The 288,358-nt window shown below is 36.2% G+C and overlaps 1 protein-coding gene and 1 long non-coding RNA gene across 14 annotated transcripts; one reads left to right on the top strand and one right to left on the bottom strand.

Moving 5' to 3' along the window:
* Positions 1-103,610: 103,610 nt before the first annotated feature.
* Positions 103,611-222,745, bottom strand: EMCN (endomucin). 13 transcript variants are annotated; one of them, XM_078367885.1, is made up of 13 exons: positions 222,571-222,745; positions 179,911-180,036; positions 175,339-175,410; positions 168,496-168,612; positions 148,423-148,461; positions 126,539-126,631; positions 126,272-126,325; positions 124,447-124,542; positions 120,306-120,330; positions 119,064-119,125; positions 115,249-115,310; positions 113,463-113,536; positions 105,067-109,633 (listed from the first exon to the last, which is right to left on the bottom strand). In XM_078367885.1, exons 1-12 carry the CDS (start codon positions 222,635-222,637, stop codon positions 113,474-113,476), a joined length of 876 nt encoding a protein of 291 aa, XP_078224011.1. In that variant the 5' UTR covers positions 222,638-222,745; the 3' UTR covers positions 105,067-109,633; positions 113,463-113,473. The 13 variants fall into 13 exon arrangements, with proteins under 13 accessions (XP_078224019.1, XP_078224011.1, XP_078224010.1 ...); XM_078367884.1 differs by having other exon boundaries at positions 105,067-106,486; XM_078367886.1 differs by having other exon boundaries at positions 108,231-110,307.
* On the top strand, positions 180,814-257,053 carry LOC128931586 (uncharacterized). The gene is made up of 4 exons (XR_008480132.2): positions 180,814-180,923; positions 251,758-251,860; positions 254,016-254,108; positions 256,915-257,053. It is a non-coding gene; the product is annotated as an uncharacterized LOC128931586 (long non-coding RNA).
* Positions 257,054-288,358: the final 31,305 nt, after the last annotated feature.

Raw genomic sequence — 288,358 nt, 5'->3', positions numbered from 1 at the left:
TGTAAGCTCAGAGGTTTCCACAATACAAAATGAAAACCAGAATAACATTAACAATTATTTGGAGGTTAAAAAACTTTAACTTATACTTCAAAGTTTATGGTTTTGAACTGTGTTTTTTATGTCTTTGCTATGCCTATTAGTTTGAAATGAGTTTCCTATATTCTTTGCTTATCTATTAGTTATACTTTTAAATAAAAATATGTTCTTGGTTAGATCATGACCTATTAATCTTTCTTTCTCACTTCCATACCTCGGGGACGTTTCCCCAGAAGATGTTTACAATCATAGCTGAAGGGTTGAGTTTCCTGTCTGTTTCCTCCCCTACTCTTCCAGCTTCACAGACAACATGCCCATGACTTTGAAGTTTTGCCAAGGACTGTTCCATAGCTGAAACTGATTGGTGATTTGCTGTATTCCCTAAGAATAAGTTAGAATACCACCCACTTTTCTTCCTCTGGTTTCATACTTTAGTATGCTAGGTGGGACATGATGGTAGAGAAATGGTCACTTAGCAGTTCACCATCAACCTGCTAGTGGCTGCAGTAATTACAGAGGCAATGCTTGAGAGAAGTCACAGGGATACATGAGATTGCCCACGGAGAGACAGCATCAGACAGGCTAGTGTAAAATGTCACGCATCTATGTGAGTATAATTTGCCCCTCTTCTAAAAGCAGTACTAACCTGAGTGATTTCTTCTGGAATATTAATTTTCTTCCATTTCCTTGCCTAATCAATCTGTCAGTTTGCATTTACCTTAAGATCCTATGGGTTTCCTCAAACGTAAGAATTTAGAACACAGTCTTCTTCTAGGCATTTATTAAATGATTAAATAAGGCCAATCATTTGAAGAGCCACCTGTTTACACCAAAGAAGGCTGATTCTTTAATCTTTTATTTCCCCTATCTAAGCTGCCTTATTACTGTCAGTAAAGCATCTTCTGATTGCATGGTGAATTGGAATGTTGGAGTTTGATTGTGGAGACTCATGTTTCCAGGTCCTGGATAACAACATTCTACATCATCTCCTTTGTTAGAGGAGTACAACATCCTCATGTGCCTCAGGCTCCTTCCCTAGAGTGGCATCCCACATTTTGCTTTATGTTCCTGATCTTTCCTTTTCGTTTCTTTGAAAGTTTTATACTCATTGTCACATATTCACATGGCAATTCGTTAACATTGGTGGCACACTGCTAATTTGATTAGCTAATCACTGGAATATATTACTGAGAGTGGCCATCTTAATGAGCTACTTTCTTGGTTGTGTCTTTTCTGTTAATGGAGGCCATTTGGAGACGTAAAAACTTAACCCAAATAACTGTCATTAATAGTACTATGTTCAGGAAAGTGGAGGAGATATTCTTGAGAAGCCCGTAGGCCTTCTTTTAATTACATCACATTAGTGATCAGCTCCTTTCCTGCTCCACTATGTGTGTGTGAACAATGAAAACTAAATTTTGTTTTGATGTGAGTTGAGCAGAGATAAGTCCATGACCCATCATTAATATTGTGGCATTTTAATTAATGACTAAGGCTAATCAGATGATTTAGTTTTAGGCAGTTTTCTAGATTCAAACTCTTATATCATAATTGATATTACAAAAACTTTCCGAAGAAACAGCATTATTCACAAGAATCAGTTAAGACAGCCAAGGAGTCTCCTCAGAGTAGGCCCTGTGAAGAGGGTGGAGTCTCTAATCTTGTTTTCTTCCTAGCGATCATCGTTGCTTCTCTACACTGGCAGCATAGTAACAGTGATATGGCAAGTCATCTTACGAGTGGTGGTGGAGTAATGCCGCTCTTATGCTTACGAAACTAGAGAAAGTGAGAGTAGGGAGATGCGGATGAGGAAAATGAAGGGGCTATGAGTTCAGACATCAGGTGAATGTGTTTTTTCTGAAACTACTTAAGAATTGGTTTTGGGCTGAGAAATAGTTGGAGCAAGGACTTGGGAAATGGCTTTCCTGAAGGTAAACAAAAGTTCCAGGAGCAGAGGCCAGACCAGAGGAGCCTTGGGTGACTTTAAGCGTGGCTGCTTTGCTATGGGAGGAGATCTGCTCTTTGCCAGTGCTTTGAGACCTCATTGTGTCCCCACGATGATCTCTGCAATACCCAGGACATAGGTATCTTTGGACATCTAGTGGGTTAGGAAGGAGATCAAATCTCCATATTTTGAAGGCCAGAAGAGATATAATAAAATGTATACAGTCGTCCCTCGGTATCTGTCAGGGATCGGTTCCATGACTCTTCATGGATACCAGAATCTGTGGATGCTCAAATCCCTTACATAAAATGGCATTGCATTTGCATATGACCCACATATGTCCTCCTATATACTTTAAATCATATTAAGATTATTTATAATACCTAATACAATGTAAATGCTATGTAAATAAATGCTATGTAAATAGTTCTTATGCCAAATTTTAAAAATTTGTATTTTTCTTACTATCATATTGTTTTTTATTTTAATTTTTAATGTTTCCATCTGTAGTTCATTAAATGCAAGGGTGCAGAACCCACAGGTACAGAGAGCTACCTGAACTTCTGTTATCTACAGATCATGAAATGAGATTAGACAGGTCAATCTATTTGCCCAAGTTCTCACAGACAGAAGGGTTAATATTTGAACGATGTGGTTTTTTTTTTTTAAACATTTACTCTACTTGTTAAAATTATACAAAATGCTAATGCTGCAAATACTAAAGTAGATAAGTGGTATTCCTTAGGTATCTTCTCTTTTCTAGGATGTACACACATTTTGGGTTACTCCTGTGATGGCTGGTATAGACCAGACAAGAATTCTGTGCCAAAGGCTTTGCATGGGGTTTTAGATCCTCCAGTTAGCTGGATAAGGGAGTCATTTTCCTGTGATGCAAGCAACATTTCAATTGAGAGAATTCACATCATGGTTTAAAGAATGAATCAGAGCTGAGTGCCACATCTAAGAATCATCAAAGCAACCAGAAAAGAACTGAGAAAGTTCTTTCTCAGACCCTCACCAACCCGTCTCACCACTGACAGGATCTCTTCTGTCATCCCCTGCATTCTCACCTGCTTCCATGGATGAACTTCTGTGTCCTTATTACAACCAATCTCTCCACTTTTTCACTAGATCACATTAACTCTTATCTACCCAAAACATCACTCCAGCAATTTTTTTCTTGTCTTTCCTGCATTATCAGGTTTTACTCTCTACTGATTTTTAGTTGTAATCATACATTCTGTTATTGCTTCCATCTTAAAAAAATCTCCCCTTGATTCCACTTATTCTAGCAATTGTGGATTTGTAGCAACATTTTACAATTCCTTTCTCAATCCACTCTAATTTGATTCTGTCTCTGACCATTTCCCTCATCAAACACAATAATGACTTTCACAGTTCTAAAGCTGATGGTCAATTCTCAGTGCTCATCTGATCTGAGCTACCAGCAGCAGTCGACACAGTTCATCACACCCTTCTCTATGAAATGATTTTTTCACTTGGCCTCTATGGTACTACAGTGTCTTAGTGTTTTTTTTTTTTTTTAAACATGTTAGACTCTCCTTTTCTGCTTTATTGCATCGTTCTCTTTTCCCTGACTTTCTATTGTCAGAGCCCCAGAGTTAACTTTGATCTTCTTCACTTTCCTGCCTACACTCACTTTTTGATGCTATAATTCAGTCTCATGGCTTAAAATGGCACCTACATTCAAGCACTTCCACATTTACATCTGTAGTCTAGATATCATATAATAAACTCTCTCCTTGACATTTCCATGTGGAGGTCTAATAGACATTTCCAACTTGGTATGTCCCAAACTGAACCTCTGATCTTCTTCCCCAAAGCTGTTCTATTTGCACACTCACTCATTTCATTTGATGGCAGCTTCATCCTTCAAGCTGCACAGGCTGAAAAAACTCAATTGGTCTCTTTTGTTTATGTCTCACATCTAAAAATTCAGGAAGTCTTGTTTGCTTTACTTTTCTACCTCCTACACTGCTACTGTGTTGATGTGAGTGGCCTTGCTGCACACCTGGATCACTGCCATTGCCTTCTAACTGTTATTTTGGGTCCTGTCTTACCCCTCTAGAATCTGTCCTTCACAATGAAGCTAGATTGATTTTTTTTTTAAATGCAAGTCAGATCACGTTGCTCCTCTGCTCAAAACCCTCCAGTGGATTCCCACCTTAATTAGAGTAAAAGCTGAAGTTCCTACGTGGCACCATTATCTCTCTGAGCTGATTTCCTGCTAACGTTTCTTCTCTTACTCCCTCCTAGGCACACAGTACTTAGGGCTTTTACACTGGAATGCTTTGCTCCCATGTAGCCATGCGATTAACTCCTTCACCTTCAAGACTTTAACTCAAATGTCACTTTCTCAATGAGGCCTGCCCTGAAAAAAACACTTAAAATTGCAAATGCTTCCACCTTATTCCTAGTACCTTTGAACCCCTTTGCAATATTCTATTCTTTCCTTTCTTCTACAGCATTTGTCAACTTTTAACATACCATGAAATTATACATTTATAATGTCTGTTTGTTGTCTGTGACCTTATTCTAAAATGTGAGCCTCATGATGCCAGATATTTTTGTTTGTTTTGTTCACTGATTCTCAAATGCCTAGAAAATTTGTTTAGAATGCAGGTGATTCATAAATATGTGTAAATTGAATCAATGCGTAAACAATGTCCTTTACCAGGGAGAAAAGTTTCATAAGGTCAGAAGCTGTGAAGATTGGGAGGCGGAGAAGGGGAAAGGCAGCGTATGATTCAGAATGGGGACCATGAACAAGCTTAAAAATGTCAGAACTTTGTATTAAGTAGTGGTGGAGAACAGACAGCTGCAGCTTACCAGATAGCACTGAAACTCTAGTTTCTTCACTATTCTGCATATGATGTTGCTACCTTCATCTCCACTACCTGATTTTCCCCTTTGCTCAAAATTAAACATGATATTCCAGATGCAGTTAAACCAGTGGCCCATTCTTCTCCTTTTTTCTGAACCTACATGTCCAGGAATGTAGCAAAAGTAATTATTAACTTCCTGGGGTTAAATGACACATGACTTACAGTGAGCCTTCTGTCAGCCAAACTACAAGAAACTTTTGTTTATTTTTTTCAAACAAACCATACTTAAATAAAATTTGCTCAATGCTCTTATTTTAACCTGTGTGTGACTTTTATATTTTTTCCTATTAAATTATAGCTTTTCAGTGAAAATCCATTCTCCTAACCTGTTAAGATCTCAGTCCAATATTTTAGTAAGACTTCACAATTTTTCATTGTCTGGAAATATGAGAATTTAAAAAAATCCTTTAAGATATTCACAAAATATTTTTCTGAACAGGACCCAGGACAACACCTGTGCCAAACTACTACAAATCCTCCTTCCCACAATAACAGGATCTATTTAAGCCAGCTATTTCTCAATCTTGCCCACAAAATTGTTACTGAATAATATTCCAAATGCTTTGCTGAAATCAAAATATACTATTTCTATGGGATAAAGAGAAACTAAAGCCAGTTTGGCATGGCTCTATTAGACAAGTCCATGGGCCCTTTGTATGAACTCACAACCTATCTTTTATTCATTCTGTCTTGAGACCGGGCTTACTATCTGCAATTTGAAGATTTGATCTTTTTTATCACAGGGACATCTTATCTCTGTTTATTTTGTAACTTACATTTGGAAGAAACCATTCATATACTCTTTCTGGATTGGTGGTTCCTGTCATTTAAAAATATGAAAAAAATTACATATTATTTTCCATAAATGCATATATAGAATCTTACTATGTAGTTTTTGGTGTCACCTTTCTTTTCCTATTTGATTTGGCTCTCTTTCCTCTCTATCATTCTTCCTCCACTCACATCTCCATCCACTCCTCCCCAGGTATTCCATGTTAATGCCTGCGTATGTATTTCCAAATACTACTCATATATAACCGTAGGTGATCATCTTTAAGAATTCTCAGCTAGCTTATTTCAGAGAATCAGTTTATTCTTCCCTGAAACATGGTATTATCCATAAAACTGTCCTTGAAAACACCTTTATACTTTGAGGCTCCACCTTAAAGTTATTAAAGAATTCATTTTTCTGTTTGTTCAATAAGATTTGTTGAGCTCATCCTATGTGGTAGGTGCTGTGCTGGGATGTGTAGTGATTCTAAGCCTTGACAAGGTTTTGAGTTTAAGCCACCTCTCTACCTTTGGCTCTTGCCTCTAGAAAAAAAAAAGTCTCTTTTACTTAGAAGATTTCTATTATAAGCTTAATGTTTGCATCCTCCCAGGTTAATAGATTGAAGCCTTGACCTCCAGTGTGGCCGTGTTTGGAGATGAAGCCTCTGAGGAAGTAACTGAGTTAAATGAGGTCGTAAGGGTAGGGTCATGATCTGATAGGTTTAGTGATGATCTGATAGGTTTAGTGTCCTCATAAGAAGAGATACCAGAGCTTTCTCTCTCTCTTTCTCTCTGTCTCTGGTGCTCATGGAGAAAAGGTCATGTGAAGGCACAAAGAGAATGTATCATCTACAAACTAGGAAGAGAGCCCCCCCCCACCAGAATTCAACAATGTTGGAACCTTGATCTTAACTTTTCAGCCTTCAGAACTATGAGAAAATACCTGTCTATTGTTTAGGCCATACAGTCCGTGGTATTTTATTATGACAGCTCAAACAGATGAATACAGATTTTCAATGGGCTTAACACCACGTTTCATTATCTATGGCTGTGTACGAAACTACTTCAAAACATAATGGCTTAAAACAACAATGGTTTATTATTTCTCAGTTGTTTTCAGTGAGTGAGAATCAGCAAGGCAGTTCTTCTGTTCATTCCATCTAGAGTCTTCACTCAGCTGAGAAGAACCTCCGAGATGATCTCCTCTTTCTGAGTTTCTCTCCTTTGTATTCTAATCATTCAGTAACCTGGACAGTACTTCCTTCCCTCATGACAGCTGGGTTCCAAGAGGAGCTGTCTTCTCTTAAGAACTGTGCTAAGAAGTCTAGAATGTCACATCAGACACAATCTGATGTTCCAAAGTAAGTCTCAAGGCCAGCCCACATTCAAGTGGAGGGGAAATATGCCACAGCTCTTGGGGTGAGTATTAACACACTGGTACCAGGAGAACAGAGACTGCCTGGGGCCATTGATATGTTTTGAATATAAGTCCTCACCAAATCTCATGTTGAATTGTAATCCCCAATGTTAGAATGGGGCCTGGTGGGAGGTATTTAGGTCATGGGCACAGATCCCTCATGGCTTGGTCCTGTCCTCGTGGAAGTCAGTGAGTTCTCCCTGGTCCTTTAAAATTCTGTGGCACTTCCCCACCTCCCTTGCTCTTGTTTTTGCCATGTGACATGCCTGCTCCTATTTCACCTTCCACCATGAGTAAAAGCTACTTGAGCAAATGCTGGTGCCATGTTTCCTGTATAGCCTGCAGAATAGTGAGCCAATCAAATCTCTTTTCTTTATAAATTACCCAGTCTCAGGTATTTCTTTATAGCAATGCAAGAATGGCCTCACACAGCCATCTTTGAAGACTGTCTGCCACACTTTTTTGTCATCTCTTCCTTCTACAAAATTCTCTATTCCATTTGTCATATAGGAAGTCCTTTTTCTCAACTCTACCACCCTATCCCAATTTGTGTTTAATGCCAAGTGTCTGAAAGATTCTCTCAAATAGACTTCCATTTCCCCATTTTCACTGTGGCCAATAATTTGGCCTAATATTAATCCTTCCTAGAATACTTCAATCACTTCTAATCCAGTATCCCTTTTTCCAGATTGCCCTTCCAATCCATTATATATATTGCTGTTAGATTAATCTCTGTAAAACAAAACAAAGACAGTCCGACGACGTTCCTTAAAACCTCAATAGCTCAATAGTTAATTTAATAGTCTACTAAATTAACACTAACTGATATTCAAATCGGGTATAATATGACTCCCATCCATATTTCCTGGTTGTACTACTTCCAACATGTTTTCCTGTTTCATGAAATGTTCTTTCATTCTGTATTTCCCAACTTCTCTATCGCAGTCATACACCTTTATCAAAGCCTGTCTTCCAGCTTTTCTGTGGAGTTTTTCCTACAGCCCCAGCTGGAGATGATCTCTTCCTCTTATATATTCCCGCCAGTGTTTCTTTCTTGTTTTTCATTGAAATACTACTACACAAAGTATTTGTTTCTAACTCTTCCTACATTTATTCTGCTCTGCCTTACATTATAGTTGGTTATGTTTACTGGAATCTTTCCTCTTTATAAGACATAGAGATCTTTGAGGTCAAGTCCTCATTTAAACCCAGTTCTTTGTCACCTTCAGTTCTTGGCATAGTATCTAGTTCAAAATATTTGCTTAATACAATCTTGATCTATTGAATTGGATGGAATGTGTACGAATTATAGCACCATCTGTTTCTAGAAGTCAAACTTAGAAATCTCCACTTTTTGGAAGTGGAGAGAATTAGGAAGAAGAGACCTGTGGAGGAGAAAGAGGGGCTATAGGGATTTTGAGTCCTTCTCACCCTCCTTTCACTGCACCCTTGCCACTTGTGTCAGGCATCCTTACTTCCAGTTCTTAGACCAAAGGAAGACAGAGCTTGCTGGCTGAGAGCCACAGAGCTTATCGTACCATAGGGATTTTTTGGGGCAAGGGGTAGGTGACAAGAGCATATTCTGTAATATAGGGGGAAAATATCTTAATTTAATAGCATGATTACAAATTTTGATTATTCATTATCTGAATATTGTTGGCCCACTTTCTTTTAATACCCCAAATGCGGATTGTGCCTATAACACTTAGCAGAATTAAATATTAGAGGACATTGTTATGGACTGAGTTGTGCCACCTCCTAACGTCCTGTTACCTCAGGATGTGACTGTATTTGGAGATAGCGAGTAAGTTAAAATGATCATTATCTAATATTGCTGGTGTCCTTATAAGAAGAGGACATTTAGACACACATGGAGACACGAAGGATGTGTGCTTACACAAGAATGACCACAGGAGAACAGAGTGAGAAGGTGGCCATCTGCAAACTAAGGAGAGAGACCTCAGGAGAAATCAAACCAGCCAACACCTTGATCTTGGGCTCTTAGCCTCCATATTTGTGGGAAAGTAAATTTCTGTTGTTTAAGTCATTCAGTCTGTTGCATTTTGTTATAGCAGTCCTAGAAAACTCATACAGCTAAGATATAAGCATTGTCCTCGTGTGGTTTATTTAACTCTCTCTTTTCTAATGTTCTGCAGGTACTACAATGACCTTTTGGTCCCTTTGCTATTTAGAGAAATTCCTCTGGTCTGATCTCAGGTATCCTGAGCACAGTATCATTTCTGTGAATATGAAGTTTTGGCAAAATGACATGAAAAACACAATTCTCCCAAGCTAACTGGGAAAAGCTGGTAACAATAGGGCTACCAGTGTAAAAAGCATGTAGAGGGCAACATTTTGTTTATTAAAGTTCAGCTCTTTTCAAAACAATGCATAACCTTGCCTGGGACACACTCTAAAAGTACTTTCTATTTATGAAGTTTATTGTTTCATTTACTTAAACTTTTCTTCCAAGTTCTGCCTGTGATGTTTTTATCTTCTTTTTATAAGGGCAAAATAGTGGTATACCAGGAGGTTGGTAGAAACAGATGCTAGAATGATTTTTCAACTCTTAACCATGCTCAGATTTCAAGGCCAAGTGACTCAATGTAGCATGAAGAAAGATTGAATTAGGGCTGTAGAATCAGGCCATGCAGAATTTTTTTTAAAAAAAGGAAAAAATGACAGAGAAAGATGGGAAATGGCTGGAGTGACTCAGAACTTATTCCCTGGAGCCCAGACCTCCTTGAGTTTCCTTAGCTAAATTCCCATTGTGTGTGTGTGTGTGTGCGTGCGCACATGTTTAAGCCAGCTTCTAATCTGTTCCCTGCTTTGCCATGGAAGCCTTTGTCCCACATCTGGGGCTCATTTGGTTTGGATTTTCATCTATAAATTACTGTCAGCAAGGATCTTTGGGAGCTAATTGGTGAAAGTGACCTAAAAAGGAACTCCAGAGGGAACCAGAAAGACCCAGAATTTTCATCCTTTTTCTCTTCCCCCGAGAATTTGTATTACCCTGTGCCAAGGAACAACTAGCTTTGAAGCTTGAGTAATCTTTTTTTATTTAAAAGCTAAAAAACACCTTAGATGACATGCTATCAAACAAAAGCATATTTTCAGGTCTTGTAGTAGAGAGCAAGGAGTGGCTAGTGTTTGGCATTCAGAGTCCCATTTGGACACACTTCAAAGAAAGACTTCAGGCAGAACTGCTAAAAGCTTTGCCAACACTAGGATATACAGATTTCTAGTTGCTGGGGCCTGAGCTCAGTTCCTGCATCTGTGGAGGATCATAATTGCTGTCCTTTTCATCTTTTTTTTTCTTTGCAGCCTATTAGATGGAGGCCACTTCACAGCAGGATACATAGGTTCACAATAATAATAGCAAAATCTGTAATGATTTGATTTCCCTTTGGAAATCATCTTTGCTGTAATCAAAGATGTTAAGCCCCAAAGGTTACCTTTGTTAAACCTTAACAAAGATGTAAGCCCCAGAAATTTAAGTTGGAATAAAGGAGTCTGGGAACAGCTCAGGTGAGGGAAAAGCAAACCTGGCATCTAAGAACTGGTTGTGAAATAGGTGTAGTAGGTGTGAATTTCAGTTCACAAACTTAGGTATGCAGACATATGACTTTTCATTTTTATGTAACAACTAATTTGTATCTCTAATCCTCTGTTTCATGAAAGAAGTGTCATTTCATTTCAGTCAATTCAGTGTCTTCAACACCCTAATGATTTCTAAATATCCTCTACACAATTCTCTGAAATAGGAAGTTTTGAGGTCTCTATTATCCTGTTGGGGCTTGGTCATTTGACTCTGTGGCTTGCTGTATTGATGTGCCTTGTGCCTATGTCTTGTCCTATTGGCTCAGGCTCTGTTGACTCTTTGCATGTAGAGTCTGCGAGCACAAGAACTATCAGATCATTTCACAGGGCTTGTGAGACTCACCATGGTGTCTTGACCAGCTGCTTAGCCAGTACCTCTCCTAAGGTTTTGTCAGTTCTTTGAGGTTCTATAAAGAAGGAATGGTTCTTTAGTTTTGGAGTTTTCAACCTCTCTTGGGCTTGGCCACATTTTGGGGGCAGAATGAGTATCCTCTCTAGACTTACTCTCATTGTTTGTCACCAACTCTCTTCCCTTCCCCCAGCCAGGAAGATATTTTGTCTATTTGAGTTGAGACAGAGGCACTGTGGGGAACGCTACCTTCCTCAATCTCCCTGCTTTGGGAAGCTCAGCATTCCTTTATATCCCTTGGTCTCAAATACTTGCTTATGTCTGGAGTGCTTTCTGCACCTAAAGACTCTGTCTTTGGAAACATGATCTAGGAGAATTTCTTCTGTGCTTTACTTTCTGTTCTGATATATTCTTCTCCTATGTCTAGGAGTATAGGCTTCCCAGGGATTGGGATGAAAATGAGGGAGGTAAGAACCAGGAGAGGGACAACTGAGGAGCTTTTAAGGAAAAAAATCTTATTTATTAACATTTCAAATATATGATGGCACCTTAATACCTGCTTGTTTTTGTCCCAGGACTGTGCTGGGACAATGGAGACCAGAAGCCATATCTTATCTTTCACTTGTAATTTAGAGACTTTCCTTATCTGTTCTCATGCCCATCCCAGTTGCCACCTCTGCCCCACCCTTAAACTCTATTATCTTAAGCAGTTCTTTAGCTGTACAAGCATAACCCAGGAAGCATCATGTTCCACAATTTCTTCTTCCCTCCTGTATGGATTCCCATTGCTGAAGTCTTTTCTAACCAACCACGCAAATGATTAAAGAAGGCTCTCCCTGTTATTCATGCTTTTGGTGCTCTGTAGTTCTTTCTTCATATGTCACAGCAGCAATTATTTAATTTTGCTATATGATTTGCTAAATATTCATCTTCCCCATCATGAAAATAGGAACTATTATTTTTTGTTTACTATGGTACCCATATAGTAGGTATGTGATAAATAGGTATTAGGTAATGAATTAATGAATGATAAACCAGCTATCCACGTTGCAGGGAGTTTCTACAACATGAATAGTGGGAACCTACCACATGAGCTCCTACTGCTTCATGCACTTTCACATAAACCTTATCCATCTTCTCACTCCAGTTCACTGAAAGAAAGCTTTGTTATCCCTGTTTTGGAGCAAATATTCTGGGGGTCTAGGAGCTGGGAGAGATTGTTTCTATGGTTATTTAGCTAATAAAGGGCAAATGTTTCATTGATTTCCTATTTAACATGTGTTTCCCTTAGCATCTGTTTGTCTTTAAACATAACTTTTTACCTTCTATGAGTGACTGATACCTCATTAGGTGATATTCACTTTTCCAAAAAGAGTGGTGATTTAACCAAATGAGTCTCCAGTCAGGCTAGTGTGCAGTGGAAAGAACTTTAGGCAGATTATGGTGCCAGAGTTGGTTGGAAATTACTTAAATTACAATATAGAGATGTATTTGTGTTCTGATCCCTTTTTCCCTTTGTCTTAAACACCAGACCTGTTCCATTTCAAGTACTGTATTCATTCAATTTTTCAGGGCCACTGTTTCAGGGTATGAGTCTGTGATTGTGGCTCAAGTGTCTATGCGAAACATTAAAATCAAAGCAGAAAACTCCCCTTTTCCCCCCAAAAGAACACATTCCTATTTTTTCTATTACAGTGGTGTGTGTTATCAAATGTAAGAAACATACGAAAAGATAAATAATTATACCAGAAAAATATGATGAATGGATTTTGTGATTTTAAAAGAATACATCAAGGGCAGGGTATGGTTAGTTGGGAAAGATTGACATAGACAGGGGACTGGAAAGCAATTTGAGGGAGAGGAGGTTTAGACTAGACCTCGAAAAGTATAAAATTTCTTTATACTTTGAAGCAGGCAGCAGATAAGAGGTGATTGCAGCAGTAATGGGCATTCCAAGAAAACCTAGTGGTTTATCCTGGCTCTAGGTCTTTAATTTAGAGGACTTCCGAGAAGCTCAGGCAGCCCTAGGGTCAGCTTACAAGTTGGAAAATAGCACATTCGGTTTGAGTTTCATTGAGGTTTGAATGTCTTGGGGCCAGCTTAGGTGTACCTAAAACAGCGCCAAAACTCTAGATCAGTTTCAGAGCTCTCCTGCTCTCCTGGATGTGTTCCTGACCACAAGACCAGTCTCTGGGTCACAGCAGCTGGGATGGAGAAGCCTTCCCCAATAGACTCCACACCCACTTCAGATGGAGTTAATAAGGGTCTGGGACCCAGCAGCCTTGGGAACTCTTGCTTGTCTCCTGGTTGCCATCATGACAGTGTTCACGTGGATTACAGGGCCGCCTTCCCTCAGTGCTCTGGATTCTTTGAAATCAGGGTTCTGTTTTATTCTCAGTGTTGCAAGCATCCACAGTCAGCATGTGATACTTTCCTAGCACAGAGCCTAAAAGGGACCCAAGCAAATTGAGAGAGAATAAAGAGACCACGCTGCCAACCTCAACTTCCTGTGTTTATATAGGCAATGTCTTTCACTCTTCATATAGGCAATGAACTTTTATGTAGGCTGTATACCTGTCATGTAATGCTCTGACTTAGATATTCTTATATAGCTTTTTTATTATTTTTTTTTTTTAGACGGAATCTCTTTCTGTCCCCAGGCTGGAGTGCAATGGCTGATCTCAGCTCACTGCAGCCTCCACCTCCCGGGTTCAAGCAATTCTCTGCCTCAGCCTCCCAATAGCTGGAATTACAGGCACCTGCCTCCACACCTGGCTAATTTTTGTATTTTTAGTAGAGCTGGGTTTCACTATCTTGGCCAGGCTGGTCTCGAACTCCTGACCTTGTGATTCACCTGCCTCAGCCTCTCAAAGTGCTGGGATTACACGTGAGCTACCACGCCTGGCCATTTGGCTATTTTTAATATACTGTAATTATAATACAGTATATATCATCTTACTATTACATAGATGAAAAAAGACTGAGTGATTAAATGACCACAGTTGCAGGCAAATATTGTACTGTGCTCCTCCTTATAGAGTTAGTTTCAGCCTTATGCTTAGAAAGAGGAGTAAGTCCTGAAGAAGGATTTGATGGAAACCACAAAACTCACCCACCATTTACGATAAATTCAGATATGTGCTTTTTTTTTTTAGAATTTCTCTTGGTTGAAGTGTCATCTTCAGAGGACTTTTTTAAAATTTCATTTGTTTCCTGATTGTGATTACTTGGTAATAAAGCTCACATGATGTGGCTCATTTATTTTATCAATAACAATAATAAATACTTAATTAATTCTCTTTTGAGTGATTTACATATTTTATTTCATTCTCTGTATTTATTTATTTATTTGAGACAGGGTCTCACTCTGTTCCCCAGGCTGGGGTGTGGTGGTACAGTCATAGCTCAATGCAGCCTCAAATTCCTGGGCTCAAGGGATCCTCCCACCTCAGCCTATCAAGTAGCCGGGACTATAGTCCCTTGATACTATTCCCAGCTAATTTTCTGTATTTTTCATAGAAATGGGGTCTTGCTCTGTTTCTCAGGCTGGTCCTGAATTCCGATCCTCAAATGTTCCTCCCATCTTGGCCTCCCAAAACACTGGGATTATGGGCAGGAGTCACTATGCTCAGCCAACATATGTTATTTCAGCCTTCACAACAACCTCATGAGATAGATTCTGCTTTGTTCTAGTTTTTATGGATGAGAAAACTGAGGCAAATGGAAATTAAGTAATGTTACAAAGGTGACACAGTAAAAGTGACACAGACAGTATTCCCAACCAATAGTCATTCAATGCCATCAAATGTTCATTAGGAACTGCTCTGTGCCTGGTATTGCCATGTGCTGGGAGCAATGCACAAAGCAGATGAGCTTCTGTCTTCATGGAGCTTTCATTCTAGAAGTGGATGCCAGACTGTACACCAAAATAAGTATCAATCAGACAAAGCAAAAGCCATAAACGGAATAGCTAGGGTACTTACCCATCAAGTCTGACTAGGTCAAGGGAGGAGTGTGGCTACAAATGGCAGGGAAGCAGATGACATTTGAGTTGACAATCATAAAATGAGAAGGGGTCACCTCTCAAATGTGATATGAAAAGAGAATGGAAAAGATCTCATTGCTTGCCCTTGGAGCTTGGGAAAGAGAAAGGAGCAAGAGCATATATGTTTTTACAGGTAATGATAAGAGTTGGAATTTATTCTAAGTGCAGTGGGAAGAGTTTTATGCAGGGTAGTGAAGTGATCCACGTTGTATTAATTCCACTCTGTTGATAAAAATAATCTGTAGCTTGTGCAGATATGGTAGCAGGAGAGTGGTCAGGAGGCCATAGCATACTTAGCCCACTCTGATCAGAGGTGATGGTGGCTGTGGATACGTGGAGGAGAAAGTAAGGGGGGGATATTTTGGAGGTGGAGCCTATAACTTTTATTGATGGATTAGATGGGGAAAGTGAGAAAGGAAACTGGGATGTCTTATACATTTTTTACTTTAGTTACTGGCTGAATGTGCAATTTTGATGAAGTGGGAAAGGACTGGGAGGAAACAGTATTGAAAAATGAGATGGAATTTAAGCTTTTTGTGTGAAATATTTTGAGTGCCTTTAAAACATCCAAGTGGCATATTAAGGAAGCAACTGTATATGGTATCAGAAATTATCCATGTTACACAGAAGCTTACTGAGATTTGATAACATCACAATAGAACCTTTATGGTTTCAACATTTCTGCTCCAGAGGAGAATTCTTTTAGAAAAATATCCCTTGACACTGAAAATTCCTACTCTTATGAAAACAAATGGACTATAATTTTCACTAGCATCTCAATGCAGCACTGTTGTTAATCGGGCAGCACATACAGGAAGCAAGCTAAGTGCAGCTGGGAGATTGCAGATGGGTGTGAGCCATAAACACACACCATTCCTGAAAAAAGTAGGGAAACAAGGACTGCATGTTGGAGGTAAACACAGCCTCTTAGCAATAATACTGCTTTAAATATTGCTATTAAAATTTGAACTTTGAGCAAATACAGAGACTATGTTCAGCAACAGGGATATAAGAATGTACCCCTTCCCACAGCAGTCTGGTGTAGAACGGGAATAGATAATATGTGAAAGATTAGCAAGATGTGACAATACAGAAATCATTCTCTCGGCCACAACTGACAAAGGTTTTTCACTGACTCTTGCAGACAAGGAACTGGAAATATATGTCAGAACCCCTATTGTGCATCCTTTATGGTCTGCTGATGGCGTTTTTGTCTAAATCAATTCTATAATAAAATAAATATGTATGTAATTCTAGTTTAGGTTCAATCCTTTAAGACTCATCCACATTTCCTTTTTTTCCTAAGTTCAAAATAAAGAAGACTTCCAGATTTTATTAGAGCCCTGGCAATTATTGCAGTTAAAATTCTCGTCTTCAGGGTAGACAGAACTAGTTGGCAGAACCTCTCACATGATGCCAGGCAAATACTTTCCTGGATGGGTTACAAGTTTTGCTAACACCTTAAATCATGAACGTAGATGAGCTGGCCACATTCCTGTCTGAAACCTAACAGAGAACAGTCCTAAGCAGTGGGATGTAGCTCAGGTAGACTTTGTGCTGGAAAAAGGGAGATGTGCAAAGGTGTAGAGCAATGAGCACTTCTACAAAATAAATAAATAAAATAAAAGGCCTGGATGGGCAGTCTCAGCTGCTAGGAGAGGGTCTTAGAGCTGGTCAGAGGCACAGAGGTACTGAATGCTGGGGAGCAGGGCTGTGAGGAGTTAAGGGTGATGTTGGGGGAAAATTCCAAAATTCATGTTTAGATTTTCAATTTTGAATATGGCTTACTCTTGCACAAAATAGATCTTTACCTCTCTTACTTGACTGGACTCAATCTATCCTCTGGAATTTGGGAACCCAACAATTCATGTCAGGCCTAAGCCTGGCCTTAGAGTTAACTCTCCTTTAGACCTTGCCCAAGTAACTTGCTCAGGAAGTCAAGAAGCATCATGCATCCTTGTTAGTTAATGTTTACATATCATTGTATGCTGGCCATTTTACTGACTAGGCAACTTCCTACGAACTACATTTTCTGAGTCTCTGAGGGATTTTTGGAGCAAGACAGGAGATTTGGCAAATTTGACATCCAGCAATGTGGAAAATCTCCTGCATTTTCCAGGACACAAAGAACTGCTGGGACAATGACTTAGTCAAAAACTCATTTTCCATAGAAAGTTTTACTTGGTTTCTATTATTTTATACTACAAATCATGCTCTGCATTTACAGAGTGTTCATTTGCCTACCTATATGTCCATTAGCAATTGTGAGAAAACATATCCAATAGCCTCTTAGATGAAGAAACAAAACTGGAACTCATGTTATGCCTTACCAAATGCATTCACAAGAGCACATGAACCTACATATGGTGCATATTTGGATGTTAATGAGAAATGCACCTTCAAGTTATATGAACAAAAGAAATAGCATGGATTTATAGCATGTAAAAGCTAAGACTGTTAGAGGTGATACAGTCAGGTGTTTCTCAAACGGTTTGTAAAGTTTAGAACATTTCCTTCAAGTGAAAGATTTTGTAGAAGCCTAAATATACTAAGTGGGTGGAGGGAGGGTTGTGCTTTTTCTTAACTTCCCTGAGGCAATTCCATAGGAGTGGTGGGATTCAGCAGGCCCCCTCTGCAAATCCAGCTACCTGGCATTATTGCTAAGAAAACTGTGACCCAGCTTGGCCCAGGGTTATGAGAACTCTGTTTTCATTTTCCCTCTCTTACTCCCTCCCGAACACATGTGTTTTGGTACATTCTAGAGCACCAGTTATGTGGCTAAGATGAACATGAGTGCACATAGGCATGTACGCAACACAACAGGGTTATGTTGTGAAAAATTTAAGTTACCACAGCTAGACCTCGATTCTACTGACTCTTGGTTCATTGCCTCACTTACTAGGAATCAGTGTTTCCGCACTTAAAATATGTGCGGAATCAGTGAAGAAAGGTCTATATGGTTCTTGTTATTGTTATTGCTTTTGTTTAGATATTTCACTTTCAGGAATGAGTTAGATGATTAGAAGGATTCACATGCTTTTATGTTTCATTCTTTACTGTCTGGTATTGAGAAAAATACAGCTTCATTAGCTAAGGACCTGAGCTTCTCCAGTCTATTCCTAGGTTATCTCTGACTGTGTTGACAATGCCACAGTTCACGCTGCAGCTTCTCAGATTCTAGCTGACCTCTTCCTTCTCCCTAGGCCACACATATCACTCATCTACTTCTCCGCTGGATGCCCTCTTCTCATATTTCTAGCCATGACATCCTAAATTACATATCTGAACTGTCCTGCAAGGCTTTTCAGATGCCCTAATTGGCTTTCACTGTTCTTCTGCTATTTCTGTAGATTAGCACTTATCAGAGTGCACCTGTTTTTGGTGTTATTTGGTATCTGTGTTTCTTCTTCCTTCTCATTTGTGAACTCCTAAAAGAGAGCAGAAACATGTCAGATTGATAGCATAGATAAAGTTCTCATACCAGAGGCCCCCAAACTGTTACCTGAATTGAACTGCACATAATATATAGAAATAGTCCTACTGCCAAGTTTTGATGACATGTGACAATGAAGGTACAAGAGGGGCAGCAGAGATGGGTGGTAGGTACTTTAAAAAATAATTTTTATTTTTTAAAATAAAAAACCTGAGGTTTAGAGTACGTAGGACTTAAGAGTTATTCAGCCTGATTTTGCAGTTTTCTATAAAATTCTTCCTAGTGCTTTGCTCTCTTTGGGGTATTTCATTACAATTAACATATAATATCATGATTTAAAAAATTTTAATTTTCTGTTTTAAAGAATTAATTTCTCAAATATATTGTTTTTCTGACCCAGTTTCCTCAAAATTATAAAAGTACTTTCAGTTAATTTACTTTATGTATACAAATATATGCATTATATATGCCTTCTATTCATCTATCATCTCTTCTATGAATAAGACAGTGAGAAACAGGTTTTAAAATTTTTTATTTTGGTTTCTTCTTGATTATAGACTTCAGCCATCTGTGTTGTTATCCTTCTGGGATAATCTTTTAAAAGATTATTATTTTTAATAAGAGAACACATGACATTGTAATTAAGGGCATGCCTGGGTTTGAATCACAGTTCCATTACTCATTTGAGTATATTAGGGCAAGTTACTTTATCTCTCTGTTTCTGTTTTCTAACTGTAAAATCAGGATGATATTAACAGTGCTTACCTCCTGGGGATGCTGTACATACTAAACAAAGTCACACTTAAAGTGTTTAGACCAGAACCTAGGATATAGGAAATGCTCTATTAGTTTTAGGGGTTATTCTAGAACTCTGTTTTCATTTTCCCTCTCTTACTCCCTCCCGAACACATGTGTTTTGGTACATTCTAGAGCACCAGTTATGTGGCTAAGATGAACATGAGTGCACATAGGCATGTACACCTCTGAGATGTATTTCTGTGGGTAGGTGTTAAGGTCAATGTAAATGCTCTTGTAGCAAGGCTGTTATTAAAGAGTAAATAGTCCTGCTCATAACTGAGAGTAGAATATGTGGAGGGATAATTGGAAATATAGTCATTGCCTTAAAACAATTCAGATAATATAGCATGGGCTTTTACCATAGGCAACTTTGGTAAATTATTAAAGTCTGAACAGAGCTTCATATTTTGAAAAGGAATTTTAGACTGAGAAGTTTGCTGATGTTAAAGAAGTACAAATATATTCAACCAATGGGTGAAGAGTGGGGAGAAGTGTTTGCTGTCTCAGCCTAATATTGAATTCCCTCAGATTATTATTATTTACAGGTGTTTAGGAAACAGGTCTTCCTGCATGCACTAAGCTGCTTTTAATGATCCCCTTGCTTGCCATCAGTCTGCATAATAAGACTAGCCTTTGTGGGCATTTTTCCTGAGTTTGAAACTCTGCAGGTTTTGTCTTTACCCTCTTTACATTTCTAAAGCATATGTGTTTAGTAGAGAAAGACTCCAAATTGTGCTTACTATGCTTGATTGGACACGTAGATTTTCTGCTTTGGGTTTTAAACAGATTTGCAGATTTACGAATCTGCAGAGGTAAAGCTGCCCAAGCCTTCCTGAATGTACTACCTGCTCCAGTAGCCAGATAATTCAGCACCCACCAACACTTTCCATGCTTATTCAGACGCAAATCCCAAACCATATGTTTACCTTTATGTTTAACATCATTATTTAGAGATAAAATTATAAATCCTTCATTCATATGAACTCTAGTAGGCAAGAAAACAGTAATAGAAAATGGGATTTATATATATGATTATTTTTGAGCTACAAAAGTTATGGGATGACTAAGGAACTTGGCCAAGTAGTTGTATGGAAAAGTACAGGCTAATGCCAACTACTTAAATAAAAGCTAAAGAACTCATGAAAAGGTTCAGACAGTCTGTCTCCATAATATCAGACAGCCAGATATATGAAAATATCTACATAATGAACTTTTTTCTAAATTTTTTTCTGATGTGTGATATCATTCAAAGGTACACTGGACTCTAAATGATTAACTTAGTTCTTGGAGTCTCTAGTGCTGCCTTCTGTGTATGTGACCCGAGAGACTGACCTACTACCATTATGCCCTAGGTGGTCTCTACTCATCTAGGCATGATACCACCTTGAGGAAAGAATTCCTTAGTCATCTATGAAGCTAATTCATCTCTATGGGAAACAATTGCTCCAAAGATGAATTTAATAACAATGGCTCTGGGAATGTTGTAAAACCATCTAGGGGAATTTGGTTTTGTTTCTAGAAGAAATGAAGACAAATTTTATGTTGTGCTGTCTAGAGTTACTATTAAGCATGGCCACCTACGTATTTCTGAATCGATCTAAACTTTAGTTACTTTGTTACGAACGTGGGCATGACAATATCATTTTGGACTTGATATGAGGTTAATAACCAAAATCTGTGTTAAAATGCTTACTCCAGGATCTGACACATATTAAGTGTTCAAAAGTGGTAATTGTAGGGTAGTACCAAATACTTAGGCTTATTGACAAAACGCTGGAGTTGTGTGGAGTAGCTGTACTCGAGCATGCAATAGCTGTAGCATATGTTAGATGCTTTTCTCTCCCATTACTGAGTAAAATTTTATTTGTAATAACTGAGACTTGAGGATACTTCATTCTGCAGAATCTTCAGCTGAGAATGCTTATCTAAAGGGCTCTCTCCGTAAGGGAGCTCAAGTTCACAGTTGATAGCCCTTCGGCTTGTCTCTGTTGTCTAAAGAAATTTCCTTCTCTGCTCTCTTTTTCTTCCCTAAATGAAGTGAAGAAAAATGATGCAACAGAATGGGAAATCATCATTGATGAGTATGCTTACTACGAGATCAGATTTCAAACTTGCTTAGGACTTTGAGGAATTTAAAAAATTCTAAGTAGTTTTCATCTGTTAATTTTTTTCTGTTTACATTAATTACCAGGGGAGTAAACACCCATATATAGATCAGTTACTTGCACCTGTATTAATTCAGCACCATGTACTGCCATATTCAGAACACCATGGATATATTGCTAGGAAACATATACAACTGTGGGAGGAAATGAGTTAGGAATGACTTAAATTACAGTTCTAAGCATGGTTCCTATGAATACTGATAAGAGGTTGAAACCTGGTTTCTGAGTTCTCTTTTCTATTAGAAGAGAGTGCAGAAAAAGACACATACCCTCAACACTCCTTTACCATGAGGCATGGAAGAGCATCTTGACTAGGGTCCAGACTTGAGATAGAAACCATACCTTCTTTTTTAACAGAATAATTCAATGTTATAAATTGTTAATTTTGTGTTGAAGAACGGAAAATGCAAAAAAGGTACATTGCCATATTTTGGAGGTAGTCTAGGTCAGCAGGGATGGTTTCAAGGGTTTGCAGCCCCTACATTTTATACAGGTTCCTTATTGAGAAGAGCCATATTCTTGGTTTAATGCTCTGTTGCTGCCATCTTAAATTTCTTAATACTTTTTGAATAAAGAGCACACATTTTTATTTTTCATTGTGCTCTGCAAATGATGTGGTTGGTGACACCTGTAGGAGTCAGCTAGCGCATTAAGGGTGGGAGAACAAAGGGAAAAAATTGAGATAATTAGTCAGAGAGTCTTGGAGAAAGGGCCTCCAAAGTGTAGATGCCACCTGGTGCTGGTGTCAACAAGTTCTGAGGAGGGGGCCTTGTGCTGCTGGGAGACAGATCTCTGAGAATGGGTACTGGTCGGCTGGTGCTGGAGTCTTGGGAGGGGCATGACCATACTTGTTCTAGAATCTTTGAAGTGACACCATGAGGCTGGTTCTGTGAATGCCAGAACTTCAGACTTGTGCCATTGGAGGGAACTACTGTAGCTGGGCTGAAGAAGTATTGCTAGATGAGCCAAAGGCAAAGAGGAACAGCAACAAATGAAATTCAGGAAACAGAGAAGTAGGAGCAGATGCTCTCTCTCTCCCGCTCCAGCCTTCACCTTTCCCCCGTTGCCTACTGGTAAAGTCTTTTGGACCCCGCTGTCAAAGCAGAACTGTGGGCTATAGGGCCCCAGCCCCAGAATCACAAGATTTAGAAAGGTGGGTTGGAAGCAAGAGCTTAAGAACCCCATAAGCAGTGAAATAAGAGAGTAAGATTTGTAAGATGCCTTGGATCGCTGTCTCCCAGCTGTCTCTATAGCAGCTTCACCAGCACCTATCTAAGCAAATCCTCTGCTGGTCAGTAGAGCACCCAGAAGAAAACTACATCTTTTCAAATGGACCTTACAATCATTGTAGCTCCAATTTTCTTTAATAACTTTATGATGATTTATGTAATAAATAATTCTGGTTCAGACTAATAAAATCTTTAGATACACACGTGTTAGGAAAGGGGAGGGAATACTTTATTATGCAGAATATTTACTTTCTCTCTGAGTGCTTCCTGGGAGAAAAAATTCAGACTTTTTTCATTATGTTCCCTCCAGATTTGGAATTGTGTTTATGCCAACATTTAGATAAAATTTGTTGGACATCAAGTTTACATCTGGTATAGTCTCCTCACCTCTCTTTCTCCCCTTTTTTTCCCTTTTCTTTAGTTATGTTCATTGTACTCAGCTAAACTAAGATTATTCTCTTTTAAATGAAACCAGTTTTGCATTGAAGGATTTGAAGTTCCTATAAAGAAGGCCATTCTCCAGATCAATGGATGTGTAATTTTCATCTTGCCCCGTTTCATTGGGCTGTTCCTTGGCTACCATCTTGTTCTGGTAGTCAAAGCTGTAGCAATGATGAGTTTGGCTGTTAAAGTTTGGTGGTTTAAAGAAAGTTAGGTTCTCAGAGAGTAGTTTATAAGAGTGTTATCTTCATCAACATTCTTTCCCTTACAGTTTTGTTTTATTTTTTTAGCTATTTCTTTTATGAAAATTGAGTATCACAATTTTCCAACACATATATGTGCTAAGGGGAAAGGGCTTTATCAGAATGATGATGTCAAACAAGATAATAATATGAATTTAATATTAATATATCCTTCATGTGGCTAATTCATTTACCTTTAGGGCTACGTTTCTAATAATGCCTTAAAAAAATAAAATAGTCTGTGCTTGCTAAAAAACTATATAGGTGAAAGAGAATGAAAACTATATAGATGAAAGGGAAAAAGCCTGAAACAGAATTTGTTTTAGAGTTGTTTTCAGATGAAGAACAAGTATAGTAGTAGTTTATATACTTGTCATCCATGGTCAATCCTAATTTTCCTCAAAGAGGAGTGGATGGCACATTACACTAGAATGTCAAACCTCTACCTTGAGCAATTTATCCAGGCCCCGCTGACATGCTCAGTTCACCGCTGACGTTAAGGGTACATGCAAGCAGGCTGACAGGTTAATTTGATATACTCGATTTCAGCATCATGCTGGATCATTCAGAGTACTGAATTCGGAGAAGTTATTGCTTAAGAAATGCGAAAGGTGAGTTCTTCACAAAAGTACCTCTAAGAGAAATCCATCTGTGAAATGTATTTGCTTCACAAGGTGCACAATTTGTGACAAAGAACTCAAGAATCCAGGACCCTTCCTGCTGCTTTGGTTGTCTCTCTTTTTCATCTAACAGCAAGAATTCCCAAATTATGTAAACATGGAGAGGCTTTGGCACACTTTTGGAGAAGGAGAAAAAGAGACCCAGCTGAATCGCTTCCTAAACTACAGCATTATTTTACTCTGATGGTTTTAATTAGAGAAAAAAAATAACTGCATTGAGACCATCTGCATATTCATAATGTAGAACATATGGCTGGTTTTCAGGATTTCAAAAAAGAAAATGCATTAATAAGCATGCTTCTTTCCATTCATTTCTCACATTCTAGGTTATTTCTTTGAGAAATGATATATTTGAAAAATCTGTTTACCCTTTACATGAGCCAAATGTTCTCATTTCTTTAGGGTTGCTTTTCTTGTGTGTGTGTTGTGCGTGCTACTATTGTACATTTTAGCAACAAATGTTGAAAGAGAATATGGTTGTTTATGATTGAGAATGCCTCATAAGTGAGTTTATAACACTTTGTAGATGCATATTTACATTAACACACTGTCTTTTGTTAGCATAACTTACTGGAGTTAGATTTATGGGAAAGTCTTGTTAGAATTTCCCAAGAGCATGATAAAGATCCAAACCCAAGGTAGATGTGTAGTATGTGTGTTCACATGCACTTGTGAGTGTATGCCTGTGTACGTGAAGGTCTGTGTATCTCAAGTAGGATATAATGTGCATCACATTTGACCAAAGGAAATAATAGCTATTGTGAAAACGAAAACATATAAGTATACCTATAGCAGATGTAAGTATATTGTAAGTTTATTTGCAATATGTATTTAATAAGTATACAAAAAGTATTTCATATTTAAGATGAGATAATTTTTGAATTTTAAATTCTTAAAAGAAGAAAAACATCTCTAGTTACATTAGAAGAAAAGAGAAAATCAATAGAACTTTTACTTTTTTTCTGGCTTTGCTGGTAGTCACTGGATCAATAAATCCAATTCCCAATGTGAAATAACAAACAAGAAACCACCAAAGAGCTGGAATTGACATCGCTACCTTAACACCAAAGCAGAAAAAAGTGTAAACGCTGGGGAAAAAAGACTAGAAAAGAAATGAGATGTCATTCCTTTGAGACCAAGCTACCATGTTCGTTGAGCAAAGGTAAAAGGAAACAAGGGAAGCAGCATTTAGATGGCAGAGATGTGTGTGCTGGGAAGAATTGGAAGAAATCCCCCTGCTCCCTGGGAGGCTGCCTCCCAAGCTCTCCTCTGGCAAGCCTTGATGCAGCTTAGTTTTTGCTAGTGCTCGACCATACTGTAAGAGGTCCAAGAGCTCAGAGAAAAATCTTCTTTCAGAATTTAGCAAAGGGCTTAAATGAGACAATCTGCACCTTGTTGCCCAGTTTGGAGATTTAAAAACGGAGCTACTTGAGCGGGCCTTGTTTATTACAAAGGAAGACTTCAAGGAACTTACTGGCACTGAAATAAACAATTTGCTTATATTGAAATCACACTTTTATTAAATAAGTCATCATTTGGAGAAGAAAACAATCTGGCTTTTCTACCTATTTAGAAAGGGCACTGGATATTTCCAGTATTTCACAACATCTACTATGACGACTGTAAGATTGGGAATGAGTTTGCTTTTAGAGACATAGTTGAAATAACTCCTTTTCAAGGAATTGAGTTAATCTGAATTAGTTTCCTTTGTCATCTTTCTTTCTCTTCAGCTAAGACATCACACCTATAATTTCACCAGATCTTGTTTAGATCCTGTTTTGAAATAGTGGATACTAATTCAGCTCCATTGTCATAGCTTTTTTTTTAAATTTCCGAGATGGAGTTTCACTCTTGCTGCTCAGGCTGGAGTGCAATGGTGGGATCTTGGCTCACTGCAATCTCTGCTTCCCGGATTCAAGTGATTCTCCTGCCTTAATCTCCCATGTAGCTGAGATTACAGGCATGGTCGCACATGTCTCGCAAATTTGTATTTTTGGTAGAGATGGGGTTTCACCATGTTGGTCAAGTTGGTCTTGAACTCCTGACCTCAGGTGATCCATCTGCCTTAGCCTACCAAATTGTTGGGATTAGAGGAGTGAGTCACTGCACTTGGCCTTCCGTAGCTTTTTGAAAGCAGACAGGATATATTTCATTGCTTTTTGGCCTTTTGGCTAAGATCAAATACAGGATATCTTCCATGTTTTATCAGTCTTCTAGTTTCTAGTGATGAAGTTACAAAGTTAATCATTTTCTCTGTATGATTTTGAAATTTGCTTCATATTTACTACCTTTTATATGCCAAAAATTTCCTTGGCTTTTTCTTTGTTGTTAATATCAAACTTTCTCTTTGGATTCATTATAGTTTTTCTTATACATGTATTTACCTTGGATATAAGGTGTGTGATAGAAATATTCTTTTTGCACTGAGCCCCATGTTGCTTTATGTACCCTACTAATGACATTTTTTTTTCTCTATGAGTTTATAGTATTTAGGACTCAGTTATAGCTGATGAAATTGTCTCTACTCCCTTCAAGGAGACACAGTATACTTAGATACAATAAAGCTACATTTTAGTAAAATGTAAACAATGTGGTCTTTTAAAAATTTGCTTATGGCTGCATGCCAATCCAGAAGAAATCATATAATAAAAGATTTTCATTAATAACTGTTTTCTTTTTCTTACTGACATGTGATAGAATTTGATGTAGATCATTGAGTACAGTGCATTTAACAAATCTATAAAAACCTTAATCAAATCAGTTATTTAATATGAAGTGGCCAAAACATCTGAAATAAAATTTTCTTTAAAAAATTTAGTAAAATATGCTTCAAATGAAATTTACCATTCTCAATATTTTTAAGCATACAGTTCATTGGCGTTAAGTTTGTTTACATTGTTGTGCAACCATCACCACTGTTCATCTCTAGAACTTTTAATTATCCCAAACTGAAACTCTGCAACCATCAAGCAACAACTCCCCCACCCCATCTTCAGGTAATCGCTATTCCACTTTCTGTCTCTAAGTTTAACTACTTTGTGTACCTCATGTACACAATACATATTTGTCATTCTATATAAATTTCTCCTTTCTAAGTGGATATTACAGCATTTAGGAGATGATGTAGACCCCCAAATTGCTCTTTCACCTACCTTCAGTTTCCAACTCTGTTAACAGTCAAGGGAATACTGCGTGTGGAATCGTGATGGCTTCTCTGTTGGTCCCAGTAAAAATATGCCTCAACTTCATCATCTTACCATTTTGCATCTTATCAGACTGATAGGATACATGACAGTAATATAAGAGCACTTTAACTTACATGAAGTAGAAAAGTGAAAATTTACTAAAATAATGAAGTAACTGAAGTTCCCCCCACCCCTGCATCTTGTGTGTGTGTGTGTCTGTGTGTACTAATAAAGGACACAAATTAGCTTGGTAACATTCATAGCTAATCTCCATATATCACATTGTGCTTTGCAAAGGACTTTTTCTTAGACATTTCCCTATCAAATAACAGTTGAGAATGTTAATGTTTAGTCTCACATTTAAATGCTACAGTTAAGGCTCAGTGAGAGTAATTCATGCTCACCAGCCAGGTGACTAGTGTGCTAGGGTCTAGTGTGTTTGCACTTCACTCCTCTTGCTAATTACTCCCCCGCCCCCCAGTGGTACAGGAAGCTAAGGTCCAATGTCTAGCTGTGTACAGAGTCCCAGTGCTGATGCACTAATCAGCAGATACAGTGCTTTCCTTTTAACTTTATCTTCCAAGAGATCTTTCCCTGTTTCCAACACTCTGCTACTCACTCTAAGGACCAGATACTTGACCTACCCATTATGAGGTTCCATAAAGTTTAGAAACTTTCCACGTCTGGCAAAGCACTTTCCTTAAGCTACTGCAATAAAGGATCATAAACTCTTTTCTCTCACCAAAACTGGATCACATCATGAAGACAGGGGGAAAATTGTGTGGAGCTAGTTCAGAGTGGCAGCTGACCAAGTTCTGTTGCTGGTTAAAAAAAAAAAGGAAAATAGTTTATGTGTTTTATGTCAAAGTTCAACATGAAATTGCGAACAATTATATAATAATAAAAATGATGCCGATGTATATGAAAAAGAAACTCTTCCAAAATTTGATGAACATGGTGTAGAATATGTCAATTTATTCTGTGATCCTTCTGCTGTAACTGTGTCCAGTCTGTGCAGGAAACACAGCAAAAGGAAGAAGGTATGAAGTAGAAACCTCAGCCCCATGCTTTCTCGACTCTTGGAAACTCACATCCCAAAGGGCATTGTCACAGTGGTTTAAAATTTTTTTTTAAATGTAGGTTGGCAGGGCTGTAGAAGTGTTTTATTTTTTAAACCCTTGCTGGACATGTCCACTGACAGACCATGTTATGCTGGTCCTGAAAACCTGCCAACATAGGGAAATGAGTTATGCTGCATGGATTCATCTCAGCTCTTTCACATTCACTCCTATTTTCCATGGCACTTTGATCCTTTCTCGTTTTCCACTCCAAATTGGTCCCTGTGTATCCCGTGCCAACTGGCACGCTTCTGTTAAATAAGTATTTTGCTAATAATATCCTAGCTGTTTCTGAATTCTCCTCCACAGTCTCTTTTGTTCTATCTGGGTATAAAGTTGATTGCTCTAAATCCCACTGCTGTATCTTGCTAATACAAGCATGACTACTTAGCTTTAAGTTCAATTTGTTTACTTATAGATTCACCAAGCATCTTTATTCTAGATTTAAATTTCTTCAAAAAGAGTTTTTTATTAGATAACATTTTATTTCAACAACTTGATGAAAGGTTATTATTTATAATGGTTTGCTAATTTGCAAACATAGCATACTTGCTTAGGCCATTTGAAATACAGTTTTTATTAAATAGTTTGTAAAAGTAAATCTTATAAAGAGACACTAAACCTAATGGAGCAACTCAGAAGGGTCTCTTTCTAACCAGCTGCGCTGCACTGAGCAAGTGACTTAACCTTTCCAGGTTTTCAGTCTGCATCAAAAATAGGTGAAAGCTTCACTTGCCTCTGGGCATTAAAATGCAACAATTCTATGAATTTATTAAATAAAGAGCAAACTTGGCATGTTGCCTGACGACTCTTAGGAATGATATTTTAGATGCTCTTGGCTGTGTGGTTCTGAAAATCAGTTTCCTCATTAGACCTTTTTCAACTTATTTTGAATTTCTGCGTCTGGATTTTTACTGTTTCCTTCCCACTGCAGCTCAACAAAACTCATTTATTTTTAGAAGCTAGCAGCTTCTATATGTGCTTTGAAACAGAACAGTATCAACCATCAAAGCTACATACAGAATCTTGGTAAAGGGATTTCATAGAAGAGTGACTTTAAAGCAATGACCTATCTTTTGTTTTCTTTTTTAGACCATTGAACTTTTGCCAGACAATGATTTCTACGCTTTGTATGAATCATGTGACTTGCTTTACATTAATATTTTATCATTACACATCAACTTTATCTGGAATATGATTTTTAAAAGAATTCTGTTTGAGTAAGAATGTTTTTACTATGCTCTCGACCTAGTCTTTCTATGGGAATGTACTTTGAATGTTATAATAGAAGTCAGTTGAAAAACAGAATCAAAATGAAAGCATTTCATTAAAAAACTTTTCAATAATGTTATGTTTAGAGCCTTGGTAATGTTCTTACTAGTGTTTAGGCTTTTGATATTTATTAAGGTGTTTTATAGGCTTGAGTGAATGATGCTTATTTCTTAGACGTTGTATACTTCTAATTTTCATAAAGGAAGATATCCAAGCTTTCGATTAGACAGTTTTGAGTTTAAATCTCAGGCCCCACCCCACCCCAGCTACATGAACTTAGACAAGTCATTTTACCACTTTGAAGCTCAATTTTTCACCTGTAATGTGGGGGCAATAATGATCACTTCCCAGAATAAGAGCTGAATACCATCTAGCCCATAGGAGGCACCAAAGCAAATGACCTTGGGATGATTTTCTGCTAATAGATGGGAGATGGGTATACATAGTCATAGAAACAAAACAAAACAAAAACAAGAAATGGGAGAGACTTCAATTCTCCTACCTCCAGTATACCGTATATTTTTTTTCTTTTGGAATTTAAGTAAGAATTTACTGTTACAATTGTGCAAGTTAACTATTACTTATTTTAATAAATTTGCTTTTAAATTAGATCTACCAATTATTTCCTTCATACCTAAAACCACCTTTTACCACGTACTTACTCTTCTTTAAGATTAAACTGTCAGCAGAATAAGTCAGTGATTCACCAGATGCCTTTTTTTAGCCGAAAAATATTTCTAGCATATAGTTTAAGTATCCATTATATACTTCATTTCGGTTCTCTGCTGGTTTCCTGACCTGAATCAAAAGCATTTCTTTCTCTCCTCTTCTCTCTCCTGTGCCTTTCTTCAATCCTTTAATTCAGCTTGTATTTACTGAGTGTCAGTTACTGGGCAGGCACTATTCAGGGCCCTGGGGATAGAGCAATAAATAAACTAAAAGGCCTCCTTTAAGTTAGATAGCAATAGAAGGCCTCTCTGAGTGGGTAACATTTAGGCTGAGTAATATTTATAATGTGATATCTAGTCTACTCTTCTACCTTTACCCAGAGGCTGCTGAAATGCTTCTGTTTCTTTGGCCATATCTCACTCTCTGAGACTACGTCTGCTAGACACACAAGGCCACCGGGCTTTGACTTATCCTCATCATAAATTCCATTTAACTGCTTATCAGAAATGCTTGGGAGGTCACATATGCCAAAAATCACTTTAGCCAATTTTTCCTTTAAACTCCCCAGTTGAACTTTTCAACAAGAATGAGAAGCCATTGGTGGGTGGGTGTGTAGATGTTGGGGACAAAGAAGCAACATTGACTAAGCACTAACTATGTCATAGATGCTGTGCTACAACATTCCCACTGGCTCTTCACAATCTGATACAAATCCCGTGAGATTAACATTACTATTATTTCTAGATGTGGAAACAAGTTCAGAGACATTAGGCCACTTGCGTAGGTCACCAGCTATTAAAAGACAAAGCTCAATTTCAATCTCCTGGTCTTTCTACATTTCCTTGCGGCCATCCCCATTGTGGTACTTGTTTTGGTGAGTACACATATTTGCATTGAATCCTATAACCACGATGATTAACCATGCTGCTTTCTAGCTATTTGACATCCTACACATTTAGGCAGAGCTACCCTTATCTTGAGAATTAAATTCAACTAAATACTCCTGAAAAAAATAAGCATAACCAAACGTCAAACAGCATAATTTTACTAACATGAAGAAAAAAAAAGGAGATTCAAGGCAATGGCAATAGGCATCTGTTATTTTTGGTTTGCCCAACATCCCTTTGGTAAATCAGCCTTCTCCCAATTCTATGTGGTTCTGGACATATTTTCAATCAGATATTTTAAATTAACTGCCTATAAGTGATAGTAACCCTATCTCCTTTCCTGCCATACTCATGGAAATGTGACCCAGGTTTGAGCAATTCTGGTACCTTACACTCTAGGCCAAAGTGATGTTTTCAGAGGGTAGAGTGATGACTCAAGGTGGACCAAGAGCCAACCTTTGCCAGGATTGACATATGGATGTTAGGGGAGGAAAATTCATTTTGGCCAAAAGTACAAAATTGGGAGGACATAAAGTTCTCTAAAAAGTGGTCCTTTTCTGAACATAGCAAAAGTTTGTCTATAATATTTAAAAATTAATTTCCTTCCTTCCTTCCTTCCTTCCTTCCTTCCTTCCTTCCTTCCTTCCTTCCTTCCTTCCTTCTTTCCTTCCTTCCTCCCTTCCTCCCTCCCTTTTACTTCCTCACCCTTTATCTCTCTCTTTTCCTGAGAGGAAGACACCATTCCCTGGGGTGAGCAGCCAGCTACCAGGTGGCAGGTTGATTACACTAGACTGTTTCCTTCATGGAAGGGACAGTGTTTTGTTCTTAATGGAATGGACACTTAAGCTGAATACAGATTTGCCATCCCTGCACATAGTGTTTCTGCAAAAACTACCATCTGTGGATTTATAGAATGCCTTACCGACTGTCATAGTACTCCACACAGTGTTGCTTCTGATAAAAAAACTCACTTCACAGCAGAAGTATGGAAATAGGTCTATGCTTATGGATTTACTGGTATACCACATTCCCCATCATCTTGAAGCAGCTAGCTTGAAACAATGGTGGAACAGCCTTTTGAGAACTCAGGTACAGTGCCAGCTAGGTGGTGATACCTTGGAGACTCAGAGCAAGAATCTCAAGAAAGCTGTATATCCTATATGTGCTTTGAATCAGTTTCCAATATATGGTTCTATTTGTCCCATAGTCAGCATTCATGGAGTCCAAGAATCAAGGGGTGGAAATGGGAGTGGCACCACTCACTATTACCTTTAGTGACTCACTAGCAGTTTTTTTGCTTCCTGTTTCTGTGCCCTTATGCTCTGCTGGTCTAGAGGTTTTAGTTCCAAAGGTAGGAATGTTGCCACCAGGAGATGCAACAATATTGAACTAGAAGATACAACTGCCACTTGGCCACTCTGGGCTCCCCATGACTGAATCAACAGGCAAAGAAAGAAGTTACTGTGTTAGCTGGGGTGATTAACCGTGACTACCAAGGGGAAATTTAACTACTATTCCACAATGAAAGTAAGGAAGCGCATGCTTAGAATACAGGAGATTCCTCTGGACGTTTCTTAGTATTACCATGCTCTGTAATTGAGGTCAATGGAAAACTACAACAACCAAATTCAGGCCGGACTGTTAATAGCCTACAAGCTTCAAGAATGAATATTCATGCCACCCCATCAGGTCAAGATCTATGACCAATTGAGTGCACTGGAGAAAGCAAAGGGAATACAGAATGGGTGGTTGAAAGTAGTTACAAATGCCAGCTATGACTGTGTGACCTGTTGCAGAAATGAGGACTAAATTTTCATGAGTATTCTTTCGTATTTTGTTAGAAATACCATACATATATTTAAAAATCTCTGTTTTTTTTTCTCTTCTTATTTCCGTATCAGGAACCATAAGATGTGTATTAATCTGTTTTCACAGTGCTATAAAGATACTATCAGAGACTGGGTAATTTACAAACAAAAGAGGTTTGATTGAATCAGAGTTCCACATGGCTGGGGAGGCCCCGGGAAAGTTACAATTCATGGTGGAAGGTGAAGGGGAAGCAAGGCATGTCTTACATGGCAGCAGGAGAGAGAGCAAGAAGGGGAAGCACCAGACACTTACTTAACAGCCAGATCTCATGAGAACTCACTATCACCAGAACAGCAAGGGGGAAATTCACCCCCATGATCCAATCACTTCCCACTAGGATCTTCCTTCCACATGTGGGGATCACAATTCAAAATGAGATTTGGGTGGGGACACAGAGCAAAACTATATTAGATGTATTGCTTTTATATTATAATATTTAAATATTGTTAATTTTATCTCATACTATTTAAATTACATGATATGAATGAGAATAGTAAACCTCACTCAAGAACTTTATCTCTTCTTCTAGAGAGGGGATTAGTGCATTTTCAGTTGTATGCAGAATAGTTGTATAATGTTTGGTGCAATTATGGTTTTGTTATTGTCTTTATTTGAAGACACGATATGGTTTAAGGAGATGCATGAGGTTGACAGAGAGTGGATTTGTCAAGGTTAATTTTATGTGCCAATTTTAATGGGCTAGTCAATGTTTAGATATTAGGATAAGCATCATTCTGGGATAGTTGGTGTATATGTGAGGGTATTTCTGGGTGAGATTAGCATTTTACTAATCTACTAATTTACTCATTAGTAGACTGAGTAAAGCAGATTGACCTGCCCAATGAGAGTGAACCTCATCCAATCTGTTGAAGTCTTGAATAGAATAAAAAGGCAGAATCAGGGAGACTGTGCCCTCTGCAGGGCAGTCTTTGAGCTGGAAACTTGGTTGTCTCCTTCCTTTGGGCTCATACTTGAACTGGAACTTACCCCGTTACCTTTTTGGTTCCTGGGCATTTGGACCCAGGCTGGAAATATACCATTATCATTCCTGGGTCTCCAGCTTGCAGCTCTTGAGATTTTCAGCCTCCATAATTGGAGGCATTCCTGACTGACAAAACTTTTCTGTTGTTGGACTTTAGTAGTCCAGAAAAACTTGTGTGATTGTTGTGCTGTCTTCATTTCATTTCTTTCTTTCTTTCTTTTCTTTTTTTTTTTTGGTGACAGGATCTCCTTCTGTTGTCCAGGCTGGCGTGCAGTGGCACAAACTCATGCATTTCAACCTCTGACTCCTGGGCTGAAGCAATCCTTCCACCTCATTCTCTCAAATAGTTGGGACTACAAGTGAATGCCACAACATCCAGCTAATTAAAAAAAAAATTTTTTTTTTTGAGACAGAGTTTCGCTCTTGTTACCCAGGCTGGAGTGCAATGGCTCAATCTTGGCTCACCGCAACCTCCGCCTCCTGGGTTCAAGCAATTCTCCTACCTCAGCCTTCTGAGTAGCTGGGACTACAGGTGTGTGCCACCATGCCCAGCTAATTTTTGTATTTTTAGTAGAGACGGGGTTTCACCATGTTGACCAGGATGGTCTTGATCTCATGACCTCATGATCCACAGAAACAAGTTCTCACTATATTGCCAAGGCCTACCTTGAACTCCTTGCCTCAAGCCATCTTCCCACCTTGGCTTCCCAAAGTGTTGGGATTACAAGCATGAGCCACTGTGCCTGGCCCACAGTGTTGTTTTCTATTGTTATATTGATATCTACATTCGCAGTGGCAGTTCTTCATTCTTACTCTTCAAAGAAGAATTTCTGAAAACTCCAGTCAGATGATCATACTGCTGCTCTTAATGATCTTAATTTGGGTCTAAATCAATCCTTTCTCTTCTCATGACAGATCTTAGGCTGCTAAAAAGGAGCCTAAATTTTTTTAAATTTATGAACCTCACAGCCATGTAGCACATTTTTATTGAGGAATTCAATATATTTTGCATTCTAAAAATTACCTTTAATTTAAAATAACCCTGAGATTTAAGGTGGAAACGGTAGTTTTCTTGCCTACTAAATGGAGAAGGCATGAGCACAGGGTACTTTCATGCTAATGCTCTATTCTGGAAAAAATACCACCTAAGCTGGATGCCCGCAAATCAAGCAGATGACGGGTAACATACAGCTTGGAAGGTAAATAAATTTTATAGTAAAAAATAGTGATAGAATATACCATCATTCAAGTTAATTATTTTACTAAAAATTAGGATTTTTATAAGTCTAACCTAAGGAAATATGCTTTGCCTGGAATTATATCTCTTTTCTTTTCTTTTTTTAAAATTTCTGTATTTTACTTTAAGTTCTGGGATACATGTGCAGATTGTGCAGGTTTGTAACATAGGTATACACGTGCCATGGTGGTAGTTTGCTAAATCCATTCCCCCATAATCTACATTAGGTATTTCTCCTAATGTTATCCCTCTCCAATTCCCCCAAACCCCTTCTATTTCTCCCCTATCCCCCAACCCACAGGCCCCTGTGTGTGATATTTCCCTCCTGTGTTGGTGTATTTTCATTATTCAACACCCACTTATGAGTGAGAACATGCAGTGTTTGGTTTTCTGTTCTTGTGTCAGTTTGCTGAGAACGATGGTTTCCAGTTTCATCCATGTCCCTGCAAAGGACATGAACTCATCCTTTCTTATGGCTGCATAGTATTCCATAGTATATATGTGCCACAGTTTCTTTATCCATTCTATCATTGGTGTATTTGGGCTGGTTCCAAGTATTTGCTATTTTGAACAGTGCCGCAATAAACATGCGTATGCATGTGTCTTTATAATAGAATGATTTATAATCCTTCAGGTATATATCCAGTAATGGGATCCCTCGGTCAAATGGTATTTCTATTTCTAGATCCTTAAGGAATCACCACATTGTCTTCCACAATGGTTGAATTTCTTTACACTCCCATCAACTTTGTAGAAATGTTCCTGTTTCTCCACATCCTCTCCAACATCTGTTGTCTCCTGACTTTTTAATGATCGCCATTCTAACAGGCATGAGGTGGTATCTCAATGTGGTTTTGATTTGCATTTCTTTGACAAATGAGACAAAAACAAGCAATGGGGAAAGGATTCCCTACTTAACAAATGGTGTTGTGAAAACTGGCTAGCCATATGCAGAAAGCTGAAACTGGATCCTTTCCTTACACCTTATACAAAAATTAATTCTAAGTGGATTAAAGATTTAAACATGAGGCCTAACACCATAAAAACTCTTGAAGAAAACCTAGGCAATACTATTCAGGACATAGGCATGGGCAAGGACTTATTGACTAAAACACAAAAAGCAATGACAATAAAAACCAAAATAGACAAATGAGATATAATTAAACTTAAGGGTTTCTGCACAGCAAAAGAAACTATCAATAGAGTGAACTGGCAACCAGTAGGATGGGAAAACATTTTTGCAATTTATCCATCTGACAAAAGGCTAATATCCAGAATCTACAAAGAACTTAAACAAATTTACAAGAAAAACAAACAAACAAACAACCCCATCAAAAAGTGGGCAAAAGATATGAACAGACACTTTTCAAAAGAAGACATTTATGCAGCCAACAAACATATGAAAAAAACTCATTATCACTGGTCATTAGAAGAACTACGTTTCTTGTACTAGAATTGTCAGTAGAAGCTTCAGTCCAGGGCTCTTTGTGCTGGTTTTGTTGAAAGGTCAGTAACAAATGAACTTCCATTTAAAAAATCTAAACTTCTAAGCCCCCCAAGAATTTTTAGAATATGGGCATTACTTGTACTTTGATCTTGCTTTCTACTATATGAACTTCTTTCTTTTGCCAATGAAGTAAATGTATTGTTAGTTTCTGCATGTCCCAGTTAAACCAATTCGTATGCAGTACTGAATGCTATGGGCTCAGTATTACCCTTGCCCTGTATCAAGAGGCATGAAGTGTGGCGGGTATTTAAGGAAACTTGTTCTTCTGGGACAGAAATTACTTTGCTCCTTACAGCCTTAGTCCCTGAGCTAGACCTCTGGGTGCCAGCCCATTCACAAGCATTTGCCTCCTCATGCCCTGTGGGAATCTGCCACACAGTTTCCTGCTGGACTCAAGCCAATTCAGACTCACTCTTTTCTAGCCAATCTCTTCTCCCTGGTCTTTGGGTCTTCTCCTTCTTAACATAGTGTGCAAAGGTGTCCATGAGTTGCTCTGATGATCTTTACTGATTTCCTGCCTCAACATTCATCCTCTAGAAACACACAGCTTTTTATCTATGCATTTTTCTTGTTTCTAAAACTTTGTTAATATTGCACTGCTATCTGGAATGTCTGAGCTGATAAAACTTTCACATCTTTGAAGACTCAAGTTAGATGTCAGAACCTCCAGGAACAGTTCTCAGATCTTCCCCAGTCAACAGGTTAGGTGAATTTCCTTCCTTTATTCTTTTATAACAAATTGATTAGTAATTTTCTGTTTGTGTATCTCTTTCCATTAACTTCTCTGCTTAATCCCATCTATTCAAATTTGATTACAAGTTCTGTCTCCTTTGTGAAGTTTCTCTGACCACCAAATCCATATTAATTCCTTCTCTTTTGCATTCCTTTTAGTTTCTAACCCCCACATTGGCCCTTGTTTTTCTCCATTTTGCCAATTTCTAACCAATCAGACTCTAAGAAAAATTATAGTCAACTGGACTATAAGCCTTTCAAGTATGGATCTTTTAACTTAGGGGAGACCTGAGAGGGAAGACTAGGGAGAGGGGTAGGAATGGCAGAATCAGGTCAGAAATAGACTGGGAAAAGTTGATCCCAGGCTGGCCAGTGCTTTATGTGCCAGAGACAGAGAGGTAAGAAGTGATTCATGCCAATGTTGGGATCAAGGGTTCTGATCTGCTATGGGGAGTGAGGCAATGTGGGGGGAATCTGGGCAGAAGGATGAGTATTGTGAAAAAGTCCTTTCCTGATAGGAACTCAGGCAGGCTGTGGAAGCAGGGAAGATTCAGGCAAGATCTAGGTAGAGTGGGCAGAAAGGCTCCTAGTTTAGTAGGAAGTGTAGTATTGGGTTAGCAGGTTGAGGCAGAAGCCCAAATAATGTGATTGAGGTGAGGAAAGTATGAGAGGAAGAGGAGAAAGGGAGAGAAAAGAAGAGGAGGCAGGAGAGAGAAATTAGAAGAAGGAAGAGAGAGGCTCTTAATGGAAGCCTCAGATGAGTTGAAGAGGAGGGAAGAGAAAGAGAACAGGGGTAATGAAAGTGAAAGGGAGGAGAGCAAGTAAAGCAGAAAGTGATTAAAAGAAAGAAGAAACAAAGAAGGAAGAGAAATCAGAAGGCTCATTTCTGAACATCATCTGAACAAATTCCCACGAAGTAGTCACGCCAAGGGAAGAATCACATTATATCCCCCTAAAATCACTATCAGGTTTTATTTCCCAAACACACACTTTGACATGAACAATTGCCATTTTTTCTTACCTTCCACTGAGTGTGAACAAAAGCGTTTTAAGAAAATTTGACTATATATAATTTTTATTCTACATACATCATTATATATACATTTATGTATATTAAATATATTATGTATACATTATTCATTAGACACAAATGCAGTATGATTGCTATAGAAGCTCTGCCTTAAAACTAATTTCCTAACTAGCTCACAGAGCCACCTTTGTCTTTCCTTAATCACATTATGTTCTTAAGCTTGAATTCTGTGTGAAATTCTAGGACTTCCTTAGTTCTGGAAATAACTCACTTGTAAATTTGAGGCTGCCAACTGTATTAGTCTGTTTTCATGCTGCTGGTAAAGACATACTGGAGACTAGGCAACTTATAAAAAAAAAGAGGTTTATTGGACTCACAGTTCCACGTGGCTGGGGTGGCCTCACAATCACAAATGAAGGCAAAAGATACTTCTTACATGGTGGGGGTGAGAGAGAAAGAGCTTGTGCAGGGAAACTCCCATTTTAAAACCATCAGATCTCGTGAGACCCATTCACTATCATGAGAATAGCACAAGAGAGACTTGCCCTTATAATTCAGTCATCTCCTACCAGGTCTTTTCCACAACACTTGAGAATTATGGAAACTATGAGAGGAGATTTGGGAGGGGACGCAGAGCCAAACCATATCACCGACACACCTCCTAGCCTCCTTAGAATTGGTTCACCACTGGGCAGAGTACAATGGAAGGTGGTTGAGAAGGTGGTCATAATCAGTTTTAATATCCATGTAAGAACAGCACCAAGAGTCATGATGAATTCTTAGCCCTTGAATATATTAGGTATAAGACAGATTAATGAAAATAAAGCAATTCTTAGACATGCTGCAGGGCTATTAGAGCTACTTAACATCTATTATTACTTTTATTTTTATTTATTATTGTTTAGTGCTTATACTTTATCATGCAATGTCTGATGTGATTTTGACAGCCACTTGTAAGGTAGACAGAGCAGTTGTTACGGCCTAGCTTTACCAGTGAGGAAACAATGTTTTGCCTCAGGTTGTGCACAGGCTGTGGAGAGAAACACAACCCTGGGAGTTCTTCAGTGGCCAAGTTCAGTGTTGTCTGTATGCCTGTGGGCTGCCATCAACTAGGTCAGCAAAATAAAAATGTTTTTTCTTACATTATTTCAGAATGGTCACAAAATATTATATAATATGTCCTGACAACCCTCTGGTAAAGGATTTCACAACTGTATATTGCTTGATATACTTAATTTAATTTAATTTAATTTTAGTTTTAGCTAGGATTTATTTCTGTCCTCTTTCTCCATTATCTTTCAAAACTGGGAAAGTAATACTCAACATTTGAAGGCTAAAGGGCCACTGGGAACAAGTGTTCAAAATAAAACTGGCTTCAAAACTGTTCTGAATTTTATTAGTGTGTATAAAACTGACATTTGGTGATGACTGTGCACGGTTTTAAAGCTATCTTTTGCTGAAGTGAAAAGACAAGGCAGTAAATCCAGGGGTGGAACCAAGACAGCTAATTTCTGACTTGCTCTGTGACCCTTGGCAAGTAATTTAATATCTATTCCTTGTTATCTTCCAATGCAAACTGGAGCAACTACAAGATTAGAAATGACAGGGGACATTGTGATGACCAACAATCAAAACTGTGTTGAAACAGTTTGTCTGGGAGCAGTTTTTCAGTATACAAATCAGAATACCGGATTGATTTAAGGTTTCGCAGAGCAGAATTCTTAAGGGAGACACCGTCAATGACATTGCTATTAAATATTAGACGTGAATTCTTATTCAAAAGCACCAAAACTGCTTTGGGGACTTAGTGGTTGTACCAGAAGACATGCTATAAACATAACGACTGTCACTGGTGGATTTGTATTAATTCTATTCCCTATGGCCTCCAAAGGATTGCTGAGGAAAATCTTGAGATATTACTTTGGATTAGACTCAGATAAAAGGTTTACCTTCAAAAAGCCTAGTACTGACTGTGCCTCATTCATCTTCTGGAAGCCCTGATGAGGCATTTAGGAAATAAGCACTTTCTGGCATATTTTAAATGTGTGAAACCTGAGGGAATAAAGCAATATGTCTAAAGAGATTGTATCTTCTCTCATATCCATGTTCTTTTTCTTCAACTCTACCATGATGTTTAGCAATCTTCAATAAGCATTTTGTATCATTCCACTGAGAAACAGAATAGTCTCCTGACCTTGCACAATTTTACAGATCCTCAGAATAATCACGTTAGGATGAAATTTACTCAGAGACTGATTCACACTTCAAATTTATGGTACTCTTTTCTAGATAGTCACTCCTTAGGTGTCACATCTAGTATTGGCTTTAAATACCATCCATGTGCTAACACTCCTGTATTTACATATGTGACCCAGACTTCTCCCCTGAACTCCAGACTATACGCCAAGTTGCCTACTTCACAGCTCCACTTGGCTTCCTAAAGGCATCTCAAATCTAACATGTGCCAAAGAAAATTCCTGTCTCTCTCCACCAAACCTGTTCTTTTCATGATCTTCTCCAACTCTGTCAATGGCAAATTTATTCCTAAGTTAGTCTAAAAGCTTTGGGTTACCTTTTATTTATTCTTACCTCACAGCTCATATTAAACTCCTCAGCAATTCTTATCAGGTTTACTTTTCAAAAGTTATTCAGAATATGACCACTTTGTGCCGCTTCCACCACTACCACGATGGGCCAAGCCACCATTGCCTTTGACCTGAATTAATTCTAATTGGTTTCCATGTCTGTTGTTGCCAGTTTTCTGTATGATTCTGTTAGATATAAATCAGATTTTGACATTACTCTGCTCAAACCTTTTGGAATCTTCCCATCAATGTACAGTAAAAACAAAAACCCTAAACATGTTCTATAAATCATAAAATATTGACAACCTCCTTCACCTCCTTATTCTCTTTCCCAATAACTTTTCTCCTTTCCCTCAGGTTCAGATAGCAGCCTACTTGCTCTTCCTCTAACATGCAAGGTACACTCTGGTCTCAGGGCCTTTGCAGTTTTTGTTCCCATTTTCTGGAACACTCTTTCTCCAGATCTTGTCGAAGTGGCCATGTATACCTACATCTCAACTCTCACATTCTGAAAATTGCTTCCTCCCCCCATTGCCACCTTTGGACTGTGGGTGGTAACAAGCAACCTGGAATTTATGGAGTACAGGGACAATAGTCTTACCAGGGGAATGTGGGAATGGGTAATTTATGGTATGGGAAAATATTACTATCATGCCAATAGTCATTGATGGCTGAACAGGTTGATGTGCAGATGGAGGCACAGCATTGAGAGACCACTATGACAAGAGCAGAGAGGATAAAAATTATGAAGTAAATTGCTTCTTCTTTCCTTTAAGAGTATACTTAGGGAAGAAAGAGATAAGGAGATAAAATTTTATATAATACTTCATGTGATATTTATTATTAATAATATAACATTTTTGTTATATGAATATATACATAATACTTCTTGGAGAACAAGAAGACCTCTATGGTGGCTTTGAAGGAATTCTCTTACTGTTGCAGGACATAACTGCCTAAGGCTCATGGTGTGGATTTGGTTATAAGAGATGTGGTATGGCAACATCAACTACATGCTGAAATCTGCCAGATTTCTCACCTTAGGAAACTGCTAAGGAAGGAGTTGAGCCCTAAGGCAAGGGTTTAAGACATTTGAGCAGACATAGGCAGAACCGAGACCCTGAGCCTTACAAAGTTTCTGGAAATCCTCTTGTTTGAGGAAGCAGTCTCTGCCCAATCCCCTCACCAGAAATAGTCCTCTTCTGCATAACAGGTTTTCAGTGCTTGGATCTAAGGCAGTAGACTCAGCTTGGTGCTGGTTTTCTTTCAGATTCAACCTTACCAACTCTCTTTCCTTTTATGCCTATAATAAGAATACTTTTCCAATGACATAGCACAATTTGAGAAGTTCAAACCTGCCTCTGTGAGGAAAGCATATACAAAAGGAAAGACTAATTGACCAATCTGTATCACTCACCTATTTCGAGTAGGTGCCTAGAAAGAGTGTATGAATAAATTCTAAAGGTGTTAGAGAACGGGAGAAAAATACAAGGACTGGTCAGGCCAAAGTCATTGACATGGTTACACTCACCTGAAAGGCTAGATTTAATATATCATCTCCAGGACATGAGAATGCATTAATAGTGTGCTAGGTTTGTTAGTTGAATTCCGGACTCAACTGTGGAACTTGCCTGGCATATTGCAGAGGAAAATGACTTAAGGTTTATGAAGATGGGGATAGTTGAATAAATATAAACAACGCTATTTAGCAACTCCCCAGTCATACCCTTTGGGAGGGTCCAAAGAACCAACCATTCACCAAAGCATTAAGAAATGCATTGGGATGGAGCCAGGGGATCATCCCCCACCCAGGGGAGTGGGGAATGAATGAGTGACCCTGGCAAACCACGCTTCTCCCCCAGTTCTTTGTAACCCTTGGATCAGGAGATCACCTGGTGAACCCACTCCACCAGGATCTTCAGTCTTCAGTCTGAAAAACAGAGCTATGTGGAGTCATGGCAAGGCAGCCACTCAAGCATGAGTGGAGATTCTGGAGCCTCAGACACTTGGGCTTTACGGCAGCTTTGGCAAAGTAGGAGGCTAGACTCCTGTAAACCCCTAGGAATGAGGCTGAATCCAGGGGGCTGAGCAGCAATAGCCTGCAGCTCCACTTCCATGACACTTCACAAGATAAGACTCACTGGCTTGGAATTCTAGCCAGCTACCAGTAGCGGCATTGCACCTCCCTAAGAAGGCACTCCAGTGAGAAGGCGCAGGCCACCATCTTTGCTGTTCGGGTGCCTTAATGTTCTGGCCTTCAGGCTTTGGAGAGTCTGAGCTGACCCAGGGCCAAAGGAGTCCCCCAGCATGACACAGCTGTTCTACCAAAATGTGGCCAGACTGCTGCTTTAAGCAGGTGCCTGGTCCCCTTCCTCCTCACTGGGTGGGACCTCCCAACTGGGACCGGCAGCCACCCCTGCCTGAGCTCTTCAGCGAACAGGGTTCTGAATCCGCCTCTGGGACAGTGCTCCCAGACAAGGGGAGGGCTGCCATCTTTTCTCTTTTGGTGACTTAGCCATTCCAGCCTTTGGGCTTTGGAGTGTCTAGCGTGACTGGGGACCAAAGTGGACCCCAGCACAGTACACTACAGCTGCTCAAACATGCTGAGACTGCTTTTTAAACAGGTCCTGATCCCATTCCTCCTCACTGGGTGTGATCTCCCAGCTGGGGTCTCCAGACACTTCCTACAGGTGCTTTCAGGCTGCCAGCAGGTCCCTATCTACCTGAGACAAAGCTCCTGGAGGGAGAAACGGGCTGCCCTCTTTGCTATTTCATAGCCTTCACAGGTTCTGAAAAATCTGAAGTGACTAGGGACTGGAGTGGGCCCCAAGCATATTGCAGCAGCCCTGTGGAAAAGGCCAGACCTTTGTGTGGGTGCCCATTTCCATATCTCCTCACCAGACAGATCCTCCAGACACCTCCTGCCAGAGCTACTGAGCAAGTACCAACTCAGAACTTCCCTAGACAGAGCCTTCAGGGGCAACTGAAAGCCTCTCAGCCACTGCCTTTGCATGGAACTGCCCTCAACAAAATACTTGCAAACCAGACCACCTTCACATCAAAAAGTTAATTCACCATGATCAAGTAGGCTACATCCCTAGGATGCAAGGTTGGTTCAACATACAAAAATCAATAAACATGATTCATCACATAAACAGAACTAAAGACAAAAACCACATGATTATCTCAGTAGATGCAGAAAAGGCTTTTGATGAAATTCAAAATCCCTTCATGTTAAAAACTCTTAATAAACTATGTATTGAGGGAATATACCTAAAAATAATAAGAGCCATAGATGACAAACTTATAGCCAACACCACACTGAATGGGCAAAAGCTGGAAGCATTCATTCCCTTGAAAATTGGCACAAGTATTTTTTTTCACCACTTCTATTCAGTATAGAATTGGAAGTCCTAGCCAGAGCAATCAGGCAAGAGAAAGAAATAAAGGGCATCCAAATAGGAAGAGAGGAAGTCAGACTATCTCTATTTGCACAACATGATTCTATATCTAGAAAACACTATGGTGTCTCAGCCCCAAAGCTCCTTCAACTGATAAACAATTTCAGTAAGGTTGCAGGATACAAAATGAATGTACAAAAATCACTAATATTCCTATATGCCAACAATAACCAAACTGAGAGCCAAATCAAAAAGGCATTCCTATTCACAATTGCCACAGTAAAATAAAATACCTAGAAATACTGAGTATTTTACCAGGGAGGTGAAAGATATCTACAATGAGAATTACAAAACACTGCTCAAAGAAGTCAGAGAAGATACAAACAAATGAAAAAACATCCCAAGCTCATGGATAGGAAGAATCAATATCATTAAAATGGCTATATTTCCCAAGGCTATTTATAGATTTAATGCTATTCCTATCAAACTACCAGAAAACATTCTTCACAGAACTAGAAAAAAAATTTTTTAATTAACATGAAACCAAAAATGAGCCCAAATAGCCAAGGTAATCCTAAGCAAAAAGAACAAAGCTGGAGAAATCAGTTGCCTGACTTCAAACTATACTACAAGGCTACAGTGACTAAAACAGCATGGTACTGGTACAAAAACTGACACATAGACCAATGGAACAGCAGAGTGAACCCAGAAAGAAGGCCATACATCTAAAATCATCTGATTTTTTACAAAGCTGAAAAAATATGCAATGGGGAGAAGACTCTATATTCAATAAATGGTGCTGAGATAACTGGCTAACCATATTCAGAAGATTGAAGCTGGACAACTTCCTTATACTATATGCAAAAATAAACTCAAGATGTATTAAAGACTTAAATGTAAGACCCAAAACTATAAAAACTGAAAGACAACTTAGGCAATACCATACTAGTCCTAGGAATGAGAAAGATTTCATGATAACGACACCAAAAACAATCACAACAAAAGCAAAATGACAAATGGGAACTAATTAAACTAAAGAGCTTCTGCACAGCAAAAGAAGCTATCAACAGAGTACAAAGACAGTGTACAGAATGGAAGAATATATTTGCAAGCTATGCTTCTGACAAAGGTCTAATATCCAGCATTTATAAGGAACTTAAACAAATTTACAAGAGAAAAACAGCCCTATTAAAAAGTGGACAAAAGACATTAACAGACACTTCTCAAAAGAAAACATATCTCTGGCAATAGGCATTTTTTAAAAAGTTCAGTATTACTGATCATTAGAGAAATGCAAATCAAAACCACAATAAGTTACCATCTCAGACCAGTTAGAATGGCTACTATTAAAAAGTAAAAAAATAACAGATGCTGATGAGGTTGCAGAGAAAAGGTAACCCTTATACACAGTGGGAGTGTAAATTAGTTCATCCATTGTGGAAAGCAATTTGGTTATTCCTTGAAGAACTAAAAACAGAACTACCATTTGACTCAGCAGTCCTGTTACTGGGTATGTACCCAGGGGAATAGTAAGCACTCTACCATAAAGACACATGCATGTGAATGTTCACTGCATCACTGTCCAAATAGCCAAGACGTGAAATCAATCTAAATGTCCATCAATGACAGACTGGATAAAGAAAATGTAGTACAAATACATCATGGAATTTTACAGAGCCATCAGAAAGAATGGATTATGTCTTTCGGAGTAACATGGATGGAAATGGAGGCCATGAAAACATTTTTGGCCCACAGTGCAGACACCTAAGTTGAGTCCTTGAAATGGGCTTTATGCCTTCTATCCACTTTCTAAATATAATTTTTTTCAGACACTTAAAGTTTCTTGAATGAGGTGTTGTCTAGGCCCCTTTGAGGAAAGACGTTGTAATATGCACTTATGAATGGAGCTGGAGGCCATCATCCTTAGCAAACGAAGGAACAGAAAACCAAATACCATATATTCTCACTTTTAAGTAAGTGGGAGCTAAATGATAAGAACTTATAAACACAAATAAGGAAACGACAGACATTGGAGTCTACTTGAGTGCAGAGGTTGGGAGGAAGAGAGGAGCAGAAAAGATAACTATTGGGTGCTGAGCTTAATACCTGGGTGATGTAGTAATATGTACAACAACCCCATGATGTGTGTTTGAGTATATAACAAACCCTCACATGTACCCCCAAACCTAATACAAAAACAAACGTAAAACAGAAAACAAAACAAAAAGAAATGCATTGGTGTGAGGGATATCAGTATGCTTGAAAACCAGTAGTAGGATAGATCATTTCAGATCAGAGATGATGGAAGGGCTAATGCAATGTAACTAGGTTCACTAATCTTAATGTTAGTATTGGGACTCTCGGACTTGTAAAGGACATTTAGTAACAATTATTCTGCTAATACTATAATAAGCCATAGGATTAGAATGGTAATCATAGGATTTTGATCTGCAGGGATCTGTAACAGTGCTTAATTGATGATGAGGTCCCTCACAAAATGTTTTCACTTATATAAGCTAAAGGGACATTTGACATATATAAGTGAAAACATTTTTGGCCCACAGTGCAGAAACCTAAGTTGAGTCCTTGAAATGGGCCTCATGCCTTCCATCCACTTTCTAAATATAAATTTTTTCAAACACTTAAAGTTTCTTAAATGAGGTATTGTCCAGGTCCCTTTGAGGAAGGACATTGTAATATGGAGTTATTAATCCTGTAAATCTTTTCTGAAGACATTCTCACAGTTGAGCTGAAGATATTTACTATGGTAACTGTTTACTGGGGAAAGGCAAATGCCTAGACTGGGGGTTATTAGACAATTGTTATGAGAGGAAGTTATTTCCTGGAGACCCCTATTGGCTCTGTGTCCTAATGAGAAGAAGCTTGCTCAAATCTAACAGTAGCTCTAGGAAGACTGGGGATAAATATTATAATTATTTATTAACCAGAAAGTTTAGGGTAATTAATGTACTTAATAAGAAGCAAATTCCCTTATTGGTGCCCCAGCCTATGAAGTAGAAGATGTTATTGTAGAAAAGGTAAGTGAAAACCCTTGGAACTGCCTTCCAACTCTTCTCTTTCTCCAGTAATATAATGAACCAAAAGCAATGTCCCCTTCCTGGGAATATTGCATAGATTAATGTCATTATCAAAAATTTTATTCAACATGACTAATTAGCTCTTGGAAAAGCCAGAGTGTCATGGGGAATAACAGCGGACTATAGCAAACTTAAATTATTTGGTGACTATATTTACAGTTATGGTGCCATTCTATTTCATTCTGTAAGGAAAATTAGGAGCAGTTTGTAGTTACATGGGAGGGACTATACTACACCAACACTATTTTGCCCAAGGGTTATGCCAACTCTCCTGCTGTGTAAGCAGGAAGTAACAAGCACTCTTGATGTCTTCTTAAGATAAATGTAATCTGAAGAATAGAACAAAAGAGTTTTAGAATCTGAAATATAGGTGGGTCAGTGGGCATAATATGTTATCCTTTTTGAAGTGAGAGACAAATTCCTACACCTTGTACAATATCTGCCACTTAGAAAAAGGTATGCAGCTAGGACCAATTAGAATTTTGTAGGCAATGCATATATTTGGGTATAATCCTCTCACCCACTTATTGGTGATTCATAAAGTTGCCTCTTTTAATTGGGACCTATAGGAAGAATGGGCTCTGAAGCAGGTCTACATTGGCAATGCAGCCTGCATATTTACAAAGGAAGTCTCTATGACAGATACAGATACTCTTCAAGCCTCTAGCAAACCCAACAGGAAATTCAAATGAACAGATATCTAGTGTTCTGAAATAAGGCTACGTTTTTTAAAGCTAGTTTTTAGCTTGCTATAGGCTTTGATAAATACTAAATGGTTGACCATGGGATATAAAATGACCATGCAATTCCAACTTCACTTTATACATGAAGTATTATCTGATCTACAGAATTCAAAGCTGAATATGAACAACAGAATTGTACTATAAAATTGAAGCCATATTCACAAGTCCAGTCCTGAGCATGTTCACTGACTACAGGAGCAGGTGACTCAGACACATATTGTGGCTGCTTCCACTGATTTTCTATCTTTTTGTCATTCACAACAATGACTTCACAATTGTTGTGAAGGAGTTTACAATCATTAGTTAATTGTGGAGACAAAAGAACAGGCCTGATTTATGGCTAGATCACCATGCTTTGCTGGCACCAGCTAAAGAAGTACAGACATGGCATAACAATCACACTCAGTGGTGACCTTGAAAGACAGGTGACAGTATAATGGAACTGACATCACTTAATGATTGTACAAAAGCTGATGGGACTTTATATCTCTCCTGAGATGAGACCATGTGTTTTCAATTGGTTGAAGGACAAGGGAGAGGCGCAAATCCTGTAGGCTGTGCTGGATGCCTTTCACTGGAAAATACAAATCAATTTCCTCCCTCCAAAGCTCATTCTCTGTTCTGGGAGACAGGTTTGTGTGGATGACATCACAGGCTTCTCTGACTTCCAGCTGAGTATGGTCAGTAGGAATACCAGGCAGGAGATTACACCTAGAGTAAGGTTGGTATATCTACTCCCTGGTTTTTTCCCTGTGAACTCACTTTGAGTGAGCTGTGTCCCTTGACTCAACATCTTTTTTGTTTGTTTTGAGGTAACTTTTTCTACCTCAGTCTTCCCTTTTGTGTTTCTGGTTACTTCTTTCCCTCCTTGTCCTTTCAGGCCTAAGGGTGATTACAACACAACTTTAACAAAACTTGTGTTAGTGCACAGCCCTTGTGGTTCTGATCTACCCTGCCTACACTTTGTAAACAGAACCTAATTTTAAAAATTCTCTAAAATTACCCAATTTGAGAGCGCCATCTGTTTCCTATATTGCGAAATATACCTCACACAGTCATGTTTCCTCTGAACCACACACTGTTTATTATTTAGAGCTCACACAATTGCAAGTGACAAAAAGATTCCAACCATCCTTGCTTAAGCTAAGGATGCATAGAGATTTGTTGGCTTGTATCAGCAGAAAGCCCAGGGGATGGTGCTGTCTTCAGGCACGGTGGAATCCAAGAGCTCACATGATGTTGGCAGGGCTCTCTCCTCTTGGCTCTACTTGGTGTTGCCTTCCTTTTCAGGCGAGTCCTTTCCACAAAATGACAAATATGGACACTGGCAGCTCTGGCTTACAGTGGATTTACAAATTGCAGTCCCAGAGAAAAGAGCATGAGAGATACTGCAAGTTTTCTAACACACATCATGATGTGATTCCAATGGAGAACTGCTGAGTATAGTTGAGGTTATTCACTTGCTGTCACATTGACAGCCATGTAGAACAAGTTAACAAACTCTGCAGTTTGGCTGAGGAGTGGCTGTGAGTAGAAAAGAACATTGCCTGGCTCAGAAGAGTGTCATCTCCCACCCTTGGTTGGAGTTCTTTCCCTTTGAAGTATAGATTTGAAAATAAGAATACTGATAATAGAGATGGTAGGGCAAACAAAAGGCCTACTTCTGTTTTAAATGGACCACTCCTCTTTGTACATACAGTGTCACGTGCCCACCTTAGAATAAAAGCTAATTTTGCAAATTCATTAGGAATGGACTCTCAGCCTCAATCTTAATGCCAAATTAATTAATATGGTGGAGAGGGATCACCTGAGATGAATAGTGAAGCAGATCTCTTCAAAAAGATTTCATAAAAGTCAAGGAAGCCCTTTGCCAACTTTGAATTTCTTTTTTGGCAACCCATTCTGCAAATATGACTTGGAGCAGTTTACATGAACTTTTGAGATGAAGAAGAATGTAAAAAAGCCAGCTTGTGTAGGATGGAGGGGGTAGCGCACCCTCTATAACACATAATATTTAAACCAGCTGGGTTATAGTAGTAGAGGGAGCAGTCAGGTAGGGTAGGGTGAGCTCCTGAAGGGAACTTCCCACATTTCTGTAATTAGTAGAGCCGTGGGAAACCCTAGGGATTTCATATAAAAGTACAGCGTGGAAGTGGCAGGTATGGAAAATAGCTTTGGCGGTGGTATTAGGAGACTGGTGGGAAGGTTATAGCTGTCTAGGAAAGGAGTGCCTGGGGTCTAGACAAGAGAATTAACAGTTTACTGGGGAAAAGTAAGACAAAGAGGGTAAAGGAATTATGCCATAAACAGAATAATATGTGTTAAGAAAGAGTAGACAGAATTCATTTGCCCCTTACATTCTTGTTTGCATATATCAAGCCAGGAACCAAACTGCTATGGAGAGAGACATTGTCTCTTTCATAAAACATATAACATTCTGTGTTTGGAGATTTTGTCATGCTTTACTCAGTAGACTTTTGTTACCTTCTTTATTTATTACTATGCATTTAATAACTACTATGAAAACTGTCATGAAATTTAAAAACATGGGTTTTGGTGTCAGCCAGCCAGATTTTGAATAGCTGTTTTTTCACTTACTAGCTTTTTGCTTTTGGCCAGATAACTGAATGTCGCGTGTAACATGTAGAAAATTATTCCTATCTCATGAGATTGCTGTATATATTAATGTGTGCAGAGTGGCTGGCACAAAATTCACTCAACAAATACCTGCTGGTATTCTTACCAATTCCTTAATTAGAAATTGACTTGTTAAAACCAGGATGACATTATACTTATGGTTACTTGGCATGTATATTGATATTTATTTCCCCATCTCCCCACCTCATTTAAAATTGTTTGAAAATTTCAGCTCGTTAAGACTCACCACCTTTATTTTCTAGCCTAGTTGGGAAAAGAGTTTGTGTGTGGCTTTTCAGTGATTTTATTCTCCATGTTTGGGGTCAAAAGATGGTATATACTTTGTCTGTCATCCTGGTTCACAGATTGTACTAGAGTAGACATAGATTATCTTGGCTGAGATTTGGAGAACTACTTGCAGTTTGAAATTTCCAGTCTCCACACAGGCTGGTCCCTATACATTTCAATTTCCAACATTTTCAATTTTTTTTTTAACTTAACTAATTTTCCTACTTAGGTAGAAGAGAAATCATAAAGTGAGCATCAAAGCATAGAAAGGAACATAACTGTGCAAAGCAGAAGTACCTCACTAAGGTTACATTTAAAAAGTTTAAGAATGGCTTTATAAAGCTCAAATCATTTTGGTTTTAATTAGTAAGTGTATATCTGTTTCCAATCTTCATGTTAGACATAGTCACGTTTTAAGGAACAGAGGCATGCTCAGAGTATATAGGTCACATTTATTGGAAGGGTATATTGAAAAATGTGCAAAATTGATGGGGAGCCAAATCTCCCCAACAGTGGAGTACCATTAGGGAAAACAGAGTAGCCCTGACGACCTGGCTAGTGGTCAAACTTTCCGGAACTGGTGCCTATGAATGTTTCACCATTTTGGGGGCTTAAATTCTTCATCTCTGTTTCTCTTGCCTCCACTTCTGCTGTTAGGGACTGACAGTGTGATTTAAAACTTCTAGTTAAACTTCCTGAGGGTGACAGCCCACAAAGACAGAGATAACAGGACAGAAACTGCTAGAGGAAACTTGGGTAGATGACTTTGGAGAATCCTTTCATTTTTCTTGCATTGAAACACCTCATTGTTGGTCTGGTGGTTCAGGTGCCATTCTTTGGTCCAAAGGGCAGGGTCACATGTATAAAGCATATGGCCACATGCCTCAGAAGTCATCTGTTACACATTATGTGCATTTATGCCTATTACCTCTTTTCTTAACAGAGGATATGGTCATGGCAAACATTCTAAGTGAGATAAACTCCACAGTATATGTCATAAGTCAGAATACAGAATCTGGAAACTTCTAAGAACTTAAAACACATATCCCACCCTACAGTCATTAAGATGACTAGTATCATAAAAGCAGTACGTAACAGGTTTTGGCAAGGATGTGGCGAGTCATTTGAGATGCCCTATATAGATTGGGACATTAAAAAATTGGATAAACAGGAACCTCATTAAGTATGTTCAGAGATAAAAAGACCATAATATATTATATTAAACTGGGACACCAGACTGGATTAGATGACTGCTATATTCTGAGCTGCATAGTAATTTGAATGTCATTGTTATGCACAGGAAGTGCTTTGTTGGTGGGGATATAAAATGGTGCAGCTGCTATGGAAAACAGTATGGCAGTTCTCAAAAAATTAAAAACAGAATTCCTATATGATCCAGCAATTCTATTTCTGGGGATATATAAAAAATAACTCAAGGCAAGACATCAGACAGATATTTGCATACCCATATTCATAGCAGCATTATTCACAATAGTCAAAAGAAAGAGTCAACTCACGTGTCCATAGATGGATGAATGGATAAACAAAATGTGGCTTATTATACACAGTGGAATATTATTCGGCTTTAAAAAAGAAGGAAATTCTGTCATATGCTGCAATACAGATGGACCTCGAGGCCATAATGATAAATAAAATAAGCCAGTCAGTCACAAAAATGCAAGTATTGATTCCACTTATATGATGTATCTAAATTAGTCAAGTTCATAAACAAAGTAAAATGTTGGAGAAAAGGCGCGCGAGAGAGGGCAGTAATTGTTTAATGGGTATAGAGTTTCAGTTTTGCAAGATGAAGAGTCCTGGAGATAGATGGTGGTGATGGTTGTACAACGATGTGAATGTACTTAATACCACTGAACCGTACACTTAAAAATTGTTAAGATAAGGCCAAGCACCTAGGGAGGCTGAAGAGTGAGGGCAGGAGTTTGAGACCAGCCTGGCCAACATGATGGAACTCCATCTCTACTAAAAATACAAAAATTAGCCAGACGTGGTGGTGCATGCCATAGTCCCAGCTACTGGGAAGGCTGAGGCAGAAGAATTACTGGAACTAAGGGAGGCGAGGTTGCAGTGACCCAAGATCATGCCACTGCACTCTAGCTTGGGTGACAGAGCCAGACTCTGTCTCAAAAAAAAAAAAAAAAGAAAGAAACAAAAAATGGTTAAGATGATAAATGTTTTAAAAAGTTAGTTTAAAAATTATAAAAAACTCATATACCCTAACACACCACATATACGTAATGCACACACACTCAGACACAAACACATATTACTTCTGTAGTGGAGTTAGCACAGTATAGTAGTAAAATCTGCAGTCGCTCTAACCAGGATGTCTAGGCTCAAATACTGTTTGTAGTATCTGACACTGTATGACCTTGGACAACTTAACCTCTCTGGGCTTCAGTTTTCTCATTTGTAAATAAAAATGCTAATACTATTTACCTCATAGGTTGTTGTAAGGATTAAATGAGTTCATACAACACTTGCAACAATGCCTGCAAAATACTAAATTCTCAAGGAATGGTAGCTATTCTTGCTATTTGAGTATGCATAAAGTATAATATTTTATTCTTAATGAATTGAATAAATCAAAGATCAGTAACTTTGACGGGTATATTTCCTTTTAGAATCTGAAACATGGAACTTCTAATAGAGGGTCTTAACATTCTAAATGTGACAAAACAGTTACTTTGGGGCCATAATGCGTTGGTTTATTCAGGTCAGAACCATTTACATGTAAACCAATGTATTTTCTACTCTGTTAGGTTAGCAGTATCTTTTGCTTGTTGTAATTATTTTCAATTTCATCGTTCATTTAAACAAAATATATTTCCTCATTTGGATATTATGCCCCAGCCATTAGTTTTTCGCTAACTTTCCTCTATTAGTTATTCTTGCCTTGTATTTGTTGTAGAATGATTTAGTGAACTTCTTAAACATGACTGTGGATATTAAGTTTTGCAAATGGGACTAGGCTAGACAAAGAAGGATCATATTTGCATAATGGCCTCAGTACCGCTAAACTTAAAGCATTTTCCTGTGCATAACAATGACATTCAAATTACTATGCAGCTCAGAATATAGCAGTCATCTAATCCAGTCTGGTGTCCCAGTTTAATATAATATATTATGGTCTTTTTATCTCTGAACATACTTAATGAGGTTCCTGTTTATCCAATTTTTTAATGTCCCAATCTATATAGGGCATCTCAAATGACTCTGTGTGTATGTGAACTTTTTTGTGTATGTGACATTCTTATTTACAACTAAAGAATATTTTCCTGATTTGTTTTTCTCCTATTGCAATTATTTCCTCAATCTGTATTCTTATTAATACAATTTATTTCTAAAAGTATAGTAAATATGCATGCATTAATAGTAATCAACAACATTTTGCATACAGGCATACTATGATTTTAGAATACATATCATGTGATTTCAACATTTTCTTTTTAATTAGACATACTGAGAATAGAGGAGTTGTCATGACTCCCACAATGTCATGCTTTACAATGGAGGATGACAAAAATCTAAAAGTATAGATTTTATGTTCTCTTTTTCCTTAAATAATATTGGAGACATGAATATGAGATTTGTCATCATAGAGGTCCAGGTCCCTGCTTTTCCATTTACTAGTTGTATAACTATGGGTCTCTATTTAGTCTCTTCAATCGTCAGTTTTCTCATTTACAAAGTAGGGTAATATTACCTACCATATAGAATGGTAAATGGCAAAATGTCTTTTCTAATTATGAATGCATTTCCTATTCTAGTACCTTAAATTTCTTTATGTCAATTTAATTTTCCACATGGCAAAATTTTTCTTATGTCTGAAAAACTTTTATAAGATCTTGTAGTGAATTTCTTATTAAGAGTAATGATAAGTTTTTGTTTGTTTGATAAACTGTTTATTTTACTTTCCTTTTTGAAATATATTTTTGCTGGGTATATGTCATGGTCTGGACATTAGCAACCTACCAAAATTCATATGTTGGAACTTAATCCCCAGTGTGACAATATTAAGAGGTGGGGCTTTAGGACATGGTTAGGTCATAAGGACAGAGTCCTCATGAATGAAATTAGTACCCTTATAAAAAAATAAGCTTGAGAGGGCCTGCTTGACCCTTCCATCATACAAGGACACAGAAGGTGCCATCTATGAGACATAAACTCTCACCAAACCCCAAATTTCTAGTGCCTTAATCTTGTACTTCCCAGCATTTGGAACTGTTAATGATATACTTCTGTTGTTTATATAAATTACCCATTATATAAATTCTTCTTTTTTTTTAAGACGAGGGTCACTCTGTCGCCCTGACTGGAACGAAATGGCATGATCTCAGCTCACTACAACCTCTGCTGCCTGAGTTTGAGTGATTCTGCTGCCTCAGCCTCCTGTAGCTGGGATTACAGGCATTAAGCCACCATGTCTGGCTAATTTTTGTATCCCATTATATAAATCCCGTTATAGGAGGCCAAACTAAGATAATATATTTTTCTAGTGCTACAGAATTTTTCTTTTCAGTGGTTCATTGTCTTCTGGTGTACTTCACTTTTGAGGATAAATTTGCTGCTGTTCTTATGCTTGTTTCTGTGTATATAATATGTCTTATTTTTTCTGACTCCTTTTAATATTTAATCTTTTTCACCATTTTTATTAATTGGGTTGGGATATGCCTTAATGTGGGTTTCTTAATGTTTATTCTGTTTTGAGTTCATGCAACTTCTTGGATCTGTAAGATTCTATTTTACATCAAATTTAGAAAAATTTTGTTAACTATTTAGTAAAATATTTTTCTGACCTTCCTTTACTTTTAGTTCCCTGTGACTCAAATTTTTTGTATAGTTTACTTCCTGATATTGTCTCCCCACTAATGTACTGATCATTTTTGCTTCATTTGCTATGTCTTGAATCCATAAATCTTTTCTTCTTCAGTATCTCATTTGCTATTAGTTTTATCCAATGTATTTTTTATTTAAGATATATATCTTATCTCTAAAAGTTTCATTCAGACTGTTATAACTATATTCTATTTCTCAAATCATTGTTCTCATGTTTTCTTCTACTTTCTTGAACATTAGGGCAATTTGAATAGCTTCATTAACATTCTGGTCTGTTAGTTCTACCACCATTGTCATTTCTAGGTCTGTTTCTATGGACTGCTCTTTTTCTTGGTTACAGTTTACACTTTCCTGCTTCTTTGGTGCTCTGGTTATTTTGATTAGGCGCTGAATCGTGTAAAAGTTATGTTGTTGAGTACTGGATTTTGTTATATTCTCTTAAGAATTATTCTGATATTTTATCATGCAATTAATTATTGAAGGTATGTTGTTTAAAGCTTGCTTTTTAATTGCTATTAAAGTGATTCCACAACCAGCCTTTTATCTAGAGCGTATTTAGCCCTGTTACTATTGTGATGCCCTTTTAAAGAATTTGCCTAATGCCCCCTATATTATTAGGCTCTCCAGTATTGCTGATGAGAATAAAAATTATTCCCAACCAGGTCTGAATTTTGAGACTTGTTTGGTCTACTGATTTCTGGTGCTTCTTTCCCCTGCCACAGATACTTGTCTCTTACTCGGCATAAATCAGTAATCCACTAAAGACTTATAGATACTCCTCTGCACATATGTAGCAACCTCTTCTTTGGCATTTATCCTACAAAATTCTATGTTAGCTTTCCTGATCTCCAATCTATATCTTCTCAACCTGGCCAAGTTGCTGGACTGCTTGGATTCCTCCCACCTAGACTATGACCAGCAAAATGACTCAATGCAGTAAAACAGACCAATCATAGGGCTTCTACTTTTTTTTTTTTTTTTTTTTAAAGATGGAAGTCCTGCCCTGTCACCAGCCTGGAGTGCAGTCATGAGATCTCACTCACTGTAACCTCAGCCTCCTGGGTTCAAGTGAATCTCCTGCCTTAGCCTTCTGAGTAGCTGGGACTATAGGCGTCTGCCACCATGCCCAGCTTATTTTTTTTGTGTTTTTAGTAGAGATGGGGTTTCACCATGTTGGCCAGAATGGTCTCTATGCCTTGACCTCGTGATCCACCCACCTGGCCCTCCCAAAGTGCTGGAATTACGAGCGTGAGCCACCGCTCCTGGCCAAGGCTTCTACCTTTTTGATTTCCCTTCTCTCAGGGACAAAAGTCCTGCATTGCCTATTGTCTGAAGTTGGAAAAGAGTTACATCATATATTTGTCTTGAGTTATAAGTTGTTAATGATAATAGAGAAATTCCTGTGCTAGTTAATAGTTTTTTTTTAGAAGAAACATAAGCTTTTATGCTTATTAGACCTGGAGTATGGGTTGGTCCAAGCAAAAGTATTAAGAGTGGAAAAATGAATATTAAAAGAAAACAAAGTTAATAATTTTCCTTTGAGTTACCAAAAATAGGGATCATAGGTTCTGGACAGACAAAAGAACAACACTATTTATGATAATGTTATTATAGAATTAGTTCTTTCAATCCCAAGTTATGATGTCTGAAATGCCACAAAACTGAATTCATTCCTTTGGATTAATGCTTTATTATTTTTATTTAAATCAGTACTTTCCCCTGGAATAGTTAAATCTCATAAAGTATCCAGGGCAAGTAAAAATACAGTAGTCCTCCCTTATCTGCTATTGTGTTTTCCATGGTTGCAGCCACCCATGGCCAACTCTGGTCTGAAAATATTTAATGGGAGATCCCAGAAATAAACAATTCATCAGTTTTAAATTGCATACCAGTCTGAGTAGCATGATGAAATTTCTTGCTATCTCACTGAGCCCCACCCAGGACATGAATCATCCCTTTTCCCAGCATATTTATACTGTGTATGCTACCAGCCCATTAGTCACTTAGCAGCCCTTTCAGTTATGAGATGGACAATCTTAATATTGTAGTGTTTGTGTTCAAGTAAACCTTGTTTTACTTAATAAGAGCCCAGAAAAACAAAAGTAACAAAGCAAAGCCACAAAGTGCTTTTTTAAGTGAAAAGGTAAAATTTCCCAACTTAGAAAAGAAAAAATTATGTGCTGAGGTTGCTATAATTTAAGGCAAGAATGAATCTTCTATTCATGAAGGAAAAATAAATTTATGCTGGTTTTGGTGTTACACATCTAACTGCAAAAGTTACAGCTGCAGTGCTTAATAAATGTTTACTTAGTTGGAAAAGGCATTAAATTTGTGGGTGGAAGCCGTGAACAGAAGACTGACGATTGCATTTGCTACTATTTGTGGTTTCAGGCATTCACTGGGGGTCTGGGAACATACCACCCAGCCCCTGGCAAAAGTAGATTTTGATATTAGAGAAAGAGACACAAAGAGAAAGAATAGAAGTTATGGAAGTTGCATTGGTGATTCCAAGAATAAAAGGAATTTAGGAAATGGAACCTGTTTATGATAGTATTCACTATTTAGATATATTTTTTTCATCTAAAAAGAAGCTCCCTCTGTAGTTTAAAATGTATAAATCTGGCCCATATTGATGTAAGACCAGAATAGTTTATATAATTTCCAAAAGGTATTATTACTGCTAAAAAACAAATCCTGACAAGGTGTGACTTGGTTAATTCTAGTATGGCCAGAGGCCACAGGGCAAGGTTTGCTGGGTCAAGAGTGATGTTTATTCTCTAATAGAATTACTGAGGTATAGTTAATGTACAGTAAACCAAATATGTTTAAAGTATACAATTTGATACATTTTGACATATGAACATACTCATGGAGTTTTAACCACAATTAATGAACATAATCATCATACCCAAATGTTTCTTCTGTCCTACTTTACCCCATTCCAAGGCAGCCAGTGATCTGCATTGTGTCATAATAGATTATTTCAGTTTTCTAGAATGTTATATAAATACAATAATCTAGTAGATATTCTTTTTTGGTCTGGATTTGTTTTTACCCTCAGTCTATCTCAGACTCCAATTGTGGATGTATTTATTTTTCCTTGTGGATCCATCCATTTTTGCTTTATGTTTATTTAAATTCTGTAGTTAGGTGCATACATATTTAAGGTGGCTATTTTCTCTAATAGTTGACTGGTTTACATTATGAAGTAATCTTCTGTCTCTGGTAACATTATTTTCTCTGAAATCTACTGTCAGCTTTCTTTGATTAGTGTTAGCATGATATATATTACATCTATTTACTTTTAACTATTTGTAAATGGGTTTCTTGTAGGAAACATAGAGATTGCTTTGTTTGCATATACTCTGGCAATCTCTGCCTAATAATTGGTATGTTTATGTTATTTATATTTATATTTAGCCCAGTTTCTCTTCTCTTTGTGCCAGTGTGTCACCTATCATATTTTACAGGCAGTAACTATTAAAACTTCAAATTATACTTTTCTCTTTACTCTTTTTTCCAGGCTATAGAAGTAAATTTATAATAATAACTTGGCATCCAGTATTTTTTATTCAGTGCCATAATGCATTGGCAACTGATAAGAACCACTATAGTCAGCTTAAAAGTTTTATTTCTCATTGTAAAGCTATCTATTAACATTCCTTGTGTTAACCTAGACAAAATTAATATAGTTCTTTGGAACACACTTCCAAGTTTTCATGGGGAGTCCTCCTATCAGCCTTTGTTACAAGCATGGTTTTGAAGGCAGAAAAGGGGAACAAGGAGTGGGCCGATAAAGAATTGTTCATCAGGAATCTTCATTGGTTTACAGAAATAACATTGATTTGTAATTGGCTGTACATTGTTGAGCTATAGGATATGGTGTCAGGGTGAGGTTATTAGGTTAACTTACAGTTACTTGTGGCAATGGCAAGCAGTGTCAAGAGAATGTTACATAGCTCAAACAGGGAGATAAAATGTGATTGCTGTCTCATTTTAATGCCTCTCTGGGCCTGATAACTTCAAAAGTCTTCCATTCCTCAGATTAGATATATACGTATATATATATACACACACACATGTTTATATATATGTAAAACATATCTAATATAAATATAGCTATATGAATATATGTTAAGATATATTTATACTAGATACTATATTATATATGATAATTTCATATTACATATGATATATAACAAGATATTTTATATAATAATGTGATGTATATGTATATCTCACTGATTATGTAGCTGTCTTTGTAACCAGGGCTAACCCCAATAAACTAACCCTGTTGAGTGTACCAATATCCTTCGCAGCTGAGGTTTGTGCCTTTGAACATGAGTCTCTCATTGAGGTACTATCAGCCTTTGAATCCTTGAATGGGTGCTCTACCTTCCCAAATAGTTCTCTCTATTTTCTCCCTAACTACAACAGTACCTGGTTTTAAACTCATATTTCTTAAAGAGTCTCTATGGGGCATTTAAACATTGAAATATTCTGGGACATAGCTTGAAAATATAGAATTCAGGGCCCAAATTTAGGTTAACTGCATTTATTGCAGGCATGAATTCTCCATGAATCTGCATTTTTAGTAAGCTTCCCAGGTGATTTTCATGTACACTCAAGTTTTAAAACTGTCATTCTATATAATGAACTCTTATAATTAAATAGATGTTATATGCATCCTCTGAATTTATAATATTTACTTAAAATTTACCCTTGTATTTTACTTTTTACACCTGTATTAATATATCAAAGATATCAGGGGCAAAAATAAAATTTAAAATTTTGAAATTTAAAATAAATAAAAATAGAAGTTATATTTTATGCCTGCATTCAAATAGGTTTCCTTTTTATCTCCCCATTTTGTAGACTTCTGTTCAAAACTTTGGGGGATCTTGGTAGGAAGGGGTTCATTTTCAATATTTCATAAGAAAGACCCAAAACAAGTCAGGCAAGGTGCCGTATATCTGTAACCCCAGCTAGTTGGGACACTAAGACAAGAGGGTTCCTTAAGGTCAGAAGTTTGAAACCAGATTTGAAACCCTTCAGATTTCTGAAGGAACCTAAAACAGAATTACCATTTAACACAGCAATCACACTATTGGGTATATACCCAAAGGAATATAAATCACTTTATCATAAAGACACATGCATGCATATGTTCATTACATAACTGGTCACAATAGTAAAGACATGGAAACAACCTAGATGTCTATCAATGGTGGACTGGATAAATAAAAATGTGGTAGATATACATGAAGCAATACTATGCAGTCATAAAAAAGGAGATTATGTCTTTCACAGCAACATGGATGAAGGTGGAGGCTGTTATCCTAAGTGAACTAACAGGAATAGAAAATCAAATACCACATGTTCTCATCTATAAGTGGGAGTCAAATATTGAGTACATATGGATTAAAAAAAAACAAACCAATAGGCACTAAGGGCCTACTTGTGGGTGGAGAATGAGAGGAGGGTGAATGTATTAGTCCATTCTCATGCTGCTATAAAGAACTGCCCAAGACTGGGTAATTTATAAAGGAAAGAGGTTTAATTGACTCACAGTTCTGCATGGCTGGGGAAGTCTCAGGAAACTTATAATCATGGCAGAAGGGGAAGCAAACATGTCCTTCTTCACATGGTAGCAGGAGAGAGAAGAATAGAGTCAAGTGGAAGGGGCAACCCCTTATAAAACCATCATGTCAAGAGAACTCACTCACTATCACGAGAACAGTATGGGGGAACCACCCAGATGATGCAGTTATCTCCACCTGGCCCTGCTCTTGACACATGGGGATTATTAGAATTCAAGGTGAGATTTGGGTCGAGATACAGAGCCAAGCCATATCAATGAGGATTGAAAAACCACCAATTGAGCACTATGCTCATTATGTGGGTGATAAAATAATCAGTACACTGAAGTTCATGACATGCAAATTACCAATTAACCTATACCACAAACCTGCATATGCATCCCTGAACCTAAAATGAAAGTTAAAAAAAGAGAGAGAAACCAGCCTGGCCAACATGGCCAGCCAACATTTTTTAATAGATCTTATCTCTATTAAAAAGAAGAGGAAGAGGAAGAAGGAGAAGGAGGAGGAGGAGGAAGCAAAACAAATGTTCTAGATGATTTGTTGGAGAATTGATTCTCAACCATGGTTATGTCTTGGTTACATTCCAGTCCAATAAATATGAATATGGGGTGGAACTCAGGTGTTAGCATTTCAAAATGTGATCCCAGTATGCAAAAACGGTTGATAACCTCTCTATTGAACATTCATGGGAAGCACCTGGAGAGCTCATTAGACCACAGATCCTTGGCTCTACTTGCAGTTAGGCCTAAGTGAGGCTGAAATTTTGTGTTTATAACACAATTTTTGTATTTGTAACAAAATATTGCTGCACTCAGTAGCACTGCTTCACAGTGATGATATGATCTCTCAAGACTTTTAGACAGGTCTTCATCACTGAAAATATCACACAGATTTTAGTAATTAAATCTTAGATTCGGCCTATGCCTACATTACTAAGTTATTCTTTTGAGACAAAATAATTATTTAAAACAGTTTAATTATAGCTCTTTCTTGAGTATATGAGAAAGCCCAATTATCACTCATGTACACTAGGTGATGCTGACCATAAATCCTCTGATCTAAATTAACGCCACCAGGACCACATGGTCAAGAACTACTGAGATGACCAAGACCTGCCAACAAGTGTATTGACCTGCCCTTCCCTTTTTCTGTAATTGTCATTTAATATGATACATTCTTGGTGTAAGATGGGGCCTGATTCCTACAATTGAAGTTTTTTTTTTCCCCTAGATTTTCAACATCCTTGGTGCTAGTTCTCAAATTGTGTACACACAGAGAAAGCGGGAATGAGGAGACTCAGATCTAGCCTGACTTTGCCATTAGCTCTCTGTAAATCTAAGAAAGGCATTTTAAATTTTCTGGGCCTCATTTTCCCTATATATAAAATGAGTTGGACAAAATGAATGTTCTTAAGATCCTTCCAGTTCTAAAATTGTCTTCTCTATCGTTTCACAAAATACTATTCCCAGAGCAAACAAGTTGTTTATTATGTGAAAGAGTTTGTGATGGTTCAGTAATTCAGCACACTGACAAAAAAGCATTAGCTTTTCAGCTTTTGGGGCATAGTAAATACAATTGAAATGAGTCACTGTGGCTTTGCTGGATCCAGTTGTGGCCAGAAAATGTCTCCACCGAATGTATTTGAAACAATTAACACGATCAGTTTTAATCTTCCTTTGGCAAAATGAAGGGGCTGTGTTCTGCTGACGGAAATTATATTCTTCTGTATAAGAGTCCATGTGTCAAATAAAGAAATTTGAGAATATTATCGTCAGATTCAAAAAAGGTAGATCAGTGGTTTTTAATGAGACCATGATTAGGAACTTGGAATCTGTTATCCCCATACCGAGCTGCTAGGTAATGGCCAGTGATCTGCTGTGAAGAAGAATTTAAAAGGCTGGTTTTGGTTTAATCATTCATTTTAAGGGCTAACAACCTAGGAACATATAATGCTTAGAAAAAAATAAGGAATATTTTAGGTGTTTATTTTTTATTTTTTCTGTGACCTGACATTTTGGGTGTTATACAGAAAAAAAGAACACTTGTAAATGAGTGGAATTCTTGAACGATTAAGAGACAGTTTTATAACTAAACATTAAGTAAAAACTTCAAATTGGAAGGAAGTTGTAGGGAAACTCCTAATTCATTGCTTTTTATTCCTTGTATAGCTCCTCAGAGGCAAAGACTTTAATTGCTTCTGTTTCAGTTCTTATTATTACTTTCATGGCTTTAAATTTCTTGATTTATCAGTGTTTTCTAGGCTGACAAACCTGGCAAGTTAGTGCATTTATATGTACAATCATTATTGGTATGTTTGAAGTTATTTCTACAATTTTATGTTGTGTTTTTATTTTCTCCATTTGAATGCTTTTCCCTTCCCCCACCCTTTTCTGCCTTGTTGGATTTGTCAAGATTTAAAAAATATTTTATCCCCATTTTTTATCACTTATTTGCTTTTACTAGTTTAGAAGTTGTGATTTATGTCTTCTGGATATTTAACACACTTAAATTATTGATTTTCAAACGTTGAACTAAATTTATGATAGACATATAAATCCAACTTGGTTATGATGTAGTATTATTTTCCTATATTGCTGCTTCTGAGATGAAAATATTTTGTTTGAATTTTTACGCCTATATTTGTGAATGAGATTGACTCATGATTTTCTTTTCTTTTACTGCCATTGTTGGCATTTGCTCTCTAGGCAGTGTTAATTATTAAAATCAGATGAATTTCTTGAGAATTAAAACACTTTTTTAATTATCTGGAAGAATTTGTATGCATTTAAAATTATTTTTTCTTAAATGTCTGGGAGAACTCAGCAGTGAAACAATCTAGACTTGGAGTTTTTTGGTAGAAAGTTTTACATTACTGATGACTAATTAATATTAAAACGTATTCAGGTTTCAGTTCTATTTTTTTATTTTCGTTGTGTCTATTCTGATGAAATGTTTTCAGAATAGATCTATAAATTTAAAAATGTTTGCCTCTAGGGTCTGTAATTGTTTCTGTTGTTTCATGACTAAAACTGAATCTCTTTCTCCTGACTACACTCTCAATTTTGTATTTGTTTTATGTTTTGTTAATATATTTTCCTCAGTTTTTTTCTCCCAGGATTTTGGCATATCTCTTGTATATGTTTCAACGACTGTATTTTTTCAAAGTTAACAGTAGCTTGCTCATTTGCTTTTCAATGTTTTCAGAAAATGACCTCAGTATAGCCAGTTCTGTTTTCGGAAAGTTCTGAATTAGGCGTAACAAAGGCAAGACCTTATATCGTTCCTTAGGAGAATCCCCAGACAGGTCAAAACACACAGACACAGTTTCATTAGAACAAGGTTAATTTTGCTTCCTTTGATAGCAAAGGCTCATATCAGGAACACCAGATGCTTCTTAAAATAAGTCAACGAGCTGGAGTTGGGCAAGGGTAAGATAAAAGGCCGCAAAATTCTTATACTGTGTGTAAGTGCCCTTATTTTTTATAGTTGTGCATTCTCTTGATTTCTATAAACCTCTGATTTTAAAAAAAACTTTCCAAAGTTCTGAAAAATGTGATTCTGACAGCTTTTGCCCACTTGGGGGCCCATTCCTGTAATCAATTTTTAGATCACTTTTTAGGGCTATGGATTTCCTCAGCATAATGTAGTTGTATCCTATACATTTTGATCTAAAATATTTTCAGTTTATACAAAATGGTGCATCGTAGTGGAGCCAAGGGTGGACTGTAGAGAACAAATTTTTTGATTTGTTTTTTAGATTTCTCTTCTAGAAAAAGTGACTTATTTCCTCCCCTGCTGAAAGTCCTGCTGGCAGAATGCCTTAGCTCTAGGTTCCCTTCAGGTACTCCCTTGGATGATGACACCTGCCTCACTCAAGGTTATGTTTCTTCCTTCAGCACTTTGTGTCCAGTACCAGATTGATATGAAATATAAATTCCTGACCCTTTTCTCCCAGCATGGGGCAAAAGTCAGCTTCAAAATTCTTCATAGAATCATCTGAGATTTCTGTTTGAATTTCATCACAGCTGGACTTCTGTTCTCAATCTCAGTTCTTCCTTTTCCATCTATGGATACTGATCCCAAGAGTTATTTCTAAAATCCTCTAGCAGAGTGATCTTCGTGTCAGTTTTCTTTTCAAGGATTATACCATGTAGAAAGTCTCTCTGGAGAAATTGTTAGTCAACCTGGGAAATACAGTTAATGTATGCAAGAATGAATACAGAAGCAACAGTTCATATTCCTGGAGCAAAAAAGGTATGTGCATGTGTGTGCGTTAGAGTGGAGTTATTGTGAGCAAGTATGGCAGTATGAGCGATAGACCCAGAAAAGCAAACTCTGGCTAGATCACAAAGGATGTCATAATCAATTTGAAAAGTTTGGGACCTTAGATCCAAGAATATGAGGGAATTAAGAAGTCATTGAAATAGTAAAGAAATGATAATATCTTAAAACGTAATAGCACTTAGCCAACAACAAATGTTTGCAGGTAGAAATGATTACGAAGTAATTACAGAGTTTCTAACTATCCACTTCCTCATTAGAAGTCCATTTCACTGTTGACTTACCCAGCAGGATTCTGGAAAATGTTTTTACTCTGTTGGGACTATGCATCCTCCTACTCATGGCTTACAGGCAAATGGCACCCACAGGGAAAATTCTGCACATTGTTAGTTTCAGATATGCAACCAGATCACTACTGTGCTTTATTAAAGGCATAAATCTGAACTTGTGCTGAATATATACAAAGGAAATTTGATTTGTGCCTCTTTATAACATAAAAGAGTTACTCCAGTTTCCAAAGGTAGCCTGCTTAACTGTCTCTTAACTGATCAACACCACAATAATAGTTTCCAATAGGTAATACTAGTGACACCTAGAATGTAACAATTACAAATTAAATACAAGATGATATCCACTTCTTCAATTGCCAATAATTCATAAGATGTGGAAAAATGCTGATTTGATCATTATAAAAACTGCAGTTAAAAATTGAGCTATTTGGTTAGGAGTCTCTATAAGTATCAAGGGCATCAGAGTAAGTATGGGTAGAAAAAGGAGAATGAATGAGAGGAAGGGAGGAATGTGAAGGCATATATCTACCTGTGTTTGATTGAAGAGAAAAACGATGTTTTTTTTAAAGATTTGAAGAAGCACTTCAGAGCTCTGCCACCAGCAGGAAATTCAGCAGAGTCACTTTGATAATTCATTCAGCCAAATATTGCAAATTCTGTTGAATAATACAATACATCAAAAGCAGTATTGCAACTCCTGAGCGACAAATGATTACTTTTTACCACTTCATTGTATCCAGAAACAAACAAACAAAAAATGTGTGCGTATGGAGTTTCACGGAAAAAAAAAACAGCACAACAACTGGTAGGCAAAGTGGTATTTCATGGTCCATATTGGGCTCAGAGTAGCTGTTACAGTGAAAATTAGCACAATTTAGTAGCTCAACGTGAGAAGTTATTTCTCACTGATTTAGTAGTCCAATAAGGACTAGTCGTATGTGCCCACCTACCTGTAAGGGAGGCTGGAGAATGTAATCTGTCTGTGAAACCACTTCCCAATGTCATCTCTGTATTCTGGCAATTTTGGAGGGCAGTTAATTTTCTCTTCCACATAAGCCGTCACTTTCCTCAGAAAATGGTACCTTTTGAGTTACTTTTCTGATAAATTCTTCATTAGGAAGGCCACATTTGAACTGTATCAAGTCTTCTGCATGTTGGAATAAAAACTATTATATTCAGCTCAATTTGACACAAAAATATTAAGGATCCTGCATTGTTGACATACTGTGCTAGACTCTGTGAATGATGATAGTCAGATATTGTTAAGGTCTGTAGGGAATTCATAGAGAATATATTCTAATGAAACCCAATTTCAACACAATATAGCAAATGCTGGTCTCTTTTAAGAGTGCTAGAAATTTACTCTTTCTATATTTTAAGATGCCATAATTCCTTAGAAGATTGTCACAAATTCAAATACAATTGTATTGACATTAAAATTAAGTTTACTTATGTCATGTGTCAAAAATGAAACAAACTTAAGAAAATTTTAGTAATTGTCCAAAATGTAACCATACAGAGAAATTGACATTGTATCAAAATCATTTGATCTTAAAGGAAAGGTTTTCCCCATTCTGTCTTTCGGAAGAACAGCATCAAGGAATCAGGCTAGCCAATGGTCATTTTTATTCTATAACATAATAGTCATTCTTTTATTAACCTAGTAATAATTGATACTTTGTTTTAATTAGTTCAAGAAATTTTGCCCAACACTTAGGAATTTGACGTGACAAATGACAGTACAACAGAAGCCATTTAATAAACAGTTTATCTTGACTATGTTATTACTTCCTATGTTCTCTAGTGGCCTCTACAGCCCAGATGAACCACTTCTCATTCGACTCTCACACTTTTTGATAAAGAACGAAATGCATTTAGGATCTTTATATGTAACTAGATATTGTAATATAAAAAACCTAAATGCAAATGGCCTGGGACTGCCATTATATGACCTGAAATATGTATTCAACCATTCAGTGTCTTAGTTGCCTCATGTGTGAATTCATTGTCTCAGATTAAGAGTTTCAAGACCCTATGTCTTCTGTTTGCTGAGTTTATTATTCTAACACATTTTGGTAGAATGATGTTGTCTATGCAGGAAATTCTAAGGTAAAAAGATCCAGTGGATATAGGCTATTTCAACAATAGCCCTTGTGTTATTTAGATGTAAACCTATATATATGGAAATAGTATATTGACTATCTGGAAATTAGTTTTCCTTATGGTATCTTCTGTTTATTCTTTAGCCTCTTTTGTGCTGTGTCTCACTTCTTATCCCCATAAATGCAAATTATTACCTCACTAAACTTATTCCATGAGCTACATGGTTAAAAATTTGTGCAGTTCTCCATGTTTGGCAAAATGTTACTGAGGAAAATAATGTATTACAAATAAATAGGCTTGGCTTGGGGAATGCTTCCAATTTTGAATCTTTGGCAGGTTTGGACTTCTACAGGAAAATAAAATTAGCCAGCGCTCTAGCTCAAAATCTTTTGAAAGATAAAGCTATGGGGCTTACTCTAATGTATTCAAGGTGTCCATGTACTTTGAGAGCAGCTAATAATAAGCTCCCTGGAAAATATGATGAAAACGTTGGCAGATTATCAAAGTTCAACAAAATCAACTTCATGCACATCCAAGACTGCCATTTCCAAAATAGATTCTAGTATTTCAGGTTTATCATTTCATTTGGGATGTTAACTTTGGGAGTGTGGGAAGCATTTTTCATAATCACAGGGAAGGGGACAGTGAGCTTGCCTCCCACATTCAATGTGTATCCTCATACTGTTTTATTTTAGCATCCGAAATTCAGAGTAGCTTCCTGCAAAGCAGGAGGCCACCCAGGAGTTAAAATGCAAGGAGTATATGGAGAAATTTGTGGTGAAATTTTGCCACAATCCCTGAAAGCTTCCTTTCTTGTATTTTTTTTGAAATTGGTATGTTCTACTCACCAAATTCAACCTTTAGGAATTCTGGAGCAACACTGTATTTTTCTCAGAGTGACTGGGCTTCAAGAGTGACTAAAGGTATTACTTTGCTGTTCCAAAATACAGAAAACCCAACAAAAATATTTCGGATCATGAAAATCTTCCTAGTAATTCAGTGATATCTAAAGTTCATAGAAAACAGTTTAATTTTCTTAGCTGAATTAGTAAACTCTCTTTTTATTCAGGAATTATATAACCTCCAGCAGTCATTTCTAACTGAGGAGGTAAAACGAAGGTTATTTTAGAAACACTGGTGACACTTTTTCAAACCACACATTCTCTCCTCTCAACAGGCCCCACTCTCTCCCCAAAATTCTAGCACATTCCTACCCTGGGGACAGTATGGATAGAATGTGCCCATAAGAGTGGGCTGTATTTCACTGTGATCAGTAGCTACTTATAAGAGTGGTCTGTACTGGGGTTGGAAAAAGGTTGAGAAACACAGATCCTCTGTCTTCAAGCAATATTTCTCAACAGTGTCCCTAGATCTCAGGGGATACATGAAGTTAGTAACGAAGACCTACAGGCGATGTTGATTATTTTTGAAAGCAACCTTATGGAGCCTGTATATCTACTGACAATAAAGCTGCTCCAGCTGCCGGCTAAATCCTTGTCTCTTGTCTTCAAGCTAAAGTTATGTAAACTCATGGTGATATGCTAACTATTGCAAGCACTTTGGAAATTCTGATGAATAATGAATAGAAATGGAAAAATATATTTCTATTTAGGTCTGCTCATTTGATAGAACATTTCAAAAAATGAGACACACAGATAAAAAATAATTAAAAGATTACTTGGAAGCTAAGTTTTAGATACCATTGATCTAAAATAAGGTAGAACTAAGCATAGGGAAGATATCTGCTGATTTTTCTTTAATTAATAACTTATTTATTAATAGTAACTATATATATATATAAGTGCATAGATATGTACATTGTTGTAAAATAGGACTGAAGAAAGAACAACAAATCTCTTAAGAATAGAGTTCTGGTCAGCGTGGTGTCTCATGCCTATAATCCCAGCACTTTGGGAGGCTGAGGCGGGTGGATCATAAGGTCAGGAGATCAAGATCATCCTGGCCAACATGGTGAAACCCCATATGTACTAAAAATACAAAAATTAGCCAGATGTGGTGGTGTGCACCTGTAGTCCCAGATATTTGGGAGGCTGAAGCAGGAGAATTGCTTGAACCCTGGACGCAAAGGCTGCAGTGAGCCAAGATCTTGCCACTGCACTCCAGCCTGAGGGACAGAATAAGACTACATCTCAAAAAAAAAAAAAAAGAATAGAGTTCTCTCTATATATACACAGCTATAACCATTTCTTAATTTAATTCTGATCTTTTAAAATTTTTCACGTTTATTTACCTTTGGTAAGTTTGAGTTCCACACATTTGCACTTCTTGGGATGGGCGCTGTGGGTGGTGAGATTGTGGGAGGCTCAACTTCAGAATGTGTTTTTACAAAATTCATATCATCAGCAAGTTCTAGGTCTTACATAAGGTAGGAATTCTTGTCCTTAAAAGCATATCTGCAAATACAATGCTATTAATACTACTTTCTATATAATGAATTATAAATTAAAGTGTGGGCATTGGGTCTCTCTCATTTTATTATAGAATTAGCAAAAATTTCTACCAGCGAACCATCATTAGGAAGGTTGTTGCTAAGGCGTAAAAATCATAGAGCAGAGGTAAGAGGCCTTGGAAGCTACAGGTATTAACTTTTGAGAAACAGAAAGTTATTTGCCCTTTTCTCTGTCTTCTTTCTAATTTTATTTAGAATTGGAGGAAAAGACAAAAGATGACAGAGCTTTCTTAAATGGCAGCAAGGGACACAGACATGAGAAGGTGACATAAATTTAAGCTGAACAAGAATCTATATCTGCTACCTTGATCTTTAAAGATCAAGTCAGAAAGCCATAAAATGTGACCTGGTAATATTCCTGCATGGAAGAAGGGTATCTTCTAATTCTAAAGCTACAGTATATTCTATAAGAATTCTGCTTTTCAAAACAATCACCAACAAGTTCTTGAGATTCCAGGTCATCCAGTTAAGGAGCTTGAACAGAAAGTAAAAATACATTATCAACATCAATCTCAATTTATTCATTTACTTATTTAATAAAACAATACTCTGGCCTTCATGGGGTGATAGTAAATTATACTGTATTCACCATTCAGCTGGTGGCCATAGTGGCTCTTTAATCACATTTTGACAAAAGGAGTTTGGATGGAAAAAGAGAGGAAAGAAATGAAGAAAGCCAAGCATTTATATTGTGAAATAACATTATATGGACTCATCTTTTTGAAATCCCTTCCTTATCTCTGCCTGTTTCCATTGTGAAGCAGGAATAATAATTGGAAACTCAAAAGCAATTTGGCATGTGTAAAGTGTCTTTAATTTTGTTAATGCACATTCTATCTGGAAAGCAGAAGGGAAAGGAAGTCGAGGTGGCAGTGACTCGAAGACCGACATAATATAGATACTTCATTCTGTGGTCTATCTAGTCAGAGGGCACTTAGCAGTCAGAAAGGAAGTTTTTCTGGTCTATACATGCTCTGAATGTCTAACTCATAGCCAGTGGCCTAAAAAACAGCTGCATAAGAAAAAAATCAGGTATCACTGTCCCTCTGTCAGCAAATCCAAAGTTATACTCACTTGCTTTGAACTTGGTTACTTTTCTTTTTAATCTTTTATGTCCTTCCATCTCATCACAATACCTAACCTAATGCTCTGTATACCCAGTGGCCACTCACCCATTGTGGGCAGGTTGGAAACAGGATAAATCTGAAATAGCATGGCCTGTAGCTTCCAAGTCTTCTTATCTCTGTTCTACTATTTTTGTGCTTTAGAAACAACCTTACTAATACAGAATTATTTAATTCTGTAATGGAATGAGAGAGACCCAATGTCCAGACCTCAATTTATACTTCAATATAGGAGCAGGCTGCTGTGTTCACACAGAGCCCTGCTTCTGGTGCTAAGACTGGCTCGTTCCTGTGTGGGGGAGGACTCCTCAGATGGGTGATGTTGGCTTGCAAACTCTAACTATGCTGCAGTGACTCTTCCTGTCAACCAACGTTCCTTCCTTTTCCCTCCCCTTCCACAGTGGGCTTTCCCTGCCTCCTCCAGCTTCCTCTGCTTTCCCCCACAGGAGAGTTGTCTCCAATAAATCTCTTGCAAGTCTACTGTTGTCTTGGCGTTTGGTCCTCAGATGACCTGAGCTAACACAAGAAGAAAGTAGGTTTTCTCCCATGGCTTTGAGCTCTAAATCTGATGTAAATGTAAAACACACTAGGACAAACCAAGAGATAAAAGGCAGATATCCAAATGGCTTTTCAAACTGTGCTTGGCCATCCTCTCACTTTCTCAACTCCTCTTCCTCTATTTGGCTCTAGGCAGGGGTTAGCCAACTTTTTCTGTAAAGGACAAGAGAGGGAATGTTTTGCATTGTGTGGACAATGTGGTCTTTGCTGCAACCACTCAACTCTGCTATTGCAGTGAAATAGCACTATGGGCAACGCATAGATGAATGGACATGGCTGTGTTCTGATAAAACTGTGTTCTGCTACACACACACACACACAAACACACACACGTAGCAGGGTATATTTGGCCTGCAGGCTATAGTTTTACTGAGTCCTGTTCTTTCAGGTTCATATTGGAGATTGCTTTTGGCTGACTTATTCAGCCACTTATTTAGGCTCCTGGAAACTGAGCAGATCATTTAAGCTAAAAAGAAAGAACAGAGAAATCTGTGTTCTTCATTGGCATCAGCTGCTTTTGAAATACTTCGCCCTGAAGTCAGCATTGGAAGTTCCCTTCCCTGGGGATCCTGTGAGTGTTCTACGATGCCCAATCCCGAATTCTCTTTCATTTTGCTTACAAATTGCTGAATACCCCACTTTCTATTCTCACAAATGAGGCTTCATTTTTCTTGTTGCTGGAAATTTAAAAAACTGAAATATAGCAAGAGGATGGCTACATCTTACAAAACCTTCTAGCAACTGCAATAGGAGTCACCATAGCAACTCACATTTTTTTGGATTATTTTGGGGTCCAGAAGTAGTGGCTCACTCCTGTAATTTCAGCACTTTTGGGATCACCTGGGGTCAGGAGTTTGAGACCAGCCTGGGCAACATGGTGAAACCCCATCTCTATTAAAAATACAAAAATTAATTAGGCATGGTAGTCCCAGCTGCTTGAGAGGCTGAAGCAAGAGAATCACTTGAATCTGGGAGGTGGAGGTTGCAGTAGCTGAGATGGCACCACTGCACTCCACCCTGGGCAACAGAGCAAGACTCAGTCTCAAAAAGAAAAAAAATTGGAGTGGGAACTGATGAAGAAAAGAAATGCTGTAGCTAGAAAAATATCAAACACTGCATGTTCTAACTCATAAGTGGGTGTTGAACAATGAGAACACATGGACACAGGGAAGGGAACATCAGACACCAGGACCTGTCAGGGGCTGGGGGAGCTAGGGGAGGGGTAGCAGGGGGTGGGAGGATTGGGGAGGGATAGCAGTAGGAGAAATATCTAATGTAGAGGACGGGGTGATGGTTGCCCCAAACCACCGTGGCATGTGTCTACCTATGTAACAAACCTGCATGATCTGCATATGTACCCAAGAACTTAAAGTATATATAAAAATAAAAAATACAAAGTTGACCGAAAAGATACTAGACTCAAAGGAGACCAATGTATAAAATATTAAGACTTTCCTTAAGTGTCAGAGTTTGGACAGAACAATAGGACAGCAGGCTTTTAAAACTGCTAAATTAAGTCTCAGTTTCTTTGACACAGAGCACCTCTGCATGAGGGGAATTTGTGAAACATCCTGAATGACTTCCTAAAAAAGACCCAGAGGAAATTCCTACAACCTACAAATAAAGCTTCAAGCATTGGCCACAACTGCCCTCAAGCTGCTGCTATGAATACTCCAACCCACAACCATTGTAGGCTGGGAAGACCCAGGGCTCAAGCCATGATCCAGCTCCTGCCTGCCTCTCCTCCCCTTTTCTGTCCTTCACTCAAGCTGAACTTTTCTTGGTCTTCACTTTCAAGCCTTGCTATTCTTTTATGTGTGGAACTTTCTTTACCCACCTCCTGGTTAACTGTTTCTCATCCTTCTCTCTTAGCTTGGGCACCATTTCTTCAAGGAGGGCATCCATGATCTCCCTGCTGAGATTAGTGCTCCAAGTACACCCTGTATTTCCCTCTCTTATAGGATTCAACTCTCTTGTAATTATTTTTCTTATTACATTTTTAAGTAACTATATGCACTAAGATCCTCTAAACTTCTGAAGGGCAGGAGCCATGTTCATTCTGTATTCTCAGTGCTTAACACAGTACCTGGCACACAGTAGGGGCTTATTAATTATCATATGTAATTGAATATAAGATGCATTGGTTGGAAGATAACTGGTAAGACCAAGAAAAGTCCAGCTTGAGTGAAGGAGAGACAAGGGGAGGAGAGGCAGGCAGGAGCTGGATCATGGCTTGAGCCCTGGGTCTTCCCAGCTTATAATGGTTGTGGGTTGAAGTATTCATAGTAGCAGCTTGAGGGCAGTTGTGGCCAATGCTTGAAGCTTTATTTGTGTGTGTGTGTGTGTGTGTGTGTGTGTGTGTGTGTGTGTATAGTGAAATAAATTGGTTAGTAGATTCCTGAACTTCTTTTTCAGAGCCTCTTATGAATTACATTTATATTTAATTTAGGTTATTCTTTTTTCTTACCACAAAGTATTATGTCTGTGCCATCAAGAGCATGGGTAATGGCACATTTCTTGAAAAGATCATCCTCTATCATTAGGGAGAATTTCTTGTGAATTTCATACGCATTCCTCAAATATCTATATGCATAGGCAATGATAACCTCATCATGACTGCCGCAGGGCCAGAGTGGCTTCAGGATGCATCCTACTTCTAGAAATGTTCGAAGCAAAAAAGAAAAACGTGAAACAATGAGCATGGCATTTGCCAAATAAATGCTGTAATCTATATAAATCCGTGTAAAAAGTCCTACACATGTATGTATGTAGGTAAGTAGCCAGAATATTTTGTGTGTAATATGTAAGTGAAAAATGAGAAGTTCACATCAGAATGTTTATAGCAGGCCTCCTTGAGAACTTTCAAAGTCAAGGCAAGCATGCTGCATTCTGTTTTCTTCTGCTTCTACTTCTGGCCTCTGTAGGCTGGAGTGAGAAGAGGGCTAGGACTTTTGCTTACGAAAGCTCTGCTTCTAAAGGAAGCTTGGCCATCCCTTTTTGTGAGATTGGGAACTTTTTCTTCAGCCTCTTGCCCTCTCACTATAACATTTGACTGGATCCTGATTCTGTTAACTTGAAGACACTATAAATCTTATCTAGTCAAATCCCTTTATTGTGTAGGAGAGACAATTGGATGTTCCTGATGATGAGAAGAAATTCATTTGTAGTTACAGGTGGACAATTATAAAGCAGAGTAAATTGAGTAGACGGTCCAGGGAAAGGTCATAGGCTAAGCATTGGGAAGCCTAAACGCCTGCTGTGCACATCTATAATATGCATTGTTTGCAAGCATCTGTCATGGACTGTATTGTGTCCTCTCCAAATTCATTTGTTGAAGTCCTAACCCCTAGTACTTCAGAATGAAACTATGTGGAGATGGTGCCTTTACAAAGGTAATCGAGTTAAAACAATGCTGTAAGGTGGGTCCTCATCCAAACTGACTGGTGTCTCTATGAGAGATTAAGACATACATAAAGAGACACCAGAAACATTTTCACATAGAGAAAAGATAATGTGAAGAGGTAGCAAGAAGGTGATCATCTGCAAGCCAAGTAAAGAGCCTCAGATCTTGGACTACCAGCCTCCAGAACTGTGAGAAAATAAATTTCTGTTCTTTAAACCACCCAATATGTGGTACATTTTATTACAGCCACCCAAGCAGACTAACACAATGTCTTAATGAGGGGGTTCAGAAGGGTAATTGCGAAGGAAGGAGAAGGTGCATACTTGAATGTCATTAGTAACTTAACAGCAAGATTGGCTATTAGAAAGTATTATTCAAGGAGTGCTGGAGGAACAAATCCTTCTTCAAACCATAGTTCTCTTCTTCCTAAGGTGTTCAAGGAAGAAATGAACCAAAGGCAAGACTGCAACACTTGGTTGGCAAGACTTGGTGTGGAATTTCCTGAGAATCCCAGTTTGCTGGACTGAGAACATAGGGAGGGGTTCTTTCCTTGCCCTGAATTCACATCTGTCTCAGCTTCCAGTTGCTTATAGAAGAGGATGGTACACACAAGAAGAGAAAATGTCGTTCTTGGCACCTTCAGGTTATTTCTTTTTCTTTTCTTTTTAAAACCTTTTAATTTAAGGTTCAGGGGTACATGTACAGCTTTGTTATATAGGTAAATGGTATGTCATGGGGGTTTGGTGAACAGATTATTTTGTCACTCAGGTAATAAGCATAGTATACAATAGGTAGTGTTTTGATCCGCTCCTTCCTCCCACCCTCCACCCTCAAGTAGGACCCAGTGTCTTTTGTTGTTTCTTTGTGCTCACATATAGTCAATGTTTAGCTCCCACTTAAGTGAGAATATGTGGTGTTAGTGTTTATTCACTTAGCATAATGGCCTCCAGCTTCATCCAGGTTGCTTTTAATGGCTGTGCAGCATTTCATGGTGTATGTGTACCACACTTGCTTTATCCAGTTTACTGTTGATGGGCATTTAGGCTGATTCCATGTCTTTACTATTGTGAATAGTGCTTCAGTGAACCTTGGCATGCATGTGTCTTTATGGTAGAACAATTAATATTCCTTTGGGTATATACCCAATAATGGGATTGCTGGGTCAAATGGTAATTCTGTTTTAAGTTCTTTGAGAAATTGCCACATTGCTTTCCCTAATGGCTGGACTAATTTACATTCCCATCAGCATTGTATAAGCATTCCCTTTTCTCTGCAAGCTTTCCAGCATCTGTTATTTTTTAACTTTAGTAATCACCATTCTGTTTCTTTATGAGAAAATCTAGGCTATTTATATTTCCCCAAATATAATACATTTTACTTAAAATTTAACATTTATTAGTACAGAGTTATGCAGATTTTTATTTTCTAATTAAGGAAAAAACCCTACTTTATGTGTTTATTTTTGACCTTTGCTCATTTCTTGTTTGGTGTTCTCCCTCTTTTTTCTTCCCTATTGTGTTGGTTCCCTTTGAAATCTTCAAAACACTCGCTCTCACATGTCATTGCTTCTTAACTTGTGATTTTTGATTGGCTTTTTTGTGTCATAGAGGTCATACTCTTTTCTAGGCTGATCCTCTGGTTTTCATATTAAATTAGTTTTCAATCTATACTTTTTCCTGAGTCTTCATTATCTTGCTCTAGTGTATCCTGCAGCTTTTCTTCTTAGTCTCTCTCTCTCTCTCTCTCTCTCTCTCTCTCTCTTTTCCATAGGCTCTCCTTAACTAGTTGGTTTACTCTTCCTTGAAGGAAATAGATCTTCAGCCGGTGTTTGTAAACAAATAGAGTATACGGATTGACCTTGATCTCACTTACCACTCACTGGAGAGTTTGTTCCGTTTGTTCAATCTTCTGACAGGCATGGCAAGAGAGAAAATTATAACACACAGTTTCTATTTTAATTTCTGGAGTTTGACAGGCTTTTACCTAATACAACCCTATTGAGGTTCAATCATATGGTATCCTCTGCTCAAGCTCCCCCTTCTTAGCTTTCTTCTGTGACAACTTGAATAAGTGCAATAAATGAAAAAGAATAACGCTCAGAATATTCTAGTCCAAGGTCTCTTTTTGTGCATGTACTTAAGAACTGTTTCTATTTTCTGGCCAGTTGTTTTCTGAGCATTGCAGTCTCTCTCTGGACATAGAAAGACTGGTATGATGTCCTGGGGGAAGGGAGAAGGAAATATCACCCTGCTTGCCTCAAAAAACAGAGTCTGTCCAGTGCTGGAATTCATGTGCAATGTTTTAGGTGGTTCATATCCTTTTTCTGAGTGGGACAGCAGGGAGAAAATAAAAAGATGTTTCCTTTTCCATTATCTTGCTTTTGCAGAACAGGTTTGCTTCCTTTTTAGAAGCAAAGTCTGTGGGACAATGATTGTGTTTCCCAATCCTTTTTAATGATTTTAGTTCTAGTTTCAGGCAGTTGTATGAATTTTTTTTGTGAGCAGTAACTATGGTTGTCTTCCCATTTTACTTCTGACATAATCTCAGTGTCAGGAATATTCTAGGTGCTCAATAAATAATTTATTTAATGAACATATAAATGCCACAATTATTACATTAGTTGGTCATTAGAAACAAACTGAATTAAGGACAATTTGCTAAAAAGTAATCTAAACAATGCATCCCCCTTATGATTTCAGTACACCTTAGTGCCAATTTTACTTCCTTCCAACCTAGGAATATCTCTATAACTCTAACAAGGGTTAATAACTTGATTTGGAAACTTTGATATGTGAGAAACTGTGTGAAGATCAAGCATTCATTCTACAAACATATTTTGAGTACCTACTTATGGCTGGCATTATCCCATGGTAGAATTCATTCCAGCCACATGGAGGTTAGAGGTTTGGGGTGGCTATACATTAAAAAGTAATTATATGATATTGTGAGATATCAGAGACTTATATAAAATATGCAATGAGATACAGAATAAGCAACATCTGAGCTTTGTTTTGAGTCTTCAGAGAAGATAATGAATCCTAAGAGCTTTAGGGTATGGGGCTGTAAGGAGAGGAGTGTTTCTAGGAAAGGTGATAACACTCAAGAGTCTGGAGTATTTAGGAGATTGCATGTAGTTAATTGTGAATGAAAACAGAGGATGGAAGATAACTGGAAAGGCTTTAAATACATTTTCTTATAGATCACTGAGGATAGTTGTCACCTAGAATGTAGAAAATCAGGAGGGTGGCTGACCATAAGCCAGAGTGATAATAACTGGGGAAGATATGTGAGTATGTGGTAGTGAGAAGACTTTGTGGTTAAGAGTTGTATCATTGGATAAAGCTTCCTTAAAGAAAATGAATTTAAAGCTGTATTGGATACATTGGGAGAGATAGTGCTGAGAGAATTGTTTTGTTCTTATGGGAAGACGTAGGGTTGTGTGTGTGTGTGTGTGTGTGTGTGTGTGTGATTGTAGACACAGCTGAGCTACAGTTGGAGCTGTGTGGCTGCCTCAGTCAGTCAATATTTGCTTGTCATTCCTTGGAGTCATGGCTTAACACACTGGCTCAAATCCAAGTGAGAGAAAGTGTAGATAAAATTAAAGTATAAGCTAAAAATGCTCAGAGAATGGAACAAAATGAACTACCAGTAAAGTTGTTGGGAAAACTTCATCACAGATTTTCAAGGGCACTGATCTGATGTCAGAGGAGTGATGTGTTAAGGGAATGGACAACCTCAAACAGTAATTATAAAGATGGAAACCTACTATCAAGTAAATAAAGGATTTAAGTAAAGCCTTAACTACAGAAACTCTTGTATAATACCCCATCATGATTGTGCCAAACTTCTATCATTTTATTTAAAATAAAATTCCACTTCATCAACGTTAGATTCATTTCTTTCAACACGTACTGTACCCTTTGGCACAATCCAGGTTTTCTAAATTTTTATTTCTTCATGTTCTCATATATTTTATGTACATACATACTCACAATATATATATGTACATCTTCAGGTAATTTAAAAATGATAATCTTTACATTAAATTGAGAAACTATAGTATACTGAGAATGTTCTTAAGATTTTATTTATACAGTTTAGCTGTCCTATGGGTGAAGGTATACCAAATGTTACTTTTACCATATCTTTCAGTTGCCCAAATTACTGCCTAGCCCAAAGTGAGTATCTATAGTAATGAAATGGATCTCTCCATTCAAAGAGGCATCCATTGTGTGTCTTTATGTAAGAGATATAAGGTAACAGATCCTGTGATGTGATAAGAACAGATCACTATTCCAGCTAGAACATATCTGCCACTGGACATGGTGAAAAGGACCAAGGCTACAGTTAAGAGTAGGTGACTGTGATGATACTCAGATTTGTTTCCTTGACGTAATTTCATCTCTAGACTTCTTTACAGAAAGATGGGCACAGAATTTTAACAACCACAAGGGGGCTGCTGCTGAAAGGTACCCTAGCCTTTTACAGGGAGATTGAGCTGCTTTTTCTTTTCTTTTTTTTGAGACGGAGTTTCGCTCTTGTTACCCAGGCTGGAGTGCAATGGCGCGATCTCGGCTCACCGCAACCTCCGCCTCCTGGGTTCAGGCAATTCTCCTGCCTCAGTCTCCTGAGTAGCTGGGATTACAGGCACGCACCACCGTGCCCAATTAATTTTTTGTAATTTTTAGTAGAGACGGGGTTTCACCATGTTGACCAGGATGGTCTCGATCTGTTGACCTCGTGATCCACCCACCTCGGCCTCCCAAAGTGCTGGGATTACAGGCTTGAGCCACCGCGCCAGGCCCGAGCTGCTTTTTCATAAGTGTTTACGTTTGCTTTAAAAATTGAACACAATTTAAAAAGAAATTAATAAAAAAATAGCAATGAGCCAGGTGTGATGGCTCATGCCTGTAATCCCAGCATTTTGGAAGGCCGAGGAGGGTGGATTACCTGATGTCAGGAGTTTGAGACCAGCCTGGCCAACATGGTGAAACCCCATCTCTACTAAAAATACAAAAATTAGCTGGGTGTGGTGGCACATGTCTGTAATCCCAGATACTCGGCATGCTGAGACAGGAGAATTGACTGAGCCTGGGAGATGGAGGTTGCAGTGAGTGGAGACCACACCACTCCAGCCTGGCCAACAGAGTGAGACTCTGTCTCAAAAAAAAAAAAAAAAAAAAAAAAATATATATATATATATATATATATATATATATATATATATAGCAATGAGACAAACATCATGCTACCTTTTGTTTACAGGCATGTTAATTTCATTAATTAATATACTGATTTAATTCTGGGTGTTCTGATAAGTTGGGCAAAATGGGAGACATGATGACTTCATACTGCCTACTAAAAGAAATCACAGAAGCTCATCTGCAGTGACAAACTTCAGTGGCACGACTTTACAGAGGTATCAATTTTGTGAGTCTTTAAGAGACGGGTAACAGATCCTGTGATGTTTTTAGTTGAGATTTTGCACAGGCACATCCATTTTGTTCAAAATGGCGTTTTATGTATCTGTTGTTTACAAAAGTTGCAAAAGAAAACTTTACGTCACTCAGGGAAGATATTTCTTCAGGAAAATGAAATGGGTTCAGGAATATTATTTCCTAATGGTCTTTCTTAATGCAGGGACTAAGTTTAGAGAATCCAGGAGAATGGCTAATTAAAAAGCCCATTACATTATTTCTCTAATATATGAGTTGCTTAAATCTATCCACTGTTAAGTGCTGAGAGGTGACTTTTGGTAATTCTCTGATGAGAACCTGGACCCAAAATACATAGATGCCTGGAGTAGGTATTTCGTGCAGAGTTAAAAAATGAGAGCACATTCTGCTCTATTTTATTTCCATTACAAGAAAGTTAAACCTGAAATCCATGTCAATTTTCAGAGACCCTCATTCATCTATGATCTCTACCCCTTAAGGTTTTAGGTTTTTTTTTTTCTTTTCTTTTTGGTTGTAATTAATTTCTTATAGAAACTGGCTTTCCTTTCGAGAAACCACAAACCTAAAACCTAAATGCATTTATCTTTCTTGTTGAAAATCTACAAGACATCAAATATTGAGCAAAATGTTTCATCAAAGGAAAATGTTAGCACAGTAAATGCATTTCATTTCTAGCCATCCTTGAATGTTCACCGTTTCCCAAAGTTGTTGACAGTGCATCTATATACCAACATGTATTGATTTAATACAGGTCTTCTTTCTCCATGGAGCTTAAAGCAATGCACAAAGATTTTTATTTTAAATGAGTTCAAGATACAAACTATGGAAATAAAAATAATAAAATAAAAATCACATATAACTTTTTTAACCTCTGTTAAACTTTTAGAGTACATCCTTATGCACAATTCCTATGCACTAGAATGTATTAAAAATAGTTAGGATATATGACATTACTCATTTGTGAGTGTCACTCTGCTTAAAATGTATCACATTTTCCCATGTCATTAAATACTAACTACAGTATTCCATAGCATAAATGCACCATAATTCATTTAATAATTTCTTTAACATTCTATATTTGGTTATTTCTAACTTTTCTACATTGTAAACAATGCTGTGTGAACATTACTGTAGACAATATTTGCATACAATGAGAGTTATTTTTCTCCAGATAAATTTCCAAAAGCAGAATTTCAGGGTCAAAATTTTTTTTACAAGTTGTCAAGGCTAAACTGTCTTCCACAGTGGAAATATATGAGGGTGTCTATATTTATCTTTGCCAAAACTGTTATAATATCAAGTTTTTAACCGTCTCTAATTGGATATGTGAAAAAAGATTGTTCTTTTACCCTTTGTTACTTTGCTTACTTGAAAAATTTAATATAATTCATGTATTTACTTGCCATTTACTTATTGCTTTATAGCTTACTTATTCCTATACATTATTGATTTTTTCTATTGGCGTGTTTGTATTTTTAAATTTTGTATAAAAGAATTCTTTACACAAAATTAAGATAATAATATTGTGTCATACATTTTACAAGTATCTTTCTAGGTAATTTTTATCATATTTTGTTATTGGCTTTTTCATTTTTAAATTGTCAATTTCTCAAGTGTTTTCATTAAAGTTTCTACATTTGCTTGTACATTTAGAAAACCTTCCTCACAAAAGGTTACTCATTTTTATTTTCTCTCGCATATTTGATGATTTGCTTTGACTTTTCACCTTATGCATTTAATGCTTTAATAAATCTGCAACAAATTATGGCTTATCATGTGAGGAGAGGATTTGATCAGTTTTCTCTCTATTGTTAAGCGATTGTTCCTGCATGTTTATTTAATAATATACATCTTTCCTACTGACTTTAATATTTTAAAATTCTGCTGAAACTTTTATTTCTCCTGAAGATTAATTTCTGCTTCACTGATTTCTCTATTCTTTCATGTTTACCACAATATTTTAATAATACATTATCATACCTGGTATTGCAAGCCCTTCTTCAGTAGTTTTTCCCAAAATGTTCTTTGTCACTCTTGACCATTTTTTCTTATGTACACTTCAGAATTACTTTATTAAGTTGAAAACAATTCACTTAAGAACTGATATTTCACAATGGAAAAATGCTCAGGATACATTAAGCAAAGAAAGCAAATTATACACCAGTATGTATATTATCCCTCTTGCAATGAAAAAGAAGTCAGAAAAAAGACAGAAGTGTATGTATATGCACATGTGTGTGTGAGAATGTTTCTTATAGATACATACAAAAGTTCTAGAAGACTGGCCAGAAAAATTATTAACAATGGCTACCTATAGTGAGTGGAATGGACTGGGAAAGAGGAAATTTTGCTTTTTCACAATAAACGGTCTTTTTATGCAATTGGAATTTTCTACCATGAGCAAGCATTAATCTTAAAATTTTTAAATGCCTTTGAAAAAATCATCCAAAATCTATTAAAAAGCTATTTATACACAAAAGGACAAAAACTGTATAATTCCATTTATATGAGGTGCTTGGGTAGTCAGATTCATAGAGACATAAAGTAGAATGGTGGTTGCCATGGGGTGAGGGAAGAGGGGAAAGGAAGTTGCTGTTAAACATGTAGAGAGTCTCTATTTTGCAAGATGAAGAATATTTTAAAGATGGATGATGTCTCAGTGATGATTGGACAACAATATGAATGTACCTAATGCCACTGAACTGTACCCTTAAAATGGCTAAAATGGTAAGTTTTATTTTATGTATATTTTACAACAAATTTTTAAAGCTGTTTACAATGATTTGCCTCTGGGGAGTTGCACTGAGGAGTCAGGATGTAGGATGAGGACAATACTATATGCTTAACACCTTCTGAATGATCTGAATTTTTCATGAGAAGCTAGTGTTGTTTTCATAATGCAAAAAATTTAGGAGTCTTTCTAAACCTATTCCAATTTGAATGGCTGCCTAATTAAGAAAAAGTTAATGTAATAGCTAATTGTAAAATGTATTAGAAATTCTAAGTGGAATTATATTACATTTATGAATGATGGGACATCTTTATAATATTGTCATTTGGTCATATAGAAATACTTTTCAAAAAACATTTGAATTTTTTTATTTCAATAGCTTTAGGGGTATAAATGTTTTTTGGTTTTAGGGATGAATCGGAGTCTAGGATTTTAATGTACTCATCACCAAAGTAGTGTACATTGTATCCAGTAGGGAGATTTTCATCTTCCCATCCTCCCACTTCTGAGTCTCCAATGTCCATTACACCACTCTGTATGCCTTTGCATGCCCATAACTTAAGTCCAACTTATAACTGAGAACATGTGGTGTTTGGTGTTTGATTCCTAAGGAAATCACATGTTTGACTGTCAGGAATAGAATGTTCAATTGAGAAAACTCTCACCTTCATTAATTCTCTCTCTTGGTTCTTCCCTATCCTTATTATCATTCAATTTTTAAATTTTCCTTCTTCCCTTTCCTGTAAGTGTTGGTGCTTTTCACTGTTTTATTGTCACGCAGTGAACTCTTTCTGCAACAGTGCACTCATTCTCTTCAATCACCATGTACAAGGGGTCTTCAAAAAGTTTATGAAAAATACATATGATGAAAAAACTGCATGAATTTCCATTTTTCTTGCACCAAAAAAAGTCATACTAACTTGTTATAACATGTCTGAACAGGATCTAGTTTGAGGCATTAAGAGGGTTAAGATATCAGTTTGAAAAGAATCCCTCTCAGGGCAACATGAATTCTGCTAAGATTAAAGCAAGAACAAGCATCAGATTTATGGTGAAGCTTGGGTGAAAGAATGGTGAAAATCACTGATGCTTTATCAATAGTTTTCAAGGGTAGTACTCCAAAGAAATCAGCAGTTTACAAATGGATAATTCATTTTAAAAAGGGATGAGACAATGTTGAAGATGAAGCCCGCCACGACAGGTCATCTACATCAATTTGTGAGGAAAAAAGTTCATCTTGTTCGTGCCCTAATTAAAGAGGACTGACAGTTATCAGCAGAAAGATAGACAACAGCCCAGCTTACACAATTCTGACTAAAAAGTTAAAGTTGAGAAAACTTCCCACTTGATGGGTGCCAAAACCATTGGGCCCAGATCAGCTACAGACAAAAGCAGAGCTTTCAATGGAAATTGTAAACAACTGGGATCAAGATCCTTAAGTATTTCTTTGAGGAATTGTAGCAGGAGATAAAACATGGCTTATCAGTGGAATCCTGTAGACAAAGGACAGTCAAAACAATAGTACCAAGAGGTGGAAGTGGTTTAGCCAAAGCAAAGGTGAACTGGTCAAAAAGCAAAGGTCATGGTAAGAGTTTTTTTGGGGATGCTAAAGCCATTTTGCTTGTTGAGTTTCTGGAGAGCCAAAGAACAATAATATTTGCTTATTGTGAGAGTGTTTTGAGAAAGTTAGCCAAGCTTTTGCAGAAGAACATCCAGAAAATCTTTACTAGAGAGGCCTTCTCCACCATGACAATGCTCTTGCTCTTTCAAACAAAGGCAATTTTGTGAATGTCATGGAAATTCATTAGACATCCATACTTAGAGTCCTGATTTGGCTTTTTCTGACTTCTTTTTGTTTCCTAATCTTAAAAAGCTTTTTTAAATGTCACTAATTTTCCTTCAGTTATTAATGTAAAAAGGACTGCATTGACATGGATAAATTCCCTGGACCCTCAGTTCTTTAGGGATGGACTAAATGGCAGTATCCTCATTTACAAAAGTGTCTTGAATTTGATGAAGCTTATGTTGAGAAATAAGGTTTATATCTTTCTTTTTGTCTTTTAGTTCAATTTTTCCACAAACTTTTTTGACATTTTCTCATATATGCTGATGATGTCTAAATCTGTATGTCCAGTTGGGTTATCTCTCCTGAGATCCAGGCTTCTAATTCTCCCTACATGTCCACTTAACCCAAAATATGTGTATAACAAATATGTATTACAAACTCTACTTCTTCAAAATCAAATTCACTCTCAATTCTCCTATGTTTTAAAAATTGATTCAACTAGACATTTAAGTGGGTCATCGGAAAAGCATCTAAGGGATACCTCCTTTGCTCATCTTTTATATCTTAAACACCATAGAATTCTGTCAATTTTTTCATTATTCTTCCCTTACAGTAATTGTCTTAGTCCAGGTATTATTAAAATTTAAATGGAACTATTTTAGTAACAGCACACACACACACACACACACACACACACACACACACAGAACACTAGGCCAAGGCATCTTAATAATGTCAATTTTTATCTAATTTTTGCTTTTATGGCACTTATTTCTAGGTGCTAAATATTTATTGAATAGATATTTAATGGGACTAAAATGTTATTGAATTATGAATATCCTTATTTTTAAAACAAGATAGACGTTTTGGCATTTCGTTTCATTTTTATTTCCTTTTTCTTTACCATCTTATAACTTCTTTGGCAGTTTCTTGTAGGTTCTTTGGGATTTTGTAACAGAGAACTAGAATAAAAAAGAAAGAGAGACACAGGAGAGGGATCATCATGGCAGATAGGAGGCAGGACCAGATTGGATCTCTGACTCGGACAGACAGCACCAGTGGTAGGCTGGCATCGTGAACTTCGCTCCAGATTGACTGCAAGGACAAACCAGAAATCCTGAGAAGAACAACAGGCCCTATGAAGGAAGCAAACTGCTTCTGCAGGACCCAGGAGACACCACAAATACTGTTGAGTGCCTCAATTGCAGTGCAGGAAAAGGAAGAGAGCCTCCTCTCCTGAACACACATCCTCACTGAAGAAACTGAAAGTCTGTTTGCAGGAGACTTCCAAGCTTACCTGGAACTGAGTCAACTTAGAGAGCTGAGTGGAATACAGAGGTAGAGAAAGCAGCAGAATGGCTCTGGGAGCTCACTGGGTCCTGTCCCCAGGCAGGCCATTCCTGCCTGGCACCACAAGGATCCATTGGGAGGGCTGCCAGAGTAGCGAGGGGGAAAAATGCCCAGGGAGAAGGAAATCTCCAGCTGAACTTTATAACAATTTGAATGGGGCAAAAAGCCTCCTGGCCAGAACTCTGGAGAGGGTGCAAATCCTGTGAGTAGATTTCACAGGCAGGGGAAGAACCAAGTCCTTTCCTTTAGCAGTTGGGAGGCATGTAGCCTGAGGCAAGTTTTCAAGCCCAGCTCACCCACCACCTGGCAATGGACTCAGGCCTATGGGGAGAGGGGGATGCACGGTGGTAGTGAGACAGGGCCTTTGGTTTGCATGGAAGCTGGGTGAGGCCTGTGACTGCTGGCTTTCCCCCATTTCCCTGACAACTTGCATGACTCAGCAGAGGCAGCAATATTCCTCCTAGGTGTACAACTCCATTGACCTGGGAATCTCACTTCCATCCCCCACAGCAGCTGCAGTAAGACCAGCCCAAGGACAGTCTGAGCTCAGACATGCCTAGCCCTGCCCCTATCTATTGGACCTTCCCTACCCACCCTGGTAGGGAAAGACAAAGGGCATGTCTTTGGATTTCTAGGGACCCATCCACCACTACTTCCTCTTCATACTACCACAGCTGAGGCTTTCTGGAAAGTGCCACCTCCCAGGAGGAAGCCAACAGGCACAATAATAGAGCATTAAAACATGAAAACTAAGAACCCTCATGGAGTTCATTGTACCCCTCACCACCTCCACCAGAACAGGTGCTGGGATCCATGGCTGAGAGACCCATAGATGGTTCACATCACAGGACTCTGTGTAGACCACCCAGAACCAGGCAGACTTGCTGGGTGGCTAGACTCAGAAAAGAGACAACAATCACTGCAGTTCAGCTCACAGGAAGCGACATCCTTAGGAAAAGGGGCAGAGTACTGCATCACAGGAACACCCTGTGGGATGAAAGAATCTGAACAACAGCTTTCAGCCCAAGACCTTCCCTCTACCAGAGCCTACCTAAGTGAGAAGGAAGTGGAAAACCAACTCTGGTAGTATGACAAAACAAACCTCTTCAGCGACCCCCACAAAATCCCACTAGTTCACCAGCAGTGGATCCAAATCCCTGATTTACCAGAAAAGGATTCAGGAGCTTAGTCATTAAACTAATCAGGGAGGCACCAGAGAATGACAAAGCCCAATGAAAGAAATCCAAAAACAGCACAAGAAGTGAAGGGAGAAATATTCAGGAAATAGTTGGCTCAAAGGAAAAACAATCGAAAGTTCAGAAAACACTGGACATACTTTTAGAAATACAAAATGCTCTGGAAAGTCTCAGCAATTGAATTGAACAAGTAGAAGAAAGAAATTCACAGCTCAAACACAAGGTCTTTGAGTTAACCCAATCCAACAAAGACAAAGAAAAAAGAATAAAAAAAATGAACAAGACCTCCAAGAAGCCTGGGATTATGTTAAATGACCAAATGTAAGAATAACTCGATGTTCCTGAGGAAGAAGAGAATTCTAAAAGCTTAGAAAATGTATTTGGGGAAATAATCACGGAAATCTTTCTTGTGTTTGGATGTTTAGGCCTTGCTAGAGACCTAGACATCCAAAAACTGCTAAAACGAGCTCTAAGTCTTGAAACAAATCCTGGAAACACATCAAAACAGAATCTTTTTAAAGCATAAATCACACAGGATGTGTAAAACAAAAATACAAGTTAAGAAGCAGAAACAAAACCCAAAAAAACCAAAGTATACAGGCAACAAAGAGCACGAAGAATGCAATGGTACCACATGTTTCAATACTAACATGAAACATAAATGCCCTAAATGCTTCACTTAAAAGACACAGAACCGCAGAATGGAACAGAACTCACTAACCAACTATCTGCTGCCTTCAGGAGATTCACTTAACACATAAGGACTCACATAAAGTAAAGGGGCATTTCATGCAAATGGGCACAAAAGGCAGGCAGAGTTAGCTATTCTTATATCAGACAGAACAAACTTGAAAGCAGCAGCAGTTAAAGGAGACAAGGAGGGACAGTGTATAATGGTACAAGGTTGTGTCCCACAGGGAAATATCACAATGTGCACCTAACACTGGAGTGCCCAAATTTATGAAACAATCCATAATAGACCTGCAATGTGAGATAGAAAGGAACATAATAGTGGGAGACTTCAATACTCCACTGACAGCACTAGACAGGTCATCAAGCCAGAAAGTCAACAAAGAAACAATATATTTAAACTATACCTTGGAACAAATGGACTTAACTGATATATACAAAGCATTTCATTCTACAACTGGAGAATACACATTCTATTCAACAGCACATGGAACTTTCTCCAAGATAGACCATGTTAGGCCATAAAACCTCAATAAATTTAAGAAAATTGAAATTATATCAAGCATTATCTCAGATCGCAGTGCAATAAAACTAGAAATCAACTCCAAAAAGAACCTTCAAAATCATGCAAATATATGGAAATTAAAAATCTGCTCCTGAATGAGCATTGGGTCAAAAATGAAATCCAGATGGAAATTTAAAAATTCTTTGAACTGAATGACAGTAATGACACAACCTATCAAAACCTCTGGGATACAGCAGAGGCAGTGCTAAGAGGAAAATTCATAACCCTAAAAACCTGCGTCAAAAAGACTGAAAGAGCACAAACTGACATTCTAAGGTCACATCTCAAGGAACTAGAGGAAAAGAACAAACCAAATCCAAATCCAAACCCAGCAGAAGAAAGGAAATATTCAAATTCAGAGCAGAGCTAAATGAAATGGAAAAGAAAAAATACAAAAGATACATGAAACAAAAAGCTGGTTCTTTGAACAGATAAATGAAATTAATAGACCATTAGCAAGATTATCCAAGGAAAGAAGAGAGAAAATACAAATAACCTCACTGGGAAATGAAACAGGAGATATTACAACTGACACCACTGAAATACAAAAGATCATTCAAGGTTACTATGAACACCTTTATGCATATAAACTAGAAAACCTAGAAGAGATGGATAAATTCCTGGAAAAATAAAACTCTATTAGCTTAAGTCAAGAAGAATTATATAACCTGAACAAACCTATAACAAGCAGTGAGATCGAAATGGTACTTTAAAAATTACCAAAAAAAAAAACAAAGTCCAGGACCAGATGGATTCACAGCAGGATTATATCAATTCTTTTGACACTATTCCACAAGATAAAGATGGAACCCTTCCTAATTCATTCTATGAAACCGGCATCACCCTAGTACCAAAACCAGGAAAGGACTTAAACAAAAAAGAAAACTACAGACAGACATCCTTGATGAACATAGATGCTAAAAAAATCCTTAACATAATTGTATCTAACTAAATCCAAAACATATCAAAAAGATAATCCACCATCATCAAGTGGGTTTCATACCAGAGATGCAGTGATGATTTAACATATGCAAGTCAGTAAATCTGATACACCACATAAACAGAATTAAAAACAAAAATTATACGATCATCTCAATAGATACAGAAAAAGTTTTTGACAAAATCCAGCATCACTTTATGATTAAAACTCTCAGCAAAATTGGCATGCAAGGGGCATACATCAATGTAAAATTAGTCATCTATGACAAACCCACAGCTAACATAATACTAAATGGGGAAAAGTTGAAAGCATTCCCTCTGAGAACTGAAACAAGACAAGGATGCCCACTCTCACCACTCCTCTTCAACATAGTACTGGAAGTCCTAGCCAGAGCAATCAGACAAGAGACAGAAATAAAGGGCATCCAAATTGCTAAAGAGTAAGTAAAACTGTCACTGCTTGCTAACAATATAATTGTTTACCTTGAAAAACCTAAAGACTCCTCCAGAAAGCTCCTAGAACTGATAAAAAAAATTCAGTGAAGTTTCTGGATACAAGATTAATGTGCACAAAGCAGCAGCTCTTTACACATCCATAGCAACAAAGCAGAGAATCAAATTAAGAACTCAACCCCTTTTACAATAGCTGAAGAAAAAGAAAAAACTTGGAAATATACCTAACAAAGGAGTCAAAAGACCTCTGCAAGGAATACTGTAAAACACAGCTGAAAGAAATCACAGACAACACAAACAACTGGAAACAGATCCCATGCTCATGAATAGGTAGAATCAATATTATTAAAATCACCATACTACCAAAAGTAATCTGTAAATTCAATGCAATCCCCATCAATATACCACCATCATTCTTTACAAAATTAGAAAAAATAATTCTAAAATTCATATGGAAACAAAACAGAACCCATTTAACTAAAGCAAGGCTAAGCAAAAAGAACAAATCTGAAGGCATCACGCTACCTTATTTCAAACTATACTATAAGACCACAGTCACCAAAACAGCATGGTATTGATATTAAAATAGGCACATAGACCAATGGAACAAAATAGAGAACCCTGAAATAAGCCCAAATACTTAGAGCCAACTGATCTTTGACAAAGCAAACATAAAGTGGGGAAGGGACACCCTTTTCAACAAATGGTGCTGGGATAATTGACTAGTCACATGTAGGAGAATGAAACTGGATCTTAATCTCTCACCTTTTACAAAAATCATCTCAAGATGGATTAAGCATTTAAACCTAAGATCTGAATCTATAAACACTCCAGAAGATGACATTGGAAAAACCCTTCTAGACATTGGCTTAGGCAAGAATTGCATGACCAAAAACCCAAAAGCAATTGCAATAAAAACAATGATAAATAGTTGGAACCTAATTAAACCACAGAGCTTTTGCATGGCAAAAGGAATAGTCAGCAGAGTAAACAGACAACCCACACAGTGGGAGAAATCTTCACATTCGTACATCTGACAAAGGAATAATATCCAAAATCTAAATAGACAATTCTAAAAAAATCATAATAAAAAAGTAAAAAACAGTAGATGTTGGCATGAATGCAGTAATCAGAGAGTACTTCTACATTGCTGGTGGAAATGTAAACTAGTACTGCCACAGTGGAAAATAATGTGGAGATTCCTTACAACACTAACAGCAGAACTACCATTTGATCTAGCAATCCCTACTAGATATCTACACAGAGGAAAAGAATTCATTATATGAAAATAAAATTTGCACATGCATGTTTATAGCAGCACAATTCGGAACTGCAAAATTATGGAAACAACCCAAATGCCCATCAATCAACAACTGGATAAAGAAATGGTGGTTTATATATATACAATGGAATACTACTCAGTCATTAAAAGCAATGAATTAACAGTATTTGCAGTGATCTGGTTGAGACTGGAGACTATTATGCCTAGTGAAGTAATTCAGGAGTGGAAAATCAATCATCGGATGTTCTCACTGATATGTGGGAGCTAAGCTATGAGGACACAAGGCATAAGAATGATACAATGGACTTTGGGGACTTGGGAGGAAGAGTGGGAGTGGGGTGAGGGATAAAAGACTGCAAATATGGTGCAGTGTATACTGCTTGGGTGATGGATGCACCAGAATCTCACAAGTCACCACTAAAGAACTTACCCATGTAGCCTAATACCACCTGTACCCCAATAACTCATGGAAAAAAAATATAAATAAAATTTTAAAAAATAGGCTAACACATCTCCTTTTACTATCAATTTGCTTAAAAAGAGAGAGAGACATGTGAAGCCTTGAGATGGTTCTCAACAAAGAATTTCTCAGAGAATATTTGGAGGAGATATGAGACAGAAGGGGAGATTTCAGAACATGTCGCTGTGGTCTATAAACTCCTCTTATATGCTGGAAAATTCACTTAAAAGAAAAGAAATTGCAATACATAATTTGAAATGACTTTTTGGTTGCTTAACTGTGCAATCAAATTAAGCAACTGTCATGAATTTACTTCTGTTAATTACAATGTGCACCCTGACAAAAGTCACAGATTCAATGCAAATGCGGATGATTGAATACAGAATACATAAATGAAATGAGGACACAAATGACTGGATACATAATATGTAACTGAGTGAATGAATAAGTAAATGAATGAGTAAGAGTGTGACCGACATCATCGTACAGACGAAAGGTGTTCTGTATCTTTATAGAATTTAGTGCAGGTTGTTCATGGATAAGGGAGTACAACCAAAGATTTCTTTAGCATTTGATTTGGGAGAGGTGATTTTGATTTAAAAAAATTTAAGATCAGGTGATATTTCTTTAAAAAATTGTAATAGTAAAGGTATGTAAATAGAACTATATCCTAATGAACCTACTGGAGTACATTTATGTAATTGCTTGTCAAAGCACTAAAAAAACGTTTTATGAGATTATGTAACATTTTCCAATTAATTTATATTTCCAAATATAAATGATTTCCACTTTAATGTAGTTGGCATGGAGCTTTGTGTGCGCTTTTTTTTTAATTAAAGGGAAAATATTCACCTCTCTTTTATTTGCCTCCTAGTTATAATAGTAAAATAGTTATTAACCTAGTGAAGAATGATTTTTTTTTCATTTGCTCAGGAAGATTTATCCAGTCACCAAGTAACTATTTAAATATATGCTGCAAGATTGAGGATTTCAAGACATGGTCTTGATTTTCACATCATTATTAGTGGATTTGTCACTGTCACAAATTTATTTCCGTTCACTATGATGTGAGCAATTTTATCAGAAAGCCTCAAGGAAGCATTAATAGTGTAAGAACAAGAGAATGATGATGCCATTTGGTTCACAGGCAGTTCCTCTTCATGAATTTTCAACATGATGAACAGTTAATATAAATAGAAAATAACCTTACTTTAACTAAACTCTTAATAATTATTCAATAGCTTGATCACCATTGATAGCAAGCAGAAATACCTGCTAGGTCTACATACAAAATATTAGATTTATTTATTTATTTATTTCAACATTACTTTATATTCAGGAAATACATGTACAGGTCTGTTACCTGGGTATATTGTATGATGCTGAGATTTGAAGTATGAATGATTTAAATGTCTACTTCTTTTTTTTTTGAGAAGAAGCTAGAGAGTGGGAATATCTAGTAGGGAAACTGATTTATAATTTGAGGTAGTTTTTCTTTATAATGATGATGTAGATAACACTTTTAAAAAGAATTGGATCATTTGTCAAATATTGGTGTCTGTCACTAAGGACTGGTTCTGAACTATGATATTTTAAAGTATTGCTCTACTTTCTTCCCTCAGTCCTTATCCCTTTTGGATACTGAAGTTAATACATCCCAAGATTATGGTCCCTATAGTACCTAGACATGTGCTGTTTAATGTGGTAGCCATTAAACATGGTGGTTAAAAAATATTTGAAATGTGGCTAGTCTGAATTGATTGCAAGTATAAAATGCATGCCTGATTTCAGAAATAGTTTGACCAAAAAAACTTTTTTATTGTCTTAAAAATATTTTTATATTTATATACATCTTGAGATAATGGCATTTTGATGTATTTTGTTAAACATATTTTATATTCATAGTTTTTGATGTAGCTACTAGTGAATTTTAAATTTTACATGTGCTCACATTTATTTCTATTGAATAACATTGATTTAGACTATAAAGAAGTTGTCATAGGATTGTGGAGTCTAATGATATAATTTGCCTAGATGCCAGTGGACGCTTGAGACTTAACAATTTTATTAGCCCAGAAGAATTTGATAACAAATGTCTCCATATAGGTACTTACTAAATTTCCTTTTTTCTCCTCTCAAGAAGCTAAGTGATAACAGACCATAAGCTAAGAGCTATAGGTTGATAAGCTATGTTGATAAGAGAATTTACTTTTAACTCTATGGTGACTGAATGATTTCTGGTTGACTTAATGAGGAGTTTTGTGAATCCAGCAATCAAGATTACATTCCAGATGAGGATAGAAGGCTATCTGATCATTAAAGTTTAAAGAAAGCCCAAATTTCAGCCTCTTTTATGGAAATGGCTTTAAATCAGAAGTCAGAAACCTGGGTGAGAGCCCTTGCTTGGTCACTTACAACTTATCATTCTGTGAGCTAACAATGTGTTACCATAACTATAAGAAGGGGTAAATTAATAATTGCAACCCAACCTATGCACAGGGTTATTGGGACAAATAGAATCATAATTCTGTGATTTTAACTCATAGTTACTCATAGTTGCCAGATTATTCAATAAATTCTTTTATAAAGCCTTATGTATGTAAAGTCCTGCAATTTTGTTACCTTTCAATCAATATAGACAGTGAAATAGAATGTATGTTTGTTGTATTATGTTTTTTTAAAGGGAAAAACATATATGCAGTATTTTTATAATGGAGTATATAATGCCACGTGCCAAGCCTAAACTAAATTGAGATTTACTTTTACCCTCTGCTCCTGAATGCGAGCCAGAGATAACAACCTTAACTAATTCTGCTTTCAGTTCTATAGGGATTCGTCACTACAATTCTAAATAATAAGCCTGTACTTTTTCCTATAACAGCTTTACACAGTGGCCAATAACCCCCTGCTGTGAATGAGTTTAGCTCACTAACATTACTTTACACTTTCCCTCCTCTTACTTCCCAAGTTATAGAACCTATATTATTATTTAATGCTTGTATTGCTTATCTTTTACATTTTAAATAATATAATTAAATCTAACTTTCTCATTTTCATTAACTCAGGCAGTATTTTACAATTGTTCTTCCTGTAAAATAAAGACATTAATGTCTCTACTGTGCCTTGCAATTCTCCTTGTCTCCATCTCCTAACTCCTTTGGACTATACCATTATTTTATATTCTCAATGTTCATAATATTTTAGATTCAACTTTAAATTCTGTCTACAGGATGTTTCCAAAATGGAGAATCTATATATCTCCCATTTTATGGTTAGATTTTAGAGTATTAATGAAGAACTTCCTTGTAGGATTCACCTTCCCATAGTCTTTGAACAACTCTGCTGAGGCTTTCTTCTTGTGGACTTGACAAGCCATGCCTAGGTATGGTACATGTTTCATGTTATTCTACACCAACACATAATTTGTGATTAAGATGATAATTATAGTACATGATGCACTTTTGTTATCATAGCTTACACTTTAATGAGAATTTTTGCCTACATGTAACTTGGTAATGTCTTCTAGTAAAGAGTGGAAATCTGCCTCCCAATGCCCAAAGTAAGAAAGTATACAGTGTAACTGGCTTTTCTTGCTGTCAGTCATCTTGTACTAATATAAGTAGGCAGGCCACCATGATGGTTAGATGTAGTGACTGACCCTGGATGAATTCATTCTTAAAATACATCCCTCTTAAGAAAGGGTCATAGTCGGCTAAGTTAGAAAATAACTCAGGCTTTTTATGTAAAGAAGAGAGACTAAATTGACTGAAGTTTGAGAAGCCAGTGTGGATAATAGTGGATTATTAAATAATATTAAGTTCAATAGCAAATAAAAGGATTCTTCTACAAATCTTTAGAGTAATGTTTGTGTCTTAAAGTGTGAACCTTTAACTGACTTGACAAAACACCTTTTTAATTAATTGGGCTGAGCTAGAAGAATAGAGTCTTTCTTGGTCTTTGATTAAAGAGTTATCTCCTAAAATAGACCCAGAGAAGGAAATATAATCCTCTCATTAAATTGTCCACTTGAAGATGCTATTTTAAGTGTCAAAACTGCATTCACTTTTTGTGAAATACTGACTATATTTTTCTCACTTCATTCATTAAAATAACAAAATAAAAAAGATCTGTTGCATCTTTCTTTTGTTTCTTGTTTTCACAAGATACTACCAAGCTGAAATACATTTATAGTTTTTTTCAACACCTATAGGAAAATAGCACAAACTTTTCCAGGATGTGATTTCTATTTATGCTTCAAACTTATATACCTAATTACATGTCTATGTTAGCTCTCTGCCACATTTAATTTTTTAAAATATTATTATTTCATATGTTTGGCTTATATGCTATGAATGATATTAAATAATTTGCATGTATTATTTTACTCAAGCTTCTCAAAACTTTAATATTGACATTTTAGAATTAGGACGATAATTGATAGAACCTAGAAATGAGCTCATGTCTAATGACTCTGAGCTCATGATTTATTCCACTGTTATGCAGTGTACTGTATGTAGCTTGGGATATAAGCAATGCCATATAAGTTTAAGTTTTCCATTTAATCACATAATTTCACCTGCTCATATTAGCAGTAAGTCAAAAAACACTCTCCTTCTTAGGCTATATTACTTACCTTCTATACCAGAGAATAAACTTTTGGAAGGAGTTATCATATAGGATGTCTTTTTGTAACTTCTGTGCATAAAATAATACCTTGAACTAGTAGGAGGTAATAAAACTTTATTGATGATGTTGATGATGTGATGATGGTGACTATTAGCATTTGATATTAATAGATGATTTCAATTTCCATTTCCTTCCCACGCACATTTCTTAAAACTTCAAACTTTCAAAGCTTCCCACACTTCTCTATCCAGATAGTTTGACTCCAATTCCATATTTCAAACTCTGAACCTTCACAGAGTGGGAAGCTTAGCTATCAGAACTTTAGAGTTACTAGTCTTCTTTTGAAGTATAAATTTATGTCAATCCTAAGGAATGTGTCATATAACAATAACAGGATGGAGCTAAGACTTAGCACATATTTCTAAGACACCAAAGTGAAGTTCAATACATTTCTGAACCACAATTCTTAGATAATACAGGAATTAATTAAAACTTGCCTCTGTAGCATGAATATCACAAACAGTAGCAGTGAACTTGGCAGATAAGTGGGATTTACTGCAAAGCCAGAGAAAACCTCATTAGTGCCTCTTCCTAACCTGTCAGATCATCTAAGCTGTTTGACACAATTAAATGACACTGCAGTGGGAACACCAATGCAGTGGCTAACAGTTTGTTTTAAATGCTTTCATTTGCTTTCGTTTTAGTTTCAAGCAAAATGGTGTAAATTTTGCATGCTACTTACATTAATAATTTAAATGCACAGAGCATCAGCAGCAGAAGTTTTTGCTAATATATTACCAGCACACCAAAGAAGCTTTATCCTTTCTCTTAACCCACACATACACACACACAAGGATTTGGTTTATATTTGTGAACAAGTGAATGTGCAGGTATCTACAAACACCTGACATTAGAAAAGACCAATCAAGACCTAAAACTAAATTTAAATGCTTAACTAAGGTTTTATACTTAAAAATATTGCAAATGTTATCTTATATTAAGTGTGCCTAAGTTGAGATATTTCAGGTTGACATTTGGCTAACAAAATGAACATACTCTGGGAATCAAATCTATAGTTAAAATAATTGTTTTCTCGAATAACTCATCTGTGTTGTCTTCCTCTTCATTATCAAAACACATCCCTAAACACCAGTGATACTCAAAATACCTACTCATAGGTGTGGCATGGAGCATTGACCTATCAGAACATATGTTTTCACTTTTGTCAGGTGTGCACATTTTAGGTGCTGGATGCTGGAGAAATCTGAGGGTCTCAGGGTGGGGATGGAGAGAGCATCTGGGGAAGGAGTGGGCCCAGGATAGCAATTATTTGTCAATAACCGCTGGTACATTTCTGTAGCATTCTGTACTAAATCATTTCTATATTTTAACAGTCTCAGACAAATGTCAATCTTGCTAAAAGTTCATTATTAATAGGTAGTATGAGAATCATGGTGCTTAGAAATTTAGATGGTTCTAGTCTAGTGGTAGAATAGAAGGCTTTAGAAATTTTCCCAACTATTGGAAAGAAGTCTCAGACTTGCCAATTAATCTGTAACTTAAGCATGAATATTTCTAGCCCTTCTAGTCATTGGAATAAATGAGAGGAAATGATAATATTTTTATGGCCCCAGTACTTTATAATCTCATTTAATTCTCTCAGTAACCACGTAGGAAAGTATAATCTTTTGTGAGGGGCTGCCATTAATAAAGTATCACAGACTGGGTGGCTTAAACGATAAACATTTATTTCCTCAAAATCCAAAATCAAGGCGCCAGCAGGGTTGCTTTTATTCTGAGGTCATTTTCTTGGGTTGTAGGTGGCCAATGTCGCTGTCTTCATGTGGCCTTCTCTGTCTTGTGTTTGTGTGTGTGAGTGTGTATGTGCGTCTGTGTTCAAAGCTCCTCTTTTTATAATGACACCAGTGATGTTGGATTAGGACTTGCACTAATGACTGCATTTAGCCTTAGTTACTCTTCAAAGATCTTATCTATAGTCACATTCTGAGGTAATGACAGGACACAATTTGGGCCATAACAGAAAGTTAGTAATAACCTTCCCTGCTTGTAAGTTTCTAAAAATACTTTTAAGTCAATTTTAATAAAGTATATCTTATATACAAAAACATCCCTAGTTTATGTGTATAACTTGAGTTTTGGCAAATATATACACACATGTAACCAACACCATAATCAAACTACAGAACATTTTATCATACCAGATAGTTTCCTTGTGCTTCTTTCCTGGCAGTTTGATTCCTGGCTCTGGGCAGCCGGTGGTCTGATTTCTTTTCTAGCATTTCATATCATGAAACCGTGAGGCATGCACTCCACTGTGTCTAGCTACTTTTGTGTAGCACAATGCATATTGTTTTTGAGATATATCCATTTAATTGGGTATATCAGTAGTTTCATTTTATTGCTGAGTGGTATTCAGTTGTATGACTACAACATAATTTGTTTCTTTATTGTTTATAGCTTTAGGCTGGTATGAATACAGCTACTATAAACATTTGATTATAGGTATTTGTATAGCCAGGATAAATGTGTTTATTTTTCTTAGGTAAATATATAAAAATGGCAATCATATGAGACCTATATGTTTAACTTCTAAAGAAACTGCCAAATTGTTTTCCACATGGTTGTGCAAGTTTACATTCTCACTAGCAACACAGGAGAGTTTTAGCTTCTCTATATTCCCACCAACACTTGGCATCAGTGGCCTTTATAATTTCAGTCATGCCTGTGGCTATGCTGCAGTAGCTCACTGTGGTTTTACATTTGCACTTTCCTGATGACTAAGTGATATTCTGTGTCTTTTCATGTGTATATTGACAAGTCATACATCTTCTTTTGTGAATTATCTGTTTAAATATTTCCCCCATTTTTTGGTGAATTGTCTTCTTATTTTTAAGTTTTTTCACTCCTTACATATCCTATATACAAGCCATTTGTTTTGTATACACACACACACACACACACACACACACACACACACACACAGTAAATCATCTATTCTTTGACTTATATTTTTCAGTTTATTAATTCCCATTTAAAAAGCAGAAATTTTTAGTTCTGACAAAATTCATCATTTTGTTTTTAGTTTTATTTTTTTTGTATCTTATGTAGGAAATTTTAACCAATTCTAAAGAAGGCAAATGTTATAGATTTGAATTTAATGTTTAAGTTTATGGCACATCTTGAGTTATATTTGCGTGTGTCTGGGCTAAGTGTTGAGCTTTTTTTGTTTTTGTTTTCTGTACTTGGGTGTCTTATTGTACCAAGCCATTTATTGAAAAGACTGCATTTTCCTCATTGAATTACTATGAAATACTTCTAAAAAAATCAATTGACCATAAATGAGTGTATATATGGGGTAAAGCACTTATTTCTGGAATCTCGATTTTGTTGCACCAATTAAATTCTATTCCTAAGTCAGTACCACGTTGTCTTGATTCCTGTAACTTTATATTAAACCCCTAAATCTAGTGGTATGTCCTCCAACTATTTGCTTTAAAAAACTTTTAACAATTTTAAGTACTTGCATTTCCATATAAACTTTGGAACCATCTTATCAATTTTTATAAAAAGGATAGCTGAATTTGGATTGGAATTGTGATGAATCTATACATCAATTTAAGTGCAAATGACATCTTAATGATATTGAGTCTTTTAATCCATGATCCAGTGTTAAGTTCTCTCAGAAGTTAGACAGTTTTAAGTGTTCAAGAAGTGCATATATTTTGAAAAATTTAACACTGAGAATTTTATATTTGTTGACATTATTCTGTCATATTTAAAAAATTTTTCAATTTCCATTTTTTTTGTTACTAGCAAGAGGTATCAGTTGATTTTGCATATCGATCTTGTATCCTGCAAGATAACATATTCAGTTATTAATTCTAGTAGCTTTTTTTGTAGACATCAGGATTTATGTATAATCTTTTCATCTTCCTTTCCAATCTATATGGTTTTTTTTCTTACAATTTATTGCATTGGCTATAACTACCCTGCTATGCCACCAGGCCAGAACAATGTTAAATATAAAAGGTAACAGTGAATATGCTTACTTTGTTTCTAATTTTAAGGAAAAGCATTTAGATTTTTACCATTTATGTTAAGAGTTAGCTGTGGGTTCTTCATAAATGTGTTTTATCAGATTGAGGACATTCTCTTTTAATCTTAATGTAGTGAGAGGTTTTATCATAAATAAATATTAATTTTGTCAGTGCTTTGTCTACATCTATTGAGATACAGTTTTTTCCCTTTATTCTGTTTATATGTTGAATCACAATCCCAATGATAGATTTTCAAATATTAGACAAGTTGGATTCCTGGAATAAATCTCACTTATTATGTTTAATTTGATAGATTTGATTTGCTAAAATTTAGTTAATAGTTTTGATGTTTTTGTACATGTAGGCTATTAGTCTATAGGTTTTCTTTTGTAATATCTTTGGCTGATTTTATTATCAGGTAATACCAACATCATGGAATTTGTTGTAAAGTACCCATATTTTTTATCACTTTTGACTTAGTCTATTGTCGTTAATAAATTTTTCTCAGGGTTTATGGTTCACAATTTACTTCTCTGGGGCATGTATTTAATTTTGGATTAAATGGTGGATATTTAGACTTTTATGTTGAATTGTCGTTATGCTACATTTTGTTTTCTTTATAAAAGATTGTCAGACTTTGCTCTAGAAGCCTGTTAAATATTGTGTGGATTAGCTTAATTCTTGCAAGTCTACTTTTAAGCTGTGTTAGGGCTTATCTAGAAATGTTTTTAGGGGTATTTTAGAACAACTACTAAAATATGACTATTCCCAGGACATTAAGAAAGGTGACCAGTGAGGATTTTTGAATATGGTTGACCAGACCTTGAATGTTTCTCTATTCCATATAAGATCTAGATATTTTCAGCATACAACTATTTAGTTGCCCTTTTCCAGTTGTTCCTTTCTTGGTCTCATGGAGTTTTACCCTAAGTGTGTTCACACCTTCCTATACCATTATTATCAGATACAAAATCACCTTTATAGATTTTTCTTTAATTTGAGGTCTTTCTCTCTGTAGCCCTCTCCTCCCTGGTTCCATTCTCCACAAATTCCAGCGACTTTTGTCTCTTGGTTCCAATTGCTGTCATCTCAACTTAAAAAGACTCTCAGGTTCTAATTAGGGATCTTCTGCTATACAGCCAGTCTGGAATTCGTCAGGGCATTCATAGCACTCATTTGTTTTGTTTCTCTTTGCTCATGAATCCCAGTTCAGCTCTTCTTCTTGTCAACTGTGTGAAATAGCTGTTCATTTTTCAAACTGTACAGTGAGGTAGGCCTGGTCCCCATTTTTGATTATGCCCTGGGGCATAATGCTTTTATCCCTTTTTATAGATAAGCAAACTGAGGCTTAAAAAGACTAAGTAGTGTACTGAAGGAGAACAGGGATTTGGGCATATGTTGGAATTCAAATTTTTCCTATTAACTAGTAGAATAACCTTGGGCAAGTTACTTAACTATCTGCTTTCGTTTTCATATCTTTACAAGGGAGATGCTTTGGATGCTGCTACTCATATATAAGGAATAGTTTCTTACTATTTTGTTAACTGAGATGGTGCCTGTGAAGTTTTCTGCACAGTTCCTGGCACATAGTGAATGTTGGATTGGGTGTTAACTAACTTATTATATTAACCATGATCACTTTGCTGGACTTTTTTAAAAGGAAAATATGATTTTAAATAGTCATATTTTTCTGCTTATTTTTAAATGTCAGAATTCTTGGTCAGACTGGAAAACACTTAAACAGTTCTTGGAAACTTTAAAATTATTCTTGGTGACCTTGATTTTGGTAGGATCTCTGACTTCAAATTCAGGAATGTAATATTGATGGCAAGATTAGTATTTTCCCTTATTTATCAAAAGTTTTTTTCTTTAAAAAGTATTTAGAAAAGAAAACAAGTATATTCAAGCCAAAAAGACAAATTCTCTAGAAATAGGGGCAGAATACTCATTTAGTGAAATATGAAAAGTCCTGTGTGTGTGGAGAGAGTTTAAAGAAAAGATCAAGGGAGAATCCATCACAAATTCTCCATTAAGAAGACACATTATAGGTTTAATTAATCACAATGATGGATATCTTAACATTAGGCAATAATTGACAGTTTCATAGTAGTGAGAATATAGTCACTCAAAATACAACTTTTCAAGGTCATATTCTGTTTTCTTTTCAGAATCTCATGAAATCTTGAATCACCACACGTAGAACTCAACAGAGAATAATCAGGCAAAAAAATCAGGCAGATTCATCGTTGAAGGTTTAAGTATGTCCTCGGTTGATACTCATAAATTTAAATATAGCAGGTAGACAAGAAATAACACAGATTTGTCAACCATATGTAATAGAATAGTTCAGCTCAACAAGGGGAATTCAGAATTCTCTCGCTGCTGGCTGAGCCTGTGTGTGTCAGCCAACAACATTCACTTAGTCTCAGGTGACAACAGTGCCAGTTAGTTAGCTTTTGTTTACGTTTTGACTACTGATAGACTTAAATTATATTCACATTGTCATGCAGAACAAACACATAGAAAGTCTTGCCTTTGATCTAAATACAGGCACTTCTTTGTTGCAATGATGTTTGAACTGTATATCAGTATAACATGCTTATAATAAGCCAGGCATAAAAAGTAGATTATCTAAATCAGATAATTAAGAACCATCTGATTAATGATAACTTTGGCTTGAAAACAAATTATCCTATCTCAATAGAAACTTAAGTTAGTTTACAAAAAAGCAGCTCTTACCTTTGAGATTGATATAAAATGCCATGGACATCTCTGTAAACGTTTCAATCCTCCTTTGACCTTTTTGAAAGATTTAATTCTGTAGTTGTTAGATTCATGTATATTCTTTGTGTACACTTTTTGAACTGAATAAATGTTATTCTTTTCTGACCATTAACATTTTTCCCTCTTCCTGATTCTTGTAAACTCTTTCCTAACAATGCTCATAAAATGTAGAGAAAATGGTTTCTCTAGTAACCAAAATAACATGTTACTTGTAATTTAAATTGCCTAGGAGTTCATTTCTTGGCAATATGCTGTATGGTAACATGGCTTTTGCTGAAGAGCTCAGTAAATCATCTAGGAGTGCTGGGACTTTCTTTTTTTTTTTTTTTTTTTGAGATTGAGTCTTGCTCTGTCACCCAGGCTGGATGGCAGTGGGGCCATCTCAGCTCACTGCAACTTCTACCTCCTGGGTTCAAGCAGTTCACATCCCTCAGGATCCCAAGTAGCTGGGACTACAGGCGTGTGCTACCACACCAGGTTAATTTTTGTACTTTTGGTAGAGATGGGGTTTCAACATGTTGGCCACACTGGTCTCAAACTTAGATCTTTTTTTTTTCCGAAAACAAATGTTCTTTGATTGGCATGCTCCAGTCACTGGCTCACCACTTAAAGACTTCTAGGTTAGAATTAAGCATGGGCACAACAGCTCAAAGTCAAAACCTACATAGAGAAGATCCTTGCCTTTTTCTCTCCTCTTTTCCTTTCTTTTTTTTTCTACTTCCCATCCATCTCAAAGAGACACCAGTAAGAAATATACATATGCTTATGCTTGCTTGGTGTCCTTGGTTATAAATAGTCCAAACATCAGGAAGCTAAAATCGAGATGATTATATAACTCCTAAAGATGGAAGTTGTCAAGTACATTACACAAAACAAGTTTTAAAAAGCTATTTTAAATACAAGATTCTATCTCCACCAAATTGCCCTCAGATCATCAGGATAATTTAGCATCAAAATCAGCTTGGATAATCATAGGTTAAAGAGCTGCCACTAGCAGCTCATCAGTTCCAAAGCTTTCCAAAAAATCTCGACCAACTTGACACTTTGATCTCATGTGTCAAAAAGTGGTCATCTTTGATCTGTTAGCTTTTAACAGAAGAATTTGCTACTGATGGTGTGGAACCTATAATCATACGGTATTTTTAGAGAAGTGACACACTGAAAAATAATATCATAATTATGTATTTATAAAGTGTTGTTTTTCTACAAACTGGAGGTTTAGCAATGATTGCTGGAACAAATAATTACATTTCTAAAAGAAATAAAAAATGCATGGAGAGAATATCAATCAAATGAGTTAATGAAAAATCATAATCTTATTATCTTAATGAATGCAGTATAGTGTTATAAATGCCTTTACACTTACATCTTCATCACATAGTATGAATGACAAATAGAAAGACCAAAGAATTGGTAAATCACTGTCCCCCTAACAGACTCTGATATGTGAATCCTATGTCCCTTTATCATTTATTACAGATGTGTTTCATTAGCGAGTTCATATATTCTAACAATCCATCCAAAAATATAATTATGGGAAGACAATACCATTGCCATTTTCACAGTCATGTTGTGGTATTTTTAGTGTATTGAATACAGTAATTATTTATTAAAATAACACGCAAAAACAGTAATAAAATACTTATATGTAAAAAATAGCATGGTATGATTTCTACCTAATATTTAATAAAACACATGCAAATTTTCCCTGCATTAACATAGTGGTAAACAATAAATACAAACAGTAGTTAATAGAAGAAAACCAACAAAAGTCTTCATGGATAAAAATTCTTGGCCCTGAAAACTTTAAACTTCAAGGAAAGGCATGCCTCTTAGTGAGCCTGCCTCCTGGGCTGTCAATTCACTGCTCACAAATTACCCTCCTAAAATTCCTTTTCCTAGGAATGCTCCTATAAATGGAATAATGTAATTTTTAAAATGTCAGAGGACAGGAAAGGCCCAGCGCTCCTTTTGATTCCACCAAATTATTGCAAGTGAGCTGGGCATCACTTTACTGGGATAGACAACTGGTACAGGCTAGCAGCAGGTATGGAAGTCGAGATTGATTCTGCAGGACTTTCTCCTTTTTCACCCTTGGAGCATAGAAGCTGAAGATTAAGCCTGTGAGTAACAAAAACAACAAAGTTCAGCTTCCAAGAAAAGGAAGAAGAAATAGAGATGCTGGGGGAGTCCATCTCTTAGTAAGAAATGGTTGTCACTAGCTCAATTTTTCCACCAGTAGAATCACTTGACTGCCTCTCAAGCACTTCAAACTTGACACACCTGAAAAGAAAAGCGCCATTTTCTTTCCCATACCTATTCTCCTCACTCCATAATCTCAATCGTTGCTATTTCCTCCATGACACATTCAGGCACTCAGGCTGGAAGTGTGGGTATTGTCTATAGTTTTATTCTTCCTCATTCCCCATTGGCCACATCCAGTTAATCACCACATCATGAAATTTTTACCCTCCAGACATTTGTCTCTATTCTATTCTGCCTCTTCATCTTCCTCCCTACTGCAACTCCCTAACTCAAGCCTTTGTCTTTTTCCAGGGGAATACTGCGATAGCCTATGACTTCTCTGCTTCTGGCCTTGCTCTTCTTGAATGAGTCTTCCACATTAAACACACACTGGTGTATATCAAACACAAATCTCATATTTATCTTCTCATTAAAGTCTTTAACTTTATCCCATCACGAATGGGATACAGTTCAAGATCTGTTGCTTGGGGTGACAATGTGAGTAATTAAGAAATTTATGGGCAACTTTCAAGCGTTGCTGCTGTCTACTCATCAGGGTGAAGAATGAATAGGCAATTTGCCACTTCTTCCCAGGAGAGACAGCCAGGCCTTTGGTTTAGTATTTTACCGTTTTCTTTGCAGTGTAGAAACAAAAAAGAGCAAGAGATGGAGACTTCTGTGTCCCAAGTAGGAAAAGGGCTGTAGCCCAACCTGGAAAAGATTAGATGGTGTTGTGTTGCTGAGGGCAGTGCTGATAGTTTGCTAGGGTCTGGGGAGAGCATGATATGGTGTGTGTGGTAAGGTGTGGGGAGTGGTATTAGTGGCAGAGACCTGTAACCAACTCTTTGCTGGTTTGGTTGGTGAAGGCAAGTCCTTTGGTAAGGATAACTGAACTGTTGCTTTACATGAGGGAAAGTTGGACATTGGCTGCTGTGGCCTGGGGTTGCAGCCACAAGTATCCATGTCAAGTCTTAGGATAGGGAAAGGATTGTAGAAGAGGATATCCGCGACTTCCTCCCAGAGCATTTGTGGTTGATAGGTGGTCAAGCACATGCCAGAGCATGGTGTAGCTTAAGTACCATGATTAGAAGGATGATTGCTGACAAGGTCTCTCCTTCAATTATTGAACTAGTTTGCTAGGCATATTTTATATCCAAGGTCAAGCAAGAGATTCTCAAGTGATAAATGACTTTTTTTTAAAGTATATATATTTTTTTAACTTTTATTTTAGGTTCAGGGGTGTATGCATAGGTTTGTTATATAGGCAAACTGCATGTCACGGGATTTGTCATACAAATTATTTTGTTACCCATGTAATAAGCATATTACCTGATAGTTTTTTGGTCCTTGCCCTCCTCCCATCCTCTAACCTCAAGAAAGCCCCAGTGTCTGTTGTTCCCTTCTTTGTGGATAAAGGCCTTTTTGATGTCATTAGTGAATGAAGAAAGTTAGTGCTTCATTCCAGCCTCATAAAGTCCTTCATGGTTTACGCTGGGAAACGAGGCTTCCTTATGATCTAGCACTCTCTGCTACTTGAACCTTGTTTCCCAGCCAGGCTGCTATTGAATTAGATTCACTAGGCCAGCGCCTCTCAAACTATCTATAGTGAAGGACAATGTTGCTTTCTAACAACATTTAATCAGCAATAAACAGACATTAACAAAATACAATAATATAGATTGAATGTTACAGCAGTATCAGATTACTATAGCAATTTTTAAAGTTTTATTGTTTCTTTCATATACTGTGCAGTGTCACAATTCTTTTCTTCTTTGTACATGCTATTCCCTGTGCCTGGAAAATCTGTCCTCTCTTCACCTAGGCCACTTTTTTTTTTCTCATTCTGTAAGTCTCAGCTCAAATACCATCTCTAAGAAATTTGTCACTAAACTTCATGGTATTATGTCTGTCTATGATAAACCACTATGTTGTTTATCATCTTATACTAAAATTATTTTTCTTATGTGTTTTTCTTTCCACTTCTATAAGCTCCTTGAGAACTGTAACCATGACAAGCTCTCTTTATATCTGAACTAGTACTTGATGAGGAGTAAGGTCTCAGTCACTTTTTGTTCAACTGAGTCATACGCCTCCATAGATGAGTTTCAAGTTAAGTCAAGAGTTTGTAGCATAGTTCAACTGGTAAACATCTGAATTAGTGCTAATAGGATAACGCTCATGATTGATATTGTTTTGATTATTTTCTCAAAGATCAGCAACCTAAACAACAAACTGCAATTTCATAAGCATGCACTTCATGTTGACAATCTTTCTCAAAAAATAAATCTTACTTCATTAGTGATTTCTTTATGTCTATTCCAATATCAGTCTTTACTTTTTTTCACATTATAATCCTTCTAAAATTAGTGTGTTGGCTTCAGTAATAATAATAATAAAGGACTGAATAGTCACTGAATCCTGAATCTCTCACAACCTAAAATGTAATATATTTTTGATTTTTATAATGAATAATTGACTATTTTGTAGTAATAGTTCATTATAGGCTTCTTTAACACTACTGATAACAATTTATAAACAAAGAATCAGAATGGCCATAAAAGAAAAGATCATTTTGTCTTGATTTTATAGATGTGGAACCCCATGCAGAGCACTATTAAGAAATTCATTCAGGGTTACAGAGTACAATCATGATATACAATTGGCCTTCTGTATCTGCGGGTTCTATGTCCACAAATTCAACCAATGGTGAATTAAAAATATTCGAAACCAGTAAAAATTAACAATACATTTTAAAAAATACAAATAAAAACATAGTATCACAACTAGTTATATAACGTTTACATTGTATTAGGTATTACAGGCAATCTAGAGATGATCTGAAGTACTACATGAGAGACTTTGTGCAGGCTATATGCAAATACTGTATAATTTTATTTATATCAGGGACTTGAGCAACCACAGATTTTGGTATCTCCAGGGCTTTAAATCAATCTTCCTCCTCCATGGATACAGAGAGACAAATGGAAATTTCCTTTTTTAATGATGTTTTCCTTTTAGCTTGTGCTATTTCATTTTAAAATGAAAGAAAAATAATTGGTAAACATGTTAAGCTCTTCTGGAAGTTCACAAAGATACACTTAGATTATCATGGTACATTTAGAAAATTACAGAAATATCAGGGAATTGTACCTTGGAGAAAAACAGAAATGGCTAACAATCACCATTGCTGAAGGTCTGTGGGAACAAACTGTCATAAAAGCTACAGAACTTTCTAACACTACAGTTCTTCACTTGTCTGAAACTCCCTCCACTCTTCAGCCTTCCAAGGTGTCTTGGAACAGAAAGAAGATGAGACCTGCTGGTGAGGGAGCAAGCAGATAGCAGCAGATTCCTCCTTGACAACGGCACAGAGTTGGTCACAGAACAGTTAAATGGCTATCTGTTCAATTCTAAAATTCTTATTTTTCCCATTTAATTTTACATCTTAGACATGTTTTCATGTTATTAAAAATTATTTTGAAAATTATTTGTACTCATCATTTAATGTCATTGGGCAGAGTATAATTTATTTTATAATTTCCATATCATTAAACATTTAAGTTGTTTCTACATGTTTGCTGCCACTCTTGTATATGATTTCATGCTCCCACGAGTTAAGCTTTGCAGAAGGCAAGGTTCATAGCTCATAAATGTGTCACAGTTCCTGTCCGCCCTGCCGAATCACATTAAACATAGTGCTGTGGAGAAAATTGATGATCAATGTATGAAGCAACAAGCATTAAATATATCTAGAATCTTGTTTTGAGATGGAAATTTTTAACATAAGTCATTATTTCTGTATTACTGTTTGCTATTGCATCAGAGTTCAAGACTTTTTAACTTCTTTCCCTAAATCTTCTAGGTTTGATGAATTTGTTTCTATTTATTCTGAATCTCCAAGTTGATATCTAATTTCCAGTTGACAACCTGGACAATAGTCACTCATTGGTTATTAAATTCAAAGTACAGGGATAGAAATATGTTAAAGAAAAAAGTGAGACAGACAGTAGAATTGACAGATGTCAAACTTGTTTTTTCCCATACTTTCTGATCTTTACTCTTTAGAACATTGTTATATAATTCCACAATTACAAAGAGGAGCAACAAAATTTGTTTCGCTCTTCAAATCAAAAGCCTTGAAATCTGAGGCTACGAATAATTTTTATAGTACAAAAATGGAAAGAAATGGGAGTTGAACAAAAATTACTTTTATTAAGTGGTTTGAAGGTTGACACTGTTTCTTGCCTTCTATACACCTTTTCTTTCTTTCTTTTTTTCCAGCTGCAGACTTGCTTTCTCCAAGTTGGACAGTTAGTTACTAATATTTGAGCATTTTGGTAATTTAGAAAACAATCCTTTACTAGCCACTGGGTTGCAAAGCAACCATAGCAGATATGGAAGGAAGCTTTTCATGTATCAGCTAGGGCTGGACAGCTTCTCAAACTTTGCACCTGAAAGTGTCCATTGCATAGAATCAGCAAACTTCCAGATTCCATTTTTTTTTTCTTTCAACCATTTTAGTTCCAAGGGGTACATCTGCAGATTGGTTACATGGGTAATTACATGTCATAATGTTCTGATGTACAGACAATTCTGTCACCCAGGTAATTAGCATAACACCAAATTGGCAGTTTTTCAATACCCACTCTCATCCCCCTCTCCCCCTTAAGTAGGCCCTGGTGTCTACTGTTCCCTTCTTTGTGCCTGTGTGCATTCAGTGCTTGACACTCACTTATAAATAAGAAGATACAGTATTTGGTTTTCTGTTCTTCAGTTACTTCACTTAGAATAATGGACTCCAGGTTCATCCATATTGTTGCAAAGAAAATAATCTGGCTCTCTTATATGGCTGCATAGTATTCCACGGTGTATGTGTATCATATTTTCTTTATTTAGTCCATGGTTGATGGGCATCTAGGTTCATTCCACATCTTTCTTATTGTGAATAGTGCTGTGATGAACATACATGTGCATGTGATTTTATAGTATAACAATTTGTATTCCTTTGGCCTATATCTAGTAATGTGACTGCTGCGTTGAATGGTAGTTCTATTTTAAGTTCTTTGAGAAATCTCCAGACTGCTTCCATAGTGGTTGAAGTAATTTACATTCCCACCAGCAGTGTATGAGCATTCCCTTTTCTCTATAACCTGGCCAGCAACTGTGACTTCTTGACATTTTACTCATTGCATTCTGAATGATATGAGATAGCATCTCACTGTGGTTTTGATTTGCATTTCCCAAATGATTAGTGATAGTGGGCATTTTTGCATATGCTTGTTGGCCCTGTGTATGTTTTCTTTTGCGAAGTGTGTGTTCATGTCCTTTGCCCATTTTTTAATGGGATTGTTTGGTTTTTGCTCAATGATTTGTTTAAGTTCCTTGCAGATTCTGGGTATTATACCTTTGTCAGATGCATAGTTTGTGAATATTTTCTCTAGTTCTGTAAGTCATCTGTTTACTCTGTTGACAGGGGAAGGCAGTCTTGCCTCTTTTCCATAGGGCACTGCAGCATGCTGGAGGTGCACAAACTCCAGGATTCCTAATCCATCCCTAATTTCTGGCTAGAGAGGGATAAAATTCTGATACTGACATGTGTTTGAATGGCACTCCTCTGTCTCTGTCTTCTGCTACTGGCCAGACAAGCACAGCCGGTACCATTTATTCAGCAAGAAATTGCTAAGTGTCTGCAGCACAATGTTAGTAGTTAGACAGTAGACACAGGCCATGAATACAACAAGATTTCTCGCCGTAGACACTTTACCTAAAATGACTACCATTGCGGGCCGGCCAATTCTGGGCATGTATTTATTTATTTTATTTTTTATTGTTTCCTACCAAAGGGTAGATTCTTCTGTATGTTCTATAAAGCATCAGAAACTAATTGTGAAAATACTTAACCTATACTTCTTGTAACAATTAAATGAAAGTCAGAGGAGCATTTCCTTACTCACTGCTAGGAAAGTAAAAGGCAATTCCATACCAACTGGGACAGTTAATTCCAAAGCAGGTTTAACATTGGCCTGAGCTGTTTTACTAAAATAAGAAATGTACCTGCCTTGAGCTGACTCTTGGTCATGACATGGAACATGCTTTTGAGAAATTTCCATTTTTATTGATTCAGAATTATTGTACTAAGATTAATCATTTGTATTAATAATTTTGTCAAGATATCTGGAAGGCTCTGCCGCTTGGCTGGTTACACGGCAAGGAGTATGTCTACATGACCAGCTGAGTTAAAGGTAACCTGGCTGAGACTGAATTCTAGGCCATCTTGTTGAAGGTGTTTTTCCACACCTGGTTTCTGGACCCAGAGAGAAAATGAATTCTGGTAAGGTCCTTATAGAGAGAGGGCAGTTGGACCCTTCACCTAGCATCTCTGAACCCATTTCCCTGAGCCAGCCTATGGCTGTGATACACGTCTTTACTTTAATAAAGTTTCTAGATTTTATCATTTTCCTGCAATAAACTGCAAATTTGCAAGCATCGTCACTTGGAACCTGAGAGTCTTTGTTAGCAACAAAAGCCTGTCTGATTTCCAGTTAGTGTGTGCTTATTGACCTAGGTAGGCTGACTGAGTTTACAAGGAAACATTATCAACAGGCAGAGCAAAGTGTATCATTCCTTCAATAGGCAAGACAATTGGACAAATCGGCTACAAGTACCAAGTCATTCATTTTTTTGGCAATTTTTTTTTTAGAGTTTGTTTTTAGACAAATAGACAATGATGGTTGCACTGACACAAGACATTAACTTTTCAGCTTTTGAAATTCTTTAAAAATAATGTAAGCTGCAGCAGGGTAATTAAACAGATATTAATGAATGTCTCTGTAAATGAAATTGGGAAACTTACATAATTATTGCCTAGGTGTGGGGAGGTTTCCTCAAGCTGTCAGTTCTTGGTTTTTCCTTGTGCAGAGTGCTCACCTGAGAACAGAAGATATGTTTTGATCTATAAGCTCAGAGACGGAGTAAGGATGAAAATAAAGTTTCCTAGCTTGTTTTCTGTTTTTCAAGGACAGTTTTATTTCCCTGCAAGAATATCATTAGAGCCACAGTTTGCCTCTTTGTATTGTCTGGAAATCAGTCACCAAAATATAAGAGATCTTCCCAGCCATCATCTGTTTTCACTCCAAAGTAGCAATATGAAGTCCTTTTGGGCAGGTCAGAGGGGAGTGGGGGCCAGAGATGTAAGCTGGGAGATGATAACATCCGAGAAACCCTGGGGAATAAGTATTGATTTTTGCTTGTTACGTGAGCTAGCTCTGCCTAAGCAAGTCCATATCATATATTTAAAGTGCCATTTTATCAGGACGAGATTCTAGCATCCTTCTGTTTAAATAATTCAGTGAGGGTTTTATGAAAATGAATTTATAGGCCAATATGAACACTTGGGTGAGGTACAGAGCACCACAGGTGCCATTACTCAAAATCCAAGCGTTATTCCACCATCCAATATACAGAGAAATATTAATCTAAAAAGATGGCAAGCTGAGAGGCCCCAAGTAGTTTTTTACATGCCACTGGATTCATGGCCAATGTATTTTGCATTCTGGACACCTTCTGGTAGAATCGAGTATCAACATCAGTCTCACAATATAAAAGAAATATAAATTAAAATCTCCAGCTTTTAGAACAAATCTCATCATTTTGCTCCAAGTTTTTTATCTGCAGTTGTTAGGAAATCTGTTCTCTGGGGACTCTGAGGATGTCACCTGTTACTTGTACCATCATGGCAATAATAAATAGTGCCACAGACCCCTGAGAAGAACCAGTCTGGGACTCCTCTTCAAGAGCTCATTTGGGTCTATGCTCTGAGAGATGTCAGGTGTAGTGCTGTAGTACCCTCAGCTCCTGTTCCAAGGTAATCCTTTGATAACTATTGTTCATTTTGCAAAAGACACAGCACCTGCTTGGAACTCATGGCTATGAAGTATCAGAATGAGAATTAAATAAAATCAATATTGATTCTTCCTCTAGAATCTGCCAGAAGTCATGTAAAACAAGTCATTGAAAATCTTTACAATTCCTACTATTCCTCCTCAAGGTCCGTCTAATTGACATACTAGAAATTTTCTGAAAGATTTAATAATGCTATGATATCAGTAACAAGAATAATGATATTTACAGTAAAGGAAAACAAAACACACACATATCCAGTGGGAAAAAATCCAGAAAGAAATATATCAAATGCCAATAGTGGTTGTATGAAGGTTGCTTCATGGGTAGTTTTAAATTCTTTTTTTTTCTATTTTTCATTATGCATAATGTGGTCAAATATTAAAATGGTAGTTTCAGCCATGAAGAATATTATCAGGCACTAATATCTGTTAATTTGCCAAATTATGAACATATTAAGCTGAGGGAAAGACCACTTACAGTTGAAACAGTCAGGGAAACTTTGGTGGAAACACAGAGAATGAGACAAATATTGACGGGCTGAGGACAGAATATGACTCTACATATGGCTTTATAAATCTATGAATGTTTTGTTCATTTTTACACTTTGGTTCGTTTTTTGTTGTCAATGAACTTTTATTTGTAAAAATAAATAAGCAAAATAAATGACCATGCACTTAATGAGTAATTGATATTAGCATACTAATTAGTATGCTAATGACATGTTAATATGTAATTACCATAAGAATGGGAAGTATACGTGACAAAGTAGAGCAGGAGACTGTGTCTTCCTTCAATAATGCTGGGTTCAGAGAGAGAAAGACAGGAGACAGGAAAGGGAATGAATAAAGTCTGGGAAATATGCATTATTACTTCATATCAAGTGCTTTCAAAACTGAGCTAGAGAAAGCTAGCACAGTATGGAAGGTGTTGCACACATGCTAAGGTGTTTGAACTTAATCTTAGGTTATTACTTATCAGCATCTTCTAAGCAGAGGAATATTCTAATGAATTCAGATCTGATTTTTCCTACTCTAAATGATTCAAAATCAACTGATGCTTTGAAGCTAAGTTTAGTGATTCAATTTTTTCTTCTTCCATAGAGTAACAATTCTAATTTCAAAATTTATATAACCTGACATATTAAAAGTGAAATGATGCATATTAACTTTCTGAGATGATATAAATAAGAATCACGTTTAAAATGCATGCCACACGTACATTTTTTAGTCAATCATGTTGAAGTTTAACCTGACAAGATCACTTACTAAAACCTAGGAGGAGCTTGTATATTCTTATAAAGGACTCCTTGATCTGCCACATTTGATGCTCTTTTTTTTTTTTCCTGAAAGCATCTTCTTCTTGTACCCGAGTGAGCTTTCTCTTCTACATTTAAGAGAGTTCCAAATCTAAACATGTATGAGTTACAATTTCAGCAGAAGATCTTGTTCAACAAAGCACATATTTAAAGGAAGCAGGGAATGTGGATGGATGAACATCAACCGCATTATGTATTCCATGACCTAATTGGAAAAGAGGGATTTGGGGTCAGAGAACTCTCTTCCCAGGAGAAAATGCCCAGAATTTTAACTGTGGCTCACTGAGGCTTCTAGAAAACCAGATGATTTCGCATCCACTGGCATTTTCCCTGAAGGTGGGTTGCTGCAGAGGGCTGTTTCCTTGGAAACACTGTTTATTGGTCAACAGTGTTTGCAAACACTGTTTGCAGCATGGCAAAACATCCAGGGGTTCTACACTGAAGTAATGACAAATTCGAAGATTTTTTTGTGACCACTGAAGCTCAAATTTCATTGTGTTACCCATCTATGTTCATAATGAACAATGTATTTCTTAGGTCTTGAAACAAATAAAGTAAATTGTAACAGTCATCAGTTCTGAGTGGTCAGTGGTCAGATATTTGTTCTATCAATATTTTTTTGTATTTTAAAATTTCTAAAAATTATTATATTGGCAACAGTAGAAAAATTGAGCTAAGCTTGTGAACTTATATCAAATCTAATCATTTAAGTTTTCATTTCTACTTATTTCTTTAGGAAAGATGTCAGCATTTGGCAAGAGAAGTTACATAAAAATAATGTTAGCAACATAACTTCTCTTGAGTATAATGAGCATGTTATTATAAAAACAGATATTTGAATAAATCTTGAAAGGCAGTGGGAAGAGATTTGTTTGCTAATGTTTGGGGAGCCACCAAGTTCTGTTAATGATAGACTTTAATAAAAACTGTGGTAGTACAAGGAGCATTTGGATGACATTGTATTTTAGGTGATAAATTCTGGACTACTGAAGTCTACTCTGAATCATCAATTTCAGTATTGCCCTATCACCAAATATTTTTCATGGTAATCATCTGGGTTGACCTTTGAGAGGTTATTCTGCTAAAAGTAATATAATTTCTAAATAGAAGTTGGCAGAAATAAAAGTACCCGAGATTATATCTTATTATTTTCATGATAATATCTCCCCCTTAGACCTGTGACCTGACAAGTTATTTTTGAAGAAAAGAAAGACAGATGGGCTAAGGGTCTATTTAACAAGGCTGCCATGGTCTATTGCACTTACTGCTATGGTCACTGCAACAGTGGGAGACAGCCTACATGGAATTTTTCCCTAGGCTCTAAAGAAGAGTTGCTATTAAATTTGCAACCAAGAAACACAAGGTTCTCTGGGGGGGGGTCTCCCTGCTGGAAGTCTTGATTCTAGGGTCAGTTTTTCCATTTCTTTGGTAGAAATGGGTGGTAGAAAACTACAGGTGGTCCTGATCCCAGTGCCCTCCTCATAAGGAGAACCAGGAGCTTCTACACAGAGCACTTCCAAATGTATTTAGCACCCTAATTCACCAATTGGAGAGCCAAGGAGACTGCAGAGTGCTTTGAGTATGTGTGATGCCTGCTTTGCAAGCCATAGGCAGGTTCTAAGGATTTTTCTTAATAAATGGTATAGTCATGCTTAGGGTCTCTCATGTGCTTACTCAGGACTGTTCACATTTAGCGTGCTTGACCAATTTTTTTGCCATTTTCCCTGACCTGGTAGAATCGTCCTGGCTACTTATTTAAGACTGGTTTCTCACAGGAGAAAATTGTGCGTATCTTTTAACTACTCTATGGGCAAATTTTACTCCTTTGCTCCTTTCAGATGGTTCCTCCTGAGAGAAAGGACAGTATGGAAATAAAGGAAATGTTTGTATTCAAGAGTGGAAGAGATACAAGAGCAAAGGAGATCTCTCCTAAAAGAAGAGAGCTCATGTGAGGGGTTTCAGCATTCTTGTGCAGGCTTCAGATGTTCTTGCTCTTCAACTCTTCTGTCTGCCTGTTGTCATTTGTTCTAGTTTAAATTTCTGCATGAAATTGAGACCACATTTAGCTTGTGATAGCGTGCTCTTGACTTGAGACAACATTTATAGCTTTCTGTTTTATAAAATTATTTTGAGCCACCAAAAATTTTATAATATAGCTTATCCCCAATATTCAATTGAGGAATTGAATATTGTAAATATATTAATCTAACATGATATTTAAATTAGAGCCACATGGATTTTTTTTTTTTTTTTTTTTTTTAGATTGAGTCTTGCTCTGTCAACCAGGTTGGAGTGCAGTGGAGTAATCTCAGCTCACTGCAGCCTCCGCTTCCCAGGTTCCAGAATTTCTCCAGCCTCAGCATCCTGGGTAGCTGAGATTACAGGCACATGCCATCATGCCTAGCTAATTTTTGTATTTTTAAGTAGAGACAGGGTTTCAACATTTTGGCCAGGCTGGTCTCAAACTCCTGACCTCAGGCAATTGCCCGCCTTGGCCTCCCAAAATGCTGGGATTATAGGTGTGAGTCACTGTGCTCAGCCAGATTATTTTATAAAATTAATAATTGCTTTTAATTGATTTGCTTTTTGATATAAATGGTTTGTCTAATCTACTCAAAACAAAGAAAAATCTGTGCTTTTTAATTTTGAAAAGCTATCTAGTATCAAATTTTTCATTGTTCTTGATACAAATCCTATCTGTATTTTGAGAGACTTTTATAATTTCAGTCAAATGAATATACCTAAGAAACTGGGGAAAAATCACATTACATCAATAGAATATTATATTTTACCTTTTGGAGAAGCTGAATTATATTTATATAAATGATATAAAACATGATTTACATTTTAACTGATGACCAAATTTTTTGCCCTTTTGACCATATGTGACTACATAGCCATTACCAAAAAAGAAACAAAACAACAGCCATAACTTAAAAGCTTTTTAACAAATTTTGTGTTCTTTCTGCCACTCCTGCAGAATAGGAAATGCCTCTAGCCCTCTATACATCCACACATCTACGGAAAGCAACCTCTGAAGGCCACATAGTCCAATAATCTTATCAAAATGGTAAGACTTTTCTTTCCTTCATGGGAGAATTTTACATTTATTGACAATAATTGACTATTTCTAAAGAAGTTAGGCTTTTTGGTTATGTTTCACATGAACAAAATCCAAGGTTATAGTTAGATTCTAAAATAACAAATTTTCATATAATCAACTGCCTGGAAACTTACCAGATTCATGAGAAATAGTCTTAACAGTGAGAAGCTTCACACTCTCTTTATCAGACTGAGGTCTATTTGAAACAGAAAATGTTAAATTAGCACCACAGTAATCAGCATTGTAAGTTCGAAAGCACTGTGACACAATGAAAGTACTGTGGCACATTGTGACACATTGAAAGTACTGTGACACAGAATGATGAAGATACACATGAACACACACACACACACATGCACATATATATACACACACATATATGTTTCTATGAAAAATTTTGTCTTTTTATATACAAATACACATATACTTTTTAGCAATTTTTACTTTTTCTGGAATCAAGCCAATAAATCCCTGTCACTCTTTTATAGTGGTGATTGTCAGATAAATTAAAAATTAGTATAAGTTGTGCGAAACGCTTGTCACAAGGTCCATATTGGACATGTCTCCAATTCTGAATTATAGAGAAAGACATAGAAATGTTTCCAAACCTTTTGGGCTTATACTGAATTCTAGAGATATTCCTTTTCATGAAGTCCTAAGATACTGTAGCACCATATCTGAACTGCCTATTTTAATCAGAGTTCTCTTCTACCTGAAAGAGTTTCAAACCCTAATTCCTTCCTTTGGACATCTCAGGAGTCTCTATTTCTAAGTCATATAAGTTGTAATGTAGCATTATTATTTTAAAGTTTACAACCTTATGAAACATAAAAATGCGTATATAGAAGTAGACCACAAATTCATGTCAACAAGGAAAACAGAATTTGTTTTGACATGAAAAACAATTCATCATGACTCTTTGCAGCACCTTGGCTGTTAGAGTTGCCTGGATGGCTAAAATCTGCTTTGTTCATTAATCAAGTCAAAGTAGAATCACCATCTACTTTAAAGGCACTAAGAACCGGCTCAAGGCAGAGGCACAATTTTCCCTGTGATAAACATATTAAACATTTCACTGAGAAAACGATTTCAAAATTCTAGGTGTTTTTTCTATGCTATTTTCCCTCATAATTATATTCATTCTTCTACTTTTCCATTTCGTATTTTTATTTCCCAATTTATCACATTAAGATTAAGCATGATCATACATTTGGAATTTCTCTGTTAAATGTGGAGAGCTCTGACAAAAAGCCAAAAGTCAATATGTAGTGCTTCTACACTTTAGAAAATAATCCAAAAAAGTATGAGTAGAGTAACAATAATTTTCACTATGGAAATGGTAGGGTCTGGGAAAAAGATGCTATGGGCTTACTTACTGATCATTTCCATTTTCTGCTGTGCCTAGGAGAAAAGAAAGTCAGTATTAGAGTTGCAAAGAAGTTGGCTACCAAAAATCTGAGCCCCCCAACTCCCTCACCTGCTGCCCACTCTTTTCTATGCAGAGATGTTTCTAAGCCATTTTAACATCCTTAAATTTCCCCCCTGGCAAGCCATTTCCTCAGGTATGGTTAATATTTATGCCGGCATTCATGGGATAATCCTAATTAGGTCAACTCCACTAAACTTAGTTCTGGACTAATCTTGATCTTGTAGTTTCATATCACTATGTGGAATTGCTGTTCATTATTGCACAATCTCATGGACAACAGAAAATGTCTGTTTACTTCAGTATCTCTGAAAAAATTCTATTAAAAGTTTTGAAGTTTTTATACCAGATAATTGAATTTTTGACTTTCCTTTATACATTGTTCTTTCCTGGGACACAAATCACTGTGTTTGTGGTGAGTTACAATGTCGATACTATTTCTAATTGCATCTTAAACTCACTGATTCAGCCTCTCAAAAGAGCCCTGCAAAATGTCACAGAGGCTACTGACTGCAACTTATCTTTTCTACTCTTTGCCAGGCTGCTTCAAAACTGTCTGATAGAAAACACCTGGGGTTTAGAGTGGGAACTCAGAATGATTCATTCTGCATAAGGACATGGCCTCTCTAGAGTGAATGTTGGTGATCAAATCTTGCATTAATTTGTGGCCAATCAGGCCGACCGTTTAATGTGATTGCATAAGGTCCCCTTTGCTCTGGTTTTATTCCATAGCTACTTAGCTTACGTTTCTTAGATTTCCTCTCATCTCGAATCTAAATCTTGTCATTGAATATGCCCTTTGAATATAATTCTCCTGGCTTTGGCTATCCTTGTTTTATAAAGACCTTAACCTCCACTAATATTTTGGCTGCTTCTATTTCTGTCGTCTTGGCTAAGACATCTTGTCATAACTTTGATCCCTAGGATCGAACCCATGGCACCATATGCTGCTCATCAATTAGACCTAACCTCATCTTTGCTCCATCACAGCATTTTGTGATTGTTATGTGTCATATACAATATCACCTGTGATGCTAATAGCCCTGTTTTAAAATGTGTTGATTTTTTAAAAAATTATAATATTTGTGGTTACATAGTAGGTGTAGATATTTATGGGATATAAGAGAGATTTTGATAGAGGCATGCAATGTGTAGTAATCACATCATGGAAATGGTGTATTCATCCCCTGAAGCATCCTTTGTGTTACAAACAGTCCAGTTATATTCATTATTTCAAAATGTACCAATAAGTTTATTATCAACTCTAGTCACCCTGTTATGCTATCAAATACTAGGTTTTATCCATACTTTATATATTTTTGTACCCATTAACCATCTCCATTTCCCCTCCATTACCCTTCCCAACTTCCGGTAGTCATCCTCTTACTGTCTAGCTCTAGCTCTATGAGTTCACTTGTTTTGATTTTTTAGCTTTCAGGAATAAGAACATGCAAAGTTTGTCTTTCTGTGCCTGACTTATTTCACTTAACGTAATGACGTCCAGTTCCATCCATGTTGTTGCAATTGACAGGATCTCATTATTTTTCATGGCTGAATGGTACATCACTGTATGTAATAAGTACCACATTTTCTTTATCTATTCATCTGTTGGTAGACACTTCCAAATCTTAGCTATTGTGAACAGTGCTGCAAGAAACATGGGGATGCAGGTATTCGTTTGATATAGTGATTTCCTTTGTTAGGCGTATACACCTATCCACCTAATCCAGCAGTGGGATTGCTGGATCATATCGTAGCTTTATTTCCAGTTTTTTGGGGAACCTCCAGGCTTCTCTCAATAGTGGTTCTATTAATTTACATTTCCACCCACTATGTACAAGGTTTCCCTTTTCTTCACATCCTCTCCAGCAAAGTGTATTCACATTTTTGTATGCCCGTTTTAATATTTTTTTCCCTAAGAAACTATAGCGATAGTCTCATTAGCAGATAGATGCAAGCCAACAGACTACTTTCTGCATACATACCATTCTTATTTGGTTAAAGCTCAGTCCACTGCCAACCTTGTGCAAATAAGCTTAATTTTATACTGAAATCTCTGATTCATGTTGTCTTCCAAAGAGCAGAATGGGTTTACTAATTTCCCGAACTAGATAGTCTCACTCACATGCTTGAAGAGTGATTAACTGCAGGTATTTAATGGTGCTAATTTAATGATAACAGTGCTATAAATTCTGTCTGAGAAACATAGTTAACAATCATCCAAAAGATTTGGCTAATTGTACAATTGCCAAACTTGACTTTAAAATACTCATGTCTTCAGAGTAACTATCCATAGTGGTAGGAATTTTACACATCCATAGAGGCCTCTTAAGTAGAAAATGTCAACTTTTCAAATAATGTATTCTTAAATCTTCCCATGCAAAGTAAATTTTTAGTATAGCATATTTTTACAAATAAATTTAGCACATTAACTTTTTTACCTATTCTATATATGCAACAGGCTTCAATTTGGATAGCTGATTTCTGTAAAAGACAGGATTGGTAGCCCAGAAACTTGCAGAAATTAAACTGATTTATAAAAATGCTGTTTCCCTTTTGAAAACTGAACAAGGAGGCATAGTTCAGACAGTAAGAAGTTTATTCACTGGGAAGGAAAAGGCATTGATTTGTTTTTACTTTTCATCAAGATCTAAAATGAACTCTCCTGCTTTGGTCTCCTAGCTTCTCTTAGTACTGTCACGATCATATTACAACTGTCCCTGCAATGTGTGGTCAGTAGGTGGCTTTAAGGATAGCATTCATTAGTGTCCTGGGGGCACATTGTCCATGAGGTAAACAAAGAATAATACAGCTTATATAACATATAAAAATAATTGCTTTTTATCTTTTAACAGTTTATGAGACTTAGGTAGAGTTTTTTTAGTGAACATATTTAAAATTAAAGTGACAAAAGATAATTGTATTTACTGTAGATTTTAAAATGTAACTCAATATGCATGTAGTAAGGGTCTGCAATATGAACAATATGTGACTTTGACTTGGAGAGGTTGCCTGACTTTCAGTGGAGGGTAGGCACGTGGAGAAGTAAGTATCTATACTATGGTATGATAAATAACATAATCCAAATTGGTAGTATTACAATTAAAGGGACAATTCATTCTGCTTGAAGAAGTGGCGTGTTATAAAAGATACAGTAAATTTGTGTTTGAGTTGAGTCCTGATGGGTAAGTTGGAGATTAGGTGTGTTATGAAAGGTAAGAGGTGTGCTGGATGTTTCAGAAGGAATAGTATAGTTGAGGGCACGAATAATGATACTACATTACACGACCAGGGCCGGGTTGTGAAATAGAAAGGTAATTTGGAATTAAGGAAATGTGACGGCTGAGCTGTGGGAGCTGCAGGGGTATTTAGGTGAAGGTTGACTACAGAAAAGCCAAAGTTCCTGGAACAGAAAAATGTCTGAATAAAGACTAAAAGAAATCAGAATTTAGTTAACAGTAATTTATCAGTATTAGTTCATTCATTGTGACAAACATACCATCTGATCCTAATAAAGGAATAAGGGAAACTAGGTGTGGTGACTCCCTGTACTGTCTTTGCAACTTTCCTGTAACTTTAAATCTATTCTAAAATAGAAAGTATATTCTTAAAAAGAATAAAAAATATAACATGGTCATGGAAGATACTTTCATTGGGTGTGTCTCCAAGGAGGAAAATTAGTTATAGAACTTTTAAGATTATAGGTCCCTGTGCTGAATTCTTAGCAATCCCTCTTTTTATTCTCTGTTACATAGAAATGGAATTAATCTTTACCATAGACAAAGTATGTCATTTTTATGCCCTCTTTATTACCATATTCCCCTGACCACCCACAAAATTTGGGCTACTTTATTAAAAATAATTTGCCCACATTTGATAATATCTACTAATAGTAGTTAATCCGCACTCTGCAATTCACTAGCGTTCAGTGGGTGTCTGTGTCCTTCATCCTTCATTTCTGTGATCAGGAAATAACGACATTTCATTCCTTTCTATAACTCTTCTCTCCCTTTAAGAATTTAAAATCAAGTTTAAGCTAAGCATATATTCTTTCTTCTTTCAGGAAAACAAAACAAAACACTGTTACCTACCTGGGTCTGACTTCCAGCACACTCGGTACAAACCCACCAAAACAAATACTGAAAGTGTTATTACAATCAGAGCAATAACCACTGGCAAAATAATACCTAAAAAGAATTGGAGACATTGTCAATTAGAGTGGCTACTGAATTTCACAGAGATAGTTCAGTAAGTGAGCAAAAGCATGAGTGCTTCCTTTCTTCTTTAAACATCATTCTATTAAAAACACTGTATTTTAGGCAAAGATTGATCTGATTCAGGGTTTTGTTCTAGTTGTCATTTTTGACGTAACCACTTGATGTCAGTCTTGTTACCCTTCTGAAACAAATTCCATCCTTAAGAGAGAGTGCCCCCATCTTCCTGGAGACTGAAGAAGTGGGGAGATGAAAGACTGGAGAAGCAGAAGATGTACTCTAGATTATAATTAAACCCACATTCACTCATTACATTTTTTAGTACTTTATAATGAAGTTACTGGGAAAATATATATAACCCAATTGGGATTGCTCTAGTCCTAACGCTGGCTTTCTAAAACACAAATGTCTTTCTATAATAATATCTTAAAACTAGAAAAGGCATAAAATAAGCAGATATCACAGTGAAGATGATTCTTAAAAATAAACATGATTCAAGAGAGATGTGTGTATGTGTGTCTGTTTGGGGGAGTGGTGCTGCTGCAGTAACTTAGGTGAGTCTTTTATATTTCTATTAAGAGGAATAGAATTTCTATTATATTTCCTCCCCCTCTTCCCTTCCTTCCTCCCTGCCTCCCTCCCTCCTTCCTTCCTCCCTCCCTCCCTCCTTCCTTCCTCCCTCCTTCTTTCCTTCTTCCCTCCCTCCCTCCCTCCTTCCGTTCCTCTTTTCTGATGGTCATTTCCAAGGTTAAGAGTACAGTGATAAAATCAAGAGAGCTGTCATAGACATACGACTAAAGGAAATTAAGATGATATTAGTTTAACATATTTGCTTACATACATACTCCTTATATATTTATCGGGGTAAGAATTATTCTCCAAATTCGTCTGTAAGATGGTTTACACTTCCATTGTCAAAGACAAATATTTGTTTTAAGTAAGTTCTGCTGATTTCCTAATAGCTCTTAGGTGAAATCATCATCGCCTTTCAAAATGAAGATGCCATGAATCAGCAGGTCAGTAATTTCTGTGATGACTTATTTAATGAATGGGCTTACCCAAACTTAAGAGAGACTTTTATACTAACAGTTTTGAATCTATTCTCTTTATTCTTAATTACTAAGAAAATTATTTAATATTCTGTATTCAGTCTTAGCACACACATAAATGTTGTATGACCTATATATGTTTTAGTTAAAATGGAACATTTCTTACTGGCCATTTTTAATGTTAAGATAAAGTTCTATGAAAGCAAACAGTTCACTTTTTGGTATAATTTACTTTATAATTTTAATTATTTACTTGACAAAAATGAAATATATTCAAGGTATACAGCCTGATAACTTGGGAATAATTCACTTTTATGGGGAACTCTACCTATGCACTTTGGCTTATCTGAAATAGTCCCATTAAATCATCCTTGGCCCTTGATGGTAATTGCTAAATACTAAGCTAAGAAAAAATTTGCCAAAGTGTGCTTCATCCCACCCACCTTTTTTTTGTTTGTCTGTTTGGCCATTAAGACCAGACTCACTTCTGGGAAATTTTCAGAGCAGGCAGCAGTTAGATAGGATTGTAATGGAATTGCCAGCTCAGTAAAGTTGAGTAAAGGCTTCCCATAATCTAATTTCTCCCCTTTACCAGTCACATTAAAACATTCTGCCTATCTACTGCCATGAATGAAGACATTGTTGTTACTCACTGGAATAAGAAGGGCTGGTTGCTGAAGCACTTGCGTTTTTTCCATTCTCAGTGCCTATTATTTTAAGAGTAAAATACAGTCACTTTTGTGCCAATCTCTGCAGTCCTCCCTCCACCCTCATTTAAGGAAGCAGCCATGATTTGCAAGTGCAAAAGATCCAGTCTCATTTTGAAGGAGCTTTGTTTTTTGAGTCAAGATTGGTAGGGTTTCCTTGGTGAGAAAGGGTCAAATAGAGCAGATTTCCACCTAGGCACACAGATATCCTACCTTGAGACTGTAAAGTGCCTTCTGGAATAGTAACTGGCATTGAGTGTAATGTACCAGTTTTAGAAGGTGACGCATCTGGTTGTAGAGTGCTACCTGTAGGAAAATCACAAATCCAGAATCAGACTCTGGTATTAAGTCTTCATATAAGATTTTTTTGCAAATTCAAATAGTTTGCTTTTCTGGAGATCTGTGAAAACCAGTCATTGTTGAATAATAGGATACATACAATTACAACAATAAACTATAAGTTCATCCACTCCTCCTGGAAAGATGATTAAATTTAGACCCAGAAAGCCTGAGTATCAGTTTTAGATCTTCAGAACTGGCCAAGAAAACTTGAGCAAGTTTTAAAGCATAGGTTATAGCCTGTATAACCTACTGCATAAAATTCTTGTGGAATGTGAATCTATGCAAAAGCATTCTTCAAATTTCAGATATTATAACTTTGGGTGATAGTGTTATTTTTCTATCACACATAGTTAAAATGATCATAACTGCACAGGACTTCAGATTTTATAGTATTTATCAGTGACTGAAGAGATAAAAATTGCAGTTGAGGCTTTGGCTAGAAGAACTGAGGAAAAATCAAAGAAGACTCCTTCATTTTCATCCCTAAAGTTCAGCAGCTGGTTTTATTATGTGCCTTTTCTAGAGGAACTTCTGCTTGGCTGTTTTTCCACTAGTGTCCATGTTCTTTCCTTCCAAGGAAAATAGAAATTAAAAATTTATTTTTATTGTTATTTGTTTGTTAAGTTAACATTTACCATCTTAAAACAGAAGGACTGAAACAAAAATTATATGTAAAAATTGACTACTCAAAATCCATAGCTGTCAAGAAGTTTAAAGGAATATAAATAATTAAGTATTATATAAGTTGAAACCATTTTATCTTGTGAATTTGGGATAAAGTGTAATTTGTACTTAGAACATTTTTTGAAATTTCATTCTCTTTCTCTTGCAGTATGAAGTGTTCTATTTAAATTATGCCTGTTTGCCTTGTCGCTTCACTGAATTGCAAGTTCCTAGAGTGTGAGGGCCATACTTGTCACCACACCCCACATGGAGCTCTGGCCACAGGGGGTGTGCAGTCAAATGTAGCTGACAGCTTGCCTGAACTAAGAGGCACCTCTTATGATACGGTTCCTTGGGCATATTGAGGCCATGTATAATTGCACCAAAGAAACTGATATTTCTATGACTGCCTTGGCTCATTCCTTCTTCACCACCCACATTCCAGCACGCACTGCATGCTCATGCATTTTTGACATCTGTGGGTGAAGAATAATGTTTAGAGTCTGTACCGTTCTTGCCATGCAAGAGATCTGTGGGTGGAAGCTAGATTTATGCCCGTAAGAACAAAGAAAAATGTCAGGCTAGCACATTAAGCAGGCAGAAAAAGGAATATTAAATGAAAGAGTGGGAACTAGCTGAAACCTTGGTACTTTCAGCTGCCTTTTCCAGTGTCAAGTAGTTTAGTGAGGATGAATGCTCTTTCAGTTGTCTTGGTAGAGAATAAGGTGGCTGATCAAATAACCAATGATGTTAATCCTCTTGGGATTTCCCAAGGGTTAATTATCCTACCATATTACCTTCTTGTAGACAGGCTAAATGGCAGCCTCAGGACTGACTGTAATCTGCCTGGGTCAGAAGAAACTCCCAGCTTCCCTGCTTCAAACGTGTTGATTGTCCAGTGCCAATGGTTTCTGTAATGACCCATAGATAGGCCAACATGTGAACCCCTCAAAGTGGAAGGATTTGGTGGCTCCTTGAACAAATGCTTTAAACATTTGTTCTGTTTTTCTTTAAACTGAAAACTTCAGTTGAGAAATTATTTCTGAATCCAGCACACACAAACACACACACACTCCACACCACACACACAAACAATTACTGGTCATGACCCAATCATGGAAATTGACCCACAGTTTAAGAGCTCTATTTTTCAGCATGATCATATTGCTGAAATTATGGTACTTGGCTGAATCCACAAAACGTGAGCCTAATGTTATTCTTTCTATGACTAAGATGGGGAATCCATGACATGCTCAGAGCTGATGATCTACACAGTTTTCATTGAGACTGTATTATCCTACATGACTAACAAAATAGCATTTCCAGAGGAAGTGTTGGAGATATATAGCAGAGTGGCCAAGAGCATGATTCTTAAGACAGGACAGCTGGGTTCAAATCGGACTCTAGCACTTACCTCTGTGGAATCTTGGGCAAGTTTCTTCACCTCTTTGTGCTTGAGTTTCCACATATATACATGGAGATTATAATAGCTGTACATCATAGTAGTGTGAAAATTATATGAGTAAAAATAAACTTAAACTGCTTAGAAGGGTATGTAATATTAATATGTATAATTCTATATAATAATAATGTTCTACTATTATATTATGAAGATGCCCCTAGAGAGTTGAATGTCCCAAGCAAGGTCAGTTTGTCTGATTTTCTCGAACATTCTACGGGTGAAAATATATGGACTTTAGGTCTGTGTTTTCAGATGCTTCTTTGCTCTAGTCACCAAATTGAGGAACTGGAGAAATTGGAGTAGAATATGGTGCTCTTAGATGTCATAGGTTTGTTCTTAGACCCTGACTTTGGTGATTGTTATGATTATTGAATTCGTGGCTATGTTGTTTCAGGATTTAAGTCCAGTCTGGAAACTTTAGATCAGAACTTGGAGCAAGCTGATGAGGCAGAGACCCTCAGAGTCAAGTCTGTTGTAATAATGTATATCCAAATTTGTCCCATCAGCATCTGACATTGGTACATATTTGGACCTCACTGTAGACCAATTACGTAATAAGTCATTGAGAGTTTTAAAGACAGAAGACCTATCAATATCCCAAAGCACCTGTGGTTGCTGTAGTAATACTCCTTATAGAACTCAAACTATAGAGAGTGTAAGTGACCAAAGTTACTCACATTTCCTCTGAAATCCATCTCTGTGTTTGCACTGGTAACATGTCTCTCTAAGGCTGCTCCCAGCCAATGAGTGGGCCTGCCACTCATTGGCAGGTTCCTGGCTTGTTCTTGGGATAAATGTGGGCTGCAGGATTCCCTGATGGTCTTCCTGAACCTCCTCTAGAACGCATGGCCACCCAGGTGCTTCTGCTCAGCATCCCTGCTCTCTCCCTCCCCCCATCACTATGGTCAGATGTGTATTGCAGTCCGGTAGCTCTTCCAGACTGTCCTTGTCTCCTCACCAGCATTTCTTCTCACACAGGCATTTTCTCTAATAAAATCATTGTACTTTTAATTGCATCTTGAACTCTGCTTCTCTGAAGATTCAGATTAAAGCAGTCTCCCTGGCAAGTATTTAAAAGGCCACTTCCTATTGGGAGCAGAAATGAAGCCTCAGGAACTTTAAACTGGACATAGAAGACATGGGCACTGGTTCTTAAGGGAAATATCTGTTTGTCTAAAACTTTTATTCTCCCCTTTTTTTGGGAAGCCTAACTCTTCCTATGGAAAATTACTCCTTCCCCGCTTCATGTGGTCATAAGAGATGCCCCTTCTTACTCCAACCTCAGGCCCACTATATAACCAACATTCTCTTCTAAGAATTTGAATGTGTAGTGATTTTGAGTTATTCTCAGAGTGAAGCTCTGAAGAGACTATCTATGGGTAAACAAAGTCCCTGAAATTACTAGGACACAATCCTTTATTCTGTGAGTTTCCCTCCCAAAGTTTTTTTAGTTAAAAGAAATCTTGGGCCAGGTTTAGCTGTGGTGGCTCACACTTGTAACCGCAGCACTTTGGAACTGGTCTCTAATTGCAGTTTGCCATTTAAGAAAAAATAACTTTTCTGCTTTTGACACAAATCTTTTTCTCCTGCTTATCACATTTTCTTTATGTGACTACCAAGAGAGTAGACTCTATTGATTTTTTTTTCTTTTTTGTCTCATTGGTTGGTTGTTCCTTTTCTTCTTTTTTTAAAAAATATTTTTAATTTTTCTTTATTTATTGAGACAGGATCTTACTGTCAGTTTCAGGATCTTGCTGTCAATTTCAGGCTGACTTGCAGTTGTGCAATCACAGTTCCCTGCAGCCGTCACTTACTGGGCTCAAATGATCCTCCCGATTCAGCCTCTTGAGGAGATAAGACCACAGGTGTGTACCACCATGCCCAGCTAATTTTCTTATTTTTTCATAGAGGTGGATCTTGCTGTGTTTCTCAGGATGGCCTCAAACTCCTGGCCTCAAGTGATCTTCCCACCTTGGCCTCTCAAAGAGCTGGGATTATAGGTATGAGCCACCACACCTGGACCCTCTTTTTCTTTCTAAATTATAATCTTGGAATGACCCCCAGGGTTTAGTCTTTGGTCCTCATATCTAATGACCCTTATTTATTTGGAGATTTCATTCAATTTTAAGGATTAAATACATCAATATCACTGATTCCCCAACTTATACTTCATCCCAGGCCTTTTTTTTAAATTCCAGATTTGTAAATCCAGACACTTACTTAGCAAGTAATAAACATTTTGAACTCTAACATGTCCATACTTTAACTTCCAGGCTATCTGAAGCCTTCCCATCCTAGTTTAGAGCAGACATTCTTTTGAATTGCTCAAGCCAAAGACCTATTTTTGATTCATCTCTTTCTATTCTCTTCCACATGTAATCATCAGGAGTATTTATTGGCTTCATCTCCAAAATAAATCCAGACTTTGGAGATTTCATACCATCCACTCTGTGATCGCCTTGGTTAAATCCACCATCTTCTCTCTCCTAGATAATGAATCCTTTTTTCAGTTGACAGTGTCTCTTCAGCTGTCTGAGTTATAAAGCATGAGTCAGCTCATGTAATCCTGCTGCTCAAAGCCCCCAGTGATTCACCATTCCCCTTAGAAAAAAAGCCGAAGTCCACGTGATAACCCACAAAACCCTAGTAATCTGTCTGGAAAATCCCCTGCCTCATTTCTGCCCACTTACTTAAGGCTGTCCCTTAAACATGCTTGGCCTCTCCTCAAGTTCTAGCTCTGCCTGGATGTTCTTCCTCCTCATATTGGGTGGCTCACTTCCTTCTTGTATTTACTCAACCCTTTTCTGGGAGACGTACCTTGGCCACATTTTTAATCTTGCAAACCGTTTTCCACCTCTCCAGTGCTTGTGATCCCTTTTCCTCTATTGCTGCACATTTTACTTCTCAGAGCACTTACACTTTTTAGCTTACTATACAATTTAATTAATTATTATTTTATTGGGTATAGCTTATCTTCCCTACTAGAATATAAGATCCTCTAGCGCAAGGATCTTTATTTGCTCACTGATATTTCCAGAATGTTATAACAGTGTCTGGAAGTAGGGTCCATCACTATTTACTGAATGGATAAACAAACTTTTTGGCAACAGAATTGACTACTATGAAAGATGAAGTGAATTTATCAGATTATCTTTTTAATCTTAATATTGGGATTGGCACATATTTAAAATCATGATATTATTATTTTTTCTCATTCATTCAACAACAACAACAAAAATAGAGACCTACTCTAGGTCCATTACTAAATGTTGAAGAAAATATAACAGAGTATGAGAGGTAGCTCTTGCATTTAAGGAGCTCACATTTTAGTAGGGGAGGTGAGAAATATATCCCAACATTGATAGATGTGAAACATGCAATAGTAGGGGAGGTGTGAAACCACATCTCTACTAAAAATACAAAGATTGGCTGGGCATGGTTGTGCTTCCTGTAGTCCCAGCTACTTGGGGGGCTAAGACAGAATTAAACCACATCTCTACTAAAAATACAAAGATTATCTGGACATGGTGGTGTGTTCCTGTAATCCCAGCTACCTGGGGGACTAAATCCCAATTGCTTGAATTGGGACCCAGAAGGCGGAGGTTGCAGTGAGCCAAGATCGTGCCACTGCACTCCGGCCTTGGCTACATAGCGAGACTCTGTCTCAAAAAAAACATATATATATATATATATACATAAATATACATAAGTCTATTTTCAATTTAGGCCTCAATTAAGAAGGTATTTTTCTCATCAAAACAAACTGAACACCTTCCTTCAACAGATCAAACCAGACCATGAGGATAGTAACAAGGAGACAGAATTACTGCTAATATAGTAAATAAAGCCTGTTGTAGAGTTCATTGGAGAACCATACGCCTTCAGCAATACCAGGAAATGTGTTGGTTCCTAGACTGATTGCTGGGCAGCTCATCAGTGAAGACTGTGAGTTTTTATGACTTTTCAGTGCAGGCTAGGGTGGTGCAAGAACAGTGCAGAGCATACTTTGAGATTCAGCAGGTCTCTGAATTAGATAAGAATCCCCTTAGCCATACCCAGAATCTACAATTTTCTAAGGAGAAGTTTATACCAGACACTCCCACATATACATTGATTTATTTATCATTCCATAATTTAATTCTTTTCTTCTCAATTAATTTTCTAAACATCCTAAAATCCCAAGATAAAAAAAAAAACTCTAGCTATTATTCTGCTAGAGGTATATTTCTAGCTTGAGTGGATCCTAACTAAACAACAACATCAGGATTCTGTCATTCAAAGTTAGAAAACTCAGATAAACTACCCCCTGTATAGAATAATTCATGTTTCAGTTTATATAAGTTTCTAGAGGTCAGCAGCCAAATTCTCAGAAATAAGAGTGTTGAGCACAGTGAATATGCTCAGATAGGATGGAGCATCCTCTTTTCCAAAGGCCAGTGGTCAGGTTTGGTGGGGCTTGTAATACCTGTTCTGGCTTTGTTTCTATCAAATTTAATGACCACAATGCAACTGAGACTCTGAAACACAGTTAAGGAAAGTGAAAAAAGATACGGATGATGAGATCTTTCAAGATACGCTGGTTGCTGTGGGAATATTGTGATGATTAATTTTATGTGTTATATTGAATGGGCCACTGGGTGCCCAGATGTTTGGTCAAGCATTGTTCTGAGTGTGTCTGCTAGGGTGCTTTTGGATAAGGCTAACATTTGAGTTGGTAGACTGGGGAAAGAAGATTGCCCTTCCTGACTGGTTACCTCTCATCCAACCAGTTGAAACCCTGAGTAAAACAAAGAGGGAAGTTCTACCTGATTATCCTGAGCAAGGACCTTGGTCTTTCCTTGACTTAGGATGCAAACTGAAACTACGGCTCTTCTTGGGACTTGAGGTTACTAACTTTTAGACTGGAAATTATGCCATCAGCCACACTGGTTCTCATGCCTTTGGACTCAGGCTGGAACTACTCCATCTGCTGTCCTTAGTCTTGAGACCTGTCACCCTCTATTATTACTTGAGCCAATTCTTACAATACCTCTCTCTCTGCCCCCATCTTCTGTTTCCCTCTCTCTCTCTCTCTCTCTCTCTGTCTCGTTCTTGCTCTCTGTGCACATTCTATTGGTTCTGTTTATCTGGAGAACCCTAATACAGTTGTTTTCCCCAGAAAATTAAGTGCTAATGGTTTATTCCTTGCTCAATTCAGTGAAGTACAATGGTCCATTTTGCTCAGGGCTGAGGTCTCTTATCAGTGATATCAAACGGTTCATTTTGAAGGACAAGTTATTAGCTCTCCCTGTCTGTGTGAAAATGATAAGGCCAAAGAAAAGTGAATTCCATCATTGCTTAAAACTGTTGTAATGGCTATGCAGTGTTTGCATTTATCTTTAGGGAATAACAGTCCTTCACCACTTTTCAGTGGGTCTTTTAATCTCCTCCTTAGGTCTGAACTTAGAGCTAGAAAAATCAGTAGGCAGAATAATCTGGCTACCAAGTGGTCAATTCTTTCATGAACCCTTTCTTATCTTTTAAAAATGGCTTTTTTTTTTTTTCACTCAATGGATACCACAACCACAGCTAAAGGAAAAAAAAATTACTCTATCCTTTGATCTTACATAAGATTATCTGAAGTTTACCTATGACATATTACTTTATACCTACATGACTAATAGAATTATTATAGTTATGTATAATATTGACTTGTGTCCTTAGTAACTGCTAATGGCAGACTCCATGTATCGTTCCTCTTTTAGCTAGTGTACACATAATAGGAACAGGATGAATATTTATTAAAAGCCTTGGTTACTGGTGGTTGTTTAAATATACCATTCTGTATAGTCAGTCTAGGTTTACACCAAATTTGGGGCCTTACCAGATATGTTACAGTGGGCAGTTGCAGTTTGATTTTCCCATAAACTTTAAATACTGAACATAATTTTCTCATGTTAAGCATCACTAAACGCATCTTTCCACTACATACTACCTCTGCGCTATTTAATGAAATGAGTGATTTAATGAAAATGTTCTTAGACCTTGATTGATCAATTGGTCATATCTACACAACTATAATTATCTTCTATCTCTTATTTTTAAAATAAAATAATTTTAAAATACATTTTTGTATATATGTAAAGTATACAACATGATACTATGGAGATACATTTAGATAATAAAAATTACTATAGTGCAAGAAATGAACACATTGATCATCTTACATAATTATACATTTTAGTTGTTTTTGTGGCAAAAGCATTAAAATCTACTCATTTAGCATGAATCCCAAACACAGTACAATTGTGTTAGCAAAGTCCTTATGTTGTATGAAAGACTCCTACACTTTAATCCACAGAGCTGCTAACTTTGTATCCTCTAATCTATATCTTCCCATTTCCTCTCTGTCCCTGTAACTGCTGCTTTGTTCTGTATCTCTGTATATTTGATTTTTTTTTTAGATTTCACATGTTAGTGAGATTATACAATATTATTTCTGTGTCTAGCTTATTTCACTTAGCATAATGTCCTCCATATGCATCCATGTTTTGGCAAATGGCAAGTCTCATTATTTTTTAGGACTAAATATTTCATTGAATATGGAATATTATTCTCTATCCATTTATCCATTAACAGGCATTTAGGTTGTTTCTGTATCTTGGCTGTCATGAAAATGAGAGTGCACATACGCTTATGTGGTGGTGATTTAATATCCTCTGGATATATGCCCAGAAAAGGGACTGTTGGATCATTTGGTAGTTCTAGTTTTAATTTCTTTCAAAATCTCCATATTATTATTATTTTTTAGACAGAGTCTTACTCTGTTGCCCAGGCTGGAATGCAATGGCACCTTCTCTGCTCACTGCAACCGCCTCCCGGGTTCAGGTGATTCTCCTGCCTGAGCCTCTTGAGTAGCTGAGATTACAGGCCTATGCCACCATGTCTGGCTAAGTTTTGTATTTTTAGTAAAGATGAGGTTTCACCAGGCTTGTCTCAAACTGCTGACCTCAGGTGATCACCTGCTTTGGCCTTCCAAAGTGCTGGGATTACAGGCATGAGCCACCATGCCCAGCCAAGTTCTTCATACTATTTTCTGTAATGGCTGCACCAGTATGCACTTCAAGAGTTCCGCTGCTTGATAAAAGCTGGAAAGATCTTGAATCAACAACCTAACATCACAACTAAAAGAACTAGAGTTCCAAAATCAAACAAACCCTCAAACTGGCAGAAAACAAGAAATAACCAAGATCAGAGCAGAACTGAAGGAGACCCAGACTCAAAAAATCCTTCAATAAATGAATGAATCCAAGAGCTGGATTTTTGAAAAAAAAAATAAAATAAAATAAATATACCACTATCTAGACTAATAAAGAAGAAAAGAGAGAAGAATCAAATAGACAAAATCAGAAATGATAAGGGCGATGTCACCACTGACCCCACAGAAATACAAATAACCATCAGAGAATACTATAAACAGCTCTGTGTTCATTAACTACAAAATCTAGAAGAAATGGATAAATTCCTGGACACACACACCCTCCTAAGACTGAATCAGGAAGAGACTGAATCCCTGAAGAGATCAAAAATGAGTTCTAAAATTGAGGCAGTAATAAATAGCCGACAAAGCAAAAGCAAGCTAGTGACCAGATAGATTTACAGCTGAATTCTACCAGAGGTACAAAGAAGAGCTAGCACCATTTCTACTGAAACTATTTTAAACAACCGAAGAGGAAATCCTTCCTAACTCATTTTATGAGGCAAGCATCATCCTGACACCAAACCCTGACAGAGACACAACAAAAAAGTAAAACCTCAGGCCAATATCTCTGATGAACATTAATGCCAAAAAATCCTCAATAAAATACTGGCAAATTGAATCCAGCAGTACATCAAAAACTTATCCACCATGATCAAGTTCGCTTTATCCCCAGTGTGCAAGGTTGGTTCAACATAAGCAAATTAAGAAATGAAATTCATCACATAAACAAAACTAAAGACAAAAACCACATGATTGTCTCAAGAGATGCAGAAGGGGATTTCAATAAAATTCAAAATCCCTTTATGTTAAAAACTCTAAATAAACTAGGTGTTGAAGAAACATACCTCAAGATAGTAAGCGCTATATATGACAAACCTACAGCCAATATCGTACTGAATGGACAAAATCTGGAAGCATTCTCCTTGAAAACCATCACAAGATACAGATGCCCTCTCTTACCACTCCTATTCAACATAGTATTGGAAGTTCTGGCCAGGGCAATCAGGCAAGAGAAAGAAGTAAAGTATATTTAAATAGGAAGAGAGGAAGTAATATTATTGTTGTTTGCTGCTGGCATGATCTTCTATCTAGAAAACTCCATCATCTCAGCCCAAAAGCATCTTAAGCTGATAATCAACTTCAGCAAAGTCTTGGAATACAAAATCAATGTGCAAAAATCACTAATATTCCTAAACACCAACAACAGGCAAACAGAGAGTCAAATCATGAATGAACTCACATTCACAATTGCTACAAAGAGAATAAAATACCTAGGAATACAGCCAACAAGGGAAGCAAAGGACCTCTTTGAAGAGAACTACAAACCACTCATCAAGGAAATCACAGAAGACACAAATAGAAAAACACACCATGCTCAAGGATAGGAAGTATCAATACTGTTAAGATGGCCACACTGCCCAAAGAAATGTATAGATTCAATGCTATTCCCAGTAAACTACTATTGACATTCTTCAAAGAATTAGAAAGAAAAACTATTTTAAAATTCATATGAAACCAAAAAAGATACCCAAAGGAATATAAATCAACTTTTATAAAGTTACATGCATGCATATGTTCATCAAAGCACTATTCACAATAGCAAAGACATGGAATTAACCAAAATGTCCATCAATGATAGACTGGATAAAGAAAATCTGGTACATCTGCATCATGGAATACTAGTAGCCATAAAAAGGAATGAGATCATATCCTTTGCAGGGACATGGATGGAGCTGAAAGCCATTATACTCAGCAAACTAATTCAGAAACAGAAAACCAAACAGTGTATGTTCTCACTTATAAGTGGGAGCTGAACCATAAGAACACATGGACACATGGTGGTGGGGGAACAACACATACTGGGGCCTGTCAGTGGTGGGAGTGGGTGTGGGGGGAATGGAGAGCAGCAGGAGTAGTGAATGGATGCTGGCCTTAATACCTCGGTGATGGGATGATCTATGCAGCAAACCACCACAGCACACGTTTACCTATGTAAAAAACCTGCAAATCTGCACATCCTGCACATATACTCTGGAACTTAAAATAAAAGCTGGAGGGAAAAAAAGAGTTCCTTTGTCTTCATAACCTTGCCAACATTTATCTTTTGACTTTTTAATAATAAGCACCCTAATGGTTGGGAGGTGGTATCACATAGTGGTTTTGACTTGAATTTCCCTGATAATTAATGATGTTGACCACCTTTCCATACACGTGATGGCAATTTTCATGTCTTCTTTCACAAAATGTCTATTCAGGGTCTTTTTCCCATATTTTTTATTTTTTGAGATGGAGTCTCGCTCTGTCACCCAGGCTGGAGTGCAGTGGCACGATGTCAGCTCACTGCAAACTCCGCCCCCTGGGTTCAAGCAATTCTCCTGCCTCACCTTCTTGAGTAGCTGGGATTACAAGTGCGTGCCACTGTGACTTGCTAATTTTTTGCATTTTTAGTAGAGATAGGGTTTCCCATGCTGGCCAGGCTGTTCTCAAACTCCTGACCTCGTGATCCTTGGCCTCAAAAGTGCTGCGATTACAGGTGTAAGCAACCATGCCTGGCCCTTTGCCCATTTTATAATCATGCTATTTGTTTTTCTATATTTGCATCTTAACCCCTTATGAGGTATATAGTTTGCAAATTATTTTTCCCAATTTGTAGTGTGCTGTTTTATTTTGCTGATATTTCCTTTGCCATCAGAAGCTTTTTAGTCTCCTGTAGTTCTGTTTTTTTGATTTTGTGGATTGAACTTTTGGTCTGATATCCAAAAAGCCTAACTGCTGAGGCCAATGCCCAGCAGATTTTCCCCTATGGTGTCTTCTAGGAGTTTTATAGTTTCTGATCTTACCTTTCAGTCTTTTATCCATTTTTAGTTGATTTTTGTGCATAGTTTAAAATAAGTGTCCAACTTTAGTCTTTTGCCTGTAAAAACCCAGTTTTCCCAGCACCATTTAGTGAAAAAACTAGTATATACCTATTGTGTGCTGTTGCTGTCTTTGTAAAGAATTAGTTGACAGCACACATTTTGATTTATTTATTTACTCTATTCCACTGGTCTATGTGTCTTTTTTTTATGTCAGCACCATATTGTTTTGATTATTATGGATTTGTAATATAATTTTAACTCAGAAAATGTGATGCTTCTAACTTTGTTTTTTTATTTTCAGAATTGTTTTGGCTATTTGGGGTCATTCATGTTTTCATACATATGTTTGGAATTGTTTTATATTTCTGTGAAGAATAACCTTGGGATTTTAGCAAGGATTGTGTTGAATCTATATATTGCTTTTTGACATTTTAACAATATTAATTTTTCTGATTCCTGGGTACAGAATATCTTTCCATTTATTTCTGTCTCTATCAATTTCTTTTATCAATGTTTTCTATTTTTAAGTATACATATGTTTCACTTTCTTGGTTAAATTTATTCCTAAGGACTTTACAGTAGGGTTTAATATATAACCCCACTGTAAGTTGAGGAGCATCTGTACTTGCAATGGTTTGACTCAACAATTTTTCAACTTTAATATGGGTTTATCAGGGTATTGAATGCATTTTTGACCTACAATATTGTCAATTTATGATGGTTTTATCAGAATGTAACCCCACTGTAAGTCAGAAAGCACCAGTAATTTTTTATGCTATTATAAATGAAATTGATTTCTTTTCAGTAAGATTGTTATTTGTATATAAATGCTACTGACTTTTGAATATTAATTTTACATTTTGCAACTTTACTAAATTCATTTATTAGTTCTAACAGTTTCTTTGTGGAATCATTGGAATTTTTGAATATAAGATTTTGTCATCTGCAAATAGAGATAGTTTTTTTTTTATTTTAATGCCTTTTATTTCCTTTTCTTGTATGATTGCTCTTGCTAGTACTCCTGGTTCTATGTTGAACAGAAGTGAAAAAACTGGGCATCCTTATCCAGTACTGAATCTGAGTGGAAAAGTTTTTATTTTTCTCAATTGATAATAATTGTAGCAGTGTGTTTTTCATAAATGTTTTTTATTATATTGAGAAACTTTCCTTTTATGCCTAAACTGTTGCCAGATTTTACAAAATCAAGAACTGATGTTGGACTTTGTCAAATGCTTTTTCTGTATTAATTAAGGTCATTGCGTGGTTTTTATCGTTCATTCTGTTAATGTGATGTGCTACATTGATTGATTTGTATACAACAAACTAGAATTGCACATCAGAAATAAATCCCACTTGGTCACAATATGTAATTCTTTTGGTCTGCTGTCGGATTTAGTTTGTTATGTTGTTGGGTTTAGTTTAATCCTCAATATTTTACTGAGGATTTTTGTATCTATGTTCATCAGAGAGATTGGTCTGCATTTTTTCTTGTAACATCTTTATCTGGCTTAGGTATCAAGGTGATGCAGACCTTATAAAATGTGTTTGGAACTATTCATTCTACCTCTGTTTTAAAAAAGAGTTTAAGAAGTTTTGGTATTAATTCTCTAATTGGTTTCGTAGAATTCAGCCATAAAACTATCTGTCTCTGGGCTTTTCTTTTTGGGAAGTTTTTTTTGTTACTTCTTCAATCTCTTTATTTGTTATTAGTCTGTTTTTCAGGCTTTCTATTTCTTCCTGAATCAGTCCTGGTAGGTTGTTTGTTTGTTTGTTTTACTATGCTTTTAAAGCAATTATCTGTTTACTCTAGATTATCCAATGTTGGAATATATTTTTGCAGTACTCTCTTATGATCCTTTTAATTTCTGAGGTGTTTCATGTTTTTTTAATTTATATTTTATTTTATTTATTGGAGTCTTCCTTTTTTTTTTCAGTTAGACCAACTAAAGGTTTATCAATTTTGTTTATTTTTTTAAAGAACCAACTCTTAATTATATTGATTCTTCCTATGAGTTTTCTATTTTCTATTTGATTTATTTCTGTTTTGATTTTTATTTTCTTCCTTTTGCTAATTTGAGGTTTAATTTGTTCTTCTTTGACTAGTTCCTTAAAGTGTAATGTTAGACTACTTATTTGAGATCTTTTTTCTTTTTAATGTAGGCATGTGTTGCTATAAACTTTTCTCTTTGAACTGGTTTTGCTACATTCCACAGGTTTTAGTATATTGTGCTTTGATTATTGTTTGTCTCAAGATGGTTTTAAATTTTCCTTTTTATTTCTTCTTTAACCCATTGGTTGTTCAGGAGCATGTTATTTGATTTCCACATACTTGTGAATTTTACAAGATTCCTCTTATTATTGCTTTTTAGTTTCATACCATTATGGTCTGAAGTGACATTATTATTTCAATTTCAAATTTGTTAAGGCTTGTTTTGTGGTATATGGTCTATCCTAGGGAATGTTCCATATGAACTAAAGAAAACGGTGGCATATTCTGCTGCTGTCAAATTAAAGTTCTGTTTATGTCTGTTAGGTCTAATGGGTGAAAAGTGCAATTCAAGTCCAATATTTCTTTGTTAACTTTCTATGTGGTCAATCTATCTACTGCTTTTTAATTTTTAAATTAATTTTATGTTCCTTTTATTTTAATAGCTTTTGAAGTACAGTGGTTTCTTGTTACGTAGATGAATTATAAAGTGGTGAATTCTGAGGTTTTAGTGCACCTGTCACCTGAGTAATGCTCATACCTAATGTGTAGTTTTTAAATCCCTAGCTTCACTCCAACCTACCCACTTCTGAGTCTCCAAAGTTTATTATATTACTCTGTATGCCTTTGCATATGCATAGCTTAGCTCCCACTTAAAAGTGAGACTGTACAATGTTTGGTTTTCTATTCCTGAGTTACTTCACTTAAAAGAATTGCCTCCAGTTCCATCCAAATAGCTGCAAAAGACATGATTTTATTCCTTTTAGTCACTGAGAAGTATTTCACAATGTGTGTATGTGTGTGTATACATATATATGTGTGTGTGTATGTCCCACATTTTATTTATACACCCATTAATCAATGGGCACTTAGGTTGGTTCCACATCTTTGCAATTGTAAATTGTGCTGCTATAAAAATACATATGCAAGTGTCTTTTTAATATAATTATTTCTTTTCCTTTGGGTAGACACCTAGTAGTGGGATTGCTGGATGATCTATCCATTGTTAAAAGTGGAATATTAGAGTCTCCCATTATTATAATACTGCTCTTTATTTCTCTCTTCACGTACATTAATATTTGCTTTATGTATTTAGGTGCTCCACTGTTGATTGCGTATATATTTACAATTATACAATTGTAATGTCCTGTTGATGCATTGACATTTTTATCATTAAATAATGACATTCTTTGTCTCTTGTGACAATTTTTGACTTGAAGTATATTTCATCAGCTGTAAATATAGCTACTTCTGCTCTCTTTATTATTTGCATGGAATATCTTCTTCCATTTCTTTACTTTCAGCCTATGTGCCCTTAAAGCTTAACTGGTATCTTGTAGGCAGCATACAGTTGGATCTTGTTTTTCATTTATTCAATCATTCTATGTTTTTTTAACTATATAAATTAGTCTATTTGTATCCGAGGTCATTATTGATAGGTAAGAACTCACTGCTGTCATTTTGTTTGTTTTCTGATTGTTAGTAGTTTCATTTCTCTTTCTCCTGTCTACCTTTGTAATTTGGTAGTTTTCTGTAGTGTTAATCCTTGATTCTTTTTTCTTTATCATGTGTATACCTGCTGTAGTTTTTTATGTTGTGGTTACCATGAAGCTTCCATAAAGCATCTTATAATTAACTATTTTACAACTTGTTGTAGCTTTAGTTATTTTTTACCATTTTGACATTTAACCCTCATACTAGAGATACACACAATTTACACACCACTATTACAATATGAATGTTCCTGATTTTCCTCTGTATTTACCTCTATCAGTGAGTTTATACTTTATAGATATGTCATATGTATTTATAACAGCAATTGTAATTTATAATTCCTGTTTGAAGAACTTCTTTAAACATTTCTTGCAAGGCAGATCTAGTGGTAAATTCCTTCAGCTTTTCTTGTCTGGGAACAAATTTATTTCTTCTTCATTTTGAAGGATAGCTTTGTTGAATGCAGCATTCTAGCAGTGATTTGTTCTTTCAGGTCTTTAAATATATCATTTAATCTCTCCTGGCTTGCAAGGTTTCTGTTCAGAAATCCACTGATAATCTAATGGTGATTTCCTTACATGTGATTTGATGCTCTTCTCTTGTTTTTTTCTTTTTTTTTTTTAATTTCTTTGTCTCTGACTTTTAACAGTTTGATTATAATGTGCCTTAGAGAGGATCTCTTTGGGTTGCATATTTTGGAGGCCTTTGTGCTTTATGAACCCAAATGTCTGTATCTTTTTTAAGACTTGGGAAATTTTCAGCAATTATTTTATTAAATAAACTTTTTGTCTCTTTCTTTGCCTCTTTTTCTTTTGCAGTATTTGCTTGCTTAATGGTGTTCCATAAGTCTTATAGGCTGTCTTCACTATTTTTTATTCTTTTTTATGTGATGGAGTAATTTCAAACTTCTGCTTGATTTAGTCTGCTGTTGAAGTTCTCTAGTATATTTTTTATTTCCTTGATTGAATTCTTCAGCTTTGAGATTTGTTTGGTTCTTTTTTTTTGTGAGATCCATCTTTTAATTGAATTTCCTAATCATATAATGAATTGTTTTCCTGATTTTATTAAATCATTTATTTGTATTCTGTTGAATCTACAAGTGTTTTTCAGCTCATTATTTTATTTTATTTTCATTATTATTTTTTGAGACAAAGTCTCACTCTGTCTCCCAGGCTGGAGTGCAGTAGCGTGATCTCAGCTCACTGAGACCTCCACCTCACAGATTCAAGTGATTCTCCTGCCTCAGCCTCTCAAGTAGCTGGGATTACAGGTGTGCACCATCACATACAGCTAATTTTTGTATTTTTAGTAGAGACAGGGTTTTGCCATGTTGGCCAGGCTGGTTTTGAACTCCTGACTACAAGTGATTTGCCTGCCTTGGCCTTACAAAGTGTTGGGATCACAGGCATGAGCCATTGCACCCATTTCAGCTCATTACTTTAAATCACTTTTCAGACAGTGTGTAATTTCTGCTTCTTTGAGGCCAGTTACTGGAGAACTATGGTTGCCTTGTGGTACCATGCTTCCTTGCTTTTTCATGTTTCTTGTTCTGTGCATTGATGTTGGGACATTTAGAGATATAGTTTCTTTTTTCAAACTCTAGTAGGCGAAGCCACCTCTTCCACTACTTGCTGTTGCAGTTGGGTCTTAGGCTGCCAGTTGGGCAGGGTGGCTCTGATTACATGTAGGCACAGTGGGTAATCTTTGTGCAGCTTTGTTAGTTGTGTTCAATGTCAGCAATGAATGTAGGTGCCTCAGTGGTCTAGTTTTTAGGAATTTGTGGACGTGATGGTAGCTGCATAGGTTGCTAGGGCAAAGGCTTAAAAATTCTCCTGTTCTTGTCCGTTCCACAGTGAGGAGTCTTAGGTGAAGAGATCTATTTTTTGTTTGGTCTAATATGGCCCACAGGCAACTATAGAAGCACTGGGAGCCGGGGCATAGGTGATCAGAGCAGCTGTGGATATAGGTCATAGGCTCAGTGTCTTGTGAGACTACTGTAGCACCTTGGACTTGAGGCCCAGGTTCACTTTCCAAGGCACCAGTGAATGCAGTTTCCCCAGTAAGCCAGGGTCTGTTCATGTGAGACATACCTCAGCAGCTTAGGCCCAGAGTGCTGAAATATAGCTGAGGTTGTGACCCTGTTGGACATGGTACGCCACTGGCATAGCTTGGTAGAAAAAGGAGTTCTCTAGAAGCTTGGGTCCAGGGAGCAAAGAACAGCTGTAATATGGGATGAGGAGTCACCAAAGTTAGCAAATGCATAGGCTCTTGATGATGAGATACAACGTAGTGGTGACTATGGACCTTGGAATGGTGGGACATACCACTATCCCAGGCTCTATAAGGCCAGGTACAGCAGCAGCAATAATGCAGAAATGGCAAGACACTGCTGTAGCTTGGACCTTAGTGGGAGGTGTCCAGCACAACAATGACTTCAGTCTCCTAAGAGGCAGTATGTCTCAGCAGTTCAGACTGCATGGATATAGTCCAATTTTGGGTAGGCAGGACATGTGGCTGTTTGGTCTGGAGGGCTGGGTGGCACAGCTCAAGCCAGGCACTGATTCTTTGGGATATGAGGTGCCATATCTGTTTGGCCCCAGAAGTCATGGTTTTATGGGTCAGTGGTGCCTCTGGAACCCTTTAGGGTAGGGTACTGTATCAACTATGGCACTGGGGTGTGCAATTGTTCTTGTGTGCAAAAGGCTCTGAGCCCCTGTGGGTAGTGTGCTGTCTTATCTGTGGTGTCAGGGCTGGGGGTTAACTGCTCTAGTGTGCTGTAAGTTTGTGATACCCTGATGATGGTGGAGGGGTATGCTGCCTCATACATGACATTGAGGGGCATGCCTGCTCTGGTGTGTAGAAGATCTGAGATCCCAGGTATTGAAGTGCCATTTCAGCTCCGCGGTGAGAGGAGTGTGGGGAATGGAGTAGTTCCATGGAACTTGCCCCTAGGGGTATGATATAGCAGCAGCTTGGCTGGAGGATGGTGTGCTATTGGGTGGGTTTGTTGCAGTGGTAACAAAACATCAGGGATGGGGGGTGCAATGAATACTCACCCTTGGAGCAGGATGCACTTGTTCCCAAGATTGTACAGGGCAGTAGCAGTAAGAGTCATGAGGCAAGGGGTAGGGGCTGAGAAGAGGAGGGAGGGGCACAGCATCAGCTCTTTCTCTAGGGAGAGCTCAGTATATAGACTCTGGGTAGCTCCCTCAGCTGGCCTCAAACTCTATGAGGATGCAGAATTCTCTAGTGCAAAAACTGTGTGTACTGTGGTACTGATGAAAGCTGTTGGGGTCTTCTGGCTTACCTTTTCCCTGCAGGAAGGGGTCTCTTCTGGTTTTGAGCTGATCCCAGCTAGGGAAATGGGATGGCAGATACAAGGTGTTTCCTCTCCTTTCCTATGTGGCCATCCTGTGTTTCAGTAGTCTACAGGATTTCTGCTGCTGTTCTCCAGATTTCCTTTAGTTATTTTGATCAAAATGTAGTTGCTTATTCATTATTTTCAGTGTTTTTGTGGGAAGTGGGAAGAGCAGTAGAAACTGTTTAGTTGACCATCTTACTGATGTCACCAACATGGATCTATTTTTGTTTTATAATGTTGAAATATGATATCTATGTATAACTGGTCATAACTTACATTTCATATAGAGCCCTTACTTGTTTTTTAATCTCTCCAAAAAGGTTCTATATAAATCATCAATTTATAGACCCTTATTAATAGTTTTTGAAGTAGTGTAAAAATGTAACTTTTCAAGGAAATTAAAACTATCAGCATAATGTTGAAGAAAATATCAAACGTGAGAACTGTATGTGATATATTCAAAGACTGGATACATATTTGCTTATATTTATAAAATGAAAAAAGAACTAGTAATTCTATGGACTATAATTTTATGCCAATTTCTATCTAAAATAGAAATATGAATTATTTTTAATAATATTCCTGTCCTTAATCCCTTGGACAAATATTTCACAAGTTCGGCATTTTAATATCTTTGATGACAAATACATAAGACTAACGAATTCTTTAATCTGAAAAAAACACACAAATTATTAGAGTTGTCAACAGAAGTATAGAGAATATCCTGTTAATAAATTTGTTAATTTATCTTTTGAGGAATGGTGAATCTGCATTTAGTCTTTAGCTGAAATACATATTTGAAGTTTGAATGTAAAAAAATAAAACTCAATTTTCTAGTGGTTTATTGATCCAGTCTCATTTCTTTTGAATCCACTATTCAAATACATTGTTTGTCTATTATTTGGCTTAGGAAAATTAGCTTGCATAACTCAAAAAATTAAAATAGCGAAAATGAGCTTTTTATTCCACTAAAATTAATTAAACGTATAGCTGGCATTTGTAAATAAAATTTCTTTAAACAAAATGAAGGATGCTTCAGTCCCTCTTTTAAAAGAATGGACAATTTGGCAGCTTTCCAGTTCATGACCTCTGACTTCTCCTTGATAGTCAATCTATGAAGCAGAGGGAAAAAAATCTCTTCCCAGAACTGCATCAGTCTCCTCTGACTGGTGCACTGCTTTTGTTTTGTTTTGCTGTTTTTCCTCTAGTGCATGTCAAGTTTTAGTCTATGAAGGTGGAAACAATAAAAAATGGTGATTAGTGAAGTAGATGGAATTCATATAAAATGACTTCTTTAATAATGAGATGTATGATATAGAAGATAATTATTAAAAGTTAAAAGCACAATAATTTGCTTCCAATTCCTTGAAAACAAGAGGTAGTAGTTAGACTAAGGTGATTATAGACTATCTGCTGTGAAAATAAAGCACTCATAATTTTTAGTCACTCTTTTTTTAATTTTTCTAATTTTTAAAAAGTTATAGGAACCTATAGGTTTATTTCACATTATTTATTTATTTATTTATTTTCATTTTTTTAAACTTTATTTTTAGTCTCAAGGATACATGTGCAGGTTTGCTATATAGGTAAACTCGTGTCACGGGGGTTCGTTCTGCCAATTATTTTATCACCCAGGTATTAAGCCTAGTACCCAATAGTTATTTTTAATGCTCCTCTCCCTTCTCCCACCCTCCACTCTCGGGTAGACACCAGTTTCTGTTGTTTCCTTCTTCATGTTCATGAATTCTCATCATTTCGCTCCCACTTCTAAGTCAGAACATGCGGAATTTGTTTTTCTGTTTTTGTATTAGTTTTTACTTAGTTTATATATATCAAAGATGACCAGCATTGAGAGCTTATAAGATTTGTCATTTGTATAAGCACCAGGTAGAATGTGGAAAGATAAAAATCTTTCAGATAACTATGATTTCAAGACAGCAAGATTCAACATTGCCATCTTCCTTTGCCTAATGATCTTCAATTCCTGTTGCTCCATTATCCAAAACACATTCAGTCTAGAACTAAGGGTGGCAAATATGAGCACTTCTTGGAATGATAACATTTTAGATTGTTAATTGTGGTTTCTAACATCATCTTTTTGAATACTAGTACCATATTTTGTTAGAAAGTAAGAGAAGACACTGTACTTCTGGGACTGGGCACACTGGCAATAGAAACAGATCAGGAACAGTGGGCTCCGGGGCAGAGGACAGAGGGCAATCTCACAGGCTTTGTATGTTCACTAGAGCTGGCTCAATTCACCTTAGTCACAGAGCATTCAGACATGTCTTTATATGTTCTCTTGGTCTGCATTTTTGAAACTCAAGGTTTTCTAAACATTTTATTTGTGATGTAATGTTTTCCCTTGTACTATTTCTCCCTGCCCCCAAACGGATTGGTCTAATTTGTTTTATTCTTGAGATTTTACCCATGAAGATACTCAGAGAGAGAGAGAGAAAAAAAGAACTTACCTGATAATTCCATTGTTTTAATTATACTCTGAGTCTCAGCTTTAGAGGGAAAAAAAAAGAAAAGAAAATCAATACAATTAAATGTTGACTATCAGATGTGTTCTCACAATTGTTTCAGTTGGTTAATGAGTATAAATTTTAGCTCATTTCTGATTCACTGTTTTCAAATCATAAAATCATGATTCTTCCTGATTATAAGAAGGGTTTTTTTTTTTGAGATGGTTTCTTGCTTTGTTGTCCAGGCTGGAGTGCAGTGGTGAGATCTCGGCTCATTGAAACTTCTGCCTTCTGTCTTCAAGCAATTCTCCTGCCTCAGCCTCCTGAGTAGCTAGTACTACAGGCATGCGCCACCATGCCCAGCGAATTTTTGTATTTTTCATAGAGATGGGATTTCACCATGCTGGCCAGGCTGGTCTTGATCTCTTGAGCTCATAATCTGCCCACCTCGGCCTCCCAAAGTGCTGGGATAACAGGCATGAGCCACCATGCTTGGCCCAGAGAAGGTTTTTAAGAAAAAGTGTTTCAACCAACTTTTTCTTAAAGGGCTAAATATTTTAGGTTGTGGGCCATAAATCTCTATCATAACTATTCAACTCTGCCTTTTGGTGTGAATGGAGCCATACGCTATCTAAAGAATGGGAATAACTGTGTTCCAATAAAACTTTATTTTGAAAAAGTCAGAGTATTAGATTTTGCCTGTGGGCCAAAGTTTGCTGAGTCTTGCTTTATAGCATCTGGTACAACCTCACACCTTGAATACCCTGAGATAACATAGAAAACAAAAATCCTTCAGTAAATGCTTAATGAATGGGGCTGCCATGTGTTGTAATACTACTAAGACATGGCGCATCTCATGACCTGGGGAATATGCAGCAAGGTTCAGAAAGATACGTTTAAAACTTAAGGAATTATTTTATGATATAGTCCAGGAGAGTTTTCTATAAGGAAAGTAACTTGAGAGGATTATAATCAAAGATGACTTCAACACCTTAAAGTACATCCAGCATAAACAAGATTTGGCACATGAAAAATACAGAAAATAATTTTGAAACAAATAGAAACCCAATAATGACATTTTAAAAGTCCACTTGCTTCCTTTGTATATTTATTTGACTCTCTATATCAGCATCTGAAATTTAACATGCCCAAAACAGAACTCTTGACTGTTATCCGGCAATCTGTCTCTTCCCCTACTTTCTTGGATGAATACATGGTGCCATCTGTCTTCCAGTTGCACAAAACAAAACGTAAGTAGCCTTTCTTGAGTGCCCTATGTTTCTCACCCTTATCAGCTCTAGTTTCAAAATGTATTATGAATTTAAAGATGTCTCACCACTTTTTCTGCTACTGTCCACCCAGCACCCTTATCTCTCTCCTGTGTACCTGCAATAGCTGCTTAGAAAAATCTTTTTAAATTTAAACTTCACTGCTCAATGGCTCCCTATTGCTCCTCAATTCACCTCTAACCATTCAGGCCCTGTTTCAGTGTACTCCACCTTGTGGCTTTGCTGTGGCGGATTGAACGGACAAGGCCCTTTCTGCCTTGGGGTTCTCTTCTTTCTTTCTTGACAGTCATGACTCTGCTCGGAAGTCACTATTCAGAGAAGTCTCCCCAACCACCTTCACTAAATTGTTTCCACAGACCTTTTCACATCATTTCGTCTCATCACTTCATTTGTTCGACAACACTTCTATTACTACCATGTATTTACTTTTGTCTTTAAAAAAATATTATTTCCTATCAGAAAGGAACTCCATGGGGGCAGACTTCTTGTCTTGTTTAGAGAAGTGATTCCGGTGCTTACCAGTAGAAACGTATGAATAGAATGGATGACAGTAGAAATTGATTTTAAACAGTCTACCTACCTGAATTCAACTTTTAAAGAAAAATGAATACATTATGTAAAATTTCCTATTTGGACAATTATAGCTACGATTTGTAAGCAACTTTTATGATCAGTTTCATATACTATTGGCTGATGCCTATAAGGGAGATACATTTCCATTTTTCAGATCTGGAAATATTAGCTGAGAGTAGTAAAATTACTTTCTTAAGGAGAGATCCAGGTTTATAGGCCAGGTCTGTTTGTTCTAGTTTTCATCTTTCAGTAAGATGCACAGCTTTCCCTTCCACTAAACTGTTCCAAATAGAAAGCTATGTAATTAATTCCTACTTATGATAACTAGTTAAAACACTTTTGAACATGGCATTATGCTGCATTTGGAAGATGCAATTAAAATATCTATTAGCTGCTAGAGGATTAGAATACAAGGAAAATCAAAATCCTTGTTCCTCTTATTATCAGGCCATAACCTTTCTTGATAGACTTCAATGAGAAGAAAAACATTTAAACTTGTATTAGACAAAACCTTCTGATTATCCTTTATTTGAATTTTTTTAGCCTTCAAAAATGTGTCATAATTTAGAGGCACCTAATAAAAGAAATATAACTATACATTAAGATATAGCTGAATCTTAATAAAACACATCAATTCAGAATCCTTCTATTGAGTACTGTAAGAAGTCTGGACATTTATATATATATATGAATAAATAAATTGATATTTTGAGGACAAAATTCTGTAAGTCTCAAATATTTAATCAAGCATAAAACATATTCCTTTTTTCCCTGAAATCAAGAAGCTATTTTGAAAATGATAAAGTGTTTTTATGCAAATATAACTTTCAAATTTGGACTCAGTTTTATGGATACAAAAGCTTAATAAAGATGAGTGCTATGGAATATGGCTAAAGTTGTATGAAGACAATTTCAGTTATTCCTGTTTACTCTTTATAATTTTCATGAAACACGTGTTTTGAGAAAAGGCCAAGCTTTAATTTATAAAGGATCTCAGGACAGTCAAATAGCAAATTAGCAGTGTAGTTTGTTAACCATTCTCAAACCTACGTATTTAGTAAGGACCCAACGTTTAGTCAAGGGGTTGGCAACTTACAATCTGTTGAGTTTGATTTTCAAATATGAAATTGAAGTCTTATGAAATGCAAATGAATTTTAAAATGCTGATCACATTAATCAAAAGCTAAACTTTGCTCAAGCATTTAGTTTAGTTTTTTTTTTTTTTTTTTTTGAGATCAAGTCTTGCTCTGTCACCCAGGCTGGAGTAGTGCAGTGGCACAATCTCGGCTCACTGCAACCTCTTCTTCCTGGGTTCAAGCAATTCTCCTCCCTCAGCCTCCCGAGCAGCTGGAATTACAGGAGCCTGCCACCATGCCCGACTAATTTTTGTACGGTTAGTAGAAATGGGGTTTCACCATGTTGGTCAGGCTGGTCTTGAACTCCCAACCTCATGATCCACCTAGCCTCAGCCTCCCAAAGGCATTTAATTTTTAGAACAGTATATTTATAACCTTTCTCTCATTTTGGCATTTGTGCCATTGTTATATATTTTGCTTCTATGTATGTCTTAAACCTTCAATACGTTTTAGTTATTTTTTTAAACAATAAATTGTCTTTTGAAGAGACTAAAAATGAGATAAAAGTCTTTTATAGTTGCTCACATATTTACCATTTCTAATGCTCTTCATGCCTTTATTTAGATTCAAATTTCCATCTGGTACCATATTTTTCTCTTCCTGAATGTCTTTACCGATAATGCATTTTCTCAGCTTTTATATGTCTGAAAAAATATTTACAGAATTCTAGGGTGAATTTTTTTTTTTTTTTTTTGCTTCCAGTACTAAAAATGTTGCTTTATTGCTTTTTGGAATGTGTTGTTCCTGATGAGACTTGCTGGAAGGACCATGACCTGTTTATCTAGCACAGAAAGAAAGAGCTTATGGAACACCATGCTCTGTGCTCAAGGGAGGAATGCCTCTTGGAAGCACAAGAATGTGACCAGACTTGCTGGTTCCTATCTACGACCCCTCTATCTTATTTAATGATTAAATCTAGAATATAATTTGTTCTATATGCCTCAAAGGAAATGCCTAACCACCCTAGCTATGTCCCCTCACACCCCTACCACATTCTTGCTTTGTGTTGTACACCAATAAATGGTGTGGGCACCAAGCTAGGGGCCTTTACAGCCTCCATACTAGCGTTGGTCCCCTGGTCCCCACTTTATGCACTCTTCACTTGTATTTTTTCATTTCTTTGTCTCCACAGTCCCTTGCAACCCTCACGGTCCATGTCAGGGCTGGTCCCCGACAGAGACTCTGCTGTCAATTTTATCGTTGTTCTCCTCTATTTATTGTTTCATTTTTTTGACAGCTTTTTTCAAGATTTTCTCTTTATCTCTGGTTTTCCATGATTTGATTATGATATGCTTTGGTGTGGTTTTCTTCCTCTTTCTTCAACTTGGGGCTCATAAAGTTCCCTGATCTATGGGTTTATAATTTTATACACTTGGCATATCTTCCCTTTTGTTCTTTTTTTTTTTCCTCTTTAGACAGGGTTTCATGTTGCCACCCAGGCTGGAGTGCAGTGGCATGATCATGGCTCACTGCATGCTCCATCTCCCTGGCTCAATCAATCTTCCTGACTCAGCCTCCTAAGTAGCTGGGAAGACAGGTGCCTGACACTATGACTGACTAATTTTTGTATCTTTTGTAGAGATAGGGTTTTACCATGTTGCCCAGGCTGGTCTCAAACTCCTGGGGTCAAGCGATTTGCCCACTTTGGACTCTCAAGTGTTGGAACTACTTTGGAGTGGGTGAGCCACCACACCTGGCCCTTCATCTTTTCTGTCTATCCTTCTTATATCTTCTTTTGGAATTATATGTATGTGAGGCCCTTGAGTTGTTTCACAGCTCACTGACGTTTTATTCTTATTTTTCTTGTCTTTCTTCTCTCCAATTTTTCTAGTTTCTATTGTTATGCAGTCATGTTGAAAAATGCAAAATATTAGTTTCTGTTGATCCACTTCACAGTACATTTGCTTTCCAATTCATTAATTCCTACTCATATTTTTTATTGTTTTCTTCCTTCAATATTTTTTGGGTTTATTATTTCTTTTTTTCCTGCCTATTGAGATGGCTGTTCCAATAATTAAGTTTGAACCATTCTTTATCCTGCCTAATATATGCATTTTAGAGTTATATATTTTACTGTTAAGACTGACTTTAATTATATTGCACAAATACTTGTACTCCATATTTATACTGTCATTCTATTTAAACTATTGACTGATTGTCATTATGATTACTTCTTTGACATATGTTACTGCAGTTTAAAATTTATGAGTATATACTTATCTTTCAGTTTTTGATGTTCAGATTAATTACTTTTTGATTAAGAGATACACTCTATATCATGTAAATCATTTAAAACCTGTTGAGACTTGCTTTATGATACAGTCTATGATCTATGACAGTAATGAATTCTGAGCTACATGAAAATCACTTTCTGTAGTTTAGGTGTGGTGTTCCACATATGTCCATTAAATTAAGTTTGTTAGTCACATTGATTTATGCTACACCAATACTGAGATATTTGTCAACTATTGAGAAAGGTATATTAAAATTTTCACTAGAATTGTGGATTTGTCTTTTTCACTTAATTTTTGCTTTATACATTTTCATGCTATATGATAACATATGAAAAAATTTCAACATACGTAAAAATTATCCTGGAAAATTAAGTATTTTAGTATTATGAAATGTTTCTATTTACTTTGCTTTAGTTTCTTTGTCTATTTTTTGCCTAAAATTCTACCTTTCCCATATAGATGTATTTTATTAAGGGTATATCCTTTTTCACTCATTTATTTATTTATTGCCATTTTAACCACTTTTTTATGCATTTTAGGTTTTGAGGTACATGTGCAGAACATGCAAGATAGTTGCATAGGTACACACGTGGCAGTGTGATTTGCTGTTTTCCTCCCCTTCACCCACATCTGGCACTTCTCCCCATGCTATCCCTCCCCCGCTCCCTCACCCTGCTGTCCCCCCCCTATTCCCCCAACAGACCCCATTATGTAGTGCTCCCCTCCCTGTGTCCATGTGTTCTTATTGTTCATCACCCGCCTATGAATGAGAATATGCAGTATTTCGTTTTCTGTTCTTGTGTCAGCTTGCAGAGAATGATGTTCTCTAGATTCATCCATGTCCCTACAAAGAACACGAACTCATCATTTTTTATTGCTGCATAATATTCCATGGTGTATATGTGCCACATTTCCCCAGTCCAGTCTACCATCAATGGGCATTTGGGTTGGTTCCAGGTCTTTGCTATTGTAAACAGTGCTGCAATGAACATTCGTGTGCATGTGTCCTTATAGTAGAATGATTTATAGTCCTTTGGATATATACCCAGTAATGGGATTGCTGGGTGAAATGGGATTTCTATTTCTAGGTCCTTGAGGAATCGCCACCCTGTCTTCCACAATGGTTGAACTAATTTACACTCCCACCAACAGTGTAAAAGTGTTCCTTTTTCTCCACATCCTCTCCAGCATCTGTTGTCTCCAGATTTTTTAATGATCGCTATTCTAACTGGCATGAGATGGTATCTCAATGTAGTTTTGATTTGCATTTCTCTGATGACCAGTGATGATGAGCATTTTTTTATATGTTTGTTGGCCTCATGTATGTCTTCTTTTGTAAAGTGTCTATTCATATCCTTTGCCCATTTTTGAATGTGCTTGTTTGTTTTTTTCTTGTAGATCTGTTTTAGTTCTTTGTAGATTCTGGATATCAGCCCTTGGTCAGATGCGTAAACTGCAAAAGTTTTTTCCCATTCTGTTGGATGCCTATTCACCCTAATGACTGTTTCTTATGTCGTTCAGAAGCTGTGGAGTTTGATTAGGTCCCATTTGTCTATTTTGGCTTTTGTTGCCAATGCTTTTGGTGTTTTGTTCATGAAGTCCTTGCCTACTCCTATGTCCTGAATGGTTTTGCCTAGATTTTCTTCTAGGGTTTTTATGGTGCCAGGTCTTATGTTTAACTTTAGTGTAAGGTGTCAGGAAGGGGTCCAGTTTCTGCTTTCTGCACATGGCTAGCCAGTTTTCCCAACACCATTTATTAAACAGGGAATCCTTTCCCCATTGCTTGTTTTTGTCAGGTTTATCAAAGATTGTATGGTTGTAGATATGTTGTGTTGCCTCTGATGCCTCTGTTCTGTTCCATTGGTCTATATCTCTGTTTTGGTACCAGTGCCATGCTGTTTTGATTACTGCAGCCTTGTAGTATAGTTTGAAGTCCGGTAGTGTGATGCCTCCCACTGTGTTCTTTTTGCTTAGAATTGACTTGGCTATGCGGGCTCTCTTTTGGTTCCAAATGAAGTTCATGGTGGTTTTTTCCATTCTGTGAAGAAAGTCAATGGTAGCTTGATGGGGATAGCATTGAGTCTGTAAATTACTTTGGGCAGTGTAGCCATTTTCAGGATATTGATTCTTCCTAACCATGAAAATGGAATGTTTCTCCATCTGTTTGTGTCCTCTCTGATTTCGTTGAGCGGTGGTTTGTAGTTCTCCTTGAAGAAGTCCTTTAAGTTCCTTGTGAGTTGTATTCCAAGGTATTTTATTCTTTTTGTAGCAATTGTGAATGGCAGTTCGTTCTTGATTTGGCTTTCTTTAAGTCTGTTATTGGTGTAGAGGAAGGCTTGTGATTTTTGCACATTGATTTTATATCCTGAGACTTTGCTGAAGTTGCTTATCAGTTTCAGGAGTTTTTGGGCTGAGATATGGGGTCTTTTAGATATATTATCAAGTCGTCTGCAAATAGAGACAATTTGGCTTCCTCCTTTCCTATTTGAATACCCTTTGTTTCTTTTTCTTGCCTGATAGCTCTGGCTATAACTTCCAGTACTATATTGAATAGGAGTGGTGAGAGAGGGCAGCCTTGTCTTGTGCCAGATTTCAAAGGGAATGCTTCCAGTTTTTGCCCATTCAGTATGATATTGGCTGTTGGTTTGTCATAAATAGCTTTTATTATTTTGAGATACGTTCCGTCAATACTGAGTTTATTGAGGGTTTTCGCATAAAGCACTGTTGAATTTTGTCAAATGCCTTCTCTGCGTCAATTGAGATAATCATGTGGTTTTTGTTTTTGGTTCTGTTTATGTGGTGAATTACGTTTATAGACTTGCGTATGTTGAACCAGACTTGCATCCCTGGGAGAATCCTACTTGATCATGGTGGATAAGCTTTTTGATGTGCTGTTGCAATCAGCTTGCCAGTATTTCATTGAAGATTTTTGCATCTATGTTCATCATGGATATTGGCCTGAAGTTTTCTTTTCTTGTTGAGTCTCTGCCGGGTTTTGGTATCAGGATGATGTTGGTCTCATAAAATGATTTGGGAAGGATTCCCTCTTTTTGGATTATTTAAAATAGTTTCAAAAGGAATGGTAACAGTTCCTCTTTGTGTGTCTGGTACAATTCAGCTGTGAACCCATCTGGACCTGGGCTTTTTTTTGTGTGGTAGGTTCTTAATTGCTGCCTCAACTTCAGACCTTGTTATTGGTCTATTCATAGTTTCGACTTCCTCCTGGTTTAGGCTTGGGAGGACCCAAGTGTCCAGGAATTTATCCATTTCTTCCAGGTTTACTAGTTTATGTGCATAGAGTTGTTTGTAATATTCTCTGATGATGGTTTGAATTTCTGTGGAATCTGTGGTGATTTCCCCTTTATTATTTTTTATTGTATCCATTTGGTTGTTCTCCCTTTTATTTTTAATCAATCTGGCTAGTGGTCTGTCTATTTTGTTGATCTTTTCAAAACACCAGCTCTTGGATTTATTGATTTTTTGAAGGGTTTTTCATGTCTCTATCTCCTTCAGTTCAGCTCTGATCTTAGTTATTTCTTGTCTTCTGCTATGTTTTGAGTGTTTTTGATCTTTCTCCTCTAGCTCTCTCAATTTTGATGATAGGGTGTCAGTTTGGATCTCTCCACTCTTCTCATGTGGGCCCTTATTGCTATATATTTTCCTCTAGAGACTGCTTTAAATGTGTCCCAGAGATTCTGGTATGTTGTGTCTTCATTCTCGTTGGTTTCAAAGAACTTCTTTATTTCTGCCTTCATTTCGTTGTTTATCCAATCGACATTCAAGAGCCAGTTGTTCAGTTTCCATGAAGCTGTGCAGTTCTGAGTTTGTTTCTGAATTCTGAGTTCTAACTTGATTGCACTATGGTCTGAGAAACTGTTTGTTATTATTTCAGTTGTTTTGCATTTGCTGAGGAGTTATTTACCTCCAATTATGTGATCAATTTTTGAATAGGTGTGATGTGGTGCTGAGAAGAATGTGTATTCTGTGGATTTGGGGTGGAGTGTTCTGTAGATGTCTATCATGTTTGCTTGTTCCAGGTCTGAGTTCAAGTCCTGGATAACCTTGTGAATTTTCTGTCTGGTTGATCTGTCTAATATTGACAGTGGAGTGTTAAGGTCTCCCACTATTATTGTGTGGGAGTCTAAGTCTCTTTGTAAGTCATTAAGAACTTGCCTTTTGTATCTGGGTACTCCTGTATTGGGTGCGTATATATTTAGGATCATTAGCTCTTCTTGTTGTATTGATCCTTTTACCATTATGTAATGTCCTTCTTTGTCTCTTTGGATCTTTGTTGCTTTAACATCTATTTTATCAGAGATGAGAATTGCAACACCTGCTTTTTTTTTTCTCTCCATTTGCTTGGTAAATCTTCCTCCATCCCTTTATTTTGAGCCTTTGTGTATCCTTGCAGATGGGATAGGTTTCCTGGATACAGCACACTGATGGGTTTTGGTTTTTTATCCAATTTGCCAGTCTGTGTGTTTTGATTGGTGCATTTATTTCATTTACATTTAGGGTTAATATTGTTATGTGTGAATTTGATACTGCCATTTTGATGCTAGCTGGCTGTTTTGCCTGTTAGTTGATGCAGATTCTTCATTTTGTTGATGCTCTTTAGCATGTGGTATGTATTCGGAATGGCTGGTACTGGTTGTTCCTTTCTATGTGTGGTGCCTCTTTCAGGAGCTCTTTTAAAGCAGGCCTGGTGGTGACAAAATCTCTGAGTAATTGCTTGTTCGCAAAGGATTTTATTTTTCCTTCACTTATGAAGCTCAGTTTGGCTGGATATGAAATTCTGGGTTGAAAGCTCTTTTCTTTAAGGATGTTGAATATTGGCCCCCACTCTCTTCTGGCTTGTAGAGTTTCTGCTGAGAGATCTGCTGTGAGTCTGATGGGCTTCCCTTTGTGGGTGACCCTACCTTTCTCTCTGGCTGCCCTTAGCATTTTCTCCTTCATTTCAATCCTGGCAAATCTGACGATTATGTGCCTTGGGTTTCTCTTCTTGCGGAACATCTTTGTTGTGTTCTCTGTATTTCCTGGACTTGAATATTGGCCTGCCTTGCTAGGTTGGGGAAATTTTCCTGGATAATATCTTGAAGAGTATTTTCTAGTTTGGATTCTTTCTCTTCATCACATTCAGGTACACCTATCAAAGGTCTCTTCACACAGTCCCACATTTCTTGGAGACTTTGTTCATTCCTTTTTGTGCTTTTTTCTCCAATCTTGGCTTCTCATTTTATTTCATAGAGTTTATCTTCGACCTCTAATATCCTTTCCTTTGCTTGGTCAATTCAGCTGTTGAAACTTGTGCATGCTTCGTGAAGTTCTCGTGTTGTGTTTTTCAGCTCCTTCAATTCACTCATATTCCTCTCTATGTTGTCCATTCTTGTTATCATTCCAACAAATCTTTTTTCAAGGTTCTTAGTTTCTTTGAATTGAGTTAGAACATATTCTTTTAGCTCATGGAAGTTTCTCATTACCCACCTTCTGAAGTCTGATTCTGTCATTTTATCACACTCATTCTCCATCCAGCTTTGTTCCCTTGCTGGTGAGGAGTTGTGGTCCCTTGTAGGAGGCAAGGTGTTCTGGGTTCGGTTGTTTTTCTACTTTTTGCAGTGGTTTCTTCCCATCTTTGTGGATTTATCCACCTGTCATCTGAGTAGTTGCTGATTTTCCAATTGGGTGTCTGAGTGGACATCCAGATTGTTGATGATGAAGTATTTCTGTTTCTTAGTTTTACTTCTAACAATCTGGCCCCTCTTCTGTAGAACTGCTGAGGTCCACTCCTGGCCCTGCTGGCCTGGGGTACACCTGTAGCAGCTGCAGAACCATGAGGGTTGCTACCAGTTTCTTCTCCTTCTATCTTTGTCCCTGAATGATGCCTGCCAAATTCAGTCTGATCAGTCCTTTGTGAGGTGACTCTTTGGATATACAGGGGTCAGGGAGCTGCTTGAGGAGACTGTCTGTACTTTATACTTGAGGAGACAGTCTGTACTTTATATGAGCTCAAGTGCTGAGCTGTGAGCTGCGTTGTTCATTCAGGGCTGCTAGGCAGGTATATTTAAGTCTGCTGCAGCTGAACTCATAATGCCCATTTTTTTTTTCTCAGGTGCTCTGTCCCAGGGAGTTAGGGCTTTATTTATGAGTATCTGTTGCTCTGTCCTGCCCAGCAAGAAGGCAATCTAATCACTGCTTGCCTGTAGTGGCTATGCTGAGCTGCTGTGGGCTCCACCCTGTTGCCGTGGGCTCTGCCCTGCTGTCGTGGGCTCTGCCCTGCTGCTGTGGGCTCCACCCTGCTGTCATGGGCTCGGCCCTGCTGCTCTGTGTAATTCCCTATAGTCCTGTTTATAGGGGTGTGGTTAGAGCTGCCATGGTGATGGTGGCCTGCCTCTGTAGTGGTGGACTCTCTCTGTTATGGCGGGTTGCCTTGGCAATGGAGGGTTGCCTTGGCAACGGCAGGCTGTGTCAGCAATGGCTGAGTACCTTCTTAGGGGTTGAGTCCCTCAGTAATGGTGGACAACCCTCCCCCACCGAGCTGCACTGTCCTGGGTTCAGCTGTGCTTGCTGTGAAACTCTCAACCCTGAACGTTTCCAATTGCTGTTTTGTTTATTTTTGTGGGGGTGGGACCCGCCGAGCCTGATCACCTGGCTCCCTGCCTCAAAGCCCCCCTTTTTTTTTTAAGTTGAACGGTTGACTCCCAGGTGTTCCAGTCACCTGCTGAAAGGGCGCCAGGATCTGTGTGATTTCCTGTGCAGCGACCCACTGCGCCGGCTGGAACAACATTGCTGCCCAGGAATCTCCTGGCCTGGCTTTCTGTTTAAGTTCCATTTAATCAGATGAATGTGTTAATCTGCCTTCTGAAATCTCCAATTGCTGGTTTAACAGGGCAACCAAACCAGTGTATTTTGTATGGTGTGCTGCTGTGCTGTGGCCCCAGCCCAAACAGCCACACCAGCCCAAACAGCCGCAGCAGCCCAAACAGCCACTCTGGCAGCCCATGAGCGGGAATCTGGCAGCCCACACCTGAGAATCTCCTGATCTGCGGGCTATAAAGATCTGTCTGGAAATGCGGCATCCACTCACCCTCTGTGCTTTCACTGGGAGCTGCAATCCTGAGTTGGTCCTACAGCACCATCTTCTCCTATCCACTCTTAAATTTAACTGTTATGTGTCTTTCATAAGCAGCATATAGTTTGTGTGTATGTGTGTGTGTGTGTGTGTGTGTGTGTGTGTGTGTGATTATTAAGGTTTTATATAAATAAGATCATGTTACCTGAGAACAGAGATTATTTTACTACTTTCTTCTCTATATGGCTACTTTTAATTTCTTTTTGGTGCCTGATTGCTCTGAATAGAACTTTCAGTACTGTGTTCAGTAGAAGTGATGAGAGTGGGCATCATTGCTTTGTTCCCAATCTAAGAAAAGCTTTCAATTTTGTACTGTGGAGTAGAAAGTTAGTTGTGGGATTTTCATATATGCACTTTATTATTCAGTGGCAATTTTTTAAAATTTATAGTTTATTGTGCATTTTTATTTTGAAACGGTGTTGAATTTTGTCAAATGGTTTCTGCACCAATTGAAATAATCATATGGCTATTGACCTTCATTCTGTTAATGTGGTATATTACATTGATTGATTTTCATATGTTGAACCATCCTGGCATTCCACAAATAAATGCCATTTCAAATACAATGTCTAATCCTCTTAATGTGTTACTGAATTTGGTTTGCTAATATTTTGTTGAGGGTTTTTGTATCAATATAAGAATATTGGTCTGCAATATTCTTTTCTTGTAGTCTTTGTGTATGATTTTGGTATCTGCATAATTTTAGCCTCATACAATGTATCTGAAAGTGCTCCCTTCTCTTTTATAAAAGTTTGAGAAGTACTGGTGTTAATTCTTTTTTAATTTTTTAAATGGAATTCTTTAGTGAGGCTATCTGGACCTGAGCTTTTCTTTGTTGTGAGGTTTATTGTATGTCATTATTTTATTTTATTTTGAGGGCTGTTTTATCTGTTAGGCTCTTTGATAACAGTATCTTGGACCTAAAATATTTCCAAGGTCTTAATGAAATCTTAAACACAAAATTATTGCCTCCAATATACAAAAGAAAGCAACAATATCTAAATTAATAAATGATTCCCCTAATGTGTCTACAAAATACATACAACCTTAAAATCCATTAAGGTCTGAAACACTTCTGATCCCAATCATTTTGAATAAGGGATATTCAACTTATATCATTTTTATAACTTTTGATAAATCTGTATAAGTTTTTACAACTTTTGTAATTTTATAAATTACAATCTATAAATTCCCTAACACAGGATGTGGGGGCAATTCAATGTTTGAGAAAAGGGACCAAAGATCGGAAGTCCTAAAGCCAACAAAGGTCTTAAAACAGCCTGCACTCCAAAAACAAACATTCTCTATCTTCTTTTCAATTTACCTTCACTCATGGTTTTTCTTTTCCCAAAATGACTCCTTTCTTCTTTGCAGCTGGTGCTAACTCCTCAAAACTTATTCAATTCTAGACAAAAAACCGTCTCTTCAGAAAGCTCCACCTTTTTGTGGTTTGAACTTTCCTCCATCACTTTCTGTCTTTATGGTACAACTTCATAAACATTTAGCCTTATCCTGGTGCTAGAGGCTCTGTTCAGCATGGGGAGACGTTCTTTCCTCTGAAAGATTCCACTGTTGAGCTAGAGAAGCAGGCAAATACACATAAAAAACACAGTATTAAACTGACCTTCCAATGGATGGCAAGTTTTCTCTGGCTTTCTCTCCTTTGAGAGAGATGTGTGTGTGTGTACAGCATATATATATATATGTATACATATATATGTATACATATATATATATATATATATATAGTGTACAGTGTGATGTTCTGAGATGTGTGTGTGTGTGTGTGTGTGTGTATGTGTATTGTGGAATGATTAAAGCAAGCTGATTAACATATCATCTTAGATACTTATTAGTTTCTTTTAGGTCAGACATTTAAAATCTATTTTCTTAGTAATTTTCAAGTACCTAATATGTTATCATTAATTATAGACACTAGATTGTAAAATAGGTCTCCAGAAGGTTTTCCTCCTGTCTATCTAACTGAAACTTCGTATCATTTGACCAACCTCTTCTTATTCCCAACCTACCCAGCCCCTAACATCCAGCTTCTAGTAACTACCATTCTACTCTCTATTTTTGTGAGTTCAACATGTTTAGATTCCACATGTAAGGGAAATCATGCAATATTTGTCTTTCTGTGCCAGACTTATTTCAGTTAGCATAATGACCTCTAAGTTTCTCCATGATGTTGCAAATGGCAGGTTTTCCTTTTTTGTTCCAGGCAAAATGGTATCCCATTGTGTATATATATTCCACATTTTCTTTAGTGGTTCATCTGTTAATGAACACTTAGGTTTATTCCATTATTTTGCCTATTGTGAATATTGCTTGTTGAACATGAGACTTAAATATCCCTTTGACCTACTAATTTTATTTCCTTGGATTTATACCCAGAAGTGGGATTGCTGGATCATATGTTAGTTATATTTTCAATTTTGGGAGAATCTCCATACAGTTTTTCCACTATGACTATATGATTTTACATTTCCACCAACAGTGTACAAGAGTTCCCTTTTCTCCGCATCTTTGCCAGCACTTTTTATCTCTTGTCATTTTGATAACAGCCTTTCTAACAAGTATGAGGTGATACCTCACTGTGTTTTTAATTTGCATTTACTTGATGATTATTAATGTTGGGCATTTTTTCATATGTCTGTTGACCATTTGTATGTCTTCTTCTGAGAAATGTCTATTCAGGTCCTTGGCCCATTTTAAAATGGGATTATTTGTTTTCTTGACATAAAGTTGTTTGAGTTTCGTATATATTTTGTATGTTAACCTCTAAAAGGATGTATGGTTTGCAAATATTTACTTTCATTCTATAGGTGTATTAGTCTGTTCTTTCACTGGTAATAAAGACATACCTGTGACTGGATAATTTATAAAAGAAAAAGGTTTAATTGAATCACAGTTCCACATGGCTGAGGAGGCCTCAAAATCATGGCTGAAGGGTAATGAGGAGCAAAGTCATGTCTGACATGATGGCAGGCAAGAGAGCTTGTGCAGGGGAACTGCCTTTTATAAAACCATCAGAATAAGTGAAACTTAGTCACTACCACAAGAATAGCATGGGAAAGACCTGCCCTCATGATTCAATAACCTCCCACCAGGTCACTCCCATGACACATGGAAATTATGGGAGCTACAATTCAAGCTGAGATTTGAGTAGGGACACAGCCAAACTATATCCATAGGTTATCTCTTTACCCTGCTGATTGTTTCTTTTTCTGCACTGAAGCCTTTTCATTTGATACAATCTCATTTGTCTATTTATGCTTTTGTTGCCTCTACTTTTGAGGTTATATCTGAAAAATGATTGTACAGACTAATGCCAAAAAGATTTCCTCCTAGGTTGTCTTCTAGTAGTTTAACAATTTAGGTCTTTTGAAAATGTAAATAATATTATATTGTTGCCCTGCTCTCAACTCTCCATCACATTGTGTATCCAATTAGAATAAAATCCACTATCCTCACCATGGCCTGTGTGGTCCTGTCTGGACTGACTCCTGCTTCCATCTCTGATGGCATCTGCTACCTTTTCTTCCATTCATTCCTTCCACTCCTACCACAGATGACTCCTCTTTATTCAAACAACTTAAATCCACCCACATATCATCAGCACCTGTGCACTTTGTATTTCCTCTTTGAATCCTCTTTCCCAGATATCCATATGTTCACTTCTTCACTTTATTTAGTTCTCTTTCCAAATGGCACATGTCCAGAGAGAAATTCTTTGAGCACCTTATGAAAATTAGCACTACTGACTTCACTTGCTTTTCCTTTACTGTTTTATTATTTAAAGTATCTCTGATACTTAATTATTCATATTTAACTTATTTATCTTTTTTATCTGCTAGAAGGTAAATTTCATGATAGCATGGTCTGTCTAATATACAAATATTTATCACAATACAGAATAATGCCAGATACAGAGATAATCCTCTGAAAGATTTTTAGTAAATAATTTTCATTCAAAAACCTACATTTTAAAAATAATAAAATCAGAGCACTAGACTGAGAAGTTCCATTTTAAAAATTCTAGGATTCTAGAAATTTGTTTCATTTTAAATAAGAAAAATACACATCACTCTAAGAGAATGGGAAAATTTTAGGGATAAATACTTTTAGTATGATCTTCTTTTTAGATCTGAATTCCAACTTTCTAGGGAATAAAGTAACAAATCTCACTAACTCTTCTACTCTAAATAAAACCTGTACTTTTTTCATCCTGAGATGAAATACCCACAATGCCCTTGTCTGATATTTTCAATCCAAGGAACCATTGCCCAGATGTTTAAGAGGGAGATGAATCTTCAGCTGTTTAACACTTAGCCAAGAATAAATTGTTTTGTTTTCTGTCTGTTTCTTTGTCCTGTCTCCATTGATACTGAATGTGTTTATATGTGATGGGTGGAAAGGGAGCTGTGCTCTGCTAACCAGGAATCTAGGCGAGGTCCCAGTTTCATCACTTGGCAAATGGAAATGTGTGCAAACTCATTATATCAATTGGGGTTCATGCTGGGCAGTAAGCACCCCGAGGAAAGAGGGGGATCTAGGGAATAATGGCTGACCCAGAAATAAGTGTTATAATAAATTCTAAAAAATTTTGTATAAAACTTGTTTATCAAATAACAAAAGCAAAGAACAATAGTAAATACACTTATTTCATTACCTTGCTTTCCAGAGTGCTTCATTTCTTAAGGAAATGACTTTGATGTATTTTTTTAACTACTTGTAAGAAAACCATTTTAAACTGAGTTTAGAAGTTAAATCAATACAACAATCCCCAGAACTGAGATGAAGAGAGCATTCTACTTCATGAATTAAAGTAGAATTAAAAGTCTTAAGTGACTCATGGGAATGACCACATACTTCTGATATGTCCTAGGTTTAATAAGTCACAGTCCCTGAATGCCATTTTCTTCCTTATACATCACTGAATGGGTAAGTATTTAGTGAAGGATAAAAATTATTTGAGTTTAGTTTTTCAGAAGCTGCTATACACTTTGTAGATATATGTATAGTAGTATTATTCTTATTTTATAGCAGCCATCATATTATAGGTGAATGAATTTTGTTTTTTAAAAGATGCCTTTTAGACATATATTACTTACAAAATTAGTTTTCAATTATGGTGTAAAATTAGACTCCTTCTAGGCAAACTTCTGTATGTCGTGCTTGAGATCATTACAATTAAAAAGAGGAAAATTATGTTTCTGAAGTTTCTAGACAAGAGTAGGTCTGGACAGCCACAATTTCTACTTACCATCTCTTTCTACCTTAGAGATTTCCCAAGAAAAGACTTAGACACTATGAATCATCTGTAGCTGTTTCTAATTAAGGACTATGGATACACCAAAAATGTATCAATTACTTATAATTAGTGGTATCTGATAAATCTATTATGGCAGATTTCTAACTTTTACAGTCAAGTGTTTTTGCTATATATACAAATTACTTACACCATGGAGGCCAGAATGTGAGATATGCCTGTTGTGAGGAAACTGGAACTGAAAAGCAGCTTCTACTTCCCTGTCTGCCTCACACGAACAATTTAGTTTTGCTCACAGGGTATTTCCATCTCCCAACATACTTTCCATTCTTTTCTATAAATCCTGTTTACTCATAATAACTGCTTCTGGATGCCATAAGTATGCACATGAATCACCATGACTATCTCAGACTCCCTCTACTGAAATTTTCAGCTTCTGTTCTCATAGGTAACTCCTTCTGTTTGTTGGGTTTTCTAGTTCAGATTACTCAGAAAGAAAATTTGATTGGCTAAGCTCATCATTCTCTTTCCTTTTGTTTTTCAATAAAGCTTTATAAGGATAATATTTACACACAATTAAAAGCACTCATTTAAAGAATACAGGTAATAATTTTTAGTAAATTTGTAGAGTTGTGCAATCATCACCATGATCCAGTTTTAGAACAGCTCCATCAACATGAAAAACTCCTTTGAGCTTATGTAGAGTCAGTCCCTACTCCCATCTCCAGCTGCAGGCAACCAATTACCTGTCTCTATAAAGTGTCTTTTCTGCATATTTCATATAAATAGGATCATGTCACATGTCATGTTTTGTGTATGACTTCTTTCATTGAGTATAATGTTTGTGAGGTTCATACTTAATTACTATAGCTTTAGAATAAGTTTTGAAATTGGGTTGTGTTCTCCAACTTTGTTCTTTTTCAGAAGTGTTTTGACTATTCCAGGTCCTTTTTATTTCTGTACGTATCTAGGGTCATCTTATCAATTTCTTTAAAAAAGAAAACTGGGATTCTGATAGTGATTGCATTAAATATATTGATCAACTTGGAGATAATTATCATTTAAAATATTGAGATTTCTGATCTATAAACATGTAATGTCTCTTTAGATATTTAATTTCTCACCAAAATATTTTGTAGCTTGGTGTGTAAATCTTGTACTTCTATTATTAAATTTATTTCTACATATTTTATATTTTTTGATGCTATTAAAAATGGAATTATTTTTTATTTTGGACTGCCACTGTTCACATACAAAAATATAATTTATTTTTATATATTTTATATCCTGTGCTACAAACTGCTCTGTAGGTTTTAGTAGTTTTATTGTGAATTCCCTGAATTTTCTACATAGAAGATTGTGTAGTATGCTAATAAAAATGCCTTATTTCTTCCTTTTCAATCTAAATGGATCTATGTATTATCCATTGTTGAATTGTACCATCTAGAACCTTTGGCTGTAATGCTGAATAAAAGTGATGAGAACAGAAATCTTTACTATGTTCCAGATCTTAAGGGGAAAACATTAAAGTCATTATTAGGTATGATGTTAGCTGTAGGCTTTTTGTCGATGTCCTTCATCAAGTTGAGAAAATATAATCAAATTTCTAGTTAGTTGAGAGTTTTTAATATGAGTGTTAGATTCTGTCAAATGCTCTTTCTGCATATACTGATTTTACTAACATGTTGTATTACTGTCTTTAGTTTTCATACATTAATCTTGCATTTCTTGGATAAATCTGACTTGTTCATATTTTAAATTCCTTTTTACTTGCTACTGATTTTTTTTGCAATATTTTATCAAGGATATTTGCACATATGTCTAAGAGTCATATTGGTCTATAGTTTTCTTGCTTTTTCTTTTCATTTTTTTCTCACTTTGATATCAGGATAACATTAGTTTCAGATAATTATTTGTGCAGTCTTTTCCTCGCTTCTACTTTCTAAAAGAGTTTGGAAAGAGTTGGTGCGATTTATTTCTGAAATGTTTTATAGCATTGACAATTCAGCTACCTTAGCTTGGGGTTTTCTTCATAAGAACACTTTAAATTCCTATTTCAATTTCTTTAATCATTATAGATCTTTTCAGATTTCCAAATTTTCTTGAGTCAGTTTTAGCAAATTTATTTCCTTCTAACAATTTTCCCATTTCATCTAAGTTGTCTAATATGTTAGCCGAGCTGTCGTTTTAGTGCAGGTAATATCACAGATTACTGCCCAGCCTTGCATTAATCTTCCTTGCCACCCATTCATTTATGGCTGCAGTGAAATAGGGTATCACTGAGAAAGACGAAGTTGCCAAATAATTTTCTATTGGGTAGAGACTAAGAAACAATTTAGGTAGAGCATAATTCCTTGGCAGTTGTATGCTGGAAAATATTCTGAAGCTAGTTTTATCCAACACACTAGTTTAACACTTCAGTACAAATCCTCATACTTACTCTTGTGTTGGGAATTTGGTGATGTTGAAACAGCATTTGGAAGTGCAAGATTTGTTACTGCTACACTTGAAATAATGGACTCATTCATCTTGCCATCAGTGGATGTGATTCTTAATTCTGTAAAAAGAATGAAAAGTCCTTAGGGGTACAACAAATCACCAGATCATCTTATTAATATTCATGTTAATATCCAACTAAAACTTGAAGGTTAATATCTAGAAGTCTTCTGACCAAGACTTAGAAATCCAGCATTTTATCGTTTACATTTTGGTGACATAGTTAATTTCTTTAAAGAACGTGGATAGACATTAACTTTCCTGTGTACATGCTGCAGATTATCTCACTTATCATCATAATCTTATGAATTAAATAATCATGATGAAAATTATTATATATATAAGACTCAGAGAAAGTAAGTAATTTCCCCCACAATAATGTAACTTGTAATAGGAGAGAACCATGACTTGAATTCAAGCCTTTCTGATGCAAAAGTTAATCACTCAGCTGCCCTGTGAAAAGAATGGTAGGGATATGGTGGTAATTAAGTATGGCACTATTGTTCTCATGCCACTTGGGAAAATATTTTCAAGCAGGTGGAATAGTCAGGGGATGAGGGATAATAGGACATTGGACATAAATGGAATACACTTTTAATTATACTTAGTTCTTTTTCTTGAAAAAAAGAAAAATTTACAACAAAAAGATAAGCTGAGGTTTTCAAAGACACATCGGAATAAAATGACTTGAAACAGCCTGTATTTCCCTAAGTATTATGAAGATAATAATTGATACTCTTCAGTTTTTTCAGTCTAGCATGGAAACACTGGGCTTCTGAAGAAAATGAAGACATGCCGTTTACTGCATGCTTGGTGTTAGATAGACGTGATGCTAGCTGGAGATGACGGGAAAGCACTTTAGTAGATCTCTAACACTGAGTAGAATGGAGCAAGAATTGCTGGTGCTTTCTAGAAGTGCAGTCAGCTTCCATTATATGTCAACAAGCATTATATGTAATGCAAATTCTTAGTGCAGTTGAAGGAGTTGTGCTGGAGAAAGGGATCATTTGCAAGAAGACCTCACAGAAAGTGGATAAATATATTTTCCTTCGGGCAAAAAGCCTTGAGGAATTACTATGCAAGCAAAATGAAATAAATTCAAATATAGTCTACAGTTTTAATCCTGCATATGGAGAGAATGAGTGAAAATGACCACACATTTCAGAGGCATCATAAAATGTTAAATTGAGAAGAAAATATGTGAAGTAGAGATATGCCTTATTATAGCAAGAAAGCAGAAATTGGTATTCATGTTAGCATGGAAATGGGAAAGGTCACCCAAGGTACAGAAACTCAATGCTTGAGGATGAAGAAACTCCGGAGAGTAAAGATTTTGCTTCCCACTGGAATTCCAACATATGTTTGGGAAACATCAGGCATTTGTCTCCAGAAATCATTGGAGAATTCTTCAGCTGAGTTAAAATTGGAAAGCATGAAAAAACTATCCTGAAGGCCTAAAGAGTTCCCTAGTATCAAGCAAACTCAACAGTTTTGGTGGAAGGAAAGAGAAAATATATCTAAGAAAGATGTGGAGGGCTGCCAAATTGGAAATATACAAAGAGAAGAAAAAAATAATGAAATAGCAGGGAATGCAATGACAAAGATTTTGCTTAGAAAATTGCCTATTATAAATGTGTAATATACTTCACAAATAAGCAGAATTAGAGCGTACACTCAATGTAGGACAGGTCTACTATACCGCATAAGTAGGCCATGGAGCAAATCTTGAATGCTTTGAAGGTAAATCAAAATATTTTAAAATATTCATGATAACCCCAAACTGAATAGAATAAAAGATGCTGCCACAGCCACTAATTTTTAAAATTAATCAATATACAGAAATGCTTCAAATACTAGTCTCAGGAGAGAAAACTTTATGCATGGATGACTAACATTTATTAAGAAATGAGAATCATAGTTATATTAACATCTTGTTGAGAAAAATTTTCCAGTTGTATTTAGGTTTAACACATAGTTTATTCCAAACTACTGTCAATGAGTAATTGACACCATCAGAGAAAAAGTAAATCAATGGCATAAAGCTGGTCTTTAAATCTGAATACTTTTCTACTTTCCCCTACATAACAATATGTACCTGCTTTTATCTACAGTTATGAATTGCACTATAAGCCTAGAAGATAATGTATGCATTAAGTTTCACAAACATAATTTTTCTGGAGAAATGTTAATTTATAAGAGAATTGCAACATCAAGATACATTGACTTTACATTTATGATTTGTGTTTTTGACCAGTGGAATGGAATAAAGAGTCCAGAAATAAATCTAAACATATATGGTCAATTAATTTTCAACAAGGGCATCAAGAAATTACAATAAGAAAAGGGTAGTCTCTTCAGTAAATAGCACTGGGGAAACTGTAATACCACATGCAAAATAATGAAATCGGACCCTTATTTGACACAACACACAAAAATCAACTCTAAATGGATAAAAGACCTGAATATAATACCTGAAATCATAAACCTCCAGAAGAGAATATAGGGGAATATCTCCTTCACATTGGCCTCAGCAATTATTTTTGGATATCACATCAAAAGCTCAGGCTACAAAAGCAAAAGCAAATAAATGGGACTACATCAAACTAAAAAGGTAGTGCACAGCAAAGGAAACAATCAGTAAAATAAAAAGCAGCTTAAAAGTTCAGAAAAATAATTTGTAAATTATATATCTAATAAAGAGTTAATAGTCAAAGTTTATAAAATTATAAAATAATTATTTAATTTAGGTCTTTAATTCATCTTGAGTTTATTTTTGTATATGGTATAAGAAAGGGGTCCAGTTTTAAGCTTCTGCATATGGCTAGCCAATTATCCCAGCATCATTTATTGAACAGGGAGTCCTTTCCCCATTGCTTGTTTTTGGCAGCTTTGTTGAAGATTAAGAGCATAGCTGTGTGGTCTTATTTCTGGGTTCTCTGTTCTGTTCCATTGGTCTATATGTCTGTTTTTGTACCAGTATCATACTGTTTTGGTTACTGTTTCCCAGTAGTATAGTTTGAAGTCCAGTAACATAATGCCTCCAGCTTTGTTCTTTTTGCTTAGGATTTCCTGGGCTATTTGGGCTCTTTTTTGGTTCCATATGAATTTAAAAATATTTTTTTCCAGTTCTATGATGATTGTCAATAGACAATACCATTCAGGACATAGGCATGAGCAAAGATGATGAAGACACCAAAAGCAATTGCAACAAAAGCAAAAATTGACAAATGGGATGAAATTAAACTAAAATGTTTCTGCATAGCAAAAGAAACTATCAACAGAATAAGCAGGTACCCTATAGAATGGGGGAAAATTTTTGAAAACTATGCATCCAGCAAAGGTCTAATGTCTATATCTATAAGAAACTTAAATTTACAAGAAAAAACAACCCCATAAAATAGTGGGCAAAGGACATGAACTCCTTTCAAAAGAAGACATACATGTAGCCAATAATCATATAAAAAAAGTTCAACATCATTGATCATTAGAGAAATTCAAATCAAACCCACAATGAGATACTCTTTCATACCAGTTAGAATGGCTATTATAAAAAGTTAAAAAATAACAGGTGCTGATGAGGTCGTGGAGAAAAAGGAAGGCTTATACACTGTTTGTGGGAGTGTAAATTAGTTCAAACATTGTGGAATACAGTATAGTAATTTCTTAAAGACCTAAAAACAGAAATGTCATTCAACCTAGCAATCCCATTACCGGGTACATACCAAAAGGAATATAAATCATTCTATTATGAAGCACATACATGTTTATGGCAGCACTATTCAGAATAGTAAAGATGGAGAGAGATCCATGATGGCTGATTACTAGCAGCTCAGGATTGTAGCTCCCAGTGAAAGCACAGAAAACAAGAGGATGCCACACTTTCAGACAAATTTTTGTTGCTCACAGACCAGGAGATTTCCAGCGGAGGAACCCCATGGGTCACCAGCGCTAGTCTTGTGGCTGGCACAGCGGTTTTGCTGGTGCCCAGTGCAGTGGTTCCTGTTGCAGAGTAAATGGGACTGGGTCTCCTTTTGGTTATGTTTGGAGCTCCAGGAAGACAGAGTCGCCCATTGAGCTGATTGAAAAAGGGACTCAAGAAGGAAGCCAGACTGGAGATTCCCAGGAAGAAAAGCACCACGAATCTTAATGCTGCTGTTTTAGCCAGCACAGTGGGTTGCTCAGATTCCAGCACTGGGAATCAACAAGTTGGACGTCCACTCAGAGACCTAATTTGAAAGTCGGTAATTACAAAGACAACAGGTGGATAAATTTACAATGATGGGAAGAAACCAGCATAAAAAGGCTGAAAATACCGAAAATCAGAATGCCTCTCCCTCTACAGGGGATCACAGTTCCTCATCAACAAGGTAATAAGGCCTAATGGAGAACGAGTGAATTCCATTAACAGACTTAGGCTTCAGAAGGTGGATAATAAGAAACTTCTGTGAGTTAAAAGAACATGTTCTAGCCCAATGTAAAGAAACTAAGAACCTTGAAAAAAGGTTTGATGAAATCCTAATGAGAATAGACAATTTAGAGAAGAATATAAGTGAATTAGTGGAACTGAAGAATACAAGAACTCTGCAAAGTATGCACGGGTTTTAGCAGTTGAATTGATCAAGCAGAAGAAAGGATATCAGAGGTCGAAGACCAACTTAATGAAATGAAACGAGAAGACAAGATTAGAGAAGAAAGAGTAAAAAGGAATGAGTGAAGTCTCCAAGAAATATAGGACTATGTGAAAAGACCTAATTTACGTTTGATAGGTGTACTTGAATGTCATGAAGAGAATGAATCCAAACTGGAAAATATTCTTTAGGATATTATTCAGGAAAACTTTCCTAACCTAGTAAGGCAGGACAATACTCAACTCCAGGTAATACAGAGAACACCACAAAGATATTCCTCAAGTAGAGCAACCCCAAGACACATAGTTGTTAGATTAACCAGGGTTGAAATAAAGGAGAAAATTCTAAGGGCAGTTAGAGAGAAAGGTCAGGTTACCCATAAAGGGAAGCCTCTCAGACTCACAGCAGATCTCTCAGCAGAAACCCTACAAACTAGAAGAGAGTGGGGGTCAATATTCAATATCCTCAAAGAAAAGTATTTTCAACCCAGGATCTCATATCCAGCCAAACTGAGCTTCATAAATGAAGGAAAAATAAAATTTTTCATGAACAAGCAAGCACTCAGATTTCACCACCACCAGGCCTGCTTTACAAGAGCTTCTGAAAGAAGCACTATACACAGAAAGGAACAACCAGTATCAGTCATCCCGAAAACTTACCAAAAGATAGAGTATCATCGTAATGAAGAATCTATATGAACTAATGGGCAAAATAGCCAGCTAGCATTAAATGACAATATTAAATTCACAAATATCAATGTTAATCCTAAATTTAAATGGATTAAATGCCCTAATCAAAGACACAGACAGGCAAATTGAATAAAAAATCAAAACCCATCGGTTCGCTGTATCCAGATCCATCTCATAAGCAAGGACTCACAAAGACTCAAAACAAAGGGTTGGTAGAAGACTCACTATTCAAACGGAGAGAAAAAAAAACAAAAAACAAAAACAAAAAACCAGGAGTTGTAACTTATATCTCTGACAAAATAGGCTTTAACATTAACAAAGACCAGAAGAAACAAAGAAAGACATTACATAATGATAAAAGCATCGATGCAACAACAGGAGTCAATGATTGTAAATATATATGCACCCAATATAAGAACAACCAGATACATAAGACAAGTTCTTAATGACTTATAAAGAGACTTGGACTCCCGCACAATAATAGCGGGAGACTTTGACACCACATTGTTAATATTCGACAGATCAATGAGATAGAAAATTAACAGGGACATCTATGATTTGAACTCAGACCTGGAACAAGTAAACTCAGTGAATATTTACAGAATTCTTCACCCCAGGTCTACAGAACATACATTTTTCTCAGTATCACATTACATTTATTTCGAAAGTGACTACATAATTGAAAGTAAATCACTCTTTAGCATTTGCATAGCATTTCACAGACTTAAATGAAATATTGTTTGGCTGTTTGTTTGTTATTTTTTCCCCTTATTTCTTCCTGTCTCCACTGTTAAGCACAATTATTGGCATAAAAGAGGTTTTTAATATCTACTTTTAGATTGCATTATAGAGCAAGACTTCTGTTCTCTCTCACCCTTTCTCTTTCTTTCTTTCAAAAAAAAAAAAAAAAGAATAGCAAAGACATAGAATCAACCTAAATGCCCTATCAATGACAGATTGGATAAACAAAATATGGTACATATACACCATGAAATACCATGCAGCTATAAAAAAGAATGAGGTAATGTCCTCTGCAGGAATAAGGATCCAGCTGTTAAACATTATCCTTAACGAACAAACATAGAAAGAGAAAATCAAATATTGCATGTTCTCACTTATAAGTGGAAACTAAATGATGAGAACACATGAACACATAGAGAGGTCAAGGAATAAATCATAAGAAATATTAGAAAGTACTTTGCAATAAATTAACCTGAAAACATAATATACCAAAATTTAAGAAATGCAGAGAAAGCAACACAAAGAAGGAAGAGGATATGGGAAGTGACTAGAAATTGATATGGAGTTTCCTCTTGGGGAGATTAAAATGTGCTGAAATTCATAGTGGTTGTTTCTGTACATTCTTGTTAATATGCTAAAAACTTCTCAATTGTACACTTTAAAAGGGTGACTATTATGATATGTGAGTTATATATATTTTTAATGGTAGAAAAATGAATCATTACTCACCTTCTTTACTTGTCGTTAATGAAGCAATTGTTGATAACAGAGACTTTTTAAGTAATTCACTGCTGGTTGTTCCTAGTTTGATGAAATAGATTACATTATTATTAATCATAAACTCATGTTATCTGTCAATGAATAAGCAAGTAAAAGTAAGTCAAATCTATAGGTGGACTGGCATCCCACCTTTGGCTATCTTTAATTCTTCCCATTTTCCAGTTAGTTTTGTCTAAAGAATATATGTATTAAATGCTTCAGTGGCCTACATGCATACACACACACATTTTGCATAGTAGGCCCCCAAAACAAGTTTTCAATGAAGATTGTTACTTAGGTACCTTTAAACATGCAAAAAATTATTGCAAAAGTCTAAATTATAATGTTTAAAATCATTTTATTCTTCAAAAGTGAGAAAAGTGGCATGATCAATAGGACATAGGAGTGTCATGTCTTCTTTTCTCATTTTTTAAATTATTATTGTTTTTCATTTATTAGTTCTGGCATTGAAACTTCTAAATGAACATAAGTCATGAAGGAACTTGAAAACTTCTGTGTTAATTTTTTTTTTATGCAATGTCCTGAGTTCCCACTCTATGCTAGGTGCCCTCCTTTATTCTTGAGGGCAGTATACAAATCTAGTCACATTTTAAATGTTGGTATCAAGAACTATTCCTGGCATACACTAGGCATTTAGTCTATGTTGTTTCAAATAAGGGAGCACTCATATAGCACATGAAAATCAACCAAGGGCCAAATCTGCCTTAAGTAGTCAACATGACTCATCAGTTTGATGCCTACTCTCCCACTCTCTTTAATAGTCTTTCTCTCTCCCTCCCTTCCTCCTTTCCTTCCTTTCTTCCTTCTCCTTTTAGTTCTCTCCTTCTTTCTTAACAGGGTCTTGCTCTGTCACCCAGGCTTGAGTGCAGTGGTATGATCATAGCTCACTGCAGCATCAAACTTCTGGCCTCAAGTGATTCCCCCACGTCAACCACCCAAAGTGCTGAGATTACAGGTGGAAACCACAGCACCTGGCCCCTCTTCTTTGTTCTCTCCTTTTTGTTACATTTTATTTTAGAATCAGGGGGTACATGTGCAGGTTTGTTGCATGAATATATTGTGTGATTATGACAAAAAGCTATTTCGTTTTAAGGATATTATATCTTTTGAATCAATAAATGTTTATAAAAGATTAAATCATCAGAATATCATAATTTTACTCTCTGCAAAATTGTTTCTTAAATTAGCATTCATTCATGCCATTTTCCAAAATAACCTTTGAGAATAATGATAATTCTATTTACGCCACAAATGCTTCAAGAAAATGTCTAATTTGTAAACATTTTATGTTTTGTGATGATGAGCTAAAAGCAAAGCATCAACTTTGCTATTTCAAAATTCTATAAAAAGGAGAAACCAAAAAATCATATACAAAGATATTCCAGGTACTTCATTTCTATTCAAATGTAACAGGGAACAGAAAGACAATGAATAAAAGGAGAAAGACTATAGAGAAAAATGGAGTTCCCAAACTCATTTTTTTCTAACTAATCATACAACAAATTTTCAATAATGTTTTTAAAATTTTCTTCTTTATAGTTGTATCTAGTTAGTTTCTACAAAAAGGATGTACAACCGAAACAGCACCATATTTAGCACCCTGTGTGAGACAGGTGGCCAAAATCATCAGGCTCCTTTACTGACCTCAGCTGAAATTGAATGTCTATTTTAGCAGCATAAATTGTTAATATCAATGTTGAGAAATGTTTATTCCTGCATTATAATGCAACTCATTTAAAAATACTAGATTATCAAATGTTTTTAAATGAAGCTGAATAATAATCAATAATTTTTAAAAAGTAAAATTTCAAGTTTCTTTTTTATCCTAAGTTCATTTTATGATAGGGATATTCAACATCTGTCAAATGTTGAATTTTAACTCCAGTCATTTGGCCTTTGCACAAAATGTGCAGTGCACTTGATGTAGATCTAGGAAGAGGTCAAGTCCCATTTCTCTAATTGGGCAAATCTCTGAAAACAAGCCCAGCTCCAGGCAAAGCTCCATCAGTCACTTCTGCCACTTCAGTGATTATGTTACTGCAAGAAGAATTCTCATCTCACTTGCACATTTTCCACTTTTCTGATGATAGAATTTCTGCCATTGGCAAGAGAAATAAATTTTAGGTGATTTAGAAAGACATAAGCACTATTAGACCACCTAGCTTTTGACCTTTAAACCAAAAAATATCTGATTAGGAAGTCTTAAAATAAAAGTAAAGATGCTTCTTTATGTTGTATTTGTTTAGTAAATACTTTCATTGTGGCTAAGAGGACCGTGTTGGCCATGAGTAAACAGGAATAAAGAACTTCTTCACTACAGATACCTTTTTTTGTTTTTTTGGTTTTATTGAGTAATTTTAAAAATGATTATTTTGGAGAATGGGACAGTGTACAAAACTCCTCCAAATGTAAGCCCCTCATAGGCCTGAAATTAAGAAGTCAAATATACTGATACACAATGCTTAGGACATAAGAATTCGAGATAAAGAGGGATATTCTCCATCATCTTTGTGACTGTGTACTAATTCTGTTGCCCTTAGGAGGATGGCCATGTTAAGTGTACTTAGTGTCATTCATCTAATCCTTAATACATGGTGGTGATCAAGTAAGCCAGAGAAAAAGCAGTTATTTTCTCTGTCTTCTTTGTCTAATGCTGTTCCCTCCTTCTCCTATAAGCACCACAGATCCCCATTTGTCTGACGGCTTTCTTAGTCCTACCCCATACCAGACCTTGTTTCCCACTCTAGATCCAAGCAGTTGGGGACCTGAGAGCCTGCCTTTCATGCTTTCTCTCTCTTCCACCTCACTCTCTTAGCAGCTCTCATTAGAGAGCCCAGAACAGACTGACTTCCTTTAATTTCCTTCCCACTGCTAGATTTATATTTTGAGATTTTAACCCTTAAAATTTCTCAAAATAGATCTCAGATCATACTAACGTATTATTATTGATTTGGAGGATTTGATGATGGCTTTGCAACTTTGTGATAAATTGTCTATATTTTCTGAGATGCATATTTAGTGTATAGAGGTAAACTGACATGAAGTCTGGGTTCCCTTCAAAGTACCTTGACAATAAAATTAAGAGAGTGAAACAAACAAACAAAAAATAAGGCAGGAAGGGAAAAGGAAAAAGAAGCAAATGTGATAAAATCTAGATAAATAGTGGTTTGGGGAGATGGACATATGGAGATTAATTATAGGTATTCTCTACTTTGGGATATATCTGTCTATTTTTGTAATAATAACAAACAAAAAGGAAAAACTTCTCTGGTCCATTACATTTTATATAATTGTATGTAAATAATTTAACACTCAAGTGGATAACTATTGATGGATGCAGACAACAGTGTAATTTATATTAAATGAATAATATAAACCAGTGAAAGTGTCGAGAGAGAGAGAGAGAGAGAGAGAGAGAGAGAGAGAGAGAGAGAGAGAGAGTATGTGTGTGCATATAACCTCAAGTGTTCTGTGCACTCGCTTCAGAGAAGTGTGCTTCAGTTTTCTGCTATGATGGTCCCCCAATAGTAAAGTTGCTAGAAATGGTTTGGTGTCATCTTATAAGCAAACATTACATAAATAATGGACTATGGTCATAATACTCTTTGTCACCACCCTATTCAAGTCCAGCAAACTAGCTTTCATTGGTCTTCTGCATATGTTTGATCTTGGTCTTAGAATGAAAATTAAGGAGAGAATAAAGGGGTAAAAAAGACAGTAGTAGGAATTTCAGTTATCCATTCATTAAGATATATGATTTTCTGGTCTTTCTATGACCTTAGTATTCTAACCAGAGTTTTTGCCTATAGGCAATCAACAAATCTGTTTTTCTTTTCCATTGATTAGAGGACCTGTGTGATATGCCCCATCTTGCAATACATGTAAAATGAGTTACATGCAACACATGTAAAATGCAGTATGCATTGCATTGATTACCTCTTGTTTTTTTAATGGAAGGATTCTAATGGCTTTTAACATTATTATTATTATTATTTTTGTGGATGGTAAGGTAATCTCCTTAAATACCTAGCTAGCAAACCTGATATAGTTGTCAGTCAGTCCAGTAACAGTAATTATTACATTGCTACAGAAACCTATAAATTAAATCTATTATCAACACAATGTAGCAGTCTTGTCTGTCACAAACCAACAAAACCAGTCTGTGATTAATACAATTTCAACATGTTAGCTGTGCTGCGTAGGGGAAGAACTAGAATATTTAGAAAGATATTTTATGACTTAGGACATGGAAATTTCTTTCTTCTCTAAAAATAAACTTTGTGTATGTAACACTCACAATAGAATCATTCTCAACGGGAAGTGATCTCAAAGACTATTAACAAAGATATTGGATTTTTGTATGTAACCCCAAATAGCACATAATTTCAAAATTATGAAATAGCACTGACCTTTATAACAATCAGATATAAGATCCCAAATTATTTTCTCATGCTGATTTATATACATACTACTAATTTTATTTGTTAAAGTTAAGCTACATTTACTAACAGTTAATCCTACCTTTAGGAGTTGTTCCAATTGTTGGTGTGATAACAGGATTCTGTAATGATTCTGTGCTTGGTGTTAGTACAGATGTTTTTATTGTAGTAGAGACAATTGGTAGAGAAGTATTTGCATTGATAACATCTGAAAAAAGTAAACTACATTAAAGTAGTTGCATTAACATTTATATATAGTTTGCCAATCAATAGACTAGTATATTTAAACAAGTATACTGTATATATACTGCTGCTAACCCAGTCATTAGAACGTGAATTTGCAACCAATTTTCTAATTGTAATCAATTTATCCTTAGCTCAGCATTCATTCACTAACTCTATCTGCTTCTTACCAATGGCATGAATTTTCAATATGGCTGGTAGGAGCATTTGTGGTTTCAGAGAAATATACTTTCTGAGAAAACCAATGAGGAATAAATGTATAAATTTAAAATTTAATAATATTTTATTTTATTTTATTATTATTATTTTTTCTGAGATGGAGTTTCGCTGCTGTTACCCAGACTAGAGTGCAATGGCACGATCTCGGCTCACTGCAACCTCTGCCTTCTGGGTTCAAGCAATTCTCCTGCCTCAGCCTCCCGAGTAGCTAGGACTGCAGGCGTGCAGCACCATGCCCAGCTAATTTTTGTATTTTTAGTAGAGATGGGGTTTCACCTTGTTGACCAGGATGGTCTCGATCTCTTGACCTCGTGATCCACCCGCCTCCTTGCCTTTCTCCCTCAATATGTGCTGAGCAACTACTTATGTAAAAATCATGATTAGATACAATAAAGGAATCTATGATTTACCAGATGGTATCAAACATTACTTTCAATCTGGTAGAAAACATAATGCCTATGCACCATAAATAATAAGATGTATTCTATATAGGTTGTATAAACCAGTGTTTTTCAAACTGCAGGTTGTGACACAATCAAAGAATAAATAAATCTCTTCAGTAGATTGCAGTCAGAGCTTTTGCCAACTTAGAAAAGAAAAGAAACAATATGACAGTGGTATCGTAAATACAGGGTAAGTATTCTTTTATGAAGCTTTGGTATAGGTGTGTGTGTGTGTGTGTAAGTCTGCATGAAATATGTGCCAATGCAAAATACATTTCTTACTGTGATTCCAGTTAAAAATTTGAAAGCTGCTGGACAAACAATAAGTTGGACAATACTTTATAAGATAAAATAAGACTATCCTGCTGGCACGAACAAAGAATACTTCATGAGAGAATTCATCTTGGAGCTAGGGCTTGAAGAGTAATAATATATCTGTACAGGGAGAAGAAAGGGCCTGAGCAGAGCTCTGGAATGGAGAAGTGAAAGGTATTTCAGGGTACTGTCTGTAACAGTTCTGTGTAGCTGGATTGCAGTGTTCTATGAAAGAACATAACGTGCATGGTCTATGAAAATACTGGAGGCCAACTGTAGAGGACCCAGACCAAGATTTAAGATTTTTATCAAATCACTGGAGAGCGATGTAAAGTGACCAAACAGTCATTCCACCCTAGAAAAGACAATGGGGAAATACATGGGGCAGATAATGACAAGGTACCAGTTGGATCAAACTGCAAGCCCTCATTTTTTTATTAATGTCCTCTGCACTTTTGAAATCATCATGTGATATCAATGAGTTCGCATCCAAAGAATGACCTTATGAAAACTACAATTAAGCTAATTTCTAACCACTGGTGCAGTAAGATTGAGATGTACTATAAGGCTTTTCCTCCTCAACATCCTTAAACATATTTTGCCCCTGATTTCGCCTAAGTCAAATTTTAATTCATTTTTACTCCTTAATATCTCTATTATTAGTTCTTTGGGTTGTTTAACAAACAGCATGCCCTCTTTTGGCAAGGGCTGACAACTCCTAATAGTACTGAGTGTGTCATGTTCCAGGCTCAATGTAAGTAAATACTTTCTGTGAGTTATCTAATTTAAAGACAAAAAGAGCTCATATTCTTATGATCATCTTTTTATGGATAAAGACACTGAGGCCCCAAAAAGGTCAACAGTTTGCCAGTATTATGCACTGGCAAGTGATATAGTTGGAATTTAAATTTAGACAGCCTTCACTTCAGAGAATATATCCTTAATCATCACACATCTGGCCATGAAAAGGTAATGCTATGCAAAGCTACATAGCTCAGCTCCACCTGCTCTCTGCTTTTGACAGGGTATGATAGTGACTAGCCACACACACGTTTTGCTCTTATTTGACAATAATGAGGAAATAGACATAATAGTTCACTATTTTTTAAAGAAATAACAAATATTCATGTGTCACATATATACATATATATGTATACATACACACATGAAATGTTTCCATATTAGAAACATTCCTTCAAACTTCAAAGGAAATTTTTTCAACACTATTTAGATCTAATTTTTTTTTTAAGTTTATGCATTTAGAAAAATTTTGCAACTGGAAACTTTGTCTTACGATGTGGTGGAAAAGAATGATTAACTGTAACTACCATGGTTGAAAGTTTTATGACCATGATGCAAATAACCAGCAGATATGCTTTTACTGTATTATCTGCAAGTAATCAGCAGATATGCTTTTACTGTATTATCTGCAAGTAACCAGCAGATATGCTTTTGCTGTATTATCTGCATATTCCTTCTAGGACTCCTTTGATTTTGTAATGAACTATTGAGAGGAATAGCTTCTGCTAAAGTATTTTCTTTTCACAGGACATGGTAAGATACTATTTTTTCCTCTCTATGTCAAAATGATTAAAGATAAATTTAACAAGGCAAATTGAGCCTCATGACTTTGCTTGTGCCAAAGCAGAGAGTGCTGCTCTTGGGATGTTGTAAAAGAAACAGATGGTATTTTGTCCTGATTCCACCCTGTCCCCATGTATCCAGATTTGGAGAACTTGAGGGATACCAGTTTCCTGTACTACAAAGGATGAAGCATTATCTGAATATTAAGAAAATAAATATTCTAATTATAAAATTTCTATGATAGATTTATGCTAAAGTCTTTCCATAGATTCTGAAATAGTTCTGTATTCTCTAAAATTCAATATAGGAAATTCCCAACTGTGTAGATATACGACATTTCATGTGAACTTGCTTTTTTAATCCTTGAGAATTCAGCTTATCTCTGGAAACTAAATGAATTTTCTTCTGTTTTCAAATAATAAAGTCATCTACTCTTTGTAATGACAAAGTACGTTTAATCTTTGTAATTACATTTTTAGGTAACTCTCAAATAGTCACTAAACATTAGATATTTGTTTAAAGAGACAGGGTCTTGCTATTTTTCTCAGACTGGACTTGAACCGCTGGGCTCAAGGTATCGACCCACCTATACCTCCTGAGTAGTTAGGATTATAGGTGTGCGCCATGACTAGCTAAAGTTAGAATTGTATCCATCCTTATAATGAGTAGTGCTCTCTCCAGTTATCTTTCCTCTTTGGAACAGCAGATAACCTCTCATCTACTAAGTCTACAACTAAAGTCCAGTAGAAATCCACTACTAAAGACAATAGATCTGGCTTCTTCTAGATTAACACAAACATTAAGACAGGAACTTAAAATTCTAGGATGATTTGAGATTGAGAAATAACTTTTTCGGTATCCTAATGAAATATAATCTTTGCAATTTCTAGCTTAGAAAAGTTATAAATTTAGGGTAGTTTCAGAAGATCACAGAGCCAATTAGTAAAGAAGTTTCAAATTGATAAAAAATAAAAGAGAGAATAACCAATTAGATGCAATAAAAATCAATAAAGGGGAAATTACCACAGATTCCACAGAAATTCAAACCATCATCAGATAATATTATGAACAACCATATGCACATAAACTAGTAAACCTGGAAGAAATGGATAAATTCCTGGACACTAGTGTCCTCCCAAGCCTAAACCAGGAGGAAGCCAAAACTATGAATAAACCAATAACAAGGTCTGAAGTTGAGGCAGCAATTAAGAACCTACCACACAAAAAAAGCCCAGGTACAGATGGGTTCACAGCTGAATTCTACCAGACACACAAAGAGGAACTGTTATGATTCCTTTTGAAACTATTCCAAATAATTCAAAAAGAGGAAATCCTTCCCAAATCATTTTATGAGACCAACATCATCCTGATACCAAAACCCGGCAGAGACTCAACAAGAAAAGCAAACTTCAGGCCAATAACCATGATGAACATAGATGAAAAAATCTTCAATAAAATACTGGCAAACTGATTGCAACAGCACATCAAAAAGCTTATCCACCATGATGAAGGAGGATTCATCCCGGGGATGCAAGGCTGGTTCAAGATACGCAAATCTATAAATGTAATTCACCACATAAACAGAACCAAAAACAAAAACCACATGATTATGTCAATTGATGCAGAGAAGGCATTTGACAAAACTCAACAGCCCTTTATGCTAAAAACCCTCAATAAACTCGATATTGATGGAACGTATCTCAAAATAATAAAAGCTATTTACGACAAACCAACAGCCAATATCATACTGAATGGGCAAAAACTGGAAGCATTCCCTTTGAAATATGGCACTAGACAAGGATGCCCTCTCTCACCACTCCTATTCAATATAGTACTGGAAGTCCTAGGCAGAGCAATCAGGTAAGAAAAAGAAATAAAGGGTATTCAAATAGAAAAGGTGGAAGTCAAATTGTCTCTATTTGCAGATGACATGATTGTATATCTAGAAGACCCCATTGTCTCAGCCCAAAAACTCCTGAAACTGATAAGCAACTTCAGCAAAGTCTCAGGATTCAAAATCAATGTGCAAAAATCACAAGCATTTTATACACCAATAGCAGACTGAAAGAGAGCCAAATCCAGAACAAACTGACATTCACAATTGCTACAAAGAGAATAAATTGCCCAGGAATACAACTGACAAGGAACTTAAAGTACTTCTTCAAGGAGAACTACAAACCACTGCTCAATGAAATAAGAGAGGACACAAACATATGGAGAAACATTCCATGTTCATGGTTAGGAAGAATCAATATCCTGAAAATGGCCATACTGCCCAAAGTTATTTACAGACTCAACACTATCTACCAATGACCTTCTTCACAGAAATGGAAAATACCATCTTGAACTTCATATGGAACCAAAAGAGAGCCCACATAGCCAAGTCAATTCTAAGCAAAAAGAACACAGCGGGGGGCATCACACTACTGGACTTCAAACTATATTACAAGGCTACAGTAATCAAAACAGCATGGCACTGGTACCAAAACAGAGATATAGACCAATGGAACAGAACAGAGGCATCGGAGGCAACACGACATACCTACTACCATACCATCTTTGATAAACCTGACAAAAACAAGCAATGGGGAAAGGATTCCCTGTTTAATAAATGGTGTTGGGAAAACTGGCTAGCCATGTGCAGAAAGCAGAAACTGGACCCCTTCCTGACACCTTACATTAAAATTAACTCCAGATGGATTAAAGACTTAAACATAAGACCTGGCACCATAAAAACCCTAGAAGAAAATCTAGGCAAAACCATTCAGGACATAGGAGTAGGCAAGGACTTCATGAACAAAACACCAAAAGCACTGGCAGCAAAAGCCAAAATAGACAAATGGGACCTAATCAAACTTCACAGCTTCTGCACAGCAAAAGAAACAGTCATTAGGGTGAATCAGCAACCAACAGAATGGGAAATAATTTTTGCAGTTTACGCATCTGACAAAGGGCTGATATCCAGAATTTACAAAGAATTAAAACAGATCTACAAGAAAAAAAACAAACAAGTCCATTCAAAAATGGGCAAAAGATATGAACAGACACTTTACAAAAGAAGACATACATGAGGCCAAGAAACATGAAAAAATGCTCATCATCACTGGTCATTAGAAAAATGCAAATCAAAACTACATTGAGATACTATCTCACTCCAGTTAGAATGGCGATCATTAAAAAATCTGGAGACAACAGATGCTGGAGAGGATGTGGAGAAATAGGAACACTTTTACACTGATGGTGGGAATGTAAATTAGTTCAACCATTGTGGAAGACAGTGTGGCAATTCCTCAAGGACCTAGAAATAGAAATTCCATTTGACCCAGCAATCCCATTACTGGGTATATATCCAAAAAACTATAATTCGTTCTACTATAAGGACACATGCACACGAATGTTCATTGCAGCACTGTTTACAATAGCAAAGACTTGGAACCAGCCCAAATGCCCATCGATGATAGACTGGACTGGGAAAATGTGGCACATATATACCATGGAATATTATGCAGCAATCAAAAACGATGAGTTCATGTTCTTTGTAGGGACATGGATGAATCTGGAGAACATCATTCTCAGCAAACTGACACAAGAACAGAAAATGAAATACCGCATGTTCTCACTCATAGGTGGGTGATGAACAGGGAGAACACATGGACACAGGGAGGGGAGCACTACACACTGGGGTCTATTGGGGGGAATAGGGGCAGGACAGCGGGGGGGCCACTGGGGAGGGATAGCATGGGGAGAAATGCCAGATGTGGGTGAAGGGGAGGAAGACAGCAAATCATCCTACCATGTGTGTACCTATGCAACTATCTTGCATGTCCCGCACATGTACCCCAAACCTAAAAATGCAATAGAAAAGGAAAAAAAAAAAGAGAAGTTTCTTTGATTTCTATTTCAGTTCTCTTTATTACATGATACACAAAATCTGTTTTGTTTCTAATCATACTACTTGGGTGTATGGAATGCACATGCCCTCTGAATTATCTTTAAGAAAATATTTACTTGCTAGTTTGATCCAAAAACAAAATTTTGGAAGAAAGGTTTAATCTCTTTAAGGAAATGAAAAATGATTTATTTAAAAACATATAATTACAAGTCTTTGCTATTGTGAACAGTGCCACAATAAACATACGTGTGCATGCAAAATGTGAAACATATACACCATGGAATACTATGTAGCCATAAAAAAAGATGAGTTCATGTCCTTTGCAGGGACATGGATGAATCTGGAAACCATCATTCTTAGCAAACTGACACAAGAACAGAAAACCAAACACAGCATGTTCTCACTCATAAATGGTTGTTGAATAATGAGAACACACGGACACAGGGAGGGGAACATCATACACAGAGGCCTGGGGTGTGGGGGCTAGGGGAGGAATAGCTATGGGTGGGGGGACTGGGAGGGATAGCATTAGGAGAAATACCTAATGTAGATGATGGGGCGATTGATGCAGCAAACTACCACCAAGGCACATGTATACCTATGCAACAAACCTGCATGAAATGCACTCTCCTGTCTGCACATCCCAGAACTTAAAGTATAATAAAAAAATAAAAATTAAATATATATATATATAATTACAGTAGATATAAAATGCTGATTACCAGGTGATTTTATAAATCTTCAATGTCTCATTATTAGGTAATAATGTCATAACCTAGATTAACTAATTTATGGCATTGATGGTAAAACAATTTTATTTCTCAATAGCTTACCATGTATTATTTCTACAAATATATATGGTCTTTATACATTGCTACCTTGTATTTATTCCCAGTGCCTCAGTCTTTTACAATTTTTTAAAATTTTATATTAGAATAAAATAATTGCCAGCTTTTCAGTTATGATTTTGTTGATTTTTATTCCCTTGTGTATAACAGTATATAATGAGCAAAGATGTACTTCTTAAGTTTGCATGTAATGGCAATGCATTAATTGGGACTTATAAATGGCAGGAGGGTCCCTTTTCATAGTAATTTGTCAGTAATTGCTAACATTATAATTCTTATTTTACAATTGATAAATATTGTATACTTTCTATGGCAGTAAATGACCAGTAATGAAGTATAAGTTGAAAATTTCTATCTCTCTCACATATTAAAAAGATAGATAAAAGTATACACTATAAACATAATAAAATACATAAAAATAAATAGATACAAATAAAATAAAGTACTGTTCCCATATTTGTTTCAAATGGTCTTTATAAAAGACCTGGCAGCAACTTCTTTTTGATTAATAATTTCATCTTCACACATTGTACACTAATAGTGATCCTTCTCTTTTGATGTGGGAGAGGTCACTCTGATCCACTGCCAACCAAATTAAATGCAACTATTTCTTTCAATTAAAAGAAAAAAATTATTATGTGATGATGCAGCTCTGATAATTTCTTCTGTTTGCACTCCTCCAAAAATTGTACAATATCGTATAAAAATGTATAAGTAACTCATTAGCCAAGAGTTATTTGCCTCAATAAATATTTATTCAGCATCAATTTCAACAGATGTTAAGCATAATTTTAAAATGTGTGTTTTCCTAGACGAATTTAGGAGCTTTTTCTTGATCCTCAAGCTATAAATACATGTGAAACAACTAGAAGATTATGCTTGTAGTTGTGACATATAAAAATGGAGTTATATAGTTAGTACTATGCATAGCTGCTACTACGCAATATTAAGTGAGGTTGTGTCTCTCTATGTGTCTGGCATAATTGGAAATGATTTTATTGGAGGAAGATTTTTCAAGAGAAACAAGAAAACTGACCAAAACAGGGAAAGAAAAAATATATCTATTTGAATAGAAGAGAAAAGCCAATAGTGTCAATAATATGAGATCCAAAAAGGGACATTGACTATATTACACATTAGTAAGCATAATATTTTGGGAGGGGAAAACAGGGAAATTCCATTTGCAATGAAAACATCAGAGCTAGGTGCAACTCTTACAAAACAGGATTTTAAATTTAAAGTACATTTTCAATTAAAGTTAAAAAATATTGTAGCAAGCACAACAGTTCTGAGAATGTTTGCATTTCCTATGTGAAATGACTTTGGAAGATAAGTAAGAAAATCTCATCTCTCACAGGGAGAAAAATATTCAGATAAGTGGGAGAAAGCTGCACCTGAAAGAGGAATCTCCTCAGGTTGTCAGCCATCTGTGAGGTGGGGAGGGAGTGCCAAGCCTGGCAGACGCCAAGGATGGACAGGTGTCTCAGCCACCTGGCGGCACTGGGGAGAACAGGAAGGCAGCATTCCATTGGTGAGTTTGTTAAACAGAAAACAACAATATCTGCAAAATGGACCCAAGAACCTGAGATGTGCTGGTTGACAAATGGATGGAGGTGTACAAGGTAAATTGCCTACACTCACCCGGGTGTCTTTTTCAAAATTACAGGGCCATGCAGTTATTTTTCCTTCACAAAAGGATGATTCTTCAAAGATCATGTGCCATAATAATGAGACAGTTTTAGACTGTGGACTTTATTATAAGGAGACCTTTTATATCATAGCCAGTTCGGCTGAGGAATTTCAAACCCTGAGGTAGAAAAGGCAAAGGTTATATGTAATATTTATAAATGTAGGCGTGGGAGGGAAAAGGAGCATCTTGGCAATGCGTCTTGGCCTTCAGACACTTGTCCTGAGATCCCTTTCTTCCTCTATACAGTTCCCTGACTCCAGAAAGGAACAATGGTTCTGCAGCTCAAAAGCTACCTTCTGTTAAGTAAGATGCTGGGGCTCAGCGCATCCCTGTAAGCAACAACAGATTCTTAAAGTTATCTTCCAAGGAAGTAAGATGCTGGAACTCAGCACATCCTTGTAGGGAGCAACAAAAGCAAGCAAGTCTCTTGCACCCATCTCATGACTTCATACAGGGCATCTGTTTGGGTGCCTTCTCAGTCCTGAGGGGAGAAGCACTGCTTTGTCCCTTCTCTGGACACCACATAGAGGAGATAGTAGGAGGAAAGAATACAGATCCTATTATCTCTTGAATTACATTTTCAGCATTTGATACAATTAGGAGATGTGTTCCCATCCCAATCTCATCTTGAATTGTAATCTCCATAATCCCCATGTGTCAAGGGAGAGACCAGATGGAGATAATTGAATCACAGGGAAAGTTTCCCCATGCTGTTCTTGTGATACTGAGTCTCATGAATCTGACGGTCTTATAAAGGGCATTTTCTATGCACTCGCACACGTGCTCTTCCGCCTGTTGCCATGTAAGATGTGCCTGTGCTTCTGCTTTGCCTTCTGCCATAATTGTATGTTTCCTGAGGCATTTCCAGCAATGCAGAACTGTGAGTCTATTAAACCCCTTTTCTTGATAAATTACTCAGTCTCGGGTATTTCTTCATAGCAGTATGAGAATGCACTCATACAGCTTTCCTCTGAACTTCAAATGTAGCCACTTAAAATCTTGACTTTTAAACTACTGGCTCTCCTGAGCATTTTTTTGGAGACAAGGAGGGCCTCACTAGACACTTTTTACTAGCAGATCACCTTAGTTTAGTATAGTGATTTGTACACAGGAAGTGGCATGATGAAAGAGAAATATGGACCTGGCAATTCTGAAGTTAGCTAAATGTGCAGCTGTGTGAGCCACCTTCCCTTGCTGGACCTGCATTTTATCATCTATAAAAAGTGACTGTTGAACAATGTCTCTTCAGCTATGAAACTGTATTACATCTAAGGTTCAGTTACAATGTAAATATTTATTATGGCAAATAAAAGGATAAGTTGCATTTATACATATCAATACATATGCGTATTATACATATCAAGGGAAAGCTTATATTTCAGGAGTTACATATAATTGCTCTATGGAGTAATTTACTTGTTACCTGGGAGAAATCTGTGCCCAAAAGAGAATTGTGTATTTAAGGGGACAAAGATAACTACAATAATTTGCAATTTGATAATGTTGCTTGGATTAAATGTATTTCCCTTTAGTGTGTTGGTCTACCTAGCACTAGAGAAAATGTTAAAGGCAAAATTTGAAACAGACATTTGGAATACTTTGTTTTGGAATTCTCTTTTCAGGATAGAAGAGCAAATATAATGAGATGAAATATTTTTTATCAGTAAATTAATTTCTACCTGAATAAAAAGAGAGCATATTTAATATGTTATCCAATTCCCTTTTAAAGTGTAGTGTGTGTATGTCATCTCTATAATTAGTGAAAACTGAGTTTCTAAAAATAGTCTACAGTATTGCACTTGAAGCTAGAATATATTTGGCTGAGTCTGAGATGTCTTGCTTTTCATATAATCTACTCTTATTTCTCTTTTCTCTAAATGTAAAGAAAAACTATCTAGTTGATTTAAAATACCCGTCAGTTTGTAGCAGCTGAAGGACTAGTTATAAAGGAGTACAATTTTTAAAGTTATTTCTATCTTCTAAAAAATTAGAGGTAATTTTTTTAACCTTAAAAAGTTGTTTTAAGATACAGAAAATGTAACTTAAATGACTGTCATTCCAAGAAAACAAGAATATATAACAATAATTACTTTTATGCGCATCATTTGATTCTAATAACAATTTTATGAAACAGTTGAACAGGCACTACTTGTATCTACATTTTACAGATGGAGAAATTGAGGCCTGGGTAACTGATTTTGACTTCTGAAGATGCAGAGTCAGAAAGTGGTAGAGCCTTGTTCAAATTCAGGCATTCTAGTTTCAACTTCCATGTTCTCTTTCTCTAGGCTGGCTAGAGGTTTGGAAGTGTAATATGAAATTATGCTGTTAGTGGTTGCAATATTTCTATGCTACTACTTTAGTACTCTGATGACTTTAAAGAGTTCATTTTTCCCTTATGCTATTTCTAGTCATTATGAAAATAAAGGTAACAAATTAGGGTATATGATCATATGGTAATACTATTTTTAGTTCACTTGAGGAAGCTCCATACAGTTTTCCACAATGATGGTAAATTCACACCAGCAGTGTAGAGTTATGTGCCACATAACACCATTTCAGTCAGTGACAGACCACATACACAAGGGTAAGATGATATACGAGCTGAAAAATTCCTGTTGCCTAATGACTTCATAGCTGTTATAACACTGCAGTACAATGCTTTACTGACATGTCTGTGGTGATATTAGTATAAACAAACCTATGCTGCCGGTCACATTCAAGTATGGCATATGCAATCCTGTAGAGTACATAATATTGACAATGACAATAAATGACCAATTACTGGTTTATGTATATTCCATACAATCAACCCTCCATATCTGCACCTACAAATTCAACCAAATGCTGTATTTCTGGGATACAAAACCTGTGGATGCTGACCAGCTTTTTATTTCTCTGGGCTCCACAAGGCCAACTGGGGGACTTGAGCATGGCTGGATTTCAGTACCTGCAGGTGTCCCAGAACCAGCCCCATAGAATATTGAAACACAACTGCATTATACTTTGTTATCGTTATTTTAGAATGTACACCTATTTGTTAAAAAAAAAAGAAAGTTAACTACAAACAGTTTCAGGCAATTCCTTCATTAGGTATTCCAGAAGAAGGCATTGTTATTATAGGATATGACAGATCCATGAATGTTGCTGCCCTTAAAGGCCTTCCAGTGGGACGAGCAGTGGAGATGAAAGACAGTGATACTGAGGATCATAGCCCCATGTAGGGCTAGGCTAATCTGTGCCTTTGTGTCTTAATTTTTTACAAGTTAAAAAAGTAAAAAATAAAAGATTAAAAACAGGAAAAAACTTACAGATTAAGAACACAAAGAAATAAACTATTTTTGTACAGCTGTGCAATGTGTGTTTTAAGCTAAGTGTTATTACAAAAGAGTCAAAAAGTTAAAAAAAACTTAAAAAGGTCATAAGGTAAAAATATGAAAACATTGCCATAAGCTAAGCTTAATTTATTAATGAAGAAAGAAAAATATATTTTATAAAGTTGGTGCAGCCCAAGTATACCATGTTTATACAGACTATAGTATTATACAGTAAATTCCCAGGCCTTCACATTCACTCACCACTCACTGACTCACCCAGGGCAACTTCCAGTCCTGGAAGCCCCATTCATGGTATACTGTTTTTACTTTTCTATGTTTATTTAGATATATTTATATTTACCATTGTGTTTTCATTGCCTACTGTATTCCATATAATAACATGTTATACAGATTTTATACCATATGGCCTAGGTGTGTAGTAGGTTGTACCATCTGAGTTTGTGTACGTGCACTTTATGCTGTGCACACAATGATGAAATCACCTAACAAAATATTTCTTAGAATGTATCTTCATCATTAAACACTGCATGACTGTACAAGGATTCCCTTTTGTCTGCATCCTTGCTAATACATATCTTCTTTTATATTTTTATAGTAGGATTTTTATGGGTATAAGGTGGTATCTCATTGAGGTTTTAATTAGCATTTTCCCAAGTGATTAGAGACATGGAGCATTTTTTCATATATCTGTTGGCCATTTATATGTATTTATTGAGAAGTGTCTCTTCAGTTCTCTTACCATTTCCAATTAGGAATTACTTATATTTTTTCTTTCTATGGAGTTATTTGAGTTTCTTATATATTCTAGATACTATCCTTTATGATAGCTATGGCTGGCAAGTATTTTCTCCCTGTCCTTGGGTTGACTTTTCATTCTGTTGTTTCCTTTGATATACAGGGCTTTTTATTTTTATATAATCTTACTTGTCTGTTTTTGTTTTTGTTGTGTGCATGTAGGGGATCAAAACTAAAACAATCATTGCCTAGATTAATGTCATTTAATTTCCCCTGTACATTTTCTTTTAGTAATTTTACAACTTCAGATCTTATGCTTGAGTCTTTAATCCATTTTGAGTTAACTTTTGAATATGGTATGAAGGGTCCAATATCCTGCTTTTGCATATGGATATCTAGTTTTCCCAACATCATTTATTGAATACATTGTCCTTTTCCCAATGTGAATACTGGGCATCTTTGTCAAAAACATATTTATTGTACATTCATGGACTCATTTCTCGGCTATTTCATTCCATTGGTTGATGAATCTATTCTTACTCTAGCACTATACTATTTTAATTTCTATTACTTTGCCAAGGATCTAGCTGCATCACAGTTGGAAGTTTAACAGCTTTCTTCATGACCTCAAGGTCCATCCCTAGTTCTTGCCCAGAGAGGGAGATCACCATCACAGCAAATTTTAGCAAAGAGCAGAGGCGAAATCTGCCACACCCATGAATTTAAACAGTGCTCAGCCAGCTGCCTCACCCAAATTCATAGCAAAGGCAACAGGCCAGCCATCTAGAGAGCTGAAAAACAAGCTCTCTCTGACCAGGGTCATTACCAACTGGTCCCTGTAGAATCACAGGCTAGACTAAATAGTGAAGCTTGATCCCTTCCAAAGAATACCTGTGAAATTTAGAAAAAGGTACTGTCTCCTCAAATATACAGACACCAATGCAAGGATTACAAAGACTTAGGAAATGACACCTCCAAACGAAACTAATAAAGCTCCAACGGTGAACCCTAAAGGGAGATCTAAGAAATGACAGGAAAAAAATCAGAATAATTCTATTGAAGAATATAGGAATAAAACATTAAATGATAGTTGGAAAATAATACATGAACAAAATGAGATGTATGACAAAGAAATAGAAACAATTTAGAAAACCAAATAGAAATTTTTAAGATGAAGAAAGAATACAATTACTGAACTGAAAAATGCAATAGAAAGCTGCAGTGGCAGACTCAAAGAATCAGTGAGCTTAAAAACAGAACATTTGAAATTGTTCAATGAGCGGTACAAAAAGAAAATAGAATGAAAAAAGCCTGTAAAAATTGTGGGACACCATTAAGAGACCAAACATTCACATAATGGGAATTTCAGAGAAAAGCAAAAGAGAAAAAGAAAGAGAAAGGAGGCAGAAAACATATTTAAAGAAGTTATAGCTTAAAACTTCCCTGATCTGGGGGAAAATTTTAACATTCAGATACAGGAAATGCAGACATCTTTAATAAAATTCAATCCAAATATGAGTTCACCAAGACACATCATAATCAAACTACTGAGACATTAAAGATGAATAAAAAATTCTGAGAGCAACAAGAGATAAGAAACATATCACATACAAAGAGATGCCAATACAACTATCAACATATTTCCCAAAATATTATTCTTTACTATATATATATATATCTCCAATGACCTTTGTGAATGGAAGAGAAGACACTAAATAAATCAAGGGAAAAAAAGCAAGGCGTGGTATAGTGTAAGGAGTATAATAGTAGGGTTTGAGGGCCATGTTGCCCAATTTGAGTCCAGGCCCCATCACTTACCAGCTATGTGACCTTATGTAAATAGCTAAATCTTTTTAGCTTCAGTTTATCATCTCATAGAAACCCACCTTATAGACTTTTTGTGCGTATCTAGACATTAAAACATATAAAATGTTAAGAAGTAAAGCTAACATTTGGATTACACTTGAATTTATCATGTTTAAAACTCAATGATATAAATTAGATTTTAGAGTTCTACCATTAGGTTATGTTCCTTGCTAACACTGCCACTGTATATTTAGTTAACTGGTTAATAGGGTCATCTCCAACCCATTTAGTAAGTTCAGAACACTAAAGCCTTTTGGATCAAAACTTAAACTCCTCCCTAACTCATAATCTTATTCTCTCAATTCTCTCCTAACTTTGATGACCACTTTTCTGGAATTTATAAATTATATTTATTATGCTCTTTTTCTAATAGTCTTTCACCATTCCTTCTAAGAAACTGTGGTTATAGTTGTAAAACAAAAATAGTGCTGGACAGAAAAAAAGAAAACTTGCAAATTGGACTCGTAGTGGAAGAAAGAGATTTTACATGTTGTGATTCTGTGGACTCCACATTAAGTGTTCCTATGCTATAGACTTTGGGCTAATGGGATCTGCACTGTTTACAAAGATCTTTGAACCCATATTCACCCTAAATATTGTCTATATATGGATAAAATGATTCACTCATATATGCTACTAATATTAAATATCAAATATCAATGGCTTCTATTCTAATTAAAATATAAAATTTAAGAAATTGCAAAATATTTAGTAACATCTTTTTTCTGTTTCCTCAATTGATGAGTGTGATTATTATTTTATGGGGAATGGGGTTGTATTACAACATTTTTTCGTGTAAATTAGGTATTATTCATATTTTAAAAGTTGAGGAACCACTTCCCTGTGGATCTTTAATTAGTATAGCAATAGTAGTAGAGTTTATTTAATTTCACTCAAGTCTTCATATAGCATCACAGGACTAACCCATAATTGATAACTTTTCTTATTCATTCCCTGCAAATAGAGACTTTCTTCAAACACTGATGACTCATACTTTTTAATTAAAAACAAACAAGCAAATACCTACAGAGTAGAGGATTTATAGCTCTTTGGTTCTAGGATATACCGGTTCTGTGCTAGGACAAGAGCATATCTTTTCCTTTTCAGAATCTGTTCCCCCAGTTTCTCCACATTGGATGTAAAAAAACTGCTCTGAACCACATGCTCAGCAAGAGCCTATATCTATTTATCCAAAAACAAGGAAGAATTCATGATTGTCTACTTTCTGATTTTTATACTAGCTATTATAGAGTATATTTTCCAAATTAAAACTATTTTGAGCTATGTCATTAAGATGCCATCAAAAGAGTTACTTGTGGTGGGTTAATTAAAGAGAACACATTTAGAAATAATTCTGCATGTTGTGCGACAGAAGTAGCCTTTGGAGAAAGAACGAGCCTACATTGAACATTAAAACATATGTTTGTATTTAGTAATAGGCAACAGACACATTTCCAGAATATGCCCAAATATTCCCTGATTGGGAAGTATCTGCTCTGCTGACAGTGGGAGAAATCAGGAAATTCATATTTAAAAGGAAGGAGAGCAAGAAGTACGCAGTGCACCTTTGCTTCTCAATCTGCTCAAACTTGCCTCATTATTTAAAAGTAGTACCCTGTTGTATAACAGTGGCTAACTTTAACCAGAAAAACAAACCACTCCAGAATCCCTTCTCAAAATCTAAGACAAAGATGAGGACAGAAATGATAAGTATCTAAGAACACATGGTCAGGTGTACACTTGCAAGAGGTAATTTTGGAAATTCCAAAGAATGCCTAGAACTGAGAGTAAAAGAAAGAGCTGAAGATAAATTAATTCTTCTGCTGCAGAAAATGAAACAAAATTTGTTATTCTTTTTTTTTACCCTGAGAGTGTGGGTAAGAGAAGAGAAAACAGGTCAAGAAAAAAGTGAAGCATCCAAAGGACTTTTAAGAACAGAAACAGCTAAAACTCACCTTTTGCATCACTATAATATCAACCTCCCATCATCTACTAAGATTTTCATCAATTGGATTTTTTTGTCATCCACGAAGGAAGGGGAACTACATTTATGTGATTGCTAATGTGAATTAAAAAATAAAGTCATAAGAATTCAAAGAAATGCGAGATTTGACAGATGCAGGAAGTTGGGAAGAAAGGTGAGCATAATCCTCCTTCTGCCACATGGGATATGCAGAAATTGGTGGCATTGAATTTTTGAGCATAGGATAAGTCTTTGATCTGAACATATTTCATATTAAAGGGTGGTAATACCTAGATGATATTTGAGTTACTAAGGTAGTTTCTTTTTTTATTTCATTAAACATTGTTTACAAGACTCAAATCAAACTTGCTGAGTCACAATGAGTTTGTCAAGGAGAGGATAATCATAAATTTGTCCTATAACAAATGATTCCAAACAGTTTGGCTATAAATTGTTTGTCTTAAAAATATGGCAGGATAATCATAACAAATAAAATCTGGAGCTATGGAATAACTACTTCAAGGCAGCAGCAATATACTTAAATCTGAGCTATCACCTGAATTCAGTAATAAAGTGTTTCCTAAATGTGAAGACTACCATTAGAACAGAGCTAACATTTGTAAACTGATTTTTCTAGTTTTGAAGACAAATTCATCCCAGAACAACTAAATTTACTTTCCTGACAGAGTAACAGGAATATAAATAAGAGAAAACCAATAGATGTAATCTCACATTATAATCAATATATAATTTCTTTTATCAAGACCTAAGAGACATTTGTCTAATTAAAATTTTGTTTGTTTAGAGTCATTATATAAAACTTATAAGAATAATCAATTTTCAAATAACTTTAATATATAGCATTAACATTTATCTGTGTATCTTCATTAGTATACTACTAATGTAGTACTTGATATTAAGCCCTCAGTAAATGTTATTAAATGCTAAATGTAAGTAATTTTTTCCTGAATAGCCAGAATCATCAAAATATTAGGATTATTCTATCATTTTAAATAGAATTACCATCTGCTAGAAGAGTAAAAAAAAATTGTGTTGAATCTATGTTGATTTACTATTGAAACTTCATATTAAAATAAAATCTCTGGGCTTAAATTTGTTTGCAAATTCTTTTTTTACACATAATTATTATTTCTAAACACAGCTTTGCTCTTTTGTGACTTCAGTAGTATTCAATGCTGAATAAATATGGATTTACAATCTTTGTTTTTCAGAGAGAGGGTCACTTTAAAATCTGGGAATAATCATAGAACATTTCTCATGTTCTTGGCATTTTTCTTATCTCTAGTGAGGCTCTGTAACATTTGAAAATATTATTCTTCATATCCTCCTGGGTGATAAAGGTTGAAGTAAAATGTATTTGATAAGTTCAGAAGAGTCATTTACCAACTATCAAAATGTCCTCAAAACTCTTGTCCATTTTAGCAGCCTTCTAGGGAGGATAAAAAGCTGGCAAAAGGAAATGCCAAATTTGGCTATAGCAGCTGCCTGAGGTTTAATCTCCAGAAATATGTGTCCAAATCTTCATTTACCTTCTTAGCACCTTTATGAGTTTTTTCATATTCTTTATCTACTATTTTCTTACTTTTTCTTAAAATTACCTCCCTTTAAATAATTCAATTCAATGTTCCAAAAGAAATGTGATGATACTACCACAAAAGTGGTATAGAAATAATTATGCAAATAAATACTGTGAAAAAATAATTCAACTCTAGTAATTGTCTAGTAATTCTGCCTAGAGTGAATTAGTGAGTTTTAGGACATGGTAAAAACAGGAAAATACCGAACATGTATGTTCTAACTTAAAAACCAGAAGCAGATTAGAGATTTGAGTCAATATTATTTAATTCCATGGGCATTTATGGCTAAAATTATCTCAAGTACCAGCAGTTGTACCCTATTATGCAAACTGGAAATACTGCTCTAAGTAAATCTTTTTTAAGGTCTCCAAATCAGTCATAAAGGATTTTGTAATGCACCAAATTACAGCTTTTCCATATGACAGAAAGTGAGTTCCATGCCATTTTTTCTTTTTCCTTTTTTTTTCTACTTATATTAGCTTGCCTTAAGAAGTGTATTAGCATGCTTCAAGAACTAAAGTCAGAGCAGCCCAAAATTCAGCATTTTTTAGGTACTGTTAATATAGGTAGAAGCTAAGAGCCATTAGTTGATTAATAACCATTTAATGTCTGAAGTTCCTATGCAAAGAAAAAATTATATATATAAAAGGAGGTATATGGCCTACAATAATCTAGCTAGACTTGAGTAAGGCTTTTGATTTTTGTCTCAAGTTAGTATTAAAAAAACAAACATACCTAGATTAACCTATAAGCCAGTAAACAGCCAAGTCAATCTAAAGAAGATTTAGCACAGTATTTCAAAGGAATATAAACTTTACAGTTTAAAAAGTAATTCAAATCAAGTTTTTAAAGAACAGTAGGTTGAACTGTATTTTTAAAGTCTCGAATAATACTAAGAAAAATGACAATGTAAAAATAGAGAAATTATTGCTCATTTAAAGGATAAAGTTCAGAAGAAAAAATATAAAAATGAAAGAGCAAACAAAAATATAAAAATTTAGTAAAATAGTATAGGAATAAATGCATCAGGAAATAATGTAAAACTAAAGGAATCCTAAGTGGGAAATGAGTCATTAATATGTTACTTTATTTTAAAATCTAATTTTCAAATGGTACTATAGTGATGAGATCATGATATGTAAGTATTAAGAGATAACTATTGCTGTGTTTTTCAGTAGCAGTTGGATTCTTATTATAGCATGAATTCAATTTTGATCTCTGAATTTTGAACAAGAGCAAAGCTGTCAAGAAGAGGAACTACCATGGATAAAGATGTAAATTGGATTCCAGGAGAAGGAAAGGAGTTGGAATGATTTGCTGTTTAATCTGAAGAAACAATGTCTCACACTAAATTTAATTCGAGCCAAATTTATATTTCTATATCATTTGTCTTTCTATCTTACTAATTTTAGCCTAAAATTTCTGTTTTGCTGGATGAAAAAAAGTATTTATTTTCCTAATATTAAAGAGAAAATGAATAGGCAAATCTAGTTCATGAACAAAGTAACTCTCATGGAGACATATCAACGAATGTAAATTATAATTATAAGCTCAATTAGTAATCTCTGTCAAGAAAGTAACATGATACTTTCCATAATTACAGTGTATCACTTTTTTTTTTTGAGATGGAGTCTTGCTCTTGCTTGGCTCACTGCAACCTCTGCCTGACTCCCAGATTCAAGCAATTCTCCTGCCTCAGCCTCCTGAGTAGCTGGGATTACAGGCACGTGACACCATGCCCATCTAATTTTTTTACTTTTGGTAGAGATGGTGTTTCGCCATGTTGGCCAGGCTGGTCTCAAACTCCTGACCTCAAGTGATTTGCTTACCATGACCTCTCAAAGTGCCGGGATTACAGGCATGAGCCACCACACCTGGCCCAGTGTATCATTTTTTAATCATCTATATTGAAAAACTGTGGAATAAATCGTATTGCTTATAACATTTATCGCTAGTATTATTAGTATAGTAAGACCAAAATGGTAGTAATGCATCATTCTCATTCTTTGGGTACCAATCCTTCTATGGTAAATTAAAACTCTGAACTTTAAGATTTAATAGGCAAAATATCAAATTCTAAAATATATTTTGCTTCCTGTGGCAACTAAATAATGAATCAATTAAACAAAGTAAGCCAGTATCAACAGTATCAGAACATTTACTATGAATACAGCTTGAGAGAAAAGAAATTACCCTGCAATATAGAAAAATTTCCTTGATACAAGGTGTTCTGTTTCATATCATCTGACTGTCAATCAAACTTACATGTATTACAAACACTTGTAATAAATATATATGGGAGTTTAAGTATTAACTCTGACAAATTAAAAAACTTGAATGTACTACAAATTTTAATTGATGACAGTTATATTAGTTAGTTCTTGCTGAACAACAAATTATCCCTAAACATGAATCTTAACACTAAAACCAATAATTATCCCTTATTATCTATTACAGTTGCCACAGAGAAGTGATTTAAGAGCAGCTTAGAACAATTTTGGCTTAGATTCTCTAATGAGACACCTGTCAAATGTCAGCTGGGGTTACAATAAGCTGAAGGCTATATGAGTCTGAAAAATTCATTCGCAAGGTGGCTCACTCAATACTGCTGGCAAGTAGGTTCTGGCTGACAATGGAAGGCCTCAGTTTTAATCTGATGCGTTTCTCTATAAGGCTGCCTATTCTTACAACATGATGCCCGACATATTAGTCAGCGTTCTCTAGAGAGACAGAACTAATGGAATATATATATGGGAGTTTATCAACTATTAACTTATACAGTCACAAGTTCCCACAATAGGCCAGGGTGGTGGTTCATGCCTGTAATCCAGAACTTTGGGAGACCAAGGCGGGTGGATCACCTGAGGCCAGGAGTTTGAGACAGCCTGGTCAATATAGTGAAACCCATCTCTACCAAAAATACAAAAACTAGCCAGGCATGGTGGCAGTTGCCTGTAATCCCAACTATTTGGGAGGCTGAAGCAGGAGAATAGCTCGAACTGGGAGCCAGAGGTTGCAGTGGCTGAGATTGTGCCACTGCACTCCAGCCTGGGCGACAAGAATGAGACTCTGTTTCAAAAAAAGAAAAAGGAAGAAAAAAGGTTCTACAATAGGCGGTCTGAAGGCTGAGGAGCAAGAAGAGCCAGTAGCCAGTCGGAGTTCCAGAACTGAAGAACTTGGAGCCTGAGGGCAGGAAGCATCCAGCTCGGGAGAGAGATGTAGGCTGGCAGGCTAGGCCAGTCTTTCTTTTCACATTTTTCTGCCTGTCTTTTAGCCTCACTGGCAGCAGATTACATTCTACTCACCTAGATTAAGGGTGGGTCCACCCCCTGCCCACGACTCAAATGTTAGTCTTCTTTGGCAACATCCTCACAGACACACCCAGGAACAGTACTTTGTATCCTTCAATCCAATCAAGTTGACACTCAGTATCACCGTCACACCCAGCTTCCTCCTGGGAAAGTAGTCCAAAAGGCCAAGGTAGAAGCCATAATGTCTTTTACTATTGATCTTGGAAAGTTGCACATCACTTCTGTTGTATTCTGTTAGTCACACAGGTCAGCTCTAATTCAGTGTGGGAAGGGGTCACACCCAAAGGTGTGCATACCAGGAAGCAAGGATCACCAAAGGTTATCTTAAAGACTGGCTTGTGTGATACTTAAAATATCTTGGATTACTTTCAAAAACACAAAGTATTAAATTAAAAAAAATAAATATCTGTATCCTAGAATAAACTTCAATGTTTTATTCATAACTTGACTTTATCCATTCTAATTTCCCATTGCTCTCCATTAAGTGGAAAAATACTCAACAATATTTAAAAATTTAGAAAAGTAGAGGAGACATTATTTCTTATAAACAATTGCAGTCTGCAAAGTGGTCATCCTCTGACCAAGATCAGAGACAGGCACCTCAAAGGCAGAGGGGTTGGTAGAAACTTAATGCTGAACTTGTTGGCTGAACTACATATTCAACAGGTTGTGAAAGAAAAATAAATCTCAGAACCCTAAATCACTAAGCCTAAGGAAGAAGTCAAGCTGGGAACTATGTCAGGCAAACCTGCCTCCTGTTCTATTACTAAATAAGACAGGTACAAATATAAGAAACAAACAAACCTCCCTCACAATTTTCCCACAAGGAAATTCCTTGTGGACAAAGGACAGATAGAACTCAAAGTCATCTCTTTGAGGCTCACCTGAGCCTCAAATACATATCAGATTGCTTCCTCTGCCCTATTGTTCACGTAAAAATGCAGATTCACTGAGCCAGAATAAATTGTGTATTCAGTGGAAGGCTGATCAAGAACTCAAAAGAATGCAACCTTTTGTCTCTTATCTACTTCCATCCTGAAAGCCCTCACTTGGAGTTGCCCTGCCTTACCAGACTGAACCAATGCACGTCTTACATATACTGATTGGTGTCTCATGTCTTCCTAAAATGTATAAATGCAAGCTGTACTCTGACCACCTTGGGCACATGTTCTCAGGCTTCCTGAGGCTGTGTCACAAGTTCATCCTTAACTTTGGCAAAATAAACTTTCTAAATTGACAGATCTGTCTCAGAAATTTTGGGTTAAGCAGGTTGTAGGAGGAGTTACAAATATTTATGAAGCTGGTCCTGACACATGCCTACTGAACAAACATATATGTACATATGACCCATGTTCAACTTGGGGTGAGACGTAACATTTAAATGTGTTACAATTAGGTTCTATACATTAAATGGTCTTCAGGACGTAAAAACACGCAAGTGCACAGCATCTGTAAACTGGCCAGTCAGTGCATGGTCAGTGGTCCCCTTTTCTGGAGAAAATTCCTGAAATCAATCTCTTATCCTATCAAAGCTGTAGTTGTGGCTGGTGAAACAGGTTCAGATAGTCAGTGTCTGTGAGCTGGATGAGTTTTAATTGTTTTATATTGTTTATCTTGAAGCCAGTGCTTGCTTAGCTGCTGGAGTAAAAATAAAATCTTGTGACAGAACACAGTTTATTTTTCAAGTGTGCAGGTGCATGACATAATCCTCGCCTGGCATGGCCTTAGGTCCTGTTTATGATTTGATACCTTATTGCCACAAAACGTCTTTTCTGTCAGTCTTATGATTGCTATTTTATAATAGCAATCATATTGTGGCCAACTGTGTCTAAAGACTTCAAAAAGAAAGGGGCTATAATTAGGTGTATCTGTGCTCCCATTCTATCCTGGGCAGGAACCCGGTTTTAAGGTTTTTTTCTGGGGTCCCTTTGGCTAGAGGGGATCCATTCAGTTGCTTAAGGTGCTTAAAATTTTATTTTTAGTTTATGTCTCCAATAGATAAGCTTGTTTTCTTACTATTCCTTAAATATGACATTTTTTTCTACTCTGTAGCTATGATCATGTTCTCCCTCTGATAAGATTCCTAGAGAACAATATTTTTTCTTTCTTTAAAGCTCCAGTTGTATCATCTTCATGAAGCCTTGTTTATTAGTCCCATCTACAATAACTATCCATCCTTTCCCCAGAATTCTATACATAACAATTCTTATACCCTACAATGAAACATTTAATGAATCTTTTACATTCGTTTAACACGGACAGTTACTGAATGCCTATATGGACTAGGGCTGTGCTAGGTCATGACATAAACATTAGTTATTTATTTTCCTTATCAGTTCAAATAATTCACTTCTATATCTTATATTCATTATACTATTTAGTATTTTTGCAGGAACGTTCTTAGAGCTATTAGATGTAATGTTTTTTAAAATATTCTCAAGTGTACATTTTATTTGCAGTGAAGATTTTCCAGAGGTTAATCAGGCTTTGGAAGTTACTGTTCAATTTTTTTTACAGGTATGGAATAAAATAATCTATTGGCTTTGTAAGATTTTAAGTTTAATTTACAAATGTGATTATTTCATTTACTAATGTAGTGAATGTAATCATCACTCCAGGACCCTTTAACATTTAATCTCATTTATGTGCTTTGTTAAGTAAACTCACTTAAGTATTCAAAACTCTATCATTAATTCAAAATAGTTAACATATACCACTTTGACTGCTTTTAAGAATTTTGTAGAAATAACATATGTAAAAGTATTTTGTAAAGTCTCAATTAAATACACAAATATGGCATTATTATTATTAAATTATAAAGTCAGATGTGTTACCATACTGAAATGATTCATCAAAGAACAGACTACATGGCTTTGCTCATAAATGCTTTAATAATTGTTTGATTAGTTGTTAACATGGTTATTTTTTTTAAAAAAGTACTTTTTCTGCCTTGAGTGGGATTTGTAGAAAATCAAATTTAAGTGAATTAAAGTCCTCAGAAGAATTTACACATTGCTCCAACTAAGAATAGCCTGCCTTAAGCACCAAGAAGCATTGTAAGCAAGCTTCAATTTAGGCTTCAGAAGACAGCCTCATGATAAACCTTGTGTCCTAGCCTTACAACAAAGACCCTATGGAGAACAAGGATTTTGAAGTGTGTAGTGAGCCATAAATCCTTGGGGTCAGTTTTCAATCTAGTGGGATGAGAGATAAATCAATTCGTTTATAACTAATTAAAGCTGATGAATGTCTTTAACTGCTAAAACAATTTGAGGCAGTCACATCTTACAGAAAGCGATCTCCCTAAAAGATGACAAGCCTAAGCAAGGCTTACATGTGAGGACTAATTCTAAATAGGTAACGTTTAGTGAGAAACTAAAATTCAGAATAGCAGAGTATCATAGAGAGTAAATTGATAATAGCTAAATTAAAGCTTAAAAATATACAGTGTATCTTCTGTGTTCATAGGGGATTTGTTCTAGAGATGCAAAGAAATGGAAAATCCGGCCGGGCGCGGTGGCTCAAGCCTGTAATCCCAGCACTTTGGGAGGGCGAGGCGGGTGGATCAAGAGGTCAAGAGATCGAGACCATTCTGGTCACCATGGTGAAACCCCGTCTCTACTAAAAATACAAAAAATTAGCTGGGCATGGTGGCGCGTGCCTGTAATCCCAGCTACTCAGTAGGCTGAGGCAGGAGAATTGCCTGAACCCAGGAGGCAGAGGTTGCGGTGAGCCAAGATCACGCCATTGCACTCCAGCCTGGGTAACAAGAGCGAAACTCCGTCTCAAAAAAAAAAAAAAAAAAAAAAGAAACGGAAAATCCTCAAAAAGTGTACAAAGAATGATGATAATAGAGATTTATTTGTGAAAAAAAAAGAGTTTGTTATTGTCACAAAACACATCAGAAACTGCTGACATTTCTCTCCATAATTTTCCTGATATTTCTTAAGGGTTTGGATTAAATACATTTAATTCAAATGTATTAATCATTCTTAAGACCTTGAAGGATCTTATCATCTCTCCCCATAAAATTTTTAATAGATACGTGCTTCAATTTAAAATTCTTAAATTCAAAATCTAAATTTTATTCATTTCTGCCTAACTTCTGTGACAATTATAAAAGCTAACAGACCAAAACATGAAAAAACTATAAATGTAAATATAATGAATAAATCTTAGCCAAAACCTTGTGTAATCATTACCCAGCTTAAAAAATAAAATATTATCAGCAGTGTCAAATCTCCTTGGGACTGTAAACCTATCAGTTATATGCCTCTCCCACTACTCTAGAGGTAACTGCTAATCTGATTTATAGTAATTATTCTTAGCCTTTCTCTACAGAACTACTTTCTATGTGTACATCTGAATATAACAGAGTTTAGATTTCAATGTTTTTAACTTTATGTAAATGTAAACATATTGAGGTTTTTTGTGTTTAGCTCAGCATATTTAAATTTTTTTCATTTTATTCATTATAGCCATAGTCATTGTCATTGCTATATACAATTCACTGAATGAATAAATCATTATTTACATATTTATTTTGCAACTGATAGACATTTGAGCCGTCACTAATTTTGGCTATTCTCAAAATTTCTGCTATAAACATATTTCTGTTTCTATTATTGCATAAAAGGAAAGTACTTACCTAAGTCTGCCAAAATTTTTGATTGGATTGTTTTTATTTTTCTTACTGATTGATAGTTTTTTTTCTCTATATTAAGATGAGTCATTTTTTGGTCAGTTATATGTATATGGCAAATATTTTCTCCAATTTTGTGGCTGTATTTTCAATTTTGCTACTCTGTCTTCTGATAAACAGTATAATTAATTCCAATGAAATGAAATGTCTGTCTTTTATGGTTAGTGCTTTTCTTGTGTATTTTCCTGAAATAAAGTTATAAAGTTATTCTCCCATATTTCCTTAAAGTTTTAAAGATTTCCATTCTACATTTAAATCAGTGGTTAATCTGGAATTAGCTTTCATATATAGTGCTATGTAGGAATCTAATTTATTTTTTTCCACTGGCTACCCAATGATACCATCGGCATTTATTGAAAAGATCAATCCTTACCCACCCCACTGCTCTGTTGTACTATCTTTGTTTTATATCAAAGATCTATATATCTGCAGGTCAGTTTCAGAGCTCTCTGTTCTTTTCTATTGATCTATGTGGTAGCACTATGACTACCACTTGGTTTGTTTACCTTGCACCAATTTGACAGTTTTAATTCTCTATTAATGGGGATTTATAAGTGGTAGAGTATGTTATCCCTTCCTGTTTTTCTTCATTAAAAATGTTTTCTTGGTTTTGTGCATTTTCACACAAAATTATAATAAGCGTCTTACATTCCCCATACTGGATTGCCCAGTCAATTAACATGGTATATTTTTCCATATTTCAACTTTTCTTTAACTTTTCAACAAAGTTTTATAATTATTCTCATATATTTAAGGCATATCTTTCATTATAATTATTTAGAGGTACTTTTTTATGTTTCTGTAAATGGCATATTGTTATATTTTCTTTTTTAATTATTTGTTGCATCAATAGAAATACAATTGATTTCATAAATTTTATATCCAGAAACCTCGATAAACTCTTTAATCCTATTGTTTTATTTTTTTGGTAAATTCTCTTGGATGCTCTACTTAAACAATCATATTGATTTGTTTGGGGAAATACCTGAGGTTCATTGCCTTGTGCTAAGGATATTGAACATGTAGACACACAAGGAGTTGGGTTAAAAGTAAAAAGCTTGATAGTCAAAAGAAGGAAAAGAAAATCTTCCCCATGTAGAGGAAGAAGTTTTCCAAAATGATCTTCCTTTTCACAGCAGGATGCACATGGTTTTATAGGGGGGCTTGAGGAAGTGGTGTCTGATTTACATAGGGCATAGTGGATTGGTTGGACTAGATGTGACGTTTACATAGCTCACAAAGAGGCTGCCCCTCCCTCCCTAATTTTTTATTATGCAAATGGATCATTACCTGGCTGGCACCAAGTTACCTGCACAAGTGTCGACAAAGAAAAGGGAAGAGAAAACCTCCGTGTTGAATATACCTGGCTTGCAGGTATCCCTTTTCTATTGGTACAGCTGCAGGCATTTACCTATGCAAGCTTGTATGTCTAGGCTTGTGGCTAGATTCTTCGGGTTGCCCTAGAAAAAAAGATTTTGGGGCTGCTTTTTATTAAAAGGAAATTCCAAGAAGAAATCTTTAACGCTTACCATCTACCTAAGTAATTTCTTTTTAACTTCTCTATCAATGTCATATATCATCCACAAATAATATCAATTTTGATTTTTTCTTTCCAATTCTTATTATATTCATTTTTCATGTTTTACAGCATTAGCTAGGATATTTTGTACAATGTTTTATAAAAGTAGGATTGTTAGACAAGATTGTCTAGTTTTCATTCTCAAAAAATGCTAATATTTTACTATTATTCATGATGATTTTACTTTTTGAAGCCCTATGGTTATTGAAGTTGCTCTATTAGATTAGGAAAATCCTCTTGTTGTTTTAGTTTTCTAAGGATTTTAATCAACAATAAGTATTAAATGTGCATAAGTGGTTTTTCTGCTTCAGTGAGGTGATATATTTTCTCTTTATTTTTCTATGTAATAAATTATGTCGATTAGTTTTCTAGTGTAAAACCAACTTCACGTTGATAATATAATCCCAATTTGGTAAAATAAAGTATCATTTTAAATGTTTTGCTGACTTTTTAGTAACGATTTTTTCATAATGGGATTGGTCTATAGCATTTATTTCATAATATTCTTGTCAGGTTTTGGTTTCAACAATAAGCTAACTTTATGATATAAGTTGGAAAATAAAACCTCTATTTTTAAGCTCTAGAAGAGCTTATCTGAAAATAAATTTATTTATTATTTGAATGTTTTGTATAACTTCCTTGTAATACCAACTGGGCTGGAAATTTTTTGTGTGACAAGATTATTAATTGCTGAGTCAATTTATTTAACAATTTAAGGCCTACAAAAGTTTTGTATTTCTGCTTGAGTCAATTTTCATAGGCTATAGTTTTTAGAAATTTATTCACGGTACATAAATTTTTTAAATTATTGGCATAAGGCTTTTAATAATATCCACTTATTGTGCTTCTATTTTAGCAGAATCTGCAGTTGTATTTCCTTTTTCATTTCTATTCACTTGTTTCTGCTCTCTTTCTATTAGTATTAGCAGAGCTTAGAAACCTTATCAATACACATGGATGTTCTTTGCCTTATGTATTTCTTTTCCACTTCATTCACTTTTGCTTTTATTTTTATTATTTTCACCAATCCGCTTTTTATTTTTTATTTTTAATACAGGGTTTTTCTCTGTCACTCAGCCTGGGGTGCAGAGACATGATCACGACTCATTGCAGCCTTAACCTCCTGGGCTCAAGCAATCTTCCCACCTCAGCCTCCCGAGTAGCTGGGACTACAGGTGTGTGCTACCACACCTGGCTTACTTTTGTATTTTGTAAAGACAGGATTTTGCCATATTGTCCAAGCTGGGAAAGACACAGATATTTTATTTTTCTAATTATAATTTTGATTTATAGTATAATTACCTTCAACTCAGAGAAAATACACATCCAGAATTTTAGTTATTTTCAAAGAAAATGTTAGTGCAAGATATTAAGCACAATATGTGAGTACTAAAATTTTAACTAGGAATCTAGATATGTGAAATTACAAAAAAAAAGGAACGAATAACACTATGTAGATTTTCAAGTAAAATATCTATAACCTGTTCAATAAACCCTTGAAACCCTTTACCTACTCCATTACATAAAAAAAAAAAAATCAAAGTATGTGTGTGGAGAGAGAGAAGAGAATTATTTGAGAAAAGTTTGTCTTTGCAGAATACTATCTTTTGAATCCCATTCCTACTTCCTCTATCCCCAAGGAGAAGGGCTTGTCAGCTCCCTCAATTCAAATCTACTTTAATATATGATCCACACAGTCAGAAAGCATAATGGCCTAGGAGCTGACTCGTGCTTGGGAAATCCAGAGAATTATAGATAGTTGATAGCTGCCTAACTGCCTTGGTGTAGGACCAGAAGAGTTGTTAACCATGTTGAAAATAAGCCTGCACTGCTGGAGGTTGTCAGGGAAAGAGGTATTGGACTGTTTCCTGTGGACCGAATAAAAGAGAGAGAGAATGAAAAAGCGTGGGCATACAGTTATCCTGACATCTATTCCTTAGGGATGCCTGGAGAACTGGGAACATGAAGAAGTTCTAGGTTAACAAGGATGACCTGTACTTTGGAAAGGGTAACCAGTGAGCTACCAGAATAGAGATCCATGCACATAGGCCAAGAAACTATTGAGGAGAGAGGCTCAAAAGCACACTTTTGAGGAATCCTTGAAAGTATACCATTCAGCAGCTGGGCTTCAACTGTCTCCCAGACTCTGGGCACAGCTTACAGTTCCACAACAAGTAACGTCTTTAATTCATCCTCTCACTCCCCCGTTACTCTGCTCCCAGTACAGTTGGTCAGAAAGGGGCTTGAGAGGGAACAGGGAAGCAGAAAAATAGAGAACCTCTAAAAAAGTCACTTTGTAGAATTCTACTCCCCACTGGCATGACCAAGAAGAGAGAAATTTCAATTATAATTTTGGATTATATATTATAATTTTCTAATTGATACACTCTGAAAATGTAATTGTCTACCAAACCATCTATTTCTTAAGGGTGAGTAGAAATGCCATAGGCTTCCAATAGTTTCATCGAAGATGAAGAGTTTATATTCACCAAATCAATATTAAAGAGATGATGAGAAACAAAAATAAAATAGAATTTTAATTACATTTTATGAGTTGTGGTTTCTATGTTTTTTAAATCATTTTTTACATTTTATGCTTTCCTAAGACTATGAAACATGAGTGGTAATCACTGGTAATTTAATTATTTATAGTAACATTTTAATAAAAGCAATCATCATTATGAAAAATTGAAAGATTTGGGACCTGGAATGTGTCTTTAAAATTCTGAGATTGAGCTAGCAAGCCTAGTTAATTGTAGAAAATGGCCCCCAGAACCCTGTCTTTTCAATATCCATTGAGTCACCACAAACATGGTGACAGTTTTGCAAATTATATATCTAATGTTTAGACAGAATACTACAGCTACTATGAAATAGGTGATGGGATTAACCCAAATGCTCATGAGCCATGCAGAGAGGTAAAAGAGGATGAGGTAGGGTTTAAGTGCATATATGTTTGTGGGAAAAAGGGATATTTCTCTATTTAAAGGGGTACTTATTACTCAGATCTAACTGAATTACGTCACGAGGGATATGAAGTCCAGATTTGTCAAAAACAACTGAAAATACAACTTTATTTCTTTCACTGTTGTTATTATTTTATAAAATTTTCTTATTTTTCATTATTTAAAAATATTTATACAGTGATAAAACACACCTGGTATGTTACATGTTTAGTGTGGCCAAGCAACACACACCTTCAAGTTAGAGGTCAAGGGTTGCCATCTTGTAAATTCTGAAAGATAGACTGCTAAATTCTTCTTGTGAGTTATCCTAATTCATTAAGCAATGACAGGGTAATGAACTGGTTGACAAATTTCAATCTGTTGTTTTTTGATACTAGAAGTTTGACTACCCTTCCAGCCTAGATTCATAGTATCACAGCTTCTCCATTTTTTTTTCATGCTCACAAATACTAGTCATTTAATCATCTATATATTCTTAAACTCTTCTTACAGTTAACAATTCTCTGGGAACCAGACATATTTGGGATGGATTATCTAATGCATCTTGATACCACTTGAAACTTTGAAGGGAATACTATAGTTTTCTCTCTAATAAAACTATTGTTAAAGGGGGATAAATTTCTTGAGTAGCCTATATGGTAGAGGTCCAGGATCATTCAATATTAATGAAAACATGAGGGAGATTAATAGCAGAAATGAAAGTGATTGATATAATGATTAGGGGATGGAGGGTTCCTCTTTGCGAGGAGACCGTCAAACAAAGCTGGAATTTAAACCTGTATGCCTGGTGAAATCTCACCAGGCATACAGGCTTAAATTGACAAATATTCATCTTAACCAGATCTGTCCTTGGGCAAATTTATCATAAACTAGTACAAGAAAAAAATAATAATAATTTAGATTAAATCTGTACCAACATGTTCCCCTGAAAGCCCTAGACTCTAAGGCTTTCCTTGAAAGGTAAACAGCGCTGCTTACCTTGTGGGTATGGGACAGTGAAAAGAGCACACTGCACGTTGAGAGGATGGAGGGAAGAAGGATTGGCAAGAGCTTTAATGGAAAGAAGAATGAATTCCACTGGGTACTGGTCTTGTAAGAGTGGCTGGAGGGTCTGTGTAGAATATTCTTCCCAAATCCTCAGGGCAGTTAATGAGTCTCCCCACCTCCCCATCCCAGCTTCCCAGCTCCCTTAGACAGTTTCTTTCTCCTAGCCTCTGTCATTTTCTCAATCTCTTTTAACTTCAACTTTATTTTCAGTCTTTTTCCTGGATCTTGGTTTCTTTCCCTGCCCTCTCTTCATGTCTTTTTTTCTAGCCCCACTCCTAACAAATATTTCCCATTTACATACAAATGAGACCACATGGAAAAATTAAAATGTCTCTCATGACAGAGAATTGGCCTTTTACATGCAAAGCAGATGCTTTCCATCATGTCTAACTGAAGATCTCTAAAGGAAGTAAACATTAGGGAATAGAATCAAACATCTTGCTCCAGAATGAGCATTCTAGTGAAAACAGGATAAAAATGAAGCAAGATAACATCAGGCAAATGTATAAGAACTGTTTGTTACACTAAGATTATAGAACTGTACATCTGAAAGAAACCTTTCATATCATTTGATTAAACCACATTGATTTCATAGACATAAAAATTAAAGCCTTGAGAAGTTAAGAATTTTGCCTGCCTCAGTCACACAGCAAGCGTGTGTCCCTGGGTAACTAATCCAAGTGCTCTTGGCTCAAAAGTTCAGTACACTCTTCACCACTGCAGTATTCTGGCTTGTCACACCAGTCAGGGCTCAATGGGAAAAATATAAGACAGTTATTATATTGCCAAATATATTCTTTTTAGTGAAAGCACCCTTTCTTTTATATAATAGTTTAATGAATAGCATATGTATTATGGGGAGGGATTCTGCCTTTATTTGACAAAGAACAAGTTGGTTTATCTCATGTCAAACAAAGGGCATTTGAATTATTTATCGATCTAGGAACAACTGAATTATCTGGTGCTTTTGCTTCTGCACAAGGTTAGGATAAAGTTAATTACTCAACATACTGAATTAAGACTTCAGAGTTGAAAAGGTAAACTATGTAATCAAAATGCCTTTACAATTGAATTTTCATAATTTTACAGTCTATCCTAGTCGGCTTTGGGATAATCTGACCTCAATGGTTCAGAATTACCTACAAATCACAGACCACTAATTTTTGTGTATATGAGCAAGAAATAGGAAGGACTTTGCACTTGTATTCAGATATTCGCGTCAATCTGATATGATCTGAACAGTCACTATAATTCAAAGTTTAGTATTTTCTGCTATTTATACAACAGTAAGATGGTAGGTGAGCTTCATAAAGTATATCAAATAAGTTCAGCCAACCGAAAGAATAATCCAAAATGGCACTTACTGTTTCCCCTCTACACAGGCCAAGGATAAAAATAAATATTGCCCTCAAGTAACTGAAAACAAATCCAGGAATGCCTTGGGTATTTTCAACTCTGCTGACTTTTGAAGAAACAGAATGCTCCAAATTAAAGCAAGAGCTAGCTACTAAATATCACCTATGTCCCCAAAAATAGGTCTTGGGAAACACACACAAAAATAATCACTTAGAAATTGTCCTTGCTTCCTAGAAAAGTATATGAGTTAAGTTGTAATACAACCTAGTAATAGATGTTTAAATGATTTTTTTCTTCTCCTTTGTAAAACTTTAGAATTTTAAACTTTAATTGATATAAAATTTGTACCCAACAAATGAGGCTGTCACAAAATTAAAAGAGAAAAAATTGAAAGTTAATTGATTCACATAATTTAATTATTCTAATCCCAGTAATGCGATTACTTAATGAATCTTTAAATTAGTTCACTCTGTGCATTTAAAAAAGGTGGGTCTCGCTTTTAAAATTGCAGAGAGAGTTAACTGGGGAAGTCTCATGGTTGTTCAAAGTTGTCACAATGGCTTTGAGCTGATTAATGTAGGAGTGGCCTTTGTACCCTGGGGAGAGTGCCCAAGAACTCAACGTTTATGTTCTCACACTTGCTGAACACCCTAGGAGGGCGATTTCACAGTTCATACCACAAAAAAGCATTTCTTTTGCCATTTCAGTTAAAAATAAATTCAATGTGTGATACAAATGGTTTTCCATGTTTTCTGTGTGTCATTTTTATAACTGAAGCATTATTTCAACACATGGCCATTTGGATGTGAACAGCCATAAAAATTATGTAAAGATATTAGGGCTAAAATGGAAATGATACAATGGCACTTAAAGGCCCAACTAGCAAGGGAAAATTCTAAAATTTATAGAATGGTTTCCTATTTATCTCTTAATTCTGTGAGTTAACGTTAACTTTTACAATAATAGCTAATGTTTTAGTAGTAATTTAAGATTTGCACAGCATCTAAAATGGATATTCTCATTGTTGCGTAACACCAGTATTATGTCAACATGTATCTATCTTCCCATTTTTTACATGCAGAAACTGATATTAAGAAAGATGTAACATCTAGGCCAATTTAAGCATACTTAAATGCTAGATTCGAACTTAAGTTATCACATTAAGACTGTGTTTCCTTCCACTAACATATTCAACCTCTCAGATTAAGCAACACTCAATACTTTATGAGAGTAGTAACAATATTTGAGGATGTTGACTATTCTCAGACTAAAAAGTTAGAATTTTCAAATACAATTTTGCTTATTAATTTGAGTGATTACAGACTAAGTTAAATAACATAAATCTGAAAGATATTTGATAAAATATACGTATTTGCATACAATGGATAAAATTGTGCATGCATATATTGGGATTAAAATATGATCTGGCAGTGATCTTACTAGTATCTTATATCAGTTTTATTGTGAAAAAATTTCATATTCTCATTCTTCACTTTGTGAGAATTAACATAATTGTTTAAATATTGTCTGCTTCTGAATTGGAATCAACTTAGAAATAAAGTATTTTCTCTAAGGTGCCGGATATGAGTTCTAAAACTCAGCAAAAATGTATATGACATTTACCTTACCTTGGACACTATTCTGGATGCTTTCTGCATACTACCTCATGTGAATCTTCCAATATCCCTATGAGGTAATTCCTTATAGGGATATTGGAAGAATCACATAAGGCAATAATCTCTATTTTACAGCTGAGGAAGCTAAAAGTTGAGTAACTTGTCTAAGTTTAAACAGCTAGTAAGGGGCAGAGCTGGAATTTGAACTCAGACAATCTGTCTCCAGAAGGATTATAAATGTGACACAAGTGATTAACTCACTCATAGCTATTTCCTCTTTGTTTCTTTCCTTCTTCTCCAAGTCCCATATTAGCTTCACTGACATTTGTAGCCTAGTATGTGTTTTTTTCAACCACCGTAACAATGGCTGGTAGGCAAATTCCTACAACTCCTTCCAACCCCTCCCCTAAGAATTAATTGAATCTAGGATATTAAGAAAACATTATTGCTAAGTAAACATTTATTTATGGCATTGTAATCTTAGTTGTCACTTTAGAAGGCTGAAGGTGCAGTGAGAAACAGTAGTGACTTCTAAATTACTCAAGAAGCACGTCTTTATCCTTATTCTTTTTCAGAAAGCTCAACTGTGAAGTGTCACTACATCAGAAGGTAGCTGAAGAGCAAGAGTACTTGCTTTGATTTAAGTCACATCACTCTAGTGTGATTTTATACTATTTCCAAGCATCTCTTTCTTAATCAGTAAGATAAAGAAAAGGGATAAAGCTGGCCTTGAAATTTGTGATGGAAGTAATGTGAGTAGAGTGCCTAGCACAATAAATGGTAGGTGTTAGTAGATATTGTGACAATACTTCTTTGGGTTAACTTGGACCATTCTCAAATGTGATGATCATTCTCTGGCCTTTGACACAACTAATACAGGTTTCAGCTAGATTTTGACTGATTCAACACATTTAAAAAGCACTTCACATTTCATATGAGAAGGACATCAAGAATAAAATCAATGATATCAACATTTTTTACTACTAACCTCACAGTGTAATTCATTACTGAGTCTATGCAAACAGGCAAATAATTGCCTTAGAACAGGACCTGTTTAGAATATTGTTAAGCTTATTTAACAAAAGATTGATCAAAGATATTTCATTTCTTTGAAATGAAAAGGAAGAAGGGTAGTACATATTAATTAGAGTGTCAGAAAAACTGAAACTAACTATATTTAGATATACACTATCATCTAAACCAAAATGTTCTCATCAAGAAAAATAATATATCCTGAATTTTCCTAAATAGCAGATTCTGAAACAAAGGCTTCTGTTCAGACAATTTATATTTAAAAAATTTATCTCCAGAAGAGGAGTAAAGGACTAAAACAATGAAACTGGAGCAGGAATAGAAGAGGAAAGCGTTTATGTATTCAGTGGCTCCATACCCTCCTTTGTCAGGAGCTGTCTCATAGAATGCTAATGCTCCTACACGTCTAGTTCAGGCGCCTGATAATGCCAGATTCTGAAATGCACCTTTGTATCAGAATAGCACCAGAAAGAAAGCAGGATATATGCATTAATGAGAGGCAAGGGGCTGTTGCGTTACACCTGTGCATAGCTCGTTGCCATAGCAATGGCTGGAGTAAACATGGCCAGAGAAGATGTAGGGAAAGACACAATAGGTATCTAATGCTCATATGGGACTAGTTATGATTATCTCTACATATATCATTCTACAGGATATGAAACCTCTATTGAAGTTTTAAAAATCTTTTTTTTTTTTTTTTTGTATTTGTAGTAAAGATGGGGTTTCATCATGTTGACCAGGATGGTCTCGATCTCTTGACATTGTGATCCACCTGCCTCGGCCTCCCAAAGTGCTGGGATTATAGGCGTGAGCCACTGCGCCCGGACTAAATATCTTTTTTTCTTATGGTTGCCCCAAATTTGGGAACCATATAGTGCTCTTTCTACATGTAATTGACACCACTAATGTTTCTCATTGTGTGCAACAGTACAAAAAGAATCTAGTTTGCTAACTGAGAGAGCTGCTTCTATCAGCCAAAAGGCATTATTAGTCTAACCTAACAGACCTATAATGGATAGGAATTCAGTAGTTGGAAAGAATTTAGTACACAGGAATTGAAGGTTACTTAAATTCCTACTCTGAGCTGGGCGCAGTGGCTCACACCTGTAATCCCAGCACTGTGGGAGGCCGAGTCAGGTAGATCACCTGAGGTCAGGAGTTTGCAACCAGTCTGGCCAACATGGTGAAACCCTGTCTCTACTAAAAATACAAAAAATTAGCCAGGTGTGGTGGCAGGCACCTGTCACCTCAGCTACTCAGGAGGCTGAGGCAGGAGAATTGCTTGAACTCAGGAGGTGGAGGTTGCAGTGAGTTAAGATTGCCCCATTGCACTCCAGCCTGGGCAACAAGAGCAAAACTCCTTTAAAAAAAAAAATTCCTATTCTGACATTGAGTGTTTAGAAACGTGCATCTCATATTGTTCTTAAAGACAAAAAGGAAGTTGGAAAGTGATCACTAAAAAGAATGCAAGTAACTTGAATTAGATAATTATTCGCAAGTTAAAATATTTAGCTGCAGCTTGAAATGTAACTTCACCAATGAAAAGGAAAGGATAGGCAGTTGTCTAGTAAATTTAAAGCTTTGTAAAGCCTTAAATCTTAATTTTTTCTCAGTTTTCTAGATAACTACTATCTTCAAGATAAAATTGCCAGAAAAGTTTTTTCTAACAACTGTTATGAATCTTTTGAAAATAGGAGTTCTAGAATGATTACTTCTACTTTTAGATGGGGATTATTAAAAATCAGCAGTGAAGAAAGAATGTAAAGAAATGGTTTGTGGACTAAATACTTTTCCATTTGGATTTGTTCTATATTGATTTAGTCTTCCTGCAATAGACTACCCATTTCAGGTAAGAAATATTAGTGTGAATTAAGCTCAGCAAAGTACTAAGCAAAATTATCTACTCTGAAGCAACTCATGTTATCTACAATGACGCATAAAGATGTATGGTATTTATTTAACTTTCTTCCATCTTCTATTTTTGTAAACTTCGCTTAAAAAAAACAATTTTGTAGTTTTGAGAAGTTGGTTGAGAATAAGGTATCTCCTAGAATACTTTTAACTATAAGAACTTATTACATTGAGTATTTGATACCCAAATAGAAGTAAAGCTGATTCTGTTTAGATATTCTTCCCTGCAGTGGTTATAGTTTGAGAGCTGGCCCACCTTTGATAAGAAGTCCTTTTCCTTATATTTAGTGCTGACTTCATAACTGAAATCAATATAATCTACTTTTTTTATATATTGTCTTCTCTGATTCATAATTGTCCATAACTTTTTCATAAGGACAAGGTAGTAAACTGTTAGGTGGTTGTCATAGGAAGAAATTAAAATACAAAAATAATAAAAAGGCAACTATTTTATTCAATTATCCATTCATTTAGATGACTATGTCCTTATTACCTGTTCAGATTGTTGCTGAGCAAACAAATATAGCCCTTACTTTCAAGGTGCTTATAGTAGAGTAGAGAAATAAGACATTCACACAACTATGATAGAATTGGAAATAAGTGCCATAGGAGAGTTAGATATACGGGCATCCAGAAGAAAGATAAATTGCTTCTCTATGTCATTAATGTTACAATGAGCAAGATTTAAAAATATTTGAGATTCAGGACTAAAGAACATTCACCTCTCAACATCACCTCTGGCTCCAGGGGCATTTCAACTACACATCAGACAATTTTAATTTACTATTGAACATCTCTACATAAATATCTGGATTTCAAAATCACCATGTCCAAAACTAAATATCATTTTTCTCACTAAACCATCTCATCGTATCTTTCCTAATTTCTGCTCCCAAGCCATTTTCCTATTTCTGGTATTCAAATAACCCTGTCTCTACATTTCAGTCACATTCTCCCTCATTGCCAGTCTATGATATGTCAAATCATACACTTTCTACTTTCTTAAAGCTCTTCCTAGACCCTTTGTTTCATTTTATTGACAGACTCTTGGATTTGCAATGACATTTGAACTAGTTTATCTTTTATTTTTATTTTATTTATTTTTTGCTTATTTTATTTCATTTAATTTCTTTTTAAAAAAATTTTTCTTTATCTTTTATTTTTCTTGACTCCAATAGTCTAATCTATATTCTGCTGACAGAATATAGCCCATTTTATAGCCATGATCATATAATTCTCATACTCAAACACATTTATAGACTCAAACTAATTAACTATATGGATCAATATTGCTCATCCTGATATTCACTATCTCCTGAGGCTCTATTTCCAACCTTATTTCCCAGTACTTAACTATGCCCTAAGTGTGACCACTTTACATTTCTAGACTAGAATATACCAAGGTTACAATGTATCTACTCAATAAATTTGTTCCTCTGGAACGTCTTGATTATCAAGCTTCAAAGCTTATAATAATTTCCACTTTAATATACGTGCCTTTTCTGATGTCCTTATACCCTAACCAGGCTAGTTGTAAATTTTCTGTGTTATTCTTTATTTACCTCTTAAAGCCTACAAGATAATCAAACTTAATGTAACTTTTCTCATCTTCCTCTCTCCCCCACTTCTGCAGTGAGGGCTGAGTTTTATTAAGTTTTATAAACCTACAATATTTAGCATGGAGTCTGCTGATAGCATGTTTAATCTTCCTTTTTCATGAAATTGAATGTTCAATCACTAACAAATTAATTTCTCAAAGCAATTAAATCCTTATTCATATGCCAATAAAGAAAATGGTGTTTGTCCCTGTCTGAGAATGCCTACCACATTTTAATCTTTCCCACATTGAAGTAAATTTCAATCAGCAAGCAGCATTTGATGAGTACATGCGTATTGTTTCCTCCTTGGAATCTCTCTTCATTAACTTCTCTCTGTCCTGACAGTCAAAAGCTCATCCATACTAGGTTTAAAAGCCATAAAAGCCACTGTAGGAGTCTGTTCAGTTTTAAACACGATTTAGAAAACCTTAGGAAAGAATGGCAATTCCCTTTCAGAAATCTCCCATACATATTTCAATAGAACAGCTTTCCAAATTGGAGATTGAAAAATATTATACCACCAATCAAGTAACAAAAAGTCACTCACTGACTGTGATGTGGAAAGATTCCCTTGATTTTCACAAAGAACACAAAAGACTATATTTTACTTATTTAAATCTGAGACTGACACAAAATGTCAGAAAAAAAAGAAAAGTAGTCAATTTATCTAAAAGATCATTATTTAGGAACAAATTGCTATGCAAAAACGCATGCATCTGCTTGACAGCTTGCGAATTTAAGGCAGATGAAATGCCTCCCTCCTCGCCCCCAAGAATCAACTTTGCTGAAGAAATATGTTAATCATCCTAAGTTTAGGGAATATATAAAGCTCTGAAATCAATGTGTATCTGGAACCGGGGGTTAAGGAAAAAACAAAACATAATCAGCTTAGGAAATGCTTTATTTCCTGTGCTTAATCTGCAAAGAAAAACAAAGCAGGCAGAGCCAGGTGCAACAAAATCATACACGTAGATGGGAAATTCAGTCTTTTCAGGCTCCACTCAGATGGTCAATTTATACTCCTGAGCTATAGCCTCCTCTTCTAAGATAAATGAAGTAGCTTTGGTTTATTTGTTTGTTTACAAATACTGGTCTTCAGTTAACTTGTATACTTGTTGGCTGACTTGAAGGAGATAGTTATTATGTAACTATTGTCTCTGCTCAAATGGGAAATTATTCCACAGGGGTTAACAGTTCATTAGAAAGAAGACACTGTTAACAGGTCTTCTTGCTCATTACCAGTAAGCAAAAGGAGATGTGTATTTTCCAAAAACGACCATAACAGAAAAACCTGGAGGACATCTCTGGGTTGTCCTTCACCTTCATGTCTTAAGGCCAGGTATTGCAGGCCACTTCTATTGATGCTATTCCTCTTTACTTTCAGAAGGACGAACGATCTATTCAGTTTAATAGTGCCGGCAAAGTACTCTACTCACCGATGCTTGCAGATGTGGAGCAGGGAGCAGCCTAAGCCAGCCTTTCAGACTTTTCACTAATCTGCACATCTAATTGTTAGCAGTGTTTTCCATGGCATTGAGATTCCTATCAATCTTCCCCAAGCACACTGACGTTACTTATAAGCTATGTAATGATTTCTGTGGCACCACATATTCTTTACTTTAAAACGATTTGACTCTAGTAACTCTTCTAATTTAAATTTTCTGATCTTGATGCTTGCTGCAACTTAACCTCAGAAACTCCAAGATGCAAGATAAGCAAATCTATGTGAATTTGAAGTGTTTTTGAATTTGTCTTAAATTTACATAGATATTTTGAGAAATGACTGATAAAATGCTGTTCAGGAGGGGTGTACTTATTTTTTTCCGACATTATCACTGTAAATTAGAATTTTGCAGGCAGCAATCTTTTAAATTGAAAATGAGTGAAATAAAATTAGAAGTGAATGTTTCTGGCGTTTTTCCCCCAAGTCCGCTCAGAGTCTGAATCAGTCTTTCCTGATTGTGTTCTTTTACGGTAGTTTGTACTTCAATTTTCACACTTATTAAATCTGTTTTGTATTAAAATCACACGCTTATTTCTCCCAGTTGTACATCATTATGGGCAAGGACATCTTACTTGTTTTTATATTCCTTCCAGTACAGGGTAGGAACCTAATAAATATTGATTAAATTGTTTATTTTCAATCACTCAGGAAGGGTTAAATGTCAAATGTAAATCATTCTCGTAATTGTCCATTAATATATTCAAGGCTTATGTAGATACATACCTATCTTTTATCTGAGTTTCTTAGCCAGAAGTAAATAGGTAGGACTTTATGTTTAACTATTCCTGAAATGTTATGCAAAATGTGTATATGTGCTTAGATATGTATATATTTCTTCAGCAACAGTCTATAGACTGTAATCAAATGAATCTCTCTCTACTCACCCTACCCCAAAATATTAAGATACACTTCCCTAGACAGCTTTACCCAACTTCTCAATTTATCAGACCTGAAAAAAGGTTGGGAAAAATACAGGCTAACATCTGCAATATAATATCTCCCATTATAGCCTTTCACCCACACATGACAATCTTATTTCAGAGCAACGTCTGAAAATAATATGTTTTGGAAACAAAGTATATTTTTAACCAGTATTCTATTCCCAGATTTTAATGCTCTAGAGGCCACTGCATGTGTTCAGTACTTTGTGATTTCATCAAACATGCTTTCAGGGTGCTGTACCCACAAACATTTCCCTTCCATAGAAACAAATACGGTCTCTCTTAAGCCTTCTCCATGCACTCAAGTCAACATCCAAACACTCAACTTATTAAAGGAATTGCTGCATCAAAGTGTCAAGGGAACATCCCTGAAAGTAAACTGAGGCTGAGTCACCCACTACTGATTTCCAATATGTACCACCGGAAGAGTAAGAGACAAAGATACCTGTGTTGACGTCACTGCTGCAAAGACTGGGCAGGAGAAAAAGAATGGTCACTTGAAGCAGTTCCATGGTGCCTGTAGATGGTGTCAATGGCTTCTCTCTCAGGAGGCAGGCAGGGACAATTCCCTCCCAGCCTGGCAGGGCCTTATTAGCAAATGGAAAAGGTGTATTGAATGTGAATAGTCACTGCCCATTCCTACTTATTTCGGGGGCTCTGATAAAGAACAGGAGGAAATACACACGCTCCCTTTGGGAGTTCAGCAGAGAGGAGATTTATTGTTTCAGCCCCTTACAGGAACTCTTTTTTTTCTCTCTCTCTTCCTTTGGCAGCCACTTGTGTTTTTGTTACTACATTATTTTGTTCTTCTTCAACAGAAAGGTCAGGACGGGTTTTGAACAGAAAGAGATCCTTCTTGAGAATGGATCATAGCACCTTCTAACTTTTGTTTTGAAAGTGCATTTTGAAGTGGTTATAAAGGGGCCTCATTTAGCAGCTACTCCCTTGGGATAAAGAGGCTTTCACTGGCCGAGGTTAAATTTTAGGGCTAAATCCATCAGGAATCAACTTAAGTTTTCTCTTTCCAACTTGAAAGCCAGATTAGTGAAGCCCACCTTGTGGATATCAGTGAAAAATTGTATTAAATATATTATATACTGCTCTTGAGTAAGCAAAAAGACTTTTAAAGGATGTCCAGAGGATTTTCCAGAACTTTTTAATAGAATTAAGCAAAGACATGTGAATGTCCATTGACCACTCCTGGTTTTTACTGAAGGACTTTGATGATGAATAAGGAACAATTACTTATAATACCTCATGAAATGTTCTTCTTTTATTTTATTTTGTTTTATTTTTGAGACAGAGTTTCGCTGTTGTCGCCTGGGCTGGAGTTCAATGGCACAATCTCAGCTCACTGCAACCTCTGCCTCCCCAGCTCCAACAATTCTTCTGCCTCAGCCTCCTGAGTAGCAGAGATTACAGGTGCCCACCACCATTCCCAGCTCATTTTTGTATTTTTTAGTAGAGATTGGGTTTCACCATGTTAGCCAGGCTGCTCTCAAACCCCTAACCTAAGGTGATCCACCCGCCTCGGTCTCCCAAAGTGCTGGGATCACAGGTGTGAGTCACGGTGCCCAGCAGATGAATGCTCTTCTTTAGGGGACAGGATTAGAATGGCAGTGAGTGAAATGCCTTCATACATCAGTGAAGCCGGGAGAGGTCGATTCTTTAAGACTGGAAAGCCAACCAGGCTGGACAATCTATACAGCAGGGGTCACTTTGATGTCAGTCATGACTGATTAAAACATGGTGATAACACTGCTACAGCCCTGGGTACAACCCTGTGTTGCCAATGACTTCATATTTTTCCTCAGCCACAGGCTTTATGCCTCATTTTAGCCAATCATCTTTTTATATACCTTTACTCAGGCCTTATTGGACAACATTGTCAATAGATCAGTGTAGATCTATTTGCCCCACAAAAAAAAAAAAAAAAACTATTCAAAAATTATACCTTTACCCGTTGGCAAGAAGGGCACACATTTCACTGCTACACCATGCTGGGAAACACTTCATACAAAAAGAGTTAGTGTGAGTCAACTGCTCAAAACACAGAAAAACATTAGCTTATTCACTGTTATACCAGGGGTCAGAAGAGCTAAGTTTCTATTTTGTGCATTAGTAAGATTGTATTTTACCCTCTTCTAATAGATTTTCTAAAACAGGCTGCCTTTGGGGTTGTTACTTTATTTGGCATATCCTGGAGAATATAAAGATAGGAACATATGTGAATAGATGTCACATGTACTTTCCAGAAATAAATTGGGGTGTGGCCATGTGAAATCACAGTTGAACATTCACATTGCCTCACTTCCTGCTCCTTCTGTACTCTAACACTGGAGTTGTCAGTACACAGAGTCGCCACCGATGCTGGTCACAATGATTTCTTCAGGGATTTGATGGCATCTGTACTTCTCAGCCCTGACTCCTATGCATTTCCATTTAGTGGACTACATATCTATTCTAAGAATGCCTGATAATAGAATATTAAGACTACTTAAAAGACAAAGTCCTGTAGACAAAAAAAAAAAAACCCTAAGAAAATACATCTTAAAATAGCTAGTCAAAAAAAAAAAATTAAAATATAAGAACAGAAAAGGAAAAAATGAGGAGTAATAATGGGGGGGGGTAGGGAGGGTCAGCTTTGCCTTAGTAAATTAGGAGATATTTTTAAGGTAAAATATTTAATTAAAACAGCAATGGTTACCAGAAGAGACAAAAAGATCAGTGGCATAGAACAGAAAGTACAGACACAGAAATATTTATATCTGTTGCTATCTACATGTGTATACATACAGATATATTTACAGATGAGTCTAACATGTAGTAACTGTGATTAATAGGGTATATATTTGTTGTAAGTTTTTTGACAATGTGTTAATCATTTAAGAAAATTTTAAAATTAAGTCTCTGTTTTACTTAAAATACCAAATTGCACATGTTCATCTTATATGTTAAAGATTTAAGTTTAAAGAACAAAATAATAAAATTTGAGGAGATAATATGTAACTATACATAATTGGGGTAAAGAGGACATTTTATGCATGACACTAAAGACAAAGTACATAAAAGAAAGACGTCATACATTTGCTTACACAAAAATTAAAAGATTTTTGGCACAACACACCATGAATTTAAAAGGCAAATAAAAAAATTTTGTAACAGTAAGTGATAATTTATCTTAAAAATGCCTTCTGATCTAAAAAACAATGACCCTACATTTGAAAAAGGCAAAAAAATGTCATGCAAGAAATGGAGGGCCAGTAAAATGCAAAACTATATTCATCACCCCAGAGATCAAAGTAACGAATATCCCAACATCGAAACAGCATATTTTGCCTTTTATATATAATTAGGTATAGTTCTTGACAATTCCCATTGTTGACAAATTTTCAAATAAAGTAACCATCTTATTCTTGGGGTATGACCTTTCTGAGATGTGACTTGGCAATACACATCAAAACTGTTAAAGTACCATACTATTTGAACTTGTAATTATATGTTTAGGAACTTATTCTTAAAAGGAAGATGTTCATTGAAGTTAATGTAAATACAAAAATTTGTCAATACATTAATTATTGAGGAAGAATATTATTCTGCCACAAAATACTAATTAGGTAACTTTTTATAGATGTGGAACTATATTCATGATACTTTTTTGCATATATATATGCATATATATACATATGCATATGATATATATACATGTAGTACATATATATGTGTATATATGTCAGTACACATATACACACATACACACACAGAGCAAGAGAAAGTGAGTTACAAAATGTTAACATTGCTTATCTTCTGGAAGTGATTTATGGGTACTTTTTATCACATTTTAAAATTTTCCATTAAAAAGATCTTCCAGAGTAAACATATTGTTTTTGCCTCTTAATAACAAAACGCTTTTGCTCGACCTGATACATTTTGTTTAATTTAATATTTTGTGTGTATATTTATACATATATTTATTAAACATTTTGTATTCTAACCTGCCGGAACGTTTTCATTTTTAGGAAGTGTATGATTTAAAAGCATTTTAATAAAAGAAAATATGAGAAGAGAACTGAACCACTCTAACCTGAGAGATGAATAAATGTGTTTGCTCTTGTTTTTTTGTTTCACAATTCATCTTCTGAATTGCTTGTCAAAAGAAAAGATAGCTGCTAGAAGGTCATGCAAGAGAAATCTTAGAATTCTTTGCAAATGCATATCCAGGCCTGTCATTGACATCTTTGACATGGAAGAAATTGTATAATGAAGACTCCAACACTCATGATTTATGTTAGCTTATGTGGCACTGAGAAAATTTATTCAGATGGCACCATTACTAAGTCTCCAAATTAAATTCTTTTTCCATACTTGCCTTATTCCTCTTAGCCAGCTCATCACCATGAATAAAATTATCTAAAATGGGAGGAAAGCTAAGAAGTAATTTTATAAACTGGCAAAAAGCATAATCTCAAGTTCAAATCCTGTCTCTACCTTAGTTTTATGTGACTTACTGAGCTATTTGTCCTCTCCATGCTTAGCTTCCCCACAGAAAGATAGGATACACATCATGCCAACTTTCTAATGTAGTCTAGAGGATTAAGTGAGATTCCAGAAAGTCTTCTAAAAATACATATTAAAACAGACAAACAATAACCTACTAACCTTAACCTTTAGAATCTTTCAGTTGTTGGGATTTTATATAAACCCTCTTATTCCATAGTGATTAAGAAATTTCCTGATATTCAGAGATCCCAAAATATTGTTGAGAAATGATTATACAGAATCCCAACTCTTATTACCAGGAATTTGTTCTATGCTCCACTTTAAGGTACTTTCAACATCGAGTGCTTTCTTCAGTGGAGATGGAATCAAACAGCTTACTTTTGTTACTTGCCTATTTGAAATGGGAATTGGGTGATCTCCTGAAGATAGTGGAAACAGACCTGAAACCAAAGAGCTATTTAGGGCACATGATTTTGAAGATACTGAGTCTCCCTTCTTCAGAACCAAAATGGATAAGGAACATCAACAGTGGGAGGGACCAGCCATTTGGCCAAACTGATGCCAGTAAAGTCACTATCTTTCTCACCCATCACATTCCTATTAATCAACTCCCAGTGACTCAGGGCCAATGGTATTTTGTTATTGCTCATATAAAAAAAAAAAAAGCATCATAGCAAATTGTTTCTTGAAGTTTCTCAAAACCCTATCTCTCACATTCTCCAATTGTCCATCCCAATTTTACTCCTCAACATGTAAAGATGGTTCTCTCACCTCATACCGACTCCCTAACTTTGAATAAATCTCTTGATATATAAGGATATGAATACAGGGAAATTATAAAACCATAGTGGCTCAAAGATGAGACATATAAGAAGTTAATATAGTACAAATTTTTCTTAACATAGGAACACCCCTGCAAATGCTGAATGAGCCTCCATGCTAACATGAAATGATTGAGGCTCACTACTCCGTCAGGCAGCCCGTTCTCCTACTGGACAGCTCTTCTTTTTAAAAAGTCCAAGCACCATTCCTTCATCCTCATCTGCCTTAAGAAGCTCTGGAAATCACTGTTAAGTTCTTCAACAGTTTATTCAACTTTCCATATAGCTTTGCTATTGCCAGCGATGAACTTTATGTTCAAGATTTTTTTTTAATTTTTAAAATTTATTTATTTATTATTGCATTTTAGGTTTTGGGGTACATGTGAAGAACATGCAAGATTGTTGCATAGGTACACACATGGCAGTGTGATTTGCTGCCTTCCTCCCTTTCACCTATATCTGGCATTTCTCCCCATGCTATCTCTCCCCAACTCCCCACCCTCTGCTGTCCCTCCCCTATTTCCCCCCAACAGACCCCACTGTGTGATGCTCCCCTCCCTCTGTCCATGTGTTCTCATGGACATCATCTCAAGATTTTTGCTCGATGTCTCATTTTTGGTTTTCCAAAAATAGCATCTTATAGAAACATTCTTCTCTTATATGGTGCCTATTAAAAAAGTATTTGGTGTCTAGCATATGCCAGGGATTTTTACATGTATGGTCATACAAAAATGTGACATTTAAGAGAGTGACACCTAAATGCAATTCACTTTTCACCATATGTATACTCCATCTAGCCTAATTTATCTATGATTATATTTTAAATAATCCTTTTGCCTACCAGTTTAGTTCTTGTTTTTAGTTTGCCAGATCCCCTTTTGCATTGTCAGTCTCTGTGGTCATTTTGCAATAATCAAAGAAAATTTTCACAGGATCAGATCTGAATCAATTTAAAAATAAACTTTCTTCTCACTTCCTAACTTCCAGAGCAATGAAAGTTGAAGTTAATTCTCTAAAAAAATGTAAATTTTCTTTCTTTTTTCCAAATTAAAAGAGTCAATGGCAGGCACAGTGTTCTGGTATTCATAGAAACAGGTAAATTTTAAGTTATAATAGAAATGGAATGTCTGCACTGGTCTATTTCTCCTAATAAACCCTTCCTACAAATAACTTAGTGAAGGAGTTACTTTACTAATGGCTTCTGAGCTAATCCTCAGGGATTCAAGAAACTACTTCTTGCTCTTTGTCTATATTTCATTCCCAATCTTTTTTAGTTACTCTCTTCTAGGATTCTTTTAGCCTAGCCTATGCCTTTCAGAATGGCCTCTACCTACTGGTATTTTAGTTTGGTGTCGTCTTTGGGTCCTGTATCACACCTCAGTGTTCTGCTTTCCTGTGGAGAGATTTTGCAAATAATAGTATTCTATACCTTTTGCCCAATACTCTTGTCAAAACTGGCTTAGATTTGTTGCCAAGATTTCTCCTGCTTACTGAATGTCTAGTCCTCTATATTAGGTAGGCCCATGTGACTAGTTCTGGCAGAGGCTTTAAGCAAAAGTGACATGTGTCACTTATAGGACAATGTGTAGAGGAGCAGATATGCATACTTTATGTTTTCTACTCCCTGTTCATGTGACCTTTGATACCCTGTATTCCTGATGGTGCAGTCTGAGTCTCTGAGTGACTGTAGAACAGAGCTCTCCAACCCTGACACCATAAATATACTGAAAATTTGGATGAGCAACACATGAACATTTATCATATTAAGTCACTGAGATTTATTTTTTTAATTTAATTTATTTTAATTTTAAGTTCCAGAATATATGTGCAGGATGTACAGGCTTGTTACATAAGTAAATGTACGCCATGGTGGTTTGTTGTACCTCTCAACCTATCACCTAGGTATTAAGCCCCTCATACATTAGCTATTTATCCTGATAAGCTGGATGTATCACACTACCTGACTTTAAAATATACTACAAGGCTACAGCAACCTAAACAGCATGATACTGGTATGAAAACAGATGCATAGACCAATGAAAAGGATAGAGATCTCAGAAATATGACTGCACATCTACCACCATCTGATCCTTGAAAAACCTGACAAAAACAAACATTGGGGAAAGGATTCATATTTAATAAATGGTGCTTGGAAAACTGGAGAGCCACAAGCAGAAAATTGAAACTGGACCCCTTCTTACATTTTATACAAAAATTACCTCAGGATAGATTAAAGACTTAAATGTAAAACCAAATATTATAAAAACCCTAGAGATTTCAAGTTTATTTTGTCACTGAGGTATAGCATAGCCTATTCTGACCAGTAAAAGTTCCTAATATCTTTTCTTGAAAGTCTTAGTTGATGAAATTAAGACTGAATCAGTCACACTTTTCAGACATCATCAGCCTCCCACACTAGATAGTAAATTTTTTAATCACAGAAGTTTTGTTTCAGTCATTTATCCCCCAGTTTAGCCCGACATAAAATAATGAACTGCTTTTTCCATCAAATAGATTGACTTCTCAGCTCTGGCCTCAACCTTATGGGAAGATCTTATATTGGGTTCTGTCTCCTACCAACTTTCCCCCAATCACCTGCTCTACTTTGCTTTTAGCAATAAAATGCAATTGCAGCTCACTGACCCAACTGAAAGCTCATGGATCACTTTTTGGCTCTTGACTTCTGTTTCACACCCAGGATTTTATTTTCAAGCCCCTCTCAGGCTCAGAGTCTACCATCTCTGTCTTGATTCTTGGGCTGACCTGAAATCTCAGGAACTTAGAAACTTAGAACTCAGGGCATTAATAATTAAAAACATGGTCATTATCAAATTATCTGCCTTGCTAGAATGCAAACGATTTAATAAAATGCAATTCGGTTTTTCATTCAACTTCTCAAAATAAATTATTTTCATTTCATCATCAAATAAAGCTATTTACAAATGTTTTCAACCTTATTAAACCAGCACTGGCTTAGTAATTTCCCACCACATATATATAACTAAACATAAAAACATCTTGGATCAACAACAAAGCCGGGACCCAACCCAAATCATTCTTTCAAATCCAGCCTTTGGTCAGAGGAAATGACATAGTAATGGCTTTCACAAGCAGATGAGTGCTGCATCTGAGCACATTTCCAATCATAGAATCCAAATTTCCTGTCCCAGTAGGTTTCAAATTCTGATATCCTGCCCTAACAATATAACACTGGCAGGTTTGCCCATGTTTGCCTCAAATCTTAGCATCAGTAATAACGCATGGAGCTTTTCAAAAACATATATGTTTAGGTCTTACCCATGAAATTTGTATTTAGAAAGTACAGGGCGGAGGTCAAGCATGTATATGAGAAAAACCAGAGATTCTGAAGTGGTCACCCTCAGTTAATAATTACTGACTTAGACCATGATAAAATGGTTATATGTATATATATACACACACACACACTATATATATGCTATGTATATATATTTTTTGTGAATAAGAAATATATCTATATATGAATATATGTTATATATAAGAAATATATCTATACATATATACCTATGTACATATATGTATATATAGATATATTTCTTATATATATATCTTATATATATATATTTCCTATAAGATATATTCTTATATATATCCTATATTCCTATTTCCTATAAGATATATTCTATTTCCTATAAGAATATATCATATTCTATTTTCTATAAGATATAGATATTATTATATATATAAGACATATATAGGATATATATAAATATATATATCTATTTCTAATATATATATCATATATATTTTTTCTATAAGATATATTCTTATATATATCTATATATAAGAAATATACATATAGATATATATAAGAAATGTATATATATAACATATAAATATATATTTATACAAAATTTATATATAGATATATATTAATATATATGTACATAATGTATAGTGTGCATATATCTATTTATCTATACATTTTATAATGATCTAAAGTCAGTAATTATTAACTGAGGGTGACCATCAGAATCACTGGTGGACTTTTTTTTAAGTGTGCTTCCAACTATTTAAAAGGTAGCGGCAACATTTCTTTGTCTTCACTGCCAACATCCATACAGAAGGCTTCCACCTTCGTATTCTTTAAATGTTCCTAATTGACTCCTATCAAGCCTTCTTAACATCAGTATATTCAGATTTTAAAAAGCAGTGATAGTATTTCAGAAATTCACTTTTACAGAATTTTTACCACTTTAAATTAAATTATACATTTCATTTATGTGACCAACTCAGAGCTAATTAAACCTGGCTTGATCTTTTTAAATGGAAATTAGTCCAGGCTATGGGAGAGAAAATTATTTCTTGTGATTTGAGCCCTTAAATTTCAAACATTCCAAGTTGCCTGTAATTATCATTCTTTAATTCCTTTTTGAATCTTATTATACTTGCATCCTGATTTATAGAACAAGAATAAAATACCTCTAACTTTAGAAGGAAAATGATTACATTCTCAGTGTTTTCTAAAAACTTTCAGAAAAAGCTTTTTATTTCTATTTGACTGAGATGTTTTTGTGAATGTTCAAGTTTGAGACATAGTAATCAAGGTGTGATTTCATTATAAAGGCATTCTGTCCAATCAGTTTAATTTTAATACCATGTTTTATTTCATGCCGTCCAAAATATTTTCTAATTATAAGTTTGCTACCCAAGTAGAATTCTCCTCTTGAAAAAATATTCTGCTGACCCACCACCTTAGCAGTAATTATGCTCTGTTTAAATTAATAAGCTAAAATTTGTGTTTCTATACAACCAGTCTCTTCTGAATATGACTAGTTTGGTTTAATAGTCTACAGCTGATAAATCTGAGTTTCCGGTCTTATTAAACTGAAAGCTAGACTCCGATCCATTGTGACCCACCCAAGTCATGCCTCTATGAAAGCCCCTGGATGTGTCTATTTGTATTGTTGTTGCTGTTGTTCTTGTTGCTCCTGTCACAAAAAGAAATTTCTAAATTTCATTGTCTACTGTATTATATTGAACATATTGCTTTCTTTTCTTCACTTTTTCCCAAAATAAGTATTTTAAAGGTCAAAGATGGCTCACTGAGCCCTGATTTGTAAAATCTAATGAAAAAGTTTACATTTTTCTTTAGTATTGCTTTTCTATTTTTATAAATTTTGATAGTCCCCCAGTGATGAATGTTTCTTTAAATACCATTCTATTAAAATTCTGATTTGTTAAATCTTTTATTTCTAAAGAATGATGGGTTTTATTTCATAACCTTGTTAACACAGATATATTTAGTGGAAGCTTGTTTCATGTTGTAAGGAAGGGCAAATAACAGTTACAACATTCTTATAATAGCCATGGCTCTATGCAATGAGTACACCACTCTTATAATACAATCAGGTACTTTGTTCAAAAATTTCTCTTTATAGACTTCTCTTTCTGCACTTCCAGGATAAGATCCTAGAAAGTCTATAACTGATACTGATGTTGAACTAGGCATCTGTGAATTTCTAAGAACTAATTTAATATTTTTAAAATTTGTACCAAATTTCCACAATTCACTGAACATAATTCATCTTAGTGGTTATTTCATTCCACTGGATTACCTGCTTGCTCTTGACTGTAATTTTTGAAGGATGATTTATATTATATTGAGAAGAAGTCAAAAAAAGAGAAAAATTACAAGGGTGTGAATTAAAAGGATATCTGACAATCATTTAAAACAGCAAGATTGATTCACAGCAGCTTCTTATTCTAATATTCAATGTTAACATCTGAAAAAATACCCTGCTTCAGAATTTTTAAAAATTTAAATGTATTATAACAGCAGAATAAAATAAACAAAAACTAGAAAGAACTTTTAGATGTGGAAAGCAAGAAGGAAAATACTCAATGCTTATTCATTAGGACTGGCTAACGTATTGGTCTCTAAGCCAATGTGGGACTGAGTAACAGTCATCAGAAGAGTCCTGGTTTATAAATATAAGCCTGAAAATACTACAGCAGAGTGCTTTTCTAAGGGTGGTGGTGAATCACAAACATAAAAATAACCAGAAATGCTTGTTAAAGCTACAGTAATGTAACCAGAAATGCTTATTAAGGCTACAGTAATCAAAGCAGCATGGTACTGATACCAAAACAGAGATATAGACCAATGGAACAGAATGGAGGCCTCAGAGGTAATGCCACACATCTACAACCGTCTGATCTTTGACAAACCTCATAAAAGCAAGCAATGGGGAAAGGAGTCCCTGTTTAATAAATGGTGTTGGGAAAACTGGCTAGCCATGTGCAGAAAGCAGAAACTGGACCCCTTCCTGACACCTTACACTAAAATTAACTCCAGATGGATTAAACACTTAAACATAAGACCTGGCACCATAAAAACCCTAGAAGAAAATCTAGGCAAAACCATTCAGGACATAGGCATAGGCAAGGACTTCATGACTAAAACACCAAAAGCATTGGCAACAAAAGCCAAAATAGACAAATGGGACCTAATCAAACTCCACAGCTTCTGCACAGCAAAAGAAACAGCCATTAGAGTGAATTGGCAACCAACAGAATGGGAAAAAAATTTTGCAATCTACCCATCTGACAAAGGGCTAATATCCAGAATCTACAAAGAACTAAAACAGATTTACAAGGAAGAAACAAACAAGCCCATTCAAAAGTGGGTGAAGGATATGAACAGACACTTCAAAAGAAGACATATATGAGACCAACAATATATGAAAAAATGCTCATCATCACTGGTCATTAGAGAAATGCAAATGAAAACTACATTGAGATACCATTTCACACCAGTTAGAATGGCAATCATTAAAAAAAATGTGGTGACAACAGATGCTGGAGAGGATGTGGAGAAATAGGAACACTTTTTCACTGTTGGTGGGAGTGTAAATTAGTTCAATCATTGTGGAAGACAGTGTGGCAATTCCTCAAGGACCTAGAAATAGAAATGGCATTTGACTCAGCAATCTCATGACTGGGTATATATCTAAAGGATTATAAATTGTTCTATTATAAAAACACATGCACATGAATGTTCATTGCAGCACTGTTTACAATAGCAAAGACTTGAAACCAACCCAAATGCCTATCGATGATAGACTGGACAGGGCAAATGTGGCACATATACACCATGGAATACTATGCAGCCATAAAAAACGATGAGTTCATGTCCTTTGTGGGGACATGGATGAACCTGGAAACCATCATTCTCAGCAAACTGACGCAAGAACAGAAAATCAAACACTGCATATTCTCACTCATAGGCGGGTGTTGAACTATGAGAACACATGGATGCAGGTAGGGAAGCATCACACACTGGGGACTGTTGGGGGGAACTAGTGGAGGGACAGTGGGGTGTGGGGTGTTGGGAAGGGATAACATGGGGAGAAATGCCCGATATAGGTGATGGGGAGGAAGGGAGCAAACCACACTACCTATGCAACAATCTTGCATGTTCTTTACATGTACCCCAAAACCTAAAATAAAATATGTATTTTTAAAAAAAGAATAAGCATAGGTTTTAAGTATGGACTAGACAGTCAAAATTTCAAAAAATAGGTCCAAAAATCAATATTATTGAGAAGCTCACCCAGACAATTCCTATGCATTTATATTATTGAGACGCTCAACCAGATAATTCTCATCGAGATATTTGTGGAAGCACAGCTATCATGTGTGTGTGTGTGTGTGTGTGTGTGTGTGTGTGTGTATGTGATTTCATTTTATTTGTTTTCCCTATGGTTTACTGAGTGTGAAGTCTATGTAGAACCTGAGACTTGTCAATTAGCAACTAAGGGAATGAAACACTTTGCACTTGATAAGAATCAACATGGTTTTCCTGAAGATATTTCAATCCATGTTAGACATTCTAGACTTGATCCAAAATAAGGAGTTTCATCCCTCTTGGACTTCAGCCTTGCCCTGCACACATCTTTTCTAGCTCATTTTAAGTGTCAAAATGTCAATTAAGAGCAAAGAAGAGGGAATGTTTCTGTTTACTTATATGCTGGCTTAGTGATTTTATTTGATGGAGAAAACAAAGTCTCACTAACTACAAACTCAGCTATTTTGCTACGCCCAGAGTTGATGCAGTAAAATATGTGCTTGGGGAACTTGTTCATAGCTAGCCTCGAGGCTGAGATTAGTAGTTGTGTTACAGAATGAAGTTATTTACTGATGATTTAGATAATCTGAGATGTCTGGAGGACAAAGATTACATATAGAATGAAAACAGAAATGTTAGTGAGACATTATCATTGAGGATGTGAAAAGAACTCATATGGAAATATATTCTTCTGTGTTTTTCACACGTTCTCATGCTAGCTATCATTTTGTGCACAGAAAATAACCTAAACTCCCAAAAAGGAATATTAGAATACATCCCCTTCAATGAACTTTTTCACGATGAACATAATGAAAAATAAAAGCACCTACTATAACCAAGTATAAATTCACTTTCCCCTTGACCTTCCAAGAGACAAAGGATATAGGAGACAAAATATGAGGCTCAGACAAATGACTTTTTAAGAGGTTCACTCTGATGGAAGCCAGAGTCCCTCTCCACCTCAGTGGCCTCTCCCAGTGTCCAGTCTGCAAGAAAAATATGTACATCCATGGATGAGACTTCACCAGAGGCAGGTCTTTGGGCAAAGACAGAATTACCACAAAGCTCATTAAATTTAGACTTCAGAGTCTTTCATTTGTATATGCTCATTCTGAGGTCATCTGGGTGGGATCTAGCAATGTATTCATGGAGTCATATGTTGTGTTTGTCATTTTCTGTAAAATTTGCAAAACAAAGATGCCTTAACTGAAATCAGTTAAGATTACTTTCTCTTTCTCCACTGTCTCCCTTCTTCTGCTAGGTAGCTTAAGAAGTGAATATATGGAGATGTGGCTAAGGGGAAATTTAGTTGGGAAATTAGGATTTGGTGGTATAAATTTATGTGGTATACAGTCACTTCTATGTCTCATTAAGTTATGGCTAGCTGTTCCAGTGTACTGCTAGCGCTTTCAGAGACCTGTCTACTTCTTACTGCACTCATAGCCCTTGTTTGTGTGTATGTGGGCAAAGCCAGTTGTTTGAGTGTAATATAAATGTGTTTTATGGTTATTGGTATTGGGATTCTATGGGCTGTGGAAGCAAAATGTATACAGTCATATACTAGTTTGTGAATAATTCTTCTAATCCTTGGTTGCATCAAGTTATAAGTGAAGCACGTGGTTTTCTTTATTCTCTTCTGTCAGGAAAACAATAAATGCCATATATTCAAGTACATAATCAAATACATTTTTTCATTTTTGGTAAGACTCATGAGAAACAAAATTTACCATGTTGCCTGTGTTTCTTGTCAGTAGTACAAAAAGCAAGTACATAGGTGTATGAAGCCATATGTTTCAACATTCCAACTATATGTAACATAACTCAAATTTTGTTTATTCCATCTTAAGAAAGACTTTCTCTTTTCCTTGTAGAAAGCGATTTTATAAAAATGGTGAAAAGTGGTTTTATAAAATCTTTGTCGTGTGAAGCAGTGATCAAATATTACAAAGCCAAAACATGTAGAAAATAAAGAAGGACGTTTGTATGACCTTTGTGGGTGTTTGAAATATGCAATTTGCTGTGCTATTTTCTCTTGTTCTAAATGAATGATTACTTTTATACCGCATGTCTTTTCCATGAAAAATGACCATCATGTTTTATAAGCTTCAGGACCCATAAAATCTTGTTCCTGTCCTACTTAGGAAGGCTAAGTAGAGTATATTAAAATGTCTAAAATATTCAAATGAAATTTAATGTGGCTCTGAACAAAAGTCATCAAAACTATATGGAGTAGCATTAAACCATATCAAGTCTCTGTCTCTCAATCTTTCATTCTCTCCTACACACACATGGGCACACAGAAATATAGAACCTGTCTGGTCTTTTCATACTTTAGAGAACAGAACAGACATTCTCAACATTAAACACTATAATTTACATAGGAGATCAATCACCCTCACAAAGAGAATTCTGAAGTGGGTTTTATTTTCTTGTTTCTTCAAGAAGCCAAATACTTCTATTTTATTGACTCAAAATCAACTAGGAAAATTCACTGTTCTCAAGCCCCTTAGAACAATCTTTAAATTCCTCATATTCCTGAGAAGTTGTCTTTGATTATTTATACTGCAGATGCTAACTGGGAAGCCAACTCAAAATCACGCAGGAAAGAAAAATGTTCAGTTCTCTCTGGGAAAACCATAAAAAAGAAACCTCTTAATCAGCTGAATATATCATATAAGTAAATCTACAAAACTAATGATTTTTTTGTACACTGTCTATAAATCCAAGAGAAGTCATTCGGCTAGGTGCTTTTACATTAAAAGAAACATGAAAAGACCTCATTTAGTTCAATATTTACACTGGAGTTTTGGAAGCTAAGCAGGTCAGCATCAGGCTCTGAACCAGCCTCCCTGTCCTTGGTCCAGGGCTCTGGTTTCCCCTATGCCCTCTCCAGCACTCTGCCAAGAGACAGCAGGACTATAATAGCAATGGATTCAAGTTCAGCATCCCAAATTAAACTCAGGACTTAAGAAATATGTGAAGAGGTGGAGCACAATGTTGGAATAGAAGGCTCCACCAACCATCCCCTCCCATCACCCTCTCTCATCTCCTGACACAAAAACACCAATTTAACATTTAGTGACTATCAACACAGAAAACCTTCATAAGAACCAAAAATTAGGTGAGCTCTCATAGTACCTGGTTTTATAAGTTCATATTTCTGAAAGATGCACTGAAGAGATAGAGAAAACACTCCTGAATTGCAAATGCCACCCCTTCCTCAGCCAAGGAAACAGCGATCGCATGGTCCATAGAGCTTCTCTGGGTACTAGAGGAGGGAGAGCACGGCAATTTTGAGGCACTGAACTGAACGCAGTGCTGTTTTGTTACAGCAGAAAGGAAAACCAGACCAAACTCAGCTGACACCGCCTACAGAGGGAGCATTTAAACTAGCCCTAGCCAGAGGAGAATCACAAATCCCAGCAATCAGAACTTGAGTACCTAAAACCTTGCTACAGAGGGCTACAGCACTCTCTGTCTTCAGGTAAACTTGAAAGGCAGTCTCAGTAATAAGGATGCAACTCTTAGGTGAGTCCTAGTGCCAAATGAGGCCCAAAGACAGGAGATTGGTGGGGCATGCAACATACTGAGACAACAGCAGGGGCAGCCAGGGGATTGCTGGTTTCACTCCTCACCTAACCCCAGGCTGCACAGCTCATAGCTCCAAAAGAGACCCTTCCTTCTGTTTAAAGAGAGAAAAGGAAAGAGTGGGGAGGACTTTGTCTTTTATCTTGGATACCAGCTCAGCCACAGCAAGATGGGATACTGATAAGAGTCATGAGGCCTCTATTCCAGGTCCTCTAGCTCCCAGATGACATTTCTAGGCACAGTTTGGGCCAGAAGGGAGCCTACTGCCTTGAAGGAAAGGACACAATGCCCGCAGCATTCATTACCTGCTAATGGAAGAGTCTTTGTGCCCTGAATAACCAGCAGTGATAGTACATCAAGGGCCTTGGATGAGCCTCTGAGACTTGCTGGCTTCAGGTGTGACTCAGCACATTACCAATTGGGTTGGCTATAGGGAAAAACTCCTTCTGCTTTAGAAAAGCAGAGGGAAAAGTAAAGGAAACTTTGTCTAGCACCTCAAATTCCAGCATGGCCACAGAGGGGTAGGGCACCAAGAAGGCTCTTGGGGTACCTGATTCTAAGACTTGACTCTTTTAGGGAATTTCTGAACTTGCCTGTGCCACAGGGGAGCCCACAGCCCTGAAGGGTGAGTCCCAGTTTAGGGAATATTCAGCCTAAGATGGTTTAAGAGCCCTTAGGCCTTAAGAGACCATCAGCAGTAGTCTGGCGTTACTCCTTGTGGCTAAGGGTGTTAGTGGCTATGGGGTAAGGCTCCTCTGCATTTGGAATGGGAAGGTATATTGGTCCATTTTTACACTTCTAGAAATAAACAGCCAAGACTGGATAATATATAAAGGAAAGATTTAATTGACACTTTTTCACATGGATAGGGAGGCCTAAAGAAACTTACAATCATGGTGGAAGGTGACAGGGAAGCAAGCACCTTCTTCTCAAGGTGGCAGAGAGAGAAGAGTGAAGGAGAAACTTCCAATCACTTATAAAACCATCAGATCCTGTGAGAACTCCCTCACTATCATGAGAACAGCATGGGGGAAACTGCCCCCCAAGATCCAGTAACCTCCCTCCCTTAGGCGATTACAGGTCCCTCATTCAATATGTGGAAATTACAATTTGAGATGATTTGGATGGGGTCACAGAGCCAAACCATAACAGAAGGGAAGAATGGGAAGGACTGCGTCTTGTAGTTTAAAATCCCATCTCAGCCATAGTACAATAGAACACAGTGTAGACTTCTAAGTTTTCTGACTCTAGTTCCTGACTCCTGGACAGTACCTCTGAACTCACCCATGGCCTAAGTCCCCAGTACCCTAGACTCATGCTGCCCTAATGGGGAGGAAACAGGCCTTGCTGGCTTTGTAACCAGCTGATTGTAGAACTGCAGGACCTAGATAAACAGAGGCCGTAGCCAGGGATGGATAAAGCAGGCCTTGAGCGAGACCTAGTGCTATGCTGGCTCCAGGTCTGACCCTGTACATTCAGGCCACAGGGGTGGCAGTGTCATGCTACACTTAGCTATAGGTGGCTCAGAACCGAGGGAGAGAGACTTTGTTTGCTTGGGAGAAAATAAGGGAAGAGAATAAGTGTCTCTGCTTGGTAACCCAGAGAATTCTCCCAGATCTTGTCCAAGACCATTAACACAGTACTTCTGTGAATCTACAAGAACTAGGGCTTTACTGGGCTTGGAGTGCATGTTCAATCAGATGCAGTTTAGATTACAACACTCAACTCCTTTCAAATATCTGGAAAGCCTTCCCAAGAAAGGATGCTACAAATATTCCCAGAAAGTGAAGACTACAATAAATACCTAACTCTTCAATGGCCAGATACCAAAAACTTCCACTAGCATCAACACCATCCAGGAAAGCACGATAACACAAAATGAGCAAAATAAGATACCAGGGATCATACCATCCAGGAAAGCATGATAACACAAAATGCGCTAAATAAGATACCAGATTCTCCAGGATCTGTTTCCTGGAGAAACAGAGATATGTGACCTTTCAGACAGAGAGTTCAAAATAGCCATATCAAGGGAACACAAAGAAATTCACAATTATACTGAAAGGAATTGAGAATTATATCAAAAAAATTTATCAAAGACAATAAAATAATTAAAAAGACAAGAAAAAATTCTGAAGCTGAAAAATGCATTTGGCATACTGAAGAATGAGTCAGAATCCTTTAATAAATGAATTGATCAAGCAGAAAAAAGAATTAGTGACCTTGAAGATAGGCTATTTGAAAATACACAGTCAGAGGAGACAAAAGAAAAAAGAGAAAAAAAACAATGGAACATGCCTACAGGATCTAGAAAGTAGCCTCAAAGGGGCAAATCTAAGAGTTGTTGGCCTCCAAGAAGAGGTACAGAAAGCAACAGTGAAGAAAGTTTATTTAAATGGATGGTAACAGAGAAGTTCCTAAACCTAAAGAAAGATTTCAATATCCAAGTACAAAAATGTTATAGAACATTGAGTAGATTTATCCAAAGGAGACTACCTCAAGGCATTTAATAATCAAACCCTAAAAGGTCAAAGTTAAAAAAGGATCCTAAAATCAGTAAGAGAAAAAAAAGTAATGACAATAGAGCTCTAATATGTCTGGTGGCAAACTTTTCAGTGAAAATCTTATAGGCCAGGAAAGAGTGTCATGACATATTTAGAGTGCTGAAGGAAAAAAGCACTTACCCTAGAATAGTATATGAACAAAAATATCTTCAAACATGAAGGAGAAATAAAGACTATCCCAGACAAACAATAGCTGAGGGATTTCATCAACACTAGACTTGCTAAAGGAAGTACTTCAATTTTAAAGAAAAGACATTCATAAGCGATGAAAATCATCTGAAGGCACAAAACTCACTGATGATAGTAAGTACACAGAAAACTACAGAATACTATAATACTGGCACTGTGGAGTTTAAACTACTCTTATCTTAAGCATACAGACTAAATGATGAACTAATCAAAAATAATAACTAAAATGACTTTTTAAGACATAGTCACTGCAATACAATATAAATAGAAACAATAAAAAGTTAAAAATCATGGGGGAAAAGTTAAGGCATGGAGTTTTTATTAATTTTCTTTTTGCTTGTTTGTTTATGCAAACAGTTTTAAGTAGTTATCAGGTTAAAATAATGGGTTATATAATAGTATTTTCAAGTTTTATGATAATCTCAAACCAAAAATTATACCATGGACACACAAAAAATAAAAAGTGAGAAACAAAATCATATCACCAGAGAAAATCACCTTCACTAAAGGAAGGCAGGAAGGAAAGAGAGAAGGAAGATAATATCACAAAACTACCAGAAAACAAATAACAAAATGGTAAGAGTAAGTCCTTATTCTCATTAATAATAATGAATATAAATGGACTAAACTCTTTAATCAAAGTACATAGACTGGCTCAGTGGATGAGGAAACAAGACCCATTAGTCTGTTGCCCATAAAAAACACATTTCACCTATAAAGACACATATAAACTGAAAAAAATACATAGAAAAATATATTCCATGCCAACAGAAACCAAAAAAGAAGTAGGAACTGCTATAATTAGACAAAACAAATTTGAAGAAAAAACCTTGAGAGGCAAATAATGTCACTATATAATGTTAAAGGGATCAATTCAGCAAGAGGATATAATAATTATAAATATATATGCACCAAACACTGGTGAATCCAGATACATAAAGCAAATATTAGAGCTAAAGAGAGAAATAGGCCCCAGTACCATAATAGCTGGAGACTTCCCACTGTCAGCATTTTACAGATCTTCCAGATAGAAAATCAACAAAGAAACATAAAACAATCTGTACTATAAACCAAAGGAATCTAAGATATTTAGAGAACATTGTATCCAATGACTGCAAGATACACGTCAGCCTATGGATCATTCTTAAGAATAGTCCATATGTTAAGTCACAAAATAAGTCTTAAAGAATTCAGAAGATTTGAAATAATATAAAGCATCTTCTCTGACTGCAATTGAATAAAACAAGAAATTAATAACCAGAGGAGTTTTGGCAACTATACAAATACATGGAAATTAAGCAATATGCTTCTGAATGACCACTGGGTTAATGAAGGAATTACAAAGTAGACTAAAAATTTTTTCAAAACAAATGATAATGAAAATACAACCTATCAAAACCTATGGGATACAGCAGAAGCAGTCTCAGAGGGAAGTTTATAATGGTTATTAAAAAATAGAAAACTTAAAATAGAAAATCTAATGATGCATCTTAAGAAACTAGAAAATCAAGAGCAAACCAAACCCAAATATAGTAGAAAAAAAGGGAATAATAAATATCAGAGCAGAAATAAATGAAATTGAAATGAACAAACTATACAAATATCAATGAAACAAAAACGTGTTTTTTTGAGAAGTTGATATGGTTTGGCTGTGTCCCTACCCAAATCTCATCTTGAATTCCCACTTGTTGTGGGAAACAAAGAGAGAGGTGGTTGAAGCATGTCTTTTCTGTGCTGTTTCCATGATGGTGAACAGGTCTCATGAGATCTGATGGCTTTAAAAACACGAGTTTCCCTGGGCAAGCTTGCTCTCTCTTTGCTTGCTGCTTTGCCGCTATTCATATAAGATGCAACTTGCTCTTCCTTGCCTGCTGCCATGATTGTGAGGCTGCCCCAGCCAAATGGAACCACCGGTTCTCCATTAAACCTTTTTCCTTTGTAAATTGCCCCATCTAAGGTATGTCTTTATCAGCAGCATGAAAACAGACTAATACAGAAGTTAAGCAATATTGACAAAGCTTTAGTCAGATTAACTGATAAAAAAATAAAGATATAAATAAATAAAATTGGAAATGGAAAAGAAGACATTACAAATGATAATGCAGAAATTCAAAGGATCATTAGTGGCTACTATATGTCAAGAAACTGGAAAATCTATAAGAAATGGACAAATTTCTAGACATTCACAACCTACAATATTAAAGCAGGAATAAATCCAAAACATGAACAGACCAATAACAAGTAACAATATTGAAGCCATAATAAAAATTCTCCCAGTAAAGAAAAGCCCAAGACCTAATGACTTCACTTCTTAATTCCACCTATTATCAAAAAAAAAAAAAACAAAAAACTAATACTAATGCTCCTCAAACTATTTCAAAAAATAAATGAGGTGGGAAGATCTTAAAATTCATTCTACAAGGACAGTATTACCCTGTACCAAAACCAGTGAAAGACACATGCAAAAGAAGAAAACCACAGGCCAATGTCTCTGATGAATATTTATGCAAAAGTCTGTAAGAAAATACTGGCAAACCAAATTCAACAATACATCAGAAAGATTATCCATTATGACTGTGTAGGATTTATCCCTGGAATGCAAGGATGGCCCAACATACACTAATCAATGTGATACATCATATCCACAGAATAAAGGACAAAAACCACATGATCATTTCAACTGATGCTGAAAAAGCATTTGATAAAATTCAGCATCCCTTCAACAACCCTCAAAACCTGGGTATAGAAGGAACATACTTCAATATAATAAAAGCCATATATGACAGACCCACAGCTAGTATCATACTGAATGGGGAAAAACTGAAAGCCTTTGCTCTAAGATCTGGATCATAACAAGGATGCCCATCATTACCACTGTTATTCAACATAGTACTGGAAGTAATAGCTAGAACAATAAACAAAGGAAAGATATAAAAGGCATCTAAATTGAAAAGGAAGAAGTCGCATTATCCTTGTTTGCTGATGATATAGTCTTATATTCAAAAAAAGCCTAAAGACTCTGCAAGAAAACTATTAGAACTGAGAATAAATTTAGTAAAGTCACAGGATGCAAAATCATACAAAAATCGGCAGCATTTTTACATGCCAACAGTGTACAATGTGAAAAATAAATAACAAAGTAATCCCATTTACAATAGCCACATATAAAATTAAGTACTTAAGAATTAACCAAGGAGTGAAAGATCTCTATAATGAAAACTGTGAAACATTGAATAAAGAAATTGAAGAGGACACCGAAAAATGGAAATATATTTAATGTCCATGGATTGGAAAAATCAATATTGTGAAAATATCTATACTACCCAAAACAATCTGCAGATTTAATGCAATCTCTATAAAAATACCAATAACATTTTTCACAGAAATAGGAAAAACAATCCTAAAATTTATATGAAACCACAGAAGACCCAGAATAGCCAAAGCTGTCCTAAACAAAAAGAACTAAACTGCAGGAATCAAACTAATTGACTTCAAATTATACTACAGAGCTATAGTAACCAAAATAGCATGGTACTGGCATAAAGACACATAGACCAATGGAACACAATAGAGAACCCATACACAAATCCACATACCTACTGTTAGCCCATTTTTGATGAAGGTGTCAAGAACCTACAATAGGGAAAATACTGTCTCCTCAATAAATGGTGCAGGGAAAACTGGCTATTCATATACAAAGAATGAAACTTAATCTATCTATTACCATTTACAAAATCAAATCCAAATGGTCTAAAGACTTAAATCTAAGGTCTCAAACTATGAAACTACTACAAGAAAACACTGGGGAAAGTTTCCAGGACATTGATGTGGAGAAAAAATTTCTTAAGCAGCACCCCACAAATGCAGCCAACCAAAGCAAAAATGAACAAATGGGATTACATAAAGTTTTTTAAAAAAAAGTCTGCATGGCAAAGGAAGGAATTAATAAAGTGAATTAATAAGTCACAGAATGGGAGAAAATATTTGCAAACTACCCATCTGAGAAAAGATTAATAACTGGAATATTTAAGAAGCTCAAATAACTCTACAGAAAAAACAATCTAGTAATCTGATTTAAAAAGAATGGGCAAAACACTTGAATAGCCATTTGTCAAAAGAAGACAAACAAATGGAAAAGAGACATATGAAAACGTGTTCAACATCACTAATCATCGGAGAAATGCAAATCAAAACTACAGTGAGATATTTTCTCACGCCAGTTAAAATGGCTTCTATCCAAAAGTCAGGCAATAACAAATGCTAGCCAGGATGTGGAAAAAAGAGGTCCCTTGTACACTGTTGGTGGGAATGTAAACTAGTACAAACCTATGGAGAACAGTTTGGAGGTTCCTCAGAAAACTAAAAATTGAGGTATGATATTATCCAGCAATGCCACTGTTGAGTATATATTTAAAAGAAAGAAAATAAGTATATCAAAGAGATATCTGCACTCCTAAGTTTGTTGCAGCACTGTTTATAATAGCTAAGATTTGGAAGCAACCTTATGTCAATCAACAAATGACAGGATAAAGAAAATCCGGCACATGTACACAATGTACTATTAATCCACCATAAAAAAGAATGAGATCCAGTCATTTGCAACAACATGGATGAAATTGGAGATCATTAAGTGAAATAAGCCAGATACAGAAAGACAAACCTTGCATGTTCTCACTTATTTGTGGGAACTAAAAATCAAAACAATGGAACTAATGAACATAGATGGTAGAAGGATGGTTCCTAGAGGCTGAGAAATATAGTGGTGGGATTGCAGGGAGGTGGGGATAATTAATACATTACAAACAATAGTTAGAAAGAATGAATAAGACCTACTATTTGATAGCACAACAGAGTGACTGTAGTCAATAATAACTTAATGGACATTTTAAATAACTTAAGGGGTGTTATTTGTAACTGGAGGGACAAATGCTTGAGGAAACAGATATCCCATTCTCCCTGATATGCTCATTTTACATTGCATGACTGTATCAAAACACCTCATGTACCCATAAATATATATACCTACTATATCCCACAAAAATTAAAAATCAAAATAAATTTTAAAAAGAAATAGATTTCAGACTTTTGAATAATTTGGGAATGCTATGAAAAACTAAGGTCAAAAACTGCAATACTATGTAAAGATTAAATCATCATTCATTCAGCAAATATCTACTGAATATCCATTATGACCTCATCAAGTGGTCTCTAAGGAAGTAAGTATGAAACAATAAACAGGCAGACATATACCTTTCTTATTTAAATAACAATATGTAATTTTATTTAATTAAAATATAGAAATATAATTATAAACATTTAATTATTATAATTATTTATATAAATTAATAATTATTAAAATTATTTAATTAGAGAAATATATATTATGTAATGAAACTATATAACCAGGGAACTCAATTCCAGTCATTGAGTCTTCTCTGAGGAATAGATACTAAATCCAGACCCAGAGGATGTTTGAGTCTTAAATAGGCAAAGGGAGAGAGCTGGGAAATTGTAAAGGACTTGAACCAGCAAAATCTCAATACCTTTAAGGCAGAGAAAAATAGGTCATTGTGGCTACAGAAAAACGAGCAGGAGGGTGGTAGCACAATATGAGATCAGAAAGACTAGCAGGAGCCAGGTTATGCAAAAGCCTGCCTTGAACTTTATATTAAGGGCCAAGAGATTTCAGAAAAGTCTTCTAGGCAAGGAAATGAGTTGATGAAGTTGTGAGAAGGGAAATGCTGTTCTTTATCATAATCCTCAGTAAAAAGAGGTAAACAAATGAAACTAACAAGGCTGTTTCCTTGCTGAAGGAAAACTAAACTGTAAATCACAGATATCTGTTCATGGGTGAAAATATGGGGAAAGCAATTGAGTATAGACTGGTGGTTTAGAGAAGAAGTGTGGCGAGGGTCAAAGAGAGGGTAGGCTACCTTGGACTCCAGGCGACTTTTGTGAAAACACACATCTTCAGTAAAACTACAAAAATGAGAATAAGTTTAATGGGACTAGATTTCCTTTGAAAGGTGCAAGATGTAGATTCCACCAAGTTCACTGAAGAGATGGAATACAAATTGCTCACAAAGATCCATGAGCAGAAAAGGAAGGAAGCATGAAGAAATCAGGTCCGTAATTACAACAGCTACCATTTAGTCAAGAGTTTCTATGTGACAGGCTGTGCTGAGCTACTTACTTGCATATCTGCATCTTATCCACACAGAAATTGTGGGCCATAGTGTAGTTATCTTCACTGATCAGAAACAGAGAGAAAGTTTAATTTGCAGAGGTTGCACATATATATGTGGCAAAACTGGTTTGAATACAGGCAACCTAACTTTGGAGCTCAGCTTTTAAGCAGTATAGTAAATTCACCGTGATTATGTAGAGGGCATTTGAGTCATGCATATTTCAAAGTTTTCAGTAACATCTAGATCTTCAAAAATAGAGAATCCCCTAAAGAATATTCCATATACTTTTTCATTCATCCAGCACATATTAACTGTCTATCATATGTTCGGTGTTGTCCTAGGCACTAGGGACAAAATGGTGAGCACCAGCATAGTTCTTCTCAAGAGGCTGGCAATATTTATGAAGAGTTTGGTTGGATTGGGGCTGGAAAAAGACATTAATCAAGTACGTAAAGTAAATGTCCATTTAAACATCTATTTGACATGACATGCTATGAGAAAATATTATTTGAAAGTTTGATTTAGTAGAATTTGTATAAGTGAAAGATTTTATCCAGTTAGGAAGATATGTCAGGGCTTTGCTAGAAAAGTGACAGTTACATTTCAATTTGAAGGATATTTAAGAGTTAACAAGTCAAAGGAACTGGGGATGAAAGGAAACGGGGTGTGGGGGGATGATCACTCCAGACAGGAAGAAAACCCACAAAGGTCTTGTAGCAAGAGGTAACACGGAAGGGATAAGGAACAGAAGGGAGGCCAATGTGTCTGGAAAGTGAGTGCAGTGACAGACACACAGGGTGAGATAAGGCTGCAAAGGAAGTTGAGGAGGATGAGGGAAGGGTTTGTGAGCTATGTTAAGAATGTAAGCCTCTATAAGAACATAGGTACAGATGTGCATTTTGACAAGATTACCCAGAGAGCTGTATTGAGAATGGATTTGATCCAGGTAAGAGCAAATGTGGTAGTCTAGTAAAAAATTTACTAAAAAGGTCCAGGCACAAAATGATAGACAGCTTGAACTAGAGTGAAGGTAGCAGATCCAAAGAGAAATGAAAAAATTAGTGGGAAACTTGGAAGGTACTATTGAGAGCACATGGTAAAGGATTCAATTAAATATTGAGAACGAGTGAAATGTTGCTAAGTTTCTGACTTACAAAATTCAGAAAATAGTGTTATTTACAGTGGTAAAAAATGATAAAAATATATAAGCTTTCAGGAGGGAGCTCATAAGTTTGGTTTTGCAGATGTCGAGCTTTAGACTCTTGAGATACTCAAGAAGAGATGCAAATAGGCACCTGCATTCTATCTGAAAATAAGTGGAAAAATATGTGTGGGAGATGTGAGTTTAGTATACCTTGTGTATACATTATACATTGTCATTTAAAGTAACAGAATGGATACAATTGCCTAGGGAGAAAGGGCCTAAAAGACAGTCATATTTTGGTATTCACAGAAAATTGACCCCCCACACACCATGGATACCAATATCCACTGATGTTCAAGTCTCTGATATAAAAAGGCATAGTAGGAGAGAGATCCAAGATGGCTGATTACTAGCAGCTCAGAATTGTAGCTCCCAGTAAAAGTGCAGAGAACGAGAGGGAGCCACACTTTCAGATGAATTTTTGTTGCTCACAGACCAGGAGATTACCAGCAGAGGAGCCCCACAGGACGCCAGCATGACTCTTGTGGCCGGCGCGGCAGTTCTTGGTGCAGAGTAAATGGGACTGGGTCCTCTTTTGGTCGACGTTTGGAGCTCTGGGAAGGCAGAGTCGCCTATTCAGCTGATTAAAAAAGGGACTCAAGAAGGAAGCCAGACCGGAGATTCCTGGGCAGAAAAGCACCATGAATCTTAACGCCTCTGTTTTAGCCAGCACAGTGGGTTGCTCAGATTCTGGTGCTGGGAATCAACAAGTTAAACGTCCACTCAGAGACCTAACTTGAAAGTCGGCAATTACAAAGATGACAGGTGGATAAATTCACAGTAATGGGAAGAAACCAGCGTAAAAAAGGCCAAGAATACCCAAAATCAGAATGCCTCTCCCTCTACAGGGCATCACAGTTCCTCATCAACAAGGGAACAAGACCTAATGGAGAACAAGTGCATTCCATTAACAGAATTAGGCTTCAGAAGGTGGATAATAAGAAACTTCTGTGAGTTAAAAGAACATGTTCTAGCCCAATGTAAAGAAACTAAGAATGTTGAAAAAAGATTTGATGAAATCCTAATGAGAATAGACAATTTAGAGAGGAATATAAGTGAATTAATGGAACTGAAGAATACAACATGAGAGCACTGTGAAGTATGCACAGGTTTTAACAGTCGAATTGATCAAGGAGAAGAAAGGATATCAGAGGTCGAAGACCAACTTAATGAAATGAAATGAGAAGACAAGATTAGAGAAGAAATAGTAAAAAAGGAATGAGCAAAGTCTCCAAGAAAATGGGACTATGTGAAAAGACCTAATTTACATTTGATAGGTGTACTTGAATGTCATGAAGAGAATGAATCCAAACTGGAAAATATTCTTCAGGATATTATTCAGAAAAACTTTCCTAACCTAGTAAGGCAGGACAATACTCAACTCCAGGTAATACAGAGAACACCACAAAGATATTCCTCAAGTAGAGCAACCAAAAGACACATAATCGTTAGATTAACCAGGGTTGAAATAAAGGAGAAAATTCTAAGGGCAGCTAGAGAGAAAGGTCAGGTTACCCATAAATGGAAGCCTCTCAGACTCACAGCAGATCTCTCAGCAGAAACCCTACAAACTAGAAGAGAGTGTGGGTCAATATTCAATATCCTCAAAGAAAAGTATTTTGAACCCAGAATCTCATATCCAGCCAAACTAAGCTTCATAAATGAAGGAAAAATAAAATTTTTCATGAACAAGAAAGCACTCAGAGATTTCATCACCACCAGGCCTGCTTTACAAGAGCTTCTGAAAGAAGCACTATACACAGAAAGGAACAACCAGTATCAGTCATCCCAAAAACTTACCAAAAGGTAAAGAGTATCTACATAATGAAGAATCTATATCAACTAATGGGCAAAATAGCCAGCGAGCATTAAACTACAATATTAAACTCACAAAGACCAATACTAATTCTACATTTAAATGGATTAAATGCCCCAATCAAAGATACAGACAGGCAAACTGAATAAAAAGTCAAACCCATCAGTATGTATCCAGATCCATCTGCTGTATCCAGATCCATCTCATAAGCAAAGACACACAAAGACTCAAAACAAAGGGTTGGTGGAAGACTTATCAATCAAATGGAGAGAAAAAAAACAAAACAAAACAGGAGTTGTAACTTTCGTCTCTGACAAAATAGACTTTAATAGTAACAAAGACTAAAAGAAACAAAGAAGGACATTACATAATGGTAAAAGGATCAATGCAACAACAGGAGTGAATGATCATAAATATATATGCACCCAACATAGAAACACCCAGATACATAAGACAAGTTTTCAATGACTTATAAAGAGAGTTGGACTCCCGCACAATAATAGCGGGAGACTTTGACACCACATTGTTAATATTCAATGGATCAATGTGATAGAAAATTAACAGGGACATCTATGATTTGAACTCAGACCTGGAACAAGTGAACTCAGTGAATATTTATAGAATTCTTCACCCCAGGTCCACAGAACATATATTTTTCTCAGTATCACATTACACCTATTTTGAAAGTGACCACGTTGTTGGAAGTAAATCACTCTTCAGCATTTGCATAGCATTTCACAGACTTAGATGAAATATTGGTTGGCTGTTTGTTTGTTATTTTCTTCCCTTATTCCTTCCTGTCTCAGCTGTTAAGCACAATTATTGGCATAAAGGAGGTTTTTGACACCTATTTTTGGATTGCATTCCAGCCTGGGCAATAGAGCAAGATTCCTGTTTCTCCCCCTTTCTCTTTCTCTTTCTTTCTTTCAAAAAAAAAAAAAGCATATTATTTGCATATAACTAATGCATATCCTCCTGTATATTTTAACTTTATATTATTTATAATACCTAAAACATAGTAGATGCTAGGCAAATAGTTGTTACACTTCATTGTTATTTATTTGTATTATTTTTAATTATTGTATTGTTACTTTATATTGCTTTTGTATGTGTGGAATATTTTTAATCCATGTTTTGTTGGTTGAATCCACAGATATGAAGTCTGCAGATATGGAGAACTGACTGTAATCCCAACATTTAATTGCTGAGTAAAGAATGAGGAATCTACTATACAGACAAAAGGAATATCCAAAAAGGTGAGATTTTCTTGATAGAGAAATCTAAAATCTCTTGATAGAGAAAAGGAAAGAAAATGTCTCAAGAGGAGTGGAGAGAGAGACCCATACAATCGAATGCTCTTACAAGGCCAAGTAAGATGAGACCTTTAAAGTTCCCTTTGGATTTAGCCACATGAAGGTTGTGGTGTGACAGCAGCCTGTTCCCAATAGGTGATCTGAGAGGAAGTCGTACAGGATGGGTTGATGTGTGATTAGAAGATTAGGGACTAACCTGAGGAAATGTGGATTCCAAGTATAGGAGAACATTTTTGAGAAGTTTAACTGGAAAGTATAGGAAAGAAAAGACAAAGAAAGGATTTATGGGACATAGAAACTCTTTTGGAGTCGATCAGTCATGATTGGGAGTTGGGAAACTGAGACTGGAACAGGAGTCAAAGATAAATCTCAAATGTCTTACATGAATGGTCAAATGAGTTACAGCGCTGTCTATGAAAAACAGAAACTATAGGAGTTGCTGCTCTGTGAGGTAGAATATGGATTAAAGCTTGAGTATGTTGAGTTTGTGGTGTCTATAAAAACACCTAATGAAAATAGCCTGCCAAGGCCAGGCATGATAGCTTACATCTGTAATCCCAACATTTTGGGAGGCTGAGGTGGAAGAATCACTTGAGCCCAGGAGTTCTAGATCAGCCTGGGCAACATAGACTGCAAAACTCTGAGTTACAAGAATCTGTAAAGCCCTTTATTTATAAAAAATGATTTTAAAATTACCCAGGTGTGGGGCATGCACCTGTGGTCCCAGCTTCTCAGGAGGCTGAGAGGAGAGGGTCACATAAGCCCAGGAGGTCAAGGCTGTAGTAAGCTATGATCACACTACCACTGTATGCTAGCCTGGGAGACAGTGCAAGAACCTGTCAAAAACAAACAAACAAAAAGGTCTGTCAACAACTGAAATGGGGCTCAGAAGAGAAGGTTAGGTCAAAGGTAATTGTTAAGGGAGGCAGCTCTGGATTATACATGGTAGTTAAAGCCATGGAATAGTTCAAAAAACCACATGTACAGAGAGGAGTAAAGAGAGACTAAAATCCAAGCTGGAGGATCCCTATCATTTAAAAAAAATCACAGTATGGGCATGAAAAAAGCAACCAGAAAGATAGGAGGAAAACCAGAAGTTTCTGTCTTGAGAGACAAAGACAGAGAATGCCTGTTGAAGAAAATTGTCAATTTACATCAAATGATTCCGAAAGGTCAAATAAGGTGAGGATTAAAAGCTGTTATTGGATGTAGGGCCATGAAGATTATTGAACACTGTACTGGAAGCTATTGGAATAAAGGGTTAAAGTTAGTGTGGAAACCAAATTTTAGAGTCAATAGGATATAAAGATGAAGAAACAGAGTGTGTAGACAATCCTTTCATGAAGCTTGCTAAGAGTTGGAGAGGTAGCGGTAAAACCGAGAAGGCTATAGAGCTGTATCAGCTGTAGTACTGTCAGTTGTAAATACTATGTAACCGGTCATATTTCTGTGGCACTGCCTGCCTCCCAGAACACTGGCCTCAGTACAGGAGAACCAACAGTGTTTGGCCAACACTGGCTCACGTCTGGGCTCAACTTGCCCTGGAACACCAAGCCCTCCCTCTTAGCTACTTTTTTTTGCAGCCAAGCTGACCAGCTGCACCCCTGAATTTTTTAGCTTCTCATGCCATTTCTGAGCTTGGATGAATCATAACCAGACTGACAGAGTCCAATGTGGAATCCGGCATCCAGAAGTACCAGACCACAAAATTCAAAACAGCAGAGAAGTTAACTCCTCGAGGGCTACCCACTGCCCAGTAGAAAACAAGAGCTAGGAGGGAGTTCAGCAGATCAGTTTCCTCACCGTTCTTTCTTCCCAGGACTACTAGCATCACATTTTCTTCTTGCAGCCTGCTTGGAAAAATTGCAAATGTCAAGCAGTTACATCTGTTGAACAATCTGATGTACACTTTAGAGCTTTCATGAGAAGAGTTAGCTATTTGGTAACACCTTATTTAGTATTGCTTTACATTCTTCCTTTTCTCATTTTTTCCCTCTTAAATAAGACATCAGCACTTTCATGTTTGTATGAGGCTCTCTATAGTAAACCTGAGATAAAACAAGGGTAGATTCAGGGAGTCTTTTTTTTTTCCCTTAAGGTGAAGAGCTGAGCATGTTTAATTACTGATGAGAAGAATCTAGTCAGGAGGAAGCTGTTGAAGATGCAGGAGAAGGGGAGAACTGTCACTGGGGTAAGGTTTTCAAGTAAGGAGGAGGGACAGGCTCCCTAGCATGCGTGGAAAGTGAAATTAAGTTTTTCTGAGCTTTAATTATGTGCCAGGATCTCTTCACAATGATGGAAATTTGTGTGTTGTTTTTTTTCTTTTCTTTTTCATCCTCACACCATGTTTTGAAGTAATTCTTACCATTGTCCTTCATGTTGCAGGTGAAGAAAGAGATACAGAACTTTTAGGGAATGTTCTTAAGTCACACAATTTAGGTGGAAGAGAAATTATTATACATCAAGCTTCTATGTCTAGAGCCAATATTCTCACTCTTTACTGCCTATTCATTAAAGAGGATACTTTTTTCTATCATGAAAGAGGAAAGGAAGAGAGGTTGAATGCAGCTACAGATTTGAAGATGTTCACAGTTTGCAGTGGACTACACCAGTTAGCAGTGAAGAGTGATTGGAAGAAGGGCATTTTGGGAATTTGGCAACAGTATGAAAAATTGGAAATCCTTTAATCTATAGCCTTGGTTCTTGCAATATCCTCTCACCCATTCTATTGCTTCTGCCCTTGTCTCTCTCCAATCTGTTCTGAACACAGCTGTAGAGTGATTCTGTTAAACTCGAGTCAGATCATATCATTGTGCTCAGACACACGAATGACTTCCCATCTTGCTCAGGAAGAATCAAACAATTCTTATTAAGACCTGTGTGGTGCTACATTATTCAATTCTGTCCCTCTCTGTCTCCCTTTCAGCTCATCTCCTACTTCTCCCTGCCTTGATAACTCAGCTCCAAACTTCCATGAAAACACTGGTTTTGATCACAGTGCTATTGCACCTACTACTTCCTCTACCTGGGATAGAGGACTCTTTCTCAAAATATCCAGGAGGCTGATTTCTTCAGATCTTTCAGGTTTGCTCAAAAGCTGCCTCTTAGAGAAGCCTTTCTCTAAGAACCCTGGCCACACTCAATTGTCCTACCAATATTTTCTATCTCCTTCCCTTCTTTACCATTTTCTTCTTAGCATTTATAATTACCTATCATGTATACTTTAATTTTTTTGTGTCTTACTGTCTGTCTTTCCCACTAGAAGCTAAAGCTCCTCAAGGAAAGAGCTTCCAATCTTTTTTTTTTTTTTTTTTCAGTACTCTATCTTTAGCAGCTAGCATAACCCCTGGCTCATACTACCTTAGTAAATACTTGTTGAATGAATGAATAATTGTAGAGAGTGGGAGAGCCAGGTGGCTGGTAGAATGTGCTAAGATATCTAGGCAATACAGGACACTAGGTTGAGGGTAGTGACCAGGAATATGTGGTTTTCTATCTTATATTTCTCATTTGCTAGGGTACAGATATGAGGTGGAATGATTTTTATACCAGAATTTATTCTAGATACATCTTTTATGTCTTGTGTTCTACCTTAAACAAAAGCTTGGATTTCTTTTTACGTCTTGTAAATCTTTAGACAGACAGCAACTAATGATAAGCCACTTTTAGAGGGATTTTAAAAATTCAGATGGGCATTATTAATTGTTACATATATAGTATATATTTTGAATAAAGGACAGTTTGTGTATCAACAACGTAAACATACATTTAGACCTTAACTTATACATCTGTTTTTTTTCTCCTCTTAGGAAAAACTTGTTATTTGCTGGGAGACATGGGAATTTGCAGCTTTAGATATTCTATTCAGGCAGAATTTAAGTTTGGAGGGTCAACAGACCAGACTTGGAGTTCTGATATGTAAATTAGTACATTTCCATCTAATTTTCCACTCCCAAGAAATGGAAAAGTATGAGTCATTATGTGATAAGAAGCTTTCTAATTGAGACAAACAAGTTTTCTAGTGCAGCACAGAAAATTAGACCTAGCTATAATAGAGAAGACCAAAGATAAAGGAGAAATTCTGATGAGAACCTAAGGAAAGTAGCATGATCTTCAAGAGATTAACGGCATTTACATAGGAACAGTATTTTTTCAAATTTTCTGGGCACAGGAACTCCTGATGTGTACGCTCAATGCTGAATCCCCCAGGTGTAATGTATGAGCATCTGTAAAGCTAAGGCCCTAGAATTTTACGTTTTTATAAGCACCACAGCTTATTCCATTGTAAGCTGTTAATAAACCAAACATGGACAAACATGAGTGTATAACATATCCTATAATAAAAAAGAAACATTGGCCTCTAATTAATCAAATTAGTGAAAGTTAGACACTCAAGCCCCCACATGTCCCTAAAACAGGAAACTCTATGTACTCTTTCAGTCTTTTCACTTTTGTTCTAAACAAATATATGAACCATTGCTGGGTTATTCACTTTAAATTTGTATAATTGAATTGAAATAACAATTAGAAGAACGAATGATGCCTGGTAAAGCCAGGCTGGCTGAAGTTTAATAAGAACTAGCAAATGAGAGCCTGTTGGGGAATTAAGAAAACAACACTTTCCAAAAGCACATAAGAGCACAGAAAGAATTGCAGTCTAGGACCTCTTTAGGCAGGATAAACAGATCTCAATCACTCCAGAGGGCATTCCCGCATTACAGCCTAATAATGTCCCTGAGTTAATAAAAAAAGATTCAATCATTCTTCGTACTCTCTGTTTAAGATTATAGGGAGGTACAGTGAGTCTTCCACAGTCTTAGATGAAGAAAAATAATATTAAATATAGATTAAATTTCAGTTATTTGAAAAATTAACAGAAGTGGAAAATTTTATTCCACAGAGAAAGGAGATACATACTTTCCGTGTGGTAGGTGGTTAAATAACGCTCTTCCGTTGGACTTGTGGTCTGGTGGGTGGTAACATAATTTTTCTTTAAGGTGCCAGAGATTGGGGAAGATTCCTGCCTGAGACAGCGCAGGGCAGCAACAGTGGGAGAGGAAAGCCATGTCAGTGTGCACCAGAGCTTTCCAACTCCAAGTGCAGCCCATCACGGACCGACAGCTGCAGCATCACCCGGGAGCCATTAGAATTACAGACTCCCAGACCCCACCCCAGATTCCTGAGTCAGAATATGTAATTGGATAAGATTCTCAGGTACATTAAAGTTTGAAAAGTGGTACATTAGTGAACTGAGATTTCCATGTCAAGGGATGTGGCTGGTGTTGAAGAGCTGAGTTCAGAGTTCAGAGAGAGGCGTTCAAAAGCAGCTTCAGGTCATACAAAAGAGCCAAGAATAACCGAAGAACTTCCACATACCTCTGAAAACGGGGTCAGAGGTTGTCAGTGTCACAGGCAGGACAGATACCTTGCACATTTTTTTCTTAAGAAATCTCAGTTATCAATCTCAAATTTTCTTTAAAGTGTTTTTTGCTATAACATAACACAAATATTGAAACACACAAATGTGTATACAAATTAGTACATTTTAATACTGCTTTAAGGAGGTAAAATTCACATGTAATAAATGCATAACTTTTGAAGAAATATGTACATCAGATAATTGCTACTCTGATTAAAATATCACCCATGTTCCTCACCCCAGAAATCTTTCTCTTATCCTCTCAAATTAATTTTTAGCCCCTGGACAACTGCTGTTTTAATTTCTATTACCATAGATAGTTTTCATTGTTCCCGAACTTGATACAAATAAAAGCAAACATTACATACCTTTTTGTGTCTAGATCCTTTTCCTTGACATAATGCTTTTGAGCTTAACCTTATATTACTGTACATATCAATAATCTGCTACGTTTTACCAGTGACCAGTGTGGTATGAATATACCACAATTTGTTCTTTCTCCTGTTGATGGACATTGGGTTGTTTCTAGTTTTATGCTATTATGAATAAAGCAGCTATAAAAAGAATATTCTTATACAAGGCTTTGTGGCAGTGCTTCATTTCTCTTAGGTAGATATCTAGGTGTAGAATTGCTGTTAACTTTCTGAGAAATTACTAGTTTTCCAAAGCAGTTGTACCATGCATGTTATGCTCTCGCCAGCTCCATGCTTGCTAGAATTTCAACTGCTTCACATCCTTGCTAGCATTTAGTGTGATGTTATCAGTCTTTTTAATTTTAGCTATGTGAAATGGTTATGAAATGGTACGGTTGTTAAATGGTGCATTTCCCTACTTCTGAATAATGCCAAACACCTCTTTTTGTGTGTGCATGTACTTATTCCTCATCTGTATATCTTCTTTAGTGAAGAATCTGTTCAAGTTTGTGGCAGACATATTTGCCAAAATAATGATAATGAAAATAGATACAACAGTATCTTCCCTAACACATATTTGTCTTATAATACATTCTTGACATTCCTACCATTAGGTGGTTGGGTTTATCTGACAAAAGGAGTGAAACCTTGCTACTGCCTTCGATGATAGCTTCTGGTGGAAGTTTTGCTATATGACTTCAGAGCCTAGATTATAAAAGGTGATGTGCTTCACCTAGTTCTATTGGGAATGTCTCTCTTGAGAGCCAGATATTATGCAGTTTTAAAACCTATACCACTTTGTGCAGGGGTCCAAGTGGGTAGGAACCTACAGCCAACACAAACTTACAAGATATAGAAGTGGACCCTTTAGCCCCATCTGAACTGCCTTAGCTGATACCAAGTGGAGCAGAGACAAGTTTTCCCCACTGAGCTTTATCCAGATTGTAGATTCATGAGCAAAATAAATGATTGTTGTTGTATTGAGCCAGTTATTTATGGGGTGGCTTTTTATACAGCATCAGTAACCAGAACACATTTTGGTTGTTTCATAACGAAAATTGGCTTTGTGACTAAAGATGAGGAAAAAAGATGTTAGTGAAATTCTAATGCCTTCAAACAGCAGCCTAAGAAAACCTAGAAGGCTGCCAATGAAGCCTCTAATGTAATGAAATTGGAACCTGCACCAAAGGGGACCCTTGTAATAGTGAGATGTGTGACCATACTGGCATCTGAGGCAATGAGAAAATTAGGAAAGTTGTCATATTTACCCAAGTACCAAGTAAACTCCTTATTAGTTCATCAAGAGTCAGCAAGCTTTTTTGTAAAAGGCTGGATAGTACATATTTTAAGCTTGGAGACCATAGGGCTTCTGTTACAACTACTGAACTATGCCATTGTAGTGAGAAAAAGCTATAGAAAATGCATAAATGAATGGGCATGAATGTGTTACAATAAAGCTTCATTTACAATAATGGATGCAACTGTGGTTTAGATATGGTTTGTTTATCCCTGGGAAACTCATGCTGAAATTTGATGCCCAGTGTGTGGTAGTATTGGAAGGTGGATCCTAATGAGGGGTGTTTGTGTTATGGGGGCAGATCCCTTATGATTGGTAATCTTGCTCTTGGGAATGGATTATCTCCTGAAAGAATGGGTTGTTGTAAAGCCAGGATGCTCTTCAGGTTTTCTCCTCTCTTCAGGATTCCACTTACCCTTTGATCTTTTTTTTTTTTTTTTTTTTTTGAGACCAAGTCTTGCTTTGTCACCAGGCTGGAATGCAGTGGCACAATCTTGGCTCACTGCAACCTCTGCCTCCCGGGTTCAAGCGATTCTTCCGCCTCAGCCTTCCAAGTAGCTGGGACCACAGGCGCATGCCACTACTCCCGGCTAATTTTTTGGTATTTTTAGTAGAGACGGGGTTCCACCGTGTTGGCCAGGATGGTCTCGATATCTTGACCTCGTGATCCGCCTGCCTCGGCCTCCCAGAGTTCTGGGATTACAAGTTTGAGCCACAGCGCCCGGCCTTGATCTTATGCACCATGGACACAGCACAAAAGCCCTTGCCAGAGGCCAAAGCCATACCTTTAAACTTCTCAGCCTTCAGAACTGTGAGATAAACAAACCTCTTGTCTTTTATAAATTACCTAGTCTCAGGTATTCTTTCTTAGCAACACAAAACAAACTATGACAGACACTGTCCCATAGAGCTAGTCTGCTGATTCAACATATAGCTAAAGAGATTTCCAGGCAGAATATTGAAAGGGTCAACTCAAAATCTTGTTGTTTATGATAAAATGCAAAAAGAGAAAGAGGAATTAAAGATGACATGTTAACTATAAAAAAAAAAAAACAAGACTTGCTAGATTTGAAAAGGAAAGTATTCCTTATTCTCCGCCTCTCCAGATGGCAGAAGAGTCTTAAAGTAACAAAATTTTTAGTGAAAAGATCAAATCCAGTACAGTAGTGTAAGAGCCATTGTTAAGATCTCAGGAAGATGATAGTTCATAGAAGCTTTCTTTTTTTGTTTTTCTTTTTTTGTTTTTTTCTTCGATAGGGTCTCACTCTGTCAACCAGGCTGGAGTGCAGTGGCACAAATATGACTCACTGCATTTTCCTGAGATCAAGTGATCTTGCCACTTCAGCCTCTTGAGGAGCTGGGACTACAGGTGCACACAACCATCCCTAGTTAATATTTTATTTCATTGTGGATACAGGGCCTTATCATGTTATCCAGGCTGGTCTTGAACTCCTGGGCTCAAGCAATCCTCCTACCTCAGCCTCTCAAAGTTCTGGAATTACAAGCATGAGCCACCACATCTGGCCCATAGAATCTTTCAAAAAAAAAAATAGTATGAATTCATGAGCTATAGAGGATTATTTTAAGGAAGTGGTACTTGACCCTGATCAAGAAAGTGGTAACATGTACCCAGATGGATTTCAGAATTGATATTGAGCACTGACTGATGTCTGTGACCTCTTCTCTGCCTCCCTCCTTTTGAATGTGTCTAAAGCAGTTATTCTATGCCTCTTTCCCTAGTACTTGTTGGATGAGTGTGTGCTGAGGGGGCATACACCTTGTTTCCTTAGTTCATATAACTTTATATTGAAAGAAACCATGTTAAGAATATAAAACAATACATCTTGTCTGCGCTAGCATCTGGTTTAGATGACAAAATCCTGGACTTCAAAATTGAGCCTGATGATGTAATGGATGAGATATTTGAGGGTTTTGGAAGGAGGTGGGTGTATTTTTGTTGTTGTTGTTGCCCAGGCTGGAGTGCACTGGCATGATCTTGGCTCAGTGCAATCTTTGCCTTCTGGGTTCAAGCAATTCTCCTGCCTCAGCATCCTGAGTAGCTGGGATTAAAGGTGCATGCCACCATGCCTAGCTAATTTTTCTTTTTCTTTTATTTTAGTAGAGACAGGGTTTGACCGTGAGATGAGTGTATTTTAGATGGGAAAAGAATGTAAGTAATTTGTGGCCAGAGGGTGAACTGTTGCACTTTTAAAACATAGCCCCAGATTATTTTATACTTTTTCCATTAAGATACAGGTTCTATAGCCCCTTTCATTGAATTTAGGCTTTGTGATTTCTTCATTACTCCATTACAGCAGCAGAAATATTGAGCCAGTTTCTGAGCCTAGATTTAATAGCCTGCAGCTTGCACTTCTATTTTTCTCTTGGAATGCTTACCCTGGGAACCCAACTACTCTGCTACAAGGAAGCAAGCAGCCATGTGGACAGGCCATATGTGATGTAGCCTCTGATGACATTCCTGTCTCTATCCAGAAACAATTTCCAGACAGGTAAATGAGCAATACCCTCAGGCATTGAGCTATCTTCCATTAATACTTTCATGTTAACTGAGACATTGCTGCATTAGGTAAATATATGTTACCCCCTTGGGACTTTGCCCAAATTGTAGATTTGTGAGCAAAATAAATGATTATTGTTTTTGTTTTCAGTCATTAAGTTTGAGATGTTCATTACTCAGTGATAGACAACTGGAGCAAAGTTTTTTGCTCATTTTTAAATAGCGTTTTTTTTTGTTTTTGTTTTTTGTTTTTAAATAGTTTGTAGGAGTCTTCTCTATATTCAAGATACAAGACTTTTTCAGATATATGCACTGAAAATATTTCTTACCAGTCTATGATTACTTTTTCCTGTACTTAATGATTTGTTTTGTCTAGCAGAAATTTTAGTTTTGAGGTAGCACAACTTACCTTTTTCTTTTTGGGCTAGTGCTTTCTGTTCCATTTTTGAATGAAACTGCACCTACTCTAAGTTGATGAAGCATTGTGTTTTTTCAAGAGGCTTAACAGTTTTGCTTTTAAATTTAGGTCTACAATCCATCTGAAGTTTTTTCAGTATAGTGTACAAAAGCGTTGAAATCTGTATTTTTCTATATGTTGTTAGTCATTCCAGCATGCTTTCTTGAAAATACTGTTTTTCCCCAATTGAATTGTTTTGCTACCTTTGTTAAAAATCTTATAACTCTCCCTTCTGGTCCACTAATCACTTTGACTGTTTTTTCATGCTAGCATGATTAATACAGACTTACAGAAAGTGTTGAAATCAGGTAGTGAAGTTCTCCCAATTTGGTCCTTATTTTTAAAAATTGTTTTGGTTATTCAAGATTCTTTGTTTTCTGTATTAACTTAAAATCAATTGTTTAAGATTTTACAAAAGAGCCTATTAGAATATTGGTTGGTATTGAGTTGAATCTATAAATCAAGCAGGGAAATCTTTATCTTAAAAATAGTTTTCCAACCTACAACCATAGTTCCTCTCTCCATTTTTTTCAGCTTATCTTTAATATTTTACATGAATGTTTTATAGCTTTTAATGTGGAATGCTTTAACATCTACTTAAAGTTTAGCCCTAAATATTTTATATTTTTATGCTACCATAAGTGAATTTTAAATTGTCCAATTTATTGTTCCACACATTTAAAAAAATATGGTTGAATATTATATATTGATTTTGTCTTGCCTTATTGAATTGGTTAAGAACTCCAGTAGAAATGTTGAAAATCGAAACTCTCCCCTTAATATTAGGGGAAACAGATACATTATTTTACTACTATGTATAATTTGCTATAGGTATTTTTGTGTAAATGCTCTCTGTCAGGTTGAGAAAATGTATTTTGGTTTCAGGTTTGATTAATGTTTTTTATCGCATTTACTGAGATGTTTTCCTTTATTCTCTTAACATGGTAAATTACACTGGTGATTTATGCCTATTAAACCAACCTTGCATGCTGGGATAAACTCTACTTGCTCATAATAAGTTATCCCCTTTATGTATTGCTTAATTCTATTTACTACTGTTAAGAATTTGTCACTCTGTGTATGAGAGGTAATGGACTCTATTGTTTTAATACCTCTTACATCTTTGTCAGGTTGTGCTAACAGAGTTAAGTAGATCTCATAAAACAGTTTTGGATATTTTCCTCTTCCTATGTTTTCCAGAAGAGTTTGTATATGTTTATTATTATTTATTTCTTAAATGTTTGGTAGAAAACACCAGTGAACCTATCTGGATCTGGATTTTATTTTGGGGAATATTATTTTCGATAATAAATACAATTTATCTCTTTAATAGGCATATAAAACTTTTTACATTTTGTATTTCTTATCAGTCTTGAAAAGTATTTTTTGATTAATTTGTTCATCTATGTTGTCAAATTTCTTGATCAAGAGTTTCCTAACATTTCTTTATTATCTACTTAGAATCTATAGTAACTCAGTAAAACAAATATTGTTATAAATACTTTTATAAAGTGGGAAACTGATATAAAGAAAATTTAAAAATCTGTCCTACTCCTCAAACTATGGTCCTCTAGCTTACAATACTGAATTATTTGAGTAATATTGAAATATTTGAAGATTAAAAAAATTTGACTTATCAAAACTGAATTTGACCCAAAACAATAAACATAGCATAGGTTAGTTAAAAATGCTCTGTGATCTATTTGCCTGATATCTTCAGCCTCAGTTGGAAATCTTACTGTAAACATAGCAAAATATAACAGTTATACCTAACCTCAACCTATCTTCTGTGTTCCATTTCATATTTACAATACCTTTTCAGAAATTTCTGTTTAGATGTATGGTAGGCATTGCAAACAAATAATGCATTTTTCATCTCACTTTATCTATAAGATCCATCTTTTCTTATTCAGCATTTTGGTTAATTAAATCAGTAAAATTTTACTGATCAAGTCATCCTTTATGTTTCTTATTTATTATTCCTATGTACTAAGTCAACACATTTTATTTTATTTTCTTCTATTTAAGATAGTTTTTGAACACATCCTTGCTTCTCCAGTTAGACCTCATCTTCTCAGTTGTGAAGCATTGCAAGAGTGTCTTAATTGGTCTACTTCCAATCATTTTCTCCACCAAAATCAGTGACAACCAGAATAATTCAACAATATCCAACCAAATCTATACATCTTTTTGTAGCTGTGCCAGAAAAAAAGAGAGAAAAAGAAAGTTCGAAATCTCTACTCTTTCCGGTTTGCAGGAAAAGGGATCTCTATTTAATACATTTTCTTTATCCAGTCATCTGTTGCTAGACACTTAGGCTTCTTCCAAATCTCAGCTATTGCAAACAATGCTGCAGCAAACATGAGAGTGCAGATACTCCTTTGATATATGATTTCCTTTCTTTTGGGCATATAACCAATGGTGGGATTGCTGGATCATATGGTAGCTCTATTTTTTATATTTTCAGGAACCTCCAAACTGTTCGCCGTAGTGTTTGTACTAATTTGATAGCAGAACAGGGTGACTACAGTTAATGATAACTTAATTGTACATCTAAAAATTACTAGAAGAATGTAAATTAATTATTTGTAACACAAAGGATAAATGCTTGAGGGATGAATACCTCATTCTCCATGATGTGATTCTTTTACATTGCATGCCTCTACCAAAACATCTCATGTACCCCATATATATTATATATCTACTATATATCCACAAAAAAATAAAAATAAAAATAAATAAAAGTAAAGATGCCCAAATTTGGCAAATTTGCACTTTCATGCATTTACTCTTTCTACTAACTGAGGTATTTTCTCTTCACTCTCTGCTTCACCTTCTGTCTATCTGTCTGTCTGTCTATCAATCTATCTATTCTTTGAGTCTCAATATAAGTGTGACTTTCTTGTCAAAATTTCCTTAACTCCTCAGCTTTAGGCAGTTAGATGCTCCCTCGTCACTATGCTTGTTCTCTATTCTTACATGATAGATTCTTTAATTTTTTTCTTTCATCGTTATTTTGTCTTATTTTAACATTGAAAACTATGGCTTATAATATTGAATGCTAGATATATTAATAACTGCCACCATAATAATATAAAACAAAGTTTACTTTTTATATACGTATTTATGTGATCTGCTGTATATTTACTGGTAGAAGAATCAGGTGGGCCACACCATGCACTTGACTAATTTTATGGTTTCTACTGAAAAAATAAACCTAGATTAATTTTTGGAGTGAATCTATGTTTATAGCATCTGAAACAGATAATGTGCTAAAAAGTACCAGTATACAAGTTACCTCATAGCAATTTGTTTTCATCTTACCTATACATTATAACATTTTTGATGTCTTCAGCTGTACTATGAATTATGTGAGAAAAGAAATCGACATTTTTTTCATCTCTGTATTTTTTTTTTATTATCTGGCACAGTTACAATCACATAGTAGGCTCTCAGCAATGGTCTCATAAGTAGAGATTTTCAAAATCCCATTATTATGGAAGCCAAGACTAAAGGACTGCATGCTATAAAACTATAAAAGGATAATGCATTTCTTTTAATAGTTTATTTTAGAGATGGGCCACTGAGTTCAATAGGCATGGTGGCAAGAAGGGATTTGGGAAATAAGAGAGATCAATACAAAGAACCTCATTAAATGTTTAATCAAAATTTCATGATCTGTGTAGGGAATTGAGAAAGTGCCCTGGGAAGTCATAAAAATTAATTTGGAAGGGAATTAAAAAATAGAGACTCATAGTGCTGTGTTAGTGGTTTTGTGTCCTATAAAGCTCTCTAAATGTGTTTATGAGCTGAGCATCCTGTCCCGAGCTCATGAAATAGGAAACAAAGCATCAGTCTTGGCATCTCCTGGTATTTGAGATGTTTGGAATTATTATCTCATACTCTTGGCTGTCTCAAAGGAAACAAAACAGAAATGTATGTTTGAATCAGGCTTCAATTTTCCAGACTGAAAAATTAAATCACTATCTACCCAGATGGAAATCTTGTCTTATTTTTCTTTGATCAGGCAAAGTTTGTTTTTCTGGGACTGGACAAAAATAAAGGGCAGTGTGGGAAGGTGCTATCCAAAGAGTATTTGAACACTTGCTCCACATTTATTCTCTCCTCCCCATCAGCTTTAATTCACGGTGGAGATGATTGTTTAAATTTATCTAGTTTTGTTTCCTTATTTATTAATAGTAAGTAAAAATAATGATATATTAACTAAGATATAAAAATATAATGTCTGTGACTGCAAGTGTAAATTACAAAGTGTACTATAAAAAATCACAATGAATACAGAAGACTTACTCCAAAAAACTGGATAAATTAATGTGAATGTAAAATAAATACAAAATAATGTTAAAACCTTAGCATTAAATGTTAAAAAGTTAAGTCATATTTAAAATAAGTATTTGCATGACTGAAATTACTTATTGTACACATTTTTCATAATTATTTTCAAAGGCTGACATTTAAATGCTAAAGAACCATTAGCAATAGACAAGTCTTTTTAAAATGGCTTGAAATTTGTTCCATGATGACCAAAAGATTTTCCATCTTTTCAACTAAAAAATGTAGAGAAAGACCAAATATATTTTAATATTTTAATTAGCATTATGTTCAATGAAGTGCACATAATAAATATGAGTTTATAACCAATATATACTTATCAATAAAGAAATAGATTTTTTGACATATCAGTCATTATATTTTATAGCTTTTATAGTAGCACAAAAGGAGGTGATAATTTTTTCATGATTACTGAAGGACACTGGGCATTGGATAATGGGGATTTAAACCAAAGTAATTGATAATAGTTGAGGGTAGCCAAAATTACACATAAGAAAAAATTCACTTATAAGCAATGCCCTGAGAACCCACCAACTATCCAGAAATAAAACAATTTACTATGTCAATATATGAAAAAAATGCAAAAGACTGCAGGAAACCAGAGACAAGGGTAACTGAGAAACTTTCGAATTCTTCAGCAGCATCCAGGAAACATGTTCTAGAAAATGTCGTCAGAATGAAGACCACTAACATAATCATTAAGCTATAGAAAGAGAAAATGCAAGATTTTGATCCTAACTTTGCAATGCACAGGCTAGAGTAAATAAAAAAGGCGAAAATCTCAGAGGACTGAGACAGCAGTCAAAATTGGAATTAAGAAGTTGTTTAGAAGAAGGCAGTCCAAAAGAGAAATAGAAAAATATATCCCATTCCTTGAAAGGCTATTGGGTGGTTATACACATATATTCAAATCCTTCTAAACCAACCCAGAAAATCTGGTCTATTTTCTCCATTTTACTGATGAAGATACTGAGATTCAGAGAGTTTTACTGGCTTGGCCAATGCTAGGTGACTAAGAAGTGAGCTAGAATTCATGCTCAGATATGTCTGGTTCCAAAGCACATTACAGGTGTAAAGTGATTGCTTTGTATGGTAAGAAGCCTTGGTTCTTGTGAAAGGACCAATATTTTGTATGTATATAATAATCAGAAATAATCTGCTTGTATCCTGATATTTAAAAGATTTGCAGTCGTGGCTTCCCTTCCTAAAACATTCAGAGGGAGCCACTTAATATGGACTTTTATAATGTAGTTAAGTTTACTATATTAAAGAGATAATGGAAAGAAAAATTAAATTATTCAAACTTCTTGGTCACTCCTTTGTTTCCCTGATATACAAAACTTCATATAAATGAGAGTGCTTAAGAAATCAAAAGCATATTTAATGACTTCAAAATTAGGGTAGGATAATAAAAGATTTCTAGGATCATGGCAGCCGGAAGACAGGACTAGATTGCAGCTCCGGAGAGAGCAGCATATGGAGGCTTGCATTGTAAATTTTAGCTCCAGCAATCCTACGAGCACTCACAGACCCTCTGAAAGAAGCATACTGCTCCTGCAGGACCGGAGAGACACCTCAAATACTGTAAGTGCCCCAACTGTGGAACTGGGAAAGGGAGACCCTCCTCTCCTGAATACACAACCCCACTGGAGAAGCTGAATGTCTGTTTGCAGGAGAAGTTTCTGACTTTATTTGGAGCTTAGTCAATTTAGACAGCCCAGGGAAATACAGCGGTAGAGGAAGCAGCAGAAAGATTCTGGAAACTCACTGGGTCTCCAAGCACCGATTCCTGCCTGGCACCACAGGGATCCATCGGGAGGGCAGCAAGAGGTTCATGGGGTACAACTCCATAGGGAGAAGGAATTCTGTAGCTGAACTTTGTAACAATTTGAAAGGGGAGAGAAGCCTCTCAGCCAGAACTCAAAGAAGGGTATGAATCAGGGGTGCAGACTTCACAGGTGAGGAAGATTTAAAGTTCTTTTCTCTGGCAGCTGAGAGGCAGATAGCCTCAGGGAAATTTTCAAGCCCATCTTGCCCTCCACCTGGAAACAGACTCAGGGTTGTTGGAGGGGGCATGGTAGGCGTGACACCGGCCTTTCAGTTTGCATGGGAGCTGAGTGAGACCTGTGACTACTGGCTTTCCCCCACTTCCCTGAAAAACTGCATGATTCAGCAGAAGCAGTCATAATCCTCCTAGGTACACAACTCTATTGACCTGGGAATCTCACCCCCATCACCCACAGTAGTCACAGGAAGACTAGCCCAAGGAGAGTCTGAGCTCAGACATACCTAGCCATGCCCCCACATTGTGATCTTTCCCTATCCACACTGGTCGTGGAAGACAGAGGCCATATAATCTTGGGATGCTTAGGGTCCCACCCACTGCCAGTCCCTCTCCACACTACTATAGATGACTTTCTGGGAAGTGCCACCTCCTGTAGGAGGCCAACCATCACAAAAATAGAGCATTAAACTACAAAACTAAGGACCTCATGGAGTCCATTGCACCCTCTGCCACCTCCACTGTAACAGGCACTGGTATCCACCACTGAGAGACCCATAGACTATTCACATCACAAGGCTCTGTGTAGACAACCCCCAGTACCAGCCCAGAGCCAGGTACACTCGCTGGGTGGCTAGATCGGAAGAGAGACAACAATCACTGCAGCTTGGCTTACAGGAAGCCACATCCACAGGAAAAAGGAGAGAGTACTATATCAAGGGAACACCCCATGGGACAAAGGAATTGGAACAACAGCCTTCCCCTGAGATCTTCCCTCTGACAGAGCCTTCCCAAATGAGAAGGAATCAGAAAACCAACACTGGAAATATGACAAAACAAGGCTCTTTAACAACCCCCCCCAAAAGATTACAATAGTTCACAATAGTTCACCAATCTATAGTTCACAATAGTTCACAATAGAAACCAAGAAGAAATCTCTGATTTATCTGAAAAAGAATTCAGGTAGTTATTAAGATAATCATGGAGGGACCAGAGAAAGGCAAATCCAAGGAAATCCAGGGAAAAAAAATTACAAGAAGTGAAGTGAGAAATATTCATTAAAAGATATATCTTAAAGAAAAAGTAAAAGGTTCAGGAAACTTTGGACACACTTTTAGAAATGCAAAATGCTCTGGAAAGTCTCACCAATAGAACTGAACAAGTAGATAAAAGAAATTCAGAGCTCAAAAAACAAGGTCTTTGAATTAACCCAATCCAACAAAGACAAAGAAAAAAGAATAAGAAAATATGAACAAAGCTTCCAAGAAGTCTGGGATTATGTTAAATGACCAAACCTAAGAATAATTGGTATACCTGAGGCAAAAGAGAATTCTAAAAGCCTGGAAAACGTATTTGGAGGAATAATTGAGGAAATCTTGTCCAGCCTTGTGAGAGTCCTAGATAGCCAAATATAAGAACTGCAAACAACACCTGGGAAATTCATCACAAAAAGACCTTTGCCTAGCCACATTGTCATCAGATTATCCAAAGTTAAGAAAAAGGAAAGAATCTTAAGAGTTGTGAGACAGAAGTACCAGGTAACCTATAAAGGAAAACCTATCAGATTAACTGCAGATTTCTTAGCAGAAATCCTACAAGCTAGGAAGGATTGGGGACATATCTTCAGTCTTCTCAAACAAAACAGTCATCAGCCAAGAACTTTGTCTCCAGCGAAACTAAGCATCATAAATGAAGGAACGATACAGTCATTTTCAGACAAATGTTGAGAGAATTCATCATTACTAAGCCCCTACTATAAGAACTGCTAAAAAGAACTCTAAATCGTGAAACAAATCCTGGATTATCAAAACAGAACCTATTTAAAGCATAAATCACACAGGACCTATAAGACAAAAATACAAGTTAAAAAGCAAAAACAACACCAAAGTAAACAGGCAACAAAGAGCATGATGAAAACAAACGTACCCCACATTTCAATACTAACATTAAATGTAAATGGCCTTAATGCTCCACTTAAAAGATATTGAACTGCAGAATGGGTAAGACCTCACCAACCAATAATCTGCTGCCTTCAGGAGACTCACCTAACACATAATGACTCACAAAAACTTAATAAAGGAGTCGAAAAAGGAATTTCAGGCAAATGGACACCAAAATTGAACAGGGGTAGCTATTCTTATATCAGACAAAGAAACTTTAAAGCAACAGTGGTTAAAAGAGACAAAGAGGGACAGTATAAAATAATAAAGGGCCTTGTCCAACAAAAAAAAATCACAATTCTAAACATATATACACCTAACACTGGAGGTCTCAAATGTATAAAACAATTACTAATAGATCTGCAAAATGAGATAGAGAGCAACACAATAATAGTGGGGACTTCAATCCTCCACTGGCAGCACTAGACAGGTCATCAAGACAGAAAGTCAACAAAGAAACCATGGATTTAAACTATACCTTGCCACAAATGGATGTAACAGATACATGTAGAATATTACATCCAACAACTGCAGAATACACATTCTATTCAACAGTGCATAGAACTTTCTCCAAGATAGACCATATGTAGGCCATAAAATGAGCCTCAATAAATTTAAGAAAATTGAAATTATATCAAGCACTCTCTCAGACCACAGTGGAGTAAAACTGGAAATAAACTCCAAAAAGAACCTTCAAAGCTGTGCAAATACATGGAGATTAAATAATCTGCTCCTGAAGGAACACTGGGTCAAATAAAATCAAGGTGGAAATTTAAAAAAATTCTTCAAACTGAATGACAATAATGACACAACCTATCAAAACCTCTTGGATACAGCAAAGGCCACACTAAGAGGAAAGCTCAGAGTCCTAAGTGACTACATCAAAAAGTTGGAAAGAGCACAAACAGACAATCTAAGGTCACATCTCACAGAACTAGAGAAAAAAGAATAAACCAAACCCAAACCCAGAAGAAGAAAGGAAATAACCAAGATCAGATCAGAGCAGAACTAAATGAAACTGAAACAAACAAACAAAAAAATACAAAAGGTAAATGAAACAAAAAGCTGGTTCTTTGAAAAGATAAATCAAATTGATAGACCATTAGCAAGACTAATCAAGAAAAGAAGAGAGAAAAATCAAATAATGTTATTAATAAATGAAACATAAGATATTACAACTGACACCACTGAAATACAAAAGATCATTCAAAGCTGCTATAAACACCTATATGCACATAAACTAGAAAACCTAGAAGAGAGGGATAAATTCCTAAAAAAATGCAACCTTCTAGCATAAACCAGGAAGGATTAGATACCCTGAACAGACCAATAACAAGCAGCAAGATTGAAATGGTAATTTAAAAAATCACCAACCAAAGAAGTCCAGTACCAGGCAGATTCACAGCAAAATTTGACCAGACATTCAAAGAATAATGTGTACCAATCCTTTTGACACTATTCCACAAGATAGAAAAAGGAGGAAACCTTCCTAATTTGTTCGATAAATTCAACATCACCTTAATACCAAAACCAGGAAAGAACATAACCAAAACAGAAAACTACAGACTGATATCCTTGATGAGTATAGATGCTAAAATCCTTAACAAAATACCTGCTAACCAAATCCAACAACATATCAAAAAGATAATTCACCATGATCATTTCATAGCAAGAAGGACAGGATGGTTGAACATATGCAAGCCAATAAATGCAATATACCACATAAACACACTTTAAAAAAATCATATGATCACCTCAACAGATGCAGAAAAAACATTTGAGAGAATCCAGCATTGCTTTATGAGTGAAACTTTCAGCAAACATCGGCATACAAGGGACATAACTTAATGTAATAAAAGCTAACTATGACAAACCTCAGTCAACATAATACGGAATGGGGAAAAGTTGAAAGCATTCCCTCTGAGAACTGAAAAAGACAAAGATGCCCACTCTCACCACTCCTTTTCAACATAGCACTGGAAGTCCTAGCCAGAGCAATCAGACCAGAGAAAGAAATAAAGGGCATCCAAATTAGTAAAGAGGAAGTCAAACCATCACTGTTTGCTGACAATGTGATTGTTTACCTTGAAAACCCTAAGGACTTCTCCAGAAAGCTCCTAGAACTGATTAAAGAATTCAGCAAAGTTTTCAGATACAAGATTAATGTACACAAATCAGTAGCTTTTCTATACACCAACAGCAACTAAGCAGAGAATCAAATCAGGAACTTAACCCCTTTACAATAGCTGCAAAAACAAAACAAAACACAACAAAACTTAGGAATATGCTTAACAAAGGAGTTGAAAGACCTCTCCAAGGAAAGTACAAATCACTGTTGAAAGAAATCATAGACAACACAAACAAATGGAAACACATCCCATGCTCATGGATGGTAGAATCAACGTTGTGAAAATAATCATATTGCCAAAAGCCAATCTACAAATTCAACGCAATCCCCATCAGAAATACCACTATCATTCTTCATAAAATTAGAAAAAACAATTCTAAAATTCATATGGAACCAAAAAAGAGCCCACATAGCCAAAGCAAGACTAAGCAAAATGAACAAATCTGGAGGCATCACATGACCTGATTTCAAACTATACTATAAGGCCATAGTTACCAAAGCAGTATGATACTGGTATAAAAGTAGGCACATAGACCAATGGAACAAATAGAGAATACAGAAATAAATCCAAATACTTAAAGCCAACTGATCATTGGCAAAGCAAACAGAAACATAAAATGGGCAAAGGACACCTTTTTCAACAAAAGGTGCTGGGATAATTGGCTAGCCACATGCAGGAGAATGAAACTGGATCCCCATCTGTCACCTTATAAAAATCAACTTAAGATAGACTAAGGACTTAAACCTAAGACCTGAACCTATAACAATTCTAGAAGATAACATTGGAAAAACTCTTCTAGACATTGGCTTAGGCAAGGATTTCATGACCAAGAACCCAAAACCAAATGCAATAAAAACAAAGATAAATAGCTGAGACATAATTAAACTAAAGAGCTCTTGCATGGCAAAAGGAACAGTCAGCAGAGTAAACAGAAAACCCACAGAATGGAGAAAATCTTCACAATTTATACTTCTGACAAAGGACTAATATCCAGAATCTCTACAATGAACTCAAATCAGTAAAAAAAAAAAAACAGTCGCTATAAAAAAGTGGGTTAAGGACACAAACAGACAGTTCTTAAAAGAAGATATACATGTGGCAACAAACATAAAAAAATGCTCAACGTTACTAATGCTCATGGAAATGCAAATCGAAACCACAATGAGATATCGCCTTACTCCTATAAGAATGGCCATAATAAAAAAAATCAAAAAACAGTACATGTTGGCATGGACACAGTGACCAGGGAACACTTCTACACTGTTGGTGGGAATCTAAACTAGTACAGCCACTATGGAAAACAGGGTGGAGATTCCTTAAAGAACTAAAAGTAGAACTACCATTTGATCCAGCAATCTCACTACCAGATATCTACCCACAGGAAAAAAAGTCATTATTTGAAAAGGATACTTCACATGCACATTTACAGCAGCACAATTGAAAACTGCAAAATCATGAAACCAACCCAAATGCCCCTCATTCAACGTGTAGATAAAGGAACTCTGATGTATATATTTTTTATATGTTTGTGGCCACATTCCATATATATGATGAACTACTACACAGCCATAAAAAGGAATGAATTGATAGCATTTGCAGCAAACTGGATGAGATTGGAGACTATTTTTCTAAGTGAAGTAACTCAGGAATGGAAAACTAAACATGTCTCTATCATCGTATGTTCTCACTGATACGTGGGAGCTAAGCTATGAGGCCACAAAGGTATAAGAATGATAAAATGGACTTTAGGGACTTGGAAGGAAGAATTAGAGGGGGGCAAGGGATAAAACACCACAAATATGGTGCCGTGTACACATGGGTGATGGGTGCACCAAAATCTCAGAAATCACCACTAAAGAATTTACCCATGTAACCAAATACCACCTGTACCCCAATAACTTATGGAATAATGAAGAAAAATTTTAAATATTTCTGAACTAAGATTTTTTAAAATGCCTTCTATTTGAAAGGGAAAAGACGAAGAATAATAGATATGATGGATTATGTGGATGGTAGCAAAAAAAGATAGAAAGGGAGAGAGCTACTGGACTCATAAAATAGTAGTTTATGGTAGTAGAAACGTAGGATTCTGCTATAGCAGAGACTGCCCAGTATTTTTATTAATATCCAGGTTTTATTAGTCTTGGAACACTGCTAAATTACATTAGAACCTCCTTTCATTTGGGACCTTGTGATGCATTCTTTCCAATGGAAAATGAGAAGTAATATGCGTCTGGGTTGATGTGATTAAAAGCAGAGCTTTGAAAGCTCTTTCTTTTTACTAGTCTATTGACATGACATGGATGATCCAGTTGAGGATTCCAAGGCCCTTAGGGATGGTGCGTCCTCTTGATCCAAGTAGCCTGAATGATTGCAAGAAATAGAGGTCTCTGTCTGCTGACATTGTGCTATGACAAGAAAATAAACTTGCATCATGTTCAGCCACTGATATTTTGAGATTATTACTACAGTCTGTCTACTCTGGCATGTCTTCCAATAGATGGTGTATGCTTTATTCTTACAACAACAAAAAACGTAAGCGAATCACTGTTTTAAGCCAAATTTTTAATTCCAGAAAGATAATGCACTGAAAATCATGGGATCGAGTGAGTTATAAGAAATATGGAAAAATAATGTTAAAAAATAATGCCCATTAATCTCAGGATAAAATAACAGTAAGAAAAACCATGAGTAACATTTGTTTTTTTGAGATGTTTGCTCATCCAGGTATGGGTGTCCACCATGATGAACTTGACATTATAGCAGGAGGAGGTGCACAATGTCTCACATATTTCTGAGACTTGGTAGATAGAGCTCTTGGCTACACTATGACAATGCAATAGAAATCTTTATTTAGGGCTGGGCGCAGTGGCTCATGCCTGTAATCCCAGCACTTTGGGAGGCCGAGGCAGGTGGATCACGAGGTCAAGAGATCAAGACCATCCTGGTCAACATGGTGAAACCCCGTCTCTACTAAAAATACAAAAAAAATTAGCTGGGCATGATGGCGTGTGCCTGTAATCCCAGCTACTTGGGAGGCTGAGGCAGGAGAATTGCTTGAACCCAGGAGGCAGGATCGCGCCATTGCACCCCAGCCTGGGTAACAAGAGTGAAACTCTGTCTCAAAAAAAAAAAAAAAAAATGAAATCTTTATTTAAAGAACTGAGCTGATTAGAAAGGGTGGCAAAATTGTATGTGCAAGAAGGTACTCTCATTCTTGCTTGTACCATTCTTGCTCAGCAATAGTTGCCAATATCTAGACTTGAGGGGTCAGTCTGTCCATCTGATTTCAAATATCATCCTACAGTCTGAGCTAATGCTACTGTATTTTCTGCACCAGACTGGACTCAAGATTAGTTTTGTTGTAAGGAAAATTATATAATGGACTCTGGTCATCTCGTCTCTACTCCAGGGCCAGCCCTAATATGTGGGTGCATCACCCTGTGGCATTGTCACTTCAGTCTGACCCAGCCTGATTTTCCTCTGACTACTTTGAATGAGAATTTCACATAGCTGACTACTGTGTCATATCTAAGTTATTATAGCACTAATTGGTAGGAGAAGTCATGAGATTATTGTGGTAGTATGAATTTGGAAGGTATCTGAGTGAGAATAAAGAGACTAAAATAAGAGAAAAGCAATAGCAACTGCTGTTATGGGAGTTAGCGTATTATACCAGTTGGCACATTTGGATACTGCAATCAACATACAGGGATACAGGGATGTAACTAGTATATAAAAGACACAAAAGTGTACTGAAGCTCTCATATAGAATGATGTCCTCTGGAAATCTCATTCCTCTTAAGGTTCAGAACAGCTGATATATGATTGAATTTTTTTCACTATTAAGTTCATTTTTTGGAAGCTACTATGGAATTGCTACTTTGAACATCATTGAAAAAAAGAAGGACTGATTTTTGGTATATAAATATTGACATAAAATTAAAGGAAGGATATTCACAGGGTGTAGTCTTATGTGTGCATCAGTCTCTAGGAAAACAGCTTCAAAATATTCACAAAAAACAATGACTCCATGTTCATGAACTTAAAAGAAGAGGGTAATTTAAAAAGGAAAGCAATCTTAAAGGGAAAAAAAAGGATAGCAATCTGCAGGAAAATAAATTCTGACAATTTAATCATAAATAATCCCGTAAAAGAAGAAAAGGAGGGTGACAAGAAATCAGTGTAGCTACACCAGGAGTTATCTGAGAATGCACAAAGGATGGAGGAAGAGGCACATTTCAAAGGAAGAATATAAAGAAGTATTCTAACCAGAAAATTTGTTACAAAAATATTAAAACCCACAGTAAGGTAGGGTTTTGAAATACACTGATGAAAACAAAAATGTGTCTGTTATTCTATCACGTATGGGAAGGACCATAAAGAAAGATTAGTCTTGGCCCAGGTGCCATGATGTTAAAAGGGAGAAAGGAGAAGCGAACACTTTTCATATGATAGACAACAATCTTCAAAGTGTACAAGGCAATACTTTGTCAAGAAGAAATTGGGCTTAAGATAGGCAAGGAAGGAAAAACTAAACCAAAATTTACTGACATCTACTATGTGCCATGTATTTATTAAACAATTACTTTTTGGAAATTTTGTATATTTACTTTCATAGTCTCCAGATATATAGCAATGAGTAAGTTAAATGAGTCCCTGCATTCGAAAAGCTTTCATTTCCAGTAAAATTATATAATACATCTCATGCATTACTAGGAATTAAAAGATATCCATTATTTTTACAGAAATTGAAATTAAGACTAAGAGAGGATCATTAAGTTGCCCAAGGACATAAAGCATATTAGAATAGGCATGGGAATGATGGCCTAAGCCTGATTAATTCCAAAAACTGTATATTTTCTAGTATGCAGCTTTGTGCAAAGTGGAAAGTAGAAGTTTATATGAATTGCATCCTAGGGCATGCAGTAATTGCAGGTGTAATTGTAAATAACTGTTAGCATTTTACAAAATTAGAAATATGAAAAACTCTAGGATACTACAAAAGTATAAACATTTCACTATTCAAAGAGGGACTATGCATATATATATTTCAGAAATTACAAACAGGCAAATATGGTGTATATTTAAAAACAGATTTTCACCAGTAACATATTAATACTTAAACATAAGTAATAACCACTGCTATAAGCAATCAAAGAGCAGGCTGTGTGATTTCTAGAAATACATCCTAGACTTAGTTTGAAAAACACTGTGATTTCAAGAAAGTAATTAATGATTCAGCTCAAACATTTTCACACAAATATTTCTAGTATTGTAATGCTTAGTGATACAGGTAGGTTTTTGTCTTGCTGTTGTTTGAAAATTATTTCAAAAGATTACTAAACCAGGCGTGGCAGCTCACACCTGTTATCCCAGCACTTTTGGAGGCTGAGGTTGACAGATCGCTTGAGCTCAGGAGTTCAAGACCAGCCTGTACAACATGACAAAACTCCATATCTACCAAAAAAAAATACAAAAATTAATGTGTTTTGTTGTGGGTGCTGGTGGTTCCAGCTACTTGGGAGGCTGAAGTGAGAGGATCACTTGAGCCCAAGAAGTCAAGGCTGCAGTGAGCCATGATTGTACCACTGCACAATGGCCTGGAAAACAGAGTAAGACTCTTGTATCAAAAAAAAAATTACTGGAAAGAAGTCTTGGTGTCATAAAGTCCTGTTTTGACCTTATCTTTAATACATTTTGAACTACATCATCAACAAAGACGTAAAAGCCTATTTAGAAAAATTTTAGAAACAGAAACTTGTGAAGAATAGCTAATACATTGGACTTCTGAGTAAAAAATGAATCCTAATTTTGAAAGGTCAAACAACTTGAAATTTGACTGGGAAAACATAAAATTTTATACTCAGTTTCAAAAATTGAAATTAACAAAGAAGGAAGGATTTGCAGCTCACCATTTCTTTATGTAAAAATGTCCCAAAGGATTTTTGTTACTATAAGTTCAATTATAGGCAACATTATACAATAGCTTTTCATAAGAAAATAATGTAATCTCAGCCTCATTTCTATTCATTTACATAACCACACAAAATATATTGTAAATGGGACATTGTCATTATAAAGTCCACCCAAAATAAAGGTATAAAGACATGTAAGATCTATGAATATTTTAACCACTTCTCTATCTCCAGTGCCTAACTGTAGGTCTGGAACAAAATTTGTTGAATACGTGATAGACAACATGTATCACAGAATACAGTTAAAGAAAGGTCTAAAGAAAAGATTTAGCAGGGTGATAATAGTGGCCCTTAAGTAAAGAACAGCCTAACATAGAAAAAGGGGATGAAATGTTTTTCTGGTAGTCCCAGAGAAAGCTAAACATATTTTTTTCTGTAGTAGAAATGAACTTTAAAATGATTACAGGTATCTAAAAATGGAATGGTAGTCTTTCCAGGTGTGAGCTCCTCAATGTTTTATATGTTGAAAAGATAAAGAATGATCAGATTTAAGAGAGATGCTGGGTAAGTCTCTGCTGCAAACACTTCTAATGAAAAAATCTCGGGCCGGGCGTGATGGCTCACACCTGTAATCCCAGCACTTTGGGAGGCCGAGGCGGGTGGATCACGAGGTCAACAGATGGAGACCATCCTGGTCAACATGGTGAAATCCCATCTCTACTAAAAATACAAAAAATTAGCTGGGCATGGTGGCGCATGCCTGTAATCCCAGCTACTCAGGAGACTGAGGCAGGAAAATTGCCTGAACCCAGGAGGCAGAGGTTGCAGTGAGCCAAGATCAGGCCATTGCACTCCAGCCTGGGTAACATGAGTGAAACTCCGTCTCAAAAAAAAAAAAAAAAAAAAAATCTCTGTGATTCTATGTATACATATGATTGCATTTTTTTCTTTATTTTCTCATGAAGTTTCTTATTTCCTCAGTTTACTAGTCCTAAAAGTGTTTCAGGGTTAGCTCTAAAATGTTCCATCTAAAGAACATTGAATTTAGTGTTTAGACCATCTTAAGATTAAAAAAAAAAGGTAACTTTCTCCATAGATAAATGAAACAAATTAGAAGAACACGAAAACTGCCTTCAATGTTAGAAGATAAATTTAGAGCTAAGATGGATAGATTTGACTCAAAATGGAAGTGATGGCAGGTGAAATCCCAGCTTTGTGAGGAGTGAATTGTCACATGAACAACAATGACTGCTAGAGCTCGAGAAAGCACCATGTGCCCTCTTGGTGCTGCCCATGTCCCTCTGCTTGTCCTGGCATAGCCCTCATCACATGTCATCAACAACCTTTCCCTATGGCCCCTCTTCCTCAAGTAGGCTGTGAGCTCTTTGGGGCAAAGACACTTTATATGTGATTAACCATGAGATCTCAAGCAACCAACAGAGTGCTTAACACGTTAGACTCAATAAATATTTGTTAAGTAAGATGCATAAATAGATCATGGAATATTTACTATATCAAAATTATATTTTAGATGTCGTATTCTTATTTCTGGAGTGCAGTGATGATGACTTTACTGCAAGGATGCTGAAAAATTTATCTCTCTGGTAGTGAAGCCATTAAAAGATCTGATCTCTTGATTTTAAAAATTATATATTTTTGTTAATTAGAATATTCTCCATTATGATATTATTATATACCTATAATTCAAACTTACTGTTTTTAGCTTTCATTTTGCTATCAACAAAAGAAATGTTTGACTACCTTCTAGCATAGAGGAATAACCACTATATGAAGCAAAAGAAACCCTTAATCACTGATTCTGACAGACACACCACTAAGGTAGTAAAAATAGAAAAATGAGTAGGATGCATTCTCTGCTTTTAAAAGCTCTTAGTACAGTGGCAGAGACAATGTGTAAATAGATATTACACCATAAAAACTATGTATGAACAAAGTAGGTACATTTAAGGGGCATATCTAAAATAGACAATAAGGCAAGACAAATATATTAGGATATCTGAAATACATACAAGGAGGAACTAATTGATTCAAATAATGGTTGAAGAGAAGAAGAACATAGGGAATTGTCATCGTGTATCTCAAGACCATGGATGTAGACTATCGATTGTTCTGAGTGCAGGGGGAGCATGTGTTGAAATTATGAATGAGAGCTGTAATTATCACTAATATTTGTATAGTGCTTTGCTGACCACTAAGCTCACAAAATTCTGTATTATCACTATGTTATAGATGAAACTCTGAAGCTAAGAGTAGTTAAGGAGTTAGTCCAGATCTCCTAGCCAGTAAATGATAAAACTAGAACTGTAGCCAAGCATGTAATAGTGTCTTTCACTCTTACATGAAAAAAGATCTTCAGACCTGTTTAACACATTAAACATTTCATGCATGTATCTCATTTCTGTAAAACTAGTTGAGTTCAAAGAATTTATGCATAAAAGTACTACCTAAATGTGACAGATGAACTTTACATAATCACATTAATTCAATACAGGCGCATACTCTTCTGCCCTCCCATTCTTTTCCTTGTCTACTTGTGAAATAGACTAGGAACATCGTTCAAGATGGACGCACACAGCCTGTGTGAGCATTAATAAGAAAACCTATCTGCAATGTTCTTTTCTTTCTTTTAAAGAAATGGACTGACTAGATGAATGGCTTAGTTTATTTTCATCATATTGCTGGTATTCTGAATTGATGGCCATGACAGATCTGTTTTTTATACTAAAAAATAATGACACTTTCAAGGTAAGTTGCTGTCATATACTGATCACCTCAACAGAGATTAAAAAAAACAGTAATAATCATTATAAACATACTTGCTTCTGAGTTAAGAGGAATATTTGTGGTAGGATGGAAATTTTTACTAGAATCATAGCAAGCTCCAAACCCTCTTTTCAGATTATCATTTATACTTCTGATCTCTTGAATTTCTTACTACGAAGGCTTTGAGTTCCTAAACAGAAATCAAATTAAAGTGGAAATTATTTATTTGCTTTAATGTTTAATGCTTTACATTAACTAGAATTATTAGCATTGGTGTTAACATGAGCTTTAAAGTAATACAAACATGAGTTTTAGGTTTCTACTTCCATTCATTAACACTGACTAAAACCAAGTTATTTAAAATTACTATGCTTCAGTTTTATCATCTGTAAAATGGGGACATTAGAATTTTAGAGTTATATATAATATGTGAGGTAATTTTGTGAAGTGATTAGCATAGTGATTACCATGTTAAAGGCTTAATAAGTATAATTTATTGTTATGGGATTCCAGAAAAAAAGGTTTTAAAGACAAGATTCTGTTTCATTTTGTTCATAAACATTTTGGAAGTATTAGGTGATTGAGTGGGTTAAACAATTATCTAGCATTTCAGTAGAAATTGAGGTTTAAGACATAATTTTGCCTTTCTAGTTTTGTTTCTCAAAACATTTCACCTTATTTGCTACAAATTTGTAAGCACCAAAAAGGAAATAATACTAGCCATTTGAATCTTAGGATTTTGAATCTAGAAAAGATCATAGGTATGACTGATTGCAATTTATTATTTTATCAAAAAAGAGACTGAAAAATAAAATCCAAGGAAGTTTTCTTGTCACAGTGTTAATTAAAAACTAGCAACAACTTTCATTCCAGTTTGTGTTTTTGGTAGAAGAATACATTTTGCATGAGTTAGAAATAAAACAGCTAATACCAAGTCTGTCTTTTATTTTTACAGTGAACTCTCCATCCACACTTGAAATCTTCATTTAAAATAATGTGTTGGACTGGCTGTGGTGGCTCACACCCATAATCTCAGCACTTTGGCAGGCCAAGGTGAAAGGATCACTTAAACCCAGGAGTGCGACGATGCAGTGAGCTATGATCATGCCAGTGCACTCCAGTCTGGGCAGCAGAGCGAGAACTCTGTCCCTCCCCACAGAAGAATAAATAAATAATTAATAAATGAAATGATGTTTTGGTTTGTATCTGACATTTCCCCACTTGCATATCAGTGGTCTACTTAGTATATAGGGCACATGAAGGGGATCTCTACTATACAACAAAATTATTTTCCACAATATTCACTAAATGAAATAAATAACAATGCAAAAAAGAAGCATAGATGCAAAAATGTTCTTTTATGGAACATTTTATATATATAGCTATGCAAATGCAAACTAATTGTGATAATATAAAAAGAAAAGAGTTGTTAATACTTCTTAATTGCATTAATGTATTTTTTTTAATAGAAAACTAACACAAAAAGAAGGGTTTTCAAAGAGTAGACTCTGAAAGTTTCAGGTAACAATTTGATAACTGAAAGACAAAGATTAAAGTCCTGCTTTCTTGACTTTATAATCACTGTGATCAAGTTTATTTAAGTATAATTTGTAAATGCAGAAATCAGTAGCACCACAGAGCTAGGATAATCCAACTCAGTGTACGATTATCCAACATTGTCTTGGTACAGGCTCACATTAGCTCACAGGTAGCAATCATGAACATCTCTTCCTAAATTCTTGCTCAGTGACATCACATTAGTGATATGATGATTAATCTTGGAGGATGCAGTAATACCAAGGAAACCAGCAAGTGCAACAAATTAAGATTTTTTTTTTCAAGCAGGCAATTGTTAAACACTTACCAGTATATCACAAATCAAACTGCCCTCAAAGGGAGCTCAAACTACTTCAGTTGAGAAATTACTCTCAAATCAATAATCTGTAGTGAGTCCATAGCAGTTGGGAGCCAGCTGATAGTCCTCTGAATTAACTTTCACAGGAACACAACATAATTGGAGAATTTGTTTAGAACTTAGATGAAAAGGCATTTCGAATTGTTGTTTTATGATGATAATGGAAAACAGACTGATTTCAAATTGGTTTTAGTATTGGTTTAAGTTTTGTGAAATCTATTTTATTGACATATAATTTAATTGTATATTTTCACAATTTGATGAATACTGACAGTTGTATAAACTTTGAATGCACTATCATTATCAATAAGCAAGCATTTCTAGAACTGCCAATACACTCCTCTTGCCCCTCTGCAGTGTGTAGCTCCCATTGCACAAGCCCAGGCAACAATGATATGGTTTTGTCCTTATGGATTAATGTGTATTTTCCAAAATTTTAAATAAATTGCATACTATATATTCTTTTTTGTCATTGAACATATGATTTTTTAAAAAGATTCATTCCTTGTGTTACATTTATCAATATTTTATTCTTTTCATTTCTGAGTGGTTTCCCATTGAATGTATAGTCTATATTTGAGTTATCTATTCAGGTATTTGTGGATATTTACCTTGTTTCCAGTATGGGGATGCTTGTCAATAAAAGTGGTAAGATTTGTGTTAACATCTTTTTCAGGACATGTATTTCTATTTCAGGGTATAAATTATTAGGAGAAGAATGTCTGGGTTGTATGGCAGATTTACAATGAACTCTTAAAAAAGGACATTCTTCTAAAGTGGTTGCATCATTTTTCAACCCAACCAGCAGTACAGGAGAGTTCTATTTGCATCTCATCCTCACCAACATTTGGTTAGAGGGAATTGATCACTCTTTCCCAGTAGCCCAAGTAAAAGTCTTATGAACTTTATTAGAGCTGACCAGGTCACATAACCTTCCCAAAACAACTACTGTGATTTCTGTTTGCTCAGATCTGTACCATGGATCTATCTTATATCTGATATTTGAATCTGGTTCACCGTAAGCCACAGGCTGAGGGTTGAGGATGCAGTCTTTTCTCAGGGGGAAACTAGGAAGCTGTTAGAGAAAGTTGAATGGATTCCAGGAGGCCAAAGATCAACCTAATTCTGTTATACATTTCCATTATATATAGATAGCTCCTAGAAATAACAGCTTTTTAAGCTTAGAACTGCGTAATTAAAGAAAAGTCTAGTTTTGGTTGGAATAACAGTACAATGAAACAGCAACTAATAAACATATGCTCAGGACACATAGTGAAGAAACTGATGGGTGGGTGTTGTGAAAAACAGATTAAGTCCATTGCTTTCTGTTTCTTTTTTGTTCAAAATTCATGGAAATCTGTAAGGCAACTGAGTGTACTTGCTAAAGGCAGATGGTTGTGTTCTCTTGCTTGGTGGCATAGAAAGCTGGAGAAGGAGGTACAGATGGCCAGATGGGGGAGGCTTTAGAAATGTGTGTGAGGCCAATACTAATTTTAGGAATCATAGCATTTATAAAGACCTAAAACTTTTGGAATATTTGTTGGCCTGACAACTTAGAGTCTAGAACCTTGGAGCATTACTATTACTATTCAACCTTGGCCTTTGGCACAGAAGGAAGGAGAGCTGGATCATTTCTACTTGCATAGCCATATACACTAAGCTAAATAAAAGAGTATTTTTCACAACTATGCTTCTTCTTTCCAATGCTATTTCACTTTGTGAATATTATTGAAAATAACTTTGTTGTATAGTGGAGAGGTATCATAAAATGATCCTTTCCAGGTATCCAACATGCTAAGTAGGTCATTGGCTAGATTGATTATGTAAGCGTGGAAATGTTCGGTACAAACCAAAATATCATTTTATTTATTTATTATTTATTTTTTGGGAGGGCAGTGGTCTCACTTTGTTGCCCAGGCTGAAGTGCTGTGGCACAATCATAGCTCACTGCAAACTTGAATTCCTAGGCTCAAGTCATCCTTCCACCTCCGCCTCCCAAAGTGCTGAGATTATGGGCATGAGCCTCCATACCCACCTGAAAACATTTTTTTAGCTGCTTATGTTCCCTGAACATGGTTTATGGGCACAAAATCTGAAGTTTGGTTAACCAGTCCTGTTTCTGTTCATTATAAGCTGAATGGTGATTTCTGAAAGTTAAGTTAAACAAAATATCTTACTGACTTTACCTTTTGTCTAGTAAATTCCTATCCTCCTTACCCTGCTCACCTGACATATATGTATACACACACACGCACACAGTTAAAGATGTGTGGATATGTATTTATAATATATACACATCAATATTTATTTATTTTGACCATTTCTCTTCATCCTCTCACTGAAATGAAAACTTTATGAGAAAAGACAATTTACATGTATTCTCTTCACTGTTGTATTTTTTTCACCCAGAAAAATTCCCGGCATGAAGTAGGAACTTCAGCACATTTGCTGAATATTTTGTGAATATGTTTGGATAGGCAGTGGAAAGTTAAAGATGCGGGTAGGGACTTAGCCTGACTTATTCAGTGATAGATCCTGAATGCCAACAATAGTGCTCACAAGTAGTAGATTCTCGATGAATGTTTATTGAATAAATGAGGTATCTATCCTTCTATCTTTTTTTGTAAAGAATAAAAATGTTAACTACTGGATAGTGAAAGAAAGCAGGGGTGCTGGTGGTTTAAAAGAAATGCTGAAAGTTTATAATAGTTACTGTGAGCAATCATAAAAAAACCAATCAGAGACACCAACTCTCCCACTCCCCAAAAGATATTACAATGAAAAAACTCTGTATTTATAGCAGCTCTAATCTATATGATTCTATAATTTCCTTCAGCATTGCTCAGCTATCAAGGACAAGCAGAGATATGTATTGATTTAATGCTACCTCTCCACCCTTCCCTACCCCCCAAATCAAACTCCTATCTGAATAAAAATCACCATGATGTGTCTTGGAATGTAGACTGCACAATAATAAAAGTGGCTCAACAGAAAGACTCGATAAAAGACAAAGTACAAGGATTAGAAGATAGTGGAGTCAAAGAAGAGGAGTAGTGGAAGGGATGAAAGACTGAAAATACGTGCAATTTCGTCACAGAACGGGACACTGGAACTTGTTTTCTAGGAAGCATTTCAGTTTTTAGGTGATAATATTCAGCCTGAGGCCAAGGTAAAATGTCAGCACAAGTAGATTAAGTTTGTTTGAGATTTGTGTAGCAAGGGATAGGAGTGGAGAGGTCCAAGCAATAGAGAACTAGGTTGTAGGTTGAGTCTTCAAGAGTTGAGTTGAGCCATATTTAATGTCTTAAATGAAGGAAAAGGAGTCAGAGACACCTAAAGGTGACAGTAGAAAGGAGAAGTGGGGTTGGGGTAGACAACGGATGATGTCTAGGTAGACAAAGGATGCTTTAGAAGAGAAAGGGAGTGTCCAGTTAATGTCTTTAAAAAGGTAATAGGTGGCTAAGAGAATAGGGTTGGGTGTGATAGTTTGGCTGGCTATAACAAAAATGCCATAGACTGGATACTTTAAACAAAACACACTTATTTCTCACATTTCCTTATGGAACTATATTTTTGGAGGCTGGGAAGTCTTAGATCAAGATGCTGGCGGATTCAGTTCTGGTAAGAGTCTACCTCCTGGTTCATAGGTGGCTGTCTTCCTGCAGTAACCTCAGTAAGCAGAAGGAACCACGGAGGTCTCTAGAGTCTTTTTTATAAGGGCCCCAATACCATTCATGAAGGTTCTAACCCTATGCCCTAATCAGCTTCCAAAGGTTCTAATTCTAAATACCATCATGTTGTGTGGTCAGGATTTCAACATATTAATTTTGGAAGGACACAAACATTCAGTCCATAATGGGGGTCAAACCGGTAGGGAGATGACCCGTTGGAGGCTATTGCTGCTGTATAGAGATGCATTCTAAATTCACAGGTCAGCTTTAGAGAATGACTGACTTGCCCAAGTGCATATAGTCAGAAAGCTGCAGGGGCAAGATGTGAACCAAGGTCATCTGACTAGAGAACTCTCAATCACCATTCTACACAACTGAAAACCCATCAGATAAAGTGGATCCATGGTTTGTGATGTCGAATGCATATGTAATTTGGGAGGACTGTTTAGGAAAAGAATCACAAGTTTACAGCCACAAATGAGAAAGGAAATTATCATAAATTGTAAACTTTAAAATATAACTGGCCAATATTTTAGCAATAAAATATCTAGAAAGTTAATATTCTTAAATGTTAGCAAATGGATGCATTTTTATAATATTTCCCCACATTTTCATCTCCATCACTGTTGATCATCTCTTCCTATGACAAAGTTTATGTAATGCCATTTTTCATAAAAAAGATAAATTAGTAGTCCACCTCCTATGATTAAAATTGATCAATTTTTAATTATCAATTATTGATAGTCTAGAAAAATTTCTTTCAGGTTCACAGCTTAGTAATACTGTATAAAGGTTTATGACTGTTGGGAATTTATGACATCTAAGAAAACATTCAAGTTTTGCCACAATGTATAATCAAGTGTTACCTTGTTAGATCCTCTCTCTAGGTACTCCAAGGTAACAATCTAAGGCAAGGACCAGGAGCTTCAGTTTCATTCACTTCACCATGAAGTCACCTCTGAAATTGGCTTCTCTCCAGGTGATTGGGGATACCAAAGCAGGGCCAGGAGGTCCATGAGGACATTAGTTTCGTGTGGTGTAACATAAGAGTTACCTTTCTTGAGTAGTCAGTGAGGGATTTGGTTTTCTCCTCAGAAACTCACCCCTTGATGGAACTCACAGATTTTCAACTGTGTGGTGAGAGCTAGGAGGTAAAAAAGGACAAGACTGAAGAAAATGATCTTTTCTCACAAATTTCTTAACAACTATTTTATAAACATAATAAAACTGGCATTACATTTTTCTTATCTCCCAATGAGTCAATAAAATAACATAATAAATCTCTATTTTGCTCAGGTTTCTAGTATTTTGAAATATTTTTTTGAAGTCTAAGTATAGGTTGAAATTTAAAATTTTTCTTTGTAATTAACTAATCAATATTTGAAAGACTTGCCATGGCTATTCTACTGTTAAGGCACATTGTTGTAAAACAGTGACTGAACTTGAAGTGCACATGGTTTTCTTTATTCTCTCATATAATTTTCCTTTAGTTGAAATAATTACATATTTGAGACTCTGATGTCATAGAGCAGCTATGAAATGAGAATAAGCTGGTTCACTTTTTCATATTCTTGGACCTGAAAGGTAGATGACAACTGGAATAATCATTACAGAAGAGTAACTGT

This window comes from Callithrix jacchus, chromosome 3, assembly GCF_049354715.1.
Source record: "Callithrix jacchus isolate 240 chromosome 3, calJac240_pri, whole genome shotgun sequence".
Lineage (NCBI taxonomy): Eukaryota > Metazoa > Chordata > Mammalia > Primates > Cebidae > Callithrix > Callithrix jacchus.
Note: the sequence above shows the minus strand (reverse complement) of the source record. Positions and strands in the feature narration are given on the sequence as shown.

What these genes read in the sequence shown, in the direction of transcription:
- EMCN (XM_078367885.1), bottom strand. Translation starts at nt 222,637, where the DNA reads ATGGAACTGCTTCAAGTGACCATTCTTTTTCTCCTGCCCAGTCTTTGC. An exon ending in AGGCACTTTACAGTCTCAAG is followed by an intron (nt 126,326 to 126,538) that starts GTAGGATATCTG and finishes TTAAAATAATAG; the next exon opens with GCACTGAGAATGGAAAAAAC. An exon ending in AACCAGCCCTTCTTATTCCA is followed by an intron (nt 124,543 to 126,271) that starts GTGAGTAACAAC and finishes AATTCTTTTTAG; the next exon opens with GTATTATTTTGCCAGTGGTT.